This window comes from Citrus sinensis, chromosome 5 (genome assembly GCF_022201045.2).
Source record: "Citrus sinensis cultivar Valencia sweet orange chromosome 5, DVS_A1.0, whole genome shotgun sequence".
Lineage (NCBI taxonomy): Eukaryota > Viridiplantae > Streptophyta > Magnoliopsida > Sapindales > Rutaceae > Citrus > Citrus sinensis.
In genome coordinates, this window is record NC_068560.1 from 23,173,529 (window position 1) to 23,458,711 (window position 285,183).

The 285,183-nt window shown below is 33.7% G+C and overlaps 27 protein-coding genes, 5 long non-coding RNA genes, 2 other non-coding genes and 1 pseudogene across 62 annotated transcripts; 18 read left to right on the plus strand and 17 right to left on the minus strand.

The window, feature by feature from the left end:
* Positions 1–7,377: 7,377 nt before the first annotated feature.
* LOC102612641 (ammonium transporter 2 member 4-like) lies at positions 7,378–10,248 on the minus strand. The gene is made up of 3 exons (XM_006471605.3): positions 9,658–10,248; positions 8,706–8,991; positions 7,378–7,937 (listed from the first exon to the last, which is right to left on the minus strand). Exons 1-3 carry the CDS (start codon positions 10,246–10,248, stop codon positions 7,378–7,380), a joined length of 1,437 nt encoding a protein of 478 aa, XP_006471668.3.
* Positions 10,249–13,960: 3,712 nt separating this feature from the next.
* On the plus strand, positions 13,961–15,263 carry LOC102612336 (calmodulin-like protein 8). Its single transcript, XM_006471604.4, has 4 exons — positions 13,961–14,181; positions 14,325–14,482; positions 14,599–14,679; positions 14,789–15,263. Exons 1-4 carry the CDS (start codon positions 14,088–14,090, stop codon positions 14,924–14,926), a joined length of 471 nt encoding a protein of 156 aa, XP_006471667.2. The 5' UTR covers positions 13,961–14,087; the 3' UTR covers positions 14,927–15,263.
* A 2,156-nt stretch (positions 15,264–17,419) lies between these two features.
* LOC102612037 (calmodulin-like protein 8) lies at positions 17,420–19,366 on the plus strand. 2 transcript variants are annotated; one of them, XM_025096002.2, is made up of 4 exons: positions 17,420–17,660; positions 18,556–18,713; positions 18,831–18,911; positions 19,055–19,366. In XM_025096002.2, the coding sequence occupies exons 1-4, from the start codon at positions 17,585–17,587 to the stop codon at positions 19,211–19,213; spliced, it is 474 nt and encodes a 157-aa protein (XP_024951770.2). In that variant the 5' UTR covers positions 17,420–17,584; the 3' UTR covers positions 19,214–19,366. The 2 variants fall into 2 exon arrangements, with proteins under 2 accessions (XP_024951770.2, XP_006471666.2); XM_006471603.4 differs by having other exon boundaries at positions 17,428–17,660; positions 19,076–19,366.
* Positions 19,367–22,952: 3,586 nt separating this feature from the next.
* On the plus strand, positions 22,953–25,439 carry LOC102611750 (calmodulin-like protein 11). The gene is made up of 4 exons (XM_006471602.3): positions 22,953–23,090; positions 23,277–23,434; positions 23,604–23,684; positions 23,785–25,439. The coding sequence occupies exons 1-4, from the start codon at positions 23,015–23,017 to the stop codon at positions 23,920–23,922; spliced, it is 453 nt and encodes a 150-aa protein (XP_006471665.2). The 5' UTR covers positions 22,953–23,014; the 3' UTR covers positions 23,923–25,439.
* Positions 24,439–29,723, minus strand: LOC102611166 (putative calcium-transporting ATPase 13, plasma membrane-type). 2 transcript variants are annotated; one of them, XM_006471600.4, is made up of 3 exons: positions 29,253–29,723; positions 25,864–29,069; positions 24,439–25,744 (listed from the first exon to the last, which is right to left on the minus strand). In XM_006471600.4, exons 1-2 carry the CDS (start codon positions 29,678–29,680, stop codon positions 26,585–26,587), a joined length of 2,913 nt encoding a protein of 970 aa, XP_006471663.2. In that variant the 5' UTR covers positions 29,681–29,723; the 3' UTR covers positions 24,439–25,744; positions 25,864–26,584. The 2 variants fall into 2 exon arrangements, with proteins under 2 accessions (XP_006471663.2, XP_024952517.2); XM_025096749.2 differs by having other exon boundaries at positions 25,864–29,723.
* On the minus strand, positions 24,630–25,574 carry LOC127902344 (uncharacterized). Its single transcript, XM_052441251.1, has one exon. The coding sequence runs from the start codon at positions 25,572–25,574 to the stop codon at positions 24,630–24,632; it is 945 nt and encodes a 314-aa protein (XP_052297211.1).
* Positions 29,724–33,057: 3,334 nt separating the features above from the next.
* On the minus strand, positions 33,058–35,562 carry LOC127902116 (uncharacterized). Its single transcript, XR_008054632.1, has 2 exons — positions 34,826–35,562; positions 33,058–33,476 (listed from the first exon to the last, which is right to left on the minus strand). It is a non-coding gene; the product is annotated as an uncharacterized LOC127902116 (long non-coding RNA).
* On the minus strand, positions 34,914–35,016 carry MIR167A (microRNA MIR167a). Its single transcript, NR_129342.1, has one exon. It is a non-coding gene; the product is annotated as a microRNA MIR167a (primary transcript).
* Positions 35,563–62,076: 26,514 nt separating the features above from the next.
* LOC102609456 (probable aldo-keto reductase 1) lies at positions 62,077–108,402 on the plus strand. 15 transcript variants are annotated; one of them, XM_052442072.1, is made up of 8 exons: positions 62,077–62,271; positions 62,358–62,525; positions 62,818–63,021; positions 63,176–63,348; positions 63,546–63,642; positions 63,798–63,951; positions 64,079–64,182; positions 83,621–83,958. In XM_052442072.1, the coding sequence occupies exons 1-8, from the start codon at positions 62,212–62,214 to the stop codon at positions 83,696–83,698; spliced, it is 1,038 nt and encodes a 345-aa protein (XP_052298032.1). In that variant the 5' UTR covers positions 62,077–62,211; the 3' UTR covers positions 83,699–83,958. The 15 variants fall into 15 exon arrangements, with proteins under 15 accessions (XP_052298032.1, XP_052298024.1, XP_052298033.1 ...); XM_052442069.1 differs by lacking the exons at positions 62,077–62,271; positions 62,358–62,525; positions 62,818–63,021; ... (3 more) ...; positions 64,079–64,182; positions 83,621–83,958 and adding exons at positions 94,706–94,921; positions 95,010–95,177; positions 95,496–95,699; ... (3 more) ...; positions 96,744–96,908; positions 108,164–108,402; XM_052442064.1 differs by lacking the exons at positions 62,077–62,271; positions 62,358–62,525; positions 62,818–63,021; ... (3 more) ...; positions 64,079–64,182; positions 83,621–83,958 and adding exons at positions 81,425–81,623; positions 81,711–81,878; positions 82,162–82,365; ... (2 more) ...; positions 96,462–96,615; positions 102,438–102,848.
* On the plus strand, positions 67,876–71,012 carry LOC102623134 (perakine reductase-like). Its single transcript, XM_052442063.1, has 8 exons — positions 67,876–67,983; positions 68,101–68,222; positions 69,218–69,266; positions 69,356–69,559; positions 69,654–69,826; positions 70,001–70,097; positions 70,195–70,348; positions 70,448–71,012. The coding sequence occupies exons 1-8, from the start codon at positions 67,924–67,926 to the stop codon at positions 70,648–70,650; spliced, it is 1,062 nt and encodes a 353-aa protein (XP_052298023.1). The 5' UTR covers positions 67,876–67,923; the 3' UTR covers positions 70,651–71,012.
* On the plus strand, positions 84,791–87,180 carry LOC127902583 (uncharacterized). Its single transcript, XR_008054997.1, has 2 exons — positions 84,791–86,963; positions 87,037–87,180. It is a non-coding gene; the product is annotated as an uncharacterized LOC127902583 (long non-coding RNA).
* LOC102623406 (perakine reductase-like) lies at positions 88,397–90,487 on the plus strand. The gene is made up of 7 exons (XM_052442062.1): positions 88,397–88,572; positions 88,688–88,858; positions 88,933–89,136; positions 89,231–89,403; positions 89,585–89,681; positions 89,787–89,940; positions 90,040–90,487. Exons 1-7 carry the CDS (start codon positions 88,513–88,515, stop codon positions 90,246–90,248), a joined length of 1,068 nt encoding a protein of 355 aa, XP_052298022.1. The 5' UTR covers positions 88,397–88,512; the 3' UTR covers positions 90,249–90,487.
* On the plus strand, positions 91,216–93,698 carry LOC102609165 (probable aldo-keto reductase 1). The gene is made up of 7 exons (XM_006471593.3): positions 91,216–91,420; positions 91,513–91,680; positions 91,980–92,183; positions 92,303–92,475; positions 92,702–92,798; positions 92,945–93,098; positions 93,226–93,698. The coding sequence occupies exons 1-7, from the start codon at positions 91,364–91,366 to the stop codon at positions 93,405–93,407; spliced, it is 1,035 nt and encodes a 344-aa protein (XP_006471656.2). The 5' UTR covers positions 91,216–91,363; the 3' UTR covers positions 93,408–93,698.
* A 428-nt stretch (positions 108,403–108,830) lies between the features above and the next one.
* TRNAG-GCC (transfer RNA glycine (anticodon GCC)) lies at positions 108,831–108,901 on the plus strand. The gene has a single exon. It is a non-coding gene; the product is annotated as a tRNA-Gly (tRNA).
* Positions 108,902–109,986: 1,085 nt separating this feature from the next.
* Positions 109,987–112,739, plus strand: LOC102610665 (probable aldo-keto reductase 1). The gene is made up of 7 exons (XM_006471599.4): positions 109,987–110,155; positions 110,548–110,718; positions 110,829–111,035; positions 111,149–111,321; positions 111,634–111,730; positions 111,887–112,040; positions 112,271–112,739. The coding sequence occupies exons 1-7, from the start codon at positions 110,096–110,098 to the stop codon at positions 112,456–112,458; spliced, it is 1,050 nt and encodes a 349-aa protein (XP_006471662.2). The 5' UTR covers positions 109,987–110,095; the 3' UTR covers positions 112,459–112,739.
* A 327-nt stretch (positions 112,740–113,066) lies between these two features.
* Positions 113,067–115,571, plus strand: LOC102609731 (probable aldo-keto reductase 1). Of its 2 annotated transcripts, none has more exons than XM_025096964.2 (7): positions 113,067–113,318; positions 113,413–113,580; positions 113,787–114,020; positions 114,142–114,314; positions 114,624–114,720; positions 114,808–114,961; positions 115,222–115,571. In XM_025096964.2, exons 1-7 carry the CDS (start codon positions 113,259–113,261, stop codon positions 115,407–115,409), a joined length of 1,074 nt encoding a protein of 357 aa, XP_024952732.2. In that variant the 5' UTR covers positions 113,067–113,258; the 3' UTR covers positions 115,410–115,571. The 2 variants fall into 2 exon arrangements, with proteins under 2 accessions (XP_024952732.2, XP_006471658.2); XM_006471595.4 differs by having other exon boundaries at positions 113,083–113,318; positions 113,787–113,990.
* Positions 115,572–115,691: 120 nt separating this feature from the next.
* LOC102608289 (hydroxycinnamoyltransferase 1-like) lies at positions 115,692–118,456 on the minus strand. Its single transcript, XM_006471590.4, has 2 exons — positions 117,953–118,456; positions 115,692–116,785 (listed from the first exon to the last, which is right to left on the minus strand). Exons 1-2 carry the CDS (start codon positions 118,373–118,375, stop codon positions 115,856–115,858), a joined length of 1,353 nt encoding a protein of 450 aa, XP_006471653.2. The 5' UTR covers positions 118,376–118,456; the 3' UTR covers positions 115,692–115,855.
* Positions 118,457–118,640: 184 nt separating this feature from the next.
* Positions 118,641–120,232, minus strand: LOC127902691 (cation/calcium exchanger 5-like). Of its 2 annotated transcripts, none has more exons than XM_052442450.1 (2): positions 119,897–120,232; positions 118,641–119,061 (listed from the first exon to the last, which is right to left on the minus strand). In XM_052442450.1, the coding sequence occupies exons 1-2, from the start codon at positions 120,230–120,232 to the stop codon at positions 119,011–119,013; spliced, it is 387 nt and encodes a 128-aa protein (XP_052298410.1). In that variant the 3' UTR covers positions 118,641–119,010. The 2 variants fall into 2 exon arrangements, with proteins under 2 accessions (XP_052298410.1, XP_052298411.1); XM_052442451.1 differs by lacking the exon at positions 118,641–119,061 and adding an exon at positions 119,414–119,695.
* LOC102607327 (signal peptidase complex subunit 3B) lies at positions 120,187–123,025 on the minus strand. Of its 2 annotated transcripts, XM_006471587.4 has the most exons (7): positions 122,862–123,025; positions 122,047–122,236; positions 121,877–121,924; positions 121,134–121,196; positions 120,958–121,011; positions 120,595–120,681; positions 120,187–120,475 (listed from the first exon to the last, which is right to left on the minus strand). In XM_006471587.4, the coding sequence occupies exons 2-7, from the start codon at positions 122,170–122,172 to the stop codon at positions 120,350–120,352; spliced, it is 504 nt and encodes a 167-aa protein (XP_006471650.2). In that variant the 5' UTR covers positions 122,173–122,236; positions 122,862–123,025; the 3' UTR covers positions 120,187–120,349. The 2 variants fall into 2 exon arrangements, with proteins under 2 accessions (XP_006471650.2, XP_006471649.2); XM_006471586.4 differs by lacking the exon at positions 122,862–123,025 and having other exon boundaries at positions 122,047–122,652.
* Positions 123,026–123,767: 742 nt separating this feature from the next.
* LOC102622528 (dnaJ protein ERDJ3B-like) lies at positions 123,768–126,319 on the plus strand (annotated as a pseudogene).
* A 136-nt stretch (positions 126,320–126,455) lies between these two features.
* LOC102607810 (transcription initiation factor TFIID subunit 13-like) lies at positions 126,456–129,331 on the minus strand. Of its 3 annotated transcripts, none has more exons than XM_006471588.4 (6): positions 128,996–129,326; positions 128,267–128,403; positions 128,115–128,152; positions 127,335–127,394; positions 127,180–127,254; positions 126,456–126,773 (listed from the first exon to the last, which is right to left on the minus strand). In XM_006471588.4, the coding sequence occupies exons 2-6, from the start codon at positions 128,370–128,372 to the stop codon at positions 126,663–126,665; spliced, it is 390 nt and encodes a 129-aa protein (XP_006471651.2). In that variant the 5' UTR covers positions 128,373–128,403; positions 128,996–129,326; the 3' UTR covers positions 126,456–126,662. The 3 variants fall into 3 exon arrangements, with proteins under 3 accessions (XP_006471651.2, XP_006471652.2, XP_024952743.2); XM_006471589.4 differs by lacking the exon at positions 128,996–129,326 and adding an exon at positions 128,616–128,962; XM_025096975.2 differs by lacking the exon at positions 127,335–127,394 and having other exon boundaries at positions 128,996–129,331.
* A 15,152-nt stretch (positions 129,332–144,483) lies between these two features.
* Positions 144,484–151,915, plus strand: LOC102606837 (peptide-N(4)-(N-acetyl-beta-glucosaminyl)asparagine amidase). 3 transcript variants are annotated; one of them, XM_025096292.2, is made up of 17 exons: positions 144,484–144,650; positions 144,724–144,777; positions 144,870–145,037; positions 145,271–145,369; positions 145,767–145,934; positions 146,734–146,816; positions 147,232–147,345; positions 147,839–147,893; positions 147,975–148,061; positions 148,718–148,773; positions 148,885–148,944; positions 149,062–149,149; positions 149,299–150,060; positions 150,166–150,226; positions 150,939–151,041; positions 151,298–151,432; positions 151,635–151,915. In XM_025096292.2, the coding sequence occupies exons 1-17, from the start codon at positions 144,492–144,494 to the stop codon at positions 151,717–151,719; spliced, it is 2,337 nt and encodes a 778-aa protein (XP_024952060.2). In that variant the 5' UTR covers positions 144,484–144,491; the 3' UTR covers positions 151,720–151,915. The 3 variants fall into 3 exon arrangements, with proteins under 3 accessions (XP_024952060.2, XP_006471647.4, XP_052297337.1); XM_006471584.4 differs by having other exon boundaries at positions 145,767–145,853; XM_052441377.1 differs by having other exon boundaries at positions 145,275–145,369.
* A 175-nt stretch (positions 151,916–152,090) lies between these two features.
* On the minus strand, positions 152,091–155,154 carry LOC102631443 (PITH domain-containing protein At3g04780). The gene is made up of 8 exons (XM_006471583.4): positions 154,848–155,154; positions 154,386–154,472; positions 153,683–153,806; positions 153,120–153,168; positions 152,966–153,023; positions 152,813–152,859; positions 152,639–152,716; positions 152,091–152,452 (listed from the first exon to the last, which is right to left on the minus strand). The coding sequence occupies exons 1-8, from the start codon at positions 154,884–154,886 to the stop codon at positions 152,401–152,403; spliced, it is 534 nt and encodes a 177-aa protein (XP_006471646.2). The 5' UTR covers positions 154,887–155,154; the 3' UTR covers positions 152,091–152,400.
* Positions 155,155–158,158: 3,004 nt separating this feature from the next.
* On the plus strand, positions 158,159–161,525 carry LOC102630826 (probable ribose-5-phosphate isomerase 3, chloroplastic). Its single transcript, XM_025096339.2, has one exon. It carries the CDS (start codon positions 158,509–158,511, stop codon positions 159,331–159,333), a length of 825 nt encoding a protein of 274 aa, XP_024952107.2. The 5' UTR covers positions 158,159–158,508; the 3' UTR covers positions 159,334–161,525.
* LOC102631128 (uncharacterized) lies at positions 159,930–161,918 on the minus strand. The gene is made up of 6 exons (XM_006471582.4): positions 161,612–161,918; positions 161,366–161,524; positions 160,820–160,900; positions 160,593–160,718; positions 160,396–160,497; positions 159,930–160,246 (listed from the first exon to the last, which is right to left on the minus strand). Exons 1-6 carry the CDS (start codon positions 161,718–161,720, stop codon positions 160,170–160,172), a joined length of 654 nt encoding a protein of 217 aa, XP_006471645.2. The 5' UTR covers positions 161,721–161,918; the 3' UTR covers positions 159,930–160,169.
* A 12,138-nt stretch (positions 161,919–174,056) lies between these two features.
* Positions 174,057–175,982, minus strand: LOC102621641 (shikimate O-hydroxycinnamoyltransferase-like). Its single transcript, XM_052441964.1, has 3 exons — positions 175,758–175,982; positions 175,216–175,667; positions 174,057–174,995 (listed from the first exon to the last, which is right to left on the minus strand). The coding sequence occupies exons 2-3, from the start codon at positions 175,630–175,632 to the stop codon at positions 174,084–174,086; spliced, it is 1,329 nt and encodes a 442-aa protein (XP_052297924.1). The 5' UTR covers positions 175,633–175,667; positions 175,758–175,982; the 3' UTR covers positions 174,057–174,083.
* A 9,130-nt stretch (positions 175,983–185,112) lies between these two features.
* LOC102630515 (shikimate O-hydroxycinnamoyltransferase-like) lies at positions 185,113–187,550 on the minus strand. 3 transcript variants are annotated; one of them, XM_052441959.1, is made up of 4 exons: positions 187,101–187,339; positions 186,348–186,799; positions 185,969–186,125; positions 185,113–185,833 (listed from the first exon to the last, which is right to left on the minus strand). In XM_052441959.1, the coding sequence occupies exons 2-4, from the start codon at positions 186,762–186,764 to the stop codon at positions 185,193–185,195; spliced, it is 1,215 nt and encodes a 404-aa protein (XP_052297919.1). In that variant the 5' UTR covers positions 186,765–186,799; positions 187,101–187,339; the 3' UTR covers positions 185,113–185,192. The 3 variants fall into 3 exon arrangements, with proteins under 3 accessions (XP_052297919.1, XP_024952797.2, XP_024952796.2); XM_025097029.2 differs by lacking the exon at positions 187,101–187,339 and adding an exon at positions 187,346–187,550 and having other exon boundaries at positions 185,113–186,125; XM_025097028.2 differs by having other exon boundaries at positions 185,113–186,125.
* Positions 187,551–204,602: 17,052 nt separating this feature from the next.
* Positions 204,603–205,664, plus strand: LOC127902346 (uncharacterized). The gene has a single exon (XM_052441252.1). The coding sequence runs from the start codon at positions 204,603–204,605 to the stop codon at positions 205,662–205,664; it is 1,062 nt and encodes a 353-aa protein (XP_052297212.1).
* Positions 205,665–205,678: 14 nt separating this feature from the next.
* LOC112497658 (uncharacterized) lies at positions 205,679–207,017 on the plus strand. Its single transcript, XM_052441253.1, has 2 exons — positions 205,679–205,926; positions 206,130–207,017. The coding sequence occupies exons 1-2, from the start codon at positions 205,792–205,794 to the stop codon at positions 207,015–207,017; spliced, it is 1,023 nt and encodes a 340-aa protein (XP_052297213.1). The 5' UTR covers positions 205,679–205,791.
* An 8,729-nt stretch (positions 207,018–215,746) lies between these two features.
* On the minus strand, positions 215,747–217,798 carry LOC127902347 (uncharacterized). Its single transcript, XM_052441254.1, has 3 exons — positions 217,219–217,798; positions 216,065–216,864; positions 215,747–215,980 (listed from the first exon to the last, which is right to left on the minus strand). The coding sequence occupies exons 1-3, from the start codon at positions 217,796–217,798 to the stop codon at positions 215,747–215,749; spliced, it is 1,614 nt and encodes a 537-aa protein (XP_052297214.1).
* Positions 217,799–223,290: 5,492 nt separating this feature from the next.
* LOC127902551 (uncharacterized) lies at positions 223,291–224,282 on the minus strand. Its single transcript, XR_008054933.1, has 2 exons — positions 223,711–224,282; positions 223,291–223,573 (listed from the first exon to the last, which is right to left on the minus strand). It is a non-coding gene; the product is annotated as an uncharacterized LOC127902551 (long non-coding RNA).
* Positions 224,283–227,011: 2,729 nt separating this feature from the next.
* LOC127902550 (shikimate O-hydroxycinnamoyltransferase-like) lies at positions 227,012–229,505 on the minus strand. 4 transcript variants are annotated; one of them, XM_052441963.1, is made up of 4 exons: positions 229,013–229,505; positions 228,261–228,712; positions 227,884–228,040; positions 227,012–227,748 (listed from the first exon to the last, which is right to left on the minus strand). In XM_052441963.1, the coding sequence occupies exons 2-4, from the start codon at positions 228,675–228,677 to the stop codon at positions 227,108–227,110; spliced, it is 1,215 nt and encodes a 404-aa protein (XP_052297923.1). In that variant the 5' UTR covers positions 228,678–228,712; positions 229,013–229,505; the 3' UTR covers positions 227,012–227,107. The 4 variants fall into 4 exon arrangements, with proteins under 4 accessions (XP_052297923.1, XP_052297920.1, XP_052297921.1 ...); XM_052441960.1 differs by having other exon boundaries at positions 227,012–228,040; positions 229,013–229,043; positions 229,291–229,503; XM_052441961.1 differs by having other exon boundaries at positions 227,012–228,040; positions 229,013–229,195; positions 229,291–229,503.
* A 3,660-nt stretch (positions 229,506–233,165) lies between these two features.
* LOC112495911 (uncharacterized) lies at positions 233,166–240,158 on the plus strand. Its single transcript, XR_008055058.1, has 3 exons — positions 233,166–233,378; positions 238,256–238,349; positions 239,917–240,158. It is a non-coding gene; the product is annotated as an uncharacterized LOC112495911 (long non-coding RNA).
* Positions 240,159–258,646: 18,488 nt separating this feature from the next.
* Positions 258,647–261,234, plus strand: LOC127902348 (uncharacterized). The gene is made up of 2 exons (XM_052441255.1): positions 258,647–259,746; positions 260,389–261,234. The coding sequence occupies exons 1-2, from the start codon at positions 258,652–258,654 to the stop codon at positions 261,232–261,234; spliced, it is 1,941 nt and encodes a 646-aa protein (XP_052297215.1). The 5' UTR covers positions 258,647–258,651.
* A 16,565-nt stretch (positions 261,235–277,799) lies between these two features.
* On the minus strand, positions 277,800–280,026 carry LOC127902689 (uncharacterized). The gene is made up of 3 exons (XR_008055128.1): positions 279,920–280,026; positions 278,696–278,753; positions 277,800–277,991 (listed from the first exon to the last, which is right to left on the minus strand). It is a non-coding gene; the product is annotated as an uncharacterized LOC127902689 (long non-coding RNA).
* Positions 280,027–285,183: the final 5,157 nt, after the last annotated feature.

A 285,183-nucleotide genomic window follows, 5' to 3' on the forward strand; every position in this document is an offset into this window, starting at 1 on the left:
AGAGCTAACAGTTTATTTCAGAAACTAAAAAAAATGCACATTCTTAGTTTTAAATAACAATGACAGTAAATCACATGCACAAAAGTTTGAAACTGACCTCAAATGTGGCAGAAAAAACTGAGTCGCAGCAGCAAGTGTTTTGAGTTTAAGTAATGCACCACTTAAAATGCCTGTATTTTTGGACTGCATGTGAGTGAAGATATAGAAAAATAAGAACAAAAATTTCAAGTTACGAATAAATAAATAAAAAAAAATATTTGGAAAACAAAACCCACCAGGGTTGCACGACTGTTCAATTTCTGAATATCTGAAACAACCCAAAAATAAAAATTCAAAAATATTATTCATAAGCCAAATTAAAACAAACCCAATAATTAAATTGCACAAAAAAATAAAACATTCCGCCATTACCAGCTGATAACCTCCTCTACAGTTCTTTCTCTGGACTTAACTTGTCAGGGAGAATGAGATTACCTGAACACCGAACCGATGGTGCCACTTCACCCCTTGTCGATGGCTTTTACTTGCTTGCCTAGTATAGCCACAGGATGGTTAAGTTGGAGAAAAACCCCTTCGATAACAAGCGATTAGGGTTTTGGTTTGTGTTTCAATTTGGGGAAAATGGAAAAACGAATCAGAGTTTTAGGTTTTCATTATCTATCTAAATTAATTGAATTTAATTTATAAATGGATAGTGCAAAACAGAAGAGATCGAGAAGAGAAAAACGAAAGCGAAAGTGAACGATGAAAGCAAGATAGAGACAATCGATATAGTCTAGATGGGGAGAACAAGTGTGTTTTATGTTATTGTTATTTATATTTTCATTTTTTAATAATTTAAATATTATTATGACTTTGACTCATCGAGATTTGATGGTCTGTGCTCCAAACATTAAAGCTTTAAATCTTAGAGCTCCCAGGTTCGAGTTGGAGCTAAAACAAAATTTTTATGAATTTTTTTATCATTGATACTTTAGTGTTAGTGATTTTTTATGTTTAGTTTACTGACACCCTAGTATCATTAATCCCTGATTCCTATTTGTCAAAAGCGGAAAATGGTGCATATGTACATAAGTACTGACACTTTTTGCAAAGTGTCAGTAACGAAGTGTCAGTAAAACTCATTTTTCTAGTAGTGTTTGATTGTTGGAGTCCTTATCACTAATTGATGTCTTTGCTTCGTTTGCCTTCCTTTTCTCCTCCTTTCTTACTTGATCCCACAGGCGTTGCAGAGAGTGTAAAAATAGGAAATTTTATAGGATTAAAAGTACTATTTCATGCTCTAATTTACATATATGGGCAAGTGGTATTATATGAGTTTAAGGACTGGCTGTTCATGTTACAAGTTTAACTTATGGTAAGTTTAAATTTAATATGACTGCTCATAATTAATCTTTCTTTAGAAAACATACACACACACACACACACATAATGAATAATTCTTGTACATATACTACTGCAAATTATGTGGCAGATGACGTCACTTTATTAATGAGTGTAAATATTAGTGATAAGGAAAATAATTACTATATTCTAATTGGACTCCATAATAGTGTCACATTTTATTTGCCATTTAGTTGGAAAACATGAGAAAATCTTAGATGCTCTGTGTGTGCGTGTGTGTGTGTATATATAATAATTCTCTGGTTTGGAATCTTAAAGTATGGGAAAAGTCTGAGAAAGTTATAAACATGTGATTTAAGATGTTTAAAACTTAAAGCGCTTCAACCACATAGTCTCTGCGTTTTCCAGACTTTTCCACAATTTAAAATTTCAGATTGGAACATTTCTATATATATAATCTCTTAGATTCTTTCCGCACGTGTTGGTTTAGAAATACACATGGCAAGAATCTAACGGATAAAAGTGTGTGTAGACACTAGCGAAAGCATCCAAAATTTTTTCCCAAAAACAAATTTTGTACCATATTTTATATATGTGAATGCATCAAAGAATTACTATTTTCAAGGCTACAAATAGTAATAATGACAATAATATGCAATAATTTGCATACCTTGGGGCCAATACCCGAACACGCTCAAGGAGGTAAGCAAAATCCCACCGCACGAATCCACTTGAAATAGACCATGAAACCACAGTGGCTGAATCAGATTCCACCTCAAGATAAAAAAAAAACCAAGTTGAGAAGCAAGATCTAAACCCTCTAATAAAGCCATCAATTCAGTAAGAAGAATAGACTGGTGCCCCAAAAAGGAACTAAAGGCAGCTAATACCATGCCTTGATGATCTCGCAAAACACCACCAATAGTAGCCATACCTGGGTTTCCCCTAGAACAACCATCTACACTCAACTTCACCATCCCCAGCAGCGGTTTCATCTAAGAAACCAATCGAGGTGGCCTACGGGGAGGCATGATAATCCGCAATCCATCTTCAATCTGAGTATTCAAAATACCACTCAACTGAGATGGCTTGAAACCAAACGCGTCATTGACTAGCCTAATATCCAGAAATACTCTAAAAATAATAGCTTTTGCATTAAAGGCGACAGAATCACACCTAAGAGTGTTTTGAGCCTTCCAAACATGCCATAGAATGAAGCATGGGAGAATGGCTCGAATATGTTTTAAAGAAAGGCAACACCACTGCCAGTGACTAAGCAAAGCATGAGGAGACAAAAAAGAGAAATACAGACGACCAATCATTAGATAAAACCGCCACTAAACCTGTTGAACCACTGGGCAATCAAAAAATAAGTGTTTGATAGTCTGAACATCCCGATTACAAAGACATCAAGAAACCATATGGAAACCCCTTATGCACAAAGCATCATTTGTGGCCAAGAAACCATGCAACAAGCGCCACAAGAAAAAAGAGACCCACGAAGGAATATGTCGTTGCCAAATTAAAGAAAAAACCTCATTTTAACTACGAGACCCACGAATAAATTCCCAACTATTCTTTAGAGAAATATTCCCATCCTTAGATAAGGCCCAACGAAGTATATCTAGCCCAACACCAGAAATAGGTACTAACAAGATCTGTTCAACAACTGAAGATGGTAATACTGATAAGATTTTTCCCCTATTCTAATCCATACCACACCAAAAAGAAGCTATTAGGGCCATAGAAGCTGCTGAAGGATTAAAATAGAAAAGAGGCATAGATTCAAGCCATTAATCATACTGGAAACTACTACCATCATATCTAACCAGCCAACAAATATGAGGCTCAACAATACAACGAATAGAGCATAATCTTCTCCACAGAGGAGAGGCAGGATAACGAAATTGAACTATACTTTGATGCTCAGTTATAGAATATATAGATTTCATGAACGAAGCCCAAAGCAAGTATTGGTCTCGAAATCACCACCACAGCTTCATCTTGAAAGCATAAGCCAAATTACAAAAGAAACGACCTCTAAGACCACCCTTTGCCACTTGAAAACAGACAAATGACCATCTATACCAATGAATGCTCCGCCGAAAATCTATATCACTCCATAAGAATCTAGTGAATAACCTCTCAAGGATCTAAATGACTGTAGCATGCGGCCAAAGGACATGAAAGAGATGAAGCAACATAGATGAAAGCACATGCCGAATGAGTACTAGCTTACCTCCAAAAGAGAATAGCCGATTTACCCACCAAGAAATTCTTCCCTCGATCTTACGGATCATATCATCAAAGTGATGAATCCTCACACCTCCCACATACACGGAACAACCAAGATAAGTAAACATAAGCTGTCATGGTTGAAAATCAGTAATAGATTGAACTATAACCTTACGTGAGATCGTAGCCTGTCCTCTGACATAAAAACTGCTCTTCGACTAATTGACCAGTTGGCCAGACTCAATCTCATAATGATGTAAAAAATCCATAAGACGATGAAAACTAGATCGGCACCCATTCACAAAGATAATACTATCATCAGCGAAGCTCAAATGGGAAACATATATAGGAGTGGCTATAGTGTATCTCAGCGAAGAGTACTTAGAATATAATTGATCCAAGCCTCAAGATAAAAATTCAACAACAATGATAAATAGGCAGGTGACAAATGATCATCTTGTTGAAGACCACTCTACGACTGAAAGAAACCATGATTGACTCCATTAATCAACACTGAAAACCACGACCCATGTATTGCCCGTTTGATAAAAATATCCAACGATCAAAGAACCCAAATAGGGTTGGCAATTTAAGGGCCTGGGTCGGGCTTTGCCAAGCCCAGGACCAGGCCCATATAATGTTTAAAAAGTCTAGGCCCTCTTAAAGCCCATCCAAATTGGGCGGGCTTTGGGCGGGCCGGACTTTGACGGGCCTGGGCCGAGCCTAGGGCCGGGCCTGGGCTTTTACGAATTTTCAAAAAAATTTTAAATAAAACTATAAATTAGGTAATATATTCAATACAACCTCCAGTCTCCACTCTCCACTGGTGACTTGAGAAAGGAATATGCTAAGTTAATTAAGTAATGGCTCATTTATTTTGTTTCCCCGAAAACTAGTGCACATGTTATTGCTTCGCTAAACATATTTGATTTAAGCACAAATCAAAGTTTAACCACATTGAACAACTTCTTTCATACATAGCAAGATCTGAAGACGTAAAAATTTGAAATAAGAATACAAAAACCTTAAGAGCTTTCTGTAAAAATTAGATAATCGTGCGGCTGTGCTGGTGGGTGGGAGGTGCTGCTGGACACGCGGGAGATGTTGTTGCTGCCTTGCTGGGTGGCTGGACGGTGGGTGGCTGGGCGGTGGCTGATGCTGAAATCTGTTGCTGATGCTGCTGTTGCTGGAATCTGTTGCTGCTGCTGTTGCTGGAATTTGTTGCTGCTGCTGCTGGACGGTGGGTCGCTGATGGCTGATGCTGGCTGGACGCTGCTGGAATCTGGAGATGCTCGCTGCTGCTCGCTGCCGGCGACGAGAACAGTGAGACGCCGGCACGGTTATGCCGTGACAGTGAGTGAGAACTGAGAGTGAGAGGTGAGTGAGAAGTGAGGGAATGAGGGATTTACCGATTTAGGGATTTTGTCTCACAGTTCAATATTATAAATTGTTTTGCTATTACACTTACAGAATACAGACTCACGGTCACGGGAATGAGGGATTTTTAATTGTTTTGTTTTAGTTTTTTTTTTAATTTCAATTTTATGATATATTAATATATTATAGTATTAATGTATTATACAATTTTTTTTTAAAAAAATATTATTTATTATAAAACCCGAGCTTTTCATTCAAGCCCTTGACTGCGCCCATATGTTATGGGCTTTGTCAATTATGAGCCCTTATCCCTAATTTCAAGCCGCGGGCCGGGCTTAAAGCCCGCGGGCCTGGGCCGGCTCGGACTTTTCTGCCAACCCTAAACCCAAAGCACCGGAGCATTTGAAGAATAAAAGACGAGGACATTTTATCATAAGCTTTTGTCATATCCTATTTAATAATTAACTACATTACCACCTCAAGTGCGATGATTAATATCATAAAGAAGCTCCTAGACCAACAATACATTATCATGTAATACCCGAGCCGGAACAAAGCTACTCTAGGATGGAGATATAATACGAGGAAGAAGAGCTGATAGTTGCACGACCAAAAACTTAGTCAGCACCTTATTACTGACATTATAAAGACTGATAGGTCGAAAATCTGCCTAAGTAGCAGGAAAGTCTTTCTTGGGTAAAAGAATCAACAAAGTACTCTGAAATCCTCGAGGCATAGCAGATCCACTGAAACAATCCAAAACAGTAATGTGCAAGTCAGCCTTAACTATATCCCAACATGACTAATAAAATCTACTATAGAAACCATAAGGTCCAGGGGCACTATCAGGGTCGATAGAAAACACCACCAAACCAAACCAAATCAAACCAAACTAAAACACACAAAATAAAGGGAGTAATGTTACCTCATCAGCAAGAATTTTCGAGCAATTGAAGCAAACACACCGCATAATAGTGAGCACAGTCTTCATAAACCCAGCATGAAACATAGGCTTAGCAAGCTCGAAATGCCCAAAATGCCCCGGGCACTCTGCCATGTTTGCAGTACAAGTCTCACACTTCATCTCTCTATTAATTGTACCAAGCCTAGGATCGCTCAAACCCCCCGCCTTCGGCTTCCCCTTCTCTGTGGTTTCCCCGTGCCTGATCTGCGCCACCGACATTTGCCTCTGAAACACACCAAACGGCAATTTATTCCACCAACTGTTGGAGAAAATAAAAATAAAAATAAAAATAATAATAATAATAATAATAATAATAATAATAATAATAAATAAAGAAAGAAGAGACTTTTACAATTTCATCAGGGCTAAGAATGCCGAACTTCACCAAGCGGACCTTGGCGACCTCGGCTGGAGAATACTGAAACCTATTTTCCATGGTGCTTTCAATTTTACAAAGCCCTAATCTATTTTTTTCAAGTAGATATATAGTACTGTTCTTAGTTTATGTATACTCCTTTTACGTGGAATTAGGAAGCTGATTCGTTTTGCTTTTATCTACTGTAATGAGATTGTACATTTTAATGCTTTTTTATCTGCAGCGTCGCAACAAATTTTTACACTCTCAGGTTTATCATTCATGGGTCTTGAGTGTTTCTGCAAGTTCTGAGCAAGTGAGAGGGAATTTTGAAGGGTGAGCCCATTATATGGAGCCAAATAGTATATAATGACGAAATTACCTTGGCTGCCAAGACAAATTAAAACGAAGTCGTTTTAGTTCAATTGGATTCTTAATCTGGGCCCGTATGTCACAACATTAATTGGGCCGTTGATACAATCATAACAGATATTTTTATTTTGGAAGTATTCAGATAAATAAGAGGCTTGTAAAATCAATCAATTAAATTATTCATAATTTTATTTTTGTTTGTTATTTTTTTATCATATTTAATTTTTGTTATTTTTTTAATCATTTTTTTATTAAAGTTACATTAAGATGAGTTTAATTTAACTATTTCACTTTTATAACATAAAAATTGATCAAAAAGCCTAAAAGAAGCTATTTTGTAATAATAATTTAGTGTTTAGTTTTATGACCTATGAAATCTAACATTTTTAAATAAATCCAGTAATTTTCAACTGCTCATGTTTAATTGGAAAAAAACTTGACAATCCAATAAATTCATAGGATATAATATTACAAAGACATTTTTTTAGTTTAATTGAATAGTAATCATATTAATAAAAAAGTATCGATAAATAAATCATTAAAAAACAATGAACTTGCACGCAATTTTTTTTTTCAAAAAAAAAAGAAATTAAATAAAGTAGAAGAACTTTTGTGGGTATTTTTCATATTTTCACCCATATATGATAAACCAAGTCAAAGATAGTAATAAAAAAGTGTCATTTCATTATAGTACAGAATTTTACTCTAAATTTTCACATCTCAAAGCCAATCATACCATCTGAACTTCACCTACAGACCTTGAACCTACATAAGAAAATTCTTCAATATCATAAACAGAGTTGTGTTTGGGACTAACTTCAAATCTCTCTCTATCATCAACTAAGGCAAAAGCTTTTTCTCCATGCACAGCTTCATCACCTATATTCAATTCATCCTTAGACAATCTTAATGGAACTATCAACCCAATTAACCAACAAATAATGCTTGTTGTAGCAATGTTCAAACATATTACAAACGCAATGCCTAACAATTGAACTCCCATTTGCCGTAACCCGGCTGAAGTTCTACCATTTTGTAGCCCGTATGCTAGACCGATATATTTTTCCCAATCAGGCAACATGTAAAAGAGTCTGCATAATTTCGGCACGGCGAAGAAGCCGGTGAGGATGCCGCCTAGGGTTCCGGCAACGGCATGGGTGTGGAAGACGGCCATCGGATCATCGACGAGCCGTAGAAGCCCGATCTTGTTGTGTAGCACCATCATTGTGTACCATGGAACACTTCCTGAGATTAGCCCCATAAACAGGGCTGCCCAGCCTTGCACTACTCCTGTGTGTCAGGGTCATAAAATTGGCAATTAAGCATTTTCATGCGAAGTGCTTTCTAAAGAAATATCAACATCTACTTTTTTAAGTTAGGATCATCCTAATCTTATATTGAGCAAAACTTTAGCGGTGATTAGTGATTAAAAAATTAAAAAATTAAAAAAATTAAATCTTACATATACGCCATAATTAAAATATACATGCATAGTATATGATTCTTAACAACCTAAAAGAGCTCATATAATGAGAGGATTCTCATCCTTTAAATTAAGCATGGGAGATATATAGATTCTGCGAGCATATAACTAATCGTTAGTATAATGCTACACATCCTAACTAGTATTCTAAGAATTCTATTTCAAGAGCACAAGAACAGGGGTAGAATGAACAGGATTTTGTTTCATTGAGGGGCCAAAATGAAAAAAAAAACCTACAAATTGAAGAGCAAAAATTATATATAAAGTGGGCCAAGATGTAAAATTTTTTGAAAAATTGTCTAAGTATAAAATAAAAACCGTAACAGATGGAAGTTTTTAAGTTAGGAATCCTAACTTCGATCCGCCACTCATATTAAGATGTGTGACTTTACATATACTTTTAGTCGTAATTTTATAAATTATGGAAGTTCACCATAGATTAAATGAACGACAAGTCCTTACCGGTGTGAATTATGAAATCTATGGAAATATTAATTGGGAAATTAATTGAACCAATCATATTATGAAAGAAAAAGGAATTCGTATAAGTTACAAGGGTAATTAAGTCAACTGACCTGCCGCAGGAGTGATGCAAACGAGACCAGTGATCATGCCTTGTACGGCGCCAATCACAGAGGGCTTTCCATAGAAGGAAGTGTCGAGGAGGAGCCACGTCAGCAGGCTGGTGGAAGTGCACACGTGGGTATTAAGAATGGCCAGAGATGCGTCCGTGCTTATCGCGAAGGGTCCTCCGCCGTTGAATCCACTCCAGCCCATCCAAAGCAGTCCTGCGCCTGCAAGCATCAGAATTATGTTGTTTGGAGGGAACTTCTCTCTGTCTTTATCCGATCTGGGACCAACCTAACGGGTTAGCAGTTTAAACGTCGTCGTTAAAGAGACTATTCCCGTTCACGATAGAAAACAACAAATTGTATGCTTTATGAACTCTCCCTTTCCTCCAAAATTGAAACTATCTCCAAGAATTCTATACAAATCATAAATTGATATATTTTTTAATCAACAACATCATGTGATATTTTACCCTTGGCTGAAGAATTTGCAATTTTTTTTAATAAATGATTTAGTTTGTATATTTTAACTAAGATGTATTCTATTTTTTTTTACTATGATTATCATTATTATTATAATTATTATTATTCATAATTAAAAAGTGAATGCTCATGTGAGTGAATTTTAGTTTTATGTAATAATAAAAGATTTCGGTAATTAAACTTGTTCACGTCTACTAATTATATTTACAGTGAATTCCTCGATTCTGCAGATTTTATCACTATAAACATTTTTCTACACTGTCGCCCATATATGATAACGTCCATTGTGCAAATCCGCAAACTATACTACACTCGATTATCATCATTATTACAAGTAGAATTTGAGTATCTCGCTCCACTTTAGTATATTTAATGTAAACTTTGTGCCAATATCAAGCAGTTAATATTCCCATATTCATATAAATTAATTATTTCACCATCAAATGTGGTGAAGAATTATATTGATGAAGCTTACCCAATAAGAGGCAGTGAAACCGGCAACACCAGCTGAAACATGAATCACATATCCACCGGCAAAATCAATAATTCCAAGTTTTGCAAGCCACCCATTAGGGCACCATATGCTAAATGCAGCAACTGTATATGAACAGGTAAGCCATAATGGCACAAACAGCATCCATGCCCTGAAATTCATTCTCCCTAGAAGAGCACCAGCTATCAAGATCAACGTTATACACGCAAAAACGCCCTGGAAAAACACCATTGTCGCCGTTGGAATGTACCCTAAGAAAGCTTGCCCTAGAAGAAACTTCTCGTCCAAGGCAACATTAGGCTTTCCGAGGAAATTCACTAGCCTTTCGCCAAACGACATGCGGTAAGCCCATCCCACCCAGCTTACAAAAACCATGGCGAAGGCGTAAAATGCCATGAAGGCTGAGTTGATTGCCCATTTCTTGTGCACCAAGCTGCCGTAGAGGATGACTAGGCCTGGAATGCTCTGGAGGCCGACGAGCGTGGCTGCCGTGAGTTGCCATGCATTGTCACCTTTGTTCATCCACTCTGGATTTGCTTCATCTGGTAAAAGGTTTTTGGGCAGTTGGTCCATTTTTGAAATTTAGGGTTTTGAACAAATGAAAAATGATACTGTAAGAAAAGCACTTTAGGCTTATAAGTGGTTGATGGAAGTTAAATATGGGACAAAAAGGTATATAATTTTTTGTATGTTTTTTGCTTGGAAAAGCATGTGTATAAATTCTATTGGGTGTATAATTAGGCCGGCCATGGAGGTGTTAGCTAGATAGCTAGCCAGCTTGAACTTTTCTTTAGTCACTAATATTGAGAGCGATTAGCCAATTGAATATGTAATTTAACTTGGCAAAATCCCAATAAACAAGAAGCCATTAGCCATATAGAATTGTAAAAAATAAGTACAGGGAATGTTCTCAATCATTTTTAATTAAATGCTTCTGTCTTCAATTGAACTCAGTCTGGCTTCTCGCCTTGTATAATTTTTTTCCCCCCAGAGTCAATAGTGTCACATGTATTTTAAATTTATCCGAATGCCGGCTTGCTATAGCCTGCGAAGATCTTTCCAAATGAGGTTTCTTAATTAGATTTGCGAGATCTTCCATTGCTATTCGGACAAGAAGTTTTGTGATGGGCTAGACATTCGAACATTCAAAGAATTAAAAGCTATAGTAATTCTTTATATATTGTTGCGAAGCTGCCTTATATCAGTTGTATGTTCTAATAATTACAATCTTTTTTTTTTGGGTCAAAGATTACTAATTCTGCGTTATTAGTTTCAAGCTTAATGCTAAATGTACAAAATTTTTTTTAAGAAAAAATTATTTAGCATAATGGGAATCCAATCTCACCCATGTAAGAAACGTTTAAATCTCAGACCTCATATTTTCAATATAAGAAATTTTACCATCTCAACTTATGCCTTGATTAGAGTGATCAATAATGAAAAATTTACAAAATATAACAAATAAGTTAGAAGATGCATGTAGGGGGAAAAAAACTTAACATTATGTATTTATTTATTTTTCAAAAGTAGAGGTAGATAAAGTCACAAAGTACAAATTAATATTTTAAATGTACCCCTATGTACCTCCTTAGGACTCGAACATAGAAGATCAATCAAATAAAACTGTATAAAAAAACAACTCAATTATTAAGTCCTTAAGGGTGTAACAAAAACCTACAGTTAATTTGTAACTTACAACTGTTATAAGGTAGATGGTAGATATTTTGCATACATGTGAATTAATTGTTTGATCAGTATGTTTTTACGACTATATTATAATATTATTGGAGGAGAGTGACCTATAGTGTGTGATCATTTACTAAATTGACTTTATTCCCGAGTAATATGGGGAAAAACCCTAGTAAGAGAAACAAACCAACAGAAGAAACACTGCTTAGTAGTTTATAATTCACTATTTTAGTGGATTATTTGTTTTAGAAAAAAACTTTTTTCCTTCAGCTTTAGTTTTTTCTGTTAGTTAATTAAGCTAATTCATAACCATGCATTTGTAAATTTTAAGTTAATTGGTGCCATCATTATATATACTAGTAATGCGAAAAGACAATCAGATCAATTGTAACAATTAATTGGGAAAATAATTAATCGGCTGTGCAGATTCCTGCAGAGATATATCAAAGCTCGAGAGATTATAAGTTTTGCTCGTCACAACAGCGACTGTTCAAGTTATTGCCTTGTGAGTATTAAAAACTCTTTATATTTTCTATTCAGTTTCTTCATTTCCTTAGAAACATTAATAGTGATAAAATTTCCTTATAGGGCATGAAAATAATAGAAATATAAATCTTTTATCAAGAATACAGTTGTTCATAATTTTCAATTACGTTTCCAATTAATTTATAGTTACTTTTTTTTTTTTTCAAAGAATCATGTTCATAATGAGTTCTTAAACTTTTTTTGGCAGTTGAAATTTTGGTGATAACTAGCAATGTCATCCAATTTATTTTAATTATTGTACATCTAAATGGTTTTATAACATATATAAATTAGATTTTAGGAAAATGCATAAATATAAGTTAGGTAGACTCTTGATAATTTTTCTTGGAGTGTGAATTGAAGGTAATTAATTTTCCCAATCCGAGTCACATATTTGATAGCTCTTTCTAAAGGCAATTTGGCTGCAACCACATGCTAGAATTAATTTGAACGCACCATAATCTTTGACTTGTTATATACTCATGATAATCTGAATAAATATGACTGAAAATTTTGCTTTACCTACTTTCATTGAATGTTGATTTGAACATTAGCTAGCTGGGTCTGGAGTCTGGACTCACGTTGTCTTGATGGGATATCATCAATATTCACACATTAGATTATCTTTCGATCATATTTTTCAATTTCATAAAAATGTTTTAGATACATAGATAAACATTATAAATTTATTTGTGGTCAAAATCTCCTTTTTATAATGTTCGTTTCTCTTATTTACCCGTCATAAATTTGTATTTGCTAAAGTTTATATTCTATATGACGAAGTAGATCACGTCATTTTGATTAGTAAACGGTTAATTAGTATTAGAAATCATATTTTTAGTTAATGTAGGATGAATTAACATGATAAGGATGTTTACTGAATTTCAAATTTTTTAGTTAATGTTGAAGGAGATCAATTAAGTTACTAAAAATCACTTGTTAGTTGAACCTGTTCGATTTTAGAAAGTGAAAGAAACTTATCTTATGCACCAAACTGATGCTACAAAAGAGTTTGAAACAATTAAATGGTTCCAAAAATTAGTAAAAGCGAATTAATTACGCGGCTCCATTTTGATATATCGATATTGACATTTGATTTGATATATTATATTCTTGCCTCAAGTTGGAAAAGTCAGCCAACTTTTGCCGTGTAATTGAATTTCCTTCATTAATTTTTAAACCGTCTGAAAAATGAAAAGAAAAAAAATTAATTGACAATTTGCTTAGGTTTTTTATTTTTTTTGATGGGGACAATTTGCTTAGCTAATTAATCTAAAATTCTAGTTTTCTCAGCTGTGTAATAAAAAAGGAAAATTTCGTTTTGTGCAGCCATTATGGGTGTTTTCTCTCTCTCTCTCTCTTTTTTTTTTTCTCTCCCCCTTTTAGGTCATGCCTGCATTAGATTTAGTAGATCATTTTATTCGAACATTATATATTTTGTATTAAGTGAAGAATTTATACAATTCATATATAAAGATCTTTTTTTGTATGACTTGTTTATTTGTTAATTCCATTGGTCCAAGAAAGATTACACCATCAAGTCATCAAGAACGTGTTCAGTCAATTACTTTGAAAGTCAAAGCAGAAAGCACAAGTTACAAATATAGGAAGTTTATTAATTATTATTAAAATAAATAATTAACATTAGCATTTAAAAATCCCCATGCTAATTAAAATCAAACCACTTTAAAAACTGTGTCAGAAATTTATAGTCACAACCTTTAAATTAAAATAAATTATTAAAATTTTTGTCTATGAATGTCATTGGTATCAATATCACTCACATGCATGTGAAAATGGACACAAAGTCCACCACATTATATACTAATTAGAAAAAAAAACAAAGAGTTAATGTGAAGCGCAAATTGTTGAATTTATTAGTCTAAAAGAACCACAACCCAGATTTAATATTTCAAATAGTTTGAAATTCTGCTTGGCCCGTGGAAGATTTTCTACGGAAAAAAAAAATTAAAACTTGAAACAAACAGGTTCCAGAAAATTATACTATTCAGCATCTTTGACTAAATAATGCTTTGCCTTTGGAACTTCGGACGAGCAACTTTTAGCAATCATTGCGAGCATAAGTAGCTGTGAAAATTAAGCAATAAGCCAATAACAAGTGTTTGTGTTTGTCTCTCTTTCTATTTTTTCTCTCAGCTTTCTCTGGAAAGTCTAAAATTTTTGCAAGTTCACAAAAAATGTCCAATAATATTTATGCGGAAGATGTCTTGCCTGAAGATCAAATTGCTGAGTTTCAGGAAGCTTTTAGTATGCTCGACAAAGATGGAGACGGTACAGTTTCTTACTTAGTTTTATCACTGGTTATAATGCAACGCTATGTAGATTCCTGTAAAACAATTTCTTATTGCTAAAATCGATATATATTTTATAAAATGCTTCTTTTTTATTAACCAAATGGTTTTATAATTTGGCAGGGTGCATAACTTTTGAAGAACTGGCCTCTGCAATCAAATCACTGGATCAAAATCCTACGGAGGAGGAGCTCCGAAATATGATCAATGAAGTAGACCTTGATGGAAATGGGACTATCGAGTTCCTGGAGTTCTTGAAACTCATGGCTACAAAAATGAAGGTAAGATGTTCTTGAACTAATATGCAGTATGGTCAATTTTGTTAATTAATCACATGTATTTATACTTTGATGAACATATCTTGATGGAAAATTAATTATGACTGTATGTTTAACAGGAAAATGAAGCCCAAGAAGAACTGAAAGAAGCTTTTAAAGTGTTTGATAAGGACCAAGATGGTTACATATCACCAAATGAGGTTGAATTTTCCATCCCATATATGCATCAATTTTATTCATCTCTACGTATTGGCAACTACTTGAATAATTCTATTCATCTTAATTGTTGGTTCATGCATTAATTTGCAGTTGAGGCACGTAATGATGAATCTCGGAGAGAAATTGACGGATGAAGAGCTGGAGCAGATGATTCTAGAGGCTGATTTGGATGGTGATGGTCAAGTTAATTATGAAGAATTTGCCAGAATGATGTTGTTAGCTGTTTGATTTCTCAAAACTTAGGTTCCGGTTAAAAACTGTTATTCGGTATCCACATTTTTAAACCAACACTCTTAAAATGTTTGGTAAACATTTTTTAACTTACCGACTTACAATTAAATAATCAAAATATTTTTATACTTAAAGTTGTACTTGAAAGAATTATATAGAACGGAAGTACGAAACTATATGTTTGATTTAAAATTTAGGTTCGTAAATTAGATCATACAAATAATATCACTCTTGTAACCCTATAATGAGGCATTCTAATTTGTAACACGTGTCAATAATGCGTGGCGTGAAGATTTTTGTAATTATTTCCATGAATTCTCTAAAAAATTGACCTCGTGTGTGTGTGTCTCTCTATATATATATATATTAATTACTTGCTAACTTTTAAATAAAATAAAATAATATAATATAAATATGAACTACATAATTTGTGAATGTGACTCGGTCGGCCATGTTTGTCAGTATTATCAAAATCCAACCGTCGTGTGGAAAATTCTTCACTCCGTACGTAAAACGAAAAATGGATCAAGACCTCAAAATATCTTCGTCAAAGTACCTAATCTCCATGAATTTTCAGAGTCAGGTTGGTTGTTTAATCGGTCGACACAATATTTTTTCCCATTTCGTTTAGGTGCGATACATGACGATTGTATCCGTATGTACATAATAATTCCGTACGAAAGAATACGATTTGTCCTTGCAGAGAAGACTCGTTCAATTAAGTTTCATAAAAGTAATTTGTGATATTAATTAATTCAAATATAGTGCCCAGAAATTTCTTACGACTCTATTCAAATGTTGAGTAATTAGCATTTAAATTATTACAAAATGCTATTTGTAATTATTCTTATTTTAATTGTTGTTCGCACATTCTAGTAATTGTCTTTTTCGTTGAGTTTAAAGCTGATGAATTGATTGAGACTTTGCTTAATGATGATAACTTTAGACCAAAGAAATTGGTTTATATATTTCAAAGATTAATTTTCACCATCCTTAATAAAAATTTAGGGAAAAAAATAAAAAAAGAGAAAAGTCTTACATATAGAAATATAAAATATATTAGGCCGGCGAGCCGGCCTGCAAAGATGACATACATAATTAACTTATAATCTTAACTTAATACAAAAATATATACGTGCAATTAATCATGTGCTGAATGATTTGTCCTAATATAATATACTGATTTTGTATGACAAATAAAGACATAGGAAACGAAAATTTCCGTTTATTACTTGGGAGAAAATTAAGATTAATTTTTTTAAATAAAATTGATTAGTTACCATATGTGCAATTGGTAATTATATTTTTCTTTTCATATGGTTTATTAATGAAAGAAGTTCAATGCTGCCGCATTGGCTGATATCAAAACGCTTTATCGTTTCAATAAACTGATCAATCATAAGTGTGGTTTGAGGTAAAATAATAAAAGATAAAAGAAAATGAAAGTTGTTAACAGATTTTTTTATAAGGCTGAGAGATATTGATGAGTTTTGAAACATGAGGAGAAAATGATGAAATTCAACACACAATTAGAGTTTTGATTATTTTCTCCTTTTTCAACCAGCTAAGAAGCATAACTTCTTCTGGCGTAAATAAATTTTAAGCGCTTTCTTTAGCTGGCTACACATGATGAGTAGGGTATAATACAAGAAAATTGAACCAATTTAACACTTCATCGACAATCTAATTCATTCGTTAATTTATAACATCTGGATTGGATTAGATTGAATAACCGATTTTATTATTGAGGAGAATATCTTAAATATGTAATATTAATTATGTAATAATTGAAAATTGACAAAAATTCTTCTCTTCTTTGGCAGAATTAGCCATTTCTCAACCAGAAATTTTCCTTAATGTTTTAAAACTCATCAAAACCTCTCTGAAATTATAACGTAAACCATTGAGATACACTTTTAGGCGAAAAATTAATTTAATCCTTTTGTAATATATTTAATTAACTATATTTGTCATTGTTGCATAATTATTAGCCCGCCTGTGGGTATTTATTCAATTATATTACAAAACATGTTTGGGGTTACTCAGCCCCATTTTGTTCCGATTTAGCTCATTATGTTGAGCCCCTTTTAATAAAAAAAAAAAAGAATACTCCAATGTTTTTACGTTAATTATATTACATATTACATAATTATTAAGCAAAAGCGTATTTCAGTATATTACGTAATTATTAATCAAAAAATAGGTAATTTAAATATAAATAACGGAATAATAAATAGTTCATTGTCCATGGACCATAAATATAAACTACATAAAATTTCAAATAGTTTGAATTATCTTCTTGGCCCCTCCAAGATTTTCCATGGAAAATTTTTTTGATACAAATTAATGGGTTCCCGAAATTACGCATTCATACTAAACTTTTCTTTGTCAGCATATTTGACTAAGATAATGCATGCGTGTAACTTTTCCTTCTTCTTTTTTCCCCTTTTCTTACCCTTTTTCTCCTTGAAACGTAAAGAATGCGCAAGTTTACCAGCATTAGCAAGCATCTGCATACATACATATATATATAAGTAGCTGTGAAAGAAAATCAAGCTATTCCAAGCATTCCCAAGTGTTATATTTCTCTTTCTCCTCTCACTGAGAACTTTACTCTCCTGCGATTTCAACAGAAGAAATATTAACTCGAACAGTATGGGAGATGTGTTGCCTGAAGATCAGATTGCTGAGTTTCAGGAAGCCTTTTGTATGCTCGATGGGGATGGAGACGGTACAGTTTCTCAATCAACTTTATTTGTATTGCTATGTTTTACTGCAAAGTAATGTTGTATTGCTTCTATTCATATTTTATAATTAAACTGCGTCTGCTTCTATAATTATATTTAACATCTATGATTTCTTGGTACCAATCTGATAATGTTTAATTTCTTGTCCAGTTTATCGATGAGATTTTCATGCTTAACTTCTATAATAGTTATTATGCTTTTTCTATGACTTCCATAATTTGGAATGGCATCAGAGAAGCCATGCCTTTAATTTCTTCTCACAGCCGCTGGTTGATTGGGAGCGGTTCTAAAGTTAATTTTTGGTTAGATAGGTGGCTAGAGCGGCCAATTTGTTCTAAAGATCATGCTTCCGCATCTTCTCTATCAGGTTTAGTTTCTGATATCATTAAGGACTCTCATTGGCATATTCCTGATATTCTACGTCAGAAAATGCCCACTGTTATTCCCCAAATTGAGAATACAAGTTTACCTCGCTCTCCTACGGATGACAAGTTGATTTGGACTTGTACAGCTGATGGTTCGTTCACTGTGTCTTCAGCTTATAACATGTTGTGCACTTCAAGACTTTGGGGCCCGCATATCATTCCAAGAAATTCTCTGCTTGGTTGGCGTATTTTGCGTGATAGACTTCCTACTAATGACAACCTTAGAAGCCGTGGAGTTACGGTGGTGTCTGTGTGTAACCTTTGTGATGCTTGGTTCAGTTTTCCCCATGATTCGTACTCTTTTTTAATTTCTTTTTAATTCTATCTTCCTTCCCCCTGCCCCCCCCCCCCCCCCCCCCAAAAAAAAACTTAGTACCACAGTCATTTTGTATATGTACTTTTTTTTCTTTTTTTCATTATTCAATTTATTTAATAACGGCGTTTGATTATATAGGCTGCATAACTATTGAAGAGTTAGCCGTAGCTATCAAATCCTTAGATCAGAATCCTACAGAAGAAGAGCTCCGAAACATGATCAGTGAAGTCGATGTCAATGGAAACGGAACCATCGAATTTGGGGAGTTTTTGAATCTCATGGCAAGAAAAATGAAGGTATAAAACATCATGAACTGAAATGCCTGTTTTGCAATTTTCCTTAGAGAAAATGAAAATCACAAGCTTTGATGAAGATTGATCAGGGAAGATTAATGGTGATTGTATCTATTGCAGGAAAATGAAGCTCAAGAGGAGCTGAAAGAAGCTTTCAAAGTATTTGATAAGGATCAAGATGGTTACATATCACCCAATGAGGTTGAATTTAAGTTTTGATTCCACATTCCCATGTCCATCAATTTTTGTTTTTCGTGGAAACTTCTATACATTTGCTTGGACAAAGAAGCATAATTAATAAAGCGAAAGAAAGTCTGAAAATTTTCCAACATCTGTTTACTTAGTGGTCATTCATGGATTTGCAGTTGAGGCACGTAATGATGAACATTGGAGAGAAAGTGACGGATGAAGAGCTGGAGCAGATGGTTAGAGAAGCTGATTTGGATGGTGATGGTCAAATTAATTATGAAGAATTTGCCAGAATGATGTTGTTGCCCGTTTGATTGCCATCACAATGAATCTGAAATAATCCCCTCATCAAAGATTTTGTCTGGCAATAGTCGCCAACATGTTTTCAGATTATGAAATTGAAGTCTGTATGTGAATAAATATGTTACAACACGACGGCCGTTTAGCTTGTTTAGTACTTGCTAAATTATTTAACCCCTTTACTCGATCGATTAACATGATTTAACCCATAATTTTTTATGATAAAAGTAAGGCAATGATTAATTATTTTCCAGGTTTTGTAGTTTATAGAAGCAACACCATATATTCTTAGTTTTAAGGATCATGATAAGTTCATGAGTTCTGTCAAAAACTTCGACCCTACACATCTAACTAATGAACATGATTAGTCAACTTGTTGACATGACAACAATGTAATATTTGAACCAATTCGATTTTTTTTTTTTAACGAACCTACTCTAAATTTAATAACGAAGACATGGAAAAACTTATTAATGGTTTGGCGGTAAGTTCTTAAGAGGAGAATGACTAAGACCAAGATCTTCTACTCATGATCTTAAATTTTATCTTAGTAAATACATAGATGTGAATTGAAGAGGTTTAACATACAAATGGTACAAGATTCTTTAAAATCTAAGATGAATAGATAGATGGTCTTTTTTTCTTTTTTTTTTGAGGAGTGATATATATCCTATTTTTCTGTAATTAGATATTGAAGATAAACTTCTTGAAGTGAAAAAGTACACATTCTTTACAATTAGAGTAACATTTTTAACAAATAACTCAAGCTTTTTTCATCCCAACTAAGCAATGTGGCATTCAAACAATATTAGTTGAAAAGTTCAGCATTACTCCAGAAATTAATCTACATTAAAGTAGTCATCAATCATTGAATTTGACTTCTATTTAGCATTATATCGTTTTTCCTCAAGATATTAATTAAGAAATTACTTTGTAATTTCTATTCAGCTCTTTAGTCTTTACTGAAACGATTCTTTCTTTTTCCTTAGCTGGCTAGCTTACACTAATAAGAAATCAACGTTGACAGCTTCTTGCATGAACGAAATTATATATTTCTTTTGAGTCAATTTATTGGAGATAGAGAACTTCAAAATATTTTGCTCTTTGCTGGTTTTTATTCATGACAGACAAAAGTGTCATTAATACTGAAGGAGAACTTAAGAGGACTTCAACGTATATACGCAATCTGTGCTGTGTATATGTAGATATATATAGTTGAACAAACGTTCCGCCATGTATGCAGTTATTTGGAAAATAATCAACAAAGGTACTGCAAGATCATATAATTAATTATGGATGATTGATGAATCCTCAGTTTCAAATCGGACATCAATGCGTGAAGATGATAGCCAGGTAGGCTTAAAGTAAGCTGCTAAGGTGGAAGCGACAGCATATCAAGGGTGAATCTGCACCTTTCATTTTTGTCGGGATACAATTACGTAATAGAAATTTTCTTCAGTTCACAGCGTAAGCCCCCTTATTGCAATTCCAGGTGGTCAGAACATGTATTTTTCTCTACGTAATTAATTACTGGCGATGAAATTATGAGTGTCTATTTCTATAAATGGAACTCTCCGTAAATAATGACTTAACAACTACATATAAAAATATTCAAATACAGAATTTTGAATTTGTTAAAATTTAGGAAAGCTATTAAGTCACGTGATTTAATTGTATAATTGCTCGAAAGCTCTTAGGTCTTATAGTTTAATAGTATATTAAAGGGAAAAGGACAAACACACCCCCAACGTTTAGGCAAAGAGACAAAAATTTCCCTAACGTTTCAAAAAAGACATTTACACCCTAATTTATTATAATTTTACCATTATACCCTTCTAGCATATAAATTTTTTTATTAAATTATCCAATTTGTCTATATATTGTCAATAAATTTGTAAATAGACAAATTGGATATTATAAAAAAAATTTAATATACCCTCATTACCCAATTCCTCTATTTAAATTTTTATCAATAACCAATTTTCAAAAAAGACATCTGTACACCTAAAAAATTGTAAATAAATTATAATTTTTAAAAATAAAATTGGTTATTAATAATCAATTTTATTTAAACTTTAAACTTGTATATTTAACAATTCTCCACATGTCAATCATTTAAACTTGTACATTTATAACCAATTTTCTATGTTATTTATTATGGTATTAATAACCAATTTTATTTTTAAAATTATAATTTATTTACAATTTTTTTTAAGTGTGTAGATGTCTTTTTTGAAAATTAATTATTGATAAAAATTTAAATAGAGGAATGAGGCAATCAGGGTATATTTATAATTTTATTAACAATATATAAATAAATTGGATAATCTAATAATTTTTTTATATGCTAAAAGGGTATAATGGTAAAATTATAATAAATTGGGGTGTAAATATTTTTTTTAAAATGTTAAGGAAATTTTTGTCCCTTTACCTAAAGGTTGGGGGTGTGCTTATCATTTTCCCTATATTAAAGTCTAGATCAAGCTCAGTACTCTTAATACATACACATACTCACATATATATGTGTCTGTCTGTATGGATGTATGTAGCATAACCCTAGCTACGTTCTCTCTACCCACATATCCCTCAAAACACTCATTCATCTTCTTTAATATGTGAGCTGGATGGATAACTACTCTTTAAGGGGTGGATATCTGATCACTTCTTAGGTTGCGTCAGTCGGTTACGGGCGATTTGAGGGGTAAGTCGTACATGTCTAGTATTGTCCTAAATGAAAAAACTTCTAGGTGCCTATAGTAGAAAAGGACACGACGATGAAGTAATAGAGGAGTTACTCTCATAAAAATTAAAAATTCAAACAAAGCTGATATGCAAAAAGTGAAAAATTGAAAATAAATAAATAGATTTTAATATTAACACACACACACGACATGAATAACTTTTGGGTGATCTTAAATACAGGCACTAACTGAGGATGGGTACAAACAGTTAGCAATAAGGATATTTTTTGAGTGACTTCTATCATTCACAAGATGATTCACGGTTGAAGGTTAATCATATTTCTAGAAATTGTAACCAGTTAGACAAATTTGACTGTAGAATAAAAATGAATGGACTTTTAACAATAAATAAGTATAATATACTTGCGAATTAACATAAAAACTTTATATGAGAGAAAATACTCAACTTGAATATGAATTTAATATTGTTGCAAATGAATGTTTGCGAACGAATGTTTATTTTTATTTTTTCAATAATTGACATATATAAAAGGAAACAATGACTTGGCAACTTATGTTGGGATCAATTTAATATTGTTAAGGATCCAATATTTGAGTCCCAACTTTAATCTCAATATCATGTGTTACTCATCTATTGGATGATGGATTTCATAACTTATAAAATTACTTAAACATCATCTAATGAATGAATGCCACATACAGTATTGATTAATCTCACTTGCTTGCATGAGAAAGTGATTAAAATCCACATATAACATATTCTAGAATTATTTAAAAAAAGAAAATAAGAGAGGTAATGTGTGTACACAAATTAGTGAACAAAAACTTTTTTTTTCCAAATATATGGTTAGAATTCTTCCAGATCGTCCGAGATTTTCTACGGAAAGAAAAACTTTGAAACAAACAGGTTCCAAAAAATGCGCATAACTAATAAAATTTTCTTAGTCAGCAATAATGCAAGCACGTGTCTTTGGAACTTAACTAATACAATAGGCAATTATAAGTACCTATCAAGCCATTCAAACCATTTAATTTCCCAAGTGCTGTCTCTCTCTCTCTCTCTCTCTCTCTCTCTGCGTCTCTCTCATTTTTGAGGGAAAATATTCCAACAATATGGGAGATGTCTTGCCCCAGTATCAGATTGCTGAGTTTCAAAAAGCTTTTTATTTACTCGACAAGGATGGAGACGGTACATTTTCTTAATCAATTCTTACATTGATGCAAATGTCTGCGTATTACAATATGTAAATTACTGTAAAATAACGTCTTATTACTCTAATAAACTTCGTTTAATGATTGATTTATCATAGTCATAACGTATCTTTTTTTTTAATTATTCAATTTATTTACTAACGGGTTAATTTTGATTAAATAGGCTGCATAACAATTGATGAGTTGGCCGCAGCAATAAGATCATTAGACCAGAATCCTACCAAAGAAGAGCTCCGACACATGATTGATGAAGTTGATGCCAATGGAAATGGAACTATAGAATTTGAGGAGTTTTTGGATCTCATGGCAAAAAAAATGAGGGTAAAGTTAATTAATACCATGAATTAATCTAAAATTGGTCAGTTTGTAATTAATTAACTAATCAATCACACATATGCCCATTCGTTAATATTCCTTACAATTTATGAAAATCATGTGCTTAATTTCATGATCATTGATGGAAAATTATTCATGATTGTATCGGTTACAGGAAACTAAAGCTCAAGAGGAAATGAAAGAAGCTTTCAAAGTATTCGATAAGAATCGAGACGGTTTCATATCTCCTAATGAGGTTTAATTTTTCATCCCAATGCATTAATTTTGTTCACCTTGGCAACCCTTTTTTATTTCCCCTTTTGGTTAAATTTCTTGGTGGGTGCATGAATTTGCAGTTGAGACACGTAATGTTGAATCTTGGAGAGAAAGTGACAGATGAAGAGCTGGAGCAGATGGTTAAAGATGCTGATTTGGATGGTGATGGTCAAATCAACTATGAAGAATTTTCCAGAATGATGTTGGCTGCTGTTTGATTATCAGAATTAAACTGCGAGTCCCATAATCAAGTTCTGTCATGCAATAACTATCTTAGCGTTGTCTCTGCTCTCTTCTAATCAATATATAAATTTATTATTATTTTTTTACCATATGTATTGGGGTAGGACGTAGGTTGAAACCCAATCATCTATAAATTTATTATTCTTTTTTTTTTTTTTTGCACATACTTGTTGGGTTTAGGACCTTCGATATGCAGATATTCATCCCGACTAATGTATCACCACCTTTTTTAGTTAATATAGCATAATTCGACCATTCAATAATCCCCTCTCAAATGAAACTCACTAGAAGGGAAGCGGGGCTCCAATCCCGTCCCCAACCTCAACTAAATGCATTGCTAAAATTGTGTATTTTGATTTTTTTCTTTTTGGGATATGACCCGTTTAGCCTATATAACTTGTTAATTTATTCAACCCAATAACCTGATTAACATGATTAATTTAACCCATTTACGATGTTAATTATGAACAATATACACGTACAGTCTAAAATAATAATAACAGTAACTATTTTATATAATAATCAATGAAATGTAAATGAATGTTTAGTTTCAGTTCAGGTTTTTTAACGAATAAATAAGCTTAATATTTTTGACAGGGAGATTTTTTTTTTAAAACCCATTTTAATCCTTGCAACCATTAATATATATAAACATTCTTCAGAATCACAAAGAAAAGAATAATCAGCCACCACCAAGGTCAACATTCTGTTGCTGAATCTCGGAACTTTGCAAAGATGCATTGTTTGGCCCCGGGTTCGCATTTCTAGCACTCTCCCCATAATTACTTGCAGTAATAGATTCTTGAGCACTACTATCATCATTATTATGAAGCTGCTGCTGTTGTTGGGCCAGCTGCTGCTGCCGCTGTTGCAAGAACTCAATGACAGCCTGCTGCTGCTGCAAAACCCCAATGATGGCCTGCTGTTGCTGTTGCTGTTGTTGAAATCCAATCCCAACTTGTTGTTGTAACTGTTGTAGAATCCCAATCACGGCCTGCTGTTGCTGTTGTGAAAATCTCAACGCTGCCTGCTGCTGTAGCTGAATATGCCGTTGTAGCTGTTGTAAAAATCCGATCACCGCCTGCTGCTGCTGTTGTGCCTGCTTCTGTAGCAGTTGTAATGACCCACTCACGGCTTGCTGCTGTTGTTGGACTCGCTGTTCTAAAAATCCCATCGCTGGCTGCCGCTGCTGCTGCTGCTGGGCCTGGCTTTGCTGCTGATGTTGCCGTTGCAGGAACCTCATCACGATATGCTGTTGCGCTGCTAAACAGTGGACCCTGACATAAATAGCAAGGGACTCGTTCAGTTGTTGATCCTCCCAACTTTGCAAAGACGTGTTGCTCGGCACAGCACTCTGCAGACGATCAAGACGCAGTTGTACCCGTTGTAAATACTGGATCCATTCTTGCTGGTGTTGCTCTTCTAAAGTCTGGAACACGGCCTGTGTTTTCTGTTCAAAAGCCTGAATCGAGGAGAGAAGTAAGTTCTTTTGCAGTTTTAAAAAGTTTAGTCTAGCATTAGGACCACCAGCAACATAAACATCGGCAATCCTCTTCGTATTCTTCAGAAAAATCTTCAAAAAGGCCTTCAAAAGATCAACTCTTCCCGGAGGCACAAAGGCTTTCATCGCATTCACTATTTGATCCACGCCGAACACCCAACAAATTTTAAAGACTTATTCTGTATCAGAAGCATCCCCACCCAAACAATTCTCCAACCCATTATCTTTAAACACCTTAATCACATTCTCTTTTTCTGCATCACCGCCACCGATCTCTTTCTCATATTCACTCTCCCCTGTTAAATTGAAAAAAAAAAGTTATTGTTATTGTTCACATCATCACCACAGTTGAGAGGTAAAGCATCAGCCCAAACGATTTACAAAATTATCATTAAAATCAATAAAAAGATCATACCTGATGATGAACGCGCAGACATATTGATAGCTTTTTTTCGGGTAAATAAAAAAAAAAAATCGAAGAGATTGTTTTATTGGGTTTTTTGAATTTGAAGAAGTGACCACAAACTCTTTATAAATAATAGCAAGATTCCGACGCAGCGGCAGGCGCAGGGCGCAGCGCGGCACGCGCGGGGCGCGGGCAACGGGCTCAATATTTTTGACAAGAGTTATTTGAGCAGTGAAAATTAATATCCTAGCTCCGAGCGACTTACTTCAAAGATTTTTATGTATGTGTTTATGCCTTGAACTGTCAAGTTATATATAATCTACAATTTATTTTTCTCTGGAAAAAGTATAAAGCTGATTGATTTATTTAAAACCCAAAAAAAAAGTAAATTACTAGTAATTTTTTATTAAATTTTAGTATCACTACACGTCCACGTAATAACTCAGGTTTTTTCACCACAAGCAATGTGGCATTCTTGATGTGAATTTTGCCCTTCAGAATTTGATTAGTATCAATATATTTTGCCCACTTTGGTCAGTATCAATATGTTTAATTGGACAAGTAAAATTCGAAGGGCCCGACGAAGCAATAAAATTTTCTCTTGCATTCAAAATAAAATTTCATTCACGAAACTAATCAGCTATCATACTTATATATACAAATTTGAACTAAGAAAGTTACGACACTAAGCAAAGACAAAAGGAAATAATATTAACTGATAGAGAATTGATTACGGATTTTTGTGGATTCTTGAAGCTTCTTGGTTGATGGGAAGCAGCTGCTTGCCAGAAACAGGAGTGCACTTGATGAGAACACCAATTGGCCATGACATAGCTGCAATGCCAATGCATGCTGCCCATTGCCCCCAGTTCAGCCTCTCAGTATCAGCAAACTTCTTCAGAAATTCCACCATTACAAGTTGAAGAGCAATGGTAATTCCAATGATTGCTAGAAACAACTTGTTCTTGTGTATCCCTTTGAATATGTTCTTCTTTTCAAGTTTCCTTTCGTTGAACTCATTGAAGATTTGGCAGAGGACAAAAGTATTGAAAATCATGGTATCTTTAACGCTTTCCTTAACGCCCAAGATTGATCTTCCCTTGAATTGCAGAGTTAGTAAGATGGCTACCTGATAAATGGCCTGAGAGATGAGATTCCTCCACATGATTTTGGTTATAAGAGGCTTGGATCGGCCAACGGGAGGCTTTGACATGAGGTCATTGGTGGGCTGCTCGGTGGCCAATGCCAATGCTCCCAATGTATCCATTATCAGGTTCACCCAAAGAAGCTGAACAGCAGTTAGTGGGACTTTTCCTGAAGAAACAGCAGCGCCAAAGTTGATGACAAGAGCAGCAACATTGACTGTGAGCTGAAATTGTAGGAATTTCTGAATGTTGTTATAGACACATCTACCCCATCTCAGAACTGTTACAACAGAGGAGAAGTTATCATCCATGATGACAATATCTGAGCTCTCCTTTGCAACTTCAGTTCCTTGAATCCCCATTGAGAGTCCAATATCTGCAGCTCTCAGAGCAGGAGCATCATTTGTGCCATCGCCAGTCACTGCTACAACATGGCCTTTTTGCTTAAGGCTTTGTACCATCAGAAGCTTGTCAAGTGGGGATGATCTAGCCATCACTCTGATACTTTCAATCTTTGCTATTCTTTCTTCAGCCGAGAGACTTCTAAATTGCACACCTTCAATTACGGCCTCATCCTTGTTTAAATCCACATCAGGATTCAGGATTCCACATTCAATAGCTATGGCTCTCGCTGTGTGCACATTGTCTCCAGTTACCATCTTGACATTCACCCCTGCATTTCTACAGGATTCAACTGCTGCTCTGACGCCTGGACGACAAGGATCCTTCAAGCCCACAAGCCCCAGCAAGGTCAGTCCAGTTTCTTCAAGCTTCTCTTGAACTTGTCCATCAGCTTCAGCAGCTTTGGTGTGAGCAAAAGCTATGCATCGCAGGCTCTTGGCCGCCATTTCCTGGATAATTTTCTCAATTTGAGTTCTTTCTTCACCATCCAAGATTCTGATTGTCCCACTTTTGACATAATAGTGAGAACACATGACCAGTATCATCTCTGCAGCTCCCTTCCAGTGTGTATGAAAAACTTTTTCATTGATCCTCTTCATCAAAACTCCACTTCTCTTTTTCTCTGAATTGAAGGCCTCCACATTGATTACTGTACAGTATTGTTTCGGTTCATCAACATTCATCCCCAAATCAATCATAGCCCAAGAAAGAATTGCCTTCTCAGTTGGGCTACCAGTAATCTCAGAAGTCGATAAAGAATTCGAGTTGTAAACATTGCCAGTGGTGTTTAAACCAACTGCTTCTTGCAGCAACTCATAGAGATTCTGTGCTAATTCCAAGGAACATGCATCGCTCTTCATTGCTTCTTTCCCAAGCCAAAATTCTGTAACCTTCATTTGGTTTAAAGTCAGAGTGCCGGTTTTGTCAGTACAAATTGTTGTAGCTGAGCCCATAGTCTCACAGGCAGAGAGCTTTCTAACCATAGCATGATCCTTCATCATTCTCTTCATAGAAAAAGCCAGAGTAAGAGTAACAGCAAGAGGCAAGCCTTCAGGAATTGCCACAACAATAATGGTGACAGCAGCAGCAATAATATTGATCACAGAATTCATCACATCATCGAACTTCGTCTTCCCCCCAACAAATTCTCTTTTCCCCATCCCATCTCTTGTGTTTCCTGTGAAGTACCGAATCAACATAACCGCAAGCACAAGCACAGCCACCGTTAATCCAATCTTCCCAATCCAAGAAGTCAGCTTGTTGAGCCGAGCTTGCAAGGGAGTCTCCTCATTCAGCTCATGGCTAATAGAGCTCATCATCTCACCCCAAGCAGTGCTCATTCCAACAGAAGTGACAAGCATGAAGCCATAGCCAGCTGTCACTTTTGTACCCGAAAGCAAGAAAGGATTCTTCTCATCAACTTCAACACGATCACTTTCCCCAGTCATGCTAGACTCATCAACCTTCAAAGAATGGCCATTCAAGAACAACCCATCAGCCGGAATTTGATCACCAGTCTTCAAACAAACAACTTCACCAACGACAACATCAAAGATAGACAAACCCCGGCGCCTGCCATCTCTCACAACTTCGACTCTTATATCACTGCTTTCATTAGCAAGAGCCTGAAACTGCCTACTCTGCTTAAAATTACTCACCGCAGAGACACTGACAACAAGAAACACAGCAAATATAATGCTACCGCCATCGAACCAGCCTTCTTTTAGGCCAACTTGTTTAATGCCAAACCCCAGAGAGAGTAAAGCACAAACCAAAAGTATTATAATAGTTGTATCTTTAAATGCCTCAAAAACAAAACTTATAAATCTTTTTGCTGGTGGTTTTTTGTACCTGTTTCTTCCGAAAACATTGATTCTGTGGCCAAGATCAGCTTCACTGCCCCTGATGCCACCTTTGGTGTCACAATCAAGAATTGAAGCAACTTGATTAACTCCTCCAAGATTACTCAAAGACTCAAAACTCTTCTCTTTCACCATATTTGAGAGCATCTGCTTGTCCACGCCGACAAAGGGAACCTCATGATCATTGGTACTAATGTCAATGGCAACATAAGAGAGGGAGCGAAGCAAGACTTTGTTGTTGTTATGAAGAAACTTTTGGGACATTGAAACAAGAGCTCTGGTGAAGAATATGACCCTGAAGGCCATTCGCCACCTTCTTTGATGGCGTTTTGAGCACAATGAGAGGTCATCATCTTCTAATTCATTTAGCATTGTGTTTTCAACTGGTTTGTTTGGAGACCTTAGAGTCAGAAACATGGCTAAATTAAAGAACAAGAACAAGATCAAGAATTGTAACAATGGAACGAGTATATTATTAGTCTGTGAATGGATTCTTTTATAGATACCGTTAACTAGAGGCCTTATTTGCTATTAAAGTAGTACAGTTTAAAAGTTATAGTAAAAACAAAAAAATAAAAGTTACTTTCATCAACCACTTTATTATTTTAACTTAAAAATTACAGCCGCCTAAAATAATATCAAACGGGACTTAGTGGAAAGACAAAAAATTTAACTTTCTCTTTAAAAATTTACAAAATAAAGAATTTCTTTATTTATTAATTTTTTCCGTACGTTTTACCCATTTTAAGGTCTTTAATTTGAGTAATGATACAGCCACAAACTCTTGTACAAATTTATTTTGTACAAACTGATGTGGCATTAATTCATTGGTTGAATGAAAATATAAATTAATAAAAACAAATCATGTGGGCCAAGTGATATTTAATTCAACCAATCTTATCATGCCACATCAGTTTGTACAAAATAAGTTTGTACAAGAGTTTGTGGTTGTATCATTACTCCTTTAATTTTGCATGTAATATTAATTTAAATTTAGCATATTAAGATTATAGAACAGTCATGGATGCTACCAAAGCATTACTTTTTTTTTTTTTAATTCACTCCTTAATAATTGAGTTTTTTTTTAAATATTAACTTTAAATAATACAGTACATATCACAGTAATATAGAAATAAATCCGAACAACCAAGGCCTAGATAAGCCAGAAAAACAAAGCTAAACTCTCTCACATCTAGTGGCGAGACTCAAACCCTATATCTTAAAATAAGATGATACTGACCAATCCAAAGAATTGTTGGAAATTAAAAGTTGAGACCTCTCAATAGTTATAAAGTTTTTTTAGCTTTTTTCTTTCGGTAAAATACAAACTTTTTATTACATTTAAAAAAAAAAGAAACATAAATGGCACAGATGTTTCAAAGTTAAAAATTAAGAGTTCTCTAATTCTTTAAAATCGTGAAAAGTTATAAATTTTAACCAACCAACAATAAAAATTTGGAAAGGTTTTAGAAAGTAACTAGCATGCTTATCAAGCAAGGCATTGTTGATTTGTCTTTTTATAATTTTTCTGCCACTCGTGCATCTTGATTCTTGAAAGTCTTCTCCTAAAGTAAGAACTTGCAGCACAAGTACTTCCTGCCTAAGAATAAATTTTCTTCCAAGCTTTGCCTGATTTCACATTCTTTAACAAGTCATTAAGGATTCGACGATGATCTTTTGTGATTCGAATTCTGTAAAGATTAAAATACGCACGTCAAAATAAGTGACATGTGTTTTGTGAAGTTGGTATAAATGCAGCTCCCAAATTGATTTTCACACAAACTGTTACTTCCATAATATTCTGCACAACGTTTCTTTGATATTCGTTACTTACGACGTCGTATAAATAAAAGTTGGCTGGCCTTTGCATTGCGGCTTTGCTTTGATTTTCTTCGATTGCGGCTCCAGGCCCAATCCCAAGCCCATACTGAAACAAACCCAAACACAGTTTGTTCTCTGTTTACGTCAACTTTACGTTTTTTTTCTTTTTTTTTTCCCTATATATATATATATAGAATTAATAAGATGATAAAAAGTAGAAATCTACTACGATGCTGAATAACTGAAATATATCTTCATTTTCTTTTATAACTAAATTTCCTCCTCAGTCAAATTTATCTTATATATATATTATTTAGACAAAGGACAACTCAATCCCCTTCTCACTGTGTAATAAAATTCAAATCCTAAACCTTTTATTTCAAGACAAAAGATTTTATTATATCAATTAGATGACACTCAACTCCCCACTTTTATATGTCATAATCTTATACAACATAATATCATGTTAATTACCAGATTGTTCCCCTTATTAAACCAAGCCACTTTATAATAGTTGAGGGGAAAAAGAAATTAATATTAGTTAACTTTGATGGCTATCCGCGAATCTTGGGGAGGCTCCGTCTCTCCAAAACTTGTGTTATCTCACTATAGAATAATAAAATTGGGTTCACTTTATCTCACTATAGAATAATAAAATTGGGTTCACTATTCAAAGAGACGGCTTCTCTTTACTTTGTCATATTTGAAGAACTGGCTACAGGTTGCCAATAAGTTGAATTGCGTTTATCAAAGTCCTAAATGAGTTCAATCATAAATATGCATAAAAAAACGCATAACGTATAACGAATACCAAAATTAAAATGTGCTATTGGTTTTCATTTTCCTAGTTATTAATTCAGTCATCAGCAGAACATATATATACAAGAAATATTGGAGTGATGACGAAGAAGTTTTCTATAATTTGAGCAAAGGAAATGCAGGCGCTTATTGAGGCTTTGATATCAAATGACCATGATGATCCTTTGTGTGTTTTGATTTGCTTTCAATGAATATTCACCATGATTTGGTTCCAGAGCTTCAATAGGGGCTCGTGCTTCTTCGTTGTTAAGGTCATATTTAGCATTCAATTCAAAAGTTCCCCACAAAATTCATTTCTGAGGAAGATTTTCATTGGGAATTAAGTACCAAGGATTACTGAAGGTGATTAATCCTTAGTACTTTCTTTCTTGGTTATTCTCTCTAGCTCTTTCTTTATTTTCTCTTCTTTGAAACTTAATTTCCACTAATTTCGTATTGCCCTCAAAAGATTTCCACTAATTTCGTATTGCCCTCATTCTTTTGATCATTGTCAATTTTGCTTCAGTGTCGAATATCTTCCTTTGTTATAAGTTATATTAGGTTAAGTAAAATAAATATGGACTTTATTGGATGCAATAAGATTTTCTTAGCGTGGAAAATTTCGCATGCATGCCATGTCTAAGGGCTGCAGTCATGGACCAAAATATTGGTTGCAGGAAATCTGGAGGACCATAATGAAGAACTAATACAATAAACGAGGTCACAGAAAAAAAAAATAAGAAGGAGGGGCAAAATATAAATTTTCATAGTTATAGGTTAAATTTCATTGAATACCCATGTGGTTTCTTTTTTATCTTTTCAGCCTCAGGAACCATCCTCCAAGGCCACAACACAGTTCTGCATCTGCATTAAATTTATTTAGACCTCCAGTGGTAACTGATAAGGAGTGCCTGAGTGAATAATAACAATTTTTTTTTTAAAAAAAGAATCTATTCAAACCTCAAATTCAGACTCATTATGATTTTAAATAACAAAAGAAACATGTCCTAAATTTAGTTTGTCGCATATTTACATTAAACAATGATGTTAATATGTAATAATATATTTTTCATCTCGTCAATAATATATCACGTCACTTGAAACACAATTTTTGTATCTTAGTTCAATTTTGTAAACACGCTGAAGAACCGACTCTCAATCATTTAGAGGGAAAAGAAATTAAAGATTCTCTTTATTTATCATATGCAATCCTTGTTTAGGCAGGTTTATATCAACATTTACCATAAACTTTAAAATTAAACTATTTCTGCTCTGCTCTTGGCTTTTGCTTCACAACTTTTGCCAAAACCCTCATGATGCCAAAATTTTAAAGCATCATGCATAATAATGGCCACACAATGAAGCCAAATTCTTGAAGTTCCATGAGCAACGAGCAAACTCTCCCCATTAATGGCATGTAACAAACTCTATCAAGAAGCCCACCAACCGTACGTCTTCTCTTACTCTTGAAAGAATCAAGACAAAATTACCTGAAAACCCTCGAAGAAGTTTTATGAGAAACAAATAGGTGACGTTTCGAGGACGTGGGTGACACTGAAGATCTTGAAAATGTTGGACAGAATCGTTGCCCAAACTGAGCTTCCAAACAAAAGAAAAATACGAACAAATTAAGCATCAACAATAATGTACATATATATAAACTAAGCTAGAGACGAGAGAATATGAAAAAGAGGAGATAATAACAAGAGGTCTTAAAATTGTATCGTCGAAATTAGGCAATTTTGGGATGACATTTTTCATGCCGTATAAAGTTTTTTTTTTTTTTTGAGAAGTCATGCCGTATAAATTTGACTGTTCTAGTATATGAGGAAAAATATATTGTCCTTTTTTAGTCAAGATTTGTCATTGAGAAGATTCAACAGAAATCATTGCAATATTTGATGTTTTATATATCCAAAGACAATAGGTTAAATGTTATGTCAAGAAAATAAATAGCAGCCAGGACCATAGGAAGAAAATAAATATTCATATGTCTTCATTGCTTCATTTACTTACTTTGACCGAAGAAGCAATTAATCATCTACTTTTTCCTTCTTCTTTTTTGTATTTGTAAACCTTGAAAAGACTAGTGGCAGTCCAGAAGATAGTATTACTGTGAAATCGAACAGTATTATGATGACAAGCATGAAGAGTATATTAAACGCATATGAGCAGGCTTCAAATCATTGTATGTATTAAGAGAGTATGATAGAGTTTTAAATCCTGCTACACTTGCACGTACCAGGGAACCATCATAAAAACTTGTTTTTCTTTGAAAAAGTATAATTTTAATTTGTTTTTAATCCTTAAGTTTATGTAAATTATTGCCAACAGAAAAAAGTTATTTCATTCTCCACTAGATCCAGCTTCCACTGTATATATAATTGCATGCAGTGATATACAATAAATATAAGTTTTTTCCCCACTCTATAGTTTTTAATAGGATTCAAATTGTACTTTCCTTTTTGAAATTAATCTTTCTTGTTATGTTTCTGGGACAGATCTACAATTGGATTCGATACCATTTCATGAAAATTTTTAAAACAAAAGCGGAATATAGAATTGTGAACAGATCTAGATTGAAAGAAAACAAAAGGAAGTACATACAAGATGAATTGACACAAACAATACTACAAAATGAAAGAAAATATAAAAGCTCTTTCTTCAAGGCACGAGGAGGGATCTCAAAAGAACCAACCGCGTTAAGACAGAGAAATTCTGTCACTTAAAACCCTAACAACATCTCACCCTTGCTAATTAGATTCATCACAAAACTTGACATACAAAGGATGAACAGAACGATCCAAAAACATTATAAAAAAAATATTATAAAAATAAACATGTACAATTGAATTTGCAACAAGCACAAAAGGGTATTGAGAGATACAGTAAAATTATGAACCACCCGAATGAATAAAAATCAAATGAAACAACATAAGATACCTGTTTCTAGGGTTTTTCATCTGCCAAAACCTACTGGGTTTGTTGAGAACGATCTGGTGGAGGAGAAGAAATTAGGGTTTCTGGCCATGCTACCATCAATAGGTGAAACTGCCAGATGATCTGGCCTTTCCCTAGAGATGGAGGTCAAGGAAAGTTCAGATCATGCTGGCAGCTTCAACTACTACTAGTGCACGAATATGACACGATGATTATAAGCTTCGTCATAGAATCGCCGTGTTTTCAACCTCTGAAATTTTCTTTTTTGCCTTAGTTTCTCTTCATTTGCGTCTGATTGAAGGTTTAGAAGGGAAGAGTGGACGAGAGAGATATAAATAGAGAGGAATTCATTAAAGATAAGCATATATGACTTTCTTTTCTGCTATCTCTAGGTGCTTTATTTGCTAATTCCAATCTTGTTGTTTTTTGTCCCGTGTACAAGGATAACAATTACTTTAGGATAAAACTTACCTAGAAATAGACTATATATGGTAAATTATGCGTGCTAGTTGGTTCAACTTATAAAATTATTAGTGATGATATAATTGGTCTCGGATTTGAACCCGGCCCACATGAGTACAGAAAGAATTGAGTTTCCATCATGATTTAAAAAGCCGCTGAGAGAGGAAGTTCATTGTGCTCAAGTCATTTTGGTAATTTGATGATCTTGTAAGTTAGGGATGGAAGCTGTAGAAAAGGAGAACGAGGGAAGGAAAAGCAGAGAAGGTGAAAAAGATGCATGTGGTCCAAAAAGAAAGGCAAATTGAATATAAGGCACGCCTAAGCTATCACATGCAGACAGCTTATTGAGAGTTTCTATATATATTTCCCAAGAGGCTTTATTAATATATTTAACTTTAGTTGGATGATCTCTTTCATGCTCTCTTTCTCTATCTTTTTCTTGTCCTTGTGCGTTTGTATCGTTAGCATCAACTGTGCTCAAAATGACCATAAAACACAAGTATATATGGGGGACCAATATGCATGGCTCTATAAATGTTGCCTGTTATATAAGGTTCACCCATTTGGGGCCTACGCTACCGCGCCAAGAAAGGTTCACAATATTTCTAGAGTGCCTTAAATATGCAACATAGTATATGATAATAGAATATGATGGAATATGATAAAATAAGTAGGATCGACTATATTTAATATTGTCTTGTATTTAGTGTAATTGAAGATTAGATTTGATTGTAACAATAATTTTTTATTATTATTAAAATTAATTAAATGCTGCCATAAATATATATATATATATATATATATATATATCAGATTATTAGTTCAATCATCTTATACAAATATTTTAATCGATAGGATGGGAGAATTAAATCCTGAAGTCATGTGAACCTCGAGAGATCGAGTCGTGAAGATGCCTAAGAGAGACAAGGGTCTAAAAATGGGCCAAAAAAATTGATAGAAATTAGTTGACATAAAAGGAACATGTGGCAGAAACTCAATTTGATACTGTACTAGATAAATCTCTTGAACCGGTTCACAATAAAACAAAGAAAGAAACAAGAAAGAGCATCTCAACCTATCAATTAATTGAGTTGCTATCAGCTAGTGCATATTATAATTTCATTCTTCATTGTTTTTATATTGTATTAAAGCACCTTTAGTTTGTTATAAGATGGTGACGTTTGTCTTTTTGAAACAAAAGGAAACCATTTCAAATGCTTACATGTTATGCATTTGATTGGTGCTAGTTACACATCAGATGCAATTATCAAAGACTATACCATGGATTAATTAGGTAACAAATTAAAGTTTGGAACATTTTTCTGCAAAGTTATCCAACCGACTTTTGCAATTAAGAAAAAAAGACATGTACTTTGATTAAAGTTGTTGTGATTTCGACTTTCTGCTACTTCTTTTGTTCCTTTTTTTTATTCAGTTTTCTTAGTAAGATTATGTCGTTGATTCACAGCAAGATGTTTACCGCAGCAGGAACTGTGTTTCAATATATTAAAATTTTCAAATATACTTAGGCTAGGTATATCTTTTTATATAGAGTTTATTTAAGTGAAACTTTTGTTATTAGAGTTTGTAGAGATTTTACCAAAAATATTTTAGTCGTTTGGTTGTTAATTAGGGGCTTAGGGCTTTTATTAAAAATTATAAAATTATCTTGATAGGCAAGCTGTTTAAAGTTATGTTATAAAAGGAATGAAATAAGTAAAGGGTATTTTATATATTTTAATATTTAAAAAAAATTCAACATCTACTTGCAAAGGTCTAAAATTTGAGATTTTATTAGTAGAGATAAAATATCTTATTTAATGTTCAAAAATTCTACTAAAAAAAAACAAACACCACTAGAAAATTTGAAAAAAACTTATGAAATAAGCACTTATAGCCATTAATTAGATAAGCCATAGTAAACAGACATTTATTAGAGATGATAAAATCTCATGTTGGAAATTAAAACTCCGGTCACATTGGTGGGAGAAATTTTAGAATACTTCAGATGTACTACAACCAATTGATGCATGCATGACATGTGTAATTGAATTTATACAACTACCACTTGCATGATAGTGGTTCAAAATAAATGCACACATATCATGACATCATTTGCTTGTTGTATGAGTGACGTGTACCTCAGATGTATTCTAGAATTTATCCATCGATAGAGAAAGAATTAGGTAACTATTACGTTAATGAAAATACATAAATGAATTTTTCATGCATACAACTCTTTTTAAGATTTTTCCATTTTGTAAACAATTAATTAATCCTTGAAGACTCCAAAATATGGAGTTAATGACTTGCATTTATATTTAATTCTATATGGAGCATAAACTAATTAATCTTGACCTTTTAATACTTAGTTGTCCCCGAAACATGTAGCCTCATTATCTTCAAACACAGCTTGCACTACTTTAGAGCGTTTTGCTAATAGAATAGTGATATTCTTTTCACAAACTGTCGACCCTTGCATGTGTGAAATAATTACTTTTGTTGCTTCAATTGATCATTATGTAATTAGAATTTACATTACTTTTAATTCCTAAAATAATAAGCAGGTCCCCTTTATTAACATGAGCAAAGTACGTATTATTGCATCAGTGATTACTTTACACTGTTGTCATTGAGGTCTTAACAAAACTTATGAACATGGTTATCAACATTGCAAAAACTCATAACTGCAACCTAAAAATCATCATTACCTTAATTACTCTGAAGTGATTATCGTATTGTCATCTTAATTAACCCGATGATCGATATGAGTTCACCACGTTATGTCAATAATCACATTTGCACATCCCAAGACGTGATTCTACCGCAAGATTTAATTCTGATACATGTTATAGTGCACTCAAACGCAGAGCTAACCCTGTAGGCCCAACAAAATTACTTCATCACAATATATTGGTAAAGTTGATTTATACAATAGATATTACTTTCATGATTTGGCTCTTATAACTAAAAAAATTTGATATTTTACCTCATATTTAGAGATGGCCAATGGACCGTACTGTGTCGGTTCGACCCATCAAAGTAAGACCCATGTATACTCGTGCCCGTGCCATGCCGTGGCCACTATATTTTTCGTGTCATGCCATGCCGTGTCCACTATGTGTTTCGTGTCGTGCCGTGCTGTGCCGTGCTTAATGTTTTTTGCTTAGGCCCGTCCCAGCACACATGCCGTGCGTGTTCCCAGATCAAATTTTGCGGATTATAAAATTTCAATCCAATCCAATCCACGGATTAGTGAAACTCAATCCAAATCCAATCTATATGTCTGCGGATTGGATGTAGATTTAACCCAATCCATATCTAATTCACCATTTGGTGGATTCATTTGCGAATTAAAAATTTTTAATTTTGTCCAATCTACGAAGTAATTAAATTAAAAAATGTAATATATAAATAATTTATTAAATTAAAAAATCTAATTTAAAAATAATTTTACTAGTAATTAAATTCAAAATTGAACAAGATTTAAATAAATTAACTATTTAAATAAAGTTAGAATAATATATTCAAAAATTTAAAATATAACACACCGAAAAAAAAAAAATCATTTGTTTAGATTAAGATACCGAAGTGGATGATTGACTCATTCCATACTAGAAAAAATCGCAGGAAATCTTTTGATAACACGGATTCCTATTTCTCAATGATATCCCACGATCAAGACAATTGGCTGAATCCTGTGAAACCATTTCATAGAAGTTCATTGATATCTTCTTTTTATAAAGCAAATCGACTTCGATTCTTGAATAATCCACATCGCTTCCGCTTCTATTGTAACAAAAGATTCACTTTTTATGTGGAAAAGGTCCGTATCAATAATTATGATTTTACGTATGGACAATTCCTCAATATCTTGTTCATTCGCAACAAAATATTTTCTTTGTGCGGCGGTAAAAAAAAACATGCTTTTTTGGAGAGAGATACTATTTCACCAATCGAGTCACAGGTATCTAACATATTCATACCTAACGATTTTCCACAAAGCGGTGACGAAAGGTATAACTTGTACAAATTTTTCCCTTTTCCAATTCGATTCGATCTATTAGTTCGTAGAGCTTGTGCGTGCGATGGGGTATAAAGATTTGGTGTTATATACCAAAATGTTTTGTTTAGCTTAGGGTTTTTGTTTTGCATTAGAATTTTTAATGTTTAGAAAGCTATATTTGCTTATTTAATTATTTAATTATTTTTTATTTTATATTGTTATCGAATAAGATATAACATGTTTTAATTTAACTATACTTCAATTTATATATTTATTTATTAGTGTGTAGCATTGCTACATTTATGAGTTTTTTTAATTAAATAAATACTCTTTTTTTTGCGGATTCACGGATTTTTCTAGATTTATAGAAATAAATCTATGTCCAATCTATCAATTGTTGATTTTTAAAATTTCAATTTAATCCGATCCATCAATCCACGGATTGGATTTTTATGGATCGAATTTTTACAGATCGGAAAAATTGAGCTGATCGGTTTGAATTTTGAACACCCCTTGTGCCCACTCGTGCCGTGCCGTGCCGTGCCTAAGAAAAAAAATCCAATAAGCTTTTTTTAAAAAACAAAAAGCGCATGTGAAGTTGTTGGCATACTTTTTTCAAGTTTATATACTATTTTTTAGGTCTATACCTTTATTTAAATTAAGGATATTATCATTTTCCCACCAAAATTATTCTGACACATCATGTCAGTACCACGGTTTGGTAAAACTATCATTTTACCACCAAACATTTTAATTGTTAGCATTTTTCCACCATTCCGTTAACTAAATAAAAATTATACTGACATCATAAGGGCATTTTGGACATCTCACGCAAAGCCAAAATGTTGCGTTTTACAATTGTAAAAAAACAAGCAATTTGGACATGGAAGCCATAGAAATTGAAATCAACCCCCCTCTCTCTCGTTTCTTATTCCATCTCCGCCCTCTCTCGCTCACTGTCACTGATCCATATCTCTCTCACTCTCGCAACGGTGTTGTCTTTTAGGGGTAATTTTGTAATTAAATCGTCTTTTGTTGTTCTTCCTTTTTAAAGGGTAAAATCATCTTGTCATCTTTTGGGGGTAATTTTATAATTAAATCGTCTTTTATTGTTCTTCTCTTTTAAAGGGTAAAATCATCTTTTACGCTCCAGGGGTAAAATTGAGCTTTTTATGTATTTTCCGTTAAATATTAACTGAGTTTTAATGGAATGGTAGGAAAATACTAACAGTTTTAACATTTGGTGGTAAAATGATAGTTTTATCAAACCGTGGTACTAAAATGGTGTGTCAGAATAACTTTGGTGGGAAAATGATAATATCCCTTTAAATTAATAGAATCGAAAATTCAAAATTCAAGTCTATATTTAATAATAATCTACCTATCTATCTATATATATATATATATATAAAGTTGGGACTACAAGAGGTGATGTGGCATCACCATTTCTCATCATTTCATATTCTCTATTATTTAATAAACTGGTTGAAATTAAAAAATAATTACATTACAAAATATTAAAATATAAAATAATTATTAGATTATAAATGATTGCATGTCTTTTCCTCTTTTTATTTAAATTCAACAATATGTAACCATTAATAATAATTAATTATAAGTCTTGAAACATTTATTTATTTTATTATGTCAACAATTAAATTTTAGTGGCTTAAAATAAATCAATTAATTAATATAGGAAGGAAGGTTCCTTCATCTTCCCTCAACAATGCCATTAGAACCTAATTTTAATGTCATAATCCCATATTTAGTTATTCAACCTTTTGTTTAGTGTCTTTTGGCTTCTTCAAACTCCATAAACATTAAATATTTAAGATTTGTGGCATCATTATTTCTCCTCTTTTTTTATTCTCTATTATCTAATATATTGATTAAGATTAAAAAATAATTACATTACAAAATATTAAAAATCTATATCTATCTATCTATATATATATATCTATATATCTATCTATCTATATATATAAAGTTCGGACTACAAGAGGTGATGTGGCATCACCATTTATCATCATTTCATATTCTCTATTATCTAATAAATTGGTTGAAATTAAAAAATAATTACTTTACAAAATATTAAAAATAAAAAATAAGTATTAGATTATAAAGATTACATGTCTCTTCCTCTTTCTATTTAAATTCAATAATATGTAAGCATTAATAATAATTAATTATAAATCTTGAAATATTTATTTATTTTATTATGCCAACAATTAAACTTTAGTAGCTTAAATATATCAATTAATTAATATCGGAAGGAATGTTCCTTCATCTTCCCTCAACAATGCCATTAGGGTCTAGTTTTAATGATATAATTTCATATTTAATTATGCAACATTTTGTTTAGTGCCTTTTGGCTTCTTCAAACTCTATAAATATTAAGTAGTTAAGATTTGTGGCATTATTATTTCTCATTTTTTTATATTCTCTATTATCTAATATATTGGTTGAGGTTAAAAAATGATTACATTACAAAATATTAAAAATAGAAAATAATTAATAGATTACAAAAGATTACATGTCTCTTCCTCTTTCTATTTAAATTCAACAATATGTAACCATTAATAATAAATTAATTATAAATTTTGAAACATTCATTTATTTTATTAAGCCAACAACTAAACTTTAGTGATTTAAAATACATTAACTAATTAATATAGGAATGAATGTTCCTTCATCTTCCATCACCAATGCCACTAGGATCTAATTTTAATGTCATAATCCCATATTTAATTATGCAACCTTTTATTTAGTGTTTTTTGGCTTCTTCAAACTCTATAAATATTAAGCATTTAAGATTTGTTATGTTTGGGTTTTTTTTATTATTTAACCAACATCCTCTTTAGAAATGTTCTTGTGTTTTTATTTTTTGACTTATTTAAATTTTTAGTATTGTGTGCTTCATGGAGTACTCTTTTCTTCATGAGTTAAACAATGATAAAGATAGTTGGATGATAAGGGTTAGACTTTGTAAGATATGGGAGTCTGTTAATACAAAAAAAAAATGGAGAGTTGATTAGTGTGAACATAATTTTTATTGATGAAAAGGTAGTGTACACTTAACTATACACATTAATATATATTTTTAATGTTAACAAAAAATAATTAACTTTTATAAATAACATTAGTTTTATAAGGCTGTGTCATCTTTAAAAAAAATAATTCATATTTTTTTATCAGTTTCATCAAGTGCAAAGTAATAAAAAAAATAAGACTAAAATTTTTTTTTAAAGCCGCACGAAGTGCAGTTCTATTTCCTAGTTTGCTAATAATAGTAAGAGAATGTAATATTAATTACTAAGTTTGACTTTAAAGTATTAGAATTTTTTTTAATACTTAACAACAACAATAATAATAAATTTTTGTTAAGAGTTAACTTAATTATTAACTTGGACTTACATAAACTAATAAATCATAGTTCACAATAATATTAATACATATTTATAAAATCATGATATTTATAATTTTATTAATTAAAATCATGATATCAATTATTTATTTAATAAATTATAAATATAAATCAATTATAGTAATTTTTTAAACCAATAATTAAACAAATTAAAAAAATTTAATTTTAAGTTATTTATAAAATCATAAAATTTTAAGTTTACTTTCATTAAAAAAATAGAACACGCTTATTGCGGGATTTTTCATCATGTTGTGTTTAACCCATTTCTAATTGTGTCGTACTTTTAAGGCCCGCGTATTTAAAATTCTAAGGCTAGCTCAGCCCACGTGCGTATTGTGCCACGCAGTGTGCCCCATCAAAATATGCTCGTGTCGTGTCGTGCTATATGGACACGTGCCGTTCGGCCCATTAGCCATCTCCACTCATATCAGTGTACTTTCGTTTTAGATTTTAGCTTCAGCCTTTCATATTTTCAATTCTGATTTTACCCTGAATTTATTGGCTGTACATCTAATCCCTTTGTTAAATAATACAAATATGATGATAATAGTATTGACTGTATATGGTACAATTATTTAAGTTTCTTAAATTATTATAAAATAAAATATAACTACTTAAAAATTATTCAACTAAATCTTTTTGTGGTTGCTAAAGAATATAATTAAAATGAAATAAAATTAAAGAATTTGACTATCAAAAGGCAAATAATAATAACAAGAAGAATCTTCATTGTACAAAGTGATTACCTTTTCTTGAACCTTAAGAAAGAGGTAATGGAATGCTTTGTCAATGGTGCTATGTAGCCATTATGTTCACTCAACTGGTCCCTTCTTTAACAGTCAATCATTACCTCTGTTTTTAACCATTAAAGTACAGACCATTATGATAAAAGTTGCAGTAAACCCTGCATTTTTAATTTGTTATAATCATATTATTATAGTTGAATAAGTACTTGATTGATCTCCTAGCTTTCAGCCCACGGTTTATAAAATAATAACAAAAATAAAATGTCAAGAAGATCCAAGTCTCGAACGATTTCAGCAAGGGCCATAAAATTACCAAGATTCGGACTTCGTAATTACAGAGTCCAAGACTTAAGCTGGGCTTGAGTTCTTTAACCAGCCCAAGCGAGTTAAAAATACATAAAAGCCCATAACCCACCTTTTTTTCTTTCTTTTTTTTTTCTTTTTTTTCATTTTCCTTCTCTTAATTACCTCTTTAGTGTTCTAGAGCTTGTCATAATTATGGCCTAGCTATCAAGAAAGATGGCGTACGATCCGTTTGGAATTATTTTTGGGAGACTTAAGAGTGATTTTAAAAATTTAAAAGTTATTTTTAGTGTTAGGTAATTTTTTTTAGAAATTACTTTAAGCAAAATCTCTTCATTCTATACTAAATTTTGAAAAGTAAGGAGTAACTTTTCAAATTGTAATTTTGAGAATTATTTTTATACTTAATAAAAATTTCTTGTTAATTTGGAAATAAAATTGTTGACTTTAAAGATATTATTATTATCAATTATATTGAGATAAAAAATAAAATTAATAATTTAAAATATTTATTTAGTTATCAATATATATATATATATAATAATAATTATTATTATTATTATTATTATTATTATTATTTTATATGCATGTTTATAATATATGTAGATAAATTTTGTTTAATATTATGTCCAATTCAATTATTTATATTCCTCAAACAATTTAACATTAAGATTTACTAAGCACACACGATTGTTTTTAAAACTTAGCACCTTTTAGAATAAATTTTACTAAACGTTTAATTGATTTTCTTCTCACCTAATTATTTCTACAATAAAGTTAACAGTAACTACTTTAAAAGATACAGCATTACCAAACTTGCCCATAGTGTTAAAAGTATAGCTACTAATTTTTGTTTTGGCAAACATTTTTGGTTCGATATTCCCTTTTACCATGTCATATCCCAATAGACTGAGGTGGTTTTTCTATTATGTTGGTGTGCATGGCCAATAAAATTCGTCATATATAATTGAGAAATTTGGTAATTTTTATTTAACATTAATGGTTATCATGACATTAAAGTGTAAGGTTTCACCACATAATTTATAATACAGGCCAAAACGACAGATTACTATTAGTCATGTGCATCATGCCTGAACTAAATAAATATTTTTCCTACCACATATAGGTAGACCTCTCTAAGTGTGTATTTATAATTTTATTTTTTGCTAATTACTTAAATGATGTTTGTTCTCATTTTTTCATGAATCCTTTCAAAAATTTTCTATTCACGCGTCTTTATGGATTTTAGATCTTGTAATACTTATGAATATTGAAGGAAAGAGAAAGTCTTAAGTAATGCTAACACCACCATGACATCTTCTCACCGTTCAATAGAAATCAAACAGTATACACATTATATATATATAATTTATAGATGGTATGGTAATAGTACCACCTAATACTTACACAGGCAAGAATTAGAGCAAGCAGAGTGCTTTACATACACGTGATTACATGATGCGTGTAACTTATTATTATTTACAGCATCAAAGTTACTGTTCCTTATCTATTATCTACTTTGATTTGATGTTAGGACTTGGAGGTGACAAAGTTCAATTGGACAGTCACCAGTCAGCATCCATGGGAGACCATTACGAGTTTCCAGTGCTAGCACGGCTTAGACTTTTTATCCAACTTTCTGAGATTGCATCTCAACAATAATTATTTTGTTCTATGTAGTAAATAAAAGATTAGAACCAACAAATTAAAAAAAAAATCTATAAGAGCATTATGTATGGCTGAAAATATAAGAAGATTTTAGAAATTAATTCTGGGAAAATTGTTATCAAGAGGTGTTGATAACAAAACGTCATGGCTGACATCAAGTGCTATCGATATTTTATTTTAACGTGTATAATCTGATTTGACCAGTCACACAGAAAAATATTATTCTAAAATCAAATATTTGCTGTTTCCTTATAAATCTGAGCTCCTTGCCTCTCATTGTAACTCGAGCCAGTATCAAAGAACCCTACAAGGCTACAAGAAGAGAAATAAATTTGAACTCCTTCCATAATGTCCATTTGCTATTATGCTCTTGTTAATTCCGAGAGTAATTTTGAATTGATTAACCGATGACCAATCTTTCCTTTAAGATATGGCATGATTGGCATCATAGGTTTACAGGAGAGAACATTGAGAAAAACAAGATCTTATATTCGCGTATAGAAAAGTTAGCCGAAAAGCATGAATGCAAACTTGCAAAACTTACACTTGCTTGGATTCTTCATCAAGGAGATAATGTAGTGCCAATCCATACTGAGTTATTTTGCTTCTTTGCTTATTTGTAATAATATCAGATGCTAAAATCGTGATAATCTTGCAAAAAATTAATTCTGAATTTTCTTATTCATATGAGTTGGCAACAATACTAAGCATAATTTTTTATTTTTTATTGGGTTTTTAACAGCGACAGCTAGGATTAAAAATCTTGACAATAATATTGGTTCATTAATAGTGAAACTCACAACTGAAGATTTAGAAGAGATTTCTTCTGTGATTCCCAGAAATGAGCTAGAAGGGGACAGAATGATGGAAAGATATTTTTTCTTTCTCAAATTTATGTAAGAGCTAATTAATTAGCTTAACATACATTAAGTGATGTCTCAAATGAGTGCAAAACTTTGAAAAACCGCATGGAGCTGGAACAAGAAAACACCAAGGTCTTTTCTTGTGACCAAAGCAAATTAAAAGAATGACAGATCGTGTCACACTATGGGGAAAATTACTACGATTTGTTTCAATAAATGATCGGGGGAATGCAGGGTGGCTTTAATGTGTTTGATTTCAGCTTGCTTTGTTGATACAGAAATATTTGGTATTAATGAATCAAATGTATCAAACTCAAGGCTGTTTCCAGCACCCAAACTAAAGATGGATTTGTACCTATTTGCCTCCTTTTGATACTAATTTGACATCAGTGCACCAACAATTTAAATACTGTTCCGAAAATCTTAAACCCTTGGTTTTGTTCGTTATGGATCATGATCAGGCAATACAACAGAAAAATGAATAAGAAACAAGCTGTGACTTAAATCAACAACAGAATATTTTTCAGTTTGTTAAAACATAAGATATTCAAACTAAAGTTCAACTATTGTGTATAGTGGTGTGGTGATTCGGATAGCTGCTCTATTGTGAATTTAGTATTATCTCACAATCAAAGAAGATACAAAGACGGGGCATTTCATCTTTTGCAGGCGCAAGAGTAACATCAAGAGGCTAAATTCACACTTAAATATGGTAAATATGTTATCGCATTAATAGAGAAATTTTTTGGTGGGATCAACTCAGCATACTGGTTATTATATGCACTCCTGTAAAAGTCTAACACAGATTTATTTTGAGATTGATCAATCATGATAGTAAGAAATGATAAAAACTAAAATGTATCTCATGTGACATAATTTTATTTTATGGTTACATAGAGAGCTGATACTGTAAATTTCTCCCACAGGCCCACAATTGACATTTTGCAAAGTACAGGGGATATTTTATCAAATCGTTAAATCATTTGCACTTGTTTCAAATTACAATAAATTGACCAATCATGATCCATGACAGTGAGGAGGAAGGAAGAAAAAATCGTTTGCACAGGAACACTACAAAAATTTCAGCTTAACGTGCACCTGTCTTCACATCTTTCAAATCCTTGCCATATTCCTTTTTGCCTCATTCAGCTCAAGCACAAGTCAGCTAACTACTTACGGAAAGAATACTAAAACAGAGAAACCGAAACCACAGCTTCAAATATTGCAGAATATAAGGGCCCGTTTGGTAGCGTTTTTTACCCATTATTTTCATTTTTGTTTTCATAATACAAATATAATATGTGTTTGGTGAGATGATTCAAAAAACAAATTATAAAACAGATAATTTGAATTTTCATTTGTAGTTATAAAAGTGAGAACGTGTTTAACACGTTCTCAAAGAATCCCAATACAAAATTTAAAATAAATTACAAAACAAACCCCAAGCCTCATCTCATTATCCGAATCTAAAAAATTCACGGCTCTCTCTCCGTCGCAGTAACCAAAATCAACTGTTGTTGCTGCCGCCTCTTGGCTCTGTCTCGGCCGGTGGTGGTACTACTACTTCGTCTCTGCTCGGGTTCCGCCATGGTAGATCGACTGCAGTTGTTGCGTCTCTGTTGAGAAGGGCTTGGCGACCAGAGGCGGCGAGTGAATTGCCGAGTGGAGTGAAGACTAGGAGAAAGAAGACAAGGAGTAAGCCGAAGACTATGGCGGAGATGATGTCTAGAAGTTTCCATTGTTGAGCTTTGCGTTTTGATATGGGTAAATTCAGGTGACCCATGCTGCAGGTGAAGGATCCAATTCACTTAAATACTTAATTGCATTTTCGATAAACTACTCAAGCATCAAAGCCCAAAGGAGCCGGTTTATTGGTTTTGAGGAGATGATGATGAATTGATGATGGTACTTGGGTAGTGGAAATCTGGAATTGATTTGAGCGAGTGAGGGGATGAGTTCGGTGGAGTAAAGGCAAGCACGGTAACTAGTAAGAAGATAAACTGCAACACGACGATGACAAAATTAATATTAATTCAAATAATAATTTTATCATTTTTAATTGTATCTACCAAAACGCATATTAATGATTTTAGTTTTAAAATACAAAATATAAAAAATAATACCAAATGCATATTTAAATTCGAAATACTGCAACTATAAAATACCATTTTCATTCTTATTTTTATTTCAAAAAATATAAATTTAAAAACAATATCAAACGGCCCCTAAGAAACTCCAAGTTCCAAGAGGGAAACTTGAAACCCAAGGCATTGATGTAACTACCCATTTCAAATTTTCTTTTTCTTTTTTTGTTTAATCCTGATCGTTTGATTTGTCTGATTGTGTTTTTTTGCTTTTACAAGTTTCAAAGTTGGGGTTTGGATGCATTAGCTTGAGTGGAGGTTACAATTCTTCAGTCTCTGAAAAGGATGGCATCTTAGTACTAAAGCATGCTTTCAGTAAAAAGAATCACTTTCTTTGATACTACATATAAATATGGATTATGCATGTCATGACCCAACTCAGACCTGGTAAGAAATTGTCCACACGATTTTATTTCTAGGGCGCACATACACCCCAAAACGCATCTTACCAATTAAGGTGTGGATCATCCATTATAAACCTAACACCTCTCTCATGTTTTGTCGATGTGGGATTTACATAAGGTATTACATACAACCCCTTAGGGATTCAGCATCCTTGCTGAAGTTTTCCCCACCATCATTCAAGAGGACACACAAAGTCACTCTGATATCATCTTTCGTGACCTAACCTAAATTTGGTAAGATATCATTCGCTTTGGGCCTTAACAAGGCCTGCACAACTTTGATTTTAGGCTGTATGGACGTGTCTTGCCAATTAAGGTGTAGATCACTCCTTATAAACCCAGCATCTCTCTCGTGCTTTGCCGTGATCCATACTTTAATTGACAAGACGCGTTTTGAGGTGTAAGGGTGCCCGAGAAACAAAACTGTGTGGGTCTTGTTAAGCCTCAAAGCAGACAATATCTTGCCAAGTCTGGGTTGAGTCATGACAGATGGTATTAGAGTAGCTCTGCGTGTCCTCTTCAGCGACGGTATGACAAACCGCAGTGAGGACACTGAGTCCCTAAGGTGGGGTGTATGTAACGCCCTAGGCGAATCCCACATCGGTAAAGCACGGGAGAGAAGCTAGGTTTATAAGGGATGATCCACACTTTAATTGGAAAAACACATTTTGGAGTATATGGGCAGTCCAAAAACAAAACCAAACAAGGCCCAAAACAAACAATATCTTGCCAGGTATGGGTTGGGTCATGACAGATTGTATCAGAACATCTTCGCTTGTCCCCTTGAGCGATAGTGGGGCAAAACTCAGCGAGGACGCTGAGTCCCTAAGGGGGGTTTATGTAACATCTTAAGTGAATTCCACATCGACAAAGTACGAGAGAGATGTTGGGTTTATAAGGGATGATTCACACTTTAATTGGAAAGACACCTTTTGAAGTGTATGGGCGGCCTAGAAACAAAATCGTGTGGGCCTTGTTATGGTCCAAAGCGAACAATATCTTGCTAGGTATAGGTTGAGTTATAACATATGGTAGCAGAGAAACTTCGCGTGTCCTCTTGAGCGATGATGAGGCAAACCTCAGCGAGAACATTGAGTCCCTAAGGGGAGTGTATGTAAAACCTTAGGCGAATCCCACATCGGCAAAGCACATGAGAGATGTTGGGGTTATAAGGGGTGGTCCACACTTTAATTGGTAAGAAACGTTTTGGGGTGTATGGGTACCCAAGAAACAAAACTGTGCAGACATTGTTAAGGTGCAAAGCGAGTTATATCTTGTCAGATCTGGGTTAGGTCATGACAATGCACTAATGAAATTCTTCTTAGAAAGGTTGGGATATTGACTCTTGACTCTTGTGTTAGAATTCTCTTAACTAAGCAGTTTTTTTGTTTCATTAATTTAATTACAATTCACATCTAGATCAAGTGGAAACCTAAAGAGTATGATAATTGTAATGCTTCAAGTAATTTTACTAATAACTAAGAATTATACTCTTAATGAAATACGTTTTATCAAGGAATTAGTTGGTGAATATTTAGTTTTGGACATTATTAAGGATATGGAAATCATGGTTATAGTTTCCTGAACTTATTGAAAAAAAAAAAAGTTCACTCATTTCAAGCCTTGAAGGAGTTACCTAGAGAAATCACACAAGTAGCTACGAAGTTTGGCATTGCAAAATTTGAACTTGCTACTATGATCGTGAAGGATACCCTTGAGTTGTGCGCTCATGTTGTGAAGCTAGCTTGGAGTGCCTTGATGTGGAACACATAGATCTGTATTGTCAACATAGAGTAGAAATATTAGTCCCTATAGAGGAAATTGTTAGTGACTCTTTCTTCCTCAAGCTAACTTTTGAATTGAAAAGTTTTGACTTCAATTACAATTTTTAGATTATGCTTGTATCAATAATAGTAGAATCCATATTGACTGAAATAGTTCAACACTATATTTGTCATTTCCTTGTCACATTATAGATTGGCAAAATAAAGAAATTAGTGGATGATGGTACAATCAAGTACATAAGGTTATTGAGAATTAGATAGTACCACTTTGCACCACTTTGCAAGTTTGTTCGACTCACAATGAGTAGTGTTTAAGAACCTATTTATCTACTCCCTTTTAAACTTTAATTTTTGCATCCATTGTCCAAGGATATAGCATTTCATAAATTAATTACTTGAATATGATAGATAAGATTTTCAATAGAAGTATATTTTGTTTATTCGTTCCAATCTACTATTTTTTTATTTAATGTCTATCGATATAGAATTTTGTAAATTCATTGCATGCATAAAATAGATCATATTTTCAATGGATGTAAACGCTATACGTACAAGGCTGCCCTTCTGATACATCAAAGTGTGCAGGGAACTTGGCATTGGAATAGTTCCATACTTTCCTCTTGGTCATGGATTTTTCGGTGGCAAAGCTGTTGTCAAAAGTGTGCCTTCAGATAGATTTTTGGTATGTTTTCCATCAATGTTTGTCCACATCATTTTGTTTCATAACACAGTACAATATAGATGTTCTTAAGAAACAACATGAGCTTTCTAGTTTCATCAAAGACTAATGTTCCATATAATCAAAGTTTATACGACTTTGTAATACTATTTGGTCAGTGAGAAAATTGCTGTGAAAATTTAAAGCAAAATTAATCTTTGAGAAATTGCAAATTTTTGTATTTGTATTGATTTATTCAAATCTAGAAGATACAAGCTTTTACATATACAATTGGAACATTCTATACATGCACACAATGGAATCTCACACTACTAACAACTAACAACCTCTATAACAAACTCAACTGATTCAAGTTGACTCAACAACCATGTCAACAAACAATCTAACTATCTCTAACTATAAGCTAAGCTCACCAGTTATACTTAATATTCCCCCTCAAGTTTTAAGGTCTTGGAAGGACATTAAACTTGTAGCGTAAATAAGCAGACTGTTCATAAGCTAAAGGCTTGGTAAGAATGTCAACCAACTGATCAGAACTGGAAACATGAGCAATAGAGAGGTCATGCTTAGCAAAATGATCACAGATAAAGTGAAGATCAAGTTCAATGTGATATGTGAGTGTATAAAATTTTGGATTGCAGGCCAATGCCTCAACACTTTTATTATCGCAATACAAAGTGGGAAATTTATGTGTAGAAACCTTGAGTCCTTACAATAAATAAGTAATCGAAAGCACCTCTGACGTAGCAAGTGCAAAAGCTTTACACTCAGACCCTGCAGAGGATCTAGAGACAATGTATTGCTTATTTGATGACCATGAAACCGGATTGGTACCAAGAAACATACAATAACCACCAACTGACCTCGATCATTAGGGTCTGATCTCTAATCCGCATCAAAATAAGGATTCAAAATAAGAGAAACAAAATGGAAGAACTGAAGACCATAAAAAGAGGTACTTTGAAAATTACGCAAGACCCTTTTGCAAGCTTGCCAGTGGAGGACAATGGAGACAACAAGAAATTGGCTTAGTTTATTCACTAGAAAAGCAATATCATGCATTGTTAAGGTAACATATTGCAAAGAGCCTATGATACTCCTGTAAAGAAAAGGATTTTCAAATGGTGCTCCACTGTCTTTCTTCAATTTATCAAATATACTCATCGATGAATTATACCTCTTGCTATCCAACATGAGAGCCTTTTTAAGAATATCACCAATGTATTTGGTCTGTTAAAGATGTAAGACATCCAAACTTTTCTGCAGGTTTAAATGCTCTACTGATATATCTACAAATCTTTTCTTGATCTATTTTCAATACAACGCCCAATGATCATCTGAAGCATTAATTTCAAGAATTAAATTATCATTAGTGGCAGTAAATCCTAATCTTGGCAAGTTTTTTCATTTTTCTTTTAACCTTTTTACCACCTTGGTATGAAGATCTTCCCAAGATTTTGTATTATTCTTTTTCAATAATCCCTGTAAAGGTTGTCTTTCTTTAGCTAAGATTTCTATGAAACCTTTAGCATAATTGAAACATCCTAAAAAGCTTTAATCCTGTTCTTTGGATTCTAATTTATTTGGAAATAAATATTTTGTTTTCAAAAATATGAGGTTGCATCTCAATTCTTATTTCATCTAGTATTAATCTTAAAAATTTTATTTTACACTTCATTATCTCACCTTTCCTTTTAGAAAATAATATTCCATGTTTCTTGCATTTTTTAGCAAAAGAAACAAGATTATTAATATGATCAACTTTATTATTAGAAAATATTATAATATCATCTACATAAACAATGTAGAATTTATGAAACTCCTTGAAGATTTTACACATCCTTCTTTAAAATATTTGTGGTGCATTTTTTAATTCGAGGGACATCACAATCCATTCATAATATCCTTGTGGTGTACTAAAGGCAGTTAGTGGTATATTTTCTTCTGTAGGTTTGATTTGCCAAAATCCATATTTGTAATCAAACTTGTTAAATATATTCATATTAATTACTAAAGTAACTAATGTATCTTTATGTGGTAAAAAATATCCATCAAATTTGGTATATTTATTTAATTCTTTGTAACCGTTTGAGCTTTTTCTCATATAATCTCTCCATGATTTCAAACCTTAAAGGCTGGCTACTATGTAGACTTTTAGATTCTTGAATAAACTTGAGTTCTAGTAACTCTTTAATTTATTTATCAAACTCTAGTCTATCTTCTTGCCCATATCTCATTGTTTGACTCTTATGATGATATCTGGATCTTTTAATTCTATTTTGGCATAGGCTTTATCAATTTCCCATAATTGAATTAGGTTTTCAACAAAATTTTTATCAAGTTTTTCTTAGATTTTTCCATAATCTAAAATGATTTGATTGATTTTTATATTGTAATCACCACATTGGCTGCTTTGAAAATATAATTTTTGAGTTGTTCGCCTAACAGGGTTACAAATCCTTAGTGTTGTAATGGAATGATTACACAGTGTTTTAAGAGTCATTGTTTCGTTAGTCATTATGTAAATGAATTGATGAAGGAAATTAACTCCTAAAAGTATATTTGCACCCATATGATCATAGGACCATGATATGGGTATACTTAGAATATAATCCTCTATTTGTATTAAAGTTTTAATTTTATATTTTCCTAAGGTGATTTATTCACCATTTATTTCTTGTCTTGTTAAGCTTATAACGTTTTAAATAAGATTTTGAATAAATTCAAAAATAGGCTAAACTAACTCCAAGACCAATATCAATTAAAGCATGGAACCATTCTAGCTTATAATATGATATAATCACTTTTATATATATACTACAAAAGAATTAGACATAACTTGATACGTTTTTTTAATCCCTTCAATCGTTAAGTTTGACAATAAGGAGAGAAATTTTTAAGAATGTTCATCCCGATAATAAAAAACTTATTTCTATTTCATAATTAGGCTCTAATAAAAAAGGAAAGATAAATTCTATTCTTTTAATTCTTAGTGGTATCTTACAATATTGACTTAGTAGTTTCTTTATCCATTATGTCCCAGATATGTATGGATTTTAACTAGAATCTTTCTTTCTAGATATTTAATCATTTTGACATCTATATAAAATTTTGCAGTTCCTGTATCAAGGATAGCAAAAGTCTCATGCCATGACTTCCCATTATTATATTCAATCTTAATTTTAGATTTTGATTATTTTTCTAATTGTTGTTAGTATTTCATAAACGGTGGTTTCACAAGATGGCTACATCCAAGAAAACTCTGCATTCTACTTAAATCCAGTTCTCTTTTGAGCACAGAGAATGATCTCCTATTCCCTATAATAATTATCCCCTCCGGAGTATATTCTATACATTTAGTAGTCTTTCTTTAATTAGAGTAGGTTGACTACATAGATCCATTTCTCATTCTTCTGGTATATCAATTTCCCTTAAAATCTTAGAAACTTGTATTTTTCCAACTTTATTAATAAATTTCAATAAATTTTTTATAGGCAAACATTTCACTATTAGCCGAATTTGTCAATGCATATTCTATGGCATATGTTATGCTAGCTGAATAAGATCTATCATGCATTATATCAAAGTGTTTAAAATCATGACATATGATTAATGTCTTATTTATATTTTTGTCTCTAAGACTTATAGAATATTTGGGGTATATTTTAAATATTAATTTTTTATAACCAAGATTTCCTTGTATAATTCCAACGAGTTCATGTTTTTAAGATATATCTAGTACAACTAAATTTGCTAGACTATCTATTCCTCCTTAAAAAATGAGCTTTTATCATAATTTGGATTCTTCCAATATGAACATATCCAATTTTGGGTCTCACTAGATCTTATCTTACTGATTTTATCTTTTCTATCAGATTTTAATAATGGGAAATTATCATTCGTATACCCTATATTTGCTATGTTATAAAAAATACTACAACATTTTGAGGGTGTATCAATCGTCCACCATTAGTTGACAAAATATATCAACCGACCACCAAACCATTAGTTGCCGTTTGAAAGTTAGCGGAATTACAGTGAATTGACGATTTTACCCTTAAAAATTATCACTTGTATACCCTTAAATTCTCTTTTTATCACTTGTATACCCTTAAATTATCACTTGTATCATATGAAAAGACCAAATTGCCCTTCTGACGTCATCATACTTAAACGGCAATTAACGGTTTTGTGGTCAGCTGATACATTTTGTCAACTTAGGGTGGACGATTGATACACCCTCAAAGTATTGTAATATTTTTTATAATGAAGTAAACTAAGGGTATACAAATGATAATTTTCCTTTAATAATAAAGGTGTATTTTTATTTCTTCTAGCATGCCTAACTTCAATAGGTTCTTCTCTTACATTGACACTGAAATACAATATATATATTTAATCATGTTAGCAATTCCTTGAGCTAACTTATTATCTGAAGGAATAGATGTTTCCAATTCCTTTTTATTAATCTTAAGTATTTTTTTTACAAAAATTAATTCTATATTAAAAGAACCTTGTTCTTCTAATTCTTCATCCTGATAAAAAAATTTTATTATCTAATTCTTCTATATCCTCATTTTTAGTTTGAGCTATTCACATTCTCATCAGATGGATAATATATACAATCTTTATCACTAATATCTTCACTATCAATGATTAATTTTTAATCATTAAAATCCTCAAACATTTTGATGTTTACTTTTTTCTTTAAGGACAATCATTTGTATAATGCCCTTCTTCATTGCATAACCAACATTTATATTTTTCAGATGTGTTGGTTTTAGATTTTTTTTTTGAATTTATTCCTTTTCAAGAATTTCTTATTATATTTATTTTCTTGTAATATTTTTTATTGATTTTAAAGAATTTCTTCTTTTTAAATTTCTTTCTATGTTAGAGGTTTTATTTGAACAACTAAATCTTGGTGGATCTTCTATTTTAGAACAACACAATCCTTAATTTTACTTTTTCATAAGTCTTCTATCCCTTATTTCAGCACACCACTCATTTATCCTATTTCGAGCAAACCTAATCTTATTTCATAAGATATCAGTGTTTGTATTATCTCTATATTCTAACATAATTTTGTTCCCTATGGGTTTGTTTAGGGCATATACTGACGCGACCAGCTGCACTCGAGCGAGGATTTCCTTCTCGTGGGCGAGGAGCTATATAGTGTTCGTGAGCAGAAGTCTTCTGTTTGACATCGAGGAGTTTTCTGCTAGACACCAAGGATATCTCCTGATGGGGCCAAGGCCAGAAGACCCAATTTATGGCAGTTGTTAGAACGTGTGCCACTCTTCGGGAATCCAGGCACGAGGCCCATTCAGCCACGATCACAACGCCCTCGCATCCACGATCGAGAAGTAAGGTAGAGTGAAAAACGTGGGTCATGGTGACCGAATTCTCAGAAGGGCTATAAAAGGGGCCTCCACAAAAGGTAAAGGATTGGGGCAGTGCGTTTTTATTGGGAGACCAGGGGAAGTTTTTGGGGTTTTTCCAATGTTTGAGAAATTATTACAGAGCCACGAGATTAGTGGCAAGATTTTTCCACAGTAAGCCCGGATTACTGACTTGAGCGTCGAATGGTTTACACTAGGAAAACCCCCAGCATTCTCTGACCAGTTTCTATGTATGCAAAAATTCACAGAGGAAAAGCGGCGAGCCTCATAGTTCTGCTCGTCCAACAGGAGCAACGTGAAGTTATCCCCCACCATTACAAATTCTAGTGTTGAAGAGAGATCTTAATCGCGAATGAACAGACGCAAAATCCTGTATCAACAGGTTTGATTTTTTAAAATATAAATCATTATAATATCCTACTACATTTTCACCATTATCAAACTCACATTTATAACATAATTTTTCGAACCTACATGTGTATGCCTCTAAATAGCATGAATCGCATACTTCAAACCTTGTTAGCTTCTTTAAATTTTTCATCTTTTTTTCTCTTTACTTCTTGCTGAAAATTAGCTTCTCAATCTCCTCCTCAAAATTCTTTTCTTATTTCATTTTCAAATCTATTTAAGATTTGGCCTGGATTTTCATTTGGATTATTATTTTCTCCATATAATATGCTATGCTTACTAGTATCCTTTAATCCCATAAAATATTGTGCTATTATTCCTATAAACAAAGTTTTAAGGAATTCTATACTATTATTTCTGTCAATCTTATGAAATGTAAGAGCAATTTTCATGAATTTAACTCACAAGGTTATTGTTTTATCTCTATCTTTACACAGACTAAATCTACACCTTGTTAAAAAATTCTTGGTTTTGACTCATTTATCTTTAGATGTTCTATTCTATTTTCAACATCTTGTAAATTTATAAATACATCTTCTTCGTCTTTATTAGATAGTTTTGGATCAGATAATTCTTTTCATCAATTGTCTGTATTCTCATTTAACATTCTTAGACTTATTAATTTTTTATTTTCATTTATTTTATTAAACATTGGTCTTGATATTGATTGAATTTCATTATTTTTCTTTTCATTATAGTAAATTATAGTATCTTGTAAAAATTTATTTTATTCTTGAATTACCATAAATAATTTTTTCACATTGTTATTAATCTTTTCTACTTCAATCTTTTTGTAACTTTCCATTTATATTTATTGCAAACTTATTACCAAGTTGCTCAATAATTGTTTAAATCTTATTTAATTGAATTTCTGTCTTAGTTAATCTTACATCTATTGAATTTCTAATCATGACATTGATGATTTCTTGTTTTAACTTATCTTGATCTTCAATGTTGAAGTCTTTTATCAATAGTTTCACTTGATCAAATTCTTTACTTATTTGATCTTGTAATTTTTTTTATTTACTTTAAATTTTCATCATTAAAAAGTTTTACCTCAAGCATTTCATTTGCACTTTCAATATTATTCATGGATAAATTTGGGTTTCCTCATTTATTTAATAAATAAAGAGAAATCCAGTTTAACTAATGATTTCCCTACATATGAGGATCATTTACTAAATTAAATTATTGAAATCTTCCGTATGTAAATCCTCTATGTCTATAACTAAAAGGTGGGAACCCACTAGTTTCTATACTTTGAGAAATTATTAGTGGTCCTGGCAATTTATTAATTGTATCATCTTTCTAATAATTCATTAGATTCAATAAAATATTTATGACATAAGATATTTCTTATATCCTTGTTAGTATTGTCCTTTTCTAATCTATTATATATAAGACATAATTTATACATTAATGAATCTTAATATCCAATTAACATATTAAAAAGGATAGTTTTTACACCTGATACTCTTATTATTCCAATTATATTCATATCTTTGTTTAATAGATAATTGTCTATTATAATCTATCACAAGATATTCAACATAATCATCAACATAAGTGATATTTCATTGTTTCCATGAAAACTTATCTCTAGAAATTTCTTCTCTAACTTTACTTAGTAGAATAGGATTTATGTTTAGATTTCTATTTCTAATTATTATGAGTTCTCCAACCCTAAATTCATGAACACGTAAAAGGTATAGTTGTTCTAACTGTTTGATATCTAAATCATTTTGATCCAATGAATAATATTGTTTGTGTATAGTTACATTATCCTTGATTGTATTATTATCTATCATTAGATAATTATTTATAAAATAGATGATTGTTTCATCCATTTTTATCCTTGATTTTAAAATAATTAGGTAAGTGGCTTGTTATATCGATAGTATAGGCTGATATAGTTCTCATTTGGTTAACCATCAGAATATATGTCATTGGTTTCCTGCCAATATACCTTGATATTTCAAAATCTTTTGAACTAAAACTTGACTTTGATACCATTTTGCTTGCTTAGTTTCGTTTTTATCAAATTATTTTAAGAAACTATTTATTTTCTAAATTGATATTTTTACAAGGGATTTGACTGAAATTTTCTATTGTCTTCTTTATGTTTCTTTATCTTTTTCCAAGTCAAACAATGACTATTTACTTATAAATTTCAGCTCCTTGCCTCTCATTGTAAGGCTTGAGCCAGTATCAGAGAACACAAGAAGAAGAGGAATAAATTTGAGCTCCTTCCATAAAGTCCATTTGCCATTATGCTCTTGTTAATTCTGAGAGTAATTTTGAATTGATTAACTGATGGGCAATTGTTCCCTAAGATATGGCATGATTGGCATCCTAGGTTTAAAGGAGAGAACACTGACAGAAACATGATTGGCATCCTATGTTTACAGGAGAGAGCATTGACAAAAACATGATTGGCATCCTAGGCTTACAAGAGAGAACATTGACAAAAACAAGATCTTATATTCGTGTATGGAAAAATTTCCCAAAAAGCATGAATGCAACGCTGCAAAACTTACACTTGTTTGGATTCTTCATCAAGAAGATAATGTAGCACCAATTCCTGGTGAGTTATTACCTTTCTTTGCTTTTATAGATATATATATATATATAGAGAGAGAGAGAGAGAGAGAGAGAGAGAGAGAGAGAGAGAGAGAGAGAGATGGCAATGGGAATTGCCGACTGTGGGTTTGTCATTACTAAAACCGCACCCTGTACAAAATTTAAATTATCAAACCCACCAATAACTCGTTGCGGGTTTTAATTTTATAAGATAACCCGCCCACTGCGAGTTCTGACAAATACCAAACCCGCGACCCTGTGATTCTCACATTTAAAATCATAAATTTTAGAAGATACTTTTAATAAAACTTAAAATTTTAAATTATATAACTCAATATATAAATTTATAACAATAACCTAAAATTTTATATAAAATAATTAATTCTAAATTTAATTAATATAAATAAAAAATTAAAATTTCAATATCAATCCCAAAAAAAAAAAAAACACAATCCAATAACAATTCTTAAATTTAAGTATAAAATACACAAGTCCATCAAATCACAAAAGTGCTTTTAATTAAAAAGAATAAAAAACTAATATCTAAAAGCAGCAATACAATTATGCAAAAGTACCATCACTTTACTAGCAACAATTATCATCTTATATTCTCATTCAATACAAGTTTGAAGAGTTAAAGATCTTTGATTCATTCACTACCATTAGTACACATCCAACACAATTCCTACAATAATTATTTAATATTAATATTTTCTAATAGTAATACTTTTTAAATACTAATCTAAAGAACAAAATTATAATAATCATATAATAGTCCAAGTTATATAATATTTATAAAAAGTATATCATAATCCATAAATATAGTTTATATTTTAATAAGTATATAATAATCCATAAATATGTAATAATCCACGATTATTACATGAAACTAATTTGTATATAATAATTATAATAAATATCAAAATTGTTAAACTTTAAAAAAAATAATTGAAAAAAATTGGGGGTGCATGAGTACTCGCCACATATTTAGTATATACCAAACCTATCTGCAACCCAATACAAGTCTCAATGTGTGATACCAAACCCGCAATCTGCAAAATTATCCGCAGCGGGCAGATTTGGATAGATTTACTAAAATCATGATAAACATGTAAAAAGATTTTAGTTCTGAATTTTCTTATTCATATGAGTTGAAAACAATATTGAAGCAAAATTTTTTTATTTTTTATCTTTTGCTTGTTTTTTTAACAGGGACAACTAAGATTAAAAATCTTGACAACAATATTGGTTCATTAATAGTGAAACTCACAAATGAAGATTTAGAAGACTTTTTCTATGATTCCCAGCAATGAGCTAGAAGGGGACAGAATAATGAAAAGATTTTTTTTTTATCCTTCTAATTTATGTAAGAGCTAATTAATTAGCTTAAGCAACACTAAGTGATGTATTAAATGAGTCAAAAAATTTGCAAAACTGCAAGCACAAAAAAGAAGAAAACACCAACGTCTTTTCTTGTGACAAAAGCAAATTAAAGAATGAGAGATCGTGTCACGCTATGGGAAACTTACTACAGTTTGTTTCAATAAATGATGGGGGGAATGCAGGGTAGCTTTATGTATTTGATTTCAGCTTGTTTTGTTGCTACAGAAATATTATGAATTAATAAATCAAATGTATCAAACTCAAGGCTGTTTCCAACAAGTGATCTCCCAAAGGACCCCAACAAAAGATGGATTTGTACCTATTTGCCTCCTTCTGGTACTAATTTGACATCAGTGCACTAACAATTTAAATATTGTTCGGAAAATTTTAAAGCCTTGATTTTATTTGTTATGTATCATGAGCAGGCAATACGGCAACAGAAAAATGAATACGAAACAAGCTGACTTAAATCAACAACATAATGCTAGTCACTTTGTTAAAACATAAGATATTCAAACTCAGTTCAACTATTGTGTATAGGGGTAGGGTGGTTCGGATTGCTATACTGTGAATTTAGTATAATTTCACAATCAAAGAAGATACAAAGGCACAGCAATTTCATCTTTCGCAGGCGTAAGAGTAACATCATGAGGCTAAATTCACCCACAAATGTGACAAGTACGTAATTTCGCTAATAGAGAACGTTTTCGGTGGGATTGATGCAATGCGTTATCATACGCACTTCTGAAAAAAGTTTAACACAAATTTACTGTAAAATTGATCAGTAAGAGAAAATAAAAACTAGAAGTGTCATGTCACATAATTTTATTAGGGGTTAACGCCTGAGATTTTGCAATGTACAAGGGATATTTCGTCAAATCGTAAAATAGTTTGCACTTGTTTCAAATTTCACTAAATTAAGCAATCATGATTCATGATGGTAAAATAAGGGAAAAAAAAAAGAGAATTGTTTGCACAGAACACTACAACAGTTCCAGCTTAGCGTACACCTGTCTTCACATCCTTCACATCCTTGCCACATTCCTTTTTGCTCCATTCAGCTCAAGCTCAAGTCACTTAACTACTTATTGAAAGAATACTAAAACAAAGAAACTGAAACTCTAGCTGCAAGTATGGCAGAAGATAAGAAACTCCAAGTTCCAAGAGTGAAACTTGGAACCCAAGGCCTTGAGGTAACTACCCATTTCTAATTTTCTTTTCCCTTTTTTCTTTAATCCTGATCGTTTGATTTCTTTGATTGTGTCTTTTGCTTTTACAGGTTTCAAAGCTGGGGTATGGATGCATGAGCCTGAGCGGCTGCTATAATTCTCCACTCTCTGAAGAGGATGGCATCTCAATAATAAAGCATGCTTTCAGTAAAGGAATCACTTTCTTTGACACTGCTGATAAATATGGACCATATACTAATGAAATTCTTCTTGGAAAGGTTAGGGTCTTGACTCTTGACTCTTGTGTTAAAATTCTGTTAATTAAGCTCTTGTTATATTTGATCAATTTAATTACAATTCACATCTACATCAAGCGGCAACCTAAAGAGTATGATAGCTGCTATGCTTCAAATAATTTTACTGGTAACTAAGGAATCACACTCCTAATGAAATATTTTTGTTTAAGGAATTGGTGAATAGTTAGTTTTTGGCATTATTGAGGATACCTTAGGATGGAAATCATTGTTGAAATTTTCTGAATTTATTGGAAAAGAAACTCTCTCCTTTCAGGCGTTGAAGGAGTTACCTAGAGAAAACATACAAGTGGCCACAAAGTTTGGGTTTGTAGAATTGGGATTTACTTCTGTGATCGTGAAGGGTACCCCTGAGTATGTGCGCTCGTGTTGTGAAGCTAGTTTGAGGCGCCTTGATGTGGAATATATTGATCTGTACTATCAACATAGAGTGGACACATCAGTTCCCATAGAGGAAACCGTGAGTGATTCTTTCTTTTTCAAGCTAACTATCTGAATTGAAAAGTTTTGACCCCAATTATGATATTTAGGTTCTGCTTGTATCAGTAGTAGTGGGATCCATGTTGATTGAATGTGTTCAAAACTATATTTATCAATTCTTTGTCACATTATAGATTGGCGAAATGAAAAAGCTGGTGGAAGAGGGTAAAATCAAGTACATAGGATTATCTGAGGCTAGCCCAGATACAATTAGGAGAGCACATGCTGTTCATCCCATCACAGCTGTACAGCTGGAATGGTCCCTTTGGGCTCGTGACATTGAGAATGAGATAGTACCACTTTGCAGGTTTGTTCGACTTGCGGTGAAGAGTGTTTAAGGACCTATTTATTTGTTCCTATCTAAATTTTAATTTTTATATCTAGTGTCTGAGGATATAGCATTTCATAAATTAATTACTTGAATAGGATAGATTACATTTTCAGAGGAAGTATATTCTATTATGTATGACCACATCTGCCATCCTGATATATTGAAGTGTGCAGGGAGCTTGGCATTGGAATAGTTCCATACTGTCCTCTTGATCGTGGATTTTTCGGTGGTAAAGCTGTTGTGGAAAGTGTGCCTTTAGATAGCTTTTTGGTATGTTTTTCATCAATATCTGTATCATTTTGTTTCCTAACACAGTAGAATATAGATGTTCTTAAGAAACTACATGAAATTTCCGGTTTCATTTAACACTAATGTTCTACACGTGGTAAAGCTTATTAAAGTTATGCATGTATCTGTTTTATAAGAAATTTTTTCCTCGGTTCAACGGAGAGAACCTGGACAGAAACAAGAGTATTTATTTTCGCATAGAGAACCTTGCCAAAAAGTACAAATGCACTTCTGCTCAATTAGCACTGGCATGGGTTCTCGCACAGGGGGATGATGTCGTACCTATTCCCGGTAAGATTCTATCCTTTGAGTTCATGATTCATGTGTTGACTTGAAGAAATATATAGAGTTAAAACTGAGCTGATCAAGATAATATTACCTGTATTGATGTTTACTGTTAATTTGCTTCGAGCATCAGGGACAACTAAGATTAAGAACCTGGACGACAATATTGGCTCCTTGACAGTAAAACTTACAAAAGAGGATCTGAAAGAAATTTCTGATGCCGTACCCACAGAAGAGGTTGCAGGAGACAGATACCCAGATGCTCTTGACAAAACATCGTGGAACTTTGCAACCACACCTCGAAGAGACTGTTGAGGTTTGAACTTAAAATATTTACTGGATGCTGCCCATATCATCACTCGGGGTTGGGAACTGGGGATGTCATATTTTACACAAATAAAGGCAGATAAATGTGAAAATATGTTTACAAGCTATTGCTACATGATTTCATGCTGAACAATTTCATGAGTAAAACTTTGATCATTACGATGTACTATATATATATGTAAATGTAGTGTGCCCGATTTGTGAAATGAGAATATGTGTGAGCTTTGTTAAGGTACAACTTGATAAATTTTTTACGACACTCTTTCTCTGAAATTGAAGATTGCAAATATCCAAATTTTCAATGGAAACAATTTACCTGCATTTGCTTCATCCTAGCACAGATACAGGTTGATTTGCAGGCAAATTATGGTGTTTGTAGATGAAACACTTGATCAGAACTGAAGCAAAATTATATTCAAGTTACAATGCGAATGGAAATGGGAAAATAACTGCGTTTTTGTTTTTTTTCTTTTCCAGTAAGGAGTTTGAATCCATTTTTGAATGTTTTCAGACTTTTGAGTCCCATGAATGTGATATAAAAAAATGCAATATTTGAAACTAGTTTTATCTCAAGTAGTTTCTCTCCTAGAAATTGTAAAATTCATTAGAATTTGAAAGAATCGCCAAATTAACATCATTTTATTGGAAACATGGTGGTTAAATGATAAAAAGGGGATTCTCCAAATCAGAGTTTAATAATACTCTTATCATTCAAGAGTATAAAAAAAAACTACCATTTAAGTTTGACTGATATTATTATTAGAAATTATAAAATATATCATATATACAGCGTCAACCATACGATGGGAAAATGATACTATAATTTGTGTACATTTATTTTGAAAAACTACAATGCAAGTGGAGTTTATGATTATATTAAATCTAATTACATATATTATGCATATATTAATTGGTTGCATTACCTCAAATGTATTCTATAATTTCTCTACTATTACATCCCTTAAAATACATCCCTTGAAAGTCTTCATGAAACCCATTTCCAGTTGAAATTACATAACTAGTTAAAGACAAAATTTAATTGATTATATTTTAAATGGAAATTCAATTTGAAACTTATTTACTCTTTTAACAAACTTTTTAGGCTCACACAATCTCATATTCTATACTTGTCTTTTATTTTTTATTTGAAAATATAATTTTTTATATTAAAACTATAAACTCGTTTAAGATTTTGTTTTTTTACCGAAAATTAGTTTAAGATATATCATTTCGTTTTCTGAATTTTATTTTAATAATTTTTTTATTACTATGTATATGGTTAGTGGAGTTCCTATAATAAAAAATTTTATTCAAAAGGAAAGAAAATGGATTGGAGGTTTTTTCATAAGACAAAAATGAATGAACTCTATACAGATCCCCGCGCGGCGCCGGTCCGGGGGGTGTATTTAAACAATTCAAGGGATTTCATAAGATTAGAGCTCGTGCTGTATAATAACTTCAAGCCTTTTTCAGTAAGGGCCTCGAAATTATCTGCAAGACTTGAGCTGGGCTTGCATTCTTAAACACGGCCGAGTTCATCGGATTTTAGAAAATGTAGAAGCCCAAAACCCAACTTTTTATTTATTTATTTTTTTTACCCTTATACATTTACCACCTCACATTCTCTTATTAACCTCACTTTTAATTAAACCCTTTTATTTTTAAAATTATCTTTATTAAAAAATTAAAAATAGTTAAATTAAATAATTTTACTTTTTATTTTCTCTCTCATATGCTTTTTCTGTCAATCATCATCTTCACCCAGTACCTAACTTCATCACTACCATGTCCATCATTACCACCACACATCTTCATCACCATCAATCTACAACCACCTACGACACTTTATAATTTGTTATTGAATCTTGTTAAATTTTGTAGATAATTGGTGGTTTCTAATGCTGTCGATCTTATGGATTTATTTATTACTTTTTTTTTTTGGGGTGATAATCCAACATTTTGACAATTGCAATGTGGAATTTGTTTGGGGACTAACATTTGATGGAAATTGTAAATCAATTCAAGAAAGTGAGAGAGATATGAAAGAGGAAAAGTCGCAAGCTTAAGAAAGTAAAATAATAATAATAAATAAATAAATAAATAACTAGAGTTGATCAAGAAATACAAATTGGTGAGATAAAGTGAAATAATCAACTATCAATGTTCACTTTAAAAATTTTAATTACCTTTTACTTTATTAGTGTTTTAGAACTCGTTAAATTTTTTAATTCTATACAAATGAAAGTTAGCCAATAGAAATGTATGCTGCTAAGTTGCTTGTTAATCTTACTGGGAGTTGAGCTTTAGTACAATTAGATGACATTGTTTGTTAGCATTGACATTATGAAATTCAATGGGCTAGCTAGGTAGAAAGATGACATAGGATAAGTTTATAATCGTTGAGTTTTCACGTAATTTTTAAATGTATAGTTTTTAAAGGTTTTAGTAAACATTTACTACTTAAGTAAATAATATTCACTGAACACTCACTCACTTATATTTAATAGTAAGCAATTTTGTTCTACAAATACTTTGGAGAAATAATATCTATCTAAAATAATTATCAATTTTCAAGAAGAATTAAAAGCAAAAGAATGTTCACGTACGTGCTTACATGATGAACATTGTTAAGCAAATGTGTGCTTACATCCTTGCTTACATGATGAATGTAGTATATGATTCTTTATGGATTCGACTTACAATTTTCGTCACTTATTTATATGATTGTGATTTATAAGTTAAATTAATTTTATTTTTATACTTGTATAATAAAAAAAAAAATCTATAATACACTATATTAACACCAAACAAGACCTAAACTTCCAGCTCTCGTTTTTTTTTTTTAATTGAATAATGTATACGGTTCAGCTTTAGAGTTTGAGACATTTTAAAGACGTTTATTTTTCAACTTAACACTTAAAAATTGGTGATTATGTTTGAATTTAATTTTTTTATTTTGGCCATGGTTGCTGTGTATGTGCGTGTATGTATACATATACATCACGACTTGCTCCCCGCACAGATCACGCTTTAGATTTTTAATTATATATTTTTATTATATGCTAAGTTATTTTGTCCAATACTCCACGGCAACAAATTAAAAGCTTTATCAATGTCCTGATGATTCGAATTTTCATAATTACAAGAACAAATCATTTCAATCGTATTGGTATTAAAACTTCAATTTGATATCATACATCAGTAGAGATCCCACATGCCCGTTTCATTGTGTAAATCAAAAAACAACAATAACGAAAATTTTATTTTGATAAAAAAATTAGGTTATAAAATTTTGATAAAAAGTATTAAAACATCATAATATCTTGACCCAAAAAAAAAAAAAAAACTGATTGATAACTACCCTGATATTTTAATCAAAATTTATAACTCAATTTTTTTGTCAATGCAGCATTATTTAATAAACGGACTCGATTGACCGTTATGTTTGTTTTTCCTTTAGTTCTTTTCAACATTTTTTTTATTCTAAAAAAAAATAATTATAAGACACGAGGGCTAAGGCCACCTTCATTTTGGTTCCTTATAAATGTCACGAGTCCCACTCCCATGCCTCCATATGTCTGCCTATTGAGAGGCCGAGACAAGTCTTATGCCAGTATCAAGAACAGAAAAAGAATAACAGGTTTGAAGAAAATGGCTGAAGAACAAAGAATCAAGATTCCAAGGGTGAAACTTGGTGGGCAAGGATTTGAGGTAAAGTTCATTTGGTAACTCTTATCTTTTACAGCATTAGGAAAAATATAAACAATCACAGAGAGACATTACTGTTTCTCATATAATATTTTTTGATGAATTATATGTGTCTTAAAGGTGTCAAAGTTGGGATTTGGTTGCATGGGCCTCACTGGAATTTACAATGATCCTGTCCCTGTTGAAGTTGGCATATCAATAATCAAGCACGCATTTGATCAAGGAATCACATTCTTTGACACAGCAGACGTAGGGATGGCAATGGGGAGGGGAGGGGAGGGGACCAATCTCCCCATACCCATCCCCGATGTTTTGCATATATCCCCGTCCCCTTCCCGTCCCCGTCAAAATTGCTTGAGAGAATCATCATCCCCTCCCCGAATAATAACAGGGGATCCCCGAGGGTCCCCGGTCCCCGAATAATTAATAGTCTAATACATTTTTTTATTTTCGATTTTAAATTAATCATATTAAAATAAACTCATACCGCTATTGTAAGCTCGTAACTAACTTTGACAGCACATTAAGGCCTCCAATGTGCTTGGATGAAGTTTGTTATGGTATGAGCTCACAACTTTACCACTAGTGTTAAAAGCTGATTCAGAAGCAACTGTTGTAATTGGAATTGCCAAAATATCTCTAGCAATTCGAGCTAATGTAGGATACCTATTAGCATTTGTCTTCTACCAACTCAAAATATTAAAATCTTCCATTCGAGATATAACTTTCTCATCCAAATATGAATCTAATTCATCTGCAACAACTGCACAATCTCCATTGTTTACATAATCATCAAAACCTATCATCCATTTGGTTGCTTTCTTATAAGAATCCCCTGTAGATCTAGTAGAAGAATTACTACCAGTATAATCAAAGCAATAAACAGTTGGTGAAAACTTCAATTAATACTCTTCAACTAATTCCCGACAAAGGGTGACCACTTTCCCAACATACAACTATTTTGATATTTATTATTTTTAACAATATTTATAATTTTGTTATTTATTTATTAGTAATTTTAAAAATAAAAATAAAATTAAAAATTAAAATGGGGAAATGGGTAGGGGATGGGGATTCCACCTCATCCCCGTCCCCTTCCCGAATAAAAAGTTGGGTAAAAAATTTTCTCCGTCCCCTCCCCGAAAAAAAAATTGGGTATAAAATTATCCCCGTACCCTCTCCGAATGGGGAAAATCCCCGAGGGTACCCATCCCCATGGGGATTTTTGCCATCCCTAAGCAGACGTCTATGGACCCAATAATGCTAATGAACTTCTTGTTGGAAAGGTAAATGATTAATTGATAAAACTGATGGGTGAAAACTCTTGGCATGCAAGATTACTTTGTTTGAGTAATTAATTGATGAATCTTTTCAGGCTCTCAAGCAGCTTCCAAGAGAAAAAGTGCAGCTAGCCACAAAATTTGGCATTGTCAAATTTGACATGAGTGATGTTGTGGTAAAGGGTACCCCTGAGTATGTCCGCGCCTGCTGTGAGGCTAGCCTGAAGCATCTTGATGTTGAATACATTGATCTCTATTATCAGCATCGCGTTGACACAACGATACCTATAGAGGATACTGTATGTAATCTACTGCCTTCATTTCTAATTTCCTTGTCAATAGTCACTAGTTGCGGCATCAATAGTTATGGAGGTACATTTTGCTTCTTATTAGATGGGAGAACTTAGGAAGTTGGTGGAAGAAGGGAAAATAAAGTATATCGGGTTATCTGAAGCAAGCCCTGATACTATAAGAAGGGCACATGCCGTTCATCCTGTTACTGCCTTACAAATGGAATGGTCTCTCTGGACTCGCGAAATTGAGGATGAAATAGACCCACTTTGCAGGTTCTTTACAATGGAACTGAAATAGATATGTTACCATTCTCATTTTTATCTATTCAACTATGGTAGATTTTCTTTGGTAAATGACTCTCATGTTACCTCTTTAGCTAACATATTCCTGCAAGTTTGATTTCTGTAAATGAGAGGCAATTGTCATTTTTGAATATTATGTTACAGGGAACTTGGAATTGGGATAGTTCCATATAGTCCACTTGGCAGTGGATTTTTTGGTGGCAAGGCTAGCGTTGAAAGTTTGCCTGCGAACAGTCTTCTGGTATGTTTTAGTCTACAATGTTTCATTTGTTATTCTGATCTTGTTACTTTTGAGAGTAATTTTGAATTGATTAACTGATGGCCAATCTTTACTTAAGACATGGCATCCTAGGTTCTCAGGAGAGAACATTGACAAAAACAAGATCTTATATTTACGTCTGCAAAAGTTGGCCGAAAAGCATGAATGCAACCCTGCACAACTTGCACTTGCTTGGATTCTTCATCAAGGAGATGATGTAGCACCAATTCCTGGTGAGTTAATCTTTCTTTTCTTGTCAGTCGGTGCAATCATGATAGACATCTCTCCTATACGAGCTGATAAGCCTTGTATGTGCTTTAATTTTTTCACAGGTACAACAAAGATTAAAAATCTTGACGACAATATTGGTTCTTTGAGAGTGAAACTTACAAATGAAGATTTAGATGAGATTTCTTCTGTGATTCCCATCAATGAGGTAGCAGGGGATGGGGTAATTGGCGGTCTCCTCCGTTGCTCCTGGAAGTTCGCGAACACACCAGCAAAAGATAGTCCTCCTCTTCCAGCAATGAGGTAGCAGGGGACAGAATAACGGATAAGTTTCCTTCGCTGCTCTTGGTTCGTGAACATACCATTGCAAGATAGTCCCTCCAGCTACTAAAAGCATCTGAAACTTGAAGATTTTGCATTGAAGAGATTTTTTTTTTTTGTTCAATTTATAATGAGAGATTGTGTCACTATGGGAAAAACTACTATAGTTTGTTTCAATAAATGATGGGGGTATGCAGGGTAGCTTTTATGTATTTGATTTCAGCTTGCTTTGCTGCTAAAGAAATACTAAGTATTAATGAATGATATGTATCAAACTCAAGGCTATTTCCAGCAAGTAATCTCCCAAAGGAACCCAACAATAGATGGATTTGTAGCTATATGCCTCTTTTTGGTAGCAATTTGACATCAGCGCAATAACAATTCAAATATTGTTCGTGTTGATGCGAGATTCTGGTTGCCTTCTCTATCAAGACTAGGACCTCTGCTCGACCAACTCTACCACGACTAGGATCTCTCCTCGTAAGACTTTTTCTCCGGAAGTTCCTACGTACACAGAAGCACGTCAGAGTACGCTGGTTGTTTCCCCAGCGTAAACCCTCCGATGCTCAAGTCAGAAATGAAGGTTCTAGGAACGCTAGCCACAAATCTTATGGCTTTTCTGTAGTTTCTGTTCTTTAGAGCTTTCTTTATCTTTGTTATAATGTCAAAATTGCTAACCCTTTTACCTTCGTTGGCTACCTTTTTATAGGCCACTTCTGAACTCGGGACTTCCCTCTATTCGCGCTCGTTATCCTCCCACCTCTCGAAAGTGGATGCCCCATTTCCGTAGTCGTGGGTCGTTGCGTGGCCTTCGTGCCTTGATTTTCAGACTGGAGAGCACGCCGCGCTAACTGTCGTTGATCGGGTCTCCTCCACTCAACCCTTAGCAGGAATGTAGCAGGAATGACTTTATGCTTCCAACAGGAGATTGGCCTCGTGGATGAGCAGGATATTCCTGCTCTTGCTCCCCCGGATACCAGACTCTTACAAGATATACCTGCTCGAGGAACCCTGTTACCAGATGTCTGCTCATCACTGCTGGTCTTCGTCGAAGCGTATCCCACAAACAGTTCGGAAAAATTTAAATCCTTGATTTATTCATTATGTATCATGATGAGGCAATACAACAACAAAAAATGTTGTAACTTATCAGAATATTATTCAGCTTGTTAAAACATAAGATATTTAAACTCAAGTTCAACTGTTTTGTATAGAGGTATGGTGGTTCGGATTGCTCTATTGTGAATATAGTATAATCTCGCGATCCAAGAAGATACAAAGACAGGGCATTTCATCTTTTACAAGCTCAAGAGTAATATCAGGAGGCTAAATTCACCCCCCCCCAATGTGATAAATATGTAATCTCATTGATAGAGAACATTTTAGGTAGGATCGACGTACTTCGTTTTCATAGCACTCCTGTAAAATTTTAACACAGAGATTTATTTGAATTGATCAAACATGATAGAAAAAGAGAATAAAACCTAAAATGTGTCATGTGACATAATTTTAATTGGGGGTTTAGCTACGTTGGATCAACTCCAACGTAGCGCTAATTTTAATTAGGGTTTCGGCTATGCGATCATATAAATCTGATATGACAGTCACGATTATATGGACTCAAAATACAAGATATGCATGGGATTATGAGGTATTCTTCTCCTTCGCTGTTCATCGGTTGTTTGACCAAATACAATAAACGAATCAAAGAAAGTAGGCATGCAATGAACACTATATGCAAAAGGGGAGTGGGGGTCTGAATGCCTCTTGAATTGAATCGGCCAAGTGTTGCTTGCATGCGCTCTACAAATTGCTTTGCTGTCATCTGAAGTTAAAATTATTATCCCTAGCTCCGTTGGTTTTTTCTACAACAAAACGACAATCCCTGCCTTCACTCATCTTAATTCATCCCCCAGTTTTGTTCCTCATTTTTTAATCAATAATTAATTCTTGCTCCCTGTTTCCTCTCTCTCTGTAGACTCTACCCACCAAAACCATTTGCTATCTTTCCAATTTTCTTCCGTGTATATACACACATTCATAGAACATTTTATATTACAACACTACGTATATTACTGAGTTACTTTCAATAGAAAGATAAAAAAGTGGTATACATGTATACGATGGAGACGGTGCAGGAACTGTTGGGAAAGCTGGGGCGGCAGTGCTATGTTGTATTTTGCTTGGGTGTGATTCTTGTTGTGTCGGTAACAATCGATCATTATATTGAACCAAAGGATAATTCTGCATCAGCTACTGGTGAAAGCAGAGCCAAGGCCACCCGTCGTCGTCTTTGACCTTTACACGGTCCTCATCTTCCAGTTTCTCCGAATTTCTACTGATCATCACTCCCCACCAGCCAACCAGCTGCTCTATGCTACCTTCTAGAATTCTAGAGACTTTAATTAACTAATTACCTTCTAGACTTGTTTATGGGTTTAATCAATTTGCTCCCCCCGGTTTTTATGTAAAAATTTTGCTTAATTTAATTAATTGTGTTGATGCGAGATTCGATGTCTGCTCGTTCACGACCAGAATCTCTCCTCAAAACTCAAGTTTGCAGTTGATTATAGGTAACTTCACACTGCCCCTTTCTAGACGAGTAGAATTATGATGCTTACTTATTCTCTCTGACTGCGCACACAAAAACTGGTTAGAGCACGCTGAGAGTTTTCCTGGCATAAACCCTCCGACGCTCAAGTCAGAAATATAGGCTTACTTTTGAAAAAATTCCATCAATAATTTCTTGGCTTTGTAATGATCTCTAGAGCAATGAAATCCCTAGGTTCTCACTAGAATGCCCCTCGGAATTTCTTTTTGTCTCTTTTTTAGTTTTTTTTGTCCAACCCTTTTACCTTTTTTGATTGCCCTTTTCATAGGCTCCCTAAGAATTCGACCCTCCTTGACTCATGTTTGCTACTTTGCCAGAATCCTCGGAAGCAGATGGCTGAACGTGGTGGTCGTAGTTAAGTGGGCTTTGTGCCTGGATTCTAGGATAATAGCGCATGTCCTATTTAACTGTCGTGTACTAGGTCTGTTGATTTAACCCGTAACGGGAAATGTTCTCGACGCCTAGCAAGGAACTTGCTCGTATTATGGTCTCAGTAGATGGTCTTCTCATAGACGAGGAGAAGACTCCTGCTCTCGGACGTCACATTGCTCCTCGCTTACGAAAAGGTCAACTCCTCGCCTGGGTATGGCAGATCACGCTATAATATCCCCCCAAACACCGGTCCCCCAGTTTTTGGTATTGGTAATGCAATGGATCAATACTAGAAACTTAATAATCTTGGTTTACTCGTATATTTCAACCTCTTGATATTGGGTCCATTATGGTTGCCATTCTGGCCAGGATATCTGCTTGGTAGTTCTCGCTCCTTGGGATTTGCACTACGTCCACTGATTCGAACTTCTCAATTAATTGTCTGACCTTCTTTAGTTACTGTTCCATCTTCTCATTTATGGGTTGAAATCTTTCACTGACATGGCTGTCAACCAGTTGGGAATAGGTCCGAATTTTCACCTTATTTTCTTTCACTGCCTTAGCTAACTCTAACCCTACAATTAGAGCCTCATATTCGGCCTGGTTGTTTGTGGCCGTGAACTCTAACTTGACAACGTAAGAGATCTTCTCCCCTTCTGGGCTTTCCAAAATAATCCCCGCTCCAGTACCCTACTCACCTGAGGATCCATCTATCGACGCTTGCCAGACTGCCTCCGTCGTTGCTTGCAGCAACACTTGTGTGGTCGAAGTCTACTTCAGGCTCTATGAACTCTACCACGAAGTCTGCCATCGCTTGGGCTTTAATTGCTGCTCGGGGTTTGTAGCTTATATCGAACTTGCTTAGCTCTATTGCCTACTTCACTAGCCGACCGGAAGCATCTAGTTTGTGCAGGGTCTGCTGCAGTGGTTGGTCTGCTACTACCGTAACTGGGAATGCTTGGAAGTACGGTCTCAACTTTTAAGCAGCCACTACAAGGGCGAGTGCCCATTTCTCCAATGGTGGGTACCTGGTCTCGGCATCGAACAGAGCTTTGCTGGTGTAGTATATTGGGTACTGGACCCCTTCTTCTTCTCTCACCAGAACTGAGCTCGTAACGTGATTGGATACACAGTACGTCCCCCTCTCGTGGTGTGGACAATAAGGGTGTTTGATGCAGGTATTGTTTCAGTTTCTAAAAGGCCTATTTGTATTCGGGGGTCCATTCTGTTTTCCTCCCCATCCTCATCACTTGAAAAAAGGCGTGGCATTTGTCTATGACCTTGGATATAAATCGACTCAATGCTGCCAACTTTCCCGTTAAGCTCTATATCTCCTTCAAGTTACAAGAAGATCTCATTCTCACAATTGCTTGGATCTTCTTAGGATTCGCCTCAATCCCCCAATGGCTTACCATGAACCCAAGGAATTTTCCTGATCCAACTCCAAAAGCACACTTCTTCGAGTTGAGCTTCATCTTATATTTTCTCAAAAGCCCAAATGTCTCCTCGAGGTGCTTGACGTGTTCATCCGAGCTTTTTGATTTGGTTATTATGTCGTCCATATCAACCTCTATAGTTCACCCAATCAATGGCTTAAAGATTTTGTTCACCAACCTCTGGTATGTAGCACCCGCATTTTTAAGGCCGAATGGCATCACTCTATAACAAAACAAACCCTAGTTAGTAATAAATGTTGTGCTCTCCTCTTCATACTTGTATATTAGGATTTGGTTGTATCCCGAGAATTCGTCTATGAAGCTGAGCAGATTATGCCCTACTGTTGAGTCAACCAACTGGTCGATCTTCGATAGGGGAAATCTGTCTTTCAGGCATGCCTCGTTGAGGTCGATGAAGTCAACGCACATTCTCTATTTACCATTGGCCTTCCTTACCAGAACGACATTCAATATCCATTCGGGGTAGTTCACTTCCTAAAAGAACCCTGCCTTCAAGAGTTTCTCCACCTCGCTATTTATGGTTTCGTATCTCTCCTGGTTGAAATACCTTCTCTTTTTCCTCACAGATTAAACACCCTTCTTTATCGCCAACCTGTGGCAAGCCACCTCGGGGTCGATCATCGGCATGTCATCATGCGTCCAAGCAAATACATTTGCGTGAGATCGCATGCAATGTATCAACTCTTGCTTCAGCTCCCCCTCTATCTTCGACCCAATCCTAAGTGTTTTCCCCGTGCTGTCTTGATTCAAGTTGACAGTCTCCAGCTCCTCAACCGTCTCATGTCTGCCCCTCATAAATTCTGCTCAGGCATAAAGCAAGGTAATTTACATCGCCTCTTTCGCTGCTGTAGTGTAACAGCTTCGAGCAATTCTCTTATTTCCTTGTACCACGCCAACCACCCAATTTACCCGGTACTTGAGAGCCAAGTAATGATTGGATAGCACCGCCTTACTCATCCTCAAGAAAGGGCGGCCTAAAATCATCTAGTAGGGGCTCTCTTCATCGACCACAACAAAATCTAAGATCATTGTCTTTTCTGATGGAGCAGAACCTATAGTAATGGGTAGCTCGACCACTCCAAATGAGGCTAGCCTTCCTCCCTCGAACCTCTTTAATGATGTGTTGATGTGCTCTATCCTTAAATCTATTATTCCCATTTCCTCTAAAGTTGACTTGAACAGGACATCGACCGAGATTCCAGTATCTACTAGAATTCAATCAAACGTCTTGCTGGCGACGATGGCTTCAATGACAAGTGCAGCCTCGTGTGGGTATAGCACTCATTCTTCATTCTCATCCGTCCACATGATCGGCACATGCTTGGTCCTTGTTCGTTTTGCCGTTGGAGTGTTAAAGAATACTTTTTTGCTGGTCATGGCATACTTAGCATAGTTCTTTCTAAATCTGTTGGAATCCTTAACCAACGTTGGGCCCCCAGCAATAACTCTGACGATGGGCTGCTTGTGGCACGCATTTCTAGTGCCCTACTTTACTCCACATAATGAGCCTGCAATCGAGATAGCTCTATCTATGAACTCGTCCAGGTAACGATTCCTCACTTAATCTTCCACCTGATTTTTGAGATCATTGCATTGGGCCGTAGTATGACCATGGGTGCCATGGAATTCGTAAAACCGGCCCTTATCTCATCTACTGGGTAGTTTTGCTATTGGGGTATGAGGATACAGCAGACCACGATCCTTTATTGCATTGTACACCTCATCCAGAGGCGTCTTCAAGGAAATGTACTGCCTATAGCTCTGACTTTAATCGATCACGTGTATTGCCTTTTCCCTATGGGCGTTGTTTTAAGCAGGAAGGGGCATTGGTGCATCTGGTCTCCTAGCTCTCATACTCTGTAGGTGGTGGGTCATCATAGTATAATGATAAGGGTGACTATACATCTAGTCAAGCCTTCCCTAAGAATCTCTAGCTAGTGAACGAGAAAGTTGCATCCTGCTACGTTGATATTGGAGTGGCCTCTAGTAAGGTTGGTAAGAGGCGACCCGACTTCCCGTACTGCCACCTGGGGCATGGTGGTCCTTCTACTTAATTGGCCCGCTTGCTGCTATGACTTTCTTTTCTTTTCTCCTCAACCCCTCCAGTTGGTCCGTCTTAATCCTCGTCTTTTTTTCCTCCTCGATTTTTATGTCCCTCTTGGCTTGCTCATAGGCCGCGGAATATGACTGAACTGCTGGACTCCTTAAGTTGTACCACATACTCTCTATCTTTACTCCTTCCTTTAGTCCCTTGAGGATGGTTGAAGGCTCCAAGATCGAGGATAACACGATGGTATCTTTTGATAAAGTCCCGAGAGTCTCATTTTCTCCTTGCTTCATACTCGTCAACTCCATCATATCATCTTCTAGTGTCATTGCCCCCCGAAACTGCTCTGTAAATTCCTGACACATCTGCTCGAATGTTCTGATGTTTCCCCGAGGAAACCTTCGATACCACTCACCCTGCATCTCTGGGCTTAGGATAATCCCTACACTTCAGTTATGTCATTGAAACGCTCTATGTGCACCAATGGGTGGACTCTACTAGGATCACGTGCCGTTACTTGGTCTCGCTCGACATCACGCAGGTGTTGTCGAAGTTCCCTCTCCTCAGCGTTCGCAGCCCTGTTATTATTGCCCGTGTTCTGCCTACCCGGGGGTTGATTCCCTCCTTAATGACTTCCTCCCCGTAGAGATTGGTCACCGAGTCCACCACCAGGCCTCCCGGTAGTTCAACCTCTCATTAGGGTGGTCCATTCACCGTTGTTCCTTCTATTAACATGCCCCGGTGTAACTCTGCCACTTCTCATCCTTTCTTCGTGAGTTTCTCTTTGTTCTTTCTTAGCTCGTACAAGATGGTTGTTAGAGTTTCCATCTGTTTTTCCATTCGCTCATGCATTGCTCTTTCTCACGCCTCGTTACTTATTTCTCTTAATATTATAGATTCGTTAAGCCCCATATCCCCTCCTTGGACATTACTCCCACTTACGTCCATAGTCACCCCGCTTTTTTTCCCTTCATTCTCTCTGTTAACGCTCTTTGTTAACGAAAGCTTTTTGTTCAGCTCCCCATAAAACTACGGTAAAATGTTGATGCGAGATTCGATGTATGCTCGTTCATGACCAGAATCTCTCCTTAATGCTTAAGTTTGCAGTTGACTATAGGTAACTTCATACTGCCCATTTCTAAATGAGTAGAACTATGACGCTTACTGCTTCTCTCGGCAGACTCCTGCACATACAAAAACTGGTCAGAGCACGCCGAGGGTTTTCCCGGCGTTAACCCTCCAGCGCTCAAGTCCAGAATCTGGGCTTACTTTTGGAAAAACCCTGCCAATAATTTCTTGGCTTTGTAATGATTTCTAAAGCAATGAAATCCCTGTGAATTTTCCTGAGGTTCTCATTAGAATGCCCCATGGAATTTCTTTTTGTCTCTTTTTTAGTATTTTTTGTCCAACCCTTTTACCTTCTTTGATTGCCCATTTTATAGCCTCCTTGAGAATTCGGCCCTTATTGACTCACGTTCGCCACTTTGCCGAATCATCAGAAGTGGATGCTTGAACGTGGTAGTCGTAGCTGAGTGGGCTTCGTGCTTGGATTCTAGGATAATAGTGCATGTCCTATTTAACTGTTGTGGACTGGGTCTGCTGATTTAGCCCCCAGCGGGAAATGTTCTTGACGCCTAGTAAGGAACTTGCTCGTATTCTGGTCCCAGCAGATGGTCTCCTCAAGGACGAAGAGAAGACTCATGCTCTCGGATGTCACATTGCTCCTCGCTTATGAGAAGGTCAACTCCTCGCTTGGGTATAGCAGATCACGCTATAATATCCCCCCCAAACAAATTGTTAATTAACAAATAACAGAAACGCTAATTTTCGCGCAAGTTTCAACATTACTTACTTGGTTGCCTTATGTTCTCGTGTTTGCGTCTATGTCTTCCATTACGAGCACCAAAAAAGATATAATCAACGGTGTGCGAGATAGTTGCAACTGCAGTAGGTGCTGGCGTCGATCATCAGCATGGTGGTGCACAGTAGAATTAGGCGAGGAGAGATGGAGAGATAATCAACGGTTACTGATCAAATTTGAAACTTTCCAGCAAACCGACGGTGATGATGAGATTGATTCCGATTATAATGAAGAAACTGATGAAGAGCGAAGGAGAAGAAGACCCCATAATCATGTGCATATCTTGTATTTTGAGTTCATGTAATCGTGACCGTCACATCAAATTTATATGATCGTATGACTGGTATTAGTTGGAGGTGATCTAACGTAGCTTAACACTTTTATTAGACGATTACATCGTGTGTTGTGACTGCAAAATTTCTCCCACACCTAACATTTTGCAAAGTACAGGGATTATTTTGTCAAATCTTAAAATTATTTGCACTTGTTTTGAATTACACTAAATTGACCAATCATGATAGTAGGAGAAAAAAAAAATGAAAATTTGTTTGCACACAACAACACAACAAAGGCAAAGCTTATGTTACAAATATTGTAACAAATAACTAATAGATATGGATCATTAATTTTTATATTTCTTAAATCCAATTGATGAAAGTAATTTTAACCAAAAACGAGGTACGGATGCAATAGTAATTTAAAGAAAATTTTATTTTTAATCACATATTTACTTATTTTTTTCAAATAAGTCCTCATTAATTTTGTATAATTATATAGTTTTCTATATTTATTTTTAAATTTTTAAAAAAGTTTTTACTATATTTTTATAAGAATTTAAATGATTATCATGTTCATAAATATCCACAAATTCTGAATATATATTTGCACCTGTATTTATAAATTCTTGTCTCTCTTAAGATATAAACTAGATTTTTTCTACACACACACACACCATAAATGCTTTCACATAGATTTTGTAATATGAATTTAGCATCCTAAATTATAAGAGATATTATATATCATGAATACCCTATGAATTTAATGAATTATTAGAAAAATGATACAATGAATAAATTACCAAAATTTCTAATAATTTCACAAAACATAAAAACCAATAAGCTACCACATTCTAGCAATGGGCGAAAAGGATTTTCAGGTGGAAGATTTCAACTTTTCGATTGGATCAATGATTAAAACATGTGAGCTAATAATCAATTAAATTGAACTTCGTTTTATTTATTAAATAAATTAAGAAATCCAAATTTATCTATAAATTATATAGAAAGTGCAAACAAAATGTAAGAGATTAATAATTTCAATGAAGAAAATATAAAACAAATTAAAAAGTCAGGAGATCAAATGAACAAAGAATTTTATAAGGTTAAACAATTAATGAAATAATTCAATATTGAAGATCAAGATAAATTAAAAGTAAGAGATCATTAATATAACGAATAAAAACTCAATAGATGTAAGATTAAACAAGTTAGAGATTCAATTGGATAATATAAAAAAAAAAATTGTTGAGAAACTATACTAAATCTACTATAAATATAAATAGAAAATTTTAAGAAAATTGAAGTTCGAAGATACAATTACAACAAAAAGGGCAATTAGATTGATCTCCAAACAACCATCAATGCAATTTAAATGAAAGATGTGATTGTATACAGGAGAAATTCAACAAGCTTCATCATTTGTAAAAGTTTCCAAGCAAATAGCACAGTCACTAGAACTTGATGATGGTGTAGTTTTTAACCTTTTGTAATTTACAAGTTGCTTCATTTTATTCAAGGTTTGCTCTCTTTGCCTTTGCCTTTCTTTTGAGATTTATAAAAATCTATTTAATATCTCTAATAGTCATAAGTTGGTTTGATGAGACCAAATGTGATCAAAATCAAATCTTCTTTGCCAGATAAAAAACCAACCAAAAACGTGATAAAAGAAGATGAAGATATACAAACCTATGAGGCAAATGTGGATATAATTTTGGGAACTGTGCGAAATAATAAAGACTTGAGGGGGCATAGGTTTTGCCATTGATGTTGACGAAAGGGTGGCTAATATCCCTCCTGGGAAATTTCAAAGACTTTTACAGGCATCTTGGGGTTTAAAACAAAATTTTAAAACTCATTGACTTTTTTATAATTATAAACTTTACGAAGGATTTAAAATCTTTTAGCTGTAACGTACAGCTAATGTAACGGAAGTTTTGCCCACATCAGAACCAGTTTCAGGTTTTGAAATTTCCCACCATCCGATTCTGTAACAAACATCTCCCGTCATTCCACCATCCGATTTTCTATTGTTTAGTTTCTCACTCCACAGCCAACCACATCCAACGGCTGATGCTGCAGTCTGTAGCTTACAGATTCTGTAAGCTAGTCAAGTCCCAGTTTCAGCACTTAAAAAAAAAAAGTACCTGTCTTCACATCCTTGGAGTTGGAGCCAAACCAGATTCCTTTCCTTTTTGTCCCATCCAGCTCAAGCTCAAGTCAACCAACTAATTATTGAAAGAATACCAGGACAAACCAAAACCACAGCATCAAATATGGCAGAAGAGATGAAACTCCAAGTTCCGAGAGTGAAACTCGGAACCCAAGGCCTTGAGGTAACTACCCATTTGTAATTTTCTTTTTTTTTGTTCTTTTAATCCTGATCGTTTGATTTCTCTGATTGTGTTTTTTTGCTTTTACAGGTATCAAAGCTGGGATTTGGATGCATGAGCCTGAGTGGAGGTTACAATTCTCCAGTCTCTGAAGAGGATGGCATCTCTATAATAAAGCATGCTTTCAATAAAGGAATCACTTTCTTTGATACTGCTGATAAATATGGACCATATACTAATGAAATTCTTCTTGGAAAGGTTAGGATCTTGACTCTTGACACTTGTGTAAGAATTCTCTTAACTAAACACTTGTTATGTTTGATTAATTTAGTTACAATTCACATCTAGATCAAGCGGTAACCTAAAGAGTATGATAGCTGCTATGCTTCAAGTAATTTAACTGATAACTATGGAATCACACTCCTAATATAATATGTTTGTTCAAGGAATTGGTGAATATTTATTTTTGCACATTATTGAGGATATAGAAATCATTGTTAAAATTTTCCGAATTTATTGGAAAAAAAGTCATTCCTTTCAGGCCTTGAAGATGTTGCCCAGAGAAAACATACAAGTAGCCACAAAGTTTGGGTTTGCAGAATTGGGACTTGATGCTGTGATCGTGAAGGGTAACCCTGAGTATGTGCGCTCATGTTGTGAAGCTAGCTTGAAGCGCCTTGATGTGGAATACATTGATCTGTATTATCAACATAGAGTGGACACATCAGTCCCCATAGAGGAAACTGTGAGTGATTCTTTCTTCCTCAGGCTAACTATCTGAATTGAAGAGTTTTGACCCCAATTATGATTTTTAGATTCTGATTGCATCAGTAGTAGTGGGATCCATATTGATTGAATGTGTTCAAAATTATATTTGTCATTTCCTTGTCACACTATAGATTGGCGAAATGAAAAAGCTGGTGGAAGAGGGTAAAATCAAGTACATAGGATTATCTGAGGCTAGCCCAGATACAATTAGGAGAGCACATGCTGTTCATCCTATCACAGCTGTACAACTGGAATGGTCTCTTTGGACTCGTGACATTGAGAACGAGATAGTACCACTTTGCAGGTTCGTTCGACTCGCGATGAAGGGTGTTTAAGGACCTATTTAATTGTTCCTACTGAAAACTTTAATTTTTGTGTCTAGTGTCTGAGGATATAGCATTTCATAAAATTAGTAACTTGAATAGGATAGATTAGATTTTCAAAGGAAGTATATTCTATTTATTTGTTCCAATCTACTATTTTGTACCTAATTAGAATTTTGTAAAATTCAATGCTTGCATAGAATAGATTAGATTTTAAGTGGAAGTATATGCTTGCATTACAAGACTGCCCTTCTGATAGATTGAAGTGTGCAGGGAGCTTGGCATTGGAATAGTTCCATACAGTCCTCTTGGTCGTGGATTTTTCGGTGGCAAAGCCGTTGTGGAAAGTGTGCCTCCAGATAGCTTTTTGGTATGTTTTTCATCAATGTTTGTCCGCATCATTTTGTTTCATAACACAGTATAACATAGGTGTTTTTAAGAAACAACATGAGCTTTCCAGTTTCATTTGAGACTAATGTTCCATATGTGGTGAAGCTTATTAAAATTGTTCATGTATCTGTTTTATAAGAATTTTCTTCCTCGGTTCACCGGAGAGAACCTGGACAGAAACAGAAGTATTTATTTTCGCATAGAGAACCTTGCCAAAAAGTACAAATGCACTTCTGCACAATTAGCACTGGCATGGGTTCTCGAACAGGGGGATGATGTCGTACCTATTCCTGGTAAGTTTCTATCCTTGAGTTCATGATTTATGTGTTGACTTGAAGAAATATATAGTGTTCAAATTCGAGCTGATCAAAATAATGTTGCCTAATGTTTACTGTTAATTTGCTTCGAGCATCAGGGACAACTAAGATTAAGAACCTAGAGGACAATATTGTCTCCTTGACAGTAAAACTTACAAACAAGGATCCAAAAGAAATTTCTGATGCCGTACCCACAGAAGAGGTTGCAGGAGGAAGATATCCAGATTCCTTTGACAAAACATCGTGGAATTTTGCAAACACACCTCCAAAAGACTCTTAAGGTTTGAACTTTGAGCTTAAAATATTTGCTGGATGCTGCCTATATCATCACTTGGGGTTGGGAGCTTGGGATGTCTTATTTTACGCAAATAAACTCAGATAAATGTCAGAACATGTTTACAAGCTACCGGTACATTACTTCGTGCTAAACAATTTCATGAGTAAAACTTTGATCATTATGATGTACTATATATTTGTAAACATGGTGTGCCGGATTTGTGAAATGAGAATATGTGAGGCTTTTTAAGGTACAACCTGAAATCAAGTTGCTAAAATATTTTTACCGACTATCTCTTTCTTTGAAAATGAAGATTACAAATATCCAAATTTTGGATGGAAACAATTTGACTGCATTTGCTTCATCATAGCACAGATACACGTAGATTTGCAGGCAAATTATGGTGTTTGTAGATGAAATACTTATTGAAGGAAAATTATAGTCAAGTTACAGTGAGAATGGATATAGGAAAATAACTGCTATTTGTTTAGGAATACTCTCTTATCATTCAGGATGATAAAGATTAACTACCATTTAAGGCTGACTGGTGCGGTGGTGCTATTACTACCCCTTTAAGGTCCTTCTGAAACCCATTTTTAATTAAAATTACATAAATAGCCAAAGACAAATTTAATTGATTATATTTTGAATGGAAATTCAAATAGACATTTGTTTTTTAACAAATTTTGTACGCTCACACAACCTAATATTCTATATTTATCTTTTAATTTATATTTGAAAATATAATTTTTTATACTAAAAATATATTTTAAAGAATTTTTTTTTTACTGGAAATTAGTTTAGGATTAATCAGTTGGTTTCTTGAAACTTTATTTTAATAATTTCTTTTTATTACTGTGTATGTGGTTAGCGGAGTTCCTATATAATGAGAAAAAGCTTATTCAAAAGGAAAGAAATGGATTGGAGTTTTTTATTAGATAAAAATAATTAAAGTCGGGTATTCTGAAAAAAAAAAGATTTTAGAAGGGTTTCAAAAGACTTAAGCTGGGCTTCCATTCTTTAACAGGGCCGAGTACACGGGAGTTTAAAATATGTAGATAGATGCCCAGAACCCACTTTTACCTTTTTCCCCCCCCCCCCCCCCCTATGCATTTGACCGCCTCACCGTATCTAGGGATGGCAAAAATCTCCATGGGGACGGATACCTTCGGAGATTTTTTTCATTCGGGGAGAGTATGGAAATAATTTCATACCCAATTTCTTATTCGGGGAAGAGACGGGAAAATTTTTTTATCAAATTTCTTATTCGGGGAGGGGACGGGGATGAGGTGGAATCCCCATCCCCTACCCATTTCCCCATTTTAATTTTTAATTTTATTTTAATTTTTTAAAATTACTAGTAAATAAATTATAAAATTATAAATATTGGTAAAAATAAAAAATATCAAAATATTTATATTATTAAACTTTTAGGCCAATTAACTAATTAAAGTCCTAAATTTTTATTTAGAACATTAAAAAGACCGAGTAGATTTTATTAGCCCAACATTTTTTTTAATTTTAATATTCTTTAAATATTTTAAACTTAAATCTATTTTTTATTTATTTTTAGATGTTATAATTGCCCACAGCGAATCACAATTTTAATATCTAATTTAATATTTGCTCTTGATTTGCTCCGATTTAACTATTGTGTTGTAAAGGGAATAGTCCACATTTATAAAGTGCCCACGCCACCATTGAAAAAGTTAATTTTGAATCTAAATTCGATTTTATTTGTAACAATTTTGTATTAGACTATTAATTTGTTCATGATAGTTTGTAAAAGAAGTTTGTATCCCTTGCATGTTGCGTTACTTACTAATTTAATGTATGTGGCTTTTGTAATAGATATTAATGTAGATATATTTCAAACTTTACTTTTATTTGAATTTTTTATTTTAATATGATTAACTCAAAATCGAAAATAAAAAAAAATATATTAGTTATTCGGGATCGGGGACCCTCGGGGATTTCCTGTTATTATTCGGGGAGGGGATGGGGATTCTCTCAAGTAATTCTGACGGGGACGGGGACATACGTAAAATATCGAGGATGGGTACGGGGAGATCGGTCCCCTCCCCTCCCCTCCCCATTGCCATCCCTAACCGTATCCCATCTGTTCGACTTTCTAGTTAAACCCATTTATTTTTAAAATTATACCTATTTATTTTTAAAATTATCTTCATCAAAAAATTAAAAATAATTAAGTTAAATATTTTTTTATTCTCTCTCTCATATGCTCTCTCTTAAACATCATCACCCAGTACCTATCTTTCATCACTACCATGTCCATCATTACTATCACACATCTTCATCACCATCATTCTACCACCACCTACAATACATTATAATTTATTGTTGAATTTTGTTAAATTTTGTGGATAATTAGTGGTTTTTAATGTTGTTGATGATATAGGTTTTTTGAATTTTTTTTTTTTGTTTTAACCCAACACTCTGACAATTGCAATTTGGAATTTGTTTAAGGACTAACATTTGACGTAAATTGTAAATCAATTCAAGAAAGTTAAGAGAGATATGAAAGAGGAGAAGTTCATGAGCTATGGATAAATCTAAAAATACATAGAGATAATCAAAAAATAAAAACTGATGAGATAAATTAAGTTGATCAAATATCATTGTTCTCTTTTAAAATTTTAATTACCTTTACTCTTTTAGTGTTTTAGAGCTTGTTAAATTTTTGAGTTCTATACAAATGCACATTAGCCAATAGAAATGCATGCTTCCAAGTTGCTTGTCAATCCTGCTGGGAGTTGAACATTAGTACAATACTACAATTAGATGATATTGGTTGTTATCATAATTCAATTGGCTTGCTAGCTAAAAAGTAAAAAGATGGCATAGGGTAGGTTTATAATCGTTGAGTTTCTACTTAATTTTAAAAGTATCGTTGTTAAAGATTCTAGTAAACATTTAGTACTTAAGCAAATAATATTTACCGAACACTTATTTATCTATTAATATTTAACAGCTAGTCATTTTGTTCTACAAACACTCTGGAGACTTTATGTCTATTTTTATTGGTATATGTGTATTTAAGTATTTAACCATTTTGGGTCCTAAAATAATTATCAATTTTGAAGAAGAATAAAAGCAAAAGAATGCTTACATACTTGCTTACGTGATTAATATTGTTAAGCAAACGTGTGCTTACATACTTGCTTACATGATGAACGCAGTTTAGCAAAAGGGTGCTTACGTACTTGCTTACCTGATGAACGTAGAATACGATTCTTTACAGCTTCAGGTTACAATTTGTCACTTATTCACATGTTTGATTTGATGTTCAAATTTGGAAGTGACAAAATTCAATTGCGCAGTCGGCAGTCATCAAAGACTACTCAAGGCAGCTACAGCGCATTACCGTTGTGATTTAGAAGTTAAATTAGTTTTATTTTATTTTTGTATAATGAAAATTTTATAATACAATACATGATTAATATCAAGCAGGGCCTCACACAGTATGTTTGTTTTAAATTTTTTTTATGAAGATATTTGTTTTTTTTAAATTGAATAGTGTATAACGCTCAATTTCAGTGCTTAGACATTTTAAAGATTTTTATTTTTCAAATTAACACTGAAAAATTGTTGTTTATGCTTAAATTTAAATTTTTATTTTGGTCATAGTTGTTGTGTGTGTGTGTATACAATCCTTCTTTAGTACGGACGCTCTCAATTTTTTTTTTTTTTGGCTGACACGTTTTGAAGCCATGGGATTCAATAGAGTCAAATTTTAATGCCATTAAAGTGCACAACTTTACCTTTAAAAAAAAAAGTGCACAACTTTAAGTGGTGAGGTTTAATAGAGACAGATTTTAATGTTATTAAACTGATCTAGTACAGACTCTCTCTTTTTTTTTTATGCTAACACACTTCTAAGTTGTGGGGTTTAATAGAGTCAGATTTTAATGTAATTAAACTACGCGACTTTATAGCGCATTCAAAAACTAACTTTATTAAACCATACAACTTAATAGTGCATCTGCATTTAAAAAAATGAGGGTGTCTACATCTGACAATGATTACACACATCAGAAGTGCATGCACCTTCATTTTTTTAAATGCAAACACACTATTAAAATATATGATTTAATAAAGTCAGTTTTTGAATGCACTATAAAATCGTGTGGTCTAATAGCATTCAAATCTGACTCTATTAAATCCCACGACATAAAAGAATGTTCGCATAAAAAAAATGAGGGCGCCCGCACTACTCCATGGCAATAAATTAAAATCCTTATTAATTTCCTAATGATTTGAATTTTCATAATTACAAGAACAAATCATTTCAATCGTATTGGTACGAAAATTTCAATTTGATATCATACATAGTACAGATCATACATGCCCATTTTATTATGTAAATTAAAAATATCAATAACAAAAATATTATTTTGATAAAAAATTAGGTTATAAAATTTTGATAAAAAGCATAAGAAGATTAAAATGTCTTGACAAAAAATAAGTTGATTGATAGCTACTTGCCCTAAGATTTCAATCAAAATTTTACCCTATCATTTATTTAGCATTGTTCGATAAATAAAAACAATTGTTTAATAAACAAAAACAGTAAAACAGACTCGATTGACCGTTATGTTGATTTTTTTTTTTAATTCTAAAAATAAATAATTATAAGACACGAGGATTACGCCTAAGGGCTAAGGCCACCTTCCTTTTGGTTCCTTATAAATGTCATTAGTCCCATGCCTCCATATCTATGCATATTAAGAGTCTGAGACAAGTCTTAAGCCAGTATCAAGAAAAGAAGAAGAAGAAGAAGAATACGTTTGAAGAAAATGGCTGAAGAACAAAGAATCAAGATTCCAACAGTGAAACTTGGTGGGCAAGGATTTGAGGTAAAGTTCATTTGGTAACTCTTTTCTTTTACAGTATCATGAAAAATATAAACAATCACAAAGAGACATTATTGTTTCTCATATAATATTTTTTAATGAATTTTATGTCTTAAAGGTGTCAAAGTTGGGATTTGGTTGCATGGGCCTCACTGGAATGTACAATGATCCTGTCCCTGATGAAGTTGGCATATCAATAATCAAGCACGCATTTGATCAAGGAATCACATTCTTTGACACATCAGACGTCTATGGAGCCAATAATGCTAATGAACGTCTTGTTGGAAAGGTTAATGACCAATTCACAATGTCGATAGATGAAAACTCTTGGCATGTAAGTAATTAATTGATGAATCTTTTCAGGCTCTGAAGCAGTTTCCAAGAGAGAAAGTGCAACTAGCCACAAAATTTGGTGTTGTCAAATTTGACGTTAGTGGCCTTGTAATAAACGGTACCCCTGAGTATGTTAGAGCCTGCTGTGAGGCTAGCCTGAAGCGTCTTGACGTTGAATACATTGATCTCTATTATCAGCATCGTGTTGACACAACGGTACCTATAGAGGATACTGTACGTAATCTGCTGCCTTCATTTCTGATTTCCTTGTCAATAGTCATTAGTTGCTGCATCAATAGTTATGGTGGTGCATTTTGCTTCTTATCAGATGGGAGAACTTAAGAAGTTGGTGGATGAAGGGAAAATAAAGTATATCGGTTTATCTGAAGCTAGCCCTGATACTATAAGAAGGGCACATGCCGTTCATCCTGTTACTGCCTTACAAATGGAGTGGTCGCTCTGGACTCGCGCAATTGAGGATGAAATAGTCCCACTTTGCAGGTTTTTTATAACGGAATTGCAATTGAAATGTTACCATTTTCATTTTTATCTATTCAACTTCACCAGATTTTCTTTGGTAAATGATTCTCAAGTTACCTCTTAGTTAACAGATCCGTGTATTCCTGTAAGTGTGATTTCTGTTAATGAGAGGCAATTGTCATGCTGGAATATTATGTTATAGGGAACTTGGAATTGGGATAGTTCCATATAGTCCACTTGGCAGAGGATTTTTTGGTGGCAAGGCTAGTGTTGAAAGTTTGCCTGCAAGTAGTATTCTGGTACGTTTTAGTCTACAATGTTTCATTGGTTCATTTGCTATTCTGATCTTGTTACTTTTGAGAGTAATTTTGAATTGATTAACTGATGGCCAACCTTTACGCAAGACATGGCATCCTAGGTTCTCAGGAGAGAACATTGACAAAAACAAGATCTTATATTTGCGTCTGCAAAAGTTAGCCGAAAAGCATGAATGCAACCCTGCACAACTTGCACTTGCTTGGATTCTTCATCAAGGAGATGATGTAGCACCAATTCCTGGTGAGTTAATCTTTCTTTTCTTGTCGGCCGGTGCAATCATGATAGACATCTCTCCTATATGAGTTGATAAGCCTTGTATGTGCTTAATTTTTTTGGCAGGTACAACAAAGATTAAAAATCTTGACGACAATATAGGTTCTTTGAGAGTGAAACTTACAAATGAAGATTTAGATGAGATTTCTTCTGTGATTCCCATCAATGAGGTAGCAGGGGATGGGGTAATTGGCGGTCTCCTTCGCTACTCCTGGAAGTTCGCGAACACACCAGCAAAAGATGGTCCACCTCCTCCAGCTACTAAAAGCATTTGAAATTTGTAAAAATTGTACCGATGAGCAACTTATTTAGCTTAAGTTATAAGAAATGATGTCTTGAATAATTGCAGAATCTAGCAAACCAGCATTGAAGGGGATCAACAAGATAAGCAAAACCCAAACTGTTTTTCTTGCGACAAAAGCAAAGAAATGATTTGAGATTCTGTCACAATGTTGAGAATTACTACTGTTTGTTTTAATAAATGATAATGAAAATGCAGGGTAGCTTTTATGTATTTGATTTGAGCCTGCTATGTTGTTGCTAAATGAATATTATGTGCTGAAGGAAATGTGCAATCACTATCGACTCAAGGGTGTTTCCAGCAAGTAATCTCTAAAATTAAAAGATGAACTTGTTCCGATTTTCCATCTTTTGAGTACTAATGCAACAACTTTTCAAGTATTGTTCTGAAAATTTTAAATCCTTGGTATTCAAAACTCAAGCTATTATAAATAGTTTATGGTTGTTGCATTTCTTGTACCATGAGTTCGGTATGAGCCTTCAATCAAAAAAAAAAAAAAACCACAGGTTGCACAATATAGGATTCAAATTGGATTGCACTCAAAACTTGTTCAATCGGAAAGACACAAGGATATAGTACATATGTATCTCGTTACTAGAAAAAATCTTAAGTGGAATTGACATACCACATGATCGTACACTTATCCAATAAAATTTTAGTATATATATCCATTTTAAAATTGGTCAATCATGAAAATAAGAGCAAAGAAAATTAGATCGTTTAACATCATTTTATTACATGGCCTCGATATTTGATGGTCGTCACATTGAGAGCGTAAGTATCTCTCCTACCGGACATTGTGCAAAGTCTAGGCTTTATTTGTCAACTTTTAAACTATTTTGTGCTTGTTTCCAATTACACTGAACTTCAGAATTTTGTTAAAACTTAATAATTATAATATTACATGAATGCTTATGATAAAAATAGAGACACGTATTCCAGCTTAACACTTGTCAAGACACAACCTCGGAGTTGAAGCCGAACCGCATTCCTCTTTGTCCTCATTCTGCACATTGTCCAAGTTAAGGTCAACGAACTCTACTTACTGAAAAACACTGAAACAAAGAAACCAAAACAACATCCTCAAATATGGCAGAAGAGAAACTCCAAGTTCCAAGAGTGAAACTGGGTACCCAAGGCCTTGAGGTAAACTGTCCATTTGTAATTTTTACCTTTTTTTCAAAAAAAGGTCCTGAAAATTTGTTTTCTATAATTGTGTGTTTTGCATGCTTTTACAGGTTTCAAAATTGGGTTTTGGATGCATGAACCTGAGCGGAGGTTATAGCTCTCCAGTCTCAGAAGAGGACGGCATAACAATGATAAAGCATGCTTTCAGTAAAGGAATCACTTTCTTTGATACTGCTGATGTTTACGGACAAAATGCTAATGAAGTTCTTCTTGGAAAGGTCATGGTCTTCTGTTGCAGTTTTCTAAACAATATTTCTGTTTCATTAATTTAATTATATACAATTCACAGATAGATCAAGTGGTAACTTAAGGAGTATGATAGTTGCAAAGATTCAAGTAATTTTTCTTATAACTTGTTGGTAATACAAAGATCATAATACTAATAATGAAATATTTCTGTTTAAGGAATTGGTGAATAGCTACTTTTGGGGATTGTTGTGGATATCATAGGATGGAAATCATTATCAGAATATTGCGAATTTATTGGAAAAAAAAAATTCACTCCTTTTGATTTCAGGCCTTGAAGCAGTTGCCTAGAGAAAAGATACTAGTAGCGACGAAGTTTGGGATTGCAGGAATAGGAGATACTGATATCATCGTGAAGGGTGCCCCTGATTATGTGCGCTCGTGTTGTGAAGCTAGCTTGAAGCGTCTTGATGTGGATTACATTGATCTATATTATCAACATAGAGTGGACAAATCAGTTGCTATAGAGGAAACGGTGACTTATTATTATGATTATTTTTTTCTCTCCAGGCTAACTATGTGAATTGTAAAGATTTGTCCCAAATTACAATATGAAAGAATATGTTAGAAACTATATCCCTTGTCATGTTATAGATTGGTGAAATGAAGAAGCTAGTGGAAGAGGGTAAAATCAAGTACATTGGATTATCTGAGGCTAGTCCAGACACAATTAGGAGAGCACATGCTGTTCATCCCATTGCAGCTGTACAAATGGAATGGTCCCTCTGGACTCGTGATATTGAGGAAGAGATAATACCACTTTGCAGGTCTGATCTGCTTTCAATGAATGCTATCCCCATTATTCTTTTCTTCTATAGGCCTTTGAAGAGTGTCCAAGGACCTATTTATTTGTGCCAATCTAGTATTCTGTACCTAATGGCCATAGATACAGAATTTTGTTTATTCATTAATTGCATAGAGTAGATTAGATTTTCTGTGGAAGTATATGCTAATATGTACTAGGCTGCCCTTCTGATACATTAAAGTGTACAGGGAACTTGGCATTGGAATAGTTCCATTCAGTCCTCTTGGTCGTGGATTTTTTGGTGGCAAAGCTGTAGTGGAAAGTGTACCTGCAGATAGCTTGTTGGTATGTTTTTCAGCTATTTTTATCCACATCATTTTGTTTCCTACGTCAGTACTATATCATTGTCTTAAACACTAGTTTTCCAGTTTCATTTAATGTTTTATATATCGTAATACATATTAAGACAATGCATTCGTTTCTTTTATAAGCATCTTTTCCCTCGGTTCAATGGAGAGAACCTGGACAGAAACAGGAGTATTTATGTTCGCATAGAGAACCTTGCCAAAAAGAACAAATGCAGTTCTGCTCAACTAGCACTGGCATGGGTTCTTGGACAGGGGGATGATGTTGTACCAATTCCTGGTAAATTTCTTTTGGGTTTGTGATTCATGTAGTGCCTTGAAGAAGTGTATAGAGTTTAGAAAAACCCAGCCTATCAAGATAAGATTACCTGCATTAATGGTTACTGTTATTTTGCTTCGAGTTTCAGGGACAACTAAGATTAAGAACCTGGATGAAAATATTGGCTCCTTGATGGTAAAACTTTCAAAAGAGGATCTGAAAGAAATTTCTGATGCTGTACCGATAGAAGAGGTAGCTGGAGGCAGATTCCCAGATATCTTTGACAAATCATCGTGGAGGTTTGCAAACACCCCTCCAAAAAGGCAATGAGGTTTGAAATATCCTGGACGTTGGAATGCTGCCTATCTCACTCTTGGGGTTGGGATGCAGTACTTTATTCAAATAAATACCTAATTAGCTGTAAACTTCGGATGATCACTATGATCTACTATATTTGTTAATTTAGTGTGGCCATTTGTGAACTGAGAATATCTTTTATTGTAAACCTGAAGTCACATCCTGAATTCAAGTTGCTGTAAAAGCTTGCCAACTCTTTTTTTGAAAACAAGGTTGCAAATTCCAATAGCTAAATTTGAGTTCTACCTTGTGGGCTTAACAACATTTCAAATTGTAAATGGTACTTAAGCTTTCTTTTTCATTTTTTTTTCTTTCCCTTGTGTGTTTCTTAGGATTATGTTCCTGATTTTGTTGCATTTACGGAACTGAATCACTAATATAAGCAAAAGCCAAAATATTTTCTTGCAACAAAAGCAAAAGAAAGGATACAAATTTCTATCACGATGGAGAGAATTCGTTCTCCTTGTTTCAGTAAATGATAAGGAAAATGCAAGGTTGCTTTTATGTATTTGATTATAGCCTGCTATGTTGTTGCTACATGAATATTATGTACTGAAAGATATGTACACTCTCTATGACTCAAGGCTGTTTCCAGCAGGCAATCACCCAAATTAAAAGATGAACTTGTTCCTATTTTCCTCCTTGTGCGTACTAATGCAAAAGCTATTCAAGTATTGCTCTGAAAATTTAAAATCCTTGATGTTCAAAACTCAAGCTATTATAAATAGTTTATGGTCGTTGCATTGCTTGTATTATGAGTGTGCCATTAGCCTTCAATCAAAGAAAATACAAAGCCATGGCATATTCAATTATTCATTCAAGGCTAACATCAGGAGGATAAATTCAGCCACAGGAGCCAAAAGAAACGACAGGATGCACAATATTGCATTCAAATTGGATTGCACTCAAAACATATTCAATTGAAACAACACAATAATGCGGCACATATGTAATCTTGATGTTAGAAAAAATTTCAAGTATACTGACATCCACGTCATCACACGCCTATCTAATAAAATTTTAGTATATATATCCATTTTAAAGTTGGTCAAAATTAGATCGTTTAATATAATTTTATTAGAGGGTCTCGTTATTTGACAGTCACACCGAGAACATAAATATCTCTCCTACCAGAAATTTTGCAAAGTCTAGGGCTTATTTGTCAACTTTTAAACATTTTTGAACTTGCTTCCAATTACACTGAACTTCAGGATTTTTCCAAACTTTATAATTGTAACCATATTACATTATTCGCCATGATAAAGATACGGAGAACATATTCCAGCTTGGCCCTTGTCAAGACACAACCTTGGAGTTGGAGCCGAGCCCCAATCCTCTTTGTCTCATTCTGCTCATTCCTCAAGTTAAAGTCAACCATCTCTCCTCATTGAAAGACATTGAAACAAAGAAGCCAAACTACAGCCTCAAAAATGGCAGAAGAGAAACACCAAGTTCCAAGAGTGAAATTGGGTACCCAAGGCCTTGAGGTAAACAACCCATTTGTAATTTTCATTTTTTCAAAAAAGGTCCTGAAAATTTGTTTTCTATGATTGTGTGTTTTGCATGCTTTTACAGGTTTCAAAATTGGGTTATGGATGCATGAACCTGAGTGGAGGTTATAGCTCTCCAGTCTCAGAAGAGGATGGTATATCAATGATAAAGCATGCTTTCAGTAAAGGAATCACTTTCTTTGATACTGCTGATGTGTACGGACAAAATGCTAATGAAGTTCTTCTTGGAAAGGTTATGGTTTTCTGTTGCAATTTTCTTAACAACGTTTCTGTATGATAAATTTAATTATATACAATTCACACATAGATCAAGTGGTAACTTAAGGAGTATGATGGTTACTAAGATTCGAGTAATTTTTCTTATAACTCGTTGACAATACAAGGATCACAATACTAATAATGAAATATTTTATGCTAATAATGAAATATTTTTGTTAAGGGAATTGGTAAATAGCTACTTTTGGGTATTATTGTGGATATCATAGGATGGAAATCATTATCAGAATATTGTGAATTTATTGGAAAAATAATTCACTCCTTTTCATTTCAGGCCTTGAAGCAGTTGCCTAGAGAAAAGATACAAGTAGCAACAAAGTTTGGGATTGCAGGAATAGGAGTTGCTGGTGTGATCGTGAAGGGTGCCCCTGATTATGTGCGCTCGTGTTGTGAAGCTAGCTTGAAGCGCCTTGATGTGGATTACATTGATCTATATTATCAACATAGAGTGGACACATCAGTCCCCATAGAGGAAACCGTGAGCAAATTTTTTTTTTTTTTTTGGGGGATATCTGAATTGTAAAGTTCTGTCCCAAATTGCAAAATTTGAAGATTTATTTTAGAAACTCTATTACTTGTCATGTTATAGATTGGCGAAATGAAGAAGCTGGTGGAAGAGGGTAAAATCAAGTACATTGGATTATCTGAGGCCAGCCCAGGCACAATTAGGAGAGCACATGCTGTTCATCCCATCACAGCTGTACAAATGGAATGGTCCCTCTGGACTCGTGATATTGAGGAAGAGATAATACCCCTCTGCAGGTTTGTTCTTCTTTCAGTGAACACTATCCGCATTGGTCTTTTCTTCTACAGGCCTTTGAAGAGTGTCTAAGGGCCTATTTATTTGTTCCAATCTAGTATTTTGTACCTAATGTTTGTATAATTTTTTAAATTTAGTTGCGTGCATAGAATAGATTAGATTTTCTGTGCAAGTGTATGCTAATAAATACAAGGCTGTCCTTCTGATACATTGAGGTGGGCAGGGAACTCGGCATTGGAATAGTTCCATACAGTCCTCTTGGTCGTGGATTTTTCGGTGGCAAAGCTGTTGTGGAGAATGTACCTGCAGATAGCTTTTTGGTACTTTTTTCGGTCAATGTTTATCCGCATCATTTTGTTTCCTCAGTCAGTACTATATAAATGTTTTAAACTAACAAAAGTAGATTTACAGTTTCTTTTAATGCTACTGTTTTATATATCGTCGTACATATGAAAATGATACGTGTGTTTGTTTTATAAGCATTTTCTTCCTAGGTTCAAAGGAGAGAACCTGGACAGGAACAAGAGTATTTATTTTCGCATAGGGAACCTTGCCAAAAAGTACAATTGCACTTCTGCTCAACTAGCCCTAGCATGGGTTCTCGGACAGGGGGATGATGTCGTACCTATTCCCGGTAACTTCTTTCTTTCGAGTTTGTGATTCATGTAGTGCCTTGAAGAAGTATATAGAGTTTAAAAAACCCAGCGGATAAAATGATATTACCAGCGATATTACTTACTGTTAAGTTGCTTCAATTTTCAGGGACAACTAAGATGAAAAACCTTGATGACAATATTGACTCCTTGAGGATTAAACTTACAAAAGAGGATCTGAAAGAAATTTCTGACGCTGTGCCCATAGAAGAGGTAGCAGGAAACAGAGACCCGGAAGGCTTTGATAAAGCATCGTGGAAGTTTGCAAACACACCTCCAAAAGACTGCTAGGTTTGAACTTAAAATAGTTCTGGATGCTGCCTATCTTACTTGGGGCTGGGATGCAATACTTTATTCAAATAATGGCAGATAAATGCCAAATTATCTGTACAATCTACTACTTGGCTATCTGCCTATTTGATGTTAAACTTTGATTATTACGATCTACTATATGTTTGGAAATTTGGCATGGCCAATTTGTGAAAGGAAATTACGCATGTTTGAACTTTTCTAAGTTAAAGCTGAATTCCAAGTTACTATAAAATCTTGCCAACTCGCTTTCCTTGAAAATAAAGATTAGAAATATCCAAATTTTGGATTGTAATGATTTTCCTGGATTTTACTTCATCATAGTGTAGATATATGTTGAAATATTTTCAGCCTTTTTGAGTTCCACGAATGTGACATGAATGAAATCTGTGAACCATATTTTAGCTCAAGCTGTTTCTCAACAAGACCTGGAGCACACTGTATTGAAAATATAGTTTCTCAACATACTACATTGTCACTGCAACTTGAGTGGTTAAATGATAAAAGGTGAGTAGGTGTTGTTCAGAAATGAGAATAATTGCATAAATTGTGAAGTTCACAATACCATTCAGGAGGCTAAATTGACACATTAAAAAACTTTCAAATTCCTTCACCACCAAGGCACCAGTGGTCTTGTGGTAGAATAATACCCTGCCACGTAACAGACCCAGGTATAGTAATTAGCCCCACCTTCGAACAATTTTTATTGTTGCCTTCTTTTGATTAGTTCCAAATCCTGCTTTATTTTGTTAGTCCATGGTACAAAGCACAAAACAGCAACACCATTAACTCTCTTACGCCCTCCTTTAATAAGAGTTAAGCTAAGCTACAAAGAGAGGAAAAGCTAACAGCTTTTCCAAAGATGGCAGAAAAGAACAAAATCCAAATTCCAACAGTGTAATTCGCATTTCCGATTTGTAGTTTTCATTTTTTCCTTTTGTATTTTTTTCCTTTCATTCTGATAATTTGTTTTCTCTGACTGTCTTTTTTTGTTTAAAGCTGGGGTTTGGATGCATGAGCCTGAGTGGAGGTTACAATTCTCCGGTCTCTGAAGAGGATGGCATCTCAATAATAAAGCATGCAACAAAGGAATCACTTTCTTTGATACTGCTGATAGATATGGACCATATATATACTAATGAAATTCATCTTAGAAAGGTAATGATTATGAAAATGGAATAAAATGAAGTTGTCTTATCATGGAATAATATTTTAAAAGAAAATTCAAAATACAAATAGCTTATGTTTATGCCAAAATTTTGAATTAAAAAAATCATAAATTAGTAATTAAATTAACTTAACAAGGATAACGTTGCCGTATTACACACAAAAATATATTTCATTTTGATGAATATTTAACGTTTGTAAAATAAATTAAATTGATTAGGGGTGCTATGGACTTGTTATTATAAAGTAACTTAAATTGTTAGGGTAAGAGTTGATTGTAGCATTATTAAATTTAAAGGAGTAAGTAGTATTTCTAACTTATAATTGAGGAAGAAATCTGTAATTTTTTCATGCAAATAAGAAATGTGTTTGTTTAAGGTATTGGTAAATAGCTACTCTTAGACATTACTACGAAAATCATAAGGTGGAAATCAAATCATTGTTAAAATTATGTCAATTTATTTGGGGGGAAATAGTTCACTCCTTTCTAGTTTCTAGCCTTGAAGCAGTTGCCTAGGTTACAAGATCAGCCACAAAGTTTGGGATTACAGAAATAGATACCCCTGAGTATGTACTCTGTTTTGTCGTGAAGCAAGCTTTTTTTTTTTTTGAGAAGCGTGAAGCAAGCTTGAAGCACCTTGATTTGATTATTAATTGGTTTGACTTTCCTCTAATCTTTTGGGTAATTTCTATATATGCTTTCACTAAAAACAAATAAATTTGCAAAGAATACATACATAGATAACTTTCTTTCAAAATTAAAATAAAAAAAATGACGAGGAGAAATTATGAATATGATGATTCTTTAAATAAAATTTTTTACTGATTATCTAACAGCACAAAATGCTTGAGAGAAAGAGATTCTCATAAATCAAATGTGAAAGGATTATGTTACCATAATATAAATATGAAAATGAATTTTTCATTTCTACTTAGAGCCTTGGGCCCAAACATTTTTTTTTTTCAAGTATAATACTTGAATAGTTCCAACAAATGATCGGACTAAAGACATGCACAATAAAGACATTCATAGGCTAAGAAATACAAATCCATTACTCAACTAAAATTATGGCGCATAAGTTTTTGTTTTTGTTAAGGTTAAAAAATGAGCATAAAAGTATGCATTTAACTAATAAATAATTAGAAAATTGATAGAATTATTAATTGTTTTTAGAAAATTGATTGACCTAGTCTGTAACATTAAGTTTCAACATATCGTCCAAGGATAGCCTTTCCAAGTTGGTAGCAAGAGATTAAATGTTCCAATTTAAGGGGATATTCATAGATATAATCTGAAACAAAAATGAAATAAAAGTAAAAATAAGCAAATAATGAAGTAAAATCAGAATCGAATAAGAATGCTAAGCTTTTAAAGAGGAGAGAAATTACAAGTTAAGATAAGTTCTTATTTCTTTGCAAACACACCCCTAAAAGATTGCTAGGTTTGAACTCAAAATATTTCTTGATGCTGCCTTAGTAGCTATCTCACGCTTGGGGTCGGGATGCAATACTTTATTCAAATAAATGCTAAATTATCAATAAATTCTACTACATGACTCTACCTATTGGATGGTAATTTGTAAATTTAATTCTGCCAATTTTGTGAACTGAAATTATCTTGCGTTGTTAACCAAAAGTTATAGCCTCAAGTTGTAATAAAATTTTGGTAAATAGAGATTGCAAAATCTACCAGGAAAATGCAGGGTAGCTTTTATGTATTTTAATTCAGATTGCTATGTTTTTGCTACATAACTATCATGTACCGAATCAAATGTAAACGCTTAAGGCTATTTCTAGTAAACAATCTCCTAAATTAAAAGATGAATTTGTTCCTACCTCCTTTTGGAGTTTTGGGTTCTTATGCAGTGACTATTCAAATATTGTTCTAAAAAATTTAGATACTTTGACATTCAAACTATTATGAATAGTTAATGGTCTTTACATTACTTGTATTATGAGGTCGGCATTTGCATTCAAGGGTAACATCAGGAGCCTAAAATCAGCCACAAGAACTAATAGAAACTACGGAATGTACACTATTGTGTTCAAAATTCGTTCAATTAAAATAACGTTGGGGCACGTATATATAATTTATGTTACTAGAGAAAGTTTTTGATGAGACTAACGTACCATGTTATCATACATTTGTCCAATAGAATTGTAACATATATCCATTTTGAAGTTGACCAACCATGAAAGTGAGAGGAAACAAAATTAAAACTTGGTGACACAAAATATATTATGTGGTCAAATCGAGACTGTAAATTTCTCTCCCAAGTTCTACCTGACATTTTGCAAAGTCTAGGGGATATTTCTTAACTTTTAAAATATTTTGAACTTGTTTCCAATTACACTGAACTTTGGGACACTTGTCAAAACTTTATAAGTTCATGATTAATCATGACAAAGATAAAGAGCACGTGTCCCGGCTTAACACTTTTAGTCATACGGAGCCTTCGAGTTGGAGCCAACCCAGAATCCTCTGTCTCGTTCTGCTCATTGCTGACGTTAGAGTCAACTGTCTCTCTACTTATTGAAACTTGAAAGACACCCAAAACAAAGAAACCAAAACTACAGCTTCAAAAATGGCAGAAGAGAAACTCCAAGTTCCAAGGGTGAAACTTGGTACCCAAGGCCTCGAGGTAAACTACCCATATGTAATTTTTTTTTAAAATCAAATCCTGGAAATTTGTTTTCTACAATTGTGTGTTTTTCACGCTCTTACAGGTTTCAAAGTTGGGGCTTGGATGCATGAACCTGAGTGGAGGTTATAGCTCTCCAGTCTCAGAAGAGGATGGCATCTCAATGATAAAACATGCTTTCAGTAGAGGAATCACTTTCTTTGATACTGCTGATATGTACGGACAAAATGCTAATGAAATTCTTCTGGGAAAGGTTATGGTCATTTCTTTGAATTCTCTTACCTCTTATATAATTCAGACATAGGTCAAGTGGTAACTTAAGAATCACAGTCCTGATGAAATATGTTTGTTTAGGAATTGGTCAATAATTACTTTTGTATCATAGAAGGAAAACCTTGTCAGATTTTTTTGAATCTTATTCCTTCGATTTCAGGCCTTCAAGATGTTGCCCAGAGAAAAGGTACAAATAGCCACAAAGTTTGGGGTTGTAGGACTAAGAGATAATGGCGTGATCGTGAAGGGCACCCCTGATTACGTGCGCTCGTGTTGTGAAGCTAGCTTGAAGCGACTTGATGTGGATTACATTGATCTATATTATCAACATAGAGTGGACACATCAGTCCCCATAGAGGAAACCGTGAGCGATTTGTTTTTTATTATTATTATTTTTTTTGGGCTATCTGAATTGTAGAGTTCTGTCCCAAATTGCAAAATTTAAAGAATTATTTTAGAAACTCTATTACTTGTCATGCTATAGATTGGCGAAATGAAGAAGCTGGTGGAAGAGGGTAAAATCAAGTACATTGGATTATCTGAGGCCAGCCCAGACACAATTAGGAGAGCACATGCTGTTCATCCCATCACAGCTGTACAAATGGAATGGTCCCTCTGGACTCGTGATATTGAGGAAGAGATAATACCCCTCTGCAGGTTTGTTCTTCTTTCAGTGAACACTATCCGCATTAGTCTTTTCTTCTACAGGCCTTTGAAGAGTGTCTAAGGACCTATTTATTTGTTCCAATCTAGTATTTTGTACCTAATGTTTGTAGAATTTTTTAAATTTAATTGCGTGCATAGAATAGAATAGATTTTCCGTGCAAGTGTATGCTAATAAATACAAGGCTGCCCTTCTGATACATTGAGGTGGGCAGGGAACTCGGCATTGGAATAGTTCCATACAGTCCTCTTGGTCATGGATTTTTTGGTGGCAAAGCTGTTGTGGAGAGTGTGCCTGCAGATAGCTTTTTGGTACTTTTTCCGATCAATGTTTATCCGCATCATTTTGTTTCCTAAGTCAGTACTATATAAAATGTTTTAAACTAGCAAAAGTAGTTTTACAGTTTCTTTAACTGTTTTATATATCGTCGTACATATGAAAATGACACGTGTGTTTGTTTTATAAGCATTTTCTTCCTAGGTTCAAAGGAGAGAACCTGGACAGGAACAAGAGTATTTATTTTCGCATAGAGAACCTTGCCAAAAAGTACAATTGCACTTCTGCTCAACTAGCCCTAGCATGGGTTCTTGGACAGGGGGATGATGTCGTACCTATTCCCGGTAACTTCTTTCTTTTGAGTTTTTGATTCATGTATTGCCTTGAAGAAGTATATAGAGTTTAAAAAACCCAGCGGATAAAATGATATTACCAGCAATATTATTTACTGTTAAGTTGCTTCAATTTTCAGGGACAACTAAGATTAAAAACCTTGATGACAATATTGACTCCTTGAGGATTAAACTTACTAAAGAGGATCTGAAAGAAATTTCTGACGCTGTGCCCATAGAAGAGGTAGCAGGAGACAGAGACCCGGAAGGCTTTGATAAAGCATCGTGGAAGTTTGCAAACACACCTCCAAAAGACTGCAAGGTTTGAACTTAAAATAGTTCTTGATGCTGCCTATCTTACTTGGAGCTGGGATGCAATAGTTTATTCAAATAATGGCAGATAAATGCCAAATTATCTGTACAATCTACTACTTGGCTATCTGCCTTTTTGATGTTAAACTTTGATTATTACGATCTACTATATGTTTGGAAATTTAGCATGGCCAATTTGTGAAATGAAAATACGCATGTTTGAACTTTTCTAAGTTAAAGCTGAATTCCAAGTTACTATAAAATCTTGCCAACTCTCTTTCCTTGAAAATAAAGATTGGAAATATCCAAATTTTGGATTGTAACAATTTGCCTGGATTTTACTTCATCATTGTATAGATATATGTTGAAAAATTTTCAGCCTTTTTGAGTTCCATGAATGTGACATGAATGAAATCTATGAACCATATTTTAGCTCAAGCAGTTTCTCAACAAGACCTGGAGGATACTTTATTGAAAATATAGTTTCTCAACATAATACATTGTCACTGCAACTTGAGTGGTTAAATGATAAAAGGTGAATATGTGTTGTTCAGAAATAAGAATAATTGCATAAATTGTGAAGTTAACAATGCTATTTAGGAGGCTAAATTGACACATTGATAAACTTTCAAATTCCTTTACCAACAAGGCACCAGTGGTCCAGCGGTAGAAAACACCCCCCCCCCCCCCCCCCCCCAACAACCGCCGCGGGTATAGTAATCAGCCCCAACTTCGAACAATTTTTATTGTTGCCTTCTTTTGATTAGTTCCAAATCCTGCTTTATTTTGTTAGTCCGTGGTACAAAGTACAAAACAGCAACACCAGTAACTCTCTTACGCCCTCCTTTAATAAGGGTTAAGCTAAGCTGCAAAGAGAGGAAAAGCTAACAGCTTTTCCAAAGATGACAGAAAAGAACAAAATCCAAATTCCAACAGTGAAATTTGGATTTCCGATTTGCAGTTTTAATTTTTTCTTCTTTTTGTTTTTTTTTTTCCTTTAATGCTGATAATTCGTTTTCTCTAATGATGCCAATGGGCTGTGCCGGCACCAAACATCGACTCACACAGGCTCGTGGGCCGGCACGGCCCACTAATTTAGTGGGCCGTGCCCACTTTTTTTTTATAAGAGCCTGGCACGGTCCATTAACCTTATTTTTGTTCACATGTTCAGTGTGCTTAAAAAAATCTACGTGTCTGGTGTGTTTTATTTATACCCACGTGCCTGGCATGTTTTTTTAAGTCCACCAGCCTAATAATAACAACAACAACAATAATAATAATAATAATTTCATAGATCATAGAAATACTTAATGAAAAATAAAATTACAATTTTAGAATAACAATTACATCTAATTTTATTTGAACTACTAATATTATAATTGCACATAAACTTCATTGAATGAAAAGGTAATTTTTAATTTATCATAAAAATATTTTGTTCATAATTTTATTTTTTTTGTGTATTAATAAGAAAAATATTTCATTCACAAATGAAACATATCTCCATTAACTATTAACTAAGTTATGATTTCATAAATGAAATATTAATGTCGTAAAAATTTTTATTTATCATTTATAAAATCATGATATTTATTTATCCATTTAATAAATTATAAAACGTAAAAAAAAATTAGAATATTTATTTAAACTAGGACTTAAATTAATTTAAAAAAGCCTATGCTAAAAAATATATTAAAAAATCTAATTTCAAGATATTTATAAAATCATGATATTTTATATTTATTTTTCATTAAAAATTTTTATTTTGATATACTTTGACCCACATGCTATTGATGGCCCACATGCCACGTGCTTAGCCCACTAATGTAGCGTGTAATTACATGTCTTTTCGCGTGTCGTGTTTTGGCCCATATTTAATCATACTATGCTTTTAAGGCCCGCGTGCCTAAAATTCTAGGTTCGGCACGGCGCACGTGCGTGTTATGCCGTGCCTCGTGCCCTACCGAAACGTGCTCGTGTTGTGTCGTACCTTGTGCCGCCCGGCCCATTGGCCATCTCTAGTTTTCTCTTACTGTGTTTTTTTTGCTTTCACAGGTTTCAAAGCTGGGGTTTGGATGCATGAGCCGAAGTGGAGGTTACAGTTCTCCGGTCTCTGAAGAGGATGGCATCTCAATAATAAAGCATGCTTTCAACAAAGGAATGACTCTTTTTTTTTAACTGATTAAACATCAGGTTACTATATTATATAGACATTTACAATTGCTATGACAGCAGATCATTACACTGATATTTACAATCAAATATATAATTGGGACTTACATTATTACATTATTAATTTTATGAAATATATGTCAGACAAGTAATCCTCACAGAAGAATGATGTCTTTACTCCACTCGGATTTCAGAAGGGAGAAATACTTCACAAATAATTTTCACAAAATTATATTTAATTGAGGGAGGTTGAGTTCATGGGGACTCGAATCATTGCCCTTATAGTCATGCTTAACTTTAAGGTCAATGGTTCACATAAAGCCCAAGTGGCAGGAACCACTTTCTTTGATACTGCTTAGTGCCGATAGATATGGACCTTACACTAACGAAATTCTTCTTAAAAAGTTAATAATTATGAAAATGGCATAAAATGAAATTATCTTATCATGGAATAACATTTTTAAAGAAAATCCAAAATCCAAATAGCTTATATTTATGTTAAAATTCTAAATAAAAAAAATCATAAATTAGTAACTAAATTAACTTAATAAGAATAACATTGTCGTATTACACAAAAAAAAAATTCATTTTGATGAATATTTAACGTTTGTAAAATAAATTAAATTGATTAGGGCAATATGGACTTTTTATTATAAAATAACCTGAATTGTTAGGGAAATAATTAACTGTAGCATTGTTAAATTTAAAGGGGTAAGTAGTATTTCTAACTTATTTCCATAATAATAACCTAAATATGTTTGTTTAAGGTATTGGCAAATAGCTACTCTTAGACATTACTAACTACTAAGAATATCAGAAGATGAAAATCAAATCATTGTTAAAATTACCCCTGAGAAGCCACGAAGTTTGGGACTACAGAAATAGATACCCCTGAGTATGTGCTCTGCCTTGTTGTGAAGCAAGATTGAAGCACCTTGATTTGATTATTAATTGGTTTGACTTCCCTCTAATTTTGGATAATTTCTTTATATACTTTTCACTAAAAACAAATAAATTTACAAAGAATACATGCATAGATAACTTTCTTTCAAATTTAAAATGAAAAATAAATTGCAAAAAGAAATTGTGAATCTGATGATTCTTTTAATAAAAAAATTTACTGATTATGTGGTCAAATCGAGACTGTAAATTTCTCTCCTAAGTTCTACCTGACATTTTGCAAAGTTTAGGGGATATTTCTTAACTTTTTAAATATTTTGAACTTGTTTTCAATTACACTGAACTTTAGGACACTTGTCAAAACTTATAAGTTCATGATTAATCATGATAAAGAGCACGTGTCCCAGCTTAACACTTTTAGTCATACGGAGCCTTCGAATTGGAGCCAAACCAGAATCCTCTGTCTCATTCTGCTCATTGCTGCAGTTGGAGTCAACTGTCTCCCTACTTATTGAAACTTGAAAGACACCCAAAACAAAGAAACCAAAACTACAGCTTCAAAAATGGCAGAAGAGAAACTCCAAGTTCCAAGAGTGAAACTTGGTACCCAAGGCCTCGAGGTAAACTACCCATATGTAATTTTTTTTTTATCAAATCCTGGAAATTTGGTTTCTACAATTGTGTGTTTTTCATGGTCTTACAGGTTTCAAAGTTGGGGCTGGGATGCATGAACCTGAGTTCTGGTTATAGCTCTCCAGTCTCAGAAGAGGATGGCATCTCCATGATAAAACATGCTTTCAGTAAAGGAATCACTTTCTTTGATACTGCTGATGTGTACGGACAAAATGCTAATGAAACTCTTCTGGGAAAGGTTATGGTCATTTCTTTGAATTCTCTTACCTCTTATATAATTCAGACATAGGTCAAGTGGTAACTTAGGAACCACAGTCCTGATGAAATATGTTTGTTTAGGAATTGGTGAATAATTACTTTTGTATCATAGAAGAGAAACCTTGTCAGAATTTTTTGAATTTTATTGAATTAAAAAAAAAAAAGAGTACTCCTTCGATTTCAGGCCTTCAAGATGTTGCCCAGAGAAAAGGTACAAATAGCCACAAAGTTTGGGGTTGTAGGACTAAGAGATAATGGCGTGATCGTGAAGGGCACCCCTGATTACGTGCGCTCGTGTTGTGAAGCTAGCTTGAAGCGACTTGATGTGGATTACATTGATTTGTATTATCAACATAGAGTGGACACATCAGTCCCTATCGAAGAAACCGTGAGTGATATTTTTTCTCCTGGGCTAACTATCTGAACCGTAAAGTTCTGTCTTAAATTACAATATTTAAAGAGTTTTTTTAGAAACTATATTCCTTGTCATGTTATAGATTGGCGAAATGAAGAAGCTGGTGGAGGAGGGTAAAATCAAGTACATTGGTTTGTCTGAGGCTAGCCCAGACACAATTAGGAGAGCACATGGTGTTCATCCCATCACAGCTGTACAAATGGAATGGTCCCTCTGGACTCGTGATATCGAGGAAGAGATAATACCCCTCTGCAGGTTTGTTCTTCTTTCAGTGAACACTATCCACACTAGTCTTCTCTTTTAAAGTCCTTTGAAGAGTGTCTAAGGACCTATTTACCTTTTCTAATCTAGTATTTTGTGTCTAATGTCTGTAGAATTTTTTAAATTTAATTGCTTGCTTAGAATAGATTAGATTTTCTGTGCAAGTATATGCTAATATATACAAGGCTGCCTTTCTTATACATTGAAGTGGGCAGGGAACTTGGCATTGGAATTGTTCCATACAGCCCTCTTGGTCGTGGGTTTTTCGGTGGCAAAGCTGTTGTGGAAAGTGTACCCGCAGATAGCATTTTGGTACTTTTTTCATAAATGTTTATCCACATCAATTTGTTTCCTATGTAGTGTATAAATGTTTTAAAATAGCAACAGTAGTTTCCAGTTTCCTTTAATGCTAATGTTTTAAATATCATAATACATATTAAAATGATGCATACGTTTGTTTTGTAAGCATTTTTTTCCTCGGTACAAAGGAGAGAACCTGGACAGGAACAAGAATATTTATTTTCGCATAGAGAATCTTGCCAAAAAGTACAAATGCACTTCTGCTCAACTAGCCCTAGCATGGGTTCTTGGACAGGGGGATGATGTCGTACCTATTCCTGGTAACTTACTTTCTTTTGAGTTTGTGATTCATGTAGTGCCTTGAAGAAGTATATAGAGTTTAAAAAACCCAGCTGATAAAAATGATATTACCAGCAATGTTACTTACTGTTAATTTGCTTCAATTTTCAGGGACAACTAAGATTAAAAACCTTGATGACAATATTGACTCCTTGAGGATTAAACTTACAAAAGAGGATCTGAAAGAAATTTCTGACGCTGTGCCCATAGAAGAGGTAGCAGGAGACAGAGACCCGGAAGGCTTTGATAAAGCATCGTGGACGTTTGCAAACACACCTCCAAAAGACTGCAAGGTTTGAACTTGAAATAGTTCTGGATGCTGCCTATCTTACTTGGGGCTGGGATGCAATACTTTATTCAAATAATGGCAGATAAATGCCAAATTATCTGTACAATCTACTACATGGCTTTCTGCGTATTTGATGTTAAACTTTAGTCATTATGATATACCATATGTTTGGAAATTTAGCATGGCCAATTTGTGAAATGAGAATTTCAAGTTTCAATTTTGTTAAGTTACGACCTGAATTCAAAGTTGCTATAAAATTTTCCCAACTCTGTTTCTTGGAAGATAAAGATTGCGAGTGTCAAAATTTGGATTTGATATACAATTTGCTTTGATTTTTCTTGTTGAAAATTTTCAGCCTTCTTGAGTTCCACGAACGCGACATTAATGAAATCTTTGAACCAAGTTTTACCTCAAGTAGTTTCTCACCTAGTGGACAACTGTATTGCAAAATAAGGGCAATGTGAAAGAATAATACAAGCTACATTGTCACTACAACTTGAGTTGAACAAAGATCAGATAATTTACCAAGAACAGTTGGTTAAATGATGAAGCTGCTTGTTCAGAAATCAGAGATATTGTTTGTTGTTTGATGTGAAAGTATCATTACGAGAATAAGGATATAATTATAAACTTTCTAATTCCTACACCAACAAGGCACCAGTGGTCTAGTGGTAGAATAGTACCCTGCCACGGTACAGACCCGGGTTCGATTCCCGGCTGGTGCAGGTATTAATTCTTTTTCTGTTGTACTGGCCCCACTGCAAACAATATTTATTGTTGCCTTCTTTTGATTAGTTCTAAATCCTCCTTTATAGGGATGGCAATGGGGAGGGGATCGATCTCTCCGTATCCATTCCTGATATTTTGCGTATATTCCCGTCCTTGTCAGAATTACTTGAGAGAATCTTCATCTCCTCCCCGAATAATAACAGGGGATTCCCGAGGGTCCCCGATCCCCAAATAACTAATACATTTTTTTTCAATTTTGAGTTAATCATATTAAAATAAAAAATTCAAATAAAAGTAAAGTTCGAAATATATCTTACATTAATATCTATTACAAAAGTCACATACATTAAATTAGTAAGTAACGCAACATGCAAGGAATACAAACTTCTTTTACAAACTATCATGAACAAATTAATAGTTTAATACAAAATTGTTACAAATAAAATCGAATTTAGATTTAAAATTAACTTTTTCAATGGTGGCGTGGGCACTTTATAAATGTGGACTATTCCCTTTACAACACAATAGTTAAATCGGAGCAAATCAAAAGTAAATATTATATTAGATTAAATTAGATTAGATATTAAAATTATGATTCGTTGTGGGCAATTATAACATCTAAAAATAAATAAAAAATAGATTTAAGTTTAAAATATTTAAAGAATATTAAAATTTAAAAAAATATTTGGCTAATAGAATCTACTCGGTCTTTTTAATGTCCTAAATAAAAATTTAAAACTTTAATTAGTTAATTAGGCCTAAAAGTTTAATAATATAAACATTTTGATATTTTTTATTTTTACCAATATTTATAATTTTATAATTTAAATTTTATTATTTATTTACTAGTAATTTTAAAAAATTAAAATTAAATTAAAAATTAAAATGGAGAAATGGGTAGGGGATGGGGATTTCACCTCATCTCTGTCTCCTCCCCGAATAAGAAATTGGGTAAAAAAATTTCCCCATTCCCTCTCTGAATAAAAAATTAAGTATAAAATTATCCTCATACCCTCTCCGAATAAAAAAAATTCCCAAAAATACCCGTCCCCGTGGCGATTTTTGCCATCCCTACTCCTTTACTCCATTAGTGCATGATACGCGGTATAAAACAGCAACACCATTAACTTTCCCACACCCTCCTTCAATAAGAGATTAAGTTGAGAAGAAAAGCCAACACTTCTTCTAAGATGGCAGAAGAGAAACAAATCCAAATTCCAAGAGTGAAACTTGGCTCTCAAGGACTTGAGGTAAACAAAATAAAATACCCTTTCAACTATTATCTCTTTTTTTGGGGAAATATTTTGATTCCTTGTTGAGAATTCTCGAACTGATCGATAATTTCTCGCTTATGCTGAGAATTGTGTCTAGCTTGATCATTGATGATGCCACTGCATCTAAAAATTCTCAAGTTCATGTGTCACTTGTTAATAGTAATTTATTATTATTTTTGTAACAGTTGAACCCATTTTCACTTTCTATTCATTGATACTTGTAAAGCTGATAAAAACTTTATAGCTGAAATGGCATCATCATTATAGAATTTAAGGTGCTATATATGTCAGAGTTGAAAATGGTAATTGAAGGGTTTTCAAATTTCCTGATGGTGAATGTTGTTCCTGATTTTGTTGCATTTTTAAAGGTCTCGAAGCTGGGGTTAGGATGTATGGGCCTGAATGGAACTCACAATTCTCCACTCCCAGAAGAAGATGGCATCGCGGTAATAAAGCATGCTTTCGATAAAGGAGTCACTTTCTTTGATACCGCTGATGTATATGGTGGACCGCATACTAATGAAATATTGGTCGGAAAGGTACATATTTTCTCTCTTTTGCTCGTCACTGAGGATGCCATAGGATAGGACCTCATTGTTAGAATTTTTTTTTTTTGGAAGTTAACTGGGAAAAAGTTGAAACCTTTCAGGCCTTAAAGCAGTTGCCGAGAGGAAAAATACAACTGGCTACAAAGTTTGGCATTGCTGGATTGGGAGATGATGGTTGTATGCTCGTGAAGGGTACCCCTGATTATGTGCGATCATGTTGTGAGGGTAGCTTGAAACGCCTTGATGTGGACTACATTGATCTCTATTTTCAGCATAGAGTAGACACATCTGTTCCCATAGAAGACACAGTGAGTGATATTCTTCCTATTTCACCAATTACAAAATTGAAATTGTCTGCGAACTTGTTGCCCTATTTTGATTAATATGTTAGATACTAAATTTATTGTTACTTGAACTTTAGGTTGGTGAACTTAAGAAGCTGGTTGAGGAGGGAAAAATCAAGTACATTGGATTATCAGAGGCCAGTCCTGACACAATTAGGAGAGCACATGCAGTTCATCCCATCACAGCTGTACAAATGGAATGGTCCCTCTGGACTCGTGACATTGAGGAAGAGATAGTGCCGCTCTGCAGGTTTGTTCAAATCAAAAGTTAAAGAATTCTTTTTAGTCTCTTCATCCTTAAACCTCTGAAGAGAGTAGTATCAAATATTTCCATTTCTGCCTAGATCCTAAAATCTTTTATCAATATGTTGTCTATCAGTGTAGAAACTTGTAAATTCTTTACTACAGTAGGTTCTCTGTGTAAGTATATATTAATTTGCCTTAGATAATCAAGTTTGGTGGTTGATCTGTCTTACTCTTTTGAGTACTCCTAAATACTAGATGTTTGCAATATGTTCTTTGGAAATATGAGACTGCCATCTTGATGCATTTAAGTATGCAGGGAGCTTGGCATTGGAATTGTTCCTTACAGTCCTATTGGTCGTGGATTTTTTGCTGGCAAAGCTGTCGTGGAAAGTTTGCCTGCTGATAGCTTTGTGGTATGTTTTTCATCAACATTTGTTTCAATCCTTTGATTTCATAACATAAGTGTGCATGAAGATTTTTTAGAAGGCTTCTTTCCCAATTACTTTTAATATTAGCATTCTATTTATCTTATAAGTTAGTAGAATCTTAATTGTAATCTGTTTTGTAAGGCTTCACATCCTCGGTTCAAGGAAGAGAATCTGGAGAAGAATAAGAACATCTATATCCGCATAGATAACCTTGCCAAAAAGCACAAATGCACTCCTGCACAATTAGCACTGGCATGGATTCTCCAACAAGGAGACGATGTCCTACCTATCCCTGGTGCGTAACTTTCTTTCCACACTCTATCAATATGAATTAGCATATATGTTTTCTACTTTTCTTTGTGCGAAGAATGTTGAAATTGTTTTTTTGGATTTTGGTAGAACCATTGATGTAAGAATCTTATCCCCGATAGGCAAGTTTGTGATTATTTCTATGAAGAAATATACAGATTTGTTCCATAACATTACCGGCAATAGTAATTACTGTTAATTTGCTTCGAGTTTCAGGAACAAGTAAGATTAAGAACCTGGATGATAACATAGGGTCCTTGGCGCTGAAACTTACAAAAGAGGATTTGAAAGAAATTGCTGATGCTGTACCCATACAAGAGGTTGAAGGCGACAGAACCTATGAGAGTATGAAGAAAGTATCATGGAAGCTCGCGAACACACCTCCGAAAGACACCAAGGCCTGAGCTCATATGTTGTGTATACTAGGCGATTAACAATTGCCATAATATATGTACAAGCTACAATGTCTGCTAATCTATTTGACGAATAAATGTGAACTTCGATCACTATGAGTCTATGATATCAATCTACCATTTAAATGTAAATCTGGTGAAGCCAGATTGTTCAGTAGGGGAGCGTGGTTGAACTTTGATATGTTACTTCTAGTATTCAAGAAAATTTGCTATGAATATGTAGTATCTACTCTTCTTTTTGATAATTAGTCAGAAAATTATTCAGATGGTTATTGATGATCCCACTGAAACTTGAAAATCTAAAGCATATGCAGAGTAAAGTTGCTATTTTTTTGGGATCCTTACGTAATGGGTTAAGCTATCTATCAAGTGCTCTTTTTTTTTTTTTCCCCTCTTTTTTCTCTGACAGCAAGGAGAAAGTCTTATGTGAGACCTCTCTACGGACCATTCAATAAGATAATGGCACATCTTTAAATTTTTTTGGCCGTGGCCCAACCATAGTTGTTATAATTGGTTGAGTTTAAAGCAAAAGTGTATATGATTACATTTATTAGATGGTCTTTTTATGGAACCACGGTGGAGACGACCTATCATAAGAATACGAACTGGGCCCACTATCAAGTTTCAACTTTGTTTGTTATCCTCTGTTTGTTTTTTTTTTAACACCTACTTGAGCTGAACATAACTACTTGCTAAGTTTGAGAGACACTGAACTGAACTGAACTGAACTGAACTGAAGATCTTGGAAAGTAAAAACCTGAAACAAAGAAAAGAAAGCTGCAGCAAAAAGCATGGCAGAAGACAAGAAAATCCAAGCTCCTAGAGTGAAACTGGGCACCCAAGGACTTGAGGTAATTACCCATTTCTTTAAATAACTTTTGGAACCAACTTTTTGATAAATTTTTGGTTAATTAATTAATTAATTAAAATTTTGCGGGTTTTCAGGTTTCAAAGTTGGGGTTTGGATGTATGGGCCTGACTGGAATGTATAATTCTCCAGTCTCCGAAGAGGATGGTATCTCAATTATAAAGCATGCTTTCAATAAAGGAATTACTTTCTTTGATACTGCTGATGTATATGGAGCACATGCTAATGAAGTTCTTGTTGGAAAGGTGCATATCTGTCTCTTTTGTGGATGTATGAAATTGGTAGTAATTCTAGCACAATCTCGGAGAAATCAGAAATGTTTGTAATAGTCCTTTGTTTTTTGCCTTTTTTAAGGAACTGGTATATAGTGACTTCAGCACATTGTTAATGATACTGTTAGGAGTTGTTAGAATTTTGTGTGGTTAACTGGAAAAGGTTCACTCCTGTTCAGGCCTTGAAGCAGTTGCCGAGGAAAAAAATACAACTAGCCTCGAAGTTTGGTGTTGTATCAATGGCACCTACTAGTGTGATTGTGAAGGGTACCCCTGAGTATGTGCGCTCGTGTTGTGAAGCTAGCTTGAAGCGCCTTGGTGTGGATTACATTGATTTGTATTATCAGCATAGAGTAGATCCGTCAGTACCTATAGAAGACACGGTGTGTGATTCTCTTCCAACCTCATTAAATGTAAACTTCCATAATCAATTACGATATTGGGACTGTCAGCAAACTCGTTCCTCTTCATTTCAATTATGGCAGGATCTAGCTTGCAGAACATATTAAGAATTTCTTTTTCTTTGTATTGTAGATTGGTGAACTTAAGATGCTGGTGGTTGAGGGAAAAATCAAATACATTGGATTATCTGAGGCCAGCCCAGATACAATTAGGAGGGCGCATGCAGTTCATCCCATCACAGCTGTACAAATGGAATGGTCCCTCTTGACACGTGACATCGAGGAAGAGATAATCCCACTTTGCAGGTTTATTCAAATTGTAGTAAAATCAATTCTTAGTAGTCTCTTCATACATATAACTCTGAAAGAGTACGATACATAATTATCTGTTTTTATCTAGAGACTTAATTCTTTTATCAAATGTTCTATGGATATTATTTTTTAAAAATTCTTACTTGAATAGATTTTGTGTGGATTTATACATACTCTATATTAATTTACCCTGGATAATAAGGTTTGATGGTTGATGCGTCCTTGCTCTACAATGTGATAATTTTCTAACTAATATGTTATTCTCAAATATGGGGCTGCCATCTTGATCATTTGAGTATGCAGAGAGCTTGGCATTGGAATAGTACCATACAGCCCTCTTGGTCGAGGGCTTTTGGGTGGCAAAGCTGTTGTGGAAAGTTTGCCTGCTAACAGCTTTTTGGTATGTTTTCATCAAAATATCATTCCACATTTTGTTTTGTAATATAGCAATTGCATCCAAAATTTTACATGTAATCTGTTTTATAAGATCTCCCATCCTCGGTTCACGGGAGAGAACTTGGGAAAGAACAAGCAGATTTATGCTCGCGTAGAGAACCTTGCTAAAAGGAACAAATGCACTCCTGCGCAGCTATCACTGGCATGGCTGCTCAGACAAGGGGATGATATTGTACCAATTCCTGGTGCGTAAGTTTATTCCCTGTCTTCATCAATATGAACTAGTGTGTGTTTGCTACTTTCAGTTTGAAAACAATGATGAATCTCTTATGAAGGCATTTGAGAGAAGTGACAATATAAGAAAGTCATCTACACTAGATAACCTTTGAGTAGTAATAAGGGATTGGCCTGCTTGAAGAAATTTATAGATCTGTATAAAACTCAGTTGATTGAGATGATATCAGCAATGGCAATATTATTTACAGTCATTTACTTGGAATTTCAGGGACGACTAAGATTAAGAACTTGGATGAAAATATTGGTTCCTTAATGATGAAACTTACAAAGGAGGATATGAAAGAAATTTTGAATTTTGTACCCATAGAAGAGGTAGCTGGAGACAGAACCTATGGTGGCATGCTGAAAGTGACCTGGAAGTTCACAAACACACCTCCTAAAGACTGCAAGGCCTGAACTTAAAATAGTTGGAATACAGGCAATCTTACATTCTCACTTTGTGTTTGGATGCAATATTTTATGCCTACAAGTTAATTATTGCCGAAATTTATGAGCTATCAACTATATGCTTTTGTGATAGACTTTTTTTTTAATGAATAACTGTAAACTTCGAAGAAAGACTAGGAATGATCTTCTTGGTATGTTACAACCTGAATTCAAGAAAGTTTCAGTAACTGTTTATCAAATCCACTCTTGGAAAAAAAAAAAAAAAAGGATTCCAAAATGGTAAAATACGAATTCTGGTTAAAACAATTTTCCTGGCTTTGCTTCATCAACAAGTGCAGGTTGAGAGTCACAAGAGTTATTAATCATAACCACTTGACCTATCATATATCTTGCAGAAAGCACTTATCTAATTAAAGCAGATCCTAAATTTGATTAACCATAACCACTTTGACCTATCATATACTACGAAGGAGCATTGTTGGCTTTAGGCGCAAGATAGATTGATCCTCGCACAGCTTAGCAGTCTCCTCCTCCGGCAAAGTCACCATCACAGTTCTTGCAAGTCCCGCTTCTGCTGAAGGCATCACAAGAATCAACCCTTCACCTTCAGCATTCCCTACATGGCATGAGACGTGGACAGGCTTTGCACTATCAAAATTCATTGAGTACATCACAGATTGGTCGCCAATAATCATGTGCTCCACGCTAACACAAGTGAATTCAGGTCCATACATTGCAAAAGGTGGTGCATACTTCCCTCCCTCTTCCTTCTGCAAATCAAGCCAATGTAAAGTTGCCCAAAACTCCTCTTCCTTGAGACCTGACACATGGCAATGAACCAACTCCGCCACACGTCCTAACATGCTGCAATCCATCTCTTCTTCGTTTAGCGATAGAAGTGAAAAATTCAAAGCATTGCCAAAGTAGCCATAAGGTAGTGGTTCTTGCAGCAGCCTCCTAAAGTCTACACAAAGTGAGAGGGAATGTGTATGATCATCATGTTTGGGGCCCTTTAAGTGCACAACCCGAATCCAAAACAATGCAGCTAGCAAATCAAATGGGGAGGCATCAGGGCACTTGTCGTGGATTTCAGATAAACATTGCTTGACCACAGAATCAGAAAACTTGAAAGTGGCTGTGGACATTTTCACTGATGGGGTCTGTTTCTGTAACTTGGCCTCCAAGTAACTAGTAGATTTAGAATTATTGACTGAAAACTTCTTGTCAGGAGGTGCCGGTGGCTTGAAGAAGGGCGGAAAGGTGATGGCTTGGCCGTGGTGAGATTCAGAAAATGCCTTGAAGAGTAAGATTAGACTGGTTAGGTCTCCATGCATGTGGGTGCAGCTAAGTCCGATGGCTACACCTCCTCCTTCAAAGTCGTTTAACTGTAAAGCCATATATATCTGTTAATAGTGTATGGAAAGTGCCTTCTGAATAATCAGAAACAAGTTTTTGAAAGTGGTGTCTAGAGAAGTCAAGTATGAAATATGAAGATTTACACAAAAAGCGACTTTACTTTACAGCACTTTTTACGAAATTACTTTGAAAAGCATTCCGAACCCAGCACAGGGAAAATCATTTATATTAAATTTCAACATGCTCTTGTTAAATAATTGAATTTAATTATATTGTAATTTATTTTTTTAAAAATATTATATGATTGTATTTACAAGATGCAATAAGCCTATTTAAATGTTTTATGTTCATATATAATATAAAAGTATTCAATGTCTTAATGGTGCTCGCAACATTATGCACACTACTTATAATTTATAAATGAGATTTTGTTGATGTTACCTAGTTGATGAAAAAAATTGTGTTAGATGGTAGAATAGTGAATCACGCTGTCGGATTATGGTGGGTCTCACATTAGGATTCATCAAAATTCATATCATAAAATAATGAATCTCAAAATTTTGACATTTGAGAAAGTATTAATGGCCGGCCTTTCTCTTTCCTAAATATTTCTCCGACATTGGGGGCTCATTTTCCAAGTGCTTGGAACATTTATAAATATTGTTGTTGCATTAAATGAAAATCACTGTCCCTATAAAAAATTAAATTAAATTAAGGGTAAAAGTCCATTTAATTTTTGTATTATAAAAAAGTAATATTATAAAAATAAACTAAAAAAATAAAAAATAATAATATGGGTATCAATATTTTAACGGCAGAAATATTTCGAGATATTTTAAAAAATATAAAGATTAAATAGATACTAATCTTAAAATACAAGAACTAAATAAATTTTTACTCTTAAATTAAGAGCCACGACCCATAAGATGTTTGGCACCACGCCTAACACCTTTATTAATATGGGGTGATACTGTGCATAACCAAACTTAGGCATGGTGGGTTCGAAAGTCCTTTGCAAAATTAATTCCAATAAAAGTGCTTTTTTAATATAAGTGTCTATCATGGAAAGACTATATTTCAAACAACCCTAATTTGAACAAAACTTAGGTACTAAAAGCCATCTCCAATCACAAAGTTTTGTACATAATTATTTGCATTAAACAAAAGCAAATCCGACCCAACAAGAAATGGAGTACCTGAATCCGGAAAGGAGACCAAGTATTAGGAACCTCAGGCATATCTTCCCAGACCGTTAGATCTCTCTCCTCATTCCCATCAGCAGATCTCAGCCATTCATCAAGCGTAATTCCAACTCTAGCTCTCAAAACCCGGACTCCAGCGTCATTACACTTGACCGCCCAATTACCCGCATCATCTCGGGTCAACCGGGCCGTAACAGGCGGGTACGAAGACAAAACTTCGGACAGCGTCACCCTTATTGGGTCCATATCAAACGACCCAAATGGGCTTTTCTCGTAGTAAAAAATAACATGGATTGTGTGATGACCCATGGCGTGATCCAAACGGGTTAACGGGTAAGTCTCGACCGACGCTGATGGCCCGCTGGATACTTGTGTTAGAACTGAATGTACATTGACCCGGCTCTTTTGATCACCCATTTTTGAGAGAAACGAGAATGTGAACTGTGTAAAGAGAATTTTGTGAGTAAGAAATTCTTTTTCGCATTGTTGATTTATATGGAGGAGGAGGTATTTGATTGGGTCCATTAAAGTGGAAATGGGTGTTTGTTGAATTTCATTAATGGCGCGGCTGCAATATGTAAACAAACTTAGGTGGCTGGCTGTGATGTGCATTAATGGTAAGATAAGGTAAAACTATCCCATTTATTAAATGAATTATTTTATATTTACAATACGGACCTCATTATCATCCATAACATGTAACAGCATTAAAAGAATTGACGAAGGAATCAATAGCATCGTGCCACGTGCAGCTGTTATAAAATCCTATCAGCAAGGATTAAAAAAAATCAGAAGTTTATGAGATCCATTTTTTTTTTTCTGAGTTAAGAGTAAATACTAGAACATCACTTATGGATTTTATGCATTATCCTGCCTCTCCATTAACCAACTCAGAAACACAATCCCTTGTTGATGTGGACTATTGGGGGAGCGGAGCAAGAAATAGTGTGCTTTTCAAAAAATAGGATGAAGATATAAAAAGGGTTTTTGCTAAAGTTGAAGCTGCTTCACTGCTTGTGCATCATTGAAAGTCGTCAACAAGGCATCAATTTTTAACTCCCCGCTGATGCAAGCTTTAAGTACATTTCATGGTCGTCTCCCCCCTGAAAATTGGTATAAATTAAATGATGAAACTGTAGCGTTTAATCAGAAACGAAGGGTAGGAGTTGGTGATGTTAAAATTCTAGAGGTGAACTTATGGCTGCTGCTCTGAAAACCATGAGCTTCAATGGCGCTGTTGAGGTGACATAATGTTTGTTACATAATTATGTGACTTAACCCCAGCCTCGTAACACTCATTTAATAATCAATCTTGTGATAGACACATGACATCAAGCCATAAGTTCATTAATAACACAATTAATTATTTGACTAACCATATGTTTTCAACGATTTCTCGCTAGGATCCATTTTGAATCAATTGAGTGGTGCTCATTGAATCCAACTCAAATCTGATTCAAACAAATAAATTTATATTTGAGGAGAGTTTGTGGTAAGTTTGTGTTTAGGTGTCTTTTAAAAGAACTCTAATACAACACCATCACAATCTCAAACAAAACATAGCATAAAACTAAATCCAACTTAACTAAATCAGCAAATTTACTTCACAATTGACCCAATCGAACTAAATCCCACTTAACTTCCATATCACTAACTACAGCATCCAATAAACCTTAGAAACAAAAAGCAGAGAAATTTCTAATAAAAAAAGCATAGCTTTTTCATACAGTTTGATACCTGAACAATGACAGTCAGACTTATTATTTCACAATTGACACAAGATAACCTAAAATTAGACTTGCATTTCATAAATATATATACAGAAAAAACATCTTGATCTCAAACAAAACATACCATTCATATCATCAATTAAATCTAACTCAACCTCCACATCATCAACTACAACATTCAAAGAAAACAGTAGAAACAAAAACACACCTTTCCATAAACTTGAGCAAATCCAAAGGCATCAATTTTCTCCAATTGCTCCAAGCCTTTGACTCGTCCAATCTCACAATCTTCACTCATCTCCATCTCACTCCTCTTCTCATTTCTACTCAATCCCAAATCAGTCCAAAACACAATCCCAACAAAGAACAAATAAAACCCAACAAACCCGACAGCTTGCCAAACAAAAATCTCCCCACTCAAGTACACATAAAACAACAACAAAGCAGCCACCAAGTAAATAAGAGGGGGAAATGCCGCCAAAAGATCATAATCCAAGCTTTTGCAAAAAAGAATTAAGTTTTTAAAATTCCAAGCAACATTCATGTTCTCAATTTATAGAACAAGAAAATTCTTCTATTTCTAGTTTCTAGTTCAGCTGACATTCAACAGTCCCTTAAAGAAAGCTAAAGTTACGGGAAAGACATACACTCAACAGATTCACTATCTGTAATCCTCAGGCAAGTGATATCCAGACATGACTATTTTGTTGGCAAACATCTTGCCGGTCTTGGGCATGACGTGCCAGTGCAATGTCAAGTTGAATTCTTTACCTCGAAGATTGTGTCCCTGGATAGGAAAATAAAGGAAGCTGAACATTGAATTTTCCATACAATAAGGAAATTGCTTAAGTTGGTTGATGAACGTTTGTACAGAATGAGAAAAATTAATCAGAGAGGATGTCGTACCTGATCAATGAAACGATATTTGTTCGAGGTATGAATGGAAAACTTAGCAAACTCTTTTGCAGGTATTATAGCATCCCAAAGAGACACCTGCAACACAATATGCAAGATCAATCCAGCGGTGGGCATAATTTTGAGCATATATAACCGGAGATATGGAAAATACTCAGAAATTAGCATGCCAGACGATATTGGCAAAAGGTGGATGTTCATGAACAGGAAACACAAAAAGGCTGCTCATTCTAGCAACCATTAATTAACTCAAGAGTTCATAATCTAGATCGCATTTTACAATATCAAAGAAAGCACAAAAACTAAAACAATGATACTTCAGAAAACACATGCACTCAAATGCCTAGAGCTTACTTGGTTTAAGGCATTCTTTGGGGTTTCATACTCAGCTGCCACAAAAATGAAAAGCTGCAAAAGTGGTACGGAGATGAATCGATGTCAAAAATCAGCTTTAAGATTACTCAGAAACACAATAAAGTAGAATCTTTCCAAAATTATATAAATCAATAACAATATCTTGAATAGTAAACCTGTTTTGTGTTCCATGTAAATAGTGATTGCAAGTCAGCTGTTATATTCAATGTCAGGCTGACCTACATACAATGAAAAGCACTCCCTGAGAATGAAGTCAAGAATATTGTAGAATCCAGCAAACTTATGCAACAAAAACAAGCGTAGTGGAAGAAATCACGAATATATTAGGATAATATGATATAGATCAACAAAAACTAATATTCATAAGTCAAAATTATCAATATGTTTAGTCATTAACTTTTGCTTCTTTGTATGAAAAAGCAGTAAACCCAAAGCTACCACAGCATGCTACCAAAACAAAATTGAAGCTTCTATTCCACCACTAATCAAAATAGGCATTAGAAACAACTGGAATGTGAGGCCGTAATGCAGATGAAAAGACAGACAGTTAGCTTTCAGTCAGTAGGTCGTTTTTCCTAATAATTTTCAGTCTTTAAGAAGTATCAGGCAAAAGAAATAACAACACAAGGAAGGTTTATTAAAAATTTTCATTTGCTTTCACTAGTAAGAGGAATTGAAAACGGTTCTTTCAGCTATCTTATTCCTGAGAACTATCAACAATTACACTAATTACTCACACAATCAACCAAAAAAAACAAATTTTTCGAAACAATTTCGTAACTGTAATCAATAACGCAACAATAATCATATTAAAGCACACAAATTTCCCATAAAATTGAAAATATCACATGGCCCCTGATTAATTTCTTAAACTAAGCAATAAAAAAAATCCAATTACCTCGTCGTTTCCATGTGGCTGCTTCTGAAACCAATTGATATTCAATATCTACAATCACCAAAAACAAAAACCCAGATGCCAAATCAATCAAAAACGCAAAAATTCAGAACCTTTAACAGATCTAACACAAAATGCAACAGCGATCATGAAAAAGTCAAAGGAAAGTTGACCTCAATTTGAGCGGAGGGAGAGGGAGTGTTAAGGTTATCAGAAAGAGAAGCGATGGCGCACATTAGCGCCAGAATCGTCACGGCGAACGTCAGCAGAGCGTTGGCTCTGTACCCAAACGAATGCATTTTTTTCTTTTTTCCTGTTTTTGTTCCCTGCCGCTGTTGCAGCTGCTGTCGTTTGATTTTTGGTCTGAGAGAGAAGTTAAAATCAACGGAAATAAAAATAAAAGAGTTCTGCCAGATGCCACTATCACGCGCCATTATAGACCCCCCCAAAAAAAAAGCAATTAAAAATTTAATAAAAAATAATAGAGAAATGCTAAGAAATCGGAAACTCTATCCGCTTATCCACTCTCACCCACTCCCCTCCTTCTTCGTCGTTTTCTACTTGTGCCAATTGACATCACTGACCAAATGAATATGCTAACTGAGGCTTTCTTCCAATACAAAATCAAAGCAGAGGAATATCATCACAAAGATTAAGTACACTGTAAAAGTCAGAATTTTTATTCATAAAAAGCTTCAGCCTTTTTCCGTTTAATGTATATAATAAAAACAGAGGTACTCTGTTCTCAAGTCATCGAATCAATCAAAAGCTAACGCCCCCCCCCCCCCCCCTCCCCAGTGAACCAGTTGCTTATCTCCTCCAATAAAATTTTGTTCATTCATTCGGAAGAGCAGATAAGCAAGGTCGTAAAAGGAACAAGAAACCCACAAAAACAGAAATTTTGCATGCATTATCACAGAACAATGACAAATCTACCAAGAATAATAAGGAGAGTGTAAACAGAGGAAGAAGAAATCCAGGGAATTACCCTGAAGACAAGGAGGAGATTTGGATAACCAGAAGGAGTCAAGAAGCTCAGAAGAAAAAGGGTAGCTTTTCGTTTCTATGCAAATTGTAAAGTGGCGACGTTTTGGCAGCCACAGACACTATTATTCGTGGGGTAGCAAAAACGACGAAAGGAAACTGTCGTACGGGTCAAAAGCACCGTGACCGTCAAACAGTTATTTTCCCAGCTCCCAGCCAAAAAATACAATTCAGAAACAAACAAAAGCGAGATTCCACGTGGCCAATGCTCATTGGCAAGAACAACAACGAGGCGAAGCTGATTGGCCAGCATGTGCAAGAAACACGTAAAAGTTAGTCACTAGTCAAGTCGTCGTTGCCTAGCCTCCAGTTTCGTGCTTGACTCCTCGCCCAGTTTCAGGGGTATTAATTAATGTGTAATTTTGTACATTTACGTTTGTTATTTTGAGAAAAATGACGTCGTTTAGTAGACTCGATCATTTTGCTTTCTATATGTTGAAACGATGATGCAGGAAGAACTATTATGAAGTATTGCAGGTGCCGAGGGAAGCATCGGATGAGCAGATCAAAAGAGCGTATAGAAAGCTGGCATTGAAGTATCACCCTGATAAAAACCAGGGGGAATGAAGAAGCTAATAAGCGAAATTATATATGTACCTTACGGAATATTTTGCCTGCATGGCTCTGGTTGAAACAGGGTGTGGATTTTTTTTTTTTGGTAAATATCATAAGTGTGTCTTAACTGTTTAAAAGTATATAGCATTATGTTTAAATCAGCTGTTATCTTAAGCCATTATCTGTTCCAGCTTTTGGGTCTGTTATTTTGACAAAATATGAGTCTCTATTTTACAAGCCAATGCCACAAAACCATCAAATTCAATTTTTTTTTTCTTAATGGTGCTAGATAACTATGCTGTGCATCATTGTGCACTATCTATATAGGAGTCATCCATTAGCATTTAGCATTGTGGATTTATTGGTATGCAGAATACGGACCATTGATTTTGTGCTGTCTTTTCTTAAAGTGGCAGTAACATTATTCATGTATATGTTGCCAAATATTGAATCAACAATCTGCCATTGCTGACCAGGTGTTGGTTTTTGACAGTTTCTTTGGTGGAGGTCCAACGGAAGAGGATGAGAGAATTGCAAAGGGTGATGATGTTATTGTTGAACTGGATGCAACATTGGAAGATTTATACATGGGAGGTTAGCTAAGGGTAAGGTGCTTGCATTTGCATTGAAATTGTCAGCCTGTGACTAAAATCATCATAATCTTGTATTACCAAATGACTGTCTTATATTATGGAATTTCGTATGACTACCCAGGATCGAGATTGAATGGTTATTGGAAAACATTTGTTTCACAGAGCTAGAAGATAGATAAATTATGTCATTCATTTATTTATTTTTTGTCTTGGATGAAGCAGAGATTTTGGAAAATTGACTGTTAATTAGGCTACACTTCTCATCCTTCTTTTGGGATATGCTCTGCAGGTATGGAGAGAGAAAAATGTTATAAAGCCAGCTCCAGGCAAAAGAAGCTGTAACTGCAGAAATGAGGTATATCACAAACAAATTGGTCCTGGGATGTTCCAACAGATGACTGAGCAGGTGTGTGTTGTAAGTTTGAAATTTCCTCTTCAACTCTTTTTTTTTTTTTTTTGATGGTTCCACTGGCTATTGGATTGATCTATTAGTGCCCTAGACTGTGAATTCTGGTGTTCTTTTTCAGCTTTATAACATTCTTCATTTCATTTTCTTTCAGGTCTGCGAGCAATGCCAAAATGTCAAATATGAGAGAGAGGGATATTTTGTAACAGTTGATATTGAAAAAGGGGTGCAAGATGGACAAGTAAGTTCCATAAAATTCAAATGTGATAGGCAAATTAGTTCTTGATGGAAGTTCATACTTTAGGGATATTCAATTGTTTATCCCCTTTTCTTTTTCCTTTTTGTCTACCCTTTTAATTCCAAAGATCAGCTGCTATGAGTATTAGCTTTATAATCTTTAATTCATTTTATGTTTTTGTGAATTGTGTTGCTTCTCATACACAATCAGAACCATATGTCCCCTGTGTTGAAAGCTGGACCCCCATGTTGTCACTCCCAATTGTAAAGACCATTATCACCTTCCAAACAGGAAAAGTCTAAAGAATTTGCTGTCCAGTTAACTTGCATACAACAAATGTTTTGGGTTGGAAATTTTTTTCCCTTCTGTTTTATCTACAATAGGAACTTATTCTATTTTTATGTCATTTCTAGTCGGAAGCTGCAGTTTTTCCTCACGTTTCTTGCATTTGTTTCTTTTCCACACCTACTGGATTTTTACAATCTAGCCTTGGTTTTTCTATGGAATTTCTACTGTTCTCTCTCTCACTCTTTATTTTTATAGACTAGTTTTTTTAATGGCACATAAGTTTCTCAGGAGGTAGTTTTCTGTGAAGATGGCGAGCCCATAATTGATGGAGAACCTGGAGATTTGAAGGCTAGTTTTGGACTCTTGTTTGTTATATGTTTTGCATATTTCCTCTGCAGCAGATAATAACTATCTCATTATTTGTAGTTCCCTATTCACAAAGCGCCCCATGATTGCTTTAGAAGGGAAGGAAATAACTTGCACGCAACTGTCAGTATCACACTGGTAAAGCTCAGTCGTGGCCTGTGGGATGTTAGTTATTTGTTATTTTATTTGTTTATCAGTGTGTGATTGATTTTGTTGGAACTTTTCCTAAATGGTTTCTTCTTTTAGGTTCAAGCTGTTGTTGGTTTTGAGAAGACCATTAAGCACCTTGATGGACATTTGGTTGACATCAGCACAAAGGTAAGCACGAACATGTGCTTTGAACTTCATTTGCCATGACCAAGTTCAGTGACGAAATGAATCAGAAAAGAATTGAAATGCTTAACTTAGGTAACACATGCTTCTACTCCTTGCTTAGGGAATCACTAAGCCCAAGGAAGTGAGGAAGTGAGGAAGTGAGGAGGGGAAGGAATGCCATTGCATTTTAGCAACAAGAAAGGAGAACTTTATATCACATTTGAGGTCCTATTCCCAACCACTCTAACGGAGGATCGGAAGACAAGGATCAAGGAAGTTCTCGGCAATGATACATTAAGTAAATGTTTTTTCTTGGGTAAATGTTTTTATTTGGGTTCTTATGCGTTCCCATTGTAACACGATGAGGTTACATTGCAAATTCAGGAACTTTATGGGGTCTCTCCATTAACAAGTAGTGCAGAGTCTAAAGATGCCTTTGCTGTAATACTCAGTTGTTTTGCATGCAGTAGGGCCTAGCGGCAATTTTGCTTTTTTCTTTTTGCCAATATGAGTTCTATAATATCTCATATTTCTCTCTGTGTCGTACTTCAGTTTTGGCAGCAATGGCTTTATGTTCACAGTATCATTCTATTGGCCAGCAGATATCTTTCCCATTGATTTCTGCAGGCTCTTTCATTGAACGGGGTGTTTGGTTGTAATATCATATACAACTGCATTGCCATACTGCTTATCGTCATATTAAGCTCATCTAAGGTAAAGCATGTCTTTCTGCATGTCTCTAGGAATGACCGGAGAGACTCTATGCACACAATCCTCTTTGCAGCACGACCGTGGCGCTGCTTTAAAATATTTGTTAAATCTCAGCATACCATGCGAGCATCAAATCGACAAATAGTGCATTTACAAACTTTTACGAGTTCAACTCCACCATTAAAACATAACCCACCTTAAAATGAAAATAACCTGGGTTGCACCACTAATGCAAGCTTAAAAACATTTGTTCAGAAGTTTAGATCCTGGTAATCACTCTATAGACGCCAGCTTCTCTTCGTCTACCTCAAAAGCTTTTCTTGCTTGCTTCAGCTCCTCTTGCATGGACAATAATTCTGTACAGCGGTTAAGTTTCGGTGGGTCCTGCAGGTTTAACATGTAAAAATTTAGCCAATAACTCAAAAATGTAAAAATAAATCAGAGCAAGTAGAAATAATGCATATATGCTACATATTCACCAAGAAGAAGAAGAAAAATTAAAATGACAAACTACTATTGCATGCATGTCCCTTCCTGCATCCAACATAAGCTAGTAAACAACTTGAGACAATCTCTTACAGATAACACTTAATCATTAAGCCACAGAACTTCTCTTGAGGTTATAAGACTGACACAAGTGGTATTAGTAGTTGTATGAGCCAGTTAGTCGTCAAGCAATATCAACTTGATTCAAGGTTATTTATGCATTGAATAAATGTATTGTGTTCAAGACAAGCAGAACATGAAATGGAATGCAAGTGAACTGAATAAAGCTTCCAACTAAAGGTACCTTTCGAATTAGATAAAGAAAATCTTCAACAGATAACTTTCCTCTCTTTGAACCAAGATCTTGCGCTTTGTGTGCCTACAGAAAAGTGTGTATATATTGACATCATATCTACCAAATCCTACGCAAGGAAAGAAACCAATACAACAATTGCTTACCAAATCTGAGACATACTCCACAACTATGTCCTCCACAAGCGCTACAGTTTCTGGAAGTGGCTAATAATGCCACCCAAGAAATTCATGAATACATATGTTTAGAAAAAACAACTTTAAAATGGTAAAAATTTTCAAAAACATAAACATAAAGTTCCACTCCAACCATGTATAAACTTAACAATTGAAACTTTTTCTGTTACTGCAGCACGCAAGTACTATATAACGACAATAAAGTAAAGACCTGCAGTAAAAGATATTCTAAATGCAATGCTATAATCTCTCTGTCAAGTCATTTAAAAGTGCTCTGAATTTTAAAAGAAATGTAACCAGTCCACCAAAGAAGTACATATGCATGCATGCAGCAGTTTGAGCAGTCGAGAACGTATACCCTACAGGCCGCATCGAAGAGGTGAGTAAACGTTGTTAAACATCCTTACACTCTTATGGTTCCAAAAGTATAAACATAATTCTAAACAATTGACTCTGAAATATCTCAAATCATAATATATCTAATACTTCTTCCCGAATTCAAGCCAACTTCAATTAATGGAGAAAGAGTATACATATATCAAAAGCAACTCGGAAAAGATTTAATAAATAATGGATAAAAGAATAGAGATCTCAAAGAGTTCATGACTGTAATAAAATCATCAAATACCAAAGAAACAAAACAAGTTATCACATTGGAAAGAGTGAGCATAAAACAACCAAATTGTCATAGTAAATACTTTCAATCCATGACAGAACAAGATAAAGTTGGCAAATGTCTTTGTTACTTACATTAGGATCATCGCCAAAACCATACATCATGTGCTGGACTGCAGGACAAAACAAAAATGATATAAAATAAGTAAGACCATATGAAATTATTAATATTATTATAAATAGAAGAAAAAGAAAAGGAAAACCAAAACACGGAAGCAATTACTGACGATCTTTTTGAAAGACTCCTCGCTTGCGCTTAAATGAAGTTGTTTCACAGGGCTGCGAGGATCCCGCTTTTGATTTTGAGGATTGTCCCGCAGAAGGGTTGCTCATCTTATATGTACTAAGTTTCTTCCTTTGAAACCTATCCGAAAATCAACTTCGATTCAGCAATCAAATTCAAATAGAATATAACTCACTACACAGATAACTAAATTATGCCAATTTTATAACAGCAATAATTTCTTAAAAAAGAATGCTACAGAAAACTCAAAACCCTAACTTTAATCTGAAACATTGAATTTTGATGGCAGAGCACAAGCATAACATGGAAATTAAAAAGAAGAAAAACCTAACCTTTTCTCCTAACTCTATCGCGCCCCCATTACACAACGATTCCTAGTATAAACAAAAACCTAACCTTCTCTTTTATTTTGTTAATCTTAGAAGCTTTATTTTCGCCTAGCTTTTATTGATTAGTTAACCTTTTATTTCGTCAATCTTGAAGTTGAATTCAAGCCAACTTCAATTTATTTTCTCCTAACCTAATCAATCTGTTCTCTTTTATTCTTCTTCCCCTTCGAAAACAAGATTTATGCCACTTTTTCAATTGTTTCTCCCGGCATCTTCAAACAATTTATGCCACACACATGCTTAATGAATCAAACCACGCGCTGAAAATAAAATAAAATAAAGCTGATTCAAACCAAACACAAGGCAGTTCAGCAAATACATACCCAAGATGCTATTACAGTTGGAAGTTGAAGCTAACTTGAACAGGTCTCTGTTTGATTAATTTACAAATTTACCATCCAGGATTTTGTTTACCGCCACAACCAATTAGTCAACAGCAAATCCAGAAGAATTTTCCTCACGAATTTGACCTTCCGGAAGATAAAACGTGCGTTTGCAAACCAATGGCGACTCCCTGGATAAGAGAAGAACAGAGGCTGCAGCTACTTTCGTTTGATTTTTGGCCTGAGAGAGAAGTTAAAATTAATAGAAATAAAAATAAAAATAGATAATAAAACGAGAATTTTTTTTATATAGATAATAAAACGAGAATTTTGGATTTCGGATTTGGGGGACTTTAATGCATACAAGCTGTGAAATTTTTACGAAGCGTTCTGTTTTGTGATTGGACAACACACGTAGTTTCTTGGAAATTTGTGGGCCCCCTGGTTGACGTAGATTGTTAGTTTATTGGATAATTTACAAGAAACCCTTTAATTTTGTTCTATTATCAAAATCTTCCCCTAAGTTTTAAGAATAGTCAATATTTTTTGAGTAATGATACAGCCACAAACTCTTGTACAAACTTATTTTGTACAAACTGACTTGGCATTAATTCATTGGTTGAATGAAAATATAAATTAATAAAAATAAATTATGTGGGTCAAGTGATATTTAATTCAACCAATCTTATCATGCCAAGTCAGTTTGTACAAAATAAATTTGTACAAGAATTTGTGGCTGTATCATTACTCATATTTTTTTCCCCTGCGTTCTAAGAAAACTTCTGAAGAGTCCCTTGTTTCATCTTATATAGTTTATATGACTATATGTTTTCGATTTTTTCACTAGACATAATCACAAGTAAAATTTATAATTATATAGTAATCACAATAACTTTTTTTTTTTTAAAACTCTTCATAGATAAATCAATCTCTTATTGCCACCGTATGATTTTTCTTTAATTGTGTTTTTCATTTTTTAAATGTTGCATATGCAAATGTTAGTTGGTTTAACTATAAAATGTTTTACGTAAAAACATGTAATGATCTAATTTTTATTCATCTAAAACTTATATTAAATTGTGTGTGTCGATATATATATATATATATATAGTTTTTTTCTAGTGCGGGAGTCCTTTTTTTTTTTCCCATGCGAATATACTAGCATTTAAGTCGTGGAGTTTAATAGTTATATTTTAATACTATTAAACCATACAACTTAATAGCATGTTCGCAATTTAAAAAATTAAGGTGCCCGCACCTGAAAATGATAAATAGAGTATTGTTCAAATAAACAAATTCAAAACGATGTGAACATGACAGAAAACACTAATAGATGAGTAATATAACATTACATATTAATGAAAAAATTATAAAAACTACTACTTCACATCACAATCAATACTAACTGTCACACTAATTTTTATAGCATATTATTGATATGTCACATGAATGATAACATTCAGTTCTGAAAGGAACTAAAACCAAAGAGTATAGTTTTTATTCCATTAATCACACATTACATAAACATAAACAAAGCCTCGTCAACTTTACGTACTCGTTGTTCATGGAGTCGCAGTAAAATTGAAGTTGCTACAACTTGTCCTGCGAAACAGCAACGTAGAGCTAAAACCAAGCCTTGAACCAGCAAGATCAAACTGCACAAGATTATCCTGCAATTGATGCGACCCAATGATGATCGAAGCTTTAGGCCTTACCCCTCCATCAACAAATGCTGAACAAGTAACCCCACTTCGTGCCTGCACCATTGAATTTGCCCCAGTAATTGTCCTCTTAACGTTCTGATTCTACAGTACAAAATCTTTATTTGGAACTCTAGGGCCAGCTCTTGTGCTTTTCAGCTTTCTTGAATCATGACATAATGAAAATGGTGCCACAGGTTTCGCTAATTTTGGGATTCCAAGGAGCTGGCTGGTTAAGAACTTGGTGAAAGATTGGTATATTGGGTGTTCGAGGACTATGTATGGTTTTATTGTGATGATTTTTGTGCCTCCTGTGCCTGCATTGATGTTGACTTTTAACGAGGATGCGTTGGTGGGGACTTGCTTCTTGTTGATTCTGATCGATGGTAGGGTTACGTAGTAGTGTCCTTCTGGGCTAATTGTTAAGGGTGTGAAGCATAATTGGCTTGAAATGTCAATGCCTGGAAGCATCAAGTAAGGGCCATCGCCGAAGAAAATGGCACCATTTCAAATTTCCCCTCGAATTACACTATATAATATTTTTACATTCTCATAAGCCTATTGTATTGTTTAATTATATTTAAATCAAAATTCTTTGGAGTTTGAGTGCATAAATATTGCGTTAATTCATAAAATACATCAAAATCGTATTAAACAAGTGAAAGTTTGGGAAATGAAATATTAAATATTTGTTTTGGTTCCAAGTTCTAAGAGAATAATAATAATAAATAAATAAATAAAACTTTAGACAGTAACAGGAGATCAAAGATACATGGGTTGCACTTTGCACACGATAAATCTTGATGATGGTGACTGTTAGTTGAGATGTTAGTAGGAAGCTGCGGACGGCAATAGTAGTTAGGTTTCAATGGGGGTGGGACCCACAAATTATGCTTATTTTAATGGATTAGAATCCTCTCCGAGCACTCCTGATCTTTTACAGATCTTGTGTCATCTATCTTTTAGTGTTAATATATGATTAGAATTTAACTGTTTTTTCTTTTTAATTTATTAACCACCAATCACATTAATAGAATTTGTTCAGAACAAGATCAGATCAGGAGAGGATCATGATCATATTTTTATACGTGATATTAATCGCTAGATTATACGCCATCCAATTACAGACTATCGGTATGCTAAAATTTGAACCAGAGTCTCGACAAAATCTTATTTGAATTCCTGTATCATACCTATTTTAGTATTACACGTGTCAAACTGTGACGCACCAATCAAACTGAATTTACACCCTATCTTTTTTTTTTTAATTTAAAAAAAAATGTTGGGTCAATAAGTTACATCCTGAAGTCACTCATAATCTCTCAAATGTTTTATTTACTATCATAATCTTGTATTAATTACTTAAAATGTTTAACTAACTTATAATATAAATAGAAAAAAAATGCATAAGGTTAATATGAGCTATAAACTAATAACAAAAATGATTGAGATCCTAATAATTAAGTCTAGTAAATTTTATAATTAATAGAATTAATATTCCACCATTCAGTAGATAAATGTCATATCAATTCAAAATTAAGTTGAAACTCAATTGTTGTAATCTTTAGGATTACTCAATTAATAAACTTGCTGAGGGTTATAGTTGCAGAGTTGCACTGTAAATTAGTGATAGGTGTGGATAGGATCATAAACATGTAAACTTGTAGTTATTTGTACATGTAGTTATTAAGAGATAGATTTTAGAGAAATTATCAATTATCCACTTCAAAAAAATTATTTTTGAAATACTAGATAGGCAACTCAAAAGGGAGGGTGAATTGGGTTTTCAAAAATTTCTTAAATAACAACACCACAGTTCAATACCAAAAACTACCACAACCAATAATAATAATAATAATTTTAACAAGAAGTAAATTAAAGAGGTAAGGATAGAGAAAAGGAACACGAGATTTTAATGTAGTTCAGCAAAACATGTTTACGCTCACGTCTCTATGCTCACCACGCATGAAGATTCCACTATCCAAGCTTTTCAACCAACGGCTTCAAGATGCTTATTGTTGAGTGTTAGAAAATGCATATTTATAAAGGAGAAAACCATCATTTTACATTTCAAGTCTTACTAACACCTTTACTTTTATGAATTTAACCTTCTTTTGATTTAATTCTGTTTGCTTTATTTTAATTAAGTATTTTATGTATTTTAGGGGCATCATAATCATTTCACAATAAACGAGAGATCAGATGGAAAAACAGACATCACTTTTGAACTCAGGACGGTCAAAAACCTTAGGAGGAGTATAAAAGGAAAAATAGCATTGTTCACATGTACGGTACTATTTACGTGTACGATACTATATACGTTACTGTTCACGACACTGTTCACATAGACGGACGATAACGTGGCATTGACCGATGATGTGGCATTGACTGATGAGGTGTCACGATCCTGTTGGGCTAAAATTCTTATGTACTGTTGATGGTGACGTGGCAGCATATCAGTGGACGAAAAATCTCGCGTACGGTACATGCATCACACAGGATTATTTTCAACCAAACCGCGTTACTGTTCATCCTGGTCAAACCGCGTTACTATTCATCCAGGTCAAACCATGTTACTGTTCATCCGCGTGGTCAAACCGCGTACTGTTGACTGATGACGTGGCACAATCGTGAGCGTTCAAACTGTTTTTAATCCGATGACCATGATTTACTCCATGTATCTATAAAAAGGGGGCCTTTCCCCCCTAATTTGATAGCTCTGAATCCATTTTTGAGATCCATTTTCTTAATTCCTTCTCCATCTTGTATTTTCTTCGTATTTTAATAAATTCCCATTTTGCCCCTAGTTCAATTATGAGTGGCTAATTTTCTTTCAAGCTTGGGTTGAATGTGAAGTCTCAACATGTGTCATGGGCTTAATTTGGTAAATTTATTTTCTCTTCCCCTCTAGTTTTTGTGGATGTTTTGACTTCTCGTCGACAAATAATAATATTCTTGTCTAGTACCGCCTTGGTTTCACCGGCCCTCTAGTACAAGGTTATTATTATTTGGCACGATAAACCCTTAGCACCATATTGATTAGAGCGTGGTTCATGAGGTGTGGATTCCCCCCTCATGATTTAATTGGCATTAATACGGATTATTTAGTCCATGATGCATGTTGATACGGATCCAGATACCCAAGTACATCATTTCAATAGATTTCGCTTCAATTTATTCTCGCCATTGCAATTCCAATTTTAGAATTTATTATCGCCATCTCAATTCCAATTTTAGGATAATTTAAATCACTTCCACCACAATTTCAACCACCCACTTACAAAATTAATTATACATATAATTAAAATCCACATCCTCGTGGGATCGACACTCGTCACCATTAGTATATTCTACAATAGATTCGTGCGCTTGCGAGTACATTAAAATTTGCACAATACTTACAATTGACTTCCAAGGTGTCAACGAGCCTTTATATTCAAAGGTTATCCCAAACCTCTAAACCAAGTGTTTCACACATTTACAATCACTCAATTTTGATATTAAAATGAAGTTACACATATTTTTCACTTACACAATGTATGTGTTTATAAATGAAAGCCCAAAGTGTGTTTCAATGAAAGAATAAACAAATTTAAGCTCAAGACAATTTGAATATGTAAGAGTGAGCTCAATGCCAATTGTTGAATCCCTTACATTTGAATATGATTGATCCTTTTTATAGTAGGAGCTGAAAACTAGCCGTTACTTACTTTTTGGTCATGATCGGCTTACTATTTATCCTAACCAACTTGTCGCTTAATTTTACCGTTGTGGCCGCAATTTGAATTTTTGAATAACTGGTTTGCCGTTTATTGGTAACCAGTATACTGCTTGGTTCCAGAGAGCTCATTTGATGTAACCGGTTTGTCAGTTGCTAAAGTGATTAACTATTTTCTAAAATTATATTTTTACTTCAAAACTTTCTATAACTATATTATAGCCCAAAACTTCATAAAACTTTACAAAAGGGTCTATCTTCAGAATTTTGAAATAATACTTTTGATTCCCAAAACTTTATAAAACTATGGCCCAAAACTTTATAAAATATTTCAAATAGTTTCATTTCTAAAATTTCAAAACAATACTTGTTGATTTTAAAGTTCTCAAATTTTTTTTAATTTAGAGCATAAACTTGAAAACAACTAATTTCATAAAATCCTTTTCCCTTTATATATAAAACTTTTATATTATCAAAATAATAATTTATTAAAAATGTATGAAAAATAGTTTGAGTTTTTAAATGCTTAATCATGCACACATTTAATCATACTAGCTTTACAAGAAATGTAACAAGAGAAATCATCTAAGCTAGTACCTTTAATGCTTGGTCTTGATTTGATGAGCTTTGTGCCTTTGTCCATTTAAGTGCTTTGAACTTGATCTCACATGAATGATTTTTGTCCTTCAAGAGCTAGTGAGATTAGAAATGCATATATACCATTTTACCCTTAACACATTGTTTGTTATCATCAAAATCAAAGTTTGTACAACCGTTTACGCCAACAATAATGTTGTAAAAAATATAATAAAATTTTAAATTTATTTAATTTTACACTTACTATTTACAATATGTGTAAATCATCTATTAAAAATAGAGTCATCATATAATGCCGCGATTAAACATTAATTATGTAAATGAAACATAAAACTTGAAAATTTAATATAAAATTTGTAAACCAATATCAACTGTAAAATAAAATATAATTTTTAGAAATTAAAGATAAGACTTTTGAATATAAGGTAAAACTAGTAAATTGATGTATTATTAGTAAAATAAAACAAAAACTTACAATTATAACATAAAATTCATAATTCAACATTCAGTGCAAAATAAAACATAAATTTTAGAAATTAAACATAAGCCTTGTAAATAAAAGATAAAATAAATTAATTAATATAAAACTGATAAATTGATGTATTAGTTATAAATAATAAAAAAATTACAACTATAACTTAAAACTAGTAAATTAACATTAACTATAAAATAAAACATAAATTTTAAAAATGAAACGAAAGACTTGTAAATGAAAAATAAAACAAGTAAATTACTATAAATTTGATAAATTGATGTATTTTTGGTAAATAAAAGAAAAACTTACAAATATATCATAAAACTAGTAAATCAACATTAAGTGCAAAATAAAACATAAATTTTAAAAATGGAACATAAGACTTGTAAATGGAAAGTAAAACAAGTAAGTTAATATAAAACTAATAAATTGATGAATTACTAATAAACAAAACAAAAACTTGCAAATATAACATAAAATTAGTAAATCAACATTAAGTACAAAATAAAACACGAATTTAGAAATTGAACATAAGACTTGTAAATAGAAGGTAAAACAAGTAAATTAATATAAAATTAGTAAATTTAAAGTAATATAAAACTAGTAAATTTATCTATAATTGGTAAACAAAACAAAAACTTACAAATATAACAGAAAACTAGTAAATCAACACTAACTGTAAAATAAAACATAAATTTTGAAAGTGCAATATAAGACTTGTAAAAAGAAGATGAAATAAGTAAATTACTATAAGACTGGTAAACTAATGTATTACTGGTATATAAGACGAAGGCTTACAAGTATAACATAAAATTAGTAAACAATATTAAGTGCAAAATAAAACATAAATTTGTAGATTATGACTAAAACTTATGAATAAAAAGTAAATTAAGTAAATTAATATAAGAGTTGCTGCAAAAAAAAATTACAATTGTAAAATAAAACTCATTATAATATTTATTACCTTATAAATTTGTTATTTTTAATTTAAATGGGATAATGCTAGTTTTGCATTGATGTAATATGTGTGATGTTTTATTAAGGATGAAATTTATTCTAAAATTTCAATTTTTTTTAAAAAATATTATTTTAATATCTTTAAAGTTGTTGTAAGACGAGGTTATTTTACATTTTTCTACACTTCCTCAACAATAGCATCGAATGATCTCGAAGTACAGGTAAGGGGCTTAAAGCTATATGAAGTATGCATAAGATTCAAAATTAAATCTAACTTTAATGATATATCATATATGTGTCCAGTAATATAAGTTTTTTTTTTCTTTTTGGGTTTTGATTTGATTCACGTCAAGATAAATAATTGCACTTAATTAACTTGTGTAATAAATAAATATTATTATAGAAAATGTAAAAGAAAGTATATAAATGTCCTAGAATAAATATAGAATTTACGGTTAAACTAATTCAATAAAATTTATTCCACTTTTTTTCAAAATAAATTCTTGGTTTAATTAATGAGCAATTTTTATTTTTAATTAAAAATATTTTTATAAATGAATAAAATATTCTTTTATTAAAATTCGGTAGAAACCATGTTAAGGTGGCATTTATTTTTTTGTCTGAAATCTGAATAGACCTGAATTAGTCTGAATTCTGAATAGATCTGAATATCTAAATCTGAATAATATGTTTGTTTTTTCGTCTGAATCTCAGAAAATAAGTACTAAGTTGTTTTTTTTTAATTTAAAAATCTGAAAATATGTACTTTTACATTTGTATCCTTATTAAATTTGAATGTCAAATAAATAATATATTAAATACCACAATATTTTAACATTTATAAGTAAAACTATATTCAAGTGAATACATAATTATTTTAGAATTTTAATATATAAAATACCATAAATTTTAAATTTTATCGTATATAATATAAGAAAGAAAAAACAAGAATATTTTTATGTGGGGTAAATGTCTATGAGTGAGTTTTGGAATAAACATGAAAAATAAATTATAAAGTAGAGATATTTTTGTTGGGGAAAAATTAGGATTTTAAATTTTTTATAAAATCTTTTGAAGATCGCTCTCATATAATATATAAAAATTTGTAATTTAGAAATCGTACATTGAAAATCCGAGTTGGCTTTTCCGCTGAAATGATTTAGGCTCCTAGATCACGATCCGCCACCACCACTCCTGTTAGATCACGATCCGTCACCACCACGCTTGTTAGATCACGAACTGTCACCAATGATCTTCCAGGTTATGACTCAGGTTTGATCTGCACTTGACGTGTGGGCGCCTTTATCACTACCAAAGCAACTAGTACGAGAAAATTTTTCTCTCAACAATAGAGAGAAAAATCTTTTTCTCTGATCTGTATAAAGTGGCTGCTCCATTTTCTTTAGAGAAAAAAAGCCTTTTATATCTCCCTTTAGTGAAAACCTTAGACTCCAAATAATTACCCAAAATAAAACTCACATTACTTTTCATTTAATAGGGGACCCACCATGTAAAATAACATAAAGCCCTTTACACATAAGCTAATTAAATAGAGCCTCCCACTAAATGATATATTTAGGCTTTTGACCCAAATAGCTAGTTATCTTGCTTATTAGTCCAGTAGTGGTGCAGTCAATTAAATGAGCTAACCCGGGGATCATTTGGGAACATACAATAGTGGTTATAACAATTAGGTCTGTAATTAAACTAGCCTAATTATTTAATTCCAAATCTACTCCACTAAAAGATTGGAATTGACCTCCATAATTGTATGCTCGAATAATAATTCGTCCCAAGCCACATTGATTTCTTTACTGCACAATCATTTGTACCACATCGTTAATTAAATTGATATCTCAACTGTCCAATTAATTTAATAACATCTTATTCCTTGATCCTTACTGGTTTTCTCTAATGATCATTTTCAACATACTAAATATGTTGACACACTCTGGCCAGAAAATTCTATGATCAAGTACCGAAAACATATCAAGAGATGTGTTGTACAAATTCTATATTATTAATCCATAACTCCAATACTCATAAATGCTCCCACCAAGATACCGGGTAATCTAGACTACAAGTATGTGTCATGCCCATTGGTAACTCAAATGGAATAACAATTACAATCATGAAATCATAATTAACTCAAGATTAAGATTATAGTAAAATCAATGCCTATGAGATTTAATAAGTCTGACAGTTATTATAAAGTTAATTAAATCTCATATGTGATCATGTTCAATGTAGTCGTACTACATCAATAAATTCATACATGATTAAGACAAATCATTCAATGAATTTATTACAGTCTATACCTAAATAAAGTGCCCAACTTTATTTATCAACTGGAACAAAATTTATTTAATCATAAGATAACTTGTATTTATGTCTTCTGTGAATCCACATGGTGATCACATAAATACATATAATATGATTAAATAGACTTTAATAAAAATATTAATGCAATTAAGATATTTGAATAAAATACCTCATTAATTTTATTAATCAGAAAAAATGTTTATTACAATTAAATAAACACATGCTTTTAAAGAGCATATTTTCCCAACAATTTTTGACATTAATAAGTAATTGACTTAATTCAGATTTCTCCATTAAGTAAAAAGCCAAAAAAATTGGCTTATTTTATTAAGTCAAAATTATCTAAAAAGTCTCATTAAGTTATAAAAACAAACACCTCTAATTAACTTAATTAATTAAGTTAAGTCACTTTAAGTCATTAAGTTAAAAAACAAACGCCACTTAAGTTTTGAAATAATTAATAATCTTTATGAACTTGCTAGTTTTATTTATTTTTTACTAGTTTTATATATAATTTATAATATTTATATCTATCACAGTATTGATGTTATTTATTATGACATTATAAAATTTTTCTCAAAAATAATGTGGGCACACAAAATAAACACGAACTATATTGTGCCTTTCCAAACCCTTGAGCAAAGAATAAAAATATTTACAAACTTCCAAGCAAAGCAAAGTACGTAACTAAAAAGAACCAATACTTTTTCAGTTTTTCCAAGCTTCCTAACTAAATTTACACCCTCTGTTTTTTATTTAAAGCAAGACGTTGGGTCGGATAAGTTACATCATCAAATCACTTATGATTTCCCAAGTGTTTTACTTGCTTTCTTATTCTTGCATAACTACATTTAATTTGTTTTTAAGTTGCATATTTTGTAACTTAACTATTTAAAAATACTTAACAACTTATAATGTAAAATAAAAAATTGGTTCGGCTATGTCGGAACCGCTCTACAGTAGAGCACTGATTCATCGTCACACGATTAAAGTTATAACATATTTTTTATTATTTATCACTTTTATGTGAGTGACTATAATTCCTCCTCTATCTTAAAGAAACTCCAAAATAACTATGGCCTAAAAAATTAGTACACAAAGTAAGATCAATGTAAGTGTAAATTAATGTAAAATAATTATTGGAATCGTAAAGTTGAGTCTCAACTATTACTTGTCATTTATATATTTTATAGTATATAATTAATAAAATTAATATTCTACCATTCACTAAAGGAATGAAACATCGGTTAGAATTTAGGTTGAGACTCAACTGATATAATCTTCCATATTACTTAATTAATAAACTTGTAACCCATAAACTTATAGTTATTTGTAGGCGTGGTTATTAAGAGATAAATTTTAGAATCAGTTGTCCACTTAAATATTACACTGTTGTAAAATATATAGTATAAATTTAAATTTTTTAAATTTTAGGTATAAAATTATTTGGTAAAAAATACAATTACCCTTGCAAAAAAAGCGGGACAAAACAAAAAATAAACATGAATAATATTGTATTTGTATTGTGCCTTTCCAAACCTTGAGTAAAGAATAATAATTTTTACAAACTCCCAACCGAAGGCAAGTACAAAACTGAATAGAATCAATAATCTTTCGAGGCTACTTAAAACTTAGGGTGCACTTGATGACGTATTTTGTTGGGTGTTTTTATTTTGCAAAAATAAAAAACACAAAAACATATCCAGTAAGGCCATTCTCTAACCATCACTAAAAAAAATTGAAAGAACAAAATATTTTTATTCTGTCACTTTTTTTAACAAAAGTTTTTTTTTTTAAGTCTGTTATACACAGATATTACTGACATTACAATTAATATTTATAATCATACTATATAACTGGGACCACCACCATATATTGACACACTGAAGTATATGCCCAGATATTTTAAACCCTCTCTAATATTCGAGTGGTGATTGCTCCACTCATATTTCGTAAGGGAGAGACTGTTTCCACTCAATTAATTGATAATTGAGGAAAAACTGAAACTAACCTCCATAATGCTCTTATAGAGGCTTGAACCCTTACACTCAATATTGTAAGTGTAAGCCTTTTATCTCTGCAACTATTGCTAAGATCTAGGTACTTTTTTTTTAATTTTATAATTTTATTTATTGTTAATTAAAATTCTGTATGATTTTCTATTATATCAATTTTTATTTGTTATATATTTAAATTTATGATCTCAATAGAATTACCAAATATGATATTGGCCCAATTATTTATATAAAGGATAAGGGGGTGACCCCAAGAAAAGTAGTCTTGTGACTAGGAACGTGAAAACGATGCTTGAAGTAAGTCGAGCTTACTTTCGTGGAGGACAAATAGGAGGATAATAAATAGACAGGGTGAAAAAAGCTTATGGTTTTGTTTATTGTTCATTAAAATTCTGTATGATATTCTATTATATCAATTTTTATTTGTTATATATTTGAGTTTATAATCTCAATAGAATTATCAAATATCATATATACATATTTTTTTTATTTTTTTTTATAGGTGATAGTCACCGTGCTGAAAGGGATAGATGTAGATATTTGGGCATGTTCTAAATGTATACATTTTGTAATCTTTTGTTCTTTATCTATTGGGTTGTAAAATATAATTAGCACACATGAACTACTTAAATGTCTTATAATAAATATAACTATAGTACAAATTATTATTTTATTATATGCTAATTAATTTTATATTTTATATTTGCTTTTTATTTTATTTTAATTTTTAAACTTAATCTAAAATTTTTTATATTTTTAAACAAACAATCAAATATTTTTATTATTTTTTATATTTTTAAACAAACAACCACTGTTTGAAGAAATGCTTGCTTGTGAGTTTGTTTGCACTTTGTGCTTAGCTTTCTTCTACTTTTCACTCAAAAGTCAGTCGTGGGAATAAATTAATCGTTTGAAATAAATCTGATTCGGATGATGGTGAAAAGAGATCTAATAGCAATCAGGGTGAGACCAAGTCAGAGGAGGGGTACAGAGAAAACATTGATGGTCGGGGAGAGGAGAAGGAAGATCAAAATGGAAACAATGAGGTGGAGAAAAGCTCTGATGATAACCGACTCCAACAGTTGACAGTCTATACATCAGTTATCTATTATGTAATTTCAACCATTAGATTCAATAGTTTTACATAGGGGTATCAAAAATCTCTACGGTGACGGATATTTTCAGGGATTTTTCTCATTCGGGGAGGGTATGGGGATAATTTCATACCCAATTTCTTATTCGGGGAGGGGACGGAGAAATTTTTTTACTCAATTTTTTATTCGGGGAGGGGACGGGGATGAAGTGGAATCCCCATCCCCTACCCATTTCCCCATTTTAATTTTTAATTTTATTTTAATTTTTTAAAATTACTAGTAAATAAATAATAAAATTTAAATTATAAAATTATAAATATTGGTAAAAATAAAAAATATCAAAATATTTATATTATTAAATTTTTAGGCCTAATTAACTAATTAAAGTCCTAAATTTTTATTTAGGACATTAAAAAGATCGAGTAGATTCTATTAGCCAAATATTTTTTTTTTAATTTTAATATTCTTTAAATATTTTAAACTTAAATCTATTTTTTATTTATTTTTAGATGTTATAATTGCCCACAGCGAATCACAATTTTAATATCTAATCTAATGTAATATTTGCTTTTGATTTGCTTCGATTTAACTATTGTGTTGTAAAGGGAATAGTCCACATTTATAAAGTGCCCACGCCACCATTGAAAAAGTTAATTTTGAATCTAAATTCGATTTTATTTGTAACAATTTTGTATTAAACTATTAATTTGTTCATGATAGTTTGTAAAAGAAGTTTGTATTCCTTACATGTTGCGTTACTTACTAATTTAATGTATTTGACTTTTGTAATAGATATTAATGTAAGATATATTTTGAACTTTACTTTTATTTGAATTTTTTATTTTTATATGATTAACTCAAAATTGAAAAAAAATATATTAGTTATTCGGGGATCGGGGACCCTCGGAGATCCCCTGTTATTATTCGGGGAGGGAATGAGGATTCTCTCAAGTAATTCTGACGGGGACGGGAAGGGGACGGGGACATACGCAAAATATCGGGGGTGGATACAGGAAGATCGGTCCCCTCCCCTCCCCTCTCCATTGCCATCCCTAGTTTTACATCCAATGACATTTTACAATAAAAAAAAGGATGGTATGGTATCATTGTTGTAACATAAGTGGGTGGATCCTTTATTTTTATATATTATTTTAAAAATAAACTACTAAATAAACTTTCATTTTAAAATGGAAAATGCTACTTTCCCCGGGTCAAACCCCGGGTCAAATCCCGAATTATTTCAAAACGGCGTCGTTTTGGTTTTTTTTTTTTTTTTTTTACTTGCATGAAACGTAGTCGTTTGAGCTAGTAAAAACAAAACAAACTAAGGCAGAAAAAATTCAAGTGCTTCTTTGCCCCTTTCGTTATGACAAAATCCCAAAATCATAGAGTTGCAAATAATCACATCCAATGAAGATGACTCTTTGAAAACCCGTATTGCATACTCAAGACAACGGCATTTAGTGTACACCTCAACTAAAGCTCCTCTGCATACAACATTTATCTTGTAACAATTTCTAATCATGAAACAATGAATTTGTTTGCCTTGCTCAAGAGAAGAAATGTTTGCACATGCTGCCAAAAAGAGTTTCAAATGTAAATTTACAAGGTCTTGTCTCCCATTGCATCTCTGAGAAAGATGTCATAGCTTTTTCACTCTGAATACGACGAGCATAGCCAGTCAACACAGCATTCCAAGAAACCTTGTCCCGCCGTTGAGTGAACGCTGTATTTTTTGCAGACCAAATCAGCTCAAATTCCAGACCAAATCAGCACAATTTCCAGACCAAATCAAGCACAAATTGCAGACCAACTCAAGCACAAATTCCAGACAAATTCAAGCACAAATTGCAGACCAAATCAGTACAAATTCTAGACCAATTCAAGCACAAATTGCAGACGAAAACGAAGACGAGAAAACAAAGAGGGGAAGACGAAAACGAAGAGGAGGGGAACAAGGAAGAAGGGCTGCTTGACTCTAGATAGAATGCGACTGGAGATTTTGTTTTCCCAGCTCTAAAAGGATTTTCCTCAACAAAGGGCAACAAGAAAGTCATGAAAGAGAGAAGATGAGACTATTAGCTAGCGGACGAAGGATTTAGCTCTAGAACCGGCTAGGAACCCGAAAAAGAAAGGAGAATGTGAAAAGCGGATTCCCCTTCTCGTTATCCAATCCGCGGTTGAACAGTTCGAATCTCGACTAAGAATCTATGCTTTTGCAATCGATTGATGATACAGAGAGCTTGTTTTTATTTTTTTGTTTTAAAGCTCCGAGAGGTCTCTCTCTCCTCTCCGATTTTGTTTGTTGCTATGCTTTGCTTTTTTATGAGACACAGAGCAAGAGAGAGAGAGAGAGACGAAAACGAAGAGAGGAACGTTTGCTTTTGCTAGGGTGAAACGGTAGCGTTTCATGAAGAAGAGAAAACGACATCGTTTTGTTTTAATTTTCGGGGTTTGACCCGGGATTTGACCTGGGATAAATAGCAGAACTGTTTTAAAAAAAAATGCATCAAAAACATCATTTTCGAAGGTCGAAACCCACCCTCAGGTTCTCGGTTCGAGCTTCAGTAGCGCAATAAAAAAATAAATAAATACATGAAAAGAATCGGAAAACAGAAATGTGTTATGCGTGTCATAGATTTTTTCTCTCAATCTCAATACTAAAACGCTGGCAAAAGACTTCGAACAGAGAGAACAAAATGGCAGCTCGGAAATTCTCAGTCCGCCACCGCGACTCCACCTTCGACGTTGACTACGACACCGCCGACGGCCTCGAGGTCTCTCCACCTATCCCTCTCTCTCTAAATTCTCTCATTTTTGCTCTCTAAAACTTCTCATTTCTCGTTCCAGGTTTTTAGATTCCAGCTCTTCTCTCTCACTTCGATTCCTCCTGAAGAACAAAAGGTGTTAATTTGCTCTCTCTAAGCCGCTCTCTCTTTAATTGTTCGTGAATTTAAGCGTATGTTTTGATTATTGGTTGGTGTGACTTTGATCAGATCATCGGTGATGATGATGATCAACGGCTCGTATCGGACGATTCTGATCTCGTTACGATATCTGATAAGCTCAAAATAGTTTCAATTAACGAGGAAATTTCTAGTGACAGTGGTAAAGAGAAGGAAGAATTGCTGAAATCCGATGAGGAATTGGCGCGGATGTTTCAGGTTTCGTGCTTTTTAAAAGTTAAAAAAAAATTTGAAAAAACGCTTCATTTTTTTGTTTGTTTGAAAAATCTTGTTTTGAAAATGCTTACTTGTTTAGAAAAGTACATTTGAATTTCTTTTCAGGAGAAGTATCTGAAATAGCTTTGAGATGTTTCCTATAGAAGCATTCTCTGAAACAGCCTAATTTGATAGGTTTCGAGTTGTTTGGTTCAATTTTTTTTATTTTTTTGTAGGCAGAGGAGGAAGCGCTTTTGTTTCAACAGCATGCTGTGGGTGAAAATAGTGGGCAGTTTGAGGAGACTGTGCACCCGTACATTAGTAAAGTTCTCATGGTAATTTTTATTTATTTATTTATTTATTTATTTTTGCTCTCTTTGATTTAGAGTATGTGGTGGTTTCTTTCTAAACTCTCCTTTTATTCTTTAATTGCTGCTGACATGTTCGATGAGAAACACATATCAAATTTGAAATTTTGAAACTCCCTACTTGACAGCATCAGTGAAATTTGAAGAATATCATTTGAATTGCTGCCAGTTTTCTTTTCCTTAACATTAATTTTCCACATAAATAAATAAATAAAAATAACCGTTTGAATTGTTTAGAGGAAAATGAATTTGCTTTCTTCTTCATTTAATTTCATAATTCTCTTTCCTCCATTGGTAATACAAAATAACTATTATGCCTATAGAAAGCAATTTGTTCTATTGATAATTGATGGATTTTTTGTAGTATGAGGACCCAATACGCCAAGAGGCTGCCAAGAAGACTGTTCCAGTAGAAAGACTTGAGGAGAAATCTTTGGTTTCTTTGGCCAGGGTAGAACCTTTCAGTTTCCTACATACAACAACCTTCCTTATAAATTCAAGATTAGTTCTGAAGCATGATGTCAATTTATGGGTGTGGCTATGCTATTTCTTAATGCAGTGCTTAATATCATTACGTACTCAGAGCACATTTGTTTGCTCTATTTTATATACACTTAATGAGCAGGAATCATTTAGCAGAAGGAAATGAACATATCATGTTGGCTCATTTTAGTTAAATTTATGTTCTGAATTTTGAAGCTTAGAAGTTCTATTTAGTAAATGGTGGAATTGGTTCAGCAAGATTACTGTGTTGCAATTGTGGATTTAAAATTTTGATTCGTGCATGCTTATTGACATACGTACCTAAGCCGAATTATTTCCATCATACTCTTATACAAGGAATCATAGATGCATCTTTGGCTGTTATTTTGATGAGTTAATTTTCAATCCTGATGATTATTAACCAACAGAAGGGCTTCCTGTAGTTTTTTTTTTTTATTTCTGAGGATAGTATAGAAGGTAATTGTTTCATCAGCAAGCTGATTTAGTCAGAGAAATTGTCTTATACCAAGGTTGTTTTATTTCTGACTATCTTTTGGGAGGTTGATTTAAATTTTTTTGACTTCTTTGTGATTGTTATAACTATCTGGCAAGGCTGATATATATTCCTACACTTCATTGCAAGGTTACCATTCAACTGGAATTTCTTATGTACTTACTACTTGAAAATGTGTTCAGTCTTTCAATTTTTGAAAATGAGTTCCCTGACTACTTTATTGAGGATAATAAAAGTACTTATCGTGAAGCGTGAACTAATTGCGGATATGGGTCATTTTATCTTTAGGATAAAATATCAGTGTCTAATAATTTTCACATATATTGTGATTTAGGAGGGGAACTTTAAGCCATCAAAAACTGAACAAGATCATGCTTTCCTGCTACAGCTGCTTTTCTGGTTCAAACAAACGTTCAGGTGCTTTTAATCACTGGAATATTCTTGTTGTCGGACTTCCTTGCATAACTAAGTGGAAAAATGTTGATTTTAACAGCTTTTAAAGCTTCCTACATCTACAATACTTTTTTTCTTGGTTGCTCAGTTTCATGATTTTTTACAATGCTTCTTAACAGTTTTCTGTTTCCACCTCAAAGATTAGTAATTGAAACTAGTCCTAAGTTGTAATTTTAGGGTTTTGTATGGCCCTGTTGGCATGGTCTGCGCAGCTGGCATTTAAGCTGTTGTTTATGTGAGTTTTTTTTTTTTTCTTGTTCCTATTCAGGAGTGGCAGAGTCTGTATTGTAAATCCTCAGTGTAGCAGAACTCTTTTCTTTTGCCATATTGCTGACAGGATGAATCTTATTTGTGTATTATTCATACTCCAATATTGTAGGTGGGTCAATGCACCTCCTTGTGATGGTTGCAGCAACGAAACTGTAGGTCAAGGTATGGGTACCCCACTTCCTTCAGAGATCCAATATGGAGCAGCTCGAGTCGAGCTTTTTCAGTCAGTCTAAAGAATGCCTTTTCTCCTAATTTATTGTCTTTTTCTATCTGTTTGTACCTATAGGAATTCATATTATATAATATTCCGTAAGTGTCCAATATCTAGCTGAAATTATGACTTATGTTGGGGGAAGATTTTGTGTTACAATTCCCTTCGGTAGGCAATCTCACCATTTCAGATAGCAACATCCCTTTTCCATATTCTAATTTCCTTTAATCTGTTTAAAAATCCCAATAGGCTAAGTAGTTTTTTATCATCACAGAAGGTTCTTTTGAAATGCATCTAGATACAGATTGTGAAAAGTGTAAATACGTTAAGTAGTTTTTCAGTTTCTTTCTTTAATTTTCTCTTATTTGTACAACATTTTGCTTTCGTAGTCTGCCCGAACCAAAGTTTGTCACCAATCCTCACTTTTAGCTTTTATGTTTTATTCATGGCGCCCCGACATGTTTGTTTTCACATTATTTATACTTCACCCCTGTTTTATCTCCAGCTGCAAGGTTTGCTCAAAAATCACTCGTTTTCCACGCTATAATGATCCTTTAAAGGTACTCCAATTTTCTTGACCTGATTGGAAAGTCTATGTTTCATATGGTACATAACCTTCTTATGTTATTTTATGTATGTAGCTTGTAGAAACAAAAAGGGGGCGTTGCGGAGAGTGGGCTAATTGTTTTACGCTTTATTGCCGAGCATTTGGCTATGAATCTCGCCTGGTTAGTCAATTTTTGGTTGATTATTCAATTCAGAATAAATGTTTTTCAACTTTGGTGCTCTGCAATTCAAGCTCTCTTCAGGAGGAACAATGGTCATAGTGTTAGCAGACAACTAGGTTTTTGGAACAGCTGAAAATATTCTAATAATAGTTCAGCCTTCTCAATGTTGCTTTGAATGAAAAATCAGAGATTGCAGAGACCAAATAGTTAGTACCTGCTTCATGGATGCTTGACACATAAAATATGTTAATGGTTTTGTATGTGATGCCCCTGATGAACCCGCTTTTGGTTATTTGAAATACAACTTGAATATTTTCGGTCCACTTATGCCACATTATTATATATGGTCCTGTGTCCTCAGACATAGACATTAGATGAAATTTGCTCTCTTGCAGTTCACAGCACCTTACATGCAGATAGCACAGGGGTTTCCACGAGAAAAGCTATGGTCTAATATGTAATCTTCTCTGTTTGAGGAATTTTGAATTCAATTATGAAGTTCTAGCTCTTAAGTGCAAGCATATTGCTGTGTGTCTGCACGTCTTTGCCATTATGTTAATAATTGTATGAGGCATTTCATTCTCTCACTACACTGAACAGCCTGAGGGTTGAGAGAAGATTATGTCACTAATGACTGATTCGTGTTTCATTTTCAGATCCTGGATTTTACAGATCATGTGTGGACAGAGTGCTTCTCACAATCTTTGGGAAGGTACGGTTCATTTGCAAAGTTGCTGTTTTCTATTTCCTTGAGGAGCATTCAACAGTCATCTGGATTAGCTGAAAGATGAGTTAAATGTTTTGTGACATCTATTATTTACAGATGGATGCACCTTGATCCTTGTGAGGGAATATATGACAGACCATTGTTATATGAGAAGGGGTATTTTGAATGTCATGGTTTAGTTATTTTTTTATAAGTAAACTCTTTTATCCTGCATTTTTCCTTGAACATCCTGGTATATATCCCGACTTTTAAAACTTCATACTCCCTTTGTAGGTGGAATAAGAAGTTGAATTATGTAATTGCTATATCAAAAGATGGAGTTTTTGATGTCACAAAACGTTACACTAGGAAATGGCATGAGGTACATATAGAGGCAGTTATGGTATTTGCTTGTATACATATTTTCAGTAGCATCTCTTTCTTCGTCACTTTACAAAAATATTTTATGTATTGAGGGAAGTGATTTTTTTCTTTTTTTTGTAATTATTAACTCTATTTTTTTCAAAATAGGTTCTGTCTCGACGAAATATTGCCACAGAACAAACAGTATCTGCTGTTCTTGCTAAGATGACAAGAGAATGTCGTAGAAGCTTTGCATCTGAGACACTTTCTACACTTGAAGACTGTGATAAATGTGAAAGGGAAGCGATGGAAAGAGATTTATATTCTACAGATGATGCTCCAGTCTCTTTACCTGGAAGACAAAGTGGAGACAAGGAATGGCGTATTTCAAGATCAGAAATCGGCTCTGATGACAATTGTTCTTTGAGTTGCTCTTCTTGCCCGGTTCGTGTTTGCATAGATGAGCATGTGACAACAATCTACAATGCATTTTCTTCTGTCCTTTCTCATTTTGTTGAGAATAATGTTCCTAAATCTGGAGCTATTGAACTACTCAAGATATTGAAAGGAATTCTGGGTGATTTAAAGAAGTCACCCTACAAAACAAGAAGAGTTTCCTTAAATTCAGTTCCAAATAATGGGCAAAAGATTGTGCATCAGTTGCTGCCGTCCATCGGGCATTTACTTCGTGTCCTTTCTCTGAAGAGTGAGTTGAATACTGATGGACGAGTTGACATAGTTTTGGCTGGTGATCCTGTTAAAACCTCTTTATCACTGCCTGTTGTGTTTAAGGCCTTGGATGATATGATCCATGATCTTAACAATTGCGACAACTTTGGTAAAGGTTCTTTTTGCCTGCCACTTCTGAAGTTAAACCGAATACATTCTGGTTCAGTTCTAGCCAGCGGTGAGGAGTTTCCTTTTGGAATAGTAAGTGTGACTTGTTTATATATTATCGGTTGCAATTTTGAGTGATTTTGAGTTATGTGCCTTGTAAGTTATCTTTCATAAATCTGCTCTCAACTAAATTTTCAGGTCACGTCTGCATTTGACGGAATTCGCCCTTCTAAATGGGAAGAACCTAATGGCGCGAGAGGTACAGTTAATCAAATAAGCATTATTCCCTTTGTTCTGTTATAGTGTATGCCATATCAAGCCGAATGCAGTGAAATGGCGCAAGCAGCGGCTGAAGCTTTTTGTTTGACCTTCTAAGTTTTGGATTTTGCTTTAAAGAAAGTAACATTCAAAACTATTGTTTTTACTACAAAACTATTGGATAATTTTCTGCTTGCCTTTTCCAAGATAACACTCTGAAAATTACTAGTAAAAGAACCTGAAAAGTGTAATATAATCCCCATTATTACATGAAGGTTGGGAACTCAAGAATATTGCTATTGGATTTGCAAAGGCACATGTTATGCTTTTTAAATCTTTTTTTTTTCTTTTTTGGCTTTTGGTAAGATTTCTCCTTTGCTCCTTGTAGTAAAATGAAATTTTATATCCTATGTGAATGAACCCCACAGAGACGGCTACTTAGTCCATGATTCTAGATGAGAGGACTTCTATCTTTAATAATTTAGCATATTATTCTCGTCGTCTTTTTCTAACTCGGCACTCTCACCTCCTATCTCGTTTTTCTTTTAGTGTGAAAAGGAATATGGAAAATAATGACATTTTAGTGACTGCAGAAACACAAGCACCTAAATAAACCATGTTACCTAAAATTTTCTTTGTTGGTTGCTTAATCTTTTGAGCCAGATTGTGATAAAGTCTTATTAAATCTTTTCATATGACTTGAACCATTTTAGGTTGTTGGATAATTTATAAAGTAGCAGACAACAAGATGCATGAGCTTGTGGCATATGAGCTGATGTCAGCCAATGATGCTCCAGAGCGGGATCCGATGGATTGGTAAGATTTAAGAGTGTGTGGCCATTGATTTATTTAACTTCCATATTTCCAGATATGACCATGCTTTCCTTTTTTTCTTTTTTTTTGGTGGTCTTTCATTGTTAAGTAACATGGTTAAACAACTGGTCTACTTCTTGTTATAATGGCCTCCAATTTTTGCCCTTGATCAAATATTGAATGATATTGAGTTTACATGTTCAACTGAAAACTATTACTTATGTTCATTCTGTTGCACGTAAAATGTTTTCCTTTTCAGGGTCCTCGATGGAAGCAATGACGGGGGATCCAGCTGGCATGTTCTGGATAAACAAACTTCTCAGATGTTTGAAAATCGTTTCCAGCGTAAAACATTTAAGATTAAATCAACAGGTTTTCTATCAAATGCTTTCAGGTAACATATTATCTTCAGGATCGTTTCTGCTACCCTTTCTTAATTCATCATTAAAGTAACATATTATCTTCAGGATCGTTTCTGCTACCCTTTCTTAATTCATCATTAAAGTAATCATAAAACTCTCCTCTTTGGGTTCATTTCTGCCACCCTTGTCTTAGCTCATCATGAATGTAATCATAAAACTCTCTTCTGATGGCAGGTTTAGGTTTCTCAAGGTGCGAGATGTTAATTCAACTTCACGGATGCAAATAGGTAGCATTGACCTGTATGCAAGCAAGATGTAAGATGTAAAATCATCAGCCAAAGTGAAATTCAGGTGCCTAATGGAGACGTGGACTATTAATTGTAGTCTTTTGTCCAATCTCCATTTGTAATTTCAGAACCTGTTTTGTGGAATTGCGTTGATTGTACTCAATTAGCCATCTTCTCTCATGAATCTATTTAATGTACAAGTTATAAATAGTCCCAGCATTTCAATTAGCTATTTTGGAAATAACTTTTTTACAACTGCGCAGAAATGGAAAATGATATGAACAATCTGAAACCAATGGTGGATTAACATAAATGATCTTTGAATCTAATACCAACTTTTATGTATCCATGTTTAGCTTGATATGACCTTTCTATGCGCTACTATCATTTTGTGAGAGGTATAGGAGGCTTTGACCTTCGGCTATGGCTGCTTTCACTTCAAATTGAAACAATCAAAATCATAACATCCAAAATTGTTAGAACACAACAGAACTTGAATGTAACCTCAAATTCAATCACATAGATGATATGATTGCCAAAGAAAAAACTTGGGACAATGAGATGAAACTTTTTTTTTCCAAAATCATGCAGCAAAGTGTTTTATACTTCGGATTAACTGAAGTTTAGATAAAGCTGAAGATGTTTAACACGTCTTTCAGGAGGCCAATATGGGTTCTCTCATTCATTTCATTTCATATTTGCTTTTGCCAGGATCAGTGATTGTCCTCGATCTTCTTCAAGCCCTTCATATCTGTTGTTTCAACCCTGCATCATTAAACAATAATCAACAGGCCTGTAATTACGGACTGACTCTGTCCTAAAGAAGCTGTATAATAAACAAGGCTGTTATTATATTACAAATGCTTAATTTGCGTGAACTGTGATTTCAGTAAAGGGATCAGAACAGAAGGGAAAAGATGGTGATACAGTTATAAGATTTTAGAAACTCACGTCGTTCCAAACAGTGCAATCTTGTTAACTTTTGTGACTTCAGAATCTGACTGATTGTCCTCAATAAATATTGTCAAACTGATCCAAATAAGAATGTCAGTCAGCTTCCAGTCTAAGTAGATATAATGAGAAGAATTAAGAACACATTTCAGCAATCCATAGGCACTAACTTACCTACGAACATTCTGAAACTTGACAAACTTCAAGACCACTGGTTTTCCCTGCACAAAACAAGAAGTTTGAGCCAACAGTTTACCAGGGAAAAAATCATTTAAGTAAACTGAAGCAAACTAGCAGTAGAAGCACAAGTAGACATGGGACCACTACCTTGAGATTATCCGGGGTCAAAACAGCTGTGTCACTTGGGGGGAAATCATTGACATTGCTGTTGTCACAAAATTAAGAAACAAAAGTATACCAGTTGTGCATATTTCCATTTCAAAGCTAAAATCAATGACAACAAGATTTATTCAAACAGTACCTGAATCCCATATGTTCTCTGTTTGAGAAAAGTTTCACCGTCTTAGGACCTATTAAACAACCTTCACATTAGAATTATGGGACCACAAAAAATGAATCTGCACCAATTCAAACTATATGTGCAAAACAAAATGAATGTTTACTTATAAATCCCCAACAGTATCAGTAAGAAAACATTCTAGAGCCTTCAGTTCTTAATGTATCAAATCTGACAAGCTCCCGAAAGATGAGACATTGAATTGATCAATTTTTCAAGTCAATGCATCCACACAAACATGCTGCGATATTTACATATGATACTATCTTGGGAAAACTAGTTAAGTTCTCTATTATGTAAATATAATTCACCCTTCTACAGGATGCTCATCGTTCCTTAACTATAGTACAGGGTGTGGTGCTATGGGTTGCCTAAGCTCGAAAGCTCATCACATTCCACATTGCTATATGCTTTCAGTTGGAAGAAAGAGAACAAGATCAGATATTGTTGCAGTGTATTGATCAGAAAGTAATTCAGGCCATCCACATGCATACAAAACATGCACATTCACAAACAGTAACAAGTACCTTCCTCCTCAGGTCCTTTGACGACAATGGAATGAAGCTTCACAACTTGGGTAAAAGGAAGATATATCAGAAGTTGCTCATCTGCATCACTTTCCAGATACAAACCCTCATCTTCTCTGTAACCCTAGAGTTCGTGGGAAAGTAAATTAAGTATAGTTGTACATCCCACAAATTCGAAAGGAAGACACTGAACAAGGATAGGTTCTGTAAAAATACAGTGTTCGGCGGCATGAATGAAACTAAAAAGTTTGGAACTAGCAATTCCAGTCTCTAATTACTATGAAGAAGTAAACCTTCAATTCCATACACAGTTTTTTATGGCCGAGTTCTATGCTGATCAAAACACAGATCATCAGATATTGAAATATTACAATATAAAACCAAATAAAACAAATAGTATTTTGCTATAATATGGCGAAGACAAGCTTCCTTTATTCTTGAAAACAAGATATGAAACAAATAATGTTCAGATTTTAGATTCATACTTTCATCATGACCACAAAAAAAAAATAATAATAATGAAATATCACACATTGACCTGGCATGCACTTTCCAGATTACTAACAAATCATGAAACATCAGCATAAAAGGCGAAACTTTCCTTCATAATTCATCCAAAAGTTTAAATCACTCGTAAATAGTTATAAAACCTAAGAGAGAAGGGAGAAAAAAAAAAAAAAGCAATGTTGAATGAAAATTTTACCTGTTTGATTGCATTGGGAAGAGAATGAGCAGTATTATGGTTAAGGCACTCAACTCCAGACCAGTCTATGAAGTCCAATAGATCAACCTAATCATTAAAAACCAGTATAACAATCTTAATGAACGCGTTATGAACAACTCAAATACTGTAGGAAAAAAGTTGTAAATCTTCTAAACTATATAGCTCGAAAATAAACAAACCCAGTTTTTGCACATTGATTTTCTTAGCAACCAAACAAAATAATATCTCGCCAATAATCAATATCACCCAGAAATTGCGTGATGGGAATTCAGCCGATAAAAAAAGAAAAGAAAGGGAAAAAAAAAGAACGAACTCTAGAAACCCAGTTACGAAATTCCCAGATTCCCCCATTAACTTTCTCAAGGTCAAGAATCAAACATAAAAATTGAAAATCGGAACAAAGCAGAGGGCATAGAAATTGAAACTTGGGATGGTACTCACTATGCTTCTGTTAATTGCCGTGGTTGATTCAGCAGACATGGCTGATGGGTCGTGACTTGCGAGTGAGGATTTCAAGTTTTGAGACGAAAAGTTAAAAGATTTTGGAAAAATATTTTGCTGCGATTCTAAAGCTAAATTTCGATTTTCGACAGGAGACCTTTTATGTCAGCGCTAGATGATTCCCCTATTGACAAGAAATTGTTTTGTGATTTTTTTTTTAATTTTTTTTTTCAAAGAAACCGATCTCACTAAGGGTTCAGCAAATTGGCAATTATATGTTCAGATTTCGTATATTTTTCTTGGAACCCAATGTTTATTTTAATGGTCACACAAATTTCTTAATTTTATATGTAATCATATAATTTTTATTTTATTTTTATATGCTTAATTACAATAAGTTAATAATTGACTTTAAATAAACTTACATAAAAATAAAAATAAGATAAGATTTATAAAATATTTTAAATATTAGAAAAATTATTTTAACATTATTTATATGTCATATTCTTTTAATAATAATAAAATTTATTTGACATATTAATAATATTAAAATATTTATACCTAAATTCACATTAATTTATTTATAAAATTTATATTATTTTATTTATAATTATTTCTATATTAATATAAATCTATAATTTAATTTTTAGATCAATAGATTTTAGTAATAATAAAATCCATAACTAATAAAAACTTCATATTAAAAATAATTTTCATTATAATCGTCATTTTGAAAATTATTAAGAGGGTCTGTGCAACTATTATGAAATAAGGGGTCTTCGTAATAATTTAACTAAATTTTAGGGGTGTATGTTACTTTTTTTCATTTTGCTATGCTATTGTTCTGAGCTTTATTTAAATTTACATATTAGATATAGTGTCGAGTCTCAATATTATATATATTTATAGGATGATTAATATAAGATTAATGATTACTTTATTATATAATTTAATAGATAAATGACACATACTCAAATTAGGATCAAATGTTGGAATTCTTATTAATACTAGTAGAGCTTTATTAAATTAATAATTAATAAATTGATAACCTCAATTTAAATAATAGTTTTCGCAGGTCTTGACTTGGTGCCCTATGTAAAAGTTAATAATTCGATAAATTTATTAGATAAAAATTTTTAAGAAATCTTATTTTTCTATAGGACCAACTAATACATAAATTAATAATTAACTAATTTTAAATTAAATACATATAATATGTCTATGATTTTCTTTATTATATTGCCATAATGCTTAACTCATTTTATTGGTTATTGTTGCTTTCCTTACACCTTTTAAATGAGAAGTTGTTATTGTATTCTATATGCTATGCTAAGATAAATAAGAGAGAGAAAAACTAATATATTAGCTCCAAAAAGTCTCCTTTCATAAGTTACAATATAATCGTAATTCAGCCATGCAATATAGCTAAAGGATTATCAAATGATTGATTCTCAATTAAAATCAAATTAGAATCATATTATATATCTTGACAAAATCACTACACCTTTAATTTTGCAATCTCTATACTTCATAAAAAAATCATATGTTATTCTTATAAATTAATAAATTATGAATTCATCGATAAACTAATAGATTTTTCATGATTTTTTTTTATTTCAAGACTATTAATCTATCGAGGTCCAACTGTAATTTTAATTATGAACTCAACTAGAAATCTACATTCATAAATTTATAGGACAATGAAGGGGTCGCTTAATAATAAGATTGCAACTATAGTCTATTAATAGTAAGATCACAAACTGTAGTCACTCATATATACTGTATTCTCTCATCTATACAACGACGAATGTTCATATTTTATTATTTTTCTGATCATTTGACAATATTTAAGGTTGTTCGATATACTAGCTTAAGACCACGTTTAAACACTCTATTGTATTATGTCGTATTGCATTATTTTAATGAATGTATATTGTATTATGTTATATTACATTAGCATTGTATTTATAATAATGTTGTACAATATTTGTTGCTATATTGTAATGTATTAATTTTTTGTGATTAATTTGAATTATATATTTAAAAATGATATTTATTAGTACGTAAAAAAATACTAAATATAGAAGTCTTAAATTTTACAAATTAAAAAATTTTTTGGTATAAATGTTAAAAAAATATCATAATTACTCATAAAATCAAAGTTTATAGCCTTAATTTTTGGAATCACAACATTTATTTTTAGTATTTTCTAAATTTATAACATATGAAATGAAGATCGAAGTAAATAATTTAATCAAATAATCTCTAAATAATATAACAACATAAGTATATAGTAAAAACCTATAAGATTAGTTCAAAAATCATCTTAGAATGATAGAATAAAAACTTATACATACAACACGATAATCACAAAATAATAAAGTGATACAATTATTGTAACATATTTACTAACAAAATGAATTGTGCAAAATAATCTAAGTAAGAGTTCTATAGTATATCATTATTAATTTTAAATTAATATCATTCAAATTTATTCATATATGAATATTTCTTATTAGTTATATCAAATTATTTAAAATAGTTATTGTAATATAATTAAATTATATAATATTTTTATATATTATTTAAGTACTTATTATTAGTTATATTAAATTGTTGAATAATAATCAAATTTTATACATTAATTACTATAAGATAATTAAATAATGGGAAAAGGACATAGAGACCCCCAAGGTTTGAATAAATGACACAAAACCTCCTAATGTTTTAAAAAAGACACTCAGACCCCCATTTGTTAACAATAAATTATAATTTTAAAGTACAATTACCATTATACCCTTATAGCATATTAAAAAATAATTGTTCATTGTCCAATTTATTCCTATATTATTAATAAAATTACGAATATAACTTCATTATCCAATTTTTTCATTTAATTTTTGTCAAAATTTTTCTTCAAACTAAATAAATTTAATCCATTGCTCAAAAATAAAAATAAATTAAATTGATTATTAATATAATAAAAATAACAATTCTCCATATGTCATTTCTTATAATTTCTTATATATAAATTAAATTGATAATTTCTTAAAAATAACAATTCCTATATATAAATTAAAATTATTTTAATTTAATAAATGTTATTTTTATATTAAATATATGTTATTTTTATTATATTAAATAACAGTCCTGTATAATAATATTTAAAAAAAAATTTCTACTTTCCCTGACAAGTAAGGAGAGCTTTAATATTCTAAGAAAAAAAATAAAAGAACTTTTAGCTTGTGCCTTTGAGGCTTTGACATTGGTGAACGCGATCCCAATTTGCCACCAGACTTTATCGAATAGAAAACTCATTAGCCTGATAGTTGATAAGGAGGAGCTTCATTGCTCAAATTCAGCTCATACACATAATAATTAATTCCAACAAACAACAAATAAGAAATAGAAATCCCACCTTTCAAATTCACCAAACAAGCCATTTTTTTTTTTTCATTTTTATCTAACCTTAACAAAATGCCAAATAAACCCAATAAACAACCAAATTCCCACCTTCCAATTTTGATCAACTAACTGAAAAGCCAAAGCCATCCAAAACACACACAGATAGATTGATCAACAACAACTTCTCACAACTCACCTCTCATTTATTTTCCTCTCAAACTCACCCCATCACCACCACAGCCTCCGCCCAAGAAAAATGACTTCTTTATCCTTCCTCCCCACTCTCCATCTCTCCACCTCCGCTCACTTCCTCCCACGCGCCCCCAAATCCCTCAGACCACGCGCCATTTCCATCAAAGCCCAGGCCGTCCCGGCCCTCACCCAAGACGACTTGAAGAAGCTCGCCGCCGACAAGGCCGTTGACTACGTCAAATCCGGCATGGCCCTCGGCCTCGGTACCGGCTCCACCGCCGCCTTCGTCGTCGACAAGATCGGCCAACTCTTGAAAACCGGCGAGTTAAGGGACATCGTCGGAATCCCAACTTCAAAACGCACGGAAGAGCAAGCCAAGTCGCTTAACATTCCCTTAACCACACTTGACGATCACCCATCACTGGATTTGGCCATTGACGGCGCCGATGAGGTTGACCCAGAATTGAACCTCGTTAAAGGCCGAGGCGGGGCGCTTTTGAGAGAGAAGATGGTGGAAGCTGCGTCGAAAAGCTTCGTTGTTGTGGCTGATGAGAGTAAATTAGTGAGCGGACTCGGTGGGAGTAAGCTTGCGATGCCAGTTGAAGTGGTTCAGTTTTGCTGGAAATACAATTTGGTTAGGCTTCAAGACTTGTTCAGGGAACTGGGTTGTGAGGCCAAGCTTAGAGAAGGGGAAAACGGGAAGCCTTATATCACTGATAATTTTAACTACATTATCGATTTGTATTTCGAGACGCCCATTAAAGACGGGGTTTCAGCTGGGACGGAGATTGGGAAGCTCGAAGGAGTTGTGGAACACGGGTTGTTTTTGGATATGGCGACTGCTGTGATCATAGCTGGGAAGACTGGTGTTGAAGTTAAGAGCAAGTGATGATGGCGGTGAGGATTTAAAAAATTTGGTTTTTTATAATTTGTCCTTCTTCTTGTTGTTCATTACTCTGATATTTTTTTTTGGACTTAATTTTAGTTTAAATGTTAGATTTGGCAATGCGGGTTCTCAGTAGAAATTTTGTATCTTGAATTGGGCAGATGTGGAATAAAACATAAATAAATTGTTCCGTTGCTCGAAATGGTTGCAACCATGTGTTTTTCTGGGGTTCATGCTTTCATTTGATAGTTCTAGTTTTTGATTAGTTGACAAAGGCTTAAACGGAGTGATTATAAAAAGGGTTATGTTAATCTAAAAAAGTAAAGAGGGAAATTAGATATAATTTGATATGTAATTGGCTTATAGCTTCTGTTTGATACTTCACTTTCAAAATTGCATTGCCTTTTGTTAATTTCAGCAGAAATAAGGCTTCTAGCTTCATTTTGGATCATTTGCCTGTACTAGTATCAAATTGCTTCAGACTAGTTATATGGAGTTTTATTAAATTATTCTTTCCTGTTGAAAGTTACCTCACTCTTGATTTCTTTTGATGCAGTTAGTTTAATTTATGAACAGAAAGAAAAAGAAAACTCAACCAATGATAAATCAATCATTAAAACAATCATATATACCCAAAACATTTATTCTGTAGGATTCTGTATACAATGATCATCCTCCATCCAGGCCCAGCTTATTGATACAAACTAAACTTCTACACATGAATCGGGGAGAAGAATTAAACAACAATGCATCAAATGAAGATATATCTAAGTATGATAGTTTCTTAATAATGAAACTAAGGTCTGGTGAGCCTAGATCTCAATTCCTGGCTTTGTGTCTTATTTCCATATAGCAATCACCATGGACATAATCAGTATGCTCATCCAATGGAACTTTCCTGGCTGAAATGAGATAGCTGAAAGAAATAAAGCAAAAAGAAAAGCATTAGAAATTGACCATTAGGTGTGCCTTGGCTATGGATAAGGTCGAACAAGATTTGACAGAAATATTAACAAAAACAAATAGTGAGAAACAGTATTGGTCTTTTTGTGCAACTCATCTCACCCTGATTCTCATCATCTCTCGAAATTGTCTCATTATTACTTGAAGTTTTTTGTGAATCTGAAGATCTAATTCCAAGTTTTTCACAGTCAGCTCCCAGGGTACCTTGAAATTAAAATCCATTCCTTAAGTTAGTTTTTCAAAGTAGTTATTGCGTAATTATAACAATTGTTATGAAAAGATGTCTGTTTGTGTCTTACAATTGCTGAAGCACGGAAAGTAAGATGTGTTGAGAAGATTATTGAACCCAGGTTTGCATTCGCATGTGTGTTTATAATTTGATGTGTTTCTGCATGTTCCTTCTCCACAGTAGATCCAAGAGCAAGCTATATGAATACAAATCAACACAAATAAAATCAGAAACATGAAAACCAACAAAGAAAAGTGAGAATGATAATGATAATAGAGGTTTGTTTATGGGGATTACGTTCAAAGACAGAGATATTGTGAGGAACTTTATCAGGATCCGGTGGTGGAGCTGTGTGGCAGCTATCATAGTGAAGAGTACCTGGACAAAATAAAAAGAAACAAACCAACGTTGCCTCGTTGCTAAAACTAAAAGCTTTCATCTCTGTAATAGGCCCGTAAGCTTTTCGTTCTGTTAAAATCAGACTATAAAACTTCCAAGGGGTAATTTATTAAAGAAGAACATCATGTGAACTGGTTTAATTTTTGTTTACGACATTGTTTACAGTTAATAATGGTGGCAGGGATGATTTGATGTTTGACAAAGATATTGCCTTTCATATAGGTTCTCTATTTGCGAGCGAGCACTTGCATATGTGTCATAAATAACATTTTGCTTGGTGTTTTCTTTTTTTTCTTCCTTCTTATGTTTATTCTCAAAATAATCTTTTTGTTAATGTTCATCACCCCATGCTTGCCTTCTACCCTTTTGCCATGGGAAAATCACTTCCTATATATAGAAAAGGAATCCAAAAATTTAGTACAATAATCACAAGAAAGAGCTTACAGTCTGGAATTATGCAGGGGAGGAACGAGTGATCATTGTCTTCATCATTGTCCTTTGTTTTCTTCCAACCAGGTTCACATTCGCATCTGAAGTTAAACGGACGTGTCATATCTGCTCTGCATTTACCCTTTCCACAATTTACCTTTTCACACATCTTATCTGTAATTCCAAAAAAACACCAAAATATATGCATATAAGCATGTCTATCTATGTATGCTTATCAGATAGAGAAAGAGACTGGCGTACCAAAGAAAGGAGAAAGAGCAGGAGCCAAGTCATCAAGATCTCCAAGAGCAGTCGTGGGTAGCAACACCACTAGCAGGGCTAGAAAAGCCATGGGTTTGAAAGCAGCCATCTTTTCTTTTTCTTAGATGGTAAGGAAAGAGGGAGACTGTGAAGAAGATGTGAAATGGAGTCGTTGGATATATTTATTTATACACAAACACGAGATTTCGAGGATGATTATCAACTTGGTCATGGATCAACAGCAAAGGTTTGATTGGTAGAAGCTTCTACGGGTTTCAGTTGATAAAAAGAACTCTTTCTTCCTTGAAAATAATTTCATTGGTTTAATATTTGATGTGTTGTAGATTGAACATGTCAACGTGGCTAATGTTATGGACTTTTTTTCACCCTTATCTAGAAGCGTATACCTATATTTTTTCAACACGTTCCATTCGTACAAACACAAATTAACGAATTTTCCATCTCAGATTTTTCTTTTCAACATATCTATCGCTTCCATTCTCAGGATTACAAATCAAAGAAATGTGCCCTCCTGGGGTTGGTGTAAAAGAGAATCGTTTCCTTTTTATTAGTTGGTGAAGGGCAGAATGGATAATTTTGCTCTGTAAGCTGCTAATATATATATTGCTGACCTTGTCTGCTGGTCATAAAAGTTTGCAATTCCTAAGAAATGTAAAAGGAAAGTGCCATGTGGAATATTTTCTAGTTTCTCCATTTATGTTAATGCCCAAGTTCTTAGATCTTGTCTCTCTGTGGACCCATTAAGAAAGCTCATAAGCAATCTAATATTATTAGAGTGTTGACTTATTTATTTATTTTTTTTCTGTAGAAGCACTTTCCAATTTACTTGTTGAAGTGGTTAACTAATGCAAGCAAGCAAGCAAAAATGATGGTTCGGGAACAAAATATCTGAGATTTGTTTCTTCCCGAAAATATTCCCTTCAGCTGATTTGCTAGAACATTTTAGTTTGTCCACAAGGGAATCACAAAACTGGAAGTGCTTCTGGATTTTTGAAGGTAAAGATCAAAGCAGAATTTGAGAAGCGTATAAAATCCAACATAATCAGATTTTATAATAGAGACGAGAGCTACCTTATTACAAAAAAATTAGAAGCAACAGCTCTTCTACGTAAGGGTGTTATTGTCAAGATTGGAAGCGTAAGTCAAAGAAAAGACTTATATACATCATTAAAAAAAGAAAAAAAAAACATTAAGACTGGAATATTGATTACCTTGACTTGTAACAAGTATTTTATAAACTTGATTTATTTCACAGATTTGGTTTGCTTCTATTCCACGTCTCTTTAAATTGAAAGTGAAATTTACAAATTGTTTTTTTTTTCTCTTGTCATTTGTGTTTAACCTTGATCTCTTCTAGGATCCGCCACCTCCTTTAAATATGGGAAGGAGAAGGGTTTGGAAAATAAAATAATTAATTTGTAAAATGAAATGATGTCTCGTTAAAATTCTCATTATTTCTAATACTATTGAGCGTACTGTAACCTTTTTTTGGTTGATTATTCTTTTAAATGTGTTTAAATAATAAGTTGTTTAACTCAAAGTTTAATAGATAAAAGTTTAACATTAGTATTAAATACAAGTCTTAACGAAACCCCTTCACATATGAAACATAAACCGAGACGTGAGACAATAACTCATAAATGGGTCCAAAACTATGAGAGGTCAAAAGTGAGATAAGAAACTGAAATTGAAACAGTTGAAATACAATTTGTACTTGAGAGGTTTGGACATTAACTCTGATATTACTTGACCAGAAGCATAGGTTCAACATTATTATTAAAGACAAAATCTTGACAATTACAACCGGAGATGATATAAAGCTAACATTAATTGACTTGTCAAGAGTCTTTGAATCTTTACATGCAATAGATAATAGTAATTGTAAAACTCAACACGGGCTTATAGATTTGCAACGAAGTCATTAGAATCCAATTTAGGAAACTTGATGTTTTATTGAAGCTTTGTTCTCAGAATTTGTTGGTATGTAATTAATTAATTCAAAATTCTCTTAACAAATTAACTTAAGTCAAACCGTGCACTTTAAACATTTTTTTTAGTAAATGTTTTTTTTAATCCTGATTCTACTTAAAAAAATCTTTCGTACACTTCTAAACAAATTTCATGCAATCCCTTCACTACATATATAATTGAATAAATTTTCTTCTAAAAGAATTAATAAAAAAAAAGAAATATAGAAGATTATGACATATACGTCGATTATCTGATTATGTAAAGACATCGGAAAGCAAACTTTTATAAAAAGAAGCAAAAGAATACAATTTACAGCAGGAAATTAGAAGGCTTGATATATAGGCAGCTGAAAGACACTAACAGAACTTTATTTGTTACTGTATTTTAGGGGTGGGTATTTTGTTCGTACAGTAAAAATTGAATGGTTAAGAAAATAAGAACCGACTGATTTTTTTATTTGAATTGAATCGAATCAATTTAGTGTTAAAAAAAAAGAAAAAAGAATACACACACATATGCACATATTAGTATTTTTTTGCATAAAACATAGGGTTAATTCCGCCCTATCCCCATATGTTTCAACATTTTCCACCGCGAATGTTTCAACAATTTTCACCCCGCACCCAAATTTGTTAATTTGATTATTTATTCTAACAGTTAAAGGGTAAATTTAGAAGTTCATACCCTAAATATTATTTGATGGTGATAAATTAAATTTATTTGATAAGTTAATTGATGGAATAATTGTGCAATTACCTTTAATTAAGAATTTTTTAATGTAAATATCAATTATTGGATTAGCATTTTATTTCATTTAATTTTTCTCCAATTCAAGATAAGGGCATTTCTGACATTTACTTAAATTTCAAACAGCCCTGTTAAAAATAACGGTCAAATTAATGGAAATGGGGGTGGAGTGAAAAATGTCGAAACATTTGGGGGCGCGGTAGAAAATGTCGAAACAACTTGGGGCTATGGAAATAATCCTAAAATATGAATGATTAGTGATTATAATTGAATTGATTCAAAATGAATCAAATTTATGTGATAAGTTTAAAATTTTGACTAACAAATAAGAAAAATTTAGACCAAACTAAACCAAACCGAACCAAATCATATAATTGAATTGGTTTGGCTTGGCTCGGTTCTAAATTTCAGTTCACATTGGTTTATAAGTTTTTGAATCGATCGGGTTTGATTTTAGTTTTTGGAAAAACCAAACTAAAATGGTTAATGCCTACCCCTACTTTATTCCTTTGCAGCTAATAAACAAAGTTATAAATAGGAGATAAATATTTATGCTTTTTGTAATATAATGTGAGTTAAGTACACATTTGGTTTGTAATTTTTTTTAAATTTTTATTATTGTTTGATTGTATTTTTAGTAGAACTTTTAGGGATTGAAAATACTATTTTGTATCTATTAGCGAAGCTTAAATTTTAGGTTTTTGTAAAATAGAGGTTGTAGAACTTTTTTAAAGAGTTAAATTTCTAAAGTATCTTTAATTTATTTTATTGTCTTATTTCACTTATTCCTAACATAACTTTAAAAATTTGTTAATCAAAGTAGTATTTTAATTTTTAAAGAACTTTCATTGATGACCAAATAACTTAATTTTTTTTAATAAAAGGTTTACTTATAAATGCTCTACTTAAATAAACTCTATAAAAATAATAGTAAATGGAGCCTAAATATAACAATTTAAATGTAAAACCCTAATATGTCAATTTTTTAGCTAAACTATTGGAACATCTCTAATTTCCTTAGAAAACCACTTTTCTTACTACACCCCAAATCAAATGATGAATAAAAAAGTAATTTTGAAACCCAATTTAATCCCAAAACTAGCTTCTTCTTCTTCTTCTCCAAATAATCTCTCTCTATCTTGCTTTAGTTTTTCTTCTATGAAGTTTGATATCTTAACAAATGAAAAAGGAAAAATAGATTTTTCTCTCTCTTTTTATTGATTTTTCATGCTAGTTAAGAAGCCCAAAATTTTCAATTGTATTTAAAAAAAAAATAGAAGAGAGAGATTAAGATTGAAAATTAGAAGTTCCACCACAACTTTCCGGTCCAAAAGAAGAAATCACGCTACAATCAAGTAGTAACTATTATACATAAGCTGCAATAGGTATTTTTGAGTACTGGAGAATACATATTTATACAAGGTAAAATCGTCATTTTATAGTCCAAGTCTCACTAACATTTTCAATTTTATATTTTTTAAATTCTCTAAGTTCTTATTATGTTTGTTTTATTATAATTTAAGTATTTTATATATTTCAGGATATTTTGTCCATTTTAGGACTAATGAGAAGTCGGACAACAAAACATATATCATTTTTTAACTCAGAACGATCGAAAACCTTAGAAAGAACATAAAAAAGGTATTTGTGCTATTCACGTATATGATATTATTTACATATACGGTAAGATGATGTGGCATTGATTGATGATGTGGCATCATCCTATTGGACCAATGACATGGCATTAACTGATTATGTGGCATTGGTCGATGATGTGGCAGGATGCTATTAGACAAAAATACTGATGTGGTGATAAGTGCATATTTTTCATATATTTTGCTATTAATTTCTCTATCTTTTTCTTATTTTGGTCTTAAATATTCTAGTTATTTTAGTTAATTTTTAATTTAGTAACTTATATTTTATTGTGTTAATTTTTATCTTAGTTTTATTTATTTTGTTATTTTAGGTATATTTTGGAATTAAAGAGAAATTAAATCAGAGCATTTAAGAAGAGATCTGCTTGAAGGAATTAGAAAAGGAAAATAATTAGTGATTTTTGGAAACCAAGAAAACCGAAGCCAACAAAATTAATTCATGCATATTCAGAAGATTATGACCATCACGTGGAGATTAAAGAGGGAATTGAATTTAATTCAATTTGGCGGCTTCATTTAATTGGAATCAAGAATCTTAAAGGGTAATAACATGTGCAAGCATTAAAGTGGCTTTGGCTTGCTCATTGGTTAATATGGGAAGCAAATTGAACAAAGAAGAAAAAGGAAATGGCCATATTTCATGCACGTGAATTGCCTAAACAAGTGGTGGACAAAGCATTGGAAATAAAGAATTGAAATGGCATGTGCATGGCAATTAAAGGAAACAAATTAATTGCTTTAAAATACGGCCAATCTTGGGCAGTATAAAAGCCAACTTTTGGCTTTTGATTTTGAGGAACTAGCAGTCGGAAGAAGAAAAAGGGAAGCCAAGCCAATTAACAAGCCAAGCCATCACTTGAAAGCAAAATTGGAAAACAAAGATTGTAAACCAAAAGTGGCCTCGTGAAAGGAAAGAGAATAAAGCCTTTTGGCTTTAGGAAATCATTATTGGCTTATTAATTGAAGCATGAGGTGGCGGTTTTGAGTTTGGAATTTAATTCTCTCCAGGCAAGGATTTAAACAAAGCCAAAGCATTATAAATAGGAAGAATTCGGGCAGCCAAGAGGAGAGGAGAGCAAGGCAGCAAAAAGGAGTGCAGACGCAATTCGAGGAAGAGAATTTGACATTGCAGCCGCGAGAAGAAAAAAATCAGCAGCCGGAATTCAATTGAAGAAAAAGGCAGCCGCTTGAATTAATCTCCATGACTGGTTTTATCAATTTTTCTATTCCCAATTTAATTATGTTAGGCTAAATTTTTATTTGGTTGAGGGTGAATTCAAAACCCTAAACATGCTATGCAATTAAATTTAAATTCTATCATTCAATTTATTTAATTGAGATTGTTTATGTTCTTCTATAATTAATGTTCATGGTTTATTCTTGTTTTGTTTGAGTGGCCAATTAGATAGGACTTGAATAAATTTTATTGCTAGATTAAAATTCTTGATCCGTAATTGTCTTGATATTTTAATCATTAGTAGCAGGTTGGAATCAGTGATTTCAATTGAAGAACATAACCTAGGTTAAATAATCCAAGCTTGTGTGTTTATTGCCTAGATCAACCTAATATCTTTCTTTGTTTAATGCTTCCATTATCTTAAATTTAAAGAGCTTGTTTTAAATTATTTAATGGTTAGAGATTAGGTGAAGAGCTTATTTTGCCTAACGACACACTAAGGAAAGATTGAGACTAACAGAGCTTATTGTTGTCTACGGTTGATAGTTTCAATATAAATTGATGATAGAATTAATATATTATGTGCATGTTTGGTGGTGGCGAATGATCCTTTAACCAAAGTTTTCATCATTATTATTTCTTTCTCCTTTAATTAGAGTTTTTATTAAATTCTTGTTCGTAATTTTAATTTCTTTATTTCTTACTATTTAGTTAAAAATTCATAAATCCCCCTTTTATTTTTAATTGGCATTTTCTTTAGTTAGATTAATTTATATTATTATTACTATTACTATTATTATTATTATTACTATTATTTTATTTTAAATCTTGCTTTGGAGTTAATAATAAATATAACTAGCATAGTCTCTGTGGGATCGATCCTTACTCGCTCTGTGCTAATTATTTATATTAGTGGTAAGGTTTTAAATTTGGTGCACCTTAACGACACTACCATGTGGCATTAACCGATGACGTGACATCATTTTATTGGACTGAAATGCTGATGTACCGTTGATTGATTATGTGTTCTAACCAATCAAAGCTTGCCATGGGGCGCAATCCCGAGCGTTTGAATTGTTTTCATCCAATAGCCGTGATTTATCCATTATAACTATAAATAGAGGGCTTCCCTTTTAATTTGACACCCTGAATCTATTTTTGAGCTCTATTTTCTGTAATTCTCTCTCTATCTTGTATTTTCTATGTATTTTAGTAAAATTATCATTTTATCCTAATTCAATTATGAGTGGTTAATTTAGTTTCAAGCTTTGGTTGAAGGTGAAGCCTGAACATGATCCAAGGGCTTAATTAGGTAAGTTTACTTTCTTTTCTTCTTTGATTTATTTGATTGTTTTGACTCATTATCAATGGATAGTGTATCTTATTTAGATTTTGCACGATATATTGGCTCCCTAGTAAAGGATTGTTACTATCTGGCACAAAGAGCACTTATCACTATATTAATTAGAGAGAAAATTCTTCTCTAGTATTTTGTGAGTTCGTGTTGACAGAGTGTATTTAGGTTATTTAGTGGATAATCTTGCCATGTTGTCGACAAAATGATTATTATCGTCTGACACAACGTGTTCTTGACACCACACTTAGTGGAAGATCATTACCTTTGGCATACTGAGTGCTTGATACCATATTTATTAGAGTGAGGATTATGATGAGTGAAAATACCCCTTTCATAAATTAATTGGAGCTAAAAAGGAAATATTAAGCCCATGGTGAATGTTGAGTGTGAATCTAGAGACTCAAATGTTTCATTTGCATTATTTTCATCTTTAATTTATTACCGCCTTTTTATTTTAAATCTTAAGATAAAAAAATCACTGCAACTAACTCACATTTGTACCTAGAAAATTAACCATACGCATAATTAAATCTACTTTTTCGTGGGATCGACACTGGTCACCACAAAATCTGTAATCAATAGTTGCTACTCCTTTTATGGTGAATAAAGTCTTCAATAGTTTGCCAAAAAATGATTTAGAAAAAAGTGAATTTACTTATTCTTTATTAAAGTAATAAGATTGAGAAAATTGATGTCATAGCCAAATTCTGAAAGCGAGGTTAAAGAAAAGAGACTTTAAAACTTTTTTTTTTTTAAAAAAGGAAAGAGATGAGGGTAATTTGAAATTTGGGTAGCTTTTAAAGATGTATACAAAAAAAAGGGTGGGCACCGGTTTGAGTAGGTTCGATTTTGGGTTAAACTGGAATTTTTTATTTGGTTTGCATTGGGAATTCAAAAAACAAAAAACCGATACACATTTAACAAAAATAAAAATCGAACTGGAACCAATGGTTCAATTTGGTTTAGCTTCGGCTTGCCTTAATGATTCGCTTAAACGGTTTAGATTAACCGCTTGATAATAAATTTACTTCTTGATAATAAATTTACTTACTCATGTATATTATATGAAATAAGAGTACAATCTTTCAACCTAAAGCACAATATCAGTGAAAAAATATTAAGAAATGAACTCTAATCCACAATTAGTTACGACACAAATGAAAACAAAAATCCAGTGATGGTAGTAACAATAAAATTAAATACTATTAATACAATAATAATATACTATTAATACAATAATAATATCTAACATGAAATTAGAAAACAAAGCGAGTTAAATAACCTGGTTGGCTGGCTGGCTTCCTGCAATACACGCCTCGGTAGCAACTAGTTGGAAGCGACGGAAGGGAGCAGCAATAGTAGCAGCAGCCGCAGTGGACTGGAAATAGGAGATAGTGAGATTGCCAGCTATCAAACTAGAAGGAAGCAGCAATCACTGGCAAGTGTGTTCATCTCTCGTTATCTGTAGACGGCAGTGATTACTGAAGCAAAGGTCATTTTATCAGCAGGCACCGTGATAATGAAGATTCTGTAGCTCCGACAGACTACGACTTAGTTGCAAAGGTCATGGTTTTCAACTTAGGAACTTATGATGCGTTTGCTTCGTGAGAATGGAAATGGGGTGAAATGTGAATGGGCTGGAATAGAAATGAGGAATGGAAATGAGATTTCAATGTTTACTTGACAAAAATAAATAGGAATGGAAATATGCTGGAATGCCATTGATGTGTTTACTTGGCAAAATAAATAGGAATGAGTATCAATTTACCAAAATATCCATAGTATTAATAATTAATAAAAATATTTAATTTATCATTATTAACAATATTATCATTATTGTTGTTGTTGTTGTTGTTATTATTATTATTATTATTATTAAATTTTATTAACTTTATTATTTTAGTTATTATTAATTATTGTTATTATTATTTTTATTAATATTATCATTATTAACATTTATTAATATTATTATTATTAAATTTTATTAACTTTATTATTTTAGTTATTATTAATTACTGTTAATATTATCATTATTAATAATATTATCATTATTATTGTTGTTATTATTATTATTATATTAATAAAATAATAATAATAATAATTAATAATACTAAAATAATAAAGTTAATAAAATAATAATAATAATAATAATAATAATTATTATTATTATTATTATTAATGACATTTAAAATAATAAAATTAATTGTGATTTGAATGAGGGTAATTTGGAAAATATGAAAAAAGTAGAGGGATATAAAAGTAAACATATATTCCATTCTCATTCCTTCATTTTCATTCCCAACTCTCCCATGGGAATGAGATTCTCATTCCTTATTCCTAAATTATATGGGACCCACACATTTTATTCTCATTCCCAAATTACATTTTGCCAAGTAAACATGAGTTTCATTCTTATTCTCTATTCTATGAAGTAAACACACCATTAGGGTTAGGTTTGGGTTGTGCAGCAATCTGTAATATGTGTGCGTGCATGTGTGTATGTATGTATATATGTATTCTTAAAATTACAAAAATGCCACTAAATTCAGTTCGGTGCCGATTTTATAATATTTTATCCAAAAACTTGAATCGAACCATTCAATTCGGTTCAGTACTTGCCTATTCAGTTTTTAACTTAAAAAATACTAAATAGGAATAAAAAAATGGAACCAAATCGAGTTTTTTCTTTTATAAGGTCCGGTTCAATTCTACCCACCTGTAAAAAAAAATTAAATTAAATGGCCCCACTCCAATTTCTTTGGGTGAGTTCTATTTATGTACTAGGTCCAACCCAATGGCCCCAATCCAACTAAATCCAATTAAAGTTTGATGGTTTGTGTGTGTTAATAAAATGTGGGGGTTGTTTTATGAAGCTATTAACACTCCTCCATTTACCTTCCCACCTTTTATATTTATACTTGAATCACCATAACAAAATTACATTTAAGGATATGCGTCAGTCCATTACTCTATTTAAATCCCAACAGATTTTTGGTTTTTGAAATTGAAACCTCGTCTAACTACAAGTCATTATAAGCCCATTTTCTATGGCAAAGAAAAATTATCTTATATGGGTTGCAAACTCAACAAACCAAACGTACTGTCAGACGCCAATGAGCTACCCATGTCAACGGAGATATTGAAGGCGTGGCTTTGAGTTCCAGCAAATGTTGGGGCTCTATTTCTTTAGACCGTGGTTAGAATACTTATTTTCTCTAGGCCTCTCCTCGGCCGTTAAGGGTAGAGTAAATATCCATCTAAAATTTGTGAGGGTAGAAAATCTCTCAAGAATTTATGCTCTTTAGATTTTTCCTCCACCATTATGGGTGGAGTAGATATTCATCTAAAATTTATGAGGGTAGAAATCTGCGTCGCGCTTCATAGAATTTGGTATAGGGATGTCCAATAAATTTCTGATTGTGATATAAATAATTAAAAAAAAAACAAAGAGTAAAAATAGTAAAAGGAAATTACAATCCCAATCTTTATTATGTATTTGTTTGTGATGCTGAGGTCTCAAACAATTAAAACTTATGATGAGATACGAATGTGTGGCGTACAAACACATATGATAGGGTGTTTAATTTTAACTTCAATTGTCACTTTATGTAATTTTCAAATAAAGATAAATTTATTAATGCAAAATTGTTGTTTGATGACAATTTCAGAGGGGTGCCAATAACATCACTTCAGCTTTTTTTTTTTTTTATAATAACTTGATTAATGATTGGGTTGGATTAAGTTATGTTCATTAGCATCAACCCATATATAATCCATCTCCACTCAAGGGTTAATAAGCACAATGAAAATAAGATAAAAAGACAATATATCAACTATCAATTGTTTATCTCAAAACTCTAAAAAAAGACTAAAATTAAATTTTATTTTTTATTTTGGGTAAATTCAAGAAGTTTTTCTCAACTTCTCTCATAAAAACCTAGCACTGGTTCTACATTTATATTCTATTGAGAAATTCTTGAATATAGTAGAGGTAATACAATCAATAAATGCATGTATTACATGTGTAATTGAATTAAATATATAACCATATAAGTGATAATTTTTCAAAATAAATGTACACATCATAATATTATTTACTTGTTATATGGACGACGTGGTACTTTTGATGTATAATAGAATTTCTCCTATTCTACATCCAAATTCAAAATTGAAATCACACTCTCAATTCTCCTTAGAAATAAGTTATTTTTAGGAATAAAGCCTAAAGGCGCAAAGTTGTTGAATTTTCATAATCTTAAGATAAATTGGTTTTATGTCGTTGTTATTGGAAGTTTAGGCCATATAGGTTTCGGCCAAATAGTTTTTCAAGATTACAATTATTTTCGTTGCTTTGTATATCGATAGGTTAGATGGAGGATAGGGTGGACATCATTTAATGTCATAATGCAGAATTGATTAATTTTATTTTTTTCTTTCAATTAAATTCCATTTTGAGTACCTTACGATTTGTTAACTTTTCAAAATTTTGTTTATTTAATTTTTTAACTTTAATCCGACCGTCAATCGATCAACGCAATGACCCCTAGCTAGTTGTCATGGCATGGAGTTAAAGCAATATGACGAGATCCTGCGAATGTCGGTTGAAACACGTTGCGGAAAAGTTAGCCTGCTCGGCGCGGACAGCCTTCCGCTTGAGTGTGAGGGTGAGCTCTACCGTGTTGTCAGCCTTCCTCCTCACCTGATCAGAGTTCTTTTGAGTTTTTAAGAGTTCCATAGCATGCGTTTAATTTCTTTATTTTTAATTATTTGTTTTTATTTTTTTTACTTTAGAGAATCTTTGTCTATGAATCAAATGAGGTTCATGTGCGCAAGTCCTTCTATAATGCCGGCGTCCTTTTTTTTTTTTAGACGTACACACTGTTAAACCATGCAATTTAATAGAATCAGTACAAATATACTATTAAATCACATGATTTTAAAGTGCATTGAAAATTTACTCTTTTAAACTACACGATTTAGGAGTTAAAAAAAAAAAAAAAAACTAGGAGAGGAAAGGCCCTCGACAACCTTCATATCATATTTAGTTGCATACTTGTATATGTTAAAATTTGTCTCCAATACTAATATTGAATCCAAGCTTTCCATTTTAAAAGCGTGTCAAGGATCCTATATATATATATATATATATGTTAATTGGAAATAAAGTGGGAAAAAACTAATTTAATTGTCAATTTCAAAGTTCAAAACTCAACTTTATCAACTCATTTGCCATAAGAGGCTAGGAAAGAGAGAGAAAAAAAAAAAAAGAGAAGAGGATCCTTCTTAGTTTTAAAATCTCTAAAAGTAATTAATAGATAATAGTAATTGTAAAACTCACCACAAACTTTTGGGTTTTCAACAATCATCTTAATCCAATTCAGAGAACTTCATTATATGTACACCCAGCGAAAGGATACTATTAACTCGATTCCATTAAAATAACAATTTGATTCAAGAAAGAGTACTAATTAAGACAAAGTAGAATACAACAATAAAACCAAACTAAAACAAAAATACATCAAACATGCCTAGATCTAGCCTCTAGCATTGTGAAAAGATCTCATAAAACAACTTCTTGAAAAGCTGCATGTGTTGGCTTTCCAAGTTTACAACCACATATAAGCTCCCATCCCTGCTTGGACTAGGAAAAACATGCATTGTCCCATCTAAAGGGGTAAGTGACCTAAAAAACACTGGCCTCCCCCACCCAAAATTTACATCAAAAATAGGCATATGAAACATATAGGAAATATTGAGATTAGGACACTTAAAAGTGTGCGCTCCTCGTTTTAAAACTGTTAAATCTGGTTGTTGGTTTAGGTAAGCAAGAGCTGACTTTAAATATTCATTATCCATTCGTTTTATTGCTTTATGAATTCTTTCTGTAGTATAATTTAACGATTCTGATTGGATATCACCTGCTAAGCCGATTGTTGCACCAGTGAAGGTTACATTGCCAATATACCCAAACGGAAGCAGCGGATTCAGTCTAGACCGTCCAGTTATTGGAATGTGTAACTTGCTGGCTTGATCATTAGAAAGTCCACGAGCTTTACACAAGCAACGCCATATATGTGCAGCTAGTATCTCGAACCTGGTAAACTTATTTGTGGTTCCATGATCTTGCTTTGATTTTGCCTTAAGTGTGTTGACTTGATCAACTGATAGATTAAGGATAGCGGAGGAAATGGGTTTAGGATTTGCTTCGAGTTCTACATTTTGAGTAGGGACATTCATGGAAGGAGGTGGGTCATATTCTATATGGTGGAATTTGGGAAAAGTTGGGACCCCAATACCTAGTAATGTTCGATCAATCGACGGTGGATTACTAATGGGGACACCACGTGTCATCTCAGCCCATGTATTGATGAAGTGGAATATTGAAGTTGCATCGGTTAACGTATGGTGCATTGAAACGGTAAGACAAACTCCTCCACATTTAAAATAGGTTACCTAGTAGAACATGTCAGTCAATAACTCGTTAGAGAGTACTATTTTTCATCTATAAAAAAATAAAACAAAAATAAAAATAAGCCAAAACGTTGACCAAGTCAACTTTAACCCCCATCGGGTTTACGCATGCATCTAATGCAACACGGCCAGGTATATACACCATTTTATCATTTTCCATTTTCCATAACTAAAGCAGACCCCCAAAAAAAAAATCATGTACCTGTGCCACCAGTAATGGATAAGAAGATATATCTCCGTTATAATCAACTGTTGGAACAAGTTTCTGAATCTTCAGGCTTGATTCAAAGTCTTCCAAATCCTCAAGAACACAACTTGTTTTAGCCTCCACAAACAAAGCACCCTCTCCATTACATTTGATCTCAATTCTGCCATTTTGATCTCTTCCCAATCTCCCAGCCATTGGATAAAATGGCACGAGGACTTCGCTCAATGATTCTTTCAGCAAACCAGCTTCAAAGAAATTAGAAGAATCATTCGGCTGCCTCTGCCTAAAGAAATAAAACCCGGGAATGTGAGCTGCCCGCGGCAATAGGTCCAGTACAGAACTTTGTAGGCAATGCTTTGGCGTTTCCTGGGCAGGGCATACCGTTGTTGACTTTTCTATTTGAATTTCCATTGTGTCAGAAAGAATTATGACAATGAGATCACCACCTGTGAATCAATAAATCTGATGATCGGAACAGAAATAAGATGATAGATGTAGCAAATCGAACTGATAGGTTGATTGCAAGTAAAACTCACAAGTTTTTGATGCTGCAGTATCTTTGACGACCTGGTACAAACTCAAAATTGAGTGAAAACTAAAATTTTTAGAGTGTTTTGATGCTTAGGAATGAGTCCGAAGCTTGCTCTGTATTCTTTTTTCCTGCATTGCTTTTTATAAGTGATTGTTTATCGTTCTCTTGCATTATTGCATTGTTTATTATTCTAAAAAAATGTCTCACTACATGTTAAACAATTTTAGCCACATGAATATTAAAAGACTGAACTCGCTGTCATTGACTTAGATCTCCCATAGGCTACAGACATGAGGCGTGATACTACAGGAAAGCTAACCCACACTATGCTGTTAAAAATAGTAATAAAAATAAAAATTAAACCTTGATTAAATTTCACAAAACTGCAGGAGTGCAATATTATATAGCTCACGTGCTTTGTCATTTGAGATTCCCTGAATTTGGATGGAGAATGATGTTCCATCAAGAATTTTATAATCTGTAATTTTCTTTTTTGAAAGTTTATTATTATTGTTATTGTTCCAAAAGATAAAAATAAAAAATAAAAATAATCACTCAGTATTAAAAACAAAATTTTTAATTTTTAATTTTTTTCTTTTACTTTTCCTTTTTTTCTTTATGATTTTTACCGACCAAAGATTAATAAAAGCTAAATATTAGTTATCACTTCACCGTCCAACTACTTTTGACCACATTTATAGAGTCAATTTTTTTTTTTAATTTATTCTCCTAATATACGAAGGTAAGAAATTTTATTTATTATTAAATTATCAAACGTTATTGATGATTGCTTATCATATTAATATTTTTAAAATTTTCATATATGGTTAGGGTTTGTTTTGGCTATTCATATTAATTCTCTTAGTCTCGTAGGCAATAAATTTGTAGTAGATATCGCTTATGTTGCATAAGAAATTAAAAGAAGAAATTGCTCGTGTGCTTAAGAAAAATTTCCTCTACAAATTGATACAAGCTCAAAGTTATGCTATTGAGTTTCCGATGAGCTTAATTTATTGTCGATATTTTCTACTAATAATATTTTTTAAAAATAAAAAAGATGAACAATATTTAATTTTTAATTTATTTAAACATGTTAATTAAGTACTTGGGACCATTTTGATACTTTTAAAACTCTAAATTATACTCTTTTAGTAGAATACATAGCTTGTATTTGAGTTATATTTTTATTTTTAAATATAATTATTTTGTTTAGAATAACTATTTTTAAAAATAAGACTCCTAATATTCTAGTCAGTTTAGGATTGCAACGGCTGATAAAATAAGTTACTTTTACTATACCGATGGAATAAGTTGTTGATTAAAAAATTAAATTGGTGTTTCATAGACTGTGTTGTTGTGACTGCTTTGAGTTTGAAAAGTAGAGTAATAAAATTTATTGTAAAAGAGTTATTTTATTATATAATGACAAAAATAGATATAAGTTTAATTTCATTTTGCTTTTTAGAGTATGTTTAATCAATTGTAAGATGCCTTTTTTATCCTTTTCAGAACACATAAAATTACATAAAGTGAAAAGAGAAACTCAATTAATGAACTTCATAATATGTTATATAAATGTAATAAAAATTCATACTAATATATAATTCAAATAAAATAAAAACATTCACATTAAACATGTTATAATAATAATCCTCAGACTTTCCATTTCTTGTGATCTAGAACTGTTAGTATTGTGATACTTTTTTTAAGTGTCATTTGTCTCCTTCTATTCCTTCATAAAAAAATGAACTATGATTACTTTTATGGTGTGTTTACTTGAGGGTTTAAGGAATGAGAATGAAACCCATGTTTACTTGATAAAATGTAATTTGGGAATGGAAATAAAATGTATGGATCCTACACAATTTGGGAATAAGGAATGAGAATCTCATTCTCATGGGGGAGTTGGGAATGAAAATGAGAGAATGGAAATGAAATATATGTTTACTTTTGTATCCCTATAATTTTTTTATATTTCTCAAATTATCCTCGTTCAAATCACAATTAATTTTATTATTTTAAATGTCAATAATAATAATGATTATTATTATTAAATTTTATTAACTTTATTATTTTAGTTATTATTAATTATTGTTATTATTATTTTTATTAATATTATCATTATTAACAATAAAAATAATAATTAATTTATCATTATTAACAATATTATCATTGTTGTTGTTGTTGTTGTTATTATTATTATTAAATTTTATTAACTTTATTATTAATTACTATTAATGTTATTTTTATTAATATTATCATTATTAACATTTATTATTATTATTATTATTATTATATTTTATTAACTTTATTATTTTAGTTATTATTAATTACTGTTATTATTATTTTTATTAATATTATCATTATTAACATTTAACAATAATAATAATAATAATATTATTATTATATTTTATTATATTTATTATTTTAGTTATTATTAATTACTATTAATATTATTTTTATTAATATTAATATTATTAACATTTATTATTATTTTTATTAATATTAATATTATTAACATTTATTATTATTATTATTAAATTTTATTAACTTTATTATTTAAGTTACTATTAATTACTGTTATTATTATTTTTATTAATATCATCACTATTAACATTTATTATTATTATTAATTTTATTTTTTAATTAATATTATTTTTATAATAATATTTATACATGTATCTAAATAATGAAAATTACATTATTTAATACTATAGATATTTTGTTAAATTGATTATTATTCCCATTTCTCGTTCCCATTTATTTTGCCAAGTAAACACATCAATGACATTCCAGTACATTCTCATTCTTATTTATTTTTGTCAAGTAAACATTAAAATCTCATTCTCATTTCAACTTATTCTCATTCCATGAAATAAACACACCATCAATGTTGTCAAGATGAAGATCACCTTAGGCATACCTCCTTATATATAATTGTGTAATGACATGGGTGCAATAATGTTAATTTTATTAGAGTAATTTGATTGTGGCGGTAACATGATCTATAATGTTTTATATATTAGGGTTTATGAAAAAATAAGATATCATTATATTTTTGTTAAAATATTAAAATAATAATAGAAAATTTAAGAATACGTGGTTATTTATTTAATAAATTGTATATAAAAAATAATTATTTACTTACTTGTAAAATTTACTCTCAAAATGAAGGAGGTTCTACCCCGTGGAAATGCTCTTTAATGGAACTTTAGCTGTAGCAGGTCGTGACCAAGAAACCACCGATTTCGCTTGGTGGGCCGGGAATGCCCGACTTATCAATTTATCCGATAAACTGCCGGGCGCTCATGTAGCCCATGCTGGATTAATCGTATTCTGGGCCGGAGCAATGAACCTATTTGAAAAAGAAAATGAAAAAAAATAACTCTTACAAAATTTATCAAATATTATTTTTATTCATTAAATAAGTAATTTATTGAGTTTCAACTTCGGTACTAAATGTGGCTTAAGGTCTATTGTAATCATTTCAACTCATAGACTTTGATGTTCACTTTATAATATAAAATTTAAAAAGAAATCTTAGTGAGGGATGCTTTAAGATACTGGGTCCACTCCTGCGTGAGCGGAAATCACGTTGATTCTCTAGCATCTGAGGAAATCATGATGATCTCCCAAATTAACGTGATATCTGCTGATTGATTGTTGATGAGACTCTCTTCTCACCTAATTTCTTACAATTTTAAGTGAACCCACGGCGGTTGATCATAATTAATATTTGCACGCGGGAGCCATGTGATTCCCTTAGAAAATATTCGAAATTTTTATATAATCGAGGTGCCAGTAGTTAAATCCCCGAGAGCTGCTCACGCAGGCAGGATAGTAGTTCCTATTGCGAATCAACCAAAATTTAAAATTACAAAATTCGTTACAATCAACAGGTATTTACAATATAAATTATATTAGCCGCCGTCTAAACCTATACATATATAGAGTAAGGATTGGCTTTGCCCATACTTTAGCCAAGTTGGCTTTGAATATTGTCATATTGATTAACAAATCACGTGGTTGCGTACATGCCCACCGAATCTTTTGTAGCTTTTAGTTTAATTAATGAAAGTTTTCCTTTTGTATCTTTTTATATATATCGAACATAATTTAAAAATTTTATGCTTTTTAGGGTGAGATCTCTCTATTTTATATTGGAGATAAATTTATTCTTATTTTTACTAAGGAAGATTTAAGGTCCAGTTTGGAAATAATATTATTGATGAAAAATTTGATTTTTAAATCATTAAGTTAAAATCATTAAAAGAGAAACTCAATTAATGAACTTCATAATATGTTATATAAATGTAATAAAAATTCATACTAATATATAATTCAAATAAAATAAAAACATTCACATTAAACATGTTATAATAATAATCCTCAGACTTTCCATTTCTTGTGATCTAGAACTGTTAGTATTGTGATACTTTTTTTAAGTGTCATTTGTCTCCTTCTATTCCTTCATAAAAAATTGAACTATGATTACTTTTATGGTGTGTTTACTTGAGGGTTTAAGGAATGAGAATGAAACTCATATTTACTTGGTAAAATGTAATTTGGGAATGGAAATAAAATGTATGGATCCTACACAATTTGGGAATAAGGAATGAGAATCTCATTCTCATGGGAGAGTTGGGAATAAAAATGAGAGAATGGAAATGAAATATATGTTTACTTTTGTATCCCTATAATTTTTTTATATTTCTCAAATTATCCTCGTTCAAATCACAATTAATTTTATTATTTTAAATGTCAATAATAATAATGATTATTATTATTAAATTTTATTAACTTTATTATTTTAGTTATTATTAATTATTGTTATTATTATTTTTATTAATATTATCATTATTAACAATAAAAATAATGATAAAAATAATAATTAATAAAAATAATTAATTTATCATTATTAACAATATTATCATTGTTGTTGTTGTTGTTGTTATTAACTTTATTATTAATTACTGTTAATGTTATTTTTATTAATATTATTATTATTATTAAATTTTATTAACTTTATTATTTTAGTTATTATTAATTACTATTATTATTATTTTTATTAATATTATCATTATTAACATTTATTATTATTAAATTTTATTAACTTTATTATTTTAGTTACTATTAATTATTGTTAATATTATTTTTATTAATATCATCATTATTAACATTTATTATTATTATTATTATTAATTTTATTTTTTTTAATTAATATTATTTTTATAATAATATTTATACATGTATCTAAATAATGAAAATTATATTATTTAATACTATAGGTATTTTGTTAAATTGATTGTTATTCTCATTTCTCGTTCCCATTTATTTTGCCAAGTAAACACATTAATGACATTCCAGCACATTCTCATTCCTATTTATTTTTTTCAAGTAAACATTAGAATCTCATTCTCATTCCATGAAGTAAACACACCATCAATGTTGTCAAGATGAAGATCACCTTAGCATACCTCCTTATATATAATTGTGTAATGACATGGGTGCAATAATGTTAATTTTATTAGAGCAATTTGATTGTGACGGTAACATGATCTATAATGTTTTATAAATTAGGGTTTATAAAAAAATAAGATATCATTACATTTTTGTTAAAATATTAAAATAATAATAGAAAATTTAAAAATATGTGGTTATTTATTTAATAAATTGTATATAAAAAATAATTATTTACTTACTTGTAAAATTTGCTCTCAAAATGAAAAAGAAAATGAAAAAAAGTAACTCTTACAAAATTTATCAAATATTATTTTTATTCATTAAATAAATAATTTATTAAGTTTCAATTTCGGTACTAAATGTGGCTTAAGGTCTATTGTAATCATTTCAACTTATAGACTTTTATGTTCACTTTATAATATAAAATTTAAAAAAAAATCTTAGTGAGGGATGCTTTAAGATACTGGGTCCACTCCTGCGTGAGCGGAAATCACGTTGATTCTCTAGCATCTGAGGAAATCATGATGATCTCCCAAATTAACGTGATATCTGCTGATTGATTGTTGATGAGACTCTCTTCTCACCTAATTTCTTACAATTTTAAGTGAACCCACGGCGGTTGATCACGTTGATTCTTAGGGTAATTTTTAAAAATTTTCCCTGAGGTTTGGGCTTGCTGCAAGTAGATGGCGAGAATCTGTTTATTTGTAAAAAACCCCCTACCGTCAGTTAATTTTAACATTGACCGTTAGTTGACTATGCAAAGACAATATTGCCCTTAACAATAGTTTATAGACTGACATAACAAAAAAAAACTAAAATTGTTGGCGCGAAAAGCACAAACCCTATTTTTTGACAATTTTATCCTTGTCAATTCTAAAGATTTACAATATCATAGCTCATAGGTAAAGATTATGACTATTTAATTTTCAAATTTTTAATTTTATCTTTCTTGTAGGAACTTTAAGGAAATATCAATAATTTAAAGATTATTTTTTAAGTTTTTAATTTTATTTTTTTTGTAGGAACTTTAAGAAAATATCAATAATTTAAAAAGGGTAAAATAGCCAATAATTTTGATTTTTTTTTTAGTTATTTCTGTCAACAAACTATTGTTAAGGGTAATATTGTCTTTGCACAGTCAACTAACGGTCAATGTTAAAATTAACTGACGGTAGGAGATTTTTTACAAATAAACAAATTCTCGTCATCTATTTGCAACAAATCCAAATAGGTGATTGATCACTGTGGGAATGTGGGATAGAGAAACCACTTGCCGGCCGCCTCATGTACTTGTTTATTTTTTATTTTTTTTCTTGTTTTTGCCCCTCAATTACGACTTTTGTTCATAATTACATTTTTGAAACAAAAAGAGGGAAAAGATACCGACAGAGATACGAAGATTTAACTCCAATGAAGGTGAAAAACACATTCAACACCTCGCCCACGACCACGAGAGTTTGAATGCGTGTTTCATGTGGTAAGCGATAATTGGTGTGTGTGTATATATATGGACCTGTCTATGGTACAGATTCTGTAACAAACATCTGCCGTCATTCCACCATACGATTTTCTATTGTTTAGTTTCTCACTCCACGTCCAACCACATCCAACGGCTGATGCTGCAGTCTGCAGCTTACAGATTCTGTAAGCTAGTCAAGTCATAATATATATATTTTAATAGGCAATCACCTAAGCTCCAGACGTCTGCGCGCATTTTTTCTAAGTATGGATTTTGCACCGAAGAAAAATTCTTTTACGATGCTTTAACTTTGTAAATCCACCAATGCTTGTTTAGAAAATCAGATGGTGGGATGACGGGAGATGTTTGTTATAGTATCTGTACCATAGACAGGTCCAATATAAAGGATTTCACACTAAAATAAAATACGAGATTAATTGGTCCAGTTACCTTGCAAAAGTTGCAAACTACCATCCATTTTTGTCTTTTGTAATGTCAAATTTCATTTAATCCCTTACCTTCTCTTTTATTTATAGTTTATTTATAACGTTATGTGTTTTGACATGTGACTTTTTAAAATGTAATTTTATTTTATTTAATATTCTTTACTTTTTTATTTATAATTTATTTATAAATTTATGTGCTTCAGCTGGTGATATGCTAAAATGTAATTTTATTTCATTTAATATTATTTAACTTTCTAAAAGAATAAATATAACAATAAGCCTATGACTAGATAATATTAAATAATATTTTTAATAAAATAAAAATATTAAAAATTTATTCTTTTAAATAAAATAAATAATGTTAAAAAATATTAGTTATTTTTTGGACTCACAATTGCTTATTCTATTTTATTTAATATTATTTAATTTTGAAAAATAAATATAATAATAAGTTATGAGTAAATAATATTAAATACAATAAAATAAATATTATTAAAAATAATATTAATTTTTTGAGACTCATTACTGATTATTTCATTTTATTTAACATTATTTAGTTTCATAAAAGAATAAATATAATAATAAGCCTATGACTATATAACGTTAAATAAAATCCAATAAATAATATTAAAAAATATTTATTTTTAATAAAATAAATAATATTAAAAATTTATCCTTTTGAATAAAATAATTAATATTAATTAAAAAATATATTTTTTAAGACTCACAACTGATTATTTATTTTATTTAATATTATTTAGTTTTTTAAAGAATAAATATAACAATAAGTCTATAAGAAATAACATTAAATAAAACAAAATAAACACTATAATAATATTAAATGAAATGAAATAATTAATTTTAAAAATTATATTTATTTTTTAATGCTCACTACTGATTATTTTATTTTATTTAAAAATTTTAGTTTTTTGAAAGATTAAATACAACAATAAGCCTGTAACTAAATAATATTAAATGAAATGAGAATAAATAATATTAAATAATAATTTTTAATAAATAAATGATATTAAAAATTAATTTTTAAATAAAATATAAAATATTAAAATAAAATTTATGTTTTAAGACTCGCTACTAATTAAACAACATAAAATTTTAAACAATTTGGACGTATGTGCTAAAAGTTTTTGATAAATAGCAGGGAGCATAATGTTAACATTCAAATAAATGAATCTCTAGCCTCAAATCTATCTCAAATCTATTTTTTCATTGCCAATAATTGACACCACAAAAAAAGACCAATAATTAAAACCACAGAAAAACAAAATCAGATGGTACCTTACAACAGTTGTAAGGTAGTTGAGTCCGATTAATTGATACAACTTTACAAAAGTGGATCCTGCATTTTTATTGAAGTCTGCATATATAGAATGCTTTTCCTTCACTTTATTAAAGTGTGAAAACACTTTTTAGAATATTGTAAAACTTTAGCTATAATATTGAATTAGTCATTATGGCGCTTTAATAAAATGCTGGAACCCTTACCTAATAATTTTTGTGTGTGTATGCATGAGTGTATATTTATACATACATACAAACATATATATATATATATATAGTTTGATGGAATGGATGAGAAACCTCACCCACAGAACATGAACTGATACTTTTATTATTATCATGTTACTAATGCAATGCACTATAATGAAATTAACACTTTCTTGAACATTAAAACGCATGCAAATTTTTAATAAACAATATGTTTGTTAATATGAATTGACATCTACAACCTAAAATAGATATCTAATACAATGTAACTTTATGATGAGACTAGATGACATGCTCTAGTCCAACCGACCTGTGAATGCGAAGTTTAGATATATACCCCTAAAGGAGTAACGAAAAGATAAAGATCTTATTATCCAAATGTATATTATAAACTATCTAGTGAGAAATTACAACTCTATTTATTGTAGACCAATTAGAATTACTACTCAAATAAGAGAAATATCCTCAATCACAACAGAAAATAATAAATTTGATTCAAATAAAATTACTAATTTAGACAAAGTTGAATACAGCCATAAAACGAAATTAACATAAAAATACATCAATACTTAGATCTAGCACTCCAGCATTGTGAAAAGATCTCATAAAACAACTTCTTGAAGAGCTGCATGTGTTGGGTTTGCAAGTTTACAACTGCGAATAAGCTCCCATCATTGCTTGGACTTAGAAAAATATGTATCGTCCCATCTATAGGGGTAAGCGTCCTTACAATCATTGGTCTTCCCCACCCAAAAGTTACATCAGAAACAGGCATATGAAACACATTGGAAATATTGAGGTTAGGACACTTAAAAGTGTGTGCTCCTCGTTTTAAACCTGTTAGATCAGGCTGTTGGCTTAGGTATGCAAGAGCTGATTTCAAATATTCATCGCCCATCCGCATTGTTGCTTCACGAATTCTTTCTGCGGTAGAACTTAACGGTTCTGATATGATATCACCAGATAAGCCAATTGTTGTACCAGTAAAAGTTACATTACCAAAATACACAGATGGGAGTCGCGGATCCAATCTAGACCGTCCATTTATTGGAATATATAATTTACTCACTTGATCATTAGAAAGTCTACGTGCTTTACATAAGCAACGCCATATATGTGCAGCTAGTATCTCAAACCTGGTAAACTCAATTGGGGTTCCATGATCTTGCTTTGATTTTGCCTTAAGTGTGTTGATTTGATCAACTGATATATTAAGTATAGCAGAGGAAATGGATTTAGGATTTGCTTGGAGTTCTATGTTTTGAGTAGGGACATTCATAGAAGGAGGTGGGTCGTATTCTATGTGATGAAATTTAGGAGAAGTTGGGAGCCCAATACCTAGTAACGTTCGATCAATGAATGGCGGATTACTAATAGGGACACCACGTGTGACCTCATCCCATGCATTGATGAAGTAGATCATTGAAGTTGCATCAGCTAATGTATGGTGCATTGCGACTGTAAGGCAAACTCCTCCACACTTGAAATGAGTTACCTGGTAGTAAAACAAAATATGTCAATAATTAAGCAGAAAAAAGGAGAATGAATTATAGAAATATCTTGAGTGCTCTGAGGTACTATTCCTTTTTCATTCATTCATTCATTTTCACATATAAACTTTAATCAATTGAGATAAATTGATACACACAGGGCAAATATTGGATGATGGATGGGCAGTGCCACAGGAGCACTAAAGACTCTGTCTTAAGTCATCTACCTGGGTTATTAGTAATGGATAAGAAGATATGTCTTTTGTGTATTCAACCGATGGAACGAGTTTCTGAAGCTCGAAGCTTGATTCAAAGTCACTCAAATCATCAAGAACGTAGCTTGTTTCGGCCTCCACAAACAAAACACCCTGTCCATTACATTTGATCTCAATTCTGCCATTTTGATCCCTTCCCAATCTCCCAGCCACTGGGTAAAATGGCACGAGAACTTTGCTTAACGCTTCCTTCAGCAGACCAGCTCCAAAGAAATTATTCGAATCATTTGGCTGCCTCTGCCTGAAGAAATACAAGAAGGGGATGTGAGCTGCCCGCGGCAATAGGTCCAGTACAGAACTTTGTAGGCAATGCCTTGGCGTCTCGTGGGCAGGGTGTATCGTCGTTGACTTTTTTATTTGAATTTCCATTGCATCAGAAAGAATTATGCCAATGAGATCACCACCTGTGAATTTGTGAACAGCACAGGAAACAAGATGATACGCACAGTTATGTGTTATTAATTGACATGCACAATTTAATGAGCTCTAATTATTAAAGTAACATAAGAATCTTGGATATTTTTGATGTACCAAAACGGGTGCATCAAAAATAAAGCTAGCAAATCATTAGGAAGAAAAGAACGCATAAATTAAGACGGTTGGACTTACAGATACTTTTTACGGTACGTATATGGATAAGAAATGGTGATATCAAAACAAGGGCTAGCAAATCGAACTGATAGATTGATTAAAAGTAAAACTTACAGGTTCTTGATGCTCCGATATCTTTCAAGACCCGATACAAAATCAGAATTGAGTAAAATTTAAAATATTTTAGAAAGAGAGTATTTTGATGCTTAGAGACAGAGTCCGAAGTCTGCTCTGTCTTTCTTCGCCTTGTTTTAAACTTGTTTTTTTTGGTTATGTATGCATAAGTCTCTGCGTATTTATTTAAAAAAAGTGAATAAAAGTGTATCGTGATACTGAAGGGAAGCTGTAAAGTTAACTACCTAATCTTTTATATTAAGGAGAGCGGTCGTTGGAGGAATTCTGGAGTTCTATAATTTGATTGTTGATGATGATTCAAGTCTCCTAATACTGCGCTAATTTCCGGGTCCCTTACGATGGATAATAAATCGATGATGAAATTAAGAAAACTTCTGTCGGTGGATGATGATGGTGTCTGTGTAACTGATATTTGGTGTGCAGGGCCATGTGATTGCCTCAGAACATGTGACAATTTTTTGTTTAATCGCCCGAGATGACAGCAGACAGAAAGCTACTTGACGTGACAGAAAAATACGTACACCAAGTTGAATCATAAAAACGTGTTTCACATGCAAGAAATTGTGCCCCGTCTCGATCACTCAATTAAGATATTTTATATATGAGAGCCTCTAAGTTATAATTATTGTAACTTATATCTTTGACGTGAACCACATAAAATTGTGAGACTTATAATTTATGTAATTTACATGATAAGTGTAAGTTACAATAATTATAATTTAACATTTGCCTTTATATGAACCCTCTAAGGTAAATGCATCTAATTTAACATTAGTCTTTATATATAGGAAAATGCTTTAAGGAGTGCCAGCAATAGTCGTTGGCATAACTCGATATTACAGACCCTAGGTTTGTGTCAAGCCATGCATACTTTTATTTGCTCTTCGTTTAGCAATAAATGTATTAGTAATAACACCCTTTCTTTTCAAATTTCTTTCAAAAGTGCCATGACTTCTTTCATCCGCACATTCTGTTCCAAAACATGGCACACAGCACACACTCAATATTGTAAGTGCAAGGGTTCGAACTTCCATAAAAGCATTTATAGGGGTTATTTACAATCCTTCATCAATTATCAAATAATTGAGTGGAGCCAGTCTATCCCTCACGAAATGTGAGTGAAGTAGACATCCCTCGAATATTTGAGAGGGTTTAAAGAATTTGGACAGCACTTCAGAGGAGTACATGCCACGAAGAAGGTCCCAATTGTAGAATTTGTTTGTAAATATTAATTGTAATACCTGATGTAATATCAATAAAGTCCTGTATACCAATATTAAAAAAAAAAGTGCCACGAGAAAGAGAGAAAGAGGGGGGCTACTATCACTTATAAAATTTAATTCTAAATTCTAATTTTGTTAGATACCAAAATTGATTACTGATTTTTAATCTTCAAAATTTTTAATTTTTTAAACTGATTTCCACAGCAAAAGACACAAATTGAAAGCTTAATAAATGATTTTTAAATTCATCTTTTATATCTAAATTCTCTCGGTAAAATACATTTTTTTTCAAAGTTTTACAAATAAATTCTTGTTTACAAAATTGTTGAGAGAATTTATAGTGTACATTTCTTTATTCACAGTTTTACAAATAAATATTCGTTTATAAATTTGCTGAGGGAATTTATGAGAGAATTAAATATGAAAGATGAATTTAAAATCATTTATTAATTTTTCAAATTGTGTCTTTTGTTATGGAAATCAATTCAAAAAATTAAAAAAATTGAAGATTAAAAATCAGTAATCAATTTTTATTTTTTAACAAAATTAGAATTTGAAATTAAATTTTACAAGTGATAGTAGCCCCTCTCTGTCTCTCTCTATGTTTTGACTTGAGAGAAAAGTGTGTTTTATTCGTATTTTGAGAAGAAATGTGTGCAGTGTTTAGAGAGAGAATGTGCATAAATGATGAAGGAGCCCATGGCAATTTTGAAATAAATTGGAAAAAGATCTTATAATCAAGGGTTATTTTTTATCAGTCCCCATATGTTTCAACAAATTTTAGCGCATACTCTAATGTTTCAACAACTATCACCACACACCCTAATCAACAAAGTCTGCAGATAACTTTGACAGAACAAGGGTAAAAAGGAAAATGATGGTTTGCTCCCGTGATCCCCAACTGAAACCTGAAGCCCACGTTATAATTTCAATTTCATAACCAAACGCTACTGTTTTATGCTCATCCAAATCAAAATGCACACAAGTACACTCACCTCACCAATCTACCAAACTCATATTCCACACCTCACAAAATTTGTTTCAATTTTAGTTTCATCCACCATCACCATCGTTAGTTCGTGACCGCCGAGCACCTTATCAAGAGATTCCATCTAGTGAATCTAGTTTGAGGTGGAAGTCGTATTAACCCGCAAGATCTCTAAAGATGAGTACGCCCAAATCTGATTCACTTGTAGGTATTCGAGAACAAGCCCCTCTAGAGATGAATGTGCAGCTGACTCAATCACTGTGGATTATGCGGCATCAATCACAATTGCCTTTCTTCGGCCGTATACTAAGAATAAATCCCATTCTTGCTAACAGCGGTAATTCCTTTTGGCCACTCACTGGAACCCCATGCCACAAAGCACCGCCACACCACTGGCCGCCCGTACAACAACCACAACACAAAGCCGATCGATTGATTTGGGTATAATTTTACTTGGTCAATATTGAAATTGGAATTGATGGCAAAATATAAATTAATTTTAAAATTGATTAGATGATTTGCTAGTTTTTTGGGCGTTCTAGCATGATGGATAAAATGATTTGGTGAATTCGATTGGCTATTTCGTTCGGAAAATTGGATGGCTAGTTTGGTGCATAAGGCTTGGAAGATAAAGATTGGTTTGCTATTTCATTTGCATTTATGCTTGTTTAAAACGGCGAGGCTTGGATTTAAAGAACAACGTGATGGGCTTTGTGGGGTTGACTACAAATGAGTAAGGAATTTTTTTTAAAATTACTGAAATAACTGAAAATTCCATCCCCTTTAAGTGCTGCACAATTCTTTGAGGAAGTGCAATAACTGCAATAGACACTTGCCCAAATCCAATCAAATAATCCAACGAAATTTTCCTTTCACTTGCTTCAAGTAAAGAAGAAAAACTTGTAGCGAACACATACTTCTCAGTCACACCTTCATATTTCAGTAACAGCATTGGAAATAAGGGCAAACAAGTCTTTTACTCAAATAACTGACAATTTCGTTAAAGTTAACGGCAAAATTCACTAATTAGGGTGTGCGGTGATAGTTGTTGAAATATTAGGGTTGGGGCCGAAGTTTGTTGAAACATATGGGGGTAGGCAAAAAATAACCCTATAATCAATACATTTATTGCAAAATAAAAAGCAAATAAGAGTACACATGGGTTGAAGCAAGCTAACGACTGTACGAGAGATGCTAGTGAATATTTTCATATATATATATATATTTATGTACACACACATATACATACATACATTTATTATAATTGAGTTATTCTAGTTTAAGTGTTTAATACGTACGGCTAAAGAGCACTTTAGAGATCTATCTAGTATAAATGGGAAAATTTTGTCTTCTAGATCTAACTACTCCAATCCATAATGGAACAAGATTTAGGATCAATTTAGGATTCCGATAACTGAAGAAATAATTTATTTCTGTTATGCAGATAAATAAATTACTAATTAAGAATTAGTAATTTGGCATTTGATAAACAATGCTATTGCGGTTAATGTGAATTTGAAAATAAAGCACGTGTATTTGATAAATTTTATTAAGAAAGTGACATTTTATAATCTAATAATCAACATGGACATAATTTTAAATTACTTTTATTTGTATATTAGAATTTATGAAAAATTAGTAATGAATTACCAACCAATAATTAAATAAAATATCACTTAAAAATAAAATTTAAAATAAAATATTTAGGATTTCTACTGTTACTCATAATCTTACATCCAAACAATTAAATTATATTATGAAGATCTATGAGCAAGCTTAGCCAAGCCAAGGGATGGCTGCTAAATTGACTATTTAATTGGCGCGTCGAACGCAAAAGAGGGAGTTGATTGCATTGCATTATTAGTTTCTTTCTTTTTTTTAACCCTTTTGCGGTAGACGGTACCTATCTTACCTAATTCTTAATATATAAGATTAATAATAATAATATTGATTGTATTCGTTGAATCATCCACCTAATCAAACATCACATCTGTGCTCACTTTACAACATTAATTAATTAAACAATATATATATTAAACAACATATATCTATATATCTATATATCTATATATATATATATATATATATATATATATATATATATATATATAGTTGGGACTTGAGGAGGTGATGTGGCATCACCATTTCTCATCTTTGTATATTCTCTATTATCTAATAAATAGAGAAATTTTATTTTACATTTAGCTTTTCATCTTCTCACAATTAATTTGATTGTTATTACACAATAACAATTATGTAAAGGTTTTAATGAGGCATATTCTTTATAATGAACATCCAAGGGGGAGTGTTATGAATTTATTAAAATAAATGTAGATGTTCATAATATATATCTCTTAGTCTCCCCACTATCTACCATTAGCAACCTTTAACTTCCTTATAATTCCCACCATCTCACAAGGAATTATGATCCATAATTTTTCATTAATTTCATGGAGTGATTATATAATTATAAAAGAAGAGCTCATCTTTTTGTTTTGTATACACACAATTGGAATGAATAAAATCACTCTATAATATATTCTCTCATTTTATTCTTTATCTTGCGTTGCTTCTTTATTTGTATTGCTGGCTAATAGTTTTTTTTTTGTTTTTTATATGGCTGCCTCATCTTAAAAAAAAAAATAAAATCAATTCATATTTTTTATCAATTTCATCAAGTGTAAAGTAAGAAAAATGGATAATACTAAATTCTTTTTTCAAAGCCGCGTGAAACGCGGTTCTATTTTCTAGTATATAAATAAAGCAGGGACTTGAGGAGGTGATGTGGCATCACCATTTATCATCTTTATATATTCTCTATTATCTAATAAATAGAGAAAATTCCTTTTAGATTTGACTTTTTATATTCTCATAATTAATTTGATTGTTATTACACAATAATAATTATGTAAAGATTTTAATGAGACATATTCTTTGTAATGAACATCCAAGGGGGAGTGTTATGAATTTATTAAAATAAATGTAGATGTTCATAATATATATCTCTTAGTCTCCCCACTATCTACCATTAGCAACCTTTAACTTCCCTATAATTCCCACTATCTCACAAGGAATTATGATCCATAATTTTTCATTAATTTCATGGAGTGATTATGTAATTATAAAAGGAGAGCTCATCTTTTTGTTTTGTACACACACAATTGGAATGAATAAAATCACTCTATAATATATTCTCTCATTTTATTCTTTATCTTACGTTGCTTCTTTATTTATATTGCTGGCTAATAGTTTTTTTTTTGTTTTTTATATGGCTGCCTCATCTTAAAAAAAAAAAAAATCAATTCATATTTTTTATCAGTTTCATTAAGTGTAAAGTAAAAAAAAAGGATAATACTAAATTTTTTTTTTAAAGCCGCGTGAAACGCTGTTATATTTTCTAGTATATATATAAAGCTGAGACTTGAGGAGGTGATGTGGCATCACCATTTTTCATATTTGTATATTCTCTATTATCTAATAAATAGAGAATTATTTTTTAGATTTGGCTTTTCATCTTCTCATAATTAATTTGATTGTTATTACACAATAACAATTATGTAAATATTTTAATGAGATATATTCTTTGTAATGAACATTCAAAGGGGAGTGTTATAAATTTATTAAAATAAATGTTGATGTTTATAACATATATTTCTTAGTCTCCCCACTATCTCCCATTAGCAACCCTTAGCTTCCCTATAACTCCCACTATCTCATAAGGAATTATTATCCATAATTTTTCATTAATTTCATGGAGTGATTATATAACTATAAAAGGAGAGCTGATCTTTTTGTTTTGTACACACACAATTGGAATGAATAAAATACTCTATAATATATTTTCTCATTTTATTCTTTATCTTGCGTTGCTTCTTTATTTGTATTGCTGGCTAATAGCTTTTTTTTTTTTGTTTAAACCACTCGGTTTCCGACGACCGCATTGGATACTTCTACTGCATTCAATATTTCTAACTTTTATTGGTTGATATACATGTGAATGATAACACAATCTTCTGGGGTATTTTTTTAATTATTAATGTTTGTTAATATTTAAGTGTATATTAGAAATTATTGATCCTTATATTTTAACATGTTTATGTTATTTTTCCATAATATTACAGATGTTGTCGAAAATTTATGTGGTGATATTAAGATTGTTGGAGCTGGTTGGGAAAAAAAAGAGATATAAAAGTTCTATAAGATTAGCAAGTTGAATATAATTTGGAACTTATCAACAACTACAAAAGATATAAAGTTTGTACAATTAACTATATATATTTAAAGCTAACAAATAAATAATTAACTTTCATAAATAACATTAATTTTATAAGGCTGCATCATCTTAAAAAAAATTAATTCATATTTTTTTATCAGTTTCATCAAGTGTAAAATAAGAAAAAAATAATACTAAATTATTTTTTCAAAGCCACGTAAAGTGCGATTCTATTTCCTATTATATATATAAAGCTGTTATTGTTGGGACTAAAAGAGCTGATGCGACATCACTATTTCTCATCTTTTTATATTCTCTATTATCTAATATATTCAACAATATGTAACCATTAAAATAATTAATTAAAAACTTTAGAAACATTCATTTCTTTTATTATGACAACAATTAAACCTTCGGAGCTTAAATTACATCAATCAACTATTAATATAAGAAGAAAGGCTCCTTCATCTTCCCTCAACAATGCCACTACCAGGGCCTAATTAATATAGGAAGGAAGACTCTTTCATCTTCCTTCAACAATGCCACCACCAGGGCTTAATTTTAATGTCATAATCCCATATTTAATTATGCAACCTTTTGTTTAGTGTCTTTTTGCTTCTTCAAACTCTCTAAACACTAAGTATTTAAGATTTGTTATGTTTTGATTTTTTTTATTATTTAACCAACATCATCTTTAGAAAGATTATTGTGTTTTTATTGTTTGAATTATTTGAATTTTTAGTACTGTGTGTTTCATGGAGTACTCTTTTTTTTATGAGTTGAACAATGATAGAGATAGTTGGATGATAAATGTTAGACTTTTAGGATGTGAGAGTTTGTTAATACCAAGAAAAATGGTGAATTGATTAGTGTGGACATGATTTTTATTGATAAAAAGGTTGTAGAAAAAAATTATTTCTTCTATTGTTTTCTCTAATTATCTTTTTTTCCCAATTGTTTTACACTTAATGTAGCATTTTTTTTCATAGGAAAATTTAATGTATGCAACAATCAAGAAAAAATTAGTGACAAGGTTTAGGCACATGATGAGTGAGGGGTCTTTGTACTGTGTCAAGAATTTAAAAGTTGTTTCAACTACAGACAAGTACAAACTACTTTCAAATTAGTATAAGATTATTTTCTTAGTTATAACTTCACTTAAGAAATTAGAAGAATGAACTGTTAAGATTTCGATCAATGGATTCCAATTCATATCTCTAAATTTGATTGATTTATATGTGAATGATAACACAATCCTCTCAGGTATTTATTTTAATTATTAATGTTTGTTAATCTTTAAGTGTATATTAGAAATTATTGATTCTTATGTTTTAACATGTTTATGTTATCTTTCCATGATATTATAAATGTTGTCAGAAGTTTATGTGGTGTTGGTGATATTGAGATTGTTGGAGCTGGTTGGAAAAAAAAGATATAAAAGTTCTAACATATTAATAAGTTGAATATAATCAAAAAAACTATGATTATATATATTTTTACTTATTGTTTTATCATAAGAATTGATCAACAGTTTGACTTTACTAATCTTATTAGTTATTACCTAATTTTTAATTTTCTTTTTCAATGAATACATCTAATATTTGTTGAAAAAAAACCATTAAAAGTATAATGAAAAAGGGTATAGACATTAGAGATTATTCAACGTATTCACAATAAAAAGAGATAGTACTATTTTTTTTTCAAAACCGCGCTTTGCGCGGTTCTATTTCCTAGTGTATTAATTACAAGAAGGTCGACATTTCAATGAAATAATTAATTTTTAGGGATGAACTCATGGAAATTTTGTAATAAATCTTTTTTCAAATAAATAAGTAAAATAGGAAATAAAGAAAGAAAAGGTCCATGTTTTCAGAGAAGGATATAGGGCTTGTGGATTCAATGGTCGTGCGGTGAATGGCAAAACGAGAGAGACCAAATGGCCGAGGGGTTCTTGATTTAATAAATTTTTATTCTTTGAAATGGTAAGCAAAAATTTCAACACAAATGGTATGAGGACGCTGGCAAGCAGCCGGCGTCTCACCTATTATTCTGCCATTTTGTATATGCTTTTCTAACTCATCATCAAAGTCAACTTCTATCGATTGATGATGATTATAAACTATTTTGCTAGGAAATGTGATTTCTTAATAAAATATTGGAAAGTTTTAATTGAGAAATAATGGAGGTGCAGGGGAAGATCGAGAGATAGAGAAAAAGATAGAGAAGGAGATGGAGTTCAATCAAGAATACATCCAACATTTTGCCCACAAGCAACATATCTTAAAGCTCTTAATGTGTAATGGTCAATGTTGCATGATATGTGATGAAAGAATTTATGGTCCAAGTTATGCGATGAAAGAATTTATGGTCCAAGTTATGCTTGTGCCTCACCATCATGTAAGTTTTATCTCTATAAATCTTGCGGTGAGTTGCAGCGAGAAGTACATCACCCACTTCATCACGCTCATCGTTTGAAACTCCAAGAACCTTTTATCAAATAGAGATGCCTTTTATTCTTCTTGTAATGGCTCTGGGGGCAGTCTCGATCATCGAATCTTTACCTACCGATGTCAAAACTGTAGGTTTCACTTGCATCCCCATTGCGTGTGCGTGAAACCAAATGTCAAGCACGAAGGTCATGAGCATCCTCTCACTATAGTAGAAGCGATAGACTCAGTTCTTTAGCGAGTGCCAAGCATGTGGTTATCACATCGACTGTCAAAATAATGGCTGCTACATCTAAAAGTTACAATTGTTGAAGAGATGGCAGACCATTTTGAAGATTTAGAAGCTGTAAATGTTTGAAGAAGAAAGAAGAAGGAAGAAGAAAGAAAAAGAAGATAATGGCGATGGCTTTAACAACCACCAATCTTGAAAAAAGAAAAAAGAATAGCCAAAACTTTGGCTATAAATAGCGGGGTTCACCCCTTATTTCAATTAATCCCATTCTTCAGTTCTTAATCCAAAGTTTGTGAGAGAGAAAGACAAAGAGCTTGAGTTATTTAAAAAGCTTAAAATATAAAGTTCTTGTGAGTGAAGTGAGTGAGAGTATTGGGTGTATTGAGATTTTAGATAGTGAGATAAAATATCACAATACTTATATACTCCACCTCACTAGTAAAATATTTTCTTTCTGTCTTCGCCTGTGGATGTAGGATAAAAGCCAAACCACATAATTTTCTGGCGTCCTATGTGTGCTTGTTTTTTATTTTCTTCCAATTTCATTTTAGTTGTGGCTCTGTTTTACCCACCAATTAATTTTCTAATAGTGATATCAGAGCTACTGGTTGCATTTTTCGAAGTTGGGGTACTGTTCACGTATGCGGTACTGTTTACATATACGGTACTGTTCACGTGAAATAGTGAGAGCTGATTCTAGCAAATATAGTTCGTGGTGAAGAACTATGGTGGCAAAATAAAAAATTGAGAAGTTCAACGAAAATAATTTCTCGTTGTAGAAAATAAAGATGAAAGTTGTATTGAGGAAAAATAATTGCTTGACAGCAATTCGAGAAATGCCCATGAAGATAACTGATAATGACAAATGGGATGAGATGGACGGCAATGCCATTGCTGATCTACACTTGACACTTGCAGATGAAGTGTTATCTAGTGTGGTAGAGAAAAAGACAGCAAAAGAAATATGGGATACTCTCACAAAGCTGTACGAGACCAAATCGCTATACAACAAAATCCATACGAAAATATGGATTTATGGAAAATCCATACCAAGGAAAACATAGCAGATATTTTGACCAAATTAATTAATCTGACAAGTTTGTATAGAGTAGATCCTCGTGTGACTTTGCAGTGACGTAAAACAACATGACAATGGCAAAACAGAAAGGATGGTGTGGAGATTGATTGATTCTCAATCTAATAGGTGTAGAGATTGATTGATTCTCAATCTAATCTCCAAGTGGGAGAATGTCAAAATAAGTGGCTGCTGCATCTAAAAGTTACAATTGTTGAAGAGATGGTAGCCCATTTTGAAGATCTAGAAGCTGTAAATGTTTGATGAAGAAAGAAGAAATAAAAAGAAGATAATGGTGATGGCTTTGATAGCCATCAATCTTTAAAAAAAATAATAGACAAAACTTTGGTTATAAATAGAGGGGTTCACCCCTTCATTTCAATTAATCTCATTCTTCAGTTCTTAATCAAAACATTTTAAAGGAGAAAAACAGAGAGCTTGAGTTATTTAAAGAGCTTAAAAATATAAAGTTCTTGTGAGTTTAGTGAGTAAGAGTATTGAGTGTATTGGGGTTTTAAGTAGTGAGACAAAATATCACAATATTTATATACTCCACATCACCAATAAAATATTTTCCTTCTGTTTCTGCCTATGGACGTAGGCTACAAGCTGAATCACGTAATTTTCTGGTGTCCTCTGTGTGCTTGTTTTTCATTTTCTTTCAATTTCATTTTAGTTGTAGCCCTGCTTCACCCACCAATTAATTTCCTAACATCAACGGTATCCATGTTCGTTGTGTGCAATATAGGATCCATTTCCATGTCCAGTGCTATAGCTCGAAGCCAAATCTACCACAAGCAATGAACATCCTCTTACCTTTACAATTATCGAAACGTCTACCATAGATGAATCTAATTATCCTCTCTGTGCAGTTTAAATGTAATACCCCACGTCCTTATAAATAGAGAGAGAGAGAACGAAGAAAAGCTCACAGAGAGAGTGGAGAAATTGAACCGGGTCAACCCGACCCGCGAACGTGACCTGGTCGGATCTCCATTGTCCGGCCACCACTTCGACCAAGATTGGTACCGATCGGAAGCTCGTGCGATGCCAGTCATCTCCATGCCATCCTTGCCTCTGGCAAGCGTCCGGAAAGCCACTAATCTAAGTCGTGAAAAGTTGCAGAATTCCGTCTCAATTGGCCATGATTTTGCCGATTTTCAGTGATTCCACCACTTGGGTTTTGCGCCCCATCATGCCTTCTGCCATTTCCGACCATCCACTGCCGTCGGGGACGTCGTTTTGCCGCTGATCAGCCACTTCAGTATTCGCGATTTCTGAGCTAGCCATCGCCGCGCGTGGGAGGTCACTACCACCACCATTGGACTCAGCGTGGCTTGAACTTTCAGTTTTGAGCTTTCTATCGGCGTTGGTTGAATTTCGGTGACCGTTGACAGGCAAGGCCAGTTCAGTAATTTCTCACTATAAGGTTAATTTTCTAATATTAGATTTTTTGGGTATTTTAGTAATTACTGAAATTGAGGATAAGTTGGCAATTTATGTTGTTGAGATTAAATTGGTAAATTATGGTTTTAGGGGTATTTTGGTAATTCTATAGAATTTGAGGGTAATTTCATAATTTCAGAAATTATGAGTATTCTGGTGAGTTATGTTTTAAATTGAGATTATTTGAGGTTAAGTATGGAATGTGATTATATTGAGAAATTTGAGAACATTGGAGTTTATAATTATGATTTAATTTTATCTTATGAGAGTATTTTTATTGATTTTAGGCCGATGATATCGCTACGCATTTATTACTTAAGGATGCCAAGAGGTAAGTAAACTAGATTTCGAAACGAATCACAATGTGAAATACTATCTGAGCAACCCAAGAGGGGAGGTGAATTGAGTTTCTAAAAATTTTACAAAAATTAAGCAAAACTTAATACGAATCTTAAATGAATTTAAAGCAACAATAAGTAAATAAATCAAAATATAAAAAGATAAGGGAAGAGAGATTCAAACACAAAGATTTTTACGTGGTTTGGCCAACCTCGCATACGTCCATGCTTCCAAGGACACCGGGCTTGAGGATTCCACTAGTCAAGCCTTCAAAGTTTTAAGAACACTTGTATCCCAACACTTACAATCACTCAAAACAAAGATTACAATTTTTTTTTCTCTCACACAATATATATGATTACAAATCAATGCCTAATGTGTGAATTAAGAAAGCAAGAATGAATTTGAAGCTCAATGAATGTTATATTCTTGATTATAAGCTCAATGATAACGTTGTTATCAACCCTTATTTGAATTTGATTGAGCTTATTTATAGTTGGTGCTAAAAAATAGCCGTTGTTAACTTTCTGCCTAAAATTGAATCGCCATTAACAGTTATCGGTTAACTATTTTGACTGGTCTAAGTGACTATTGAGCTAAAATTCAAACAAACGGTTGACCGTTTGCCACTATCGGTTTTCCTTTAATTTTCAGAGACTTGTAAAACAGATTTCTTCTATTCGTTCTTGCTAAACGGTTGAAGGTTAGTAAGGAATGACATTTTGAAAATTATCGGTTAGCCGTTTGAAATTAATAGTTCACCATTTAATTCCAGTAACTTATGAAACATGTTTATTTTATCTGTTTTTTAGAATCGGTTCAAGTTTAAGCATTTATCCCTCTCAGAAATTATCGATTAACTGTTTCAAGGATAACAGTTCACCATTTACTTTCAGAATCATAGTTTTAACCAAATTTCACTGGGAATTATTTTCCGATTAAAGTTTAACGATTATCCATTTTTCATGAACACATTTAGAAGGAGTATACGGCTTTTGAGAAATTGTTTATTAATGAAAAACTCTAACATTTTAATAAAAAAGATTTAAAGTTTGTTAGCATCAAAATCTATATAATGAACATATGCATGTTAACACAACAAACAATATGTATATATTTGACATGTTTGAAAAGTCTATTTTGATATATACGGATATGGATTTATATGCTATGCCCATGTGTTTATACGATGTGTTGATTGGATGTGTTGTTATGTGTTATGTGTGTATTTATGGACATGGGCATATGTATGTGTGGAATTTCATTGGCATGAGCACGAAAATGCATTATGTTTCCTATAAAATGAGAAAGTGGATTTTAGCATAACGGAATTTGAAGAAAGAATGATTGTTTTATAGTTTTAGCTTAGATGCTTGAATTCGTTACTAGCTTAGTGGAGGATACTCTAGATGTTATATTATGGTTAAGAGATTAGTGGGCGAGAGACGTGTTGATGTGAAGCCCAAAGTGTATGAAAGTTAAAGGAGTGTCCTACTAAGCGGTAATTGAATGAAGATAGCTCAAGTAAGTGATTTGAAAGAGAATGTGAAAGTTTGAGAATGACAGAATGAGATTTCGATGATTTGTTTTACAATATTTTCGAATACCATGGCATGTCATCCATTTGTATTATATAAATGTATATATGTATTTTGGTATATGAAAAATTAGTTTGCTTTACTGAGTTTCATACTCATTATAGTTTACTGTGATTCAATTCCCATAAATCAGGATTGATTCATGATGAACGACGAGGAGGACTTGAATTGATGACGATAGATGATTTGGCATAAAGTTTAAATTCTTCTGCTGCTGTTTGCGTTATATATTTGTATTTCAAGGCTCAAATTTTTATGGATTGTAAAAGGATTATTATTATTATTTTTTAGTATACATATTTGAACCGCAATTAGATTCGCCCTGTGGTGCTGGCGTGGGTCGTTATATTGCAGTACAAAAAGAAAACCCTGGCATCCATTTTATAGTTGTGAAGAGTGCGAAGGGTACTCCGCTTACGTGCGTTGTGTGGTCATGGAGAAGCAATTTGAAAGAGATAAACTGAAACATACAAGCCACATGCACTATTTGATTTTCAATGAAAATGAGGTGGGTCATGATGATGTTGTTATCATTTGCGATATATGTGAGACAAGTCTCCAGGGCCCAGCGTATGGTTGTGGCACCTGCGAATTTTCTATTCATAAATCCTGTGCCGAGCTTCCGCTAAAAATCGACCATCCTTTCCACTGTCATCCGCTCACGCTCTCAAAAACTAATCATCACCGTTGCGATGCTTGTCTTGATGAATGCTCTGGCATGGCTTATAGATGCCATGAATGCTGCTACAATCTGCATTATCACTGCACTGCACTAAAGCCTTCAATAAACTTTAAAGGTCATGATGAGCATGCTCTTATTTACTTCGAGAAGTTGCCCTCTAAACCCAAGTGCGAGGCATGGTGTGTTATTACCAATCCGGACACCTCCTACTTGCGTTGAGCGATATGCTACTTCACTATCCATTTCGCATGCGGTTCATTGCCAAAAAATATCAAGCATTAGAGTCACCAACATCCGCTAAATCTCATGAATAGTTTTTTTTATTATAACTACGATGATCAAATGTGCGACATTTGCGAGACGAAAAGATACGCTGACGAATGTGTTTACTACGGAGTGTTACTTTTTTGCAGAGTTAAAATGCGTGCTTCATGAGGTATGTTTATAAGCGTTAATTTCTTTGTTGTAAAGTCTAAATTGATTCTTATCTCCCTATCTTCCTAGGATTTGATTTCGTATGGTCAATGAAAGAAAGTTACTTGGAAATCACCAAATTAAGCCCCTAGGACACTAGAATGATAAAAATGATTTAGCTTATAATGGCATATTTATATGGAATGTAATCGTAATTTGTTTACATTGACTTGATTTATTAGTGTTTGATAGGTAATGCAATCTCTACTAGAGAAACAGCCCCAAGATGTCGAGTTGAGAACCATCCAGGAAAGGAATCCTGAAGACTTGACCTTCCATGATGTATTTAGCTCCTTCACCGAAAAGGACAGAAATCAACTAGACGACATTACAGAAAATATAGAAAGTGAAATTGCAGGAATTAAGAAGACATTATCAGAGACTGGCGATCAAGGTTCTAAAGTTACCATTTCGGAGAGCTATCCTTACTCGGATGATACCTTAGCACAGTTTATTTTAAGGCTCCAAAATAGCCTGCGAAGCAAAAATATGAGCGTCGAATTTTGGGATCTGGACGACGTGTTGGTTAATGTCATGGTCTGGGGACGTCATAGGGTCACTGAGAAATTGGCACCAATGTTAAAAGATTTGCTAATCAAATACAGAGATATTGATGTCGATTGCAGTCTGAATGAAAATTGTTCCATGTATTTCTTCGCAATGTTGTGTGGGCTTATGCAGAGCTTGTGCAAAACTAAGATTATGGACGCCACAGACTTTTTAGTTGTCAAATGGTGATTCGCGCTGAAACATTTACAGTATGCGGGGTTTAGAATTGATTTTTTATTTGATTAGTTGAAAAGAATCGTGCTTGCTAATTACGGAACTGATACTAAAATTGATAGGAAGAAGAAGCTTTACGAGCTCGAAATGGAGAAGGATAAGCTTTCTGAAAATATTGATCAATTGAAGAAAGATATAGAGCAGCTAACTGCAAATATAGAGGATCTCAACTTGGAATCAAGAGAAATAAAACCTTCAGCGCAAGATTTTGAAATATCGAGCTTCAGCTTAAAGGATAACAGATTGAGTGACTGAGTGCGATTCAGGATGAACAATGCTGCCACCGGATTGTTGTAACATCTCTAAATCAGAACTTGTATCATCTTATATAGCTATAATGTTTCTAACTTTCTTATAAAAGAGTATCTCTATCAAAGGATGCCGAAAGTGTAAAATTCTTCAACCCCTTATGATTCGTAATATGAAAGTCGTTTACGGTTTAAATTTGATTGTTAACAAGATTAAAGCTTTTTTTTTTCGTTTAAGATTTCATTTAATATCTTAATGGGTTTGAATATTTTTGAAGTTTGATTGGGTATCAATTATTTTTTGAAGTTTGATTGGGTATCAATTATTTTTTTTTAGTAATACATGAATATAGGTAGCATTTTGTTTGTTTTTATAAATGAAAAAAATTATTTTAATCATGGTTATTTGACATTTATATTTTCTAAATTAAAAATTGGATATTTTTTTAGAAAATAAATACATTTTGATGCTTAGGGATGAATCCGAAGTCCGCGTTGTCCTTTTTTCGTCTTGCTTTAAATGTGATTGTTTTTTTGTTATGCTTTGTGTAAGTTAAATAAATTTAGCAATATCAGTTTATTTAGAAAAGTGAATAGAAAGGTATCGTGATATTGGAGGGAAGCTGTAACTTCAAATATCTAATATTTTATATTAAGGAGACTAGTCGTTGGAGGAAATCATGGAGGATTTCTCTTTCCATACTAAATTGGTAAAAGAAATTAAGTGAACTTTTGTCGGTTGATGATGATGGCGACTATATAATTAATATTGGCATGCCGGGCCGTGTGATTTCCTTAAAAAATATCGACACGAAAATTTTATTTAATTGCGCCAGCAGATATATAATATATTTGGAGAAAAACTAATGTGTGAATGCGCAACTACCACATCATGCTCGGTTAAATATCAGAGTAGTGAGTTTCCAGCAAGTCCCATCTTGATCCACTAAAATTTAATGCTAAAAAAATTAATCTGTACGTATCATATAATTTGAGTTATTCTAGCCGGGGCTTAAATACATATAGTTGTAGCACATCCTAGAGATCTATCCAGTATTACTTGGAAAATTTTGCCTTGTAGAGGCGAGATCTCTATATCTTATACCGGAGATAAATCTAACTCCATTAGTAGAAAGGATGATTTAACTACCCCAATCTATAATGGGACAAGAGTTAGGTTAGTTTTGGGTTCCCGGTAGTTGATAAAATAAATTATTAATTAAAAAGTAATTTGATACCAATAAGCGTGTAAATCAGTTGGCATGTCGTTGTTCTAACTTAACCAAGGTCTTTAGTTCGAGGCTTGTGAATGCAATTATGTTAAATACTTGTTGGGAAAGTTTTGCTGCTCTAATGGTCCTACCCGGCTCGAATTTGAATTAGTCAGGGCTCAATGTGATCTTCGGAATGCAATTATGTTAAATACTTGTTGGGAAAGTTTTGCTGCTCTAATGGTCCTACCCGGCTCGAATTTGAATTAGTCAGGGCCCAATGTGATCTTCGGATATCAGATGATTTAATACACAAAAAAAAAAGTAATTTGGTATTTAGTAAATAATGTTGTTGTGGCTGCTATGAGTTTAAAAAGTTGATTATATGCATTTATTAAATTTTAGTAAGAAAGTGATATTTTATAATATAATGACTAAATTAGATATAACTTTAAATTATTTTTGTTTGTATATTAGTATTTATGAAAAAAAGGACATAATTGTCTTTTCGTTAAAATATTAATGTTGTCATATGAACTTTGTGTTGTGGTCCATGTTGCAAGGTATGCTTGTGCTTCACCTTCGTGTGAGTTTTATCTCCATAAATCTTGCGGTGAGTTGCAGCGAGAAATACAGCACCCACTTCATCCCGCCCACCGTTTGATATTCCAAAAAGCAGATTTCTGCTCTTCTTGTAATGGCTGTGGCGCCGATTGTGTTCTTCCTATATTTGCCTACCGATGTCAAGACTGTGCCTTTCACTTGCATCCCCAATGCGTCTACATGAAACCGATCGTCAAGTACGAAGATCATCAGCATCCTCTTACCGTAGTGGAAATAGACAACTCGGGGTTATTTAACAAGTGCCAAGCATGCGTTTATGACATCGATGGTATCCATCTTCGCTGTGTGCAATGTAGGATCCTTTTCCATGTCCAGTGCGGCAGTCAGAAGCCAAATCTACCACAAGCAATTGTGAATAAACATCATCATGAACATCCTCTCACCCTTACTACTACCGAAACGTCAACCATAGATGAATCTAATTATCCTCTTTGTGCGGCTTGCAGCAAAAAAAGAAAACCATGGCATCCATTTTACAGTTGTGCAGAGTGCGAAGACTACTCTGTTCACATGCGTTGTGTGGTCACGGAGAAGCAATTTGAAAGAGATAAACAGAAACATGCCAGCCACAGACACTATTTGATTTTCAATGAAAAGGAGGTGGGTGATGATGATGTCGTTATCATTTGCCATTTATGTGAGACAAGTCTCCAAGGCCCAGCATACAGTTGTGGCACCTGCGAACTTTCTATTCATAAATCCTGTGCCGAGCTTCCGGTAAAAATCGACCATCCTTTCCACCGTCATCCGCTCACGCTATCAAAAACTAATCATTCCTCTAACCGTTGCCGTGCTTGTCTTGATGAATGCTCTTGTGTGGCTTATAAATGCCATGAATGCTGCTACAATCTGCATTATCGCTGCACTTCACTAAAGCCTTCAATAAACTTCAAAGGTCATGATGAACATGCTCTTATTTACTTCCAGAAGTTGCCCTCTAAACCCAAGTGTGAGGCATAGTGTGGTATTACCAATCCGGACGCCTCCTACTTGCATTGTGCGATATGCAACTTCACTATTCATTTCGCGTGTGGTTCACTGCCAAAAAAATACCAAGCATTGGAGTCACCAACATCCGCTAAAGCTCATGAATAATATTTTTGATTATAACTACGATGATCAAATGTGCGACATTTGCGAGATGAAAAGATACGCTGATGAATGTGTTTACTACTGTGTAGAATGTTACTTTGTTGCAGAGTTAAAGTGTGTGCTTCATGAGGTATGTATCTAAGTGTTAATTGATTTTTTAGCCCCCGTATCTTCCTAGGATCTGACCTTGTATAGTCAGCCAAACAAAGTTGCTTTGAAATTACCAAGTTAAGCCCCCAGGACACTAGAAGCATCATCTTGATTTATCTTATAATGGTATACTTATATGTTTTGTAATTTGTTTACATTGCTTGATTTATTAGTGTTTGATAGGTAATGCAATCTCTGCAAGAGAAAGAGCCCCATGATGTCAAGTTGAGAACCATCAAGGAAAGGAATCTTGAAGACTTGACCTTCCATGATGTATTTAGCTCCTTCATAAAAAAGGATAGCAATCAACTAGACGATATTACAGAAAATATGGAAAGTGAAATTGCGGGAATTACGAAGACATTATCAGAGACTGGTGATCAAGGTTCTAAAGTTACCATTTCGGAGAGCTATCCTTACTCGGATGAGGCCTTAGCACTGTTTATTTTGAGGCTCCAAAATGGAATACCTAGGAAAATAGAAACCGTCGAATTTTGGGATATGGACGATGTGCTGGTTAATGTCGAGGTCTGGGGACGTTATAGGGTCATTGCGAAATTCGCACCAATGTTAAAAGATTTGCTGACCAAATACAGTGATATTGATGGCGATTGCAGTCTGAATGAAAATTGTTCCATGTATTTCTTCGCAATGTTGTGTGGGGTTATGCAGGACTTGTGCAGAACTAAGATTATGAACGCTAAAGACTTTGTAATTGTCAAATGGTGGTTCGCGCTGAAACATTTGCAGTATGCATGGTTTAGAATCGATTTTTTTTTTGATCAGTTGAAAAGAATCGTGCTTGCTAATTACGGAACTGATACAAAAATTTACAGGAACGACAGGCTTTACGAGCTCGAAACGAAGAAGGATAAGCTTTCTGAAAAGATTGATCAATTGAAGAAAGAGATAGAGCAGCTAACTGCAAATATAGAGGAACTCAACTTGGAATCAAGAGAAATAAAATCTTTAGCTCAAGGTTCTGAAATATTGAACTTGAGCTTAGATGATAACAGATTGAGTGACATAGTGCGATTCAGGATGAGCAATGCCGCCACCGGCTTGCTATAATATCTATAAATTAGAGCTTGTATCATCTTATATAACTATACTATCTCTAACTTTGTTATAACAGATTATCTCTGTTAAAGGATGCCAAAAGTGTAAAATTCTTCCTCATGATTCGTAATATGGAAGTCTTTTATAGTTTAAATTTGATCATTAACAAGATTAAAGCGTTTTTTTTTTGTTTAACATTTGAATAGGCTTGAATTTTTCTAAAATATGAATGGCTATGAATACAAATGTTTGTATGATATATTTATTTTTCTTCTTTTAATATATGTATACAAGTGACATCTTGTTTGTTTTTATAAATAAAAAAAAATATTTCAAACATGGTTCTTTGATATTTATGTCCTTAGAAATCAAAACAAAAAAGGATAATTTTTTATAATTTAGGAAATAAATATATTTAATAGAGATATTTTAGAAATATAATATTTACTTCAAATTCAATAATATAACAAAATAATAGTATGGTAAACATGATAATAGTATGGTTAAAATTGGGTAAAAATTGGCTAACCATCAATTGGATAGTAATTAATTAATTTTATAAATTATAAAATTAATCATCTGACAGACGAGTGACCCCCAGTAGTTGGAACTATAATTAATGTAAAATTAATGTTATTGTCCTTATTATTATTAGGATTGTTGTTTGGGGTGAAGAATATCGTGACCAGGCATGTATGAGCAGAACGTGCTCCACTTAGCCTAAAGCAACTCCTCAAGGAAAGTCACTCTCGACGAGATGTGAGGCTGGTCGAGTGAGTATAGTTAAACTTGAGGGCGCAAGGAGAGACTAAAATCGTGTCAAATCAAAGACTTGGTCAAAGGCCAACATGTGGGTTTCCCCTAATGAGCTTTAATATGAAACCTATTCAACAACAATTATACTGCCCGCTGACCCACGATTATTCTACTAACCCTGTTTGGGAGGGATACTGTTTGGGACAAATGCGTCGAAGGGACCAGGAATGACGAGCAGACATCTGATGGCGGAGTTCTGCGAACTGGTGTGTTCCGTTAAAGCCTGGCGCGTGGAAGAACAGGAGCAGAAACATCCTGCTCGTCCACGATGTTGTCGTCCGCGAGGCCAATTCCTATAAAAGGCATGAGGCCATTCCGGCTAGAGATCGAGAGGCGAGGAGACCCGGTCGACGGCAGTTGGCAAGACGTGCTCTCCAGCACGAGAATCTAGGCACAACAGCCACGCTTTCCCCAGAACCGCGACGTAACACGCAAGATCTCACAGAGCCATGACAGCCACACTTTCCCCAGAACCGTGGCGTAACACGCAAGGTCTCACAGAGCCGTGGCAGCCACGCTTTCCCCTGAACCGTGGCGTAACACGCTAGATCCCATGTTTTGCCCATAACGCAGCAGTTGGAGTCCCATACCGTCTCGAAAAGAGCGGAAGACTGAGATTCAGAGGAAGCCTATAAAAAGGTAGCCAACGAAGGTAAAAGGGTTGGCATTCTTGAGAAAAGGGGAGAAAACCACAAGAAACGCCATAAGACCTGTGGCAAGCTTTTCCCGAACCTTCATATCTGACTTGAGCGTCGGAGGGTTTGCGCCGGGAAAACAACCGGCGTACTCTGACTTATCTGTGTACGCAGGGACCTCCGGAGAAGAAGCCTGGCGAGGAGACCTCCTGGTAGTGACGAAGTTGATCGAGCAGAGATCCTGATCGTAGAACGAGGAGAACCGGAATCTCGCATCAACATTTTGGCGCCGTCTGTGGGGATCCAGAGCAAAAAGCTTCTGTCGATAGCAAGAAGAGGGGGGGAGTAAGCGAAAGGCAATGGAGATAGGAGGAAGTAGCGCACAAGGGGGTGACATAAGGCTTAACGATTCCGTGACGCTGAGGGAGGTAATCAGCGAAGCACGGGAAAAAGTCATGTTCGACCGGATGGAGCGAATGGAAAAGCAGATGGAAACCTTGACAACCATCCTGCATGAGCTGCGGAACGAGCGAAGGGTAACCCAAGAGGGAAGGGTGAGAGGCGGTGGAGCGGCACCAGGTACCGATAGTGCGGAGAGAAGTCAAACCGCTGGGAGATTTGGTGGTGAGAGAGGTAACGTACCTCTGCGAGGAGAATTTCATAGAGAAAGAGAGCAGTCCCCGGTAAGACAGACTTGTGACGGGGGCGACGGGGTGGTGAATGCAGAGGAAACAGAACTGAGGCAACACTTACATGATGTAGAGCGAGAGCGGGATCAAGCTGCAGCGCGCGACCCTGGTCGCGCAGGACAGCTGGAGGAGGAAGTGCGAAGGCTAGCGCAAATAATTGATGACATGCAAGGGAGGAACAAAGCCCCTGGTTGGAGGATAATGCTGGACGGGGAATCACCGCTCGCAGCAGAGATCATGAGGGCAGTTATTCCGAGAGATTTCCGCCTCCCCGACCTCAGATACTCGGGAAGAACTGACCCGCTGATGCACATGGAGCGCTTCAACGACATAACGGGGGTACAGGGATTATCTCCATCCCAAAGGTGCAGGGTGTTCCCACTATCCCTTGAGGGACGTGCACGAGAATGGTACAGGAAACTTCCTCGGGGCAGTATAAAAACCTTCGAGCAGATGTGCCAGGAATTCGCAGAGCAGTTTAGTGGGGCAATGTCACCGGAAGATGACATGATGGAGCTGAAGAGCATGAAACAGGGGGAGCAAGAAACCCTTCGGGAATTCATCAAGAGGTTTCATCGGGCTGTCCTCGACTTGGGAGCCTTCAACCACCCTCAGGCGTTAAGGGGACTGAAAGAAGGGGTGAAGATAGGAAGGCTGTGGTACAATTTGAGAAGCCCAGCTATTCAAACGTATGCAGCCGCATACGAACAGGCTAAAAGAGACATCGAGATTGAGGAGGAGAAGGCTGCACGGATCAAGACAGACCAATTGGAAGGGTTAGGGAGGAAAGAGAAGAAAGCATTACCAACTAATGGGCCGATCAGGAGGAGGGACCACCAGATCTCCGGTAGTGGAGCAGGAGGTAGGGTAATTGCTTACCAGCCTCATCAGAGGCCGCCACAGTATCAGCGCAGCAGGGCGCCGCCTCCTCGTTCCCCAGCTAGGGAGCCTTGGAGAAGACATGATCCGGCATCCGGCGATCTTCATCAACATTCCCACGGTAGCAGGACGAGCAGACCAGAAGCACTCCCACCGCCCCCAACTCACAGTGGGGCAAACAGAGAAAGAGCAGTGCATCTGGTCGACCAGAACCAGGACTATGGGCGGTACACTCCCTTGAAGATGCCCCTGGATGAGGTGTACGAGGCCATAAAGGGTCGAGGGCTGCTGCACCTCCCTACACCAATAACAAAGCTACCCAACAGGAGGGATAGAGGACGTTATTGTAAGTTCCATGGCACCCATGGCCATACCACAGCAGAGTGTAGAGATCTCAAGACCCAGGTCGAAGATTTGGTGAGAAATCGGTACCTGGATGAGTTTATGGATGGGACTTTCCCGATGGTGGCCACAACGGATGAAGGGGAGCAGAGTGAAGGAATCTTGAGACGCGAGCCGCCCGCAGCGAGGGTGATAGCTGGGGGCCCAACGTTGGCCGGAGATTCGAATAGATCGAGAAAAAATTATGCCAGATACGCCATGACCAGTAAAGAGATACTTTCCAACACCCCAGCAGCCAAACGAGCAAAGGTCAGGCAAGTGCCAATCATGTGGACGGATGAGGATGAGGAAGGGATTCTATACCCCCACGAGGACGCTTTAGTCATCAAGGCTATGATCGCTAGCAAGAAGTTTGACCGGATACTGGTTGATACGGAGAGCTCAGTTGATGTGCTATTTAAATCAACTTTGGAAGAAATGGGAATAGCCGACCGGAAGTTGGAATACACCAACACCTCCTTGAAGGGGTTCGGAGGAGGGAAGCTGGTCCCTCTGGGCGTGGTCGAACTGCCTATCACAATCGGGGGCCCCCCGACAGAAAGAACAATGATACTGGACTTCGTCGTAGTGGACGAGGAAGGTCCTTACCAGATGATCCTAGGTCGGCCATTTTTAAGGATGAGCAAAGCGGTGCTGTCCAACCATTATCTGGCTCTGAAGTACCGGGTGAATGGGGTAGTCGGAGTGGTACGAGGAGACCAGAGGATCGCAAGAAGCTGCTACTCCTCGGCAGCAAGGGAGGCGATGCAGATAACATCCCTCGATACCCGAGTGGAAAACAAGACTGGCAGACAAGAACCCGTAGAGGATCTGGAAACAGTAAGCATGGGACCAGAGAACCCGGGAAAGACGATCAGAATCGGGTCGAGACTTGAGGGAGAGCAAAAGCAGGAGTTGGTGAAATGCTTACAGGCTCACGCCGACGTGTTTGCCTGGACACATGAGGACATGCCAGGGATTGACCCAGAGGTAGCATGTCATAGGCTGGCAATAAAGAAAGGTGCTCGGGCAGTAAGGCAGAAGAGGAGGTGCTTCAACCAGGAGAGGTATGAGGCTGTAAATGATGAGGTGGAGAAGCTTCTGAGAGCAGGGTTCATTCGGGAAGTCAATTACCCGGAGTGGATATCAAATGTGGTGTTGGTAAAGAAGGCAAACGGCAAGTGGAGGATGTGTGTGGATTTCACAGACCTCAATAAGGCGTGCCCAAAAGACAGCTTCCCTTTACCAAAGATCGATCAGCTAGTAGATTAAACGGCTGGACATGGTCTGCTTAGCTTCATGGACGCATTCTCGGGATACAACCAGATCCCCATGTACGAGCCGGATGAGGAGAGCACAGCTTTCATCACTAACCAAGGTCTGTTCTGTTACAGGGTGATGCCATTCGGTCTCAAGAATGCTGGGGCCACCTATCAAAGGCTGGTGAATAAAGTCTTTAAGCCCTTGATCGGGAAAACCATGGAGGTGTACGTGGACGACATGATCACCAAGTCCAAAATCCCAAAGGAACATGTCAGACATCTCGATGAGACGTTCGAGCTTTTGAGGAAGTATAAGATGAAGCTCAACCCGGAGAAGTGTGCTTTTGGGGTCGAGTCAGGGAAATTCCTGGGATTCATGGTGAGCCATAGGGGGATTGAAGCAAATCCCGAGAAGATCCAGGCGATTGTGCAAATGACGTCTCCTCGAAACCTGAAGGAGATGCAGAGCCTCACGGGGAGGCTGGCGGCGTTGAGCAGATTCATATCCAAGGCTACAGATAAGTGTCAGCCATTCTTTCAAGTGATAAGGAGGGGAAAGAAAACGGAATGGACCCCAGAATGCGAGGAAGCCTTCCGGAACTTGAAGCATTACTTGCAGCAAGCCCCGCTACTGTCCACACCGAGGGATGGGGACAAGTTGAATCTGTATTTGGCGGTATCTGATCGGGCCGCCAGTTCCGTTCTAGTGAGAGAGGAAGAAGGAATTCAGTATCCGATATACTACACCAGCAAGGCCCTGCTCGACGCTGAGACCAGATACCCAACGACGGAGAAATGGGCACTGGCCCTTGTGGTTGCTGCTCGGAAGTTGAGGCCGTACTTTCAAGCATTCCCGGTCTCGGTAATCACCAACCAGCCATTGCGTCAAATTCTGCACAAGCCGGATGCCTCTGGTCGGCTCGTCAAATGGGCTGTAGAGCTGAGCGAATTCGACTTAGACTATAAACCCCGCGCGGCGATAAAGGCCCAGGCAATGGCCGATTTCGTAGCTGAGTTCGCGGAGCCCGAAGTATGCTTGGGTCAGCAAGATGCAGATGTAGGCAACGACGAAACTCAAGTATGGCAGATATCTGTGGATGGGTCATCAGGAGAGCGGGGTTCAGGAGCAGGGATTGTCCTGGAAGGCCCAGAGGGGGAGGAGATCTCTTATGCTGTAAAGTTGGAATTTGCAGCCACAAATAACCAGGCAGAATATGAAGCCTTGATAGCAGGGCTGGAATTGGCTAGGGCCGTGAAAGCGGACAGAGTTAAGATCAGAACCGATTCCCAGCTGGTTGCGAATCATGTCAGTGAAAGATTCCAACCAAGAGAGGAGAAGATGGAACAGTACCTAAGGATAGTCAGGCAGATGATGGGGAAGTTCGAAGCAGTGGAGGTGATACAAATCCCCAGGGAGCAGAATAGTCGAGCAGACATTTTGGCTAGGATGGCAGCCGTCGCCGACCCAAAAATGCCAAAGTCGGTCCCCCTAGAAGTGAAGTCTCGCCCGAGTATCGAGCAAAATTTGGGGGTGTTGCGGATAGAACAAAAAAGCTCGTGGAGGGACCCGATAGTTTCATACCTTAGAGACGGGGTCTTACCACCAGATAAGCTACGGGCTCGGAAGATTAGAGCTCAGGCCTCGAGATACACGATGATCGATGGGGTACTGTATCGACGAGGATATACATTACCGTTCCTTCGGTGTTTGGACGATGACGACGCGGATTACGTGCTGAGGGAAGTGCATGAAGGAATTTGCGGAAATCATTCTGGCGGGAGGTCCCTGGCCCACAAGGTTCTAAGGCAGGGATATTTCTGGCCGACGATGCACCAGGATGCGCAAAGGAAGACCAGGAGCTGTGCAAGCTGCCAGAGTTTTGCGAATTTCTCTAACCAACCACCAGAGAAGCTCACCTCCATGGCCTCCCCTTGGCCATTCGCTCAATGGGGAATTGATCTGATCGGCCCATTGCCAAAGGGACGAGGAGCAGCAACACATGCGATAGTCGCTATAGATTACTTCACGAAGTGGATAGAGGTAGAAGCCCTTAGCAGGATCACAGAGAAGAAAACAACAGACTTCGTGTGGAGAAACCTGGTCTGTCGATACGGGATCCCATATGCCTTGGTAACGGATAATGGCAGGCAGTTCGATAATCACAGCTTCAGGGATTTCTGCCAGAACCTCGGGATAGAGCTGAAGTATTGCTCGCCTGCTCACCCTCAATCGAATGGACAAGTAGAAGCAGCCAACAAGACAGTCAAGAGGCTTCTGAAAACCAGGCTCGGAGCAAAAAAGGGTGCGTGGGTTGACGAGCTGTCAGGTGTGCTATGGGCATACAGAACAACCCACAAAACCGCAACGGGGGAGACACCGTTCGCTTTGGCTTTCGGACATGAAGCGGTCGTGCCGGCTGAGGTAGGAACGACCACACACCGGACAGATCATTTCAATGAACAGGAGAACGACGAGCAGATATGTTTGAATCTTGATCTGCTAATGGAGAGGAGGGAACAAGCAGCCGAGCGATCAGTCACTTACCAACAGAGGGTTGCTCGGTATTATAACCAGAAGGTGAACATACGGCAATTCAGGGTCGGAGACTGGGTACTGAGAAGAGTGAATCAGAGCACCAAAGATTCGACTCAAGGAGTGCTGGGACCGAATTGGGAAGGGCCGTATAGAGTCAAGCAGATAGCGGGGCCCGGAGCTTACAAGCTGGTTTGCGCGGACGGCCACGAAGTGAAACGCCCATGGAACGCAGCACACCTCCGAAAATACTTCCAGTAAGACTTGCTCACATTTTAAAGCAATTTCTGCTCATGCTGTCTATCTTTTATTTTTATGTTTTATGTCCGAACAATTTCATGTAAGTCAAATCCTGCCATTAATGTAACGTCGACGAATTTTATTCGCTTGAAACCGAAAAAAAATCCTAAGGCATGCAAAGGCTCGCCAAGTCTCAGAGCCTGTCTTATGGCGAGACAGAAGCCAAGCATGCCAGGATCTGCTCGGCCACGAGAAGGCAGCAGAATCCAAATCGTTTGAAGAAAATCCTAAGGCATGCAAAGGCTCGCCAAGTCTCAGAGCCTGTCTTATGGCGAGACAGAAGCCAAGCATGCCAGGATCTGCTCGGCCACGAGAAGGCAGCAGAATCCAAATCGTTTGAAGAAAATCCTAAGGCATGCAAAGGCTCGCCAAGTCTCAGAGCCTGTCTTATGGCGAGACAGAAGCCAAGCATGCCAGGATCTGCTCGGCCACGAGAAGGCAGCAGAATCCAAATCGTTTGAAGAAAATCCTGAGGCATGCAAAGGCTCGCCAAGTCTCAGAGCCTGTCTTATGGCGAGACAGAAGCCAAGCATGCCAGGATCTGCTCGGCCACGAGAAGGCAGCAGAATCCAAATCGTTTGAAGAAAATCCTAAGGCATGCAAAGGCTCGCCAAGTCTCAGAGCCTGTCTTATGGCGAGACAGAAGCCAAGCATGCCAGGATCTGCTCGGCCACGAGAAGGCAGCAGAATCCAAATCGTTTGAAGAAAATCCTAAGGCATGCAAAGGCTCGCCAAGTCTCAGAGCCTGTCTTATGGCGAGACAGAAGCCAAGCATGCCAGGATCTGCTCGGCCACGAGAAGGCAGCAGAATCCAAATCGTTTGAAGAAAATCCCGAGGCACGCAAAGGCTCGCCAAGTCTCAGAGCCTGTCTTATGGCGAGACAGAAGCCAAGCATGCCAGGATCTGCTCGGCCACGAGAAGGCAGCAGAATCCCAATCCTCGAAAAACCCAAGGCACGCAAAGGCTCACCGAGTCTCAAAGCCTGTCTTATGGCGAGACAGAAGCCAAGCATGGCGGGATCTGCTCGACCGCGTAAAGGCGAGCAGAATCCCGAACATCGGAAAATTTTCTAAGGCAGGTGGCGAAACCATATACCAAGCCATAGCCAGCTCGACCAGACGAGGACGAGCAGGCTCTCGTAATTACCACACAAGAGAGTAATCAAAAACATTTCTATTAATTTGTTAATAATTAACAAAGCAGATAATCTTCACAAACATTGTTCATTACAATACAAGAAACATATCAGGAAGGTCGTGGATCAGTAAGCCCAGCAGCGTCGGTTGGCTGGACCTCCTCAGGTGCAGGAGGAGTATCACCAGTCGCATCCAGAGGGGCGCTCGCCTCGCCAACATCAGCAGGGACTGCACGAGGAGGAGAGTCTCCCTCCTCAATCACGATCGGCTCTACCCCTTCGGCATCTTCCTTGGCCGCCTCCTCGTCCATATGTTGAGCAACACCAGCTGCAAGGTCATCCATCTTCAGATCAGGGTGTTGCTTACCGAGGACGGCCATGATACAACGATAGGAATGCCGAAGTCCCTGGTTGTACTGGTTGTCGGCCTCCCTCTCCAAGTTCTCTATATGAGCTCGGTGGGAATCGCGGAGAGATTCGAGCTGAGCCTCATACATAGCCCTCTGCTCTTGGAGATCCTCCTTAACCTTGGTCAGCTCCTCCTCGAGGGTAATGGCTTTTGCTTGAGCAAGGGACTCTTGCTCTATCAGCTTGAGGTTCTCAACGTTTAGCTCCCCCGCTTTTTTCTCGGCAACGTCAGCTCTGGTCGTCGCCGATTGAATGTCCTCCTTCATCTTCCTGTCGTAACGGCCAACCTTGGCCTTATAGTAGGTGGCCATGCAGCTGAGATGGAAAGCACTATACTGCATGGCTCCCACCAGCTCGCCCAGGGTACAACCGTCAAAGCCCTCCAGGTCCTTCTTGCTCACGAGTTTAGACAACTCATTGAGATAGGGAACCAAGTGTTCTGGTCGGCTGTCGGGTAAGCGAGACCGAGGCACAACAGGTGGAGAAGAGGAAGCAGGATCAGTGGCTGCTCTACTGGATTCCCCGACTTTAGCAGAGGCAGGAGGGAGAGCCTGCAAGGGAGGAACCTGCTGCGCGATGTTCTTTCGCTTCGCAGCGGGAGCATCTTTGTCCTGGTCCCTATCGGTTGTTGGAGGCCGAGAGCGTTTCCTGGTCAGAGCTCCAATCACTGCGTCCTCCATCTTATGGCCAGGAAGTATCAACCGAGACTCGAGGAAGTTGTATGTAGATAGCAGTTCTCGGCTCGAGCAGGAATTGGCCAATACAGCCTCGACCCGTTTAAGCTGACCAGGTCGGAGCGGGAAGTGAACACCCCAGGAAACTACAGCACAAACAGACACTTGGTTAGAGACAAACCAATACAGCAGGAACAATTATGGATACAAGACATCTAAAGCGAGCAGGCAACCTGGGACCGTGAAACGGGGTGGGACGCGACAATCCTTCCCGTCTATTTGTGCAACTTGACCCCAGGGACCCCCAGCAAAAAAGAATTTCCTCTTCCAAGTCCCACCACCACCAGTTGGAAGATCAGTTATGGGTTTCCTGCTCTTGGTACCAGATTGGAAGTAGTACCAGCCGGCATCTTTAGGGCTGCTCTTCAGCTGGTACAGGTGCTTCACCTCATCAACCGTGGGCTCGCTTTGGCAACATCTGTCCCACAATATGAACAGACCAGAGAGCACTCTCCACCCGTTGGGGTTCAGCTGACCAGGAGCCAGATTTAGCCCGTTAAGTATCCGGGCAAAGTAAGGCTGCAAGGGACACCTCAGCCCATACTTAAAGCTCTCCAGATACAGGGTAACGTATCCCCTGGGAGGCCGGCTAGGTGTATCCTTCTTTCCTGGGATCTTAAGAGGTATCTCACCAGGAATACTATACCTAAGTCGGAGGTCATTGAGCTCGTCAAACGTGGTCGTACACGACATGTAATCAATGGCATAATCACGCGACAAGGCTCTACCTCCTACTGTACTCCGTTCTTCTGGTCGTGATGCTCCTGATGGGGACGCCTCACCAGAATCATCCCCTTGACCCTCACTCAAGGTGTTCTCCGATCCAGAAGATCCTTCTTCATCGCTACTGTCGCTCGAGGGGGTTGTTTGGGGAGACATCCTCCTAGCGCTAGTACCAACACTAGACCTAATGGGCTCTAAGGGGATCCCGGGATCAAAAGCAAAATCAGCGGGCAGACTAGGCAAAAAACCTAGTTCGTCGTCACCAACCTCAACGACCTTCTCCTTACCCTTCGACATATCCTAAGTTCTAACCAAAACACCACCGCCAACTACAACCTCAAGCAAAGCAGAGAGAAAGGAAATTACCTACAACTAACCAATACCGAAAAAAAATAGAAGAAATACCTGAAGCAGGGACTCGGTTAGAGAGAGACAGGGATGACAGCTTTGGCGCCGAGGTTCATTCGCCGGAGAGACAAGAATAGAGAAAATGACGAGTTCGTGTTTGAAGATTTTGGGTTTCCTTACTGAGAAGCAAACTCTTGGGCTGCCAGCATTTAATGACGCATATTCCGAGAATCCCGTAACCGTCGGTTTGAAATTCAAATGGAGGGGGGGATTTCTGCCACGTCACCTCGTCCGCAATTAAATGCGACATGACTCCTGGCAGCCTTTTCCAAACCCACGCGAGCGAGTACTATCGAGTTTCTACTGCTGGTCCACTACATTATCCAACACCAGAAACTGGGGGACCGGTGTTTGGGAGGGATACTGTTTGGGACAAATGCGTCGAAGGGACCAGGAATGACGAGCAGACATCTGATGGCGGAGTTCTGCGAACCGGTGTGTTCCGTTAAAGCCTGGCGCGTGGAAGAACAGGAGCAGAAACATCCTGCTCGTCCACGATGTTGTCGTCCGCGAGGCCAATTCCTATAAAAGGCATGAGGCCATTCCGGCTAGAGATCGAGAGGCGAGGAGACCCGGTCGACGGCAGTTGGCAAGACGTGCTCTCCAGCACGAGAATCTAGGCACAACAGCCACGCTTTCCCCAGAACCGCGACGTAACACGCAAGATCTCACAGAGCCATGACAGCCACACTTTCCCCAGAACCGTGGCGTAACACGCAAGGTCTCACAAAGCCGTGGCAGCCACGCTTTCCCCTGAACCGTGGCGTAACACGCTAGATCCCATGTTTTGCCCATAACGCAGCAGTTGGAGTCCCATACCGTCTCGAAAAGAGCGGAAGACTGAGATTCAGAGGAAGCCTATAAAAAGGTAGCCAACGAAGGTAAAAGGGTTGGCATTCTTGAGAAAAGGGGAGAAAACCACAAGAAACGCCATAAGACCTGTGGCAAGCTTTTCCCGAACCTTCATATCTGACTTGAGCGTCGGAGGGTTTGCGCCGGGAAAACAACCGGCGTACTCTGACTTATCTGTGTATGCAGGGACCTCCGGAGAAGAAGCCTGGCGAGGAGACCTCCTGGTAGTGACGAAGTTGATCGAGCAGAGATCCTGATCGTAGAACGAGGAGAACCGGAATCTCGCATCAACAAACCCAACAATGATCGTGGGGAGAGGAAGCTGATAATTCCGATTGGCATAAAAGCTATTGAGAGCGGAGGTAGAAGGGGTTAGACATTTTGACACTTAATTTTCTCGTACTTACTCTCTCTCTATTTACAATTTTTCTCAGCTATCATTCTTTCTTCCTGAAAAATTAATTCTTTTGACTGGAAATAGTTGTAATTAAGCCACGTGATTTGTGGCACAAGTTTTTTCAAGTAGACCCAAATCGCAAGAGCCTGTTCGATAGAGAAGAGATAGTGTAGAATCGTCTCTCTAATAACAACAAATTTAAGTGTTAGCATGGTAGTCTGGTTGCTACGCAGCCCGACTAGAATTCTACAACAACAATTATTATTATTATTATTAAGATTATTATTATTATTGCTATCATTATTATTATTATTAGTATTATTACTTTAATCATTATTATTGTTATTGTTATAATGGATAATAATATTATTAAGGACAATAATTAACTAAGGACCAGTCATGCATGCTATTGTGGCAATAGATTAATTCACGAGGTGGGTCGAGGTCGAAGCTCTAAGTAAGATCATAAAGAAGAAGACAATGGTAGACAGTTCGATAACCATAATCTATAGGTATGGAATACCCTACGCACTTATAGCAGACAACGGTAGGCAATTCGATAACCAAAATTTCAAATAGTTCTATGAGAATATAGGCATAGAGTTGATGTAGTGTTCACCAGCTCATCCACAAGCAAACGGTCAGGTAAAGGCTAAAAACAAAACCATAAAGAAGCTCCTAAAAACCCGGCTGAGAGAAAAGAAGAGGATCTAGGTCAATGAGTGATTCGTTGTGCTATGAGCTTACAGAACCACTCACAAGATTGCCATTAGAGAAACCTCATTTGCCTTAGTCTTTGGTCAAGAGACGGTGGTCCCTACAGAAATTGGGATAAAAACACATTAGACAAAATACTTCAAGAAGGAGCAAAATGATGAGCAGGTATGTCTGAACCTGGATCTACTAGGTAAAAAGAGGAAGATAGCCTCAAGGAGAGCAACTGAATATTGGCAGAGGGTAGCTCACTATTATAACCAGAACGTAGGGGTGTGGCAATTCAAAAGTGGTGATTAGGTGCTAGAAAAGGTTAATCAGAGCACAAAAGACTTAAGTCAAGGAGTGTTTGGTCCCAACTAAGGAAAGCATAAGACTTTAAGTCTGAAGGCATCCTCGAGGCGAGATAAAAAGCTAAATTTGCCAGAACTTGCTCGATCAAGCGATGGGAAGCAAAAAGTAATTTTTTAAAAAATATTTTCTGATGCAAGTTTACGACTTTAAGTCTCAAAACCTCCTCGAGGTAAGATCAAAAGTCAAATTTGACAGAACCTGCTCGACTAAGCGATGGCGTGCAAGAAATAATTTATAAAAATGTTTTCTAAAGCAAGTATAAGACTTTAAGTCTCAAAGCCTCCTGAAGGTAAGACAAATGTCAAAATTTGCCAGGACCTGCTCGTTAACAATAAGACGAGGAAGCAATTGTTTATGCAAATATTTCAAAGCAAGTACAAGTTGTTGAATTTCTCAAAGCCTTCTCAAAGCAAGAGAAAAGTCAAATTTTGCCAATATCTATTCGTTAGTGGTAATGCAAGCAAACAATCATTTATTGATATTTATAAAGACAAAGAAATATTCATAACATTGAAGAAAAAGAAGTACAATATTTTACAAAAAAAGTCAATTGATAAAAAGAGACATCTTATTACACTTGAGAATATTGAGGGCCTACGGGAGGATCTGTTCTCGATGAGTCGTCACCAGCTAGAGGAGGAATGGTGGTCTCATCAACTGCAGCAGGAGAAGTAGTGATCTCACTTGCAACGGGGTCTCTTTCTTCTGCGTCCTCTATGGTTGCCTCTTCATTCATATATTCGATAACACAAGCAGCTAGTTCATCCATCTTCAGGTCGGGATATTGCTTTTCGAGGACAACCATGATACACCAATAAGAGTGTCTGAGCCCTCATTGTAGTTATCATAGACCTTTTTTTCCAGAGCATTGATCTGGTCTTGGTGGGTTACTTGAAGATACTCCAACAGGGACTCATAAGAGGCTTTTTGGGTGGCAAGCTCTTTCTTAATATTGGCCAACTCCTTCTCGAGTTCGGTTACTCTAGCTTCAAAGAGCGACATTTGCTCCATGAGCTTTAAGTTCTTGAGATTAAGCTTGTCTGATTTCTCCTCAACAGTATCGACTTTCTTCTTTGTAGCTTGAATATCATATTTCATTTTCCTGTCAAAGCTCCTCCATAGCATCTACATTCATACACATAATAAGTAGGTTTTGAAGATGAACCCAGAACGATGTATGAGTAAATGCTTGTCCGATAATGCTTCCGATGCCACTTAGTTGTATAAGGACTATTAACACCCGTCAAAGTGCCAACGATGACCAACTAGGACCTTTCTTTTGTCTGCTTCGAGAGCAAATTTGAACATGAAAATGTTGTCTCCCAAGCTCTCAATCTTCACCTCTCGCACAGTTACTTGTTGCATAGCCACAGGCAAACCCTTTTATTAGCCTCCCTCGTAATTAATATTTTTCCTAGTAAACACCCCTCAGCAGTTACAACTCATTTGCTTTCATTTTGCCAGCAAATGAAACCTTGTCCTCCTTTTCTTACTCCAAAGTAATCAATCTACATTTCATAATAAGCTTCTCTGTTTCCATAAAGCCTTCAATATGTTTTACCTACCAAATGTTATTTACACTACTTTGTTGAAACTCGTATTTAAGAACTCACCTACCCACCACACTGACACTCCCATTATGAAAACTCCCTGGACAAATACCAACCCTGCTTCACAAGAGAGCAAAACCAGAGTTATGACAACCTTTTTTCAACTTCTATTCTAAGTGTTCTTTTCAAAGAAAAAAGCTCTATTGAAGGAAGACTCAATTTTTACTTTCCCCTCTTCTCATCTAGACTTTTTTCTTTTGTCTTATTTTGATATGTACTATATACATTAATATTTATCAATGCATTTTTGAAATATTAGAGGAAATTAAAATAGGGATGACAAAATTTTTCATGGCTTTGGGCTCCATGCCAAATGAAGTGAATTTTAAATAATTTTTGTAGGTAGGGGTATGTACTCTCCAAGACTCCAACCCACCCCAATCCCTATATATATAAATATTTTTTAATTTTTGTTCAATAAAATTTTTGTTTTATCAACTTCAATGTTGGTTAATAATTTTTTTTTATTTTTACCTATTATAAAAAGGTTATAAATAAAAGCAAGCCTTATATTATAATTCTTATTTATCCTTAAAACATTATTATGTTTTCTTTTCTCTCAATGTGCTGCTCTCTTCACATATTTTTTTGTTTTGATATTATTTCAAAATATTGTTTCAAGCTTTTAGAGATTTTTTTAAATAATTTAAATACTTTATAATATAGTAATGATTTTATTTAAGTCTCTAATTTATGATTTACTAAAACCATTTATCCATATCTACTATAAAATAAGTAAATGGGGAATATGGATGGGATAAAAAAATCATTCACCACATAGAAATTCCCTATTACCACTTCGCTAAATTTATTGAGGGATGGGGTGGAAAATGAAGGCGAAATTTTTAATGGGATAGGCCACCCCACCCCATCCCTTTACCATCCCTAAATTAAAATGAAATACAATCAACAATTAAATTAGAACATTTAGAAGTTCATGGATGATTTTAATCATCACTTTGATAATTTGCATGGTTTTTAAGGGAGAATTTGATTATTGATTAATTAACAATGTATTTGGTAAAGGATTTGCATAATTACTTGTTAAACAATTAAGGCAATCTCAATAATTTCTTATTATTTTGGTGATGGTCATGTTAGTAATTTTTCAATAAATGCAGAAAGGATAAGGTAATGTTGTTTGAATTAGAAGATGTTGGAAGCTATATTCTTGTATCAATGCTCTGTCAAATATTCAATATATCTTCGATTAAAGATAGAACCATAGGAATCATGACAGTATTTGAACTTGGGCAAATCAACTAGGTTCTTTATTTCTTCATTCTAGCTCTCTTGAACCAAAAAGCTGGTTCTACCATGAATCTACATAAAACAATTTCTGAACTCAATCAATTGATGCAAGTTATATATCCAATTAGACTGCTTTACATATAATGATTATTTTGAATTTTGAAAAGGCATTTATCGCAACATCAAAAAGTAAAATGCTATAATCAACTCAAGAAAAAAATAATAATAAATCCAAATTTAGTATTAACATTCCTTATTCAGACTTGTCGATATTCAACATATGTTCACCAAAATGATACATGCATCATTATCATGTTTCGGAGAGGTGATCTTGAGAGAATTTTTGTTCTGCAAACTTTCCACTTAGACATTCACATTTTCCATCGATGCACTTGCCACTACCGGGAATTGATCCACACATTTCATCACATATTTTATCATCTTTGCAAGCAACAACAACTTCTTCGGTTGATCCTCTGGGTAAACCTAAAATCAATATTGTTTGATTTCATAATCAGTTGATTTGGAATTGTTAATTTGCAAGAAGCATTTGGAATAAAAACATAGAGACTTAAAATTTTCTACAAGTAGGACACGAGATAAGTACTGTAAAATATACATACCAGAAGAAGCAATTAACAAAAGAACAACCAAGCAAGCCAATTTCAGCTGAGAAATCTTTTCCATTCTCTCAAATTTGTGTAGTATGGAGGAGACAAAAGTGCCAAGGAGTTGGTATTTTATGGTTTCAATATTGGTACATATGAAACATCTAGAAGAAATATATGGTATGTTTAATTCATTACAAAGATCCAGATATTTATGGTATGTCTAATTCATTATTCATTTTCATATCCACAATCATATCCTAAGAAATATATGGCAATTTGTTTGTAGCTTTGGATAAAAGTTATACAAGGAAAGATAGCAAGAAAATAGCCTAGACATGTCTCAAATGGTCTTGATAAAATTTTAGAAAAGATATATATGCAATGTATAGTTGTGATCACCAATATGGCAAGTTATGCAAGGCCAAATGATCCTTGACTCTTGTGATGTTTTTAAATCACACCTCTGTTTTCTCGGAAACTTTCCATATTTATGTGACATGACATTAGGGAAAGGAAGTCTGGAATTGCTTTCTCATTTTAAATTCTGCAGTCTGCAAAGCTTAATGTAGAAGCCCATCGGCTTCTTTCTGCAGTCTGGTTGATAATGTCCATATGGGCCTTTGGGCTGATAGTAATAGTGATCATAACGAGCGTTTCCCCCACCCAGGAAGGACAAAACAACATGCGTAAACAAGAATCCAGCACAATCAACTCATTTTCATTTTCATTTTCACTTGAAATAGCAGTAAAAGAAATGAAGGCCCCTCTAATCATTTTATTAAGGAGGATATATATATGGATTTTGATTTTTTATAGGGATGAGACTCTACTTTGTAAATTATGAGCATAGGCCATATAGTGGGCATGACTGGTACAAGCCAACTCTTAGATATTTTTTTTTTTTTTTTAATTTAGGAATCGGTATTCTAATTAACAACACAAAAATTTTGCTTTTTCAAAGGGGCTGCTAGAATTTGGATTTTTTGACATGCCAACTATGGGAAAGTGACTATAATGATAATAATAAAACCAAGCATGTAATAAACTTAGCATAATGTAATTGAGCTTCTTGTTCCATAGCTTGTAAACGAAGCTTATGCTCTGTATTTTTAGCTGACAAATTTGTTGTGTCCTCTAATAAGAAAACAAGGTTTCATAAGAACAAGCAAGAAAACGACATATGATAAAAAAAATATAGAAAGTTTATTTTTCTTCAAATTGGAGAATAAAAGTAAAAAGATAGCTTATGAATTCAATCAATGAATGGTTGACGTGCTGGATGCGTTAGAGCTTTGAGAATCCATTACTTTCATGTAGTGTTTCAGCTTGATTTTTTTGAATGATTTTGTTGATGAGTTGAACTGAATGGGTGATGAGTTTGAAAAATTACAGCATAAGAGCTTTTAAGAATTCTTAAAAAGAAGAAGAAGAAGAAGAAGAAGAAGAAAGTGTGCTATTGTGATTTATTAATCTTGCAAAAGGCCCTAGTTATAGGAGCTGCTGCTGCTGAAAATATTACGTTTATTTACAATGGTGATATTGGCAGCACAATGTCAATTTTTTTTTAGGTATGCAATGTAATTTTTTTTATCCATTGGATATTTTGGTGTGAATTCTATTATCCATAAGTTTATCATATGAATAAAGATATATTTTGACAATAAGGGTATTTTTGGAATTTCAACAGTCAACTAACGGTTCACTTAACAGAATACTAACGTCAATGAAGGTTTCTATAATTACGTGAATACTTTCTATCAGATTTTCAATACACTAAATTTTAGGGAAGGTCCCTAAAAATTACCCTTTTATTTGGCCACTTTATGATATGGTCAAATTAAACTGAGAAGACTTTTGACACCTCTCATGAAATTTTATTTTGAATTGAAGTTTATTAATAACAAAAGATAAATTAATTTATTTTATATTTTAAATAAAAGATCAATTAAATACTTAAATAATTATTTTTAATAAAATTTACACTCATCTTCTTGTTTTGGGGGGAGGGGGAATATGAGATTCTTAATTAAATAGGTGATTGATCACTGTGGGATAGAGCAACCACTTGCCGGCCGCCTCATGTACTTGTTTATTTTTCTTGTTTTTGCCCCTCAATTATGACTTTTGTTCATAATTACATTTTTGAAACAGAAAGAGGGAAAAGATACTGACAAAGATACGAAGATTTAACTCCAATGAAGGTGAAAAACACATTCAACACCTCGCCCACGACCACGAGAGTTTGAATGCGTGTTTCATGTGGTAAGCGTTAATTGGTGTGTGTGTGTATATATATGGACCTGTCTATGGTACAGATTCTGTAACAAACATCTCCCGTCATTCCACCATCCGATTTTCTATTGTTTAGTTTCTCACTCCACATCCAACGGCTGATGCCGCAGTCTGTAGCTTACAGATTCTGTAAGCTAGTCAAGTCATATATATATATATATATATATTTTATAGGCAATCACCTAAGCTCCAGACGTCTGCGCGCATTTTTTCTAAATACGGATTTTACACCGCAGAAAAATTCTTTTACAATGCTTTAAGTCTTTAACTTTGTAAATCCACCAATGTGCATTTTAAAAAAACGATTGACCGCATTAGAGGATTCTTCAAAAATCTATTCAAAGGATTTCACACTACAATAAAATACGAGATTAATTGATATAACTTTGCAAAAGTGGATCCTGCATTTTTATTGAAGACTGTATATATAGAATGCTTCTCTTCCAAAAAGAGTTCCTTCCATTTATTAAAGTGTGAGAATACTTTTTAGAATATTGTAAAATTTTAGCTACAATGTTGTATTAGTTATTCTGGCACTTTAATAAAGTGCTGGAACTTTTACCTAATAATTTTTGCGTGTGTATGTATGAGTGTCTATATATATATATATATAGACACTGATACTTTTTGATGGAATGGATGAGAAATCTCACCCACAAAACATGAACTGATACTTTTTATTATTATCATGTTACTAATGCAATGCACTATAATGAAATTAACACTTTCTTGAACATTAAAACACATGCAATTTTTTAATAAACAATATGTCTGTTAATATGAATTGACATCTACAACCTCAAATAGATATCTAAAACAATGTAACTTTATGATGAGACTAGTTGACATGCTCTAGTCCGACCGACTTGTGAATGCGAAGTTTAGATATATACCCTTAAAGGAATAACGAAAAGAAAAAGATCCTATTATCCAAATGTATATTATAAACTATCTAGTGAGAAATTACAACTCTATTTATTGTAAACTAATTAGAATTACTACTCAAATAAGAGAAATATCCTCAATCACAACAGAAATAACAAATTTGATTCAAATAAAATGACTAATTTAGACAAAGTTGAATACAACCATAAAACGAAATTAACATAAAAATACATCAATACTTAGATCTAGCACTCCAACATTGTGAAAAGATCTCATAAAACAACTTCTTGAAGAGCTGCATGTGTTGGGTTTGCAAGTTTACAACTGCATATAAGCTCCCATCATTGTTTGGACTTGGAAAAATATGTATCGTCCCATCTATAGGGGTAAGCGTCCTTGCAAACATTGGTCTTCCCCACCCAAAATTTACATCAGAAACAGGCATATGAAACACATTGGAAATATTGAGGTTAGGACACTTAAAAGTGTGTGCTCCTCGTTTTAAAACTGTTAGATCAGGTTGTTGGCTTAGGTATGCAAGAGCTGATTTCAAATATTCATCGTCCATCCGCATTGTTGCTTCACGAATTCTTTCTGTGGTAGAACTTAACGGTTCTGATATGATATCACCAGATAAGCCAATTGTTGTACCAGTAAAAGTTACATTACCAAAATACCCAGATGGGAGCGGCGGATCCAATCTAGACCGTCCATTTATTGGAATATATAATTTACTCACTTGATCATTAGAAAGTCTACGTGCTTTACATAAGCAACGCCATATATGTGCAGCTAGTATCTCAAACCTGGTGAACTTAATTGGGGTTCCATTGTCTTGCTTTGATTTTGCCTTAAGTGTGTTGATTTGATCAACTGATATATTAAATATAGCAGAGGAAATGGATTTAGGATTTGCTTGGAGTTCTATTTTTTGAGTAGGGACATTCATAGAAGGAGGTGGATCGTATTCTATGTGATGAAATTTAGGAGAAGTTGGGAGCCCAATACCTAGTAACGTTCGATCAATGAATGGCGGATTACTAATAGGGACACCACGTGTGACCTCAGCCCATGCATTGATGAAGTAGATCATTGAAGTTGCATCAGCTAATGTATGGTGCATTGCGACTGTAAGACAAACTCCTCCACACATGAAATGAGTTACCTAGTAGTAAAACAAAATATGTCAATAACAAAGCAGACAAAAAAGGAGAATAAATTATAGAAATATCTTGAGTGCTCTGAGGTACTATTCCTTTTTCATTCATTCATTCATTTTCACATATATACTTTAATCAATTGAGGTAAATTGATACACACGGGGCAAATATTGGATGATGGATGGGCAGTGCCACAGGAGCACTAAAGACTCTTAAATCATCTACCTGGGTTATTAGTAATGGATAAGAAGATATGTCTTTTGTGTATTCAACCGATGGAACGAGTTTCTGAAGCTCGAAGCTTGATTCAAAGTCACCCAAATCATCAAGAACATAACTTGTTTCAGCCTCCACAAACAAAACACCCTGTCCATTACATTTGATCTCAATTCTGCCATTTTGATCCCTTCCCAATCTCCCAGCCACTAGGTAAAATGGCACGAGAACTTTGCCTAACCCTTCCTTCAGCAGACCAGCTCCAAAGAAATTATTCGAATCATTTGGCTGCCTCTGCCTGAAGAAATACAAGAAGGGGATGTGAGCTGCCCGCGGCAATAGGTCCAGTACAGAACTTTGTAGGCAATGCTTTGGCGTCTCGTGGGCAGGGTGTATCGTCGTTGACTTTTTTATTTGAATTTCCATTGTATCAGAAAGAATTATGCCAATGAGATCACCACCTGTGAATTTGTGACCATCACAGAAAACAAGATGATGCGTCCAGTTATATGTTATTAATTGACATGCACAATTTAATGAACTCTAATTATTAAAGTAACATAAAAATCTTGGATATTTTTGATGAACCAAAACAGGTGCATCAAAAATAAAGCTAGCAAATCATTGGGAAGAAAACAACGTATAACTTAAGACTGTTGGGCTTTAAATACTTTTTACGGTACGTATATAGATAAGAAATGATGATATCAAAACAAGGGCTAGCAAATCGAACTGATAGATTGATCAAAAGTAAAACTTACAGGTTCTTGATGCTCCGCTATCTTTCAAGACCTGACACAAACTCAGAATTGAGTAAAAATTAAAATATTTTAGAAAGAGAGTATTTTGATGCTTAGAGACAGAGTCCGAAGTCTGCTCCGTCTTTCTTCGCCTTGTTTTAAACTTGTTTTTTTTTTTTTTTTGGGTTATGTATGCAAAAGTCTCTGCGTATGTGAAATAAATTTAGCAATATGAGTTTATTTAAAAAAGTGAATAAAAGTGCATCGTGATACTGAAGGGAAGCTGTAAAGTTAAATACCTAATCTTTTATACAAGGAGAGCTGTCGTTGGAGGAATTCATGGAGGACTTCTATAATTTGATTGTTGATGATAATTTCAGTCTCCTAATACTGCGCTAATTTCCGGGTCCCTTACGATGGATAATAAATCGATGATGAAATTAAGAAAACTTCTGTCGGTGGATGATGATGGTGACTGTATAACTGATATTGGTGTAGAGGGCCATGCGATTGCCTCAGAACATGACACAATTTTTTGTTTAATCGCGCGAGATGACATCAGACCAGACGGAAACCTACTTGACGTGACAGAAAAATGCGTACACCGCGTTGAATCATAAAATCGTGTTTCACACGCAAGAAATTGTGTCCCGTCTTGATCACTCAATTCGATATTTTACACATGGAAAATGCTACTTACACGATATAGGAAAATGCCACAAGGAGTGCCAGCGACAGTCTAGCTAGCATAACTCGATATTACAGACGCTAGCCTTGTGTCAAGGTACGTGTACTTTTATTTGCTCTTCGTTTAGCAATAAATGTATTGGTTATAACACCCTTTCTTTTCAAATTTATTTCAAAATTGCCATGACTTCTTTCGTCCGCTCATTCTCACTTATAAAATTTAATTCTAAATTCTAATTTTATTAAATACCAAAATTGATTACTGATTTTTAATCTTCAAATTTTTTAATTTTTTTAGCTGATTTCCGCAGCAAAAGACACAAATCGAAAGCTTAATAAATGATTTTTAAATTCATCTTTTATATCTAAATTCTCTCGGTAAAATACAGTTTTTTCAAAGTTTTACAAATAAATTCTCGTTTACAAAATTGTTGAGGGAATTTATGAGAGAATTGAATATGAAAGACGAAATTAAAAATCATCTATTAATTTTTGAAATTGTGTCTTTTGTTATGGAAATCAGTTCAAAAAATTAAAAAATTTTGAAGATTAAAAATCAATAATCAATTTTGGTAGATAACAAAATTAGAATTTGGAATTAAATTTTACAAGTGATAGTAATTTCTCTCTCTCTCTTGCGGGCTCGATGTTTTGACTTGAGAGAAAAATGTGTTTTATTCATATTTTGAGAGGGAGTGTGTGCAATGTTTTGAGAGAGAATGTGCATAAATGATGAAGAAAGCCCATGACAGCAGACAGAAAGCTACTTGACGTGACAATTTTTTGGCAGTGTAGCAATGGCTGCTAAAACCTCTAAGTTTTTTGGCAGTGTAGCAATGGCTGAAGCTGTAGCCACGGAGTGGGGTTTGCAGGTAGCATCAAGCATTGGTGTTACTAATGGAGTTGTTGAATCTGATTCATTAGAAGTTGTTGAACTAGTTAACAAGAGGTCAGGAAATATGTCTGAAATTTTCTGGATGATCTCTAAAATTCTAGAAAAGAAGAAGACTTTTCAGAATTTCAAAACTCAGCATGTCCTTAGAATTTGTAATGGCATAGCTATTGGTGGTAAATTTTGTGGAGAATGGAAAATGTAGAGAAATACAACAATAATGGTGGAACTTTATTATGTCAAATAATGTGTTTACAACTAACTCTGTATATAGGAAGAAACTACATAAATTTTGTGTGCTTCAAGGCACGTTACAAATGTCGCTTTCCTTAAGACGTTATTTGCCCCACCAATTGAGTGATGCACATGGGTTAAGTAAATACACCTCCAGGATACAATGAAGCACTTGTTTGTTTGCTTGCGTTGTGCATCGACGAAAGCAAACCAGAATACTCTTGAATGTTGCAAGCCTGCCAAGAAACAATATATTGTTCCTGCAGAAAACAATATATTGGAATGTGAATGCACAAAAGAAATGGGTGTTTTTTGTGTTGAAATTCGTACTAGAAAAGAATGCTAAGAAAAGAGTGGTGTAGGATCATTTATTTCATGTCTAAATGGCTTAAACATGACCCCTATTTATAGATATACTTATGCCCCCTCATTTGGGTTATCATCTTTCATGATACCCCTTCATTCATGGCCATTGGATCTAGATTTGATTTTAATCAATGGTCCAAATTGAACCATCACCATTTGAAATGAAATGTCACCATGAAATGATGCATCTCTAAGTGAAATGTTGTCATGAAAAGTTATATCATTTAGTAAAAAAATACCTTTTCTACAAGACACAATTAAATGGACATGTCCTTACAATAAGACATCATTTAATTAGACATGTCTTTAGTGAAATGTACCTTTTCTATAAGGCACAATTAATAGGACATGTCTTTACCATAAGACACATTTATTTTGAAAATTTTCCAACAATCCCCCACCATTTTCAAAATAAATGAATTTTGAAAAATTATCTTGCACAGGCTTGGAAAACTTATGCATAGATGAAGGTGTCTTTTGGACTTGAACCTTCACTTAGTGACAATACATCAAAGTTAATCAAGGTGGCATGGTAGGCAAGCTTTGAACCAGCGACCTTAATCGACTAACCGGATATATCTCACACATAAGTTTTCAAATTCTCAAGTATTCCTTAGCCGACACGTGGATTGACCCTGTGTCTATATCATGTTTTCATGAGCGCTTTAGTAACCAGCCAAGTTACATAGGAAGCGGCACCACCTCCTACACTCACATAGGTAGACTTATCTAGAATGTCCCTATAACTAAAACATTTATAAGTCCACTAAAAGCTAAGTAGCTTAACATTTCCCATATGTTACAGGTATCAAGCACTAACCTTTGGGACGCATCTAAAAATATTATAGTGCTTGCTATCACAACGTATGATGTACTTTTGCTTATTGAACCCAAGATCTTGATATTTCAAGTGTTGGGTTGAGTTTCCATCATTGGTGATAAGATGATGCTGGCTTCAGTCCCATCCCCTTAGAAGTTTTAAATACAATATCCCTTGCAAGGCCTTTAGTTAAGGGGTCTGCCAAATTTTGGCATGATTTCACAAAGTCAATTGTGATTACTCCATCTGTAAGTAATTGTCTTACATAACTATGTCTTAGACCAATGTGCCTAGACTTTCCATTATAGATTTGACTATATGCTCTTGATAAAATTGCCTCACTATCACAGTGAATAGATACATGAGGCATTGGTTTAGGTCAAATAGGAATTTCTATAAGCAAATTCCTTAACCATTCAGCTTCCTTGCAACATGAAGCCAAAGCTACAAATTCTGCAGCCATGGTGGAGTCTGCTATACAAGTTTGCTTCTTTGAGCCCTGTGAAATAGCTCCTCCACCAAGATTAAAAATCCAACCACTTGTGGATGTATGATCATCTCGATCAGTAATCCAACTAGCATCCGAAAATCCTTCCAAAACTAAAGGATATCCAGTGCAGTATATACCATAATCCATTGTATGTTTTAAATATTTTAGAATTCTGCACACTGCTTGCCAGTGTGCTTGGCTTGGATTACTAGTATATCTACTGAGCTTTCCAATAGCGAAAGCAATATTAGGCCTAGTACAAGTCATCGCATACATAAGACACCACTACTAGAAAAATGGTCTTTTGTGACACTTGTCTTCTGACACTTTATTATAAAGTATCAGTAATTACATGTATTTGGGGCATTTTCCGTGTTTAACAGATAAGTATCACAAATTGCTAATACTACGGTGTCGGTAAATTAAATATCACAGATTCGTGACACTAAAGTATTAGTAGTTAAAAAAATAAAATTTTAATTTTGTATCTACTAATAATCGAACCGAAGACCCCTAAGCCATAACCTTTTTATTTTAACCGCTATACCACTCGGCCACAATTGCAATTTTGAACTTATAAATTAATAAATAAATAAATATTATAACTTAAAACCTAAAACCTAAAAATCTTTCATGTATGGTCTGTGTGAAACCTAAAACCTAAAAATTTTTGTTAAGTCAAAAATCTATCTCACAGCCGCCGAAGCTTTCTTCATTCTCTCTCCTTCCCTCTCTCTCGCTCTCTTTCTCTCTCTAACAATGATCTACCTTGAAAGCCGCCTCTGTCAACACCTTGAAACCCGTCGTCCTTAAGCTAAAATATCCCTAAAAAGAACCCAGAAAGTGCTATGAAGAATTTGGGCAAAGCTAAGGTTTGAAAGTCTGAATCAGTGTTGTGGTAACTCTTTGTCTCATTCTCTATTCTCATTGTTTAAGTATTTATCTATTAATTGATTGATGTTTATTGAGTGCAAATGAGAGCTTGCACTTGTTTGGAAATCTAGCCATCTAGGGTTTTTGTTGCTTATAATCTAATTTATTGTTTAATAAAATAAATAAAACGCATCTTTATTATAGGTGGAATTCAGTTTATTAAGTGAAAGAATGATTACAATCGGTGATTATGGATTTAGGTTGAATGCAATTTGTTAATTAAAAGAATAATGGCAATCGACAATCATGGGTTTAGTATGTATTATATATTTCGTTTAATGGTGTGTATGAAAACCCAAACCTAAAATTTTCTTAAGTAAAAATCTCCATTCTCCCTCACGAAATCATGCTGAAAATTTGAGGATTGATAGACTGTTGTTGTGAACTTGGTTGTTTCCGAACTTGACTAAATGACTTTCAATTGATTTGAAAGTTTGATTAAACTAAGTTTAAATAAGAACATTTTAATTCTGGAAGTTTGGGAATGAATTGGGTTTATATTTGATTTTGAATGGATTTCTCAATATGGTTGGTTGTTGTCCAATTTTATTAGAAATTACATATGTACCATGTTTGATATTGCAAACGTATAGTCTAACAGAGTTAGAATAAGCTGAAATTCAGATAAACTACACTTCTATTTGCATACTTTGAATCTGGAAAATTTTATTTTGATTGAACTTGTAATTTATTTTTAATGATTTTTCAAACTCTGCTGTCTCTGCAGTAACTTCTTTTGACAGAACTGTTCATTAATCTTTGATCCTATCAAACACCAGCCTAATGATATCGGAATAGTCTCAAATTTTAATATGTTGTTGACTTGTATGTCCACTTAAAATCTGGAAAGTATCGCTCTGATATATTTAGTATTTTAAATTTAATATATATTCAAACACCTGCTGCTACTTTTACAGTTTCATATGCAATTTTTACAGAACTGTTCATTAATGTTTGATCATATCAAACACCAGCCTAATGATATCGGAATAGCCTAAACTTTTAATATGTTGTTGACTTGTATGTCCACTTAAAATTTGAAAAGTATCGTTCTGATATATTTAGTATTTTAAATTTAATATATATTCAAACACCTGTTGCTACTTTTACAGTTTCATATGCAATTTTGACAGAACTGTTCATTAATGTTTGATCCTATCAAACACCAGCCTAATGATATCGGAATAGCCTAAAATTTTAATATGTTGTTGACTTGTATGTCCACTTAAAATTTGGAAAGTATCGTTCTGATATATTTAGTATTTTAAATTTAATATATATTCAAACACCTGCTGCTACTTTTACAGTTTCATATACAATTTTGACAGAATTGTTCATTAATGTTTGATCCTATCAAACACCAGCCTAATGATATCGGAATAGCCTAAATTTTTAATATGTTGTTGACTTGTATGTCCACTTAAAATTTGGAAAGTATCGTTCTGATATATTTAGTATTTTAAATTTAATATATATTCAAACACCTGCTGCTACTTTTACAGTTTCATATACAATTTTGACAGAATTGTTCATTAATGTTTGATCCTATCAAACACCAGCCTAATGATATCGGAATAGCCTCAAATTTTAATATGTTGTTGACTTGTATGTCCACTTAAAATCTGAAAAGTATCTTTCTGATATATTTAGTATTTTAAATTTAATATATATTCAAACACCTGTTGCTACTTTTACAGTTTCATATGCAATTTTGACAGAACTGTTCATTAATGTTTGATCCTATCAAACACCAGCCTAATGATATCGGAATAGCCTAAAATTTTAATATGTTGTTGACTTGTATGTCCACTTAAAATTTGGAAAGTATCGTTCTGATATATTTAGTATTTTAAATTTAATATATATTCAAACACCTGCTGCTACTTTTACAGTTTCATATACAATTTTGACAGAATTGTTCATTAATGTTTGATCCTATCAAACACCAGCCTAATGATATCGGAATAGCCTCAAATTTTAATATGTTGTTGACTTGTATGTCCACTTAAAATCTGAAAAGTATCTTTCTGATATATTTAGTATTTTAAATTTAATATATATTCAAACACCTGCTGCTACTTTTACAGTTTCATATGCAATTTTTACAGAACTGTTCATTAATGTTTGATCCTATCAAACACCAGCCTAATGATATCGGAATAGCCTAAAATTTTAATATGTTGTTGACTTGTATGTCCACTTAAAATTTGGAAAGTATCGTTCTGATATATTTAGTATTTTAAATTTAATATATATTCAAACACCTGCTGCTACTTTTACAGTTTCATATACAATTTTGACAGAATTGTTCATTAATGTTTGATCCTATCAAACACCAGCCTAATGATATCGGAATAGCCTCAAATTTTAATATGTTGTTGACTTGTATGTCCACTTAAAATCTGAAAAGTATCTTTCTGATATATTTAGTATTTTAAATTTAATATATATTCAAACACCTGCTGCTACTTTTACAGTTTCATATGCAATTTTGACAGAACTGTTCATTAATGTTTGATCCTATCAAACACCAGCCTAATGATATCGGAATAGCCTAAAATTTTAATATGTTGTTGACTTGTATGTCCACTTAAAATTTGGAAAGTATCGTTCTGATATATTTAGTATTTTAAATTTAATATATATTCAAACACCTGCTGCTACTTTTACAGTTTCATATACAATTTTGACAGAATTGTTCATTAATGTTTGATCCTATCAAACACCAGCCTAATGATATCGGAATAGCCTCAAATTTTAATATGTTGTTGACTTGTATGTCCACTTAAAATCTGAAAAGTATCTTTCTGATATATTTAGTATTTTAAATTTAATATATATTCAAACACCTGTTGCTACTTTTACAGTTTCATATGCAATTTTGACAGAACTGTTCATTAATGTTTGATCCTATCAAACACCAGCCTAATGATATCGGAATAGCCTAAAATTTTAATATGTTGTTGACTTGTATGTCCACTTAAAATTTGGAAAGTATCGTTCTGATATATTTAGTATTTTAAATTTAATATATATTCAAACACCTGCTGCTACTTTTACAGTTTCATATACAATTTTGACAGAATTGTTCATTAATGTTTGATCCTATCAAACACCAGCCTAATGATATCGGAATAGCCTCAAATTTTAATATGTTGTTGACTTGTATGTCCACTTAAAATCTGAAAAGTATCTTTCTGATATATTTAGTATTTTAAATTTAATATATATTCAAACACCTGCTGCTACTTTTACAGTTTCATATGCAATTTTTACAGAACTGTTCATTAATGTTTGATCATATCAAACACCAGCCTAATGATATCGGAATAGCCTAAAATTTTAATATGTTGTTGACTTGTATGTCCACTTAAAATTTGGAAAGTATCGTTCTGATATATTTAGTATTTTAAATTTAATATATATTCAAACACCTGCTGCTACTTTTACAGTTTCATATACAATTTTGACAGAATTGTTCATTAATGTTTGATCCTATCAAACACCAGCCTAATGATATCGGAATAGCCTCAAATTTTAATATGTTGTTGACTTGTATGTCCACTTAAAATCTGAAAAGTATCTTTCTGATATATTTAGTATTTTAAATTTAATATATATTCAAACACCTGTTGCTACTTTTACAGTTTCATATGCAATTTTGACAGAACTGTTCATTAATGTTTGATCCTATCAAACACCAGCCTAATGATATCGGAATAGCCTAAAATTTTAATATGTTGTTGACTTGTATGTCCACTTAAAATCTGGAAAGTATCGTTCTGATATATTTAGTATTTTAAATTTAATATATATTCAAACACCTGCTGCTACTTTTACAGTTTCATATACAATTTTGACAGAATTGTTCATTAATGTTTGATCCTATCAAACACCAGCCTAATGATATCGGAATAGCCTCAAATTTTAATATGTTGTTGACTTGTATGTCCACTTAAAATCTGAAAAGTATCTTTCTGATATATTTAGTATTTTAAATTTAATATATATTCAAACACCTGCTGCTACTTTTACAGTTTCATATGCAATTTTGACAGAACTGTTCATTAATGTTTGATCATATCAAACACCAGCCTAATGATATCGGAATAGCCTAAAATTTTAATATGTTGTTGACTTGTATGTCCACTTAAAATTTGGAAAGTATCGTTCTGATATATTTAGTATTTTAAATTTAATATATATTCAAACACCTGCTGCTACTTTTACAGTTTCATATACAATTTTGACAGAATTGTTCATTAATGTTTGATCTTATCAAACACCAGTCTAATGATATTGGAATAGCCTCAAATTTTAATATGTTGTTGACTTGTATGTCCACTTAAAATCTGAAAAGTATCTTTCTGATATATTTAGTATTCTAAATTTAATATATATTCAAACACCTGCTGCTACTTTTACAGTTTCATATGCAATTTTGACAGAATTGTTCATTAATGTTTGATCCTATCAAACACCAGCCTAATGATATCAGAATACCCTCAAATTTTAATATGTTGTTGGCTTATATGTCCACTTAAAATCTGGAAAGTATCATTTTGATATATTTAGTATTTTAAATTTAATATATATTCAAACACCTACTGCTACTTTTACAGTTTCATATGCAATTTTAACTTATATAGTTTTATCATGTGAGAAGCAAATGTAGAGTTGTCCAAATGACTTGGAAATTTGATTTGTAGTGCAGTGACATGTCTACTTATGTTTTGTTCATAGCATTCCAAATTAAATTAAAGAAAATCTTAAATTCAAGCTGTCAACGTTTCCTATTAAATCTGATTAGTGATAAATCTACTAACTTGCAGTACTTTTCAGGGAAAAAAATGTGTCAACACTGTGAATTGCAACGGGAGAAGAAAGTACCAAAGGCATAAATCTTTTTTCATTATATTTGGGACTATTCTTAAAGGTTAGTCTTTTCCTTTTTCCTTTTTTTCTTTTTTATTTAAGGTAATCATATTCTTTTTAATTTTAATTACAATCAATTTGGCGCTGTTATACAACTTGCACCAACCAATCCAGCAGCAAATGAAGATAACATTTTTGAAATGCATTCATTTTTTGACAATAGCAAAAAGAATAGGAAAAATGATACTAGTTTAGGCTTTAGGAAATTTGCATCATGATTCTTGCATTGCAGCTGCCTCTATCTCGGTGGTCTCGAAGAAGTAATCTTGCTTGATTTTGCGTGATAGTTGATACAAGCCCGTCCTAGCCATTGCAAAATTGACACTAAAAAGGTTCCAATTTTTTATATTATAGTTTGAAAAGTCTGCAATGTTTGCTATGTTGATGCCCCATTTGAATGTTGGAGCCCAAAAATAAACGGTTTTAGGACCAACCGGGTGGTTCCATAAAGATAGGAGCTTGTTAGCTATTCTTTTAATTGAATTAATTTAACTTAAATATTAGCCCGATTATTGATTTCTATGGTTTGCGATTGATTTGAGTTTGACATTCTTGTTTTGTGTTGGTTTGAGTTTGACATCCTAGTTTAAGACTTTGAAGGCTTCCAAGAAATGATTTTGGATGATGAGCATATGAGTAATAGTTTGAAAATTAATTTAATGTATCAAATATATACTTAGTGTAGCATATTAATTTTAAGAACTATGGATTATTCCATGAATATTCTAGTAAATAGTTATGTTATATATGCATGTCTTAATATATAATAATTATATTTTGAAGTTTGTTTTTTTTTCCCTTTCTAGGTTTAGGAAAAATGTTTAAAGTGATTTTGCGTTATGATGTCAACCAAGTTAGAGCAACATTACTTGTGAGTGGAAATATATAATGATTATATTTTTATTCTACTTTTTTTTAATTTTCTTAAAGTTTTATAATTAGGCAAAATTAATGAATACTTTATTACAATTTAGGGTGATATTCTTTAAATGGTTCACATGAATAGATTTAAGTAGTATAATAAATCTCATACTCACTTTATAAAGTCTTAACTAAGTTTGCAAATATTATTTCTTTTAGTAGTAATAATTTTGGATCGAACTCTCAAATTATTGAAACATTTGATGTCCAAACTTTATTATGCTTAATATAAATATAGAGATTCATAGTTATTTTATGCTCAGTTTAAGGAAATTGCAATTTAAGGGCTTATTTTTTGCCTTGTTAAATAAGCTTTTAGAATGAATAAATTGAGGAAATGAGTGGTGATTTATTTATAATAGAGCATATGTGATAGCTTTTAACTATGCACAAAAATCATTTGGTATATGTAGATAAAGTAACATGCTTGTGCTGAAAGTAGATATTACATTGAAAACTTCTTGTCTGCTATAGTTTGCTATATATATAACATTTACCAAAAGAGAATAATTGAGTTTATTTATAAATAGCTTATGAGTATTTTTTTCTTTCAAACAAAATAATTTTATTTCTGTTAATTGTTGTTTCTCTAATGGCTGGATATTGGCAACTAATTTTTTTTTTCTTTTCCATGTATTCATATGCAGATTTGATCAATATGTTTAAAGTGTTTATTCCTCAACTTCACTTATATCCTAACCCATATAGTCTATTGAATGGAGAAGCTGCTGGTGTGATAACGCAATTATACTATTCATATTCAATGAGTGAAAGGCAGCCATCCTTCTCAATTTAACTTCTAAATTTATTAAATTTAGCCACAAGTAGTAGGCATTTGATTGGATAGTAGAAATTTTTGTGTATTGAATTTGGATTATTTAGTTATGAGAGTAGGATATCTCATATTTTTGTTATTGAAGTTTTGGAATTTGTAATATATACTAATAATATTTAAATGTGAAATTAAAGATTTTGTGATATAAATCAATTTCTTTTTGTTATTTTGTGGTGCCTTTTAATTTTACCAATAAATCAATAGGCAATGATCCAATTCAATTTTTTATTTTTTAAAATAAATTAACTAGTGATGCCATGATAACAGTAATTATAGACACTAATAAAATATCAATAACTACTAATACTATGGTGTCATAATATCGGTGATACTGTGGTAATAGTAATCACTGACACCACTTACAAGTGTCACTATTTTTCTGACTCCCAGATTACTGACACAATTAACAAGTGTCAGTGAAAGTAATTTCTGACACTATTCTAAAGTCAGTAAAGACCATTTTTCTAGTAGTGCACCCAATAATACGTGCATATTCTAATTGAGATACTGATCTGCCAGTGTTATGATACAGTCTTATGTTTGAATGAAAAGGTGTTGACACAGACTTACAATCATAATAATTAAATTTCTTTAAAATTTTCTCAATATAATGTGATTGGGTTAATACTAGGCCATTATCATTTTTTATAATTTTAATCCCCAAAATCACATCAGCAAGTCCCATGTCTTTCATATCAAAATTAGATGACAATAATGATTTAGTGAGTTTAATGTTCTCACTATCAATACCAAAAATTAACATGTCATCTATATATAAATAAATAATCACACTTTTATTTTCATTGAATCTACTATAGACACATTTATCAGATTCATGAATATTAAATCAATTTGAGACAATCACTTTGTCAAACTTTTCGTGCCACTACTTTGGAGCTTGTTTAAGACCATATAAAGACTTGACTAGTTTACAAACTTTATGTTCTTGTCCTGGCATAACAAACCCTTCTGGTTGTAACATGTAAATTTCCTCATCTAATTCTCCATTTAAGAAAGCTGTTTTTACATCCATTTGATGGATTTCAAATTGATAAATTGAAGCCAAAGCAATCAAGACTCTAATAGTAGCAATTCTTGCAACAGGTGCATAAGTATCAAAATAATCAAGGCCTTCTTTTTGTGTAAAGCCTTTTGCTACTAGTCTTGCTTTAAATCTTTCAATTGTTCCATCAACTTTCTTCTTCTTTTTGAAAATCCATTTACAACCTATAGGATTAGAACCATGTGGTAAATCAACTAATTTCCATGTCTTATTACTCACAATAGAGTCAATTTCATCATTAATGGCCTCTTTCCAAAAAGCAGCATCTTGAGACTTCATTGCCTCTTCATAGGTGAAGGGATCAGACTCTATAGTAGGTGTGATCATGGTCTGTTTTGATTGTGAGTCTCTTGTCCCTTCAACTAAATAGACTATAAAATCTAGTCCAAAAGATTTTATAGTCCTTATTCTTTTACTTCTTTCCAAATGATTTTGTTCATTATTAGCATCACGCTTTTGACCAATTTCTATTTGTTTATCATTCTCTTGAGAATCAATACTTTTTGGTATAGTGAAAAATCTATTTTCATAGAATATTGCATCTCTAGATTCCACTATAGTATTGATCTCAACAAAGCTATTAGGTTCTGTTACAAGAAACCTATAAGTTTTACTATGCTCTGCATATCCCAAGAATATGCATTCAATGCCCATTTCTCCTAATTTCTTTATCTTAGGTTCTAGTAGTCTTACAATGGCTCGACAACCCCAAACTCTTAGATAAGAAAGATTAGGCTTTCTCTTTTTCCATAATTCATATGGGGCCACCTTTGTTTTCTTATTAGGCACTCTATTTAAGATATGACATGCAGTTAAAATAGCTTCACCCCAAAAACCTTTACCAAGCCCAGCATTAAAAAGCATAGCATTAACCATTTATATTAATGTCCTATTTTTCCTTTCAGCTACGTCATTTTGTTGTTGAGTATATGCAGTGCTAGTTTCATGTACAATGCCAACAGATTCACAAAATTCAGAAAAAGCATATTCACCTCCTTTATCACTTCTAAGGCATTTAATATTAGTGTCACAAAAATTCTCAACTTCATTTTTATAAGTTTTAAATTTTTCTAACACTTGATCTTTAGAATGTAATAAATACACATAGCAATATTTTGAAAAATCATCAATAAATGTTACAAAATATTTTTTACCACCTTTAGAAGGATTACTATGCATATCACACACATCGCTATGAATTAAATGCAATAAAGAAGATGTTTTTTCAATTTTTGGAAAAGGAGATCTTGTGATTTTAGTCTGTGCACATACTTTACATTTTTCATGCATATCATTTTCATGCTTAGGAATTAACTCTAAATTAGCCATATCATGCAATCTTCTAATATTCACATGTCCTAAACGATTATGCCACAAAGATAATGAATCAACCATATAAGCAGAAGAAACATTCATATTATTGATATTGAGTTTAAACATTCCTTCATACATGTATCCTTTCCCAACAAAGGTACCACCCTTAGATAATATAAATTTGTTTGACTCAAAAATAAGTTTGAAGCCAAACTTATTAAGAAGGCTACCAGATACAAGGTTTTTCCTAACTTCAGGAACATGATAAACATCAGTAAGAGTTAAAGTTTTTCCAGAAGTAAACTCTAGTTGTACATTGCCTTTTCCTTTAACTATTGCAGTGGAGGAATTTCCCATGTAAAGAACACTTCCATCATCCATTGCTTTATAAGATTTGAAAAGGCTACGATCCTTGCATACATGCTTAGTGGCACCAGAATCTATCCACCATGCATTATCATCTTCAAGAGCATTAATCTCAGATATCATGGCCACAAAATTTGTGTTTGAAACTTCCTTTTGTTTCTTCAGAAGTCGACAATCTCTTTTGAAGTGGCCAGGTTTTCCGCAGTGATGGCATGTACCCTTCTTTTTCTTCTTATTGTTTTGATTCTCTTTGGAATCAAACTTTCTCTTTTGATTATTCTTAGGGTGATTAGAATGTTTAAACTCATTCCCTTCCTCTACGACATTAATTTTAGAGGACGTAGTAGTCTGATCCTCAAAACTATTAAGCTTGAGTTCCTTTTCAATACGAAGACTTTGGCCTAAGCCATCTAGACTAATTTCCTCTTTGTTATGTTTAAGACTTTTCTTATAGTCTTTCCAAGAGGGAGAAAGTTTATCAATAATTGAAGAGACAATAATAGACTCATCCATTTTCATGTTATGTTGGTTGAATTGATCAAGAATATGCAAAATCTCATTATATTGTTCAACCACAAGTCTATTATCAACCATTCTATAATTAAAAAATTTAGAAGCCAAGAATTTCTTACTTGTGGCATCTTCCATCATGTACTTAGCCTCTAATGAGTCCCATATCTCTTTTGATGTAGGTTTGTTGTGATATTGATCAAACAAAGTATCAGACATGGCATTGCAAATGTGTCCCTTACACACGTAGTCATCTTGCTCCCACTTATGTCACACTCTGGTTTCCGCTAATGTCTCATTCTCACGTTCTTGAGGCTTTGGTGTTGTGAGAACATAGACCACATTAAGGCTTGTCAACAAAATCTACTGCGAATTGTCGAAGAGACGAACTTGGTGCCATTGTTGTAGAAATAACGTCTTAAGATTGTTGGTGGTAAATTTTGTGGGGAATGGCAAATGTAGAGAAATACAACAATAATGGTGGAACATTATTATGTAAAATAATGTGTTTACAACTAACTCTGTATATAGGAAGAAACTGCAGAAATTTTGTGTGCTTCAAGGCACGTTACAAATGTCGCTTTCCTTAAGACGTTATTTGCCCCCACCAATTGAGTGATGCACATGGGTTAAGCAAATACGCCTCAAGGATACAATGAAGCACTTGTTTGTTTGCTTGCGTTGTGCATCGATGAAAGCAAACCAGAATACTCTTGAATGTTGCAAGCCTGCCAAGAAACAATATATTGTTCCTGCAGAAAACAATATATTGGAATGTGAATGCACAAAAGAAATGAGTGTTTTTTGTGTTGAAATTCGTACTAGAAAAGAATGCTAAGAAAAGAGTGGTGTAGGATCATTTATTTCATGTCTTAATGGCTTAAACATGACCCCTATTTATAGATATACTTGTGCCCCCTCATTTGGGTTATCATCTTTCATGATACCCCTTCATTCATGGCCATTGGATCTAGATTTGATTTTAATCAATTGTCCAAATTGAACCATCACCATTTGAAATGAAATGTCACCATAAAAGGATGCATCTCTAAGTGAAATGTTGCCATAAAAAGTTATATCATTTAGTAAAAAGATATATTTTCTCTAAGACACAATTAAATGGACATGTCTTTACAACAAGACATCATTTAATTAGACATGTCTTTAGTGAAAGGTACATTTTCTATAAGGCACAATTAATAGGACATGTCTTTACCATAAGACACATTTATTTTGAAAATTTTCCAACAATAGCTCATGCTTTGGCCAAGTTAGCCCTGCAAAGAAACGAAACTGTAATATGGTTGGATGAATTTCCAACAGACATCATGTATTTACTCTCAAGTTAATCTTTTGAAGGGTATACTTTCTTTTCAAAAAAAAAAAAAAAGAAAGCTACTTGACGTGACAGAAAAATGCGTACACTAAGTTGAATCATAAAATCGAGTTGCGTATGCAAGAAATTGTGTCCCGTCGATCACTCAATTTGATATTATATATAGGGTTATTTCCACCCAGGCCCCAAATATTTTAATATTTTTTATTACACAACTAAATATTTTGATAATTTTCACCGCACCCTCATTTTTATTAATTTGACCGTTATTTTAAACGGATCTATTTGAAATTTAATTAAATATCATAAATATCCCTTATCTTAAATTGGAGAAGAATTAAATGACATAAAATGCTAATCCAATAATTGATTTTACATTAAAAATTCTTAATTAAAAGTAATTAAACAATAATCTCATCAATTAAATTATCAAATTAATTTAATTTATCATTATCAAATAATATTTAGGATATGAACTTCTAAATTTGTCTTTTGACCATTAGAATAAACGGTCAAATAACGAATTTGGATAGAAGATGGAAATTATTGAAATATTTAGGGACATGCTAGAAAATATTGAAACATACAAGGACAGGGCAGAATTAACCCTTATATATATAGTGCTATTACAGACTTACAGTCGTTAGTCTTGTGTCAAGTCACGTGTATTTTTATTTGCTCTTTGTTTTGCAATAAACGTATGAATTATAAGATATTTTCTTTTTACATTTATTTCAAAATTGCCATGACTTCTTTCACGTGTTTACGCACATTCTCTTTCAAAACACTGCACACATTTCCTCTCAAAATACGAATAAAATACCCTTTTCCCTCAAGACAAAATGCCACGAGAAAGACAGAAAGAGGGGGGCTACTATCACTTATAAAATTTAATTCTAAATTCTAATTTTTTTAAATACCAAAATTGATTACTGATTTTTAATCTTTGACTTTTTTAATTTTTTGAACTGATTTCCATAGCAAAAGATACAAATTGAAAGCTTAATAAATGATTTTTAAATTCATCTTTTATATCTAAATTCTCTCGGTAATATACATTTTTTTTTCAAAGTTTTACAAATAAATTCTCGTTTACAAATTTGTTGAGAGAATTTATAATAGACATTTCTTTTTTCAAAGTTTTACAAATAAGTATTCGTTTATAAATTTGCTGAGGGAATTTATGAGAGAATTAAATATGAAAGATGAAATTAAAAACCATTTATTAACCTTTCAAATTGTGTCTTTTGTTATGGAAGTCAGTTCAAAAAATTAAAAAAAAAATTGAAGATTAAAGACCAGTAATCAATTTTTTTAACAAAATTAGAATTTGGAATTAAATTTTACAAGTGATAGTAGCCCCCCTCCCCCCTTGTGTGTAGAGATGGCAAAACCCCAGGCCGGGTCCGGGTATTGCCATGACCGGACCCTGCCCGGATGCAACCGGTCCGGGTCCGGGCTGGGTTTTAATCCGGGTACCCGGATTTTATATTTTTTAATATTTATGTGTATATATTTTTTATTTTTTGGTAATTTTATAAGTTTTAAATTTATTTCAATAAAATTTGACATGAAAATATAAATTTTAAATGTTTAAAACTTTATATATGTATAATAAATAAGTCAAATAAATATAAAATATTTAAAATAATATATATTTTATAATTTTTTTTAATAAAATCCAGGTTCCGGATTTATCAAGTGATGCCTAAGACCGACCCGGCTTCATACCCGGGCAGGGTATTACCCGGCCCGCAATGCCCGAGTACGGTCCGGGTCCGGACCGGGCGGGTATTTTTGCCACCTCTATTTGTGTGTGTGTGTGTGTGTTTTAACTTGAGAGAAAAGTGTGTTTTATTCATATTTTGAGAGGGACTGTGTGCAGTGTTTTGAGAGAGAGAATATGCATAAATGATGAAGGGAGCCCATGACTATTTTGAAATAAATTGAAAAAGAAAGGGTCTTATAATCAATACATTTATTGTAAAATAAAAAACAAATAAAAGTACAGGTGGCTTGAAGCAAGGCTAGCTACTGTACGAGCGAGTGATGCTAGCGACTATTGTTAGCACTCCTTATATATATGTGTGTGTGTGTGTATGTATGTATGTATGTACACACACATGCGTATACATACATACATACATACATTATAATTGAGTTATTCTATCTAAAGTGTTAAATACATACAGCTGCAACACACTTTAGAGATCTATCTAGTATAAATGGGAATATTTTGTCTTCTAGATATAACTACCCAAATCCATAATGGAACAAGATTTAGGATTAGTTTAGGATTGCGATAGTTGAAGAAAGAAATTACTTCTATTATGCAGATAAATAAGTTGCTAATTAAAAATCAGTAATTTGGTATTTGATAAACAATATTATTGCGGTTAAAGTGAATTTAAAAACAAAGCACGGGTATTTGATAAAATTTATTAAGAAAGTAACATTTTATAATATAATAATCAACGTAGACATAATTTTAAATTACTTTTGTTTGTATATTAGAATTTATGAAAAATTAAGATATAATTATCTTTTCGTTAAAATATTAATGTTATAATAAGAATTTAAGAGGGTGCAATGACTTACTCTATGAGCTATTTGTAAAAAATAACCCCTTCTTTTAGATATTGTTGACAAAATAGAAAAATTTATGAAATAAACTGCTTTTAAAAAATTTAACAAACATTATTTTTTGTTAAAATTTATGAACTAAGTTATTTACAGGATTTTAAACCTTAATCCCAAATGAGACCTTAATTGTTAGTCAAAATAAAAATTTATTTCTAAGTTACAAGCAGTACAAGGGTTTTTTTTTTTTTTTTTTCAAATGACAGAACTAGAGATTCATAATTAAACTAAAAATCGTAAAAGAGAAAATGTTATTTGTAGAAAACGCACACAATAAAGCTTATCCCCTAAATTCCACAAAGTTAAATAAAAAGTAAAATCCCTAATACTAAATAGACAAAGAGCTAATAAAATGCTGATAAAATTTACGATCAACCAAAACCAGTTTATTGTGTTTTAATCAAGAGAGCATACTAAATCGGTGTTCTTCTGAGCGTTCATCATCTTTCCTTTTTCATGCTAAAATCCAAATGAAGCAACAATCTAAAATAATGAATACATGAAGACTTATGACAAAGGGAAACCATTGGGAATTTGGGATGTTGCCGAAGGATATTCTTGCTTGAACTAATAAATTGTAAAATAAGAATCCAAAAGAAATAATAATAATAAACATGTAGCAAGATGAGGCTGGCCAGCTAGCAGTTGGCAAGTGACCCTTCACCGATACCATATTCCACCATTTTTTTGTTTTCTTGCTTCTTTTCAACAATTTACTTTTTGTCGTTTTAACAGATGAAATATTGAATCAGGTACGCAGGTGGTAAACAATAATTTTAAGAAAGGACAAAAGTGGCTTTACCTATTTTCCAAATTGATGATTAATTAGCAAAGCTGTGCACATGTATCCCTCCTTTTGTGCTTATCTTTGTTTGCTAATCTTACCTCTAAGCCTGTGCATTTTGTAACCAAGATCAGACCACGAAATTAACCGGTCAACTTATATTCTTCGCGGTCCTCGCATAGTCGGACGAGTCGTCTGTAGTTTTTTTCTTTTTTTCTTTTTTAGAATAAAACTGTATTAGTACTAAAAACAATACAAAAATTTCATAGTAAGTAATGCTACACATCTTAAAATTTTTATCTTAAAAAATTATCCTAAATGACGTAGCATTCATCATTTAGATAGTGAGAATAATACAATTAATTCATTTAGACCTTATAATGAATTACCAACCAATAATTAAATAAAATATCATTTGTAATGAAATTTAAGATAAAATATTTAGGATGTATACTATTACTTATAATCTTACACCCGAACAATTAAATTACGAAGATCTAAGAGCAAGCTTAGCCAAGCCAAGGAATGCGCTGCTAAATTTATTATTTAATTGGCACGTCGAACGCAAAAGAGGGAGTTGACTGCATTGCATTATTAGTTTTTTTTTTTAAAACCCTTTTGCGGTATACGGTACCTATCTTACCTAATTCTTAATATATAAGATCAATTATAATATTGGTTGAATCATCCACCTAATCAAACATCACATCTGTGCTCACATTACAACATTAATTAATTAAACGAAGGTCGACATTTCATTGAAATGTTTAATTTATAGGGATGAACTCATGGCAATTTTGTAATAAATCTTTTTTCAAATAAATAAATAAAATAGTAAATAAAGAGAGAAAATGTCCATGTTTTCAGAGAAGCATATAGGGCTTGTAGATTCCATGGTCGTGCGGTGAATTGCAAAACGAGATAAGACCAAATGGCCGGGGGGTTCTTGATTTAATAAATTTTTATTCTCCGAAATGGGAAGCAAAAATTTCAACACAAATGGTATGAGGACGCTGGCAAGCAGCCGACCTCTCACCTATTATTGCGCCATTTTGTATATGCTTCTCTAACTCATCATCAAAGTCAACTTCTATCGGTTGATGATGATTATAAACTATTTTGCTGGGAAATGTGATATCCTAATAAAATATTGGAAAGTTTTAATCGAGATATAATAGAGGTGAAGGGGAAGATCGAGAGATAGAGAAAAAGAGAGAGAACGAGATGGAGTTCAATCAAGAATACCTCCAACATTTTGCCCACAAGCAGCATATCTCTCTCGATGTGTAGAGATCAATGTTGCAAGATATTCGATGAAATGATTTATGGTCCAAGCTATGCTTATGCTTCACCATCGTGTAAGTTTTAGCTCCATAACTCTTGTGGTGAGTTGCAGCAGGAAGTACAACACCCACTTCATCCTGCCCATCGTTTGAAACTCCAAGAACCTTTATCAGATAGAGATTCCTTCTATTCTTCTTGTAATGGCTGTGGCGGCAGTCTTGATCATCGAATATTCACGTACCGATGCCAAGACTGTAGCTTTCACTTGCATCCCCATTGCGTGTACACGAAATCAAACGTCAAGTACGAAGGTCATGAGCATCCTCTCACTGTTGAAGAAGAGATAGACTCTCGGTTCTTTAACGAGTGCCAAGCATGTGGTTATCACATCGATGGTATCCATCTTCGTTGTGTGCAATGTAGGATCCGTTTCCATGTCCAGTGCGGCAGTGAGAAGCCAAACCTACCGCCAGCAATTGTGAATAAACATCATCATGAACATCCTCTCACCCTTACTACCACCGAAACGCTTACCATAGCTGAATCTAATTATCCTCTTTGTGCGATTGAAAGAAAACAGAAATGTGTTGTTTGGCTTGAAGGAAAATTACAGAGAAAATGAAGAAAGATTTCTAGAAGATTCAATTCTTATTTATTCATCAGTCAACACAAGCTTATATACAATCACTTACACGTGAGAATAACTTGTGACTAACTAACTTTCTTAACAAACAAAATCAACTACAATTTGTTACATCACAGTTTCATGAGCTGGATTAGTGACTGTTAATCGATCATGCTGAGCTGTCATTCTTCACTAGCAATCTCCTATTGACGTGGCTTTATTAAGCTACTTGAATAATGAGCTGCCTTCACAACCCCCCTCAAACTCAAGGGACAGGGCATGACATTGAGTTTGGCTCTTAGGTAGCTAAACCGAGTGAATGAGAGTGGTTTGGTCATGATGTCAGCTACCTGCTCTTCACTTGGTATGAATTGAATATTCAAATCCCTAGCAAGAACTTTGTTTCTGACATAATGAATATCAATCTCAATAGACTTTGTTCTTGAGTGAAAAACTGGATTATGAGCTAGCTCAGTAGCACTAAGGTTATCACACCAAATAACAGGTTTTTCCACACACTGTAATCTCAGTTCAGAAAACAGTGATTGCAGCCAACTTATCTCTACACTTGCTGATGCCAAAGACCTGTATTCACTCTCGGCACTAGATCTAGCAATGACTGGTTGCTTCTTAGATGACCAAGATATTAGATTATGACCAAGATAGATGCAATAGGCTCCAACTAATTTTCTGTCATCCAAATCCCCTGCCCAATCTGCATTTGTGAAGCCCTGTTAATTTCAGATCACCATCTTTAATAAACTTGAGTCCATAATCTTGTGTTGCCTTTAAGTATCTAAGCACCCTTTTGCAAGCCATAAGATGTTGCAGTGTTGGTGCAGAGACATATTGACTCAGTTTATGCACACTGAAAGCAATTTCTGGTCTTGTTAATACCATGTATTGCATTCCACCAACCAAGCTTCTATAATGTGTTGCATCTTCAACATAATGACCAAGGTTTCCTTGAGCTTCCTTCTGCAGTTTCATCCTTGTACTTATAGGAGTATCAATGTCTTTGCAGTTGAGCATGTTAACCTTTGACAGTAAATCCCTTATGTATTTCTTCTGAGACAAGAAAATACAATTTGTACCATATAGCACTTCTATGCCTAAGAAATAAGAAAGTGCTCCAAGATTTTTCAAAGCAAACTTTGTACTGAATTCAGCAATGAAATTTTCTAACTCAGAACTATTTGGCCCTGTTATTAAGATGTCATCAACATATATAAGAATTAAAATCATTGAGGATTTACTTCTTTTTAAGAACAAGGAAGTATCTGAACTGGAATTTTTAAAACCCCACTGCAGCAAGCATCATTTCAGCTTATCATACCAAGCTCTTGAAGCTTGTTTAAGTCCATAAAGAGACTTATGAAGCTTGCATACATAATCTGGTTTTTCAGCACTAATAAACCCCTCTAGTTGATCCATGAACACTTCTTCTGATAATTCTCCATTAAGAAAAGCATTATTCACATCAATTTGTCTTATCTTCCAATTACTCATCACAGCTAGACTTAAGACTACTCTCACAGTTGCTGGCTTTGTGACAGGACTAAAAGTTTCAAAACAATTCACTCCCATAATCTGTTGGAACCCCTTTGCCACTAACCTAGCTTTGTATTTAGCCACACTTCCAACAGTGTTGTATTTCACCCTATATACCCATTTATTTCCGACAACTTTCTGATCAGCTATTCTGGGTACTAAAGACCATGTACCATTCTCCATTAATGCTGAATATTCTTCTCTAATGACTGTAAGCCATTTTGGATTTTGCATAACTTCATACACAGAGTCAGGTTCTTTTTGAACAAGAGTTGCTGTATAAAGTTTTAGTTTGAAAATACCAGCTTTGCTTCTGGTAGTCATGGGATGTGTATTAGGTTGAATGGAAGTTGATGTGTGAGGTAAAGTTTGAGGTGGAGATGATGAAGTTTGAGACTCAATAGATGGTTCAGTGGCTGGTAGATGTGTTTGCAAATGGGAATGTTGATTGTCAATGTGAGAAGAATTGTCTGAATGTTGTGAGCTGCTTCTGGTAGGAATTGCTGACTGAGAATTGCATAAGTTGTTCACAACTGACATTGGTGTTACAGATAATGTAGATAATTGGTATACTTGTTGAGGTGTAAGAGATGAACTTGAACAGAGTGATGACTATTTGGAATTAAAGGCTGAGTCTGTGGAATAAGGGAATGTTGACTCATCAAATACAACATGTCTAGCTATGTATATTTTGCCTGATGAATGTAGACACTTGTATCCTTTATGGGCTGGACTATAGCCAAGGAAAATTCATTTGCTTGAGTGATAATCAAACTTGTGTTTGTTATAGTCCCTTAAGTAAGGATAACATATACAGCCAAAGCACTTGAGCATGCTGTAATCAGGTTTAAGTTTGAAAATTTTCTCATAAGGAGTAAAAAGTTCCAGGGCTGTTAATGGTAGTCTATTGATGTGATAAACAACTGTATGGAAAGCATCCCACCAAAACTTAAATGGTAGCTTGGCTTGTGCTAACAAAGTAAGCCCTAGCTCAACAATATGTCTATATTTTCTTTCTACCAACCCATTTTGGTGGTGTGTATAGGGGCAAGAATGTCTGAAAATGATTCCACATTGGTTTAAAAATTGTGTAAATGATCTATATTCTCCCCCCCCCCAATCAGATTGCAGGTTCTTAATAGTGGTGTCAAATTGGTTTTCAACCTGCAATTTGAACAACTTGAAAACATCTAATGCTTCTGATTTCAGCTTAAGTGGATAAATCCAAGTGTATCGGCTAAAGTCATCAACAAGGCTTATGTAATAGTTATAGCCATCTCTAAAAGGTGTGGGTGAAGGCCCCCATAAGTCAGTGTGTATAAGTTCCAGGGGTTTTGTTGTTTTGGTTTCTGTGCTAGGTAAGTGTAATCTGTGAGATTTGCCCATTTGACTTGCTTCACATAACTTTTCAAGTGCTTGCTTTATGGTATTATGGGAGAGATTAATAGAGGGAACACTTTTTAGCAAATGCACCAGAATTTGAGAATTTGGATGCCCAAAACGTCTGTGTAAAAGCTGAACTTTATTATTCAATGCATCATAAGATGAAATGTAACTGGAAAATTTATTGATTGATGAATTACAAGATGAGACACAACTGGAATCATTATTTTGAGTGTTTTTAGGAACACTTGAATGAAAAGAGTATGCAGACAGCATTGATAAAGGTTGAATAGGAAAGAATTGAGACAAGTAAGCACAATGAAGAGACTCATATGGCTTTAGAAGCAGCTTATACAATCCTTTCTCAGCAATTCCTTTCAGAAGCACTTGTTTCTTCAGAGAATCCTTCACATAACAGACATTACCAATAAATTCAACAGAAAGATTGTTATCAGTTGTCAGTTTTGATATGCTTAGCAAATTCTTTGTGATATCAGGCACTAATAACATGTCTTTGAGTAAGATATATGTTTGTTTATATGCACCATTTGACCCTTTATAAGTAAAGCATGCATTACCAATGTGAGTTATAGGCAAACCTTGTCCATTGCCGATGACCAGTTGATCAGATCCTCTGAAATCCTCTCTGACATTCATATTGGCCATATTGTTGGTCAAGTGATGTGTGGCACCACTGTCAAGGTAGCACCCTTTATCAGTAGGTCCTTCATAGTTGAAAAGATAAGCTTCAGGAACAGTTGAATCTACTACTGGATAGGATGAGTAGGATATAGGATTGTAGCATGGATAAGATGCAGCATATTGCTCTTCAATTAGAGGAGCAGTATAACTGGTAAATGGATCAAAATTAGCTACATAAGCAGCCTTAGGTCCAAAAGATTTGCCCCTTTCAAACTGTTTAGGTAATGGTGGATCATCATATCTATGCCAACATTCATCTGCTGTGTGTCCTGTTTTGTGACATATCTGACATATAACTGGTGATTCATCAGCTTGCATGTTGACTGGGAAATTTGTTTTCACAGGTGGCCTAAAAGATTACATCATTTGTCCTCTGCCATAACCCTCAAAGTTACCAATACCAGTTGAAACACCTCTTGGATATTGGTTATGAAACATGCCTCTACCAGCATTGAAACCTCTATTCACAGATCGACCATAATGTCCATTTCCAAAAGCACCACTTCTAAAATTTCCTCTCATATAAGGATGATTCAAATTCATTGTGCTGTAATTTGCATTAAATGTAGTTTTGGTACTCTGATTTTGCTCAAGCCTAGCTTCATGTGTCAACAATAATGCATAAGCATCATCATAGCTCATCTTATTTGCAGTAATTATTGAGACTAGATCTAGATATCCTGGACCTAATCCATTTAACACTCTCATTAACAAATCCTTCTCAGTAATTATATCACCAGCACAAGCTAATTTATTAGTACGCAATTTTATTTTGGCACAGTATTCCTCAACATTCATTGAATCTTTCCTCAGAATATTCATTTCATATCGAAGTTGCATTATCTTAGATTCAGATTGAACTCCAAACTGTTTTTCAATAGATCTCCACATATCAAATGAGGTGTTATAGTTGAGAACAGAACTTAGAATACCTTCACTAACAGTTGACAATAGCCAGCCGAGAAGTGTTTGATCATGTGCTCTCCAGTTGATGTAAGCTGGATTTTCAATGCTCTCACCAGATCCTCCAGATAGATACTGTTCTGGAACAACTTGTGGCTCCGAAATAAATCGTTCAAGACGATTTTCTCTGATTGAAGTTAATACTTGCTTACGCCAAAGTAGAAAATTTGATCGATCAAGTTTCACAGTTGCAGCAAAGGTAAATGAAGTTTGCGAAATTGGAATTGAGTTTATAATTGGTTGATTTGAAGTTGTATTACTTGAGCTAGCCATTTGTGGCTCTGATACCATGAAAGAAAACATAAATGTGTTGTTTGGCTTGAAGGAAAATTACAGAGAAAATGAAAAATGATTTCCAGAAGATTCAATTCTTTTTTATTCATCAGTCAACACAAGCTTACATACAATCACTTACACGTGAGAATAACTTGTGACTGACTAACTTTCTTAACAAACAAAACCAACTACAATTTGTTACATCACAGTTTCATGAGCTGGATTAGTGACTGTTAATCGATCATGCTGAGCTGTCATTCTTCACTAGCAATCTCTTGCTGACGTGGCTTTATTAAGCTACTTGAATAATGAGCTGCCTTCACAGCGATTTGCAGCAGAAAAAGAAAACCCTGGCATCCATTTTATAGTTGTGCAGAGTGCGAAGACTACTCTGTTCACGTGCGTTGTGTGGTCACGGAGAAGCAATTTGAAAGAGATAAACTGAAACGTAGCAGCCACAAGCAGTATCTGATTTTCAATGAAAAGGAGGTGGGTGATGATGATGTTGTTATCATTTGCGATATATGTGAGACAAGTCTCCAGGGCCCAGCATATAGTTGTGGTACCTGCGAATTTTCTATTCATAAATCCTGTGCTGGGCTCCCACAAAAAATCGACCATTCTTTCCACCGTCATTCGCTCAAACTCTCAAAAACTGATCATTACTCTAATCGTTGCGGTGCTTGTCGTGATGAATGCTCTCGTGTGGCTTATAGATGCCATACATGCTACTACAATCTGCATTATCAATGCACTAAACTAAAGCCTTCAATAAACTTTAAAGATCATGATGAACATGCTCTTATTTACTTCGAGAAGTTGCCCTCTAAATCCGAGTGCCAAGCATGGTGTGGTATTACCAATCCGGACGCCTCCTACTTGCATTGTGCGATATGCAACTTCACTATCCATTTCTCCTGTGGTTCGCTGCCTAAAAAAATCAAGCATTGGAGTCACCAACATCCGCTAAACTCATGAATAGTCTTTTTTATTATAAATACGATGATAAAATGTGTGACATTTGCGAGACGAAAAGATACGCTGACAAATGTGTTTATTATTGTGCAGAATGTTACTTTGTTGCAGAGTTAAAATGCGTGCTTGATGAGGTATGTTTATAACCGTTAATTAGTTTGTTGTAAAGTCTAAATTGATTTGCAGCTCCCTATCTTCTGAGGATTTGATCTCTTGTGGTCAACGAAAGAAAGTTACTTGGAAATCACCAAGTTAAGCCCCTAGGACGCTACAAGCATTATCTTGATTTTATGGAATGTAATCGTAGTAGTTTACTTCGACTTGATTTATTTGTGTTTGATAGGTAATGCAATCTCTACTAGAGAAAGACCCCAAAAATGTCGAGTTGAGAACCATCCAGGAAAGGAATCCTGAAGACTTGACCTTCCATGATGTATTTAGATCCTTCACCGAAAAGGATAAGAATCAACTAGACGATATTACAGAAAATATGGAAAGTGAAATTGCAGGACTTAAGAAGACATTATCAGAGACTGGCAATAAAGGTTCTAAAGTTACCATTTCGGAGAGATATCCTTACTCGGATGAGGCCTTGGCACAGTTTATTTTAAGGCTCCAAAATAGCCTGCGAAGCAAAAATATGAACGTCGAATTTTGGGATCCGGACGACGTGTTGGTTAATGTCAAGGTCTGGGGACATTATACGGTCACTCAGAAATTGGCAACAATTTTAAAAGATTTGCTAACCAAATACAATGATATTGTTCCATGTATTTCTTCACAATGTTGTGCGGGGTTGTGCAGAGCTTGTGCGACACTAAGATTATGGACGCAAAAGACTCTTTAATTGTCAAATGGTGGTTCGCGCTGAAATATTTGCAGTACGCAGGGTTTAGAATCGATTTTATATTTGATCAGTTGAAAAGAATCGTTCTTGCTAACTACGGATCTGATACTAAAATTTACAGGAAGGAGAGGCTTAACGAGCTTGAAACGGAGAAGGATAATCTTTCTGAAAAGATTGATCAATTGAAGAAAGAGATAGAGCAGCTAACTGCAGATATAGAGGAACTCAACTTGGAATCAAAAGAAATAAATCTTCAGCACAAGGTTCTGAAATATCGAGCTTGAGCTTAGAGGATAACAGATAGATAGACTTGGTGCGATTCAGGATGAACAATGCCGCCACCGAATTGCTATAACATCTCTAAATTGGAGCTTGTTTCATCTTTTACAGCTATAATATCTCTAACTTTGTTATAATAGAGTATCTCTGTTAAAGGATGCCGACAGTGTAAAATTCTTCAACCCCTCATGATTCGTAATATGGAAGTCGTTATAATTTAAATTTGGTCATTAACAATATTCGAGCGTTTGTTTTGTTATTTGAAATCTTCACGAGTCTAAATTTTTTTAAGCTAACTGGGTTTGAATGATATGTATTTTTTTTAATATTTAAATACAAGTAGCATCTTATTTGTTTTTATAAATAAAAAAATTATTTCAAACATAGTTATTTGACATTTATATCCTTATAAATAAAAACAAATAGATAATATTTTTTCTAGTTTAGAAAATAAATATATTTGATAGAGATATTTTTGTAATATAATATTTAATTCTCATTTAGTAATATAACGAGATAATAGTTTGGTAAACAAGATAATAGCATGGTTAAAATTGGGTATCAAATTGGATGGTAAATAAATAATTTTATACATTATAAAATTTATAATCTAATAAAAGAGTGGCCTCCAGATACTGAAAAATTTATTGTCATCAAGTCTTGGCCGACGCAAATACTGAAAAAGGATGAAACTGCATTAATACAAAAGAACTTTGAATTTCTTTGAGATAATCTTATGCCCAAATAATAAAATTATGAAGATCAAGAGGAATCTTAGCCACGCAATGTGCTTGCCAAATTGACATTTTAACAGGCATGTGTTTTTTTTTTTTTTTTTTGTGGAATAATATTTAATAGACATGTTGAACGCAAAAGAGGGAGTTGGCTGCATTGCAGTACCTTTATTACCTAATATTTTATAAGATTAGTTACAATATTGCTTGTATTCGTCATCAGCCACCTAACCGAAGACCCCATCTGTGCTCACATTACAACATTAATTAATTTAATAATGTATTAATTAAATGAAGGTCGACATTTCATTGAAATCGATTGTTAGGGGTTCTTAGTTTCTGGACTTAATTCTTTCACCTGGTGGGATCATGCAAATCCAGATATTTGCACCTTCTTACATAAGTATGGTCTCAGGTTGCTTAATTCCTTATTACTTATTCGTTTGAGTGATTCAATCCTTGCATTTGTTTTTGGATTTGTTGGTTCTGCTAATCCTATTGTCACTTTATCTTTATTTGATGAACTATTTTCTTGTTGAGTGTAAGACGATCCGTACGTCCTCTCCTTTAATTTCTTTAGTTTTTTTTTATTTATTTTTAATAAAGCTTCCATGTTTTAAGAAAAGAAAAAACATCCTAATATATAAGGCGGCTGGCAAGTGGCTATTATCTACTGTTATAGATGCACGAAAAGATTATTAAAAAATAAGGCTACAAATTGACCTACCATCTAATAATATTATTGTTAATATAGGTGACTAATCATTTCTAAGACTGTCGGATAGTCACCGCTTGCCAGCCGGCTCATGTATTGGTGTCTTTTTTTTTTTTTTTACCCTTTTTCTTTTCTCAAATTAACAATTTTTGTTTTTTTTTTCCAATTGAAATAGAAAGAGGAAAAAGAAAAAGAGAGAGATGGAGATGGAGAAGAACTCCTATGAAGGTGAAGAACACATTGAACATTTCCTCCATGAGCATCCGTTGACCCTCTTACAGGTGCATCATGATAAATATTGCAAGATATGCACACAAAAAATTCATGGTCCAATCTATGTTTGTGCCTCATCATCATCATCATGTGAGTTTTATCTCCATAAATCATGCGGTGATTTGCCGCAAGAAATACGACACCACCCGGTTCATCATCCCGACCACAGTTTGATACTCCGAGAACCTGCATCATATTCTGGGTCCTGGATGCATGGCTGCGATGGCTGTTACAGCCCTCTAAGAGGATTCGTCTATCGATGCCAAGATTGTAACTTTGACTTGCATTCCGATTGCGCGCAGTATATGACACCAACCGTGAAGTTCCAAGGTCATGATCAGCACCTTCTTACCCTAGTGGAAAACATGCCCTTCAAAATGGAATGCAAGGCATGTTTATTTGACATCAGCTGTACTTTTTTCCTTCGTTGTGTGGAGTGTAATGTCAATTTCCATGTCCAATGTGGCCCGCATCCATTACCACTGACTATTGTGGATCAACATCACAGCCATCCTCTTAGTCTCACAATTCCTGAAAGGCTTGTCAACGATGATGATGATGATTTTAGTCTTCTTCTTCACTGTGACACTTGTAACAAAGAAAGAAATCCTAAGCACCCTTTTTACAGTTGCGCTGAATGTGACTACTCCGTTCATGTGCGTTGTGTAATCACTGAGGTACCACGAAAGCCTTCAATAAAACTTGAAAGTCATGATCATGCTGTTGTTTACATGGAGGAATTAGGTGGCAACCCCAAGTGCAGAGCCAATTGCAAAAGTACCACTCGTCACGTCCCCTATTTGCGTTGTGTCAGATGCAAAGACTTCAATATCCATTTCATGTGTAGTCCACTGCCACAAAATATCAAGCATTGGAGTCACCCTCATTCCCTCAAACTCATGAACAATTTTGTTGATTACAACTACGATGAGCAAATGTGTGACATATGCGAGACGAAAAGAGACCCTCGGGATTTTGTTTACTACTGTGCAAAATGCTACTTTGTAGCAGAGTTTGAATGCGTGTTTCACGGGTAAGCGTTAACTGGTGTTTATTCTTTATATAATCATTTTAAAGTGCGGATATTCATATTTTTAGATATAAATTTTTATGTTTTGCAACACAGAAATAGTTTTTTGCAATGTTATATCTTTTAAGATGTTATAAATATGTCTGAACATGTATTTTAAAAATACACTACACATAGGACTTTTCACAAATCTGTTATATATATATAATATTAAAAGAAAAAAAAAGGACTCACAGACTCTAAAAAACAAAACATAATCATTAAATGTGTATTTCTCTTATTTTTTAGCTGCTTCCGAGAATATATATATATATATATATATATATATATATATATATATATATATATATATATATATATATATATATATATATATATATATATTCATGCACTTTAATAGATTAGGTCATATGGTTTAATAGAATTAGCGTAGACACGCCGTTAAACCAACTGACTTTATAATGAATTGAACACTAACTCTATTAAATCATATGACTTGATAGAGTGTCCAAATAGAAAAAAATGGACCTTTAATCTTATTATTATTTGAATTCGATTAAATTCTGACGCAATGCACTATAACAGTCAGCCGAGTTGCTTAGATTTACTTGATTTATTGTTATTTGATATATAGGTGATTCAATCTCTTGAGAAAGAACCCCGAAATGTCCAGTTGAGAACAATCAAAGAAAGAAATCCTGATGGCTTGACTTTATATGATGTATATAGCTCCCTCACCGAAAAGGAGGAAGATGAAAAGGATGACATTAAAGAAAATGTGAATAATGGAATTGATGAAATTTTGAAGACATTATCAGAGGTTGATCAATTGGGTAAAGTTCGCATAATGGAGAAGTATCCTTACTCGGATGAGGCCTTAATGCACTTTTTTTGTAGGCTATACAATAGCCTGCCAGAGGAAACGCCACATGTTGAACTTTGGAGTATGGACGACTCGATGGTTGATATCAAGCTCGGGGGTTATACAATCTCTCAGAAGTTAGCTCCGGTCTTGAAAGATTTGCAGGCCAAATATAGCGATTTTGATGCTCATTGCACGCTTAGTGGCGAAAATTGTAAAACAATTTTCATCACAAAGTTGTGTGGGGTTCTGCAGAGCATGCTCAAAACTAAGGTTATGGACGTTACAGACTCCTTAATCTTTGAATGGTGGTTCCATGCCAAATGTTTGGAGTGTGCAGGCCTCAAAATCGATTTCGTATTTGACCAGTTGAAAAGAATCGTGTGTGCCAATTACGCAACCGACACTGCAATTTACCGGAACAAAAGACTTTACAAGATCCGTAGGGAGATGGATAATATTTCTAGACAGATTGACGATCTAACTGTGAGAAAAGAGAAACTCATCAAAGAGACAAGGGACATAATATCGACTGCTCTTGATTCAGATCAAGATTCGAGCCCGAGTACTGACATTGTACAATTCAGGATGAACAAAGCATCCACAGGATTGCTATAATTAATATTTCTAAATTGATTACATTTTGTGTCATTTATTTTACGAATTTAGATTTCCGTGCTGAAATTTTCATAATCTTCTGTCTTGCATGCGTTTACGGTAGTATATATGAACGTCGCTGTTTATAGTACATAGTATATGTATATATCTGTAACGTTTCACCAATCTGAGAATTTTGTGGTAATTTGCAAAGATTTTTGGTAATTAGTCTTATTGTGGCTACAAATTAAGTGTTTTCAAGTGTTTTATCACTCGCTTCTCCTGATAGTTATCAGGTTATCACTTCAATGTAAAAATATATAAAGTAATTAAACTACATAGCAATTTCCAATTTTCTAGGGCCTTAGATTTGTTCTGTTTATTGCATTCGATCAATACAAATGAAGAGAAAACCAACTAACCAAATCCAAGTAGCATAATCCATTATATATCCTCATTCTTCATTTTTCTTCCTTTCTTTTTGTTATGTTAATCTCCTTGCCATGGGAAAATTACCCTTTTGCCATGGAAAAATCACTACCTATATATACAAAAGGAATCCGGAATTTAGTAAAATAAACATGAGATTCAGATAAAAAACCCCAAAGGAGAAATAAAAGGAGAGGATTTTATAAACCCCACAAGATTAGTGACAAGTCTTTACTTTTTTATTATATGGTCATATGGTAGGGCTTCTATCTTCCATGATACAATAAGTTTTGTCCTATAAGAATGCACTCCCAAATAAACAACCTAGAATAAGTATATAACAAAGTATCTCTGGTAAAGGTTGCCTGAAGAGTAAAATTCTTCAACACCTCATGATTCATAATATGGAACCCTTTTGTAGTTCAAATTTGTATTGACAAGAATAACTCACAAAAACGGTTGAAATAAATGAGACTAATTACACATTGTTTTACAACTCCATTCTCGTAATTCCTCAAGTTAACAACAATAACATGCATGAGAACTTAATTTCATGTGTCCATACTCTGAAATATTCCAATAAAATTCCACCACTGCCAACTGTATTGGTGTCCATGCGAATACATCACTCATGTGCACATGGTGGGATTGACATTTAGCTTCACAAGAAATCTGTATGGCAATTTGAATTTTAATATTATTAATTATATTGAAATTTTGTGTTTAAGTGAACAGCAGGACATGTGAGTGGTGATTGGATGGCGTGAGTCGGCAGGCTCTATACATTGAACTGTTACATATAAAATTTTGTATATTAAAAGTGATTATCCCCTACCATTAATAGCCAAGTCAAGAGATCTGCCGGTGGATCATGACTATACTAATAATTGATATTGCCGGACCATGTGGTTTTCTAATAAAAGATTCGAAATTTCTAATCAAAATGGCACTATATAATATATGGGTGTACGTATTTTACAGGTTCATACAAAAATTAGGGATATCAAAGATGATAATCAATTGTTACAAGCATCATCCCCCGCTTAGAGGTATACGTTATGGCTGCGGCTGATGTATTGCTGAGTTACAGTGTTAAAATCCAACACCCTTTTCATCCAATCAATTCTTTGTCAAAGATGATGTTCATCTTCTTTACAGTGTGGCTCGTGGCAAATAAAGAAATCCAGAGCATCCCTCTTATTGTTGTGCTGAATGTGAGCGCTACGCTCATGTACGTTGTGCAATCACTGAGGTAACAACGTTCGATAAGAGGGAGAAAATAAAAACATTTCAGCCACAGGCACGTCTTGATTCTCCGTGAAGATTGATGATCTTGCTTTCTGATGGTATCCAGGGCCCAGCATATGGTTGCGATATTAACCCTGCAAGTTTTATCTCCATAAATCATGTGCTGAGTTACGTCCCAAAGCAAGTCATTTCCAATCATCAAAAAATTCTCACAAGCATCCTCTCACTCTCTAAATTGTTACAGTTCGTTTGTATAACTCATTTAATTTGCAGTTTTCTATTTAGAAGATAACTAGGAAGTCAATTGAACAAAAATAATGAGTTAAAACCAATTTTAAACATGCTTACCTGGGCGATCAAGAAGGCCCATGGTCTTGGTGGGTGGCCTCCATACAAGTATGACCTCACATCATAATTGGTGAATTATGCTGTGGGGGCCCCGCCCAATTCATCAGCAAAAGTTATCTTTTGATAAAATATGATTGTATAATTGTATGCATGTTTCTTTCCTTCTTTTTGGTTTTGTTTTCAACTTACATGTTTACAATTTGATCTATCTGTATTTATATAAAATTCTCCCATGCCAGCTTGTACTGATTGGAATTCATGCATAGTGATCAATCTGTAAAAATAAACTATGAAACTTGTTCACGGTGGATTTCAAATTATACACTGAAAGGGATATTATGACTTCTCCAAGAAATTAGTTAGTTACTAATTACAATATTTTCGGTCGTTGGGTTCGCCTTAAATATCATAAGATCTATTGAGATCGGATGTTAGTGGTGGTTTAGGTACGAGGAAAAATTATTAGGGTGTGATTTTAATAAATATGAAATAAATGAATTAATTTTTCTTAATTCTTGGTGGTTTTAGTTTTTCACCATTTTGAGAATTTTATCCTATAAATTTTGTATTGTGTGATTGGTGTTTTCTCCATCTATATTTTCTATTCATTATATATATAATTTGCCAGCGAGATATTGGGAGAAGGACTAAAATCCTCTTCCCTTTCACAACTTTTAATCTTCCTAGAAATAAAAAGAAAAAAATCAAATGCAAATTGTCCCAAAACAAAAAGGTTTGCTAACAATCAAAATTCAAAACGAGTCACTATTATTTTCTTAAACAATTAAAGGGAAAAAGAAAAACGATCTATCAAGTTTGTGGAATTCGTCAACTAATTTATATTAATTTTTCAAGTATTTACAAAATTAGTTTTGGTTCCTTTTTCAACAAAGTGTGAGCTTGGTCATACATTATGAGTTTTTACTATTTTTTTTTATTAAACAATTATGAGTTTTTACTTAGACATAAAATATGTAGAGATTTTATGGCTCATGTAAATTTCAGTTTCTTATATCCTTAAAATGAGTAAAATAAAAAATAAAGTGATTTCTTTTTATATTTAATCGTTTACTTCTGTCACAAGTAGCTTTTTCTTTAAAAAAAATAGCTTTTAAAAAAAATTAACCATATACATTAATATTTGTAAATGTATTTTTGAAAAATTAGAAGAAATTAAAATAAAATACAATCAACAATTAAACTATCATGGATGATTTGAATCTTCACTTCGAGAATTTGCACAGTTTCTATAGAGGATTTGTTTATTGAAGAGAATTTGATTATTGATTAACAACGTTCTTGGTAAAGGATTTCATAATTACTTGTTAACAATCAAGGTAATCTCAATAATTTCTTATTATTTTGGTGATGTTCATGTAGTAATTTTTCAATAAATGCAGGTGATGTTGTTGTTTGAATTACAAGATGTCGTAAGCTATATTCTTGCGTCATCCCACTATCAAATATTCAATATATCTTCAATTAAAAAATGGAACCATAGAAATAACAGAATTTGAACTTTTAAAAGCCAATCAAGTTTTTTATTTCTACATTTTGATCTTAACGGTAATTAAACTTAGCAAAATCAATTAAGTTTTTTATTTCTTCATTCTGGTCTCCATTGAACGAAAATGTTGGTTCTGCCACCAGCAAGTGTTAATTAGAGCCTTATCACTTGAATTGGCGAATTTAATTTTATTTTGTATGTTTATCTTGTCTTGCAACCAGAAGCTCCAAATTGCTTATATTAAATGAAACTGAATCAGATAATTCTTTCATTTTCTCACGAAGGCAAATTTGATTTCTATATAAAATAATTTCTAAACTCAATATTTATGTTTCAATTAGATTGGTCTGCTCTACATATAACTCAATGGTATGGTTATGTTGCTGTATCTCTTTTCTCAATAAATGCCGGCATTTTTTTCAACACTGAAAAGTGAAATGCTATAATCATCCCCAAAGAAGTTGCATGCAAATTTAGTTTTAACATTCCTTGTTAAGACACGTCGATATTCAACATATTTTCACCAAAATAATTCATATATTATTATCATTTTTTGGAGAGAGGATCTTGAGAGAATTTTTGTTCTGCAAACTTTCAATTCAGACATTCACATTTTCCATCGATGCACTTGCCGGTACCCGGAATTGATCCACACATTTCATGGCATACTTTATCATTTTTGCAAGCAACACCAACTTCTTCTGTTGATACTATAGGTAAACCTAAAATTAGTATTGTTTGATTCCATGATCAGTTGACTTGGAATTGTTAATTTGCAAAAAACATTCGGAATAAAAACATGAACTCTTAAAAATTTTAAAATAAGTAAATGAGATAAGTATTATAAAATGTATATACAAGAAGAAATTAACAGAAGAACAACCAAGCAAGCCAATTTCAGTTGAGAAGCTTTCTCCATTCTTTCGAATTTGTGCAGTTTGAACAAGACGCGAGTGCTAAGAAGTTGGGATTTATGGTTTCAGTGGTGGTATGAAAGATCTAGAAATATATGGTTGTACTTAGTTATTTGACCATTTTCTTGAAAAGCACCTATTATTATATATTTTCCCATAAAACTCGCTCAAGCTTTGAAACCAGAAAAAATTTTGGGTGTTCTTGGAATACTGTCTTTTTCTATTCAGTGTTTATTACATATATGTTTCGGCGAAACATAACATATAATATGCATCCCCATGTGGCAAGCACTCAATAGAGAAGAAGCAGTGCTTCAAGAACACCAAAGACCTTTTCTTGAAAACAACGATGTAAAAATATATTAGCTTATACATTTTTTTTAAGTTGTAAACAAACACAACAAAAGGCTTGAGACAAAAGTCTAAAACAAAATGAAAACAATGGTTACAAAACTTTACGATGGTGGCAATCTCCCTCCTTAACAACTGAAACCACAATGGCTTCATTTTTAAGCGAACATAGACATATATAAGTTGTTCCATCGTTAGGATTTTGTTTTGACGTAAATTTTTAAAAATTGTGATTGAAAGATCATTAGAAAATAAGCACAAAAAATATCATCACTCGTCCATAGTGGCGGACCTACTTATCTAGTACCCCCTTACGTTAGTTTTTATTTTATTTGTAAGTATATCTCCAATTCAACTCTATTTTTTCTAATTAGAATTAGAGATTTATTTTATGAAATAATTAAATTATATATTTTTGAATAAATTGAAATTATTAGGGGGCTAAAATGTTATTACTACTTTAATTTATACAAAAATTGTTAAGGTTTGTCTAAAATGCCATTATATTATAATGCCATCACGAATATTAGAAAATAACAAAATGACATAATATCAATCAACAATATTTTCATAATTTTATAATTTAAGCACTTCACAATCATACTTGTTCTTTTCTTTTTCATTAAATCAAATTATTCTAGTATTTCACATTTTCTATCACAAAAATAAAAAATTCATTTCATAAATAAACTTTTTAATGTACAACTTTAATGATTTATATTATAATTTTATTATTGCTTTGTTGTTATTCTTTTATAAAACATATGTTAAGAGTTTTGATATGGTCTTAACTTATATGTTACTTTAACTCCTTTATATGGACCGACAGTCACATAAATATTTATAAGGAATTTATAAATTAGCTCCAAGTGATAAAAAGTCTTGTGTTCACCTACTTCTCGTCAATGGATATCCTAAGGAATTTCCATATACGATATTAGGAATATAAGATAACAGCAAGAGAAAAAAAAATCAGCTAGAAAAATCAAATATAGATATTTTTTTATTATACCCATTTGAACAAAGAAATTGGGCCATGCAGCTCTTATTCTTTTTCTTCTTTACTGTATATCAAAGATATAGGATTTGATTTTGTCAGACGGCTTTTTCGGTGGTGGTAATAGAGGAGCTTCCCTGTCCTTCTGCTCCTTGATATTGGCTTCTACGGATCAAAGACAAAGAAGAAGATAAATTCATTGAACATAAATTTCATTCTAAAAATTCGAGTACTGATTCATTGATTGATTAATGAAATGCAAACTACAAATGAGAGAATTAATTAACACACCAAGGCGGTCATTGCCAAGTGTAGACTTGCATCTCATGTTACACAAAATCCAGTATATGGTAAAGCATCTATTCTAAATTCACTTTTAACAGTAATTTATTCAACTTTTTTTTAACATGCAAACTCAATAATTTATTATTTATTAACTTATTTTCAGTCTTTGTCTCAGACCTGTCTTACCTTTCTTCTGGCCCTTGTCTCACAGCCCATTTACAAACTATTGTCTCAATCCACAGCTCACATCGCGTTCGATTCTCCTACGTGTAAATTTTCAATTTTAATTTTTGGCTCACTTTCACACCTTCATCGACGAGCTCGTCTTAATATCAGGATCTCTGGTCATCCATTTACAAACCCTTATCCTTTACCACATTTCGTGTGAACAGATTTGCTAATGGTTTTTGCCATAAGCTTATAAGCCTAAAATCTGATACTTTCATAGGCTTCTTTACTTTAGAAATTAAAGCAATGTAGGTATGACTTAGGGAAGCTAGAGTAACTTTTTGATTAAGCACATAGAGACAAATGGAAAGAATACCTTTGCTGAAAAGCATCCAATGTTTCTGAAAGAAAATAGTAGGAAGACCATTAGGACCAGGTACCTTGATGGGACACATTTGTGCGAGGGCTGGTGAAATTTCATCCTCTGTGAAGGGCTGTCCCAACTTTTCATTCATCTCATTTGAAACTTTAAGACTTAAATCAGCTGAGGCAAAATCCAATGATGTTGGGCAAGGGTGGTGATGGTGAACATTTTTGCAAAATAGGTACAGAACTCCTTCTCTACATCTCTATTATCATCCATCCATTTTCTATTTTGATCATTGATTCCCCAGATTTTATTCTCCTTTCTTGATGAAGCTTTAAAGTGAAAGAATTTGGTATTTTTATCACCTCTTTAAGCTAATCAGCTCGGGATTGTTGTTTCCAGTATATCTTCTTCTTAATAAGCATATTATCAATTTCTTTCTCAACTATATTTATCTTCCTTCTATTCTCTACCTGATATGTATTCTGCCTCAAGACTTCAAGCTTTCTAGCTTTTTCTTTTTCCCCTCAAACTTTTTATTGCTTTATCTTTTTCAATTGAATCATAGATTTTTTGTTGTTCTTGAAAAGATTGAACAAGCTCTAATCTATTCCTCCTCAATTATCTCTTTACTAGCCTCATAAGGACTCTGGAAATCCTTAGAGTCAATTGTCCTAAATCTTCTTCTTGTACATCCTACGTCACTTCCTCTTTCAATAACTTCCATCATTATTGAACTGTGGTATGAAACCCACGGCCCCAAGTGAATAACCACTAGATCATGAAAATGATTTTTCCAAATTGCACAGTAAAAACATCTTCCCAGGCATTCTTCCACATATTATTGTCTATATCTCTTATTAGACCAAGTAAATAACCTCCTTGAAAATCCCATGTCAATAAATCTACTATCTTGCACAACTTCTCTAAACTCATTTGTCATTCCAACATCCCTATTGTTACCTCTCTTTTTTTTCCTTTAAATACAAAATTTCATTAAAATCACCACAACAAAGTCGAGGTGAAGATGATTGCCATAAATTCCAATGCATCTCTAATTCTTCCCCTTTTCATCACAAACTTCAGCATCTGTGTGATGAAAACTAAGTAGAAAACAATGGTACAGAGGAAATAATATTCAAAGGAAATACTCAGCTTATTTCTTTTATTCCAACTCGTGGGAGTTAAATAGTGCAGACTTCTAATCTAGGATTACAAAATATTCTAGTCTATCGTGTACAGCTAGTAACGTATACAAATAGAACTAAAATATACAGAGAAGAGGAATTATAGGAGATGGATTACAATGATTTCGTAACACTCCCCCTCAAGTTGGTGCATATATATCGCACATGTCCAACTTGTTGAGACACTTATTAAAGGCTTGGATGGATACCGCCTTGGTTAGCACATCCACGAGTTGATCTTCCGACCGGACATGAGGAATCTCGATGATTTTTGCTTCCAGCTTTTCCTTGATGAAGTGTCTATCAACTTCAACATGCTTAGTTCGATCATGTTGGACTGGATTATGTGCAATATCACAGGCCGCTTTATTATCACAATATAACTTCATGGGACTGACTTGTTGAATACGTAAATCTTGCATTAAATTCTTGATCCATAGTAATTCACATATTCCTTTGGCCATCCCTCTGTATTCAGCCCCAGCACTCGATCTAGCTACAACATCTTGTTTCTTGCTTCGCCATGTAACTAGCTTGCCACCCACAAATGTGAAATAACCAGATGTAGAATGCTTGCCATCAATTGATCCCGCCCAATCAGCATCCGTATACCCTTTAATATCCAAGTTATCGCTTTTGTAAACACAATACCCTTTCCAGGAGATGATTTTAAGTACCGTAAAATGCGAATAACAGCATTCATATGTTCTTCCTTTGGAGAATGCATGAATTGGCTGACCACACTTAATGCATAAGCTAAGTCTGGTCAGGTGTGCCCAAGATACATTAGTCGGCCTACTAATCTCTTATATCGTTCCTTGTTAGCTGGAACTTGATTTGGATCCATGCTTAGCTTCAAATTGTCTTCCATATGAGTGCTAATTGGACTGCAAGCGGACATCCCAGTTTCATTTAATAAATCTAATGCATATTTTCGCTGAGATAAGAAAATGCCTTTCTTTGATCTTGACACTTCAATTCCTAAGAAATACTTCAGCGAACCCAAATCTTTCATCTCAAATTCTTGAGCAAGATGATCTTGTAGTGCAGCCTTTTCTTCCGGATCATTTCCTGTTACTATCATATCATCAACATATACGATAAGAACAATGATTTTTTCTCTATTATATTTCAAGAAGAGGGTATGATCTGAATTACTTTGTTGATATCCAAAAGCCTTCATAGAGCTAGTAAATCTTCCAAACCATGCTCTAGGAGATTGTTTTAGGCCGTACAGAGATTTTCGCAATTTGCAAACCTGTTTACTTCCTTCAACTTGCATTTTACATCCTAGAGGCAATTCCATATATACTTCTTCTTGGAGGTCTCCATGCAAAAATGCATTTTTTACATCAAATTGGTGCAGTGGCCAGTCAAGATTCACGGCTAGAGATAATAGAACACGAACAGTGTTGATTTTTGCAACTGGAGCAAATGTTTCCATGTAATCGACCCCATAAGTTTGAGTATACCCTTTGGCGACAAGCCTGGCCTTAAACCTTTCAACAATTCCATCAGCTTTGTATTTAATAGTGAAGACCCATCTACATCCTACAGGTTTCTTTCCTTCGGGTAAATCAACGACCTCCCATGTAGAATTCTTTTGGAGAGAGTTCATTTCTTCATTCATTGCTTCCTTCCACTTAGGATCTTTCAAAGCCTCCTGCACACTGTTAGGAATAGATAGTACAGATAATTGATTCACAAAAGATTCACATTCCTTTGACAACCTATGATAAGACACGAAATTACTCATAGGATATTTAGTTTTAGAGCTAAGAGTAGGTTCATAATTTAGTCGAGGTATTCCTCTAGTGACTCGATCAGGCAATACTTTTAAATGGGGCTGAGGCTCAAAATGTACCTGAGTTTCAGAGATTGATTCGGGTTGGAGAGACAATTGGTTAAATGGTACAGATTGAGGAGAGGAAGTCGTTACTTCGTGTGGAGAGGAAGTCATTACTTCGGGTGATGTAGAGGCTGGCGTTACTACTTCCATTGGATTTTCACCATCTAAAGTGTAATCAGTTATTCCATTTTGAGTTTCCCAATTCTCCCGATAGCTATTGCTTGTAAAATCTTCTAAAAAATCTGGAGTCTGCAATTCAACTCTATTCTCCCCCTGAAATGAAGACTCAGGGATAGAATAATACATTTCATCCTCATGAAATGTAACATCAAGTGTAGTATACGTCTTGCGAGATGGAGGGTGATAACATCTATAGCCTTTTTGATACAAACCATAGCCGACAAATACACACCGAACAGCCCGAGGTTCCAGTTTTTTTCTCAAGGATTTGTAAAGATGTACAAAGGCTACACACCCAAATACTCTAGGTTGCAGATTCGGCATGGTGGGAACACTTATAGTCTCATGAAGTACATGGAGAGGAGTCTGAAATTGTAATGAACTTGACGGAACACGATTAATGAGGTAGGCTGCAACTGTAACAGCTTCACCCCAATAACTCTTAGGCATGTGGGCACCAAATAATGATGCACGTACGACTTCAAGAAGATGACAATTCTTGCGCTCCGCGACCCCATTTTGTTGAGGAGAATACGGGCAAGTTGTCTGATGAGCAATGCCATGTAAAGTGAGGTACTGTTTCAAATCGTGATTAACAAATTCTCCACCATTATCAGTGCGGAGAATCTGTATGTGAGATTGATATTGAGTTGCTATCATCTTGTGAAAATTCTGGAACAAAGAACTAACTTCATTTTTTGACTTCATCAAACAAACCCAAGTCATACGTGTGTGATCATCAATAAAGGAAACAAACCAGCGTGCACCATTTAAAGAGGAAACATTTGTAGGACCCCATACATCTGAATGAACAATCATAAAATGTGCTAGACTTTTATTCATACTAGGTGGAAAAGAGACACGGTGACTCTTAGCCATTTCACAAATATCACACTTAAAATTTGAATTAGCCAAATGGGAGAACAACTTTGGAAATAATTTTTTTAAATATCCAAAAGAAGCATGGCCTAATCGCCTATGCCATAACCAAATTTCAGAACTTTGTGCTTTGCCCGATCTTTCAGTTGTGAATGCTTGAGATAATTGATCTGAACTTGCTGTAGTCAAATCAAGATAATAGAGCTTCCCCTTTCTAGTACCATAACCAATTGTCCTCCGAGTTCGGATGTCCTTAAAAACACAAAGGTTAGGCCAAAAAATCACAATACAATGCAAAGCACGTGTTATTTAAGCAACAGATAATAGGTTATAGTTAAGAGAAGGAACAACAAGAACTGATTCCAAATTCAAATTTTTTGTAAGAGTAATTGAACCTTCTCCCATGACAGGAGAGGGAGTACCATTGGCTGTGGATACTACAGTTTGTTTGGATGATTTCATAGACAAAATATGATCAGTGTCAAAAGTCATGTGATCCGTAGCACCTGAATCAATTATCCAAGCACTATTACTATCAGGTGTAGAGGTATTAAAAGCCTTACCAATATTACCTGAAGTAGCAATTAAAGATGAAGATTCCTCAAGGATATATTCCTCATGGTTGTTCGAAGATTTAACCACAGCAGCAGAAGCTTGATTTTTTGTCTTTGAGTTCCGTTTGGGTGCTTTAGTAGGATCCCACCATTCCGGATACCCAATCAGTTCATAACACCTTGACTTGGTATGTCCAGTTCCACCACAATGCGTGCACAGACGCTCTAATTTTGACGTTCCAATTTCATAGCTACGATTTTGCGTTTCAGATGATTGATGTTGATCAATAATCTGTTTTGAAGAGCTAGAATTTAGTTGTTGGTTATTACGCCCCTGTTTGTTTCGACGAGCTATCAGGGCAGATGACTCATGATGATTAAGTTCTCCATTTACTATTGTCCTCCGCATAGCATCACGCCGCACATACGCATATGTTTCTTCAAAGTCTAGAGCTGGATCCTTCCTGAGGATCTCTCCTCTGAGTTGTTCAAATTCCGCATCTAGTCCATTAAGGAAGATGTGCACTCTCAAGCGTTCAACTGATTTTTTATATGCAGTGACATCATCGGGGTCTTTCATTATGACTTTATCACGATAATCTAGCTCTTGAAAAATCTCTACAAGATCACCATAATATGTTGATAGGGGACGTCCAACATGTTTAGTAGAGAAAGCTCGTTGATTTAGTGCAAAGATTTGTGATTCATCTGACCCATCGTAGAAAGCTTTAGCCAAAGCATTCCATATTTCCCTTGCGGTGCGTAATCTGAGATAACGTTTCATGATTTCAGGTGACATGGATGTCAGTAACCATCCTTTGACTTTTTGATTTTCTGCATACCACTTTGTATAGAAAGCATCAATCTCCAATGGTTGATATGTTTCACCCATAATATATTCAAGTTTTTCACGTCCTGCAATGTGCATCTCCATGATTTGGGACCACACATCATAGTTAGTTTCAGTAAGAGTAACACCAGCTTTGAGGCCTGAGTTTTCAGATTGAACATGTATGATTGGTGTAGACGATTCAGATTTACTTTCGGCCATGGTACAAAGAACATATGAGAATTCGGATACAATAATAAGAGCAAAGCTCTAATACCAAGTAGAAAACAATGGTACAGAGGAAATAATATTCAAAGGAAATACTCAGCTTATTTCTTTTATTCCAACTCGTGGGAGTTAAATAGTGCAGACTTCTAATCTAGGATTACAAAATATTCTAGTCTATCGTGTACAGCTAGTAACGTATACAAATAGAACTAAAATATATAGAGAAGAGGAATTATAGGAGATGGATTACAATGATTTCGTAACAAACTAAAGGATGTAATGTTTACATTTATATTAGAATTCCATAGCATTGTCAAGCCCTTTCCCAATCTATTTCTACTAACTAAAAAACAACGACCAAACTTTAGTTTTATCTTAATGTCATTCATCTACCCAGACAACAGCTTTGTTTCACACAAGAAAACAATTTTTGCATGTTGCACTTGGAGAATTTTCTTCAAAGCTAGCAACATTCGAGGATTATCCAAACCTGAACACTCAAGCTAAAGATTTTCATGGCTATCGGCGAGGCTTTACTGATAATTCTTTGTTGATTGAATCAGAAATCTCCACTTCCTCTATGTTTGCTATCTTCCAACTCAGTTTAAGTTTTGTTACAGGACAATAAAAATAGCTCATTGTATTGTCATCATTTTTGTGGCTTCCTACCTTTTATTTCTTTTTGCGGGGGCTAGAAATTTCAGCTTCCCTTATGGGCCTTTTTTTGGGTGATTAGCCCAACTTTATTAACTTTCTTTCCATTGAGGTTCCAATCTTGGAGTTTCCATCTTCTAATCTTGGGGCTTTTTCAAAGTTTTTTCAGGCTTATTGACGTTAACTCAAAAGTATTATTATTACTAAATATAAGAGTGTTTAGTTATAATATAACCCAGTGAGTCTGGGGTCGAACCACATAGAATTTAAAATCTAGTAGTCAATTTATTAAACTAAGAAAACTTAATGCGGGAAAGGAAATAAATCTGAATCAATCTAAAAATATGCTAAGGTTACGGGATCTACTCTCAGATTTTAAATTATGGTTATAACACTCTTAAATTTTATATTTTTCATTTATTTTACCAGTTAATTGTTATGCCATTTAATTTTTAATTAACCATTAGTGTGATAAATGTGAGACCGAGTACCTAATGTACCACAACTATATTGAAGTGTTGACATTATGTCAAAATACTATACAAATCTAAAGAGATTTATAGATCTACTCTCAGATTTCAAATATGGTTATAACACTCTCTTAAATTTTATATTTTTCATTTCTTTTACTAGTTAATTATTATGCCATTTAATTTTTAACTAACCATTAGTGTGATAAATGTGGGATCGAGTACCTAATGTACCACAACTATATTGAAGTATTGACATTATATCAAAATATCATATAAATCTAAAGAGATTTATGGATCTACTCTCAGATTTCAAATTATGATTATAGCACTCTCTTAAATTTTATATTTTTCATTTCTTTTACCAATTAATTATTATGTCATTTAATTTTTAACTAACCATTAGTGTGATAAATGTAGGACCGAGTACCTAATGTACCACAACTATATTGAAGTGTTGACATTATGTCAAAATACCATATAAATCTAAAGAGATTTGTATTTATAAATTAAAATGACATAAAAGAAACCAATAAGGAAGAAAAATATGAATAAATAAAATAAACTTTAAGACTCACTTGACAGAGTAATTAACTCAATAATTTGAATTCTTGAGCTTCACATTTCACCTTAACTTAGAAAATTTAGTCATTCATATTGGAAAACAAAAAACTCATTTTATTTAACAAATTTCTAAAATCTATTATACGAAGATTGATTACACAAGAAAACAAGAAAAAAAAAAACAAAGAAAGAAATCTCTCAGCTTCACTCTGTTTCCACTCCTTAGCTTCTCTCTCCCTTCACAAAAGCTTCTCCTATTTATAGGTGATCTTCAGCTTCAACTTCTTTTATTCTATTACTATTTCTTATTATTATCAAACAAACAAATAAGCAAAACATGGGTGATGGTTAGGTGGCGTGATGGCTTTCTAACCACCACCAACATGATTGCCCACTTTTTCTTTTTTTTACTTTTTTTATTTTTTATTTTATTTATTACGTCTCCTCAATTGTGCTTCAGCAGTTCTTTTTTGTTCCCGCTTTCAATTCTAATTTCATATTTATTCTTGAAAAATATTTATAAGATAAAAATTAACATATTGCAAATTAATTTTAACATAAAAATATATTTGGGGAGTGTTAAGATAATTTAAGAATAATGAGCGTATTAATCAACATTTTAAGTGAAAAACTAATAATTATATCCTTATTACATGAATACATGTACACTTTCAAGTGTTAATCACCTATCATCTACAACCTCTTCATCCAAAGTCACTTGGGTATTTTGGGAATTCTCACTTTGTGCACCTATCAAAGCCAAAACTCCCAAATTTTTTATTTAGTCTTCCACCCATATTTCTCCTTTTTTTCTCTCGTCTTCTTTCTCACACGCCTAAAATTTTCTACAATACCAGTTGTGAGTGTCTAACTCTTGCTGTCATCTACCTGCAGTCTCGGTTTTCCCCTCTTAGGTTTGCTTGTTGAATAACCCCCTCGGTCATGTGTTCAACTTCTATTGGCTTTCTGTACCTACTCGTTTTTCCTTAGGTCAACTCTGCCTTGATTTCCACATTTGGGTTGCCTTGCATCTATTGGTCTTGTGGATGTTTATGGTGTTCTTGACTCACAAATTCCCCTTCTCTTATAATTTTGTCCAAATTCCATCTTTCTTGATTCCTTTTTTGCTTAAAGCGATCTGGGAGTGTAATTGCTTTTAACCAAGGACAAAAGGTAAAATCCTTTTTAAGTTGTCTTTCGTATTTAAGATATTCTCTAAATTGATGGCTAAACTTACCACAACAGAAACAAAGTCTGCTATGCTTTAAAAAGATGATCCTCTGTAAAGGTTTAGTTATACCAACTGAGATTCTGACTTTCGCATACTTCCAAATACATTCACTACCATCATCTGCCTCTACTTCTTTAGCTTTCTTAATAATAGCTCCAAAGCTCCTCCATAGCATCTACATTCAAATGTATGAGTAAATGCTTGTGCGATAATGCTTCCGATGCCACTTAGTTGTATAAGGACTATTAACACCCGTCAAAGTGTCAAAGATGACCAGCTAGGACCCTTCTTTTGTCTGCTTCGAGAGCAAATTTGAACATGAAAATGTTGTCTCCCAAGCTCTCAATCTTCAACTCTCGCACAGTCCTCCAAACTTGTTGCATAGCCACAGGCAAACCCTTTTATTAGCCCCCCTCCTAATTAATATTTTTCCTAGTAAACACCCCTCAGCAGTTACAACTCCTTTGCTTTCATTTTGCCAACAAATGAAACCTTGTCCTCCTCTTCTTACTCCAAAGTAATCAATCTACATTTCATAATAAGCTTCTCTGTTTCCATTAAGCCTTCAATATGTTTTACCTACCAAATGTTATTTTACACTACTTTGTTGACACTCGTATTTAAGAACTCACCTACCCACCACACTGACACTCCCATTTTGAAAACTCCCTGGACAAATACCAACCCTGCTCTATAAGAGAGCAAAACCAGAGTTATGACAACCTTTTTTCAACTTCTATTTTAAGTGCTCTTTTCAAAGAAAAAGGCTCTATTGAAGGAAGACTCAATTTTTACTTTCCCCTCTTCTCATCTAGACTTTTTTCTTTTGTCTTATTTTGATATGTACTATATATGTTAATATTTATGAATGCATTTTTGAAATATTAGAGGAAATTAAAATAGGGATGACAAAAGTTTTCATGGGTTTGGGCTCCATGCCAAATGAAGTGAATTTTAAATGATTTTTGTAGATAGGGGTCTGTACTCTCCAAGACTTCAACCCACAATGGCGAATCTAAAAAAATAATTTACCGGGGGTTAAATTAAATAACAACAAAATGTAAAAATTAAAACTTGAATATATAAAATTTTTTATAACACATTTACAATTGTTCTCTACGCAATTTCATATTTTGAAAACGTTGTGCAATAAACTCATTATCAACACTATTAAATACATCTACATAAACAATCAAATTATTATTCATCCATTCATCTCTCATCCAATTATGAAGTTCATTCTTCACAAAATTCATTGCTGAAAATGTTCTGTAACACCCCAAAAATTACCCATGAAAACACAAGGGTAAAATTGGAATGAAACCTCACATCATTTATTCTTATTAATAAATCTCAAGATAAACAATCATTATTCAGACTTCAACTGAATCCTTACATAAAACATATGAAATAAAGTCTCCAAAGTAAAGTCTCTAATCCAAAATAAAAAGTCTAGCCAAATTTAATCTTTAAAGCAACTCTAAATATCCACTAAGAAAAATTCTCCATCTAAGCACCCAAGCCACATTTCTAATCAATCTGCAAAATATTAGAGACGAGGGGTGAGCCGTCAACTCGGTAAGCAAATCCATGCACAATATTTGAAAATCTTTATCATGTATCGTTAAACATTTTATAACAACATTTTCATTTAGCATAAGGGGTGGATTCATATAAAAACAGTAAAACCTTTATAAAAACATTAAAGCGTAAACATTGGTAGCTCATGCCTCGTAGTCATCATCAGTCATCATTCATCATTCATCATTTAGGGTGTTATACCCCGCATTGTTCCTCATTTAGGGTACTATACCCCACATTGTTCATAACATCCTTGTGCACAAGATCATCATCATACCAACAAGCTGGCCATAGCATTACATAACATCATAACATTTGCATTGTATACATTACTACGGACCATGAGCCAAAACATTTTTGAATCCACCTTACATCCTTTCATAAATAGCATTTAAAATCTTCTAAAACATTTAAGAACTTTTCTTTGAACATTTAATTCTTTTAGAAAATTCTTTACGAAAACATTTAGTTTAAGAAAACTAATTTCTTAAGAAAAATTCATTTTAAAATACATTTATATAAACTCATTTAAAAACGTTTTTATTTTACAAAATTCATTTAAATATTTTAGAAATCAGTTTTGTAAAAATTTCCATTTAAACATAATTCTTATAACAAAAATTGCATTTATTATAAAGCATATCATACATGAATCTACTTACCTCGATCCGTAGCAATCAATTCAATACCTCAAGAACAACCAACGAGCTCACCCTCGTCCTATAATCATCATAAAAATATTCTTATCAATATCATCTCTAACCTTAAACATAATCCCAATCATCCTTAAATCATAGACACTAATACTACCTTAATACTTATACATATTCTAAACATATCCTATGCTTATGAGTATCCTGCACATGCTGATTTTTAATAACCTATACACATGTCGGAAAACCATGAAAATTTACAGAGGCACTGTGAACATGCATAGCATTGCATACAATATTTCACAAAAAATCAGCACAAGTCAAAATCGAGTCAGAATATTGACATTTCACCAAAGTAACAAAAACTGTCCAGCACTGACCAAAACAGACATTTTCCACTTAGAAAATTCATAAAATATTCTTTGGTACTCGAAATAATATGCTTCTTTTTTCTAATTACAGAAGACACATTCAAAAAATATATAATTAAAATTCATAATTTTTGGGCGCCTGAAACTATTTTAAAACGTTTTATTTCCGAGAACATCTAACCCGTCCAGAAAATTCCAGATTTGAAAATAGAATTTCAAAAATTCGTATCTTTTATTTTACATGCCCAAAAATCGCGATTCCAGTTTTTAAAGACAGAGGAAAGATTGAAATTTCATTATAAAATCCTAACATGGCCTGTAATATTCATAAACTAGCCCAACTGTTACACGTTTCAGCTTCTAAAATTCTGGAAAACAGTTTCCATCTGTTTTCCAGATTTGCAGCAGCCATATGTTACGATTTTTAGTAATTCAACCATAAAGAATAAAACTACGAAATTAAACATGCAAGCATAGGAGACATAGATCTGTTGGCACAAAAATCGGCATAGTTTTAAAGGATGTGTAACCTTATAGAAAAATTTCCAGAGTTGAGAACCGCTGCTGAAAATCGGAATTTTCCAGCACCAGTAACCCAACTTCGAAAACCCATAACAATTTGTATACTCGGACGATTTCAACACAAAACCTATCAATGGAAAGCCTAGGATGTCTAGTTCCATGATATGTAAGCTATTCACGTGATTCTAAATAAAGAAAACGATTTCAAACAAGGAATAGAGACTGTTCATATCATCACAATATTACAAACACACATATATTACCCAAATCATACTACAAGTAATTAAAGGCAAACAATTCCATAAAAATAAATCATATAAGTCAAAGAAATACTTAATACCTTAAGGCAAACACTAAGAAAAGAAGTGATAAAACTTTCTTTTCCTTCTCCAAAGACTTATATTTCCTTCTTTTCTTTCTAGGGTTTGTAACGGTGAAAAAAATAAAAGATGGTTTGCTCTTAAATACTTGGTAATTAATAAATATTTTTAAAAAACTAATAACTTACGTAACTTATTTAAAACAATCCGATAAATTTTACTCACACACAAACACTCAATAATAACTATCCTATTCAATTTAATAAGGGCAAAAGAGGATAAATAAATAAATAAATAAAATTGGGCGTTACAACTTCTCCCTCCCTTGAAAAAATTTCGTCCTCGAAATTTAGAGCCTTACCCTAATACTCAAATAGCTAAGGATACTTCTCTTTTATTTCATCCTCTCGCTCCCTAGTGGCTTCCTCTGTAGTATGATTCGCCTGACGAATCTTTACCAAAGAAATAACCATTCTCCTCAGAACTGGTTCTTTCCTATCTAATATCTCCATTGGTTGCTCCTCATATGACATATCATTGGCAATTTGGATAAGTTGGTAATCCAATACATGAGAAGGATCAACCATGTACTTCCTCAATACTGACACATGAAATACATTATGAAGCCTTTCGCCACTCGATATGTCACTGGGCTGATTCTCTCTAGAACCTCAAAAGGACTAATAAACCTAGGGTTGAGCTTGCCCCTCTTCCCAAAACGAAAAACTCCCTTCCAAGGTGAGACTTTTAGGAACACATAGTCCCCAACTTGGAACTCCAAATCACGTCTACGTCGGTCTGCATAGTTCTTCTGCCTACTCTGAGCTGTACGAAGACGCTCCCGTATTAGCTTGATCTTCTCAACTGTAATCTGTACTAATTTCGGTCCCAAGAGTTTCCTTTCACTAACCTCATCCTAACATATCGGCGACCTACACTTCCTCCCATATAGAGCTTCAAAAGGTGCCATGCCAATACTAGAATGGAAACTGTTATTGTATGCAAACTCTATTAGTGGTAGATGTTCTTCCCAATTACCTCCCAAATCTAACACACAAGCTCGCAACATGTCCTCGAGAGTTTGGATAGTCCTTTCTGACTGTCCATCCGTCTGAGGATGAAAAGCAGTGCTCAATCTCAACTTTGTTCCAAACTCCCTCTGTAGTCCAGCCTAAAAATTAGAGGTAAAGCGTGGATCCCTATCTGAGACAATGGACACTGGTACTCCATGTAACCTCACTATCTCATCAACAAAAAGCTTGCCCAACTTCCAAAGCTTATCACCAGCCTTCATCGGTAAGAAGTGTGCCGACTTAGTCAAACGATCTATAATTACCCAAATTGAGTCACAACTCTTCCTCGAACGAGGTAACCCACTCACAAAGTCCATGGTAATTTGCTCCCACTTCCATTCTGGAATTGGAAGTGACTAAAGAGAGCCCGTAGGCCTCTGGTGTTCAATCTTCACTTGCTGACACACCAAACACTTCGAAACATGATCAGCAATATCACCCTTCATGTTCCTTCACCAGAAATTTTGTTTCAGGTCTCGTTACATTTAGTGCTTCCAAGATGAGCACTAAATGTAGAATCGTGCCCTTCACGCATTATCTCTTTCTTCAGCTCAACCACATTTGGTACACAAAGTCGCTGACCGAACCATAAAGTACCATCATTGTCCAATCTAAATTCTGAACGTCCAGCCTTTACTGCATCAACAATATCTCTGAGTTGTGGATTTTCGCTCTGAGCAGCCTTAATCCTATCAATCAAAGTAAGCTAAACACTCAAGTAAGACAAAATATTTGCATGCCCGTGTATAACAATTTCAATTTCCATCTTCTTTAGATCCTCCAATATGTAGCCTTGAGTAGTTATTATATGTGCCAAACAATCGGATGACTTCTTACTCAAAGCATCAGCTACTACATTTGCCTTGCCATGATGGTAGTGAATTGAGCAATCATAGTCTTTCACTAGCTCTAACCATCTTCTCTGCCTTAAATTCAATTCTTTCTGGGTGAACAGATATTTCAAACTCTTATGATCTGTATAGATTTCACAAGTCTCACCATACAAATAGTGTCTCCAAATTTTTAAAGCAAATACTACAGCTGCTAACTCTAAATCATGGGTTGGGTAGTTCTGTTCATAATTCTTCAATTGTCGAGATGCATAAGCAATCACCTTGCCATGCTGCATCAGTACACATCTCAGCCCCTTCCTAGAGGCATCACTGTAAATAACAAAGCCACTACCGCTAGAAGGGACTGTCAAGACAGGAGTAGAAACCAACATTTTCTTCAACTCCTGAAAGCTTTTCTCACATTCATCACTCCATTCAAACTTCGCATTCTTTCTGGTCAATCTTGTTAATAAGGCTGCGAGTCTAGAGAACCCATCCACAAACCACCTAAACCTAGGAAGCTCCTGATCTCAGTAACATTAGTTGGTCTTGACCAATTCACCACAGCCTCAATCTTGGCTGGATTAACAAAAATGTCATCTTTAGTAACAACATACCCTAAAAAGACTACTTGGTCAAGCCAAAACTCACACTTCTTAAACTTCGCATAGAGGTTCTTCTCACGAAGTGTTTGAAAGACCATCCCCAAATGCTCCTCAATGGTCTTAGAGTATACCATAATATCATCAATGAAGACAATGACGAAACGGTCAAGGAAAGGCTGAAAGACCTTGTTCATCAAGTCTATAAAAGCTGCAGGAGCATTAGTTAACTCGAAGGGCATTACAAGGAACTCATAATGCCCATATCAAGTTCTAGAGGCTGTTTTAGGTACATCTTCACCTTTCACCTTAAGTTGATGATACCCAGACCGTAAATCAATCTTTGAAAATACAACTACACCTTGCAACTGATCAAAAAGATCATCTATGCGGGGTAGACGATATCTTTTTTTTATGGTAATTGAGTTCAACTGTCGGTAGTCAATGCATAACCGCATAGAACCGTCTCTCTTCTTCACAAACAACACAGGTGCTCCCCAAGGAGACACACTGGGGCGGATAAAGCCCTTATCAAGAAGTTCTTGTAATTGAACTTTCAATTCTTTTAACTCAATAGGTGCCATACGATAAGGTGCTTTTGAAATAGGTACAGTGCCTGGCAACAAGTCAATAGAGAATTCAATCTCCCTATCCGAAGGCAAACCAGACAAATCCTCTGGAAACACATCAGGAAACTCCCTAATAACATTAATGTCTCCAAGAGTAACCTCACAATTCCCATTAACCACTACACAAGCTAGAAACGCCTCACACCCTTTTGCCAAACATCTTTCTAGCCTTCAATGTAGATATCAATCCTCGACAACAACTCTGTTTACCTTGAAACCGAAATTCCTTCTCTCTAGGAATTCTAAACATAATCTCCTTAGAGAAACATTCAATACTAGCATGATCAGTGCTCAATCAATTCATCCCCAAAACAACATCAAAATCATACATCTCTATCGATAACAAATTAACAAAAAAAAAAAGTCTCTACCACCCAAACTAATCAAGCAAGACTTATACACTCGATAAGCAGCCCTAGCACCAGTTCCCCTAGTTATAATTCGGGAACCAGTTGACCTAGTAGCTACTTCGTCACCCTCTTGTGGCTAAGTTTGGTCAGCATTAACAAAAGCAAATCTAGAAGCCATTTTCCTATGAGGCCATTAAGCATATACGTGTGAAAAAAATTTCCAATGAAACATTTCTTTCAAAATACTAGGCAAAATCATAGACATATACATAAACATATTTATCAAGAAGCTTTAACAAGCATTTCATTAAAAAGCACAAACAATGCAACATTGCAATCATTCAAGAAACATATAATAAAAGTATGGTTTTTCGACATATCTAAAATCAGCTTTTGACTGTACTAAATCATAGTTTAGGCATTAAAATATCTATTACCTCACTTGCATTAAAATCATAGTCTTACCCTATGAATTTTTAACCTCATGTGTCTACAGAATCTTATCCTTCGCTCTGATACCACAAATGTAACACCCCAAAAATTACCCATGAAAACACAAGGGTAAAATTGGAATGAAACCTCACATCATTTATTCTTATTAATAAATCTCAAGATAAACAATCATTATTCAGACTCCAACTGAATCCTTACATAAAACATATGAAATAAAGTCTCCAAAGTAAAGTCTCTAATCCAAAATAAAAAGTCTAGCCAAATTTAATCTTTAAAGCAACTCCAAAGATCCACTAAGAAAAAACCCAAGCCACATTTCTAATCAATCTGCAAAATATTAGAGACGAGGGGTGAGCCGTCAACTCGGTAAGCAAATCCATGCACAATATTTGAAAACCTTTGTCATGTATCGTTAAACATTTTATAACAACATCTTCATTTAGCATAAGGGGTGGATTCACATAAAAACATTAAAACCTTTATAAAAACATTAAAGCGTAAACATTGGTAGCTCATGCCTCGTAGTCATCATCAGTCATCATTCATCATTCATCATTTAGGGTGTTATACCCCGCATTGTTCCTCATTTAGGGTACTATACCCCACATTGTTCATAACATCCTTGTGCACAAGATCATCATCATACCAACAAGCTGGCCATAGCATTACATAACATCATAACATTTGCATTGTATACATTACTACGGACCATGAGCCAAAACATTTTTGAATCCACCTTACATCCTTTCATAAATAGCATTTAAAATCTTCTAAAACATTTAAGAACTTTTCTTTGAACATTTAATTCTTTTAGAAAATTCTTTACGAAAACATTTAGTTTAAGAAAACTAATTTCTTAAGAAAAATTCATTTTAAAATACATTTATATAAACTCATTTAAAAACGTTTTTATTTTACAAAATTCATTTAAATATTTTAGAAATCAGTTTTGTAAAAATTTCCATTTAAACATAATTCTTATAACAAAAATTGCATTTATTATAAAGCATATCATACATGAATCTACTTACCTCGATCCGTAGCAATCAATTCAATACCTCAAGAACAACCAACGAGCTCACCCTCGTCCTATAATCATCATAAAAATATTCTTATCAATATCATCTCTAACCTTAAACATAATCCCAATCATCCTTAAATCATAGACACTAATACTACCTTAATACTTATACATATTCTAAACATATCCTATGCTTATGAGTATCCTGCACATGCTGATTTTTAATAACCTATACACATGTCGGAAAACCATGAAAATTTACAGAGGCACTGTGAACATGCATAGCATTGCATACAATATTTCACAAAAAATCAGCACAAGTC

What these genes read in the sequence shown, in the direction of transcription:
- LOC102612641 (XM_006471605.3), bottom strand. Translation starts at nt 10,248, where the DNA reads ATGGACCAACTGCCCAAAAACCTTTTACCAGATGAAGCAAATCCAGAG. An exon ending in GTTTCACTGCCTCTTATTGG is followed by an intron (nt 8,992 to 9,657) that starts GTAAGCTTCATC and finishes CTAACCCGTTAG; the next exon opens with GTTGGTCCCAGATCGGATAA. An exon ending in TTGCATCACTCCTGCGGCAG is followed by an intron (nt 7,938 to 8,705) that starts GTCAGTTGACTT and finishes CCTGACACACAG; the next exon opens with GAGTAGTGCAAGGCTGGGCA.
- LOC102612336 (XM_006471604.4), top strand. Translation starts at nt 14,088, where the DNA reads ATGTCCAATAATATTTATGCGGAAGATGTCTTGCCTGAAGATCAAATT. An exon ending in GCTCGACAAAGATGGAGACG is followed by an intron (nt 14,182 to 14,324) that starts GTACAGTTTCTT and finishes ATAATTTGGCAG; the next exon opens with GGTGCATAACTTTTGAAGAA. An exon ending in TCATGGCTACAAAAATGAAG is followed by an intron (nt 14,483 to 14,598) that starts GTAAGATGTTCT and finishes TATGTTTAACAG; the next exon opens with GAAAATGAAGCCCAAGAAGA.
- LOC102612037 (XM_025096002.2), top strand. Translation starts at nt 17,585, where the DNA reads ATGGGAGATGTGTTGCCTGAAGATCAGATTGCTGAGTTTCAGGAAGCC. An exon ending in GCTCGATGGGGATGGAGACG is followed by an intron (nt 17,661 to 18,555) that starts GTACAGTTTCTC and finishes TTGATTATATAG; the next exon opens with GCTGCATAACTATTGAAGAG. An exon ending in TCATGGCAAGAAAAATGAAG is followed by an intron (nt 18,714 to 18,830) that starts GTATAAAACATC and finishes TATCTATTGCAG; the next exon opens with GAAAATGAAGCTCAAGAGGA.
- LOC102611750 (XM_006471602.3), top strand. Translation starts at nt 23,015, where the DNA reads ATGGGAGATGTCTTGCCCCAGTATCAGATTGCTGAGTTTCAAAAAGCT. An exon ending in ACTCGACAAGGATGGAGACG is followed by an intron (nt 23,091 to 23,276) that starts GTACATTTTCTT and finishes TTGATTAAATAG; the next exon opens with GCTGCATAACAATTGATGAG. An exon ending in TCATGGCAAAAAAAATGAGG is followed by an intron (nt 23,435 to 23,603) that starts GTAAAGTTAATT and finishes TATCGGTTACAG; the next exon opens with GAAACTAAAGCTCAAGAGGA.
- LOC127902344 (XM_052441251.1), bottom strand. Translation starts at nt 25,574, where the DNA reads ATGAAAGCCTTTGTGCCTCCGGGAAGAGTTGATCTTTTGAAGGCCTTT.
- LOC102611166 (XM_025096749.2), bottom strand. Translation starts at nt 29,680, where the DNA reads ATGTTTCTGACTCTAAGGTCTCCAAACAAACCAGTTGAAAACACAATG.
- LOC102623134 (XM_052442063.1), top strand. Translation starts at nt 67,924, where the DNA reads ATGGCTGAAGAACAAAGAATCAAGATTCCAAGGGTGAAACTTGGTGGG. An exon ending in TGCCTGCGAACAGTCTTCTG is followed by an intron (nt 70,098 to 70,194) that starts GTATGTTTTAGT and finishes TCTTTACTTAAG; the next exon opens with ACATGGCATCCTAGGTTCTC. An exon ending in TGATGTAGCACCAATTCCTG is followed by an intron (nt 70,349 to 70,447) that starts GTGAGTTAATCT and finishes ATTTTTTCACAG; the next exon opens with GTACAACAAAGATTAAAAAT.
- LOC102609456 (XM_052442064.1), top strand. Translation starts at nt 81,564, where the DNA reads ATGGCAGAAGAGATGAAACTCCAAGTTCCGAGAGTGAAACTCGGAACC. An exon ending in TCGGAACCCAAGGCCTTGAG is followed by an intron (nt 81,624 to 81,710) that starts GTAACTACCCAT and finishes TTGCTTTTACAG; the next exon opens with GTATCAAAGCTGGGATTTGG. An exon ending in CAGTCCCCATAGAGGAAACT is followed by an intron (nt 82,366 to 82,519) that starts GTGAGTGATTCT and finishes GTCACACTATAG; the next exon opens with ATTGGCGAAATGAAAAAGCT.
- LOC102623406 (XM_052442062.1), top strand. Translation starts at nt 88,513, where the DNA reads ATGGCTGAAGAACAAAGAATCAAGATTCCAACAGTGAAACTTGGTGGG. An exon ending in ATGAACGTCTTGTTGGAAAG is followed by an intron (nt 88,859 to 88,932) that starts GTTAATGACCAA and finishes GAATCTTTTCAG; the next exon opens with GCTCTGAAGCAGTTTCCAAG. An exon ending in TGCCTGCAAGTAGTATTCTG is followed by an intron (nt 89,682 to 89,786) that starts GTACGTTTTAGT and finishes CCTTTACGCAAG; the next exon opens with ACATGGCATCCTAGGTTCTC.
- LOC102609165 (XM_006471593.3), top strand. Translation starts at nt 91,364, where the DNA reads ATGGCAGAAGAGAAACTCCAAGTTCCAAGAGTGAAACTGGGTACCCAA. An exon ending in TGGGTACCCAAGGCCTTGAG is followed by an intron (nt 91,421 to 91,512) that starts GTAAACTGTCCA and finishes ATGCTTTTACAG; the next exon opens with GTTTCAAAATTGGGTTTTGG. An exon ending in GAGATAATACCACTTTGCAG is followed by an intron (nt 92,476 to 92,701) that starts GTCTGATCTGCT and finishes TAAAGTGTACAG; the next exon opens with GGAACTTGGCATTGGAATAG.
- LOC102610665 (XM_006471599.4), top strand. Translation starts at nt 110,096, where the DNA reads ATGGCAGAAGAGAAACAAATCCAAATTCCAAGAGTGAAACTTGGCTCT. An exon ending in ATGAAATATTGGTCGGAAAG is followed by an intron (nt 110,719 to 110,828) that starts GTACATATTTTC and finishes GAAACCTTTCAG; the next exon opens with GCCTTAAAGCAGTTGCCGAG. An exon ending in GAGATAGTGCCGCTCTGCAG is followed by an intron (nt 111,322 to 111,633) that starts GTTTGTTCAAAT and finishes TTAAGTATGCAG; the next exon opens with GGAGCTTGGCATTGGAATTG.
- LOC102609731 (XM_025096964.2), top strand. Translation starts at nt 113,259, where the DNA reads ATGGCAGAAGACAAGAAAATCCAAGCTCCTAGAGTGAAACTGGGCACC. An exon ending in ATGAAGTTCTTGTTGGAAAG is followed by an intron (nt 113,581 to 113,786) that starts GTGCATATCTGT and finishes ACTCCTGTTCAG; the next exon opens with GCCTTGAAGCAGTTGCCGAG. An exon ending in TGATATTGTACCAATTCCTG is followed by an intron (nt 114,962 to 115,221) that starts GTGCGTAAGTTT and finishes TTGGAATTTCAG; the next exon opens with GGACGACTAAGATTAAGAAC.
- LOC102608289 (XM_006471590.4), bottom strand. Translation starts at nt 118,375, where the DNA reads ATGGGTGATCAAAAGAGCCGGGTCAATGTACATTCAGTTCTAACACAA. An exon ending in GGTCTCCTTTCCGGATTCAG is followed by an intron (nt 116,786 to 117,952) that starts GTACTCCATTTC and finishes ATGGCTTTACAG; the next exon opens with TTAAACGACTTTGAAGGAGG.
- LOC127902691 (XM_052442450.1), bottom strand. Translation starts at nt 120,232, where the DNA reads ATGAATGTTGCTTGGAATTTTAAAAACTTAATTCTTTTTTGCAAAAGC. An exon ending in TTGCTCAAGTTTATGGAAAG is followed by an intron (nt 119,062 to 119,896) that starts GTGTGTTTTTGT and finishes ACCAATTTTCAG; the next exon opens with GGGGGAGACGACCATGAAAT.
- LOC102607327 (XM_006471586.4), bottom strand. Translation starts at nt 122,307, where the DNA reads ATGGCGCGTGATAGTGGCATCTGGCAGAACTCTTTTATTTTTATTTCC. An exon ending in TTACATGGAACACAAAACAG is followed by an intron (nt 121,012 to 121,133) that starts GTTTACTATTCA and finishes CCACTTTTGCAG; the next exon opens with CTTTTCATTTTTGTGGCAGC. An exon ending in AATATCGTTTCATTGATCAG is followed by an intron (nt 120,476 to 120,594) that starts GTACGACATCCT and finishes TTTCCTATCCAG; the next exon opens with GGACACAATCTTCGAGGTAA.
- LOC102607810 (XM_006471588.4), bottom strand. Translation starts at nt 128,372, where the DNA reads ATGAGCAACCCTTCTGCGGGACAATCCTCAAAATCAAAAGCGGGATCC. An exon ending in GTTTTGGCGATGATCCTAAT is followed by an intron (nt 127,395 to 128,114) that starts GTAAGTAACAAA and finishes TGGCATTATTAG; the next exon opens with CCACTTCCAGAAACTGTAGC. An exon ending in TTCTTTATCTAATTCGAAAG is followed by an intron (nt 126,774 to 127,179) that starts GTACCTTTAGTT and finishes TTAAACCTGCAG; the next exon opens with GACCCACCGAAACTTAACCG.
- LOC102606837 (XM_025096292.2), top strand. Translation starts at nt 144,492, where the DNA reads ATGTGTTATGCGTGTCATAGATTTTTTCTCTCAATCTCAATACTAAAA. An exon ending in TTCCTCCTGAAGAACAAAAG is followed by an intron (nt 144,778 to 144,869) that starts GTGTTAATTTGC and finishes GACTTTGATCAG; the next exon opens with ATCATCGGTGATGATGATGA. An exon ending in GCTATAATGATCCTTTAAAG is followed by an intron (nt 147,894 to 147,974) that starts GTACTCCAATTT and finishes TTATGTATGTAG; the next exon opens with CTTGTAGAAACAAAAAGGGG.
- LOC102631443 (XM_006471583.4), bottom strand. Translation starts at nt 154,886, where the DNA reads ATGTCTGCTGAATCAACCACGGCAATTAACAGAAGCATA. An exon ending in AAGTTTCAGAATGTTCGTAG is followed by an intron (nt 152,717 to 152,812) that starts GTAAGTTAGTGC and finishes TATTTGGATCAG; the next exon opens with TTTGACAATATTTATTGAGG. An exon ending in ATTGCACTGTTTGGAACGAC is followed by an intron (nt 152,453 to 152,638) that starts GTGAGTTTCTAA and finishes TTAATGATGCAG; the next exon opens with GGTTGAAACAACAGATATGA.
- LOC102630826 (XM_025096339.2), top strand. Translation starts at nt 158,509, where the DNA reads ATGACTTCTTTATCCTTCCTCCCCACTCTCCATCTCTCCACCTCCGCT.
- LOC102631128 (XM_006471582.4), bottom strand. Translation starts at nt 161,720, where the DNA reads ATGGCTGCTTTCAAACCCATGGCTTTTCTAGCCCTGCTAGTGGTGTTG. An exon ending in CAATATCTCTGTCTTTGAAC is followed by an intron (nt 160,719 to 160,819) that starts GTAATCCCCATA and finishes GTATTCATATAG; the next exon opens with CTTGCTCTTGGATCTACTGT. An exon ending in CTTTCCGTGCTTCAGCAATT is followed by an intron (nt 160,498 to 160,592) that starts GTAAGACACAAA and finishes TTTAATTTCAAG; the next exon opens with GTACCCTGGGAGCTGACTGT.
- LOC102621641 (XM_052441964.1), bottom strand. Translation starts at nt 175,632, where the DNA reads ATGGAAATTCAAATAGAAAAGTCAACAACGGTATGCCCTGCCCAGGAA. An exon ending in ATCCATTACTGGTGGCACAG is followed by an intron (nt 174,996 to 175,215) that starts GTACATGATTTT and finishes ATGTTCTACTAG; the next exon opens with GTAACCTATTTTAAATGTGG.
- LOC102630515 (XM_025097029.2), bottom strand. Translation starts at nt 186,764, where the DNA reads ATGGAAATTCAAATAAAAAAGTCAACGACGATACACCCTGCCCACGAG. An exon ending in ATCCATTACTAATAACCCAG is followed by an intron (nt 186,126 to 186,347) that starts GTAGATGACTTA and finishes TTTTACTACCAG; the next exon opens with GTAACTCATTTCAAGTGTGG.
- LOC127902346 (XM_052441252.1), top strand. Translation starts at nt 204,603, where the DNA reads ATGTTGTCATATGAACTTTGTGTTGTGGTCCATGTTGCAAGGTATGCT.
- LOC112497658 (XM_052441253.1), top strand. Translation starts at nt 205,792, where the DNA reads ATGAATAATATTTTTGATTATAACTACGATGATCAAATGTGCGACATT. An exon ending in TAAAGTGTGTGCTTCATGAG is followed by an intron (nt 205,927 to 206,129) that starts GTATGTATCTAA and finishes AGTGTTTGATAG; the next exon opens with GTAATGCAATCTCTGCAAGA.
- LOC127902347 (XM_052441254.1), bottom strand. Translation starts at nt 217,798, where the DNA reads ATGTCGAAGGGTAAGGAGAAGGTCGTTGAGGTTGGTGACGACGAACTA. An exon ending in CGGGTGGAGAGTGCTCTCTG is followed by an intron (nt 216,865 to 217,218) that starts GTCTGTTCATAT and finishes TTTGTGCTGTAG; the next exon opens with TTTCCTGGGGTGTTCACTTC. An exon ending in TAGAGAACTTGGAGAGGGAG is followed by an intron (nt 215,981 to 216,064) that starts GCCGACAACCAG and finishes CCTGATCTGAAG; the next exon opens with ATGGATGACCTTGCAGCTGG.
- LOC127902550 (XM_052441962.1), bottom strand. Translation starts at nt 228,677, where the DNA reads ATGGAAATTCAAATAAAAAAGTCAACGACGATACACCCTGCCCACGAG. An exon ending in ATCCATTACTAATAACCCAG is followed by an intron (nt 228,041 to 228,260) that starts GTAGATGATTTA and finishes TTTTACTACTAG; the next exon opens with GTAACTCATTTCATGTGTGG.
- LOC127902348 (XM_052441255.1), top strand. Translation starts at nt 258,652, where the DNA reads ATGGAGATGGAGAAGAACTCCTATGAAGGTGAAGAACACATTGAACAT. An exon ending in TTGTAGCAGAGTTTGAATGC is followed by an intron (nt 259,747 to 260,388) that starts GTGTTTCACGGG and finishes TTTGATATATAG; the next exon opens with GTGATTCAATCTCTTGAGAA.